Raw genomic sequence first — 288,358 nt, forward strand, 5'->3', positions numbered from 1 at the left:
TATTTTATTGATTTTTTACAGAGAGGAAGAGAGAGGGATAGAGAGTTAAAAAAATCGATGAGGGAGAATCATCAATCAGCTGCCTCTTGCACACCCCCTACTGGGGATGTGCCCGCAACCAAGGTACATGCCCTTGACCGGAATTGAACCCAGGACCTTTCAGTCCACAAGCCGATGCTCTATCCACTGAGCCAAACCGTTTTCTGCTTTAGAGATCTTTAGAGACGTTTAGGGAGGATTCTTTAGGATGGGTTCCCAGGTCCATCCTGGTTATCGCCACAGTTCTGGGGTTCATCATTGGCAATAAACATACTCAGCAACTGACAGTCCCCAGCATAAGGCCACCCACTTACTGTAAACAGAAGATAATCTAAAGAGCTATGGTTCTTTTGAAAATGTCAAGAGCCCAGAGACATTTCACTTGTGGCTGTTTTACTTGTGGCTGATAGTTAGGTTCTGAGCATTTGTCCTGGTGTTGGTCCTGCCTCATCATGTCTAATCTTGGGGTCGGTGCTCAGAGAGGCCACGTGCAATGGGAGCAGCTACCAGCGTCTTGTGGCCCCGGTCCCGGGTGAGGCAAACTTTCTTTTCCTAAGCTGCAGTTGCTGCAGCTGCTGTCCGTACTCCCACGCCTTTGGCTCCGGAAGCTCTCATTCATGTTTTGGGATTCTTCACCAAGTCTCCAAAACACCCCTAGTTAGATGAGGTCATCTTAGAACAATTAGTGCTCTTTCTCAACTATTTGCTGAGAAAAGATCCCGAGGATGTGACTTCACTTGGAATTGCATTTCCCTACCTCCCGGCTCCCTCTGTCTTTTTAGGATGTCACTCTGTATTTTTAGGATGTCATCTGCATGACAATGACTCATCCCATGTTGATCTCTTCTTGCGATGCAGGGCTAGATGGAGCTCACTTATCTCGTTCCATCCTATTGCCTTGCAAAAGGTAAATAAGAAATTTTAAACTGAAGGATGGCAAGTTTAACAGTTTATTTAATATTGCTTGTTCCATAAAAAGGAAACCATCACATTGAATCTCTCCACATAGCATAGACATACTTTTCCAATCATTAATAAATAAATATACAAGTTAATATAAAACTAAGGCTTAGGGGGAAAATATCTCCAAGATGCTCTCAACTCTGCAGTCAAAATCAGAGAGCATGTGGCCAACTTTTTCATTATGATAAGTTGAAAATCAGAGTAGTCGTTTGTCCACGATTACCTAGAATATGATAAAATATCATAAATCCTAAAGCACTCAGTTTACATAGAGAATGACAAAAGGCGAATAAGCCCTGAAAAGGGGAAGCATGAAATAGGATGTGAGTAAAATGTGAGCTCTGCGAGGGCACAGATTACATCTGTCTCCTTGATCATTATGTTCCCAGCTCTGGGCATGGTGCCTGACAAATAGTAGGTGCACAAGAAAGACTCATTTAACTGCTAATAATAGACAAGAGAAATAGCTCAGTCACCACCTCAGCTGCTTTTGCTCATATAAATGTTAAGTCTATCGGACAAAAAAATCACATCTGTCATCCATGAGAAAATGCCAATTCATTGTTATAACTCGGTTATATAAAATTGAATTATGAGGTAAGAAAATGCAAAGTATGGCAAGAAAACCTGAAACTCTTTATATATATATTCTTCTCTACTTTGCTATTTGAAATACGTTTCTAAAAAGCAGTTAGCTTTATCTGCTGGAAATGGAATTTAAACCTCAAAATACATACAAGACAGGGGAAGCAACTCTCTATACCAGTCTAATAGGTTAAAAGCTCACTTTACTCTGGTGTGACCTCATCTTACCCTATTTCATCTGCAAAGACCCTCTCAGCAAATAAGGTCACATTCACAGGTATTGGGGGTTAGAATGTGAACTATCCTTTTGGGGGACACAATGAAGCCCATAACATATACCAAAGGAGGCTCCTTATCCCTCCCTTGAATATGGACCCTGCAGATTCACAGTATATGGAGACCCAGACTCCACCAGCCTCTGGCTCTCTGCCCTCAGACTGGTCGCATTGTGGCCCAGCCCTGTCACCTGGCATAGCCCCCTGTGCCCATGGGTGCTGACCTCACCAGCAGAGGCCTCCCCTCAGTGCAGTGCCCATCTTCCCTCAGGACCAAGTGGGTCTCTGGCTCCTCTCAGTACCTAGTCGCCACCCGCCCACCCTCTGGGAGCTTTCTCTCTCTCACTTGGCCAAGTGTTGACCCAGGGTCCTTTCCTCCTTCCCAGTCCCCAAAGGGCCCCTGAAACCTAGTCACATTTGCCTCGCCTACTTCGAAAATAAAATATGTACTAGTAGTGGCCTTGGTGAGCCTTTTTCATTTTCTGCCAGGCAGCTCAACTTGCATCCCTTCTCTGTCAAAACATGAGAGATGACTGCCCCCTTGGGGTAAGAGAAGCATTCTGAGTGATTCAGGTGAGCAGCTGAGTGAAAGCATAGATAGATATTGCTCACCATAACACCCTACCTCGCCCATCCTCCACAAGTCACTCTGATAAACATTCATTCTTTAGTTTCCTTTCAGCTGTGTTATGGAAAACAGGGGAATAAAGAGGAACCAACAGGAAAGGAAGAATAAAATGCATCAAAAGCAAGAGGTAGGAAGAAATAGTAGAAAAAAGGAATTAAACAGAGAGGAAGAGAAAACATATCACAAAGAGAATAAAAGAAGTTTATGAAACAAGTCATATAGAAATAGCTAGAGCTTATTAAAAATTCTACCAAGTCTCTCATGTTTAAAATAAGTGTATAATAATAATAAGCCAGGCAAAAAAAAAAAAAAAAAGACAAACCTGCATGACTCCACTTATAGGAGGTCTTAGAATGGTCAGATTTAGAACCAGAAAGTAATCACAATGATCTCCTCTCAAAAGTGGGTATAGAGGTGAAGGGGGCTGGAAGAGGGGAGTGGAAAGTTGTTTAATGGAACAGAGTCTCAGTTTTGCAAGATGAAAAAGTTCTGTTGAGCCAAAACTGGTTTGGCTCAATGGATAGAGCGTCGCCTGTGGACTGAAAGGTCCCAGGTTCGATTCTGGTCAAGAGCATGTACCGTGGTTGCGGGCACATCCCCAGTAAGGGGTGTGCAAGAGGCAGCTGGTCGATGATTCTCTCTCATCGATGTTTCTAACTCTCTATCCCTCTTCCTTCCTCTCTGTAAAAAATCAATAAAATATATTAAAAAAAAAGTTCTGTTGGTTTCACGATGTGACTATATTTAACACTATAAAACTGTACATTTAAAATGGTCAAGGTAGTCAATATAATCCTGTATAATAAAGAATATGAAAATTGACCCTCAGGCCCTCACACAAGATGGCCACCCCATGTGGTCAAAAATGGCCACCACAAGATGGCTGGCAGATGAGGGTAGTTGTGGATGATCAGGTCAGCAGGGGAAGGCAGTTAGGGGCGACCAGGTCAGCTGGGGAGGGCAGTTGAGGGCAACTGGGCTGGTAGGAGAGGGAAGTTGGGAGTGACTGGGCCTTCAGGGGAGGGCAGTTTGGGGCAACCAGGCTGGCAGGGGAGGGAGTTGAAGGGGACCAGGCCTACAGGGGAGGGCAGTTGGGGGCAATCGGGCCAGCAGGGGAGCAGTTAGGTGTTGATCAGGCTGGCAGGGGAGTGGTCAGGGGGAGATCAGGCTGGCAGGCAGGTTGGCAGTTGGGCCAGCAGTCCTGGATTGTGAGAGGGATGTCTGACTCCCGGTTTAGGACCGATCCCTAAACCAGCAGTCGGACATTTCCCGAGGGGTCCCAGATTGGAGAGGGGGCAGGCTGGGCTGAGGGACATGCCCCCCAGGGAACAAATTTTGTGCACTGATCCTCTAATATTATTTATATTTTACAATAATTGTAAAAATTAAAAAATAAATGTGTAGTATGTTCTTTGGCTTAACATTTGCCTTTCATCTCTCTGTTTATCTTCTTAGTATAATTTCTTAAAAAATTTTTTTATTGATTTCAGAGATGAAGGGAGAGGGAGAGATAGATAGAAACATCAATGATGAGAGAGAATCACTGATTGGCTGCCTCCTGCATGCACCCCACTGAGGATTGAGACCACAAACTAGCATGTGCCCTGACGGAGAATCGAACTATGACCACCTGGTTCATACGTCGATATTCAACCACTGAGCCATGCCGGCTGGGCTCTAATATTTATTCTTATTCAATGTTTTATTTTCTGTGCTATGTATTAGAAATTATCCTAGGGGGTGAGAGGAGAATAGCAACTCCAATCTTTTTTCCACATCAAGAAAAGATTTCAAAAGCACTGGTGACAAATGTTGAAGGAATCCAAAGGCCAGTCTTGACAAAAAGCATTTGGCAGCCAACTAGGAAGAGAGGGACCAGGCTAGGTTCAGAATGCACACATGACAGGCAGATTCCTCTAGACCTCCAGGAAAAGGTCCTGGGATGGCACCTTCGCACTCTTTCAAGGGGCATCAGGGGATGAGTGCCACAGAGAAAAACAGCAAATAGCCGTGTTAAGCCAGGGTGCCAACTCGTTGAGATGAAGGAATCAATCATTTCATCCAGTGAAAGCTGTCACTATTATCAAGCCCTTATGTGGAATTGTGAGTTAAAGATCTATACACTGTCCCCATGGTTCAGAGGTGTTGGAGGTAATTAGCCACCCTCAGAGCTACCTTACCAAGGAAAGAATCCAGATGTTGGAAAAACAACGTCAAGCCTGAATCTGGGCCTTTTAACAAGATGTGATGTGTTGCCAGTTGGACTCCAGTTCAGGGCACATGCCTGGGGTGGGGGCTCAATGTTTCTCTCTCTAAAAAAAATAGATAAAAAAGTCAATAAAAAATAGTTGTGATGTGGGAGAACCCATATTTGTTCTAGAGATGTCCTTAATTCCCTCAGACAGCTCATTGCAGTCAGATGGCTGTACTTACATTGATTTGCATTGAAGGTTGCATTGCATTGAGCACTAAGGTGGATGCTGATTGCAGAATACGTGGAGCGCAGCCATGGGCCCTTGTTCACGCTGCTTCCCTCTCAGATGACTCTGCGTTGTGTCCAGCATGGGGGGCAGAAGGGTTTGGTCCTGTGAGCTCCCAGATGGTTAAATGACTAATGGAGTACATAGGTTTTCTGAAATAAAGCTGCAGTGGTTACAGCTCTGTCCAGTTACCAGATATAATTATTATAAGCCCAACTTCTTTTTCACATTTTCTACTAAACTTTAATGCTGGTTTGTAACTCCTCTGAGCAAAGGTGGGTGTTAGAGCTAGCAATTATTGTTCTCATTTCCTTTACTGATTCTACCTTGCACTTACTGTGATGGCCAATAGGGGGTGTTGATCAACAGTTTTATTACTATTCTCATATATTAAAATGTTAAGAGCAAATTCTGATTCATTTATTAAAAATAAATATTTATTTAACTCCTTGTATCTTATAGGATTTTTATCACTCACTAATTTCACTTATGTATTCTTTAGTCTCAAGACTAATGTTCCCAAATGTCTACAAATAAACTTTAAAGGATATAGATATATCTTAAAGTTTATATTTATTTATTTATTTTTTTTTTTTTTTTTTGATCTTCATTTTTATTTTATTTTTTTTTTTTTAATCAATCTTTATTGTTCATATTATTACACAGGTTCCTCGTTTCTTCCCCCCTCCACCAGGTTCCCACCCCACCCTCTGCCCCCTCATCCTCATCCATTGGTGCACAGTTTATGTTCAGTCTCTTCCTCCCTCCCTTTCCCCGATAGTAAATCTCTTTTCAGATAGCAAATCTGTTACTTAGCATTTTCTCATATCAATAATACCTCCACATGCCCAATGATACACTTCACACAAAAGACATTTCCTAATAGGACAACCAGCCTCATCCAGGCCCCACCCAAGGCACTCACAGATCAACACCCCAGCCCTATACTAACTCAACACATCCAGATCTAAGCCTTCATCACTTGATTCAGCAGACCCTCAAGTTCCCGCAAAAGTTTCCAGCCATGTCTGAGAGGCAGCCGTGGGGCAGGGGCAGGTGAGGAGCGAGCTGTTTTGGGCCAGGCTGCTCCGGGCCTGGCCTCTGTTGCTCTGGTTTGTTCCACAACCAGCTGCTCCGTGTCTGGTCACTGCCGCTCCTGACCCAGTTGCTCTGGACTTGGCTGTTGCTGCTACAGGCCTGGCCACACCTGACTCGGCTGCTCTGGGCCCAATTGCTCCGGGCCCGGCCGCTCCGGGCCTGGCTGCTCCCAGCCTGACAGCCGCTTCTCCGGGCCTGGCCGCATCGGACCCGGCTGCTCCGGGCCTGGCCGCTCCCAGTCTGGCAGCCGCTGCTCCAAGCCTGGCCGCTCCCAGCCTGGCAGCCACTGCTCTGGGCCTGGCCACACCAGACCCGGCTGTTCCAGGCCTGGCCGCTCCCAGCCTGGCTGTTGCTGCTCTGGGTCTGGTCACTGCCACTCCCCACCTAGTTGCTCTGGACTTGGCTGTTGCTGCTACAGACCTGGCCACACCCGACCCAGCTGCTCTGGGCCCGGTTGCTCCGGGCCCGGCCACTCCGGGCCTGGCTGCTCCCAGCCTGTCAGCTGCTGCTCCTGGCCTGGCCGCACCAGACCCGGCTGCTCCGGGCCTGGCCGCTCCCAGCCTGGCAGCCTCTGCTCCGGGCCTGGCCACACCAGACCCGGCTGTTCCGGGCCTGGCCGCTCCCAGCATGGCAGTCGCTGCTCCGGGTCTGTTCACTGCCGCTCCTGACCTAGTTGCTCTGGACCTGACTGTTGTTGCTACAGGCCTGGCCACACCTGACCCAGCTGCTCTGGGCCCGGTTGCTCCGGGCCCGGCCACTCCGGGCCTGGCTGCTCCCAGCCTGTCAGCCGCTGCTCCTGGCCTGGCCGCACCAGACCCGGCTGCTCCGGGCCTGGCCGCTCCCAGCCTGGCAGCCGCTGCTCTGGGCCTGGCCGCACCAGACCCGGCTGCTCCGGGCCTGGCCACTCCCAGCCTGGCAGTTGCTGCTCCGGGTCTGGTCACTGCCACTCCCGACCTAGTTGCTCTGGACTTGGCTGTTGCTGCTACAGACCTGGCCACACCCGACCCGGCTGCTCTGGGCCCGGTTGCTTCGGGCCCGGCCACTCCGGGCCTGGCTGCTCCCAGCCTGTCAGCCGCTGCTCCTGGCCTGGCTGCACCAGACCCGGCTGCTCCGGGCCTGGCCGCTCCCAGCCTGGCAGCCGCTGCTCCGAGCCTGGCCACTCCCAGCCTGGCAGACACTGCTCCGGGCCTGGCCGCACCAAACCCGGCTGCTCCGGGCCTGGCCGCTCCCAGCCTGGCAGTCGCTGCTCCGGGTCTGGTCACTGCCACTCCCCACCTAGTTGCTCTGGACTTGGCTGTTACTGCTACAGGCCTGGCCACACCCGACCCGGCTGCTCTGGGCCCGGTTGCTCCGGGCCCGGCCGTTCCGGGCCTGGCTGCTCCCAGCCTGGCAGCCGCTGCTCCGAGCCTGGCCACTCCCAGCCTGGCAGCCACTGCTCCGGGCCTGGCCGCACCAGACCCGGCTGCTCCGGGCCTGGCCGCTCCCAGCCTGGCAGTTGCTGCTCCGGGTCTGGTCACTGCCACTCCCGACCTAGTTGCTCTGGACTTGGCTGTTGCTGCTACAGACCTGGCCACACCCGACCCGGCTGCTCTGGGCCCGGTTGCTTCGGGCCCGGCCACTCCGGGCCTGGCTGCTCCCAGCCTGTCAGCCGCTGCTCCTGGCCTGGCCGCACCAGACCCGGCTGCTCCGGGCCTGGCCGCTCCCAGCCTGTCAGCCGCTGCTCCGAGCCTGGCCACTCCCAGCCTGGCAGCCACTGCTCCGGGCCTGGCCGCACCAGACCCGGCTGCTCCGGGCCTGGCCGCTCCCAGCCTGGCAGTTGCTGCTCCGGGTCTGGTCACTGCCACTCCCGACCTAGTTGCTCTGGACTTGGCTGTTGCTGCTACAGACCTGGCCACACCCGACCCGGCTGCTCTGGGCCCGGTTGCTTCGGGCCCGGCCACTCCGGGCCTGGCTGCTCCCAGCCTGTCAGCCGCTGCTCCTGGCCTGGCCGCACCAGACCCGGCTGCTCCGGGCCTGGCCGCTCCCAGCCTGGCAGCCGCTGCTCCGAGCCTGGCCACTCCCAGCCTGGCAGCCACTGCTCCGGGCCTGGCCGCACCAGACCCGGCTGCTCCGGGCCTGGCCGCTCCCAGCCTGGCAGTCGCTGCTCCGGGTCTGGTCACTGCCACTCCCCACCTAGTTGCTCTGGACTTGGCTGTTACTGCTACAGGCCTGGCCACACCCGACCCGGCTGCTCTGGGCCCGGTTGCTCCGGGCCCGGCCACTCTGGGCCTGGCTGCTCCCAGCCTGTCAGCCGCTGCTCCGGGCCTGGCCGCACCAGGCCCGGTTGCTCCGGGCCTGGCCGCTCCCAGCCTGGCAGCCACTGCTCCGGGCCTGGCCGCACCAGACCCGGCTGCTCTGGACCCAGTTGCCCCAGGCCCGGCTGCTCCGAGCCTGGCCGCACCTGGGCTGGATGCTTTGGGCTTGGCTTCTGCTGTTCTGGGCCTGGCTGCTCCCAACCCGGCTGCTCTGGGCCCGGCTTCTTCGGGCCCGGGTGTTCCTGGACTGGCCACCCTGGGCTTGGCCGCCTCTGCCTCAAGCCTGGCTGCCCCTGCCCCAGGTCTGGCTGCTCCAGTGCTGGCCATTGATGCTCTGGTTCTGGCCGCTGCTGCTCTGGGGCCTGGCCGCTGCTGCTCCGGGTCCGGCTGCCACTGCCTTGTGCCTGGCCACTCTAGGTCTGGTCGCCGCTGTTCCAACATTCTGTCCCTTTTTCTTTCTTTCTTTCTTACTTTCTTTTTTTTTTAAAACGCATTTATGTTGCAATGTTGGCTGGTGAGTTGAGTTCTGACTTAGTCTTTGATTTTTCAAGATATACTTTGCATTCTTTCTTAAGTAATTTTACTATCATTTGCTCTCACTTGATTTCTTCACATTGAGAACTTCTATTGTTTCTTCCTTCCTGTCCTGGAATCTCAGCAGGTTGGCCTGTGGCACCCCTTTGTTCTCCGCGGGCTCCTGCGTTGCTTCAGCCTGTCGCTGGGGTTGGCGCCGCCCAGGAAGCATCCCCGGTCCTTGGCTCTGTTGCCTGCGCTCAGCGGTCGACGGCTCAGGGGCACCCCCCCCCCCCTGGGGGCCCCGTCGCCCGGCTCCTTGCTGGCGCCCGGCTGGCCGGTGTCCAGCGGGGGCTCCTGCTCCTCGTCACGATCCTCCAGTCTGGAGCTTTCTTTCTCTCTCCCGCTAGGGGAGTCCAGGATCAGAGTCAACAGACTGTCCTCTGCGCGCAGTGTGCGCGACTCCGGGGGCTTGGCCTTTCGCCGCGCTCCCAGGACTCCACCACACAGCCCCGTCTCCCCCTGCCCAGCCTGGGTCCCCAGGGACTGGCCCAGACTGGGAGTTCGGGGCGGTCTGGTCTGAGGCTCAGCGCCGCCGGAGGCTTTGTTTCTTCTGGCTAGGGTAATCCAGCATCAGAGTCAACATTCAGTCCTCTGCGCACAAAGCGCGCGACTCCGGGGGACCCCGCCTTTCGCGCTGTCCCCGGGATTTTGCCTCACAGCCCCGTCTCCCCGTGCCCGGGCCTGGGTCCCCAGGGACTGGCCCAGACCGGGAGTTCGGGGCGCTCCGTTCTGAGGCTCAGCGCCGCCGGAGGCTTTGTTCCTTCTGGCTAGGGTAATCCAGCATCAGAGTCTACATTCAGTCCTCTGCGCACAAAGCGCGCTACTCCGGGGGCCCCCGCCTTTCGTTTTTCCCCTGGGATTCAGCCTCCCAGCCCCGTCTCCCCCTGCCGGAGCCTGGGTCCCCAGAATCTGGCCCATAATGGGGCTCAGCGCTGCCAGTTCGGGAGTTCAGCCCAGGCTGGGGGTTTCATTTCCTTCCTGCTAGGGAACGCCAGGCAGCACCCAGCCCTCTCCTCCTCTCCGGCTGCGACCTCTCGGTGCGCGCGAACGTGCGAGCGCGCAGCATGTCTCCGTACCTTAGGCTTTTTTTTCAGCTCCTCTGACTTTCCCTCTGGCTTTCTCCCACCTTCCTATTGTAGAGTTTTCAGTCAGTCGACCACCTGTAGGTCTGGGCAATGTCCACTCTACATTTTAGTTGTATTCCATTGAAATTGTTGTGAGCTGCTGCGGTTAGGTGTCTACCCGAGCAGCCATCTTGGATCCTCAAGTCTTAAAGTTTATATTTAAATTGAAACACAGCTCAGAAAAGTTTACAAATCATAAATATGCAGCTGGAAAATTTTTTTTTTTACAAAGATAGCACACCTGTGGGATTAACCTAAGTCAAGATATAGAATATTACCAGATTTAACCCAAAGTCAAATTTCCATAGCAAAGGAGAAATCTTTAACACAAATGCCAAACTTTGTCTAAGGCTAGCAGTAAAAAAGATTTATCCACAGACATATGAACTAATTGAAAAGTAAAATAGCCCCATCTACCTCATTAAAAGTCATTTACAGAATTATTTTTTATATTTAACTAATGGCCTGGTACACAAAATTTGTGCATTGGGGGTGTCCCTCAGTCCTGCCTGCTCCCTCTCCAATCTGGGACCCCTCAAGGGATGTCCAACTGCTGGTTTAGGCCCAATCTTTTGCAATCCGGGACAGCTGGCTCCTAACAGCTCACCTGCCTGTCTGCCTGCCTGATCGCCCCTAACCACTTTGCCTGCCTGCATGCTCGCCCCAACTGCCCCTCCTCCCCCTCCCGCTGGCCTATTTATCCTCAACTTCCCTCCCTGCTGGCCTGATCACCCTAAATGTCCCCCCCACACCCCGCCAGCCTGCTCATCCCCCCTACTCCCTCTGTCACAAGCCTGATCACCTGCAACTGCCCTCCCCTCTTGGCCTGATTTCTCCTAACCGCCTCTGCCTTGGCCCTGCCACCATGGCTTTGTCCAGAAGGACATCCGGAAGGTCTCCTAGAGGGTTTCCCAGCCTAATTGGCATATTACTTTAGTCACATGGCCCATTGTATGTATATAAGTGTTCCATTATATTCTCAAATAGCTGTCCTGGGTGGCTCTGCCTCAGGAGGGCTGTAAATGCACCTGCATTGAATGCTGCTGCTGTTTTGTAATAGTAAATGTAAACTGGAGGAGAGACCATTAAAAATAATAAGATATAAGGTATTCAGGCACATGGAGAATAACGTTCATGTACCAATAAAAATGAAAAGTCTCACTCTGTAAGTCTGGGTTTTGGACACTTGGGTTACTAATACATTCCTTATGTAAAAATGGGTCTATACATCTTAACTTCGCTATATGCTTGTCATGAAAATTGTCCATATAGCTTGAGTGTTTTTGTACATAAAGGAAAGATCATTGAGCTGACAAGTAGGTCAATCCAATACTTTTATCCACCCTATTAGCTTATTCAGAAGCTGTGGTGATTGTGACATATGGAAAAGATGTGACTGAAAATAAGTTCTCTTGCTCCTGGGCTTGTACTGAAACCTCAAGAGGTTGCCCTTCAGAGTTGATGGCGACAGATTGTGTGGTGCAGCCTCAGGTTAGCTGGCAAACAGCCACAAGAGGCCAGCGCAGACAGGAAAGGGCCCGGGCTCTTTACTACTACCCTAGCCACGAGCATCGATTTGCCTTATGGGTGACCCACAAGCACACATCAATGTTGAACTGGGTCAGAGGGGAAACAGAGAAGATGGGACAGCCCCGGGCAGTTTGGCTCAATGGAGAGAGTATTGACCTGTGGATTGAAGGGCCCCAGGTTCGATTCCGGTCATGGGCATGTACCTTGGTTGCAAGCTCGATCCCCTGCCCTGATAAGGGTGTGTGCAGGAGACAACCAATCCATGTGTCTCTCTCAATTGATGCTTCTCTCTGTCTCTTCCCCTTCCCTTCCGTTCTCTGAAAATCAATAGAAAAAAAATCTTCTTGGGTGCGGATTAACAGAGAAGTGGGAGATTCTCAGACCAAGGTTTGGCAGGGTCTTGCCAGAAGGTGATAACTTATCTGTAGAAACATTGAAGTCTGATCCCAAATTTTGCAGGACTGGAAACTAGAATTTAGCCATGTGTAGGATTGGGTGGGTCCCACTGAACCACGCACGCCTGAGGTAGGGCTAGACCAGTGGTTGGCACATGTCTGTCACAAGTGGCTTGATAGCCTCGGTTTGCCGCTCTGTTGACTAACAAGTTTGCCGACCACTGGGCTAGACTAAATGTTACCATGTAGTTGGAAGCTGTGAGGATTAGGCAATTGTGGCATATTGTGTGCGAAGAGGTAAAGGGTAGTATATGACAGTGGTCGGCAAACTCCTTAGTCAACAGAGCTGCTCTCGGGCCGCATGTGACAGTCACAGGAGCTAGCCATTTAAATCTTGCCTGCTCAAATGGCCCCCACTCAGGAGGTCTTTGAAAGAAGCCAGACAGCATGGCCTCTGCTCGGGCAGCGTTTAGTGGATAAACCCTCACGGCCAGTGCCCACAAGCTCCCGGGCCCAGTGCTCATGGCTGGCCCATGTGCTGCCAAGAAGGCTGGGGTCTGTTTGCCTGGCCACGTTCTCCCCTGTCAATCCCGAAGCTTCTTGCTCCTTGGGCTCCAAGGTCTAGCGGGGTCATGCTGACTTCCCCGTGTTGTCAAAATGTTCTCTTTTTACAGGAAACTGCCTCTGGTTTATTCATAAGCTGGCCTCAATAGGATGAAAACAGAAATTGCCTTTATTCCTTTGTTCCACTGCCCCTTCCAACAGCTCTGTACCCCCTTCCTTTGTAGGCATCCCAGAAGCACACGAGAGGAGATCTGAAGTCTGAACCCAAACTTTTCAGGACAGCTTTTCTGGGGATGACAGTTATTAAGAATCACATCTTTACAGTATAAAAAAAAATGCAGTCTATTCTAATTTGAAGCCTTCCATTTCTCATTTAATTTTAACCTTCTCTCCTACCCTAGCCCAAGCCCAACCTTGACCCAGGAATGGGGATGTGGGGCTCTTTGGCTTCTTGCTATTTCCCACCTGGATCATCTTCTCCTTGCCCCAAGCACCACACTACCCCTGGATGGTAAGGGAGAGGATGGGAGAGCCGTGAAGACAGGAAGGTTCCTATTTGTAGGTAGAATTGGTGTCTTCTGACATGTGGACTTGCTTGTATGTGGGTCCTTACAAGACATGATGGCCCTGCAGGGGACACCTCTCCACCCCTGGACCTCCAGTTCCCTGGGGTTCAGGGTGGCTCCAGCAACTGGGCTCTGAGCATCAGGGGTTCCTTCCCCACACACAGATCCTGCTTTTGGGGTTGCCTGTAGAGGCCCCCTGGGAATGCACATAGATATTCTTTAAATTGATGTCAGCTGAATCTGAGGTGACTGGCGTGGCCGTTCCCCGGAAAAGGTCTCCTCCCAAATGGCAGGAGACTTATCAGTACTGACTTCTTATCTTTATCCATGTGCTGGGAATGAAGGATTGAATAGGACCTTGGCCCACCCAGGCCTTGATATGTTAAATCCAGTCCTAATACCGGGAATGAGGGAATGAATAGGACCTGGGCACACTCAAAACTCCTTTAATCCTAAGCTTTTCAGGGAAACCCCCCTTTTTTTCTTTTGGAAATAAATAATGTGCTGTGTGGCTCAGGTCGTCATCTGTCTCTCCAGCAAAAAAGGCAGCTATCCACCCAGGACCCAGCTTTGAATCTATTTCTGTGCCGGCTCTCTTCATTTCATATATTTCTCAATCCCTGGCCGCCTCTTCCAAGAACTTGCTTCATCTCTCTTCTGGAGCTGGGTGCGGAGAAGGGAGATTCCCACCAACTCAGGCCTCGCAATTGCCTCTTCTTTCCAGAGGCCTGCTATAGGGGCACCCACGTCTGAATCCAACGTCCTCCCAGCTCCAGGGAAACGTGACCTCTCCCTGACCCACCACACTCAGGACACCAGCTGCTCCCATGGCAGCCACACGCTGCTTGGGAACCTGTCACGACAAGCCACCAACCCAGGGAGCGAGTGACCCTGAGTGGGTCCCTCGCTCTGCTCTCTTGAGCACATGCCTTCCTCTGTAGGGTCGGGAGAGAGAGCCTCAGCACCCCTTCCCAATGAAGCCCCACTCTGCTGTCCAGCCCTTAAATTCTCAGCCTTCTCTTGTTTGCCTGGAGGTGAGTGATGAGGGGGGACTAGCAGAACCCTCACTTCAGTGTGCCCCTAGGATGCCCCTAGGTTGCCCTTATTCTAGAATGTGGGGTCCCCAAGCATTTCTCTTTACCAATTCAGCTGCTCTCTTGTGTTTCTCCTTTTGCTTAATGGTTTTTCCAATGGGCTGATTATCCCATCCCGCATATTCTCGACTCTAAATGTTACTTAAAAATTTTCCTGAGCTTTCTGCATCTCAACCATCTTGCCCCTGGCTCTGATCGCATGTTCCGCTCTTCCGGTTCCTATGTCAGCAAAGGTCCTGCCAGGAGAACAGACGCCACACTGGTCATTTGAATGGGTAGAATTTAGGCTGAGGAACTGTTGTTGACTATGGGGTATCGAAGGCTGGTCAAAGGGCACTGAGGCTGCACAGGGTGATCAAGCTGGAGGCAACTGCCAACCAGGGCTGGGAGAAACAAAGGGGGAGGTTGGGCCACCAGGATTGCAAGCTGAGGACAGGCCTGGCAGAACTGGCAGACCTCTGTGGGGAGGGGACACCAGGCTGCTGGTAGCTCAGAGGACACTGCCAAGAGGCTGGGGCCCAGCCCCCTGGAGAGGGGTCTGTGCTCTCCTGTTGGAGCCTCCAGACAGTTGCAGAGGGCTTGCTTCTAGGAGGGTGGGGATAGACTGGAGACCACCAAAGCAGCTTGTGTCCGGTGGAGGGGTGGCAGAGCAGCAAGCACACAGGAAGGCATCTCAGCTTCCTGCCTGCTGTGTTCTAGGCCCTCTGTGCGTGTCCACCTCTGGGAGATTACCCAGGAGCAACTGATGGAGGAGACCAGAGGTACAAAGTAGGATTTAGAGGATGGGTAGAATTCCTTTTTAGGGAATGATGTAACTCAATTTTGCACGTGTTCTAGAATCTAGACTAGGGGTGTCGAACTCAATCAGAGAAGGGGCCAAAATGTAAAATCCAGCCTAAATCGCGGGCCGAATGGTTTACTGAACAGTCATAAACTGTCATTGTGATGGAAACGCAGCGGAGTGCAGTGATGACAGCGCGGTGCGGGCCACATTGCAAGGCCTGGCGGGACGGATTTGGCCCGCGGGCCTTGTGTTTGACACATGTGATCTAGACTATCACCTTTACACTGCTGGAAACACTGTGTCTTCCAGTTTTGGAAATAATTAAGCACAGAGTTCAGAATCAAAGTTCCTCATTATTCTCAGCACCTTAGTCAAGGTCCCCTCTGCCCTTTTGCTAGTGTTCAGTGATAGTCATCACATAAATATAATTCTGGCTATTTTTTCTATATAGTTATTTCACACATCATATTTACCATCTCACTGATTTTAAGATGAGCTACAAAGTTACAACGCTAATTTACCAAGCTTTTTCCAACGCTACACATATTTTTCAGTTTTTCACATTAATAGGTAATGGTGAGATGAAACCACGTGTGCATATTATTTTTTTTTCTTCAGTGGACGTATTTCTGTATCCTCACACTTTCCCTCTGTGTTATTTTACCTCATGTTGAAATTACTTGCTATTCTACATCCAAATCTCATTAGAACCATCTCTGCTCAGCCTAATGTCTCCATCTTTCCACATTCTTTCCCAATCCCTTTGCTTAATTACCTTTCTACTGGATTTGTCATTACAGCCCTTATTAAGTTTTAAAAAATCGTGTTTCACTTGGTTACCTTCATCTCTACTCAGTTTTCTTAAGCTAAGAGGACCACCTCCATCAGGAATTGTTCTGTGGTGAGTGAAGCTTCTTCACCCCAGGCAAACTTGCTCACTGTACAGGCTGAATCTTAATGAAATTTGGTACTTGGACAAGCACAGAAGGCCCTGTTCCCTATGGGACATCTCTATTTTCAATAACTAGTGGCTTCTAAAAATTGGGTTTCAATTAATCGAAGCCATAATTTCTTGGATGTGTCTTTTCTGGAATAAGCCAAAAGAACAGAATATGGGGCAATTAAAAATGTTTCCCTTTGGAAAGCAACATTACATTCAAATGGATGAAGCCATTTATAAAGAAAAAAAAATTCATGTAGGATTGATTTTGCTGTCCCAGTATAAAATATATCACTATTTATGTGTGGTATTTGCTTCTTTTTCATAAAGTATTTCTCCAACAGAATTTTTAAAAAATGTTTTGCATGGAATATAGATAAAAAAATCAATGGGCATTTTATATTTTATATTTTTATTTCAGAGAGGAAAGGAGGAGGAGAGATAGAAATGTTAATGATGAGAGAGAACCATCGATTGGCTGCCCCCTGGATGCCCCACAACCTGGGCATGTGCCCTGACTGGGAATCGAACTGTGAACTCCTGATTCATAGGTCAAGGCTCAACCAGTAAGCCATGCTGGCAGGCTCAATTGTTATTTTAAAAGAAAAAACAAAGCACCACTCAATTTTAAGGCCAATGTTTATTTCAGACTTTACAAGAGATCGATAGAGTCCTCTTGCCCAGTTGTCTATTCCTGTCTCCACTATGTTATACTAGAAGCATGGTGTACAAAATTTGTGCATGGGTAGGATCCTAGGCCTGGCTGGCAATCCAGGGGCCTTCTGGCTACTGTCCAGAGCCTTTCTTCATTCCATGCTGACCCCTGCTGGTCAATGCATGCCATAGTGAATGATCAAATTCTCAGTCTCCAGAGTTTGAACTCCCAAGGGGACACTTTGAATATTAGCCTTTTATATATATAGAAGATAGTATCCAATCAAGGGCACTGAGAACAACACTCACTGGTATCCCCAAGGTAAATTCACATGATGAAGAAAACAGACTTGTAAGACATTTGTTTTCCAACAAGCCTTATCTGTTATATTATAGCATCAGTAGAGGCCCGTCGCACAATATTCATGCAAGAATAGGCCTTCCTTTCCTGGCTTCACTCCCAGCCACCTAGGAGCCGGCACAACCCCACTCCTTGGCCGCCTGGGATCTGGCAAGTCCTCATTTCTGGCCGCAGCACTGCTCCTGTAGCTCCTTCCACTGCCCCTCTCCCTCTCATAGCAGGCATCATACCCCTCCTAGCCACTCTGTGTGCCAGCATATGCAAATTAACCTCCATCTTCGTTGGGTTAATTTGCATACTCACTCTGATTGGCTGTGCGCATAGCGAAGTGATCGTTAATTTGCATGTTTCTCTTTTACTAGGTAAGATTAGGATTTATGCACCCCCCAAAGTTATTGGAATAGTTTAATGTTCAAATGCCTGCTGCTTTTTTAAAAAATATATATTTTATTGATTTTTTACAGAGAGGAAGAGAGAGGGATAGAGTCAGAAACATCGATGAGAGAGAATCATTGATCAGCTGCCTCCAGCACACCCCCTACTGGGGATGTGCCTGCAACCAAGGTACATGCCCTTGACCAGAATCGAACCTGGGACCTTTCAGTCCACAGTCCAACGCTCTATCCATTGAGCCAAACCGATTTCGGCTGCCTGTTGCTTTTTTAAAAGTAGATTTACAACAATGAACAATAAATAATGTATTTAAAATAATAGGAAAAAATTAAGTGTATCAGGTAATACACTAAATCTAAATGGACCTTTCTCTTATTTTTAAAAAAAGTTACTGTCTAATAGGCATAAAAATAAACCACAGCTCATGCTCTTTACACATCTAACTCACGACGAAGTGGTGAAGAAAAGTTGAGAGTCAGTGGCCAGGGAAAAGCACAGACAACAGGCACAGCAGTCATCCATTCTGTCGGGGACCGTGTACAGTTGGGATTGGGCATGGGCATGTTCTGAGGGCACAGTAAGCTATTGACACAAATGACCCAGACCTGTCTCCATGGGTTGGACTCCCAATACTCCTCAACTCTCAGGAATTGGATGGAGGAAATGGACATACATGAACACCTCCACACCCAGCTGCTTTTAGGAAGAGGCTCGCGTCCTCGGTTAGCATATGCACATGTTAGTGTCCTTGGTGGTTTGAAGTAGCTTGTTCATTGTGCCTCATTTGAGTTCTTTAGGTCTAGCCCGCACAGGTTCACAGCATCTCGTCCAAGAGCGTGGCCAAGTGCCCTGTTTGGACTGAGCTGTTGGCACAGTCCTTCCTTCCAGATTATCTGCACAGACAGTTCAGGCTCTGCTGTCTTCTTGACCTTCCTCCCACAGTGTTTGAAACGTTGCCATCAATTTAAAGTGGAATAGCTCCAAGATTTCTTCCTGGTCCTGGAGAGTGAGGTCACAAGAGAGCAGACATGTGGTCTCCCAGCAGGGGGCACACGTGAAACCGGCTCCGCAGCTCTGTATGTGAGTGTGTGTGTGTGTGTGTGTGTGGGTGTGTGTGTGTGTGTGTATGTGTGTAGGAGGGTGGTGGTTGTTGGGGGGGGGGGGTGGGGGAGAGGGTGTCCACACCTCTCTTCCCCAAGGATCGCAGCAGCGTCCTGAAAAATCAATTCCTCCCCAAATCAGACCCATCTGGTTTAAGATTCAATGATCATTTGTGTTCGGCAATTATTGGTTTGCAAGGGAGCGGGGAGAAGCAAATGTCTCGTTTTCAGCACCCCACCTCCAACCTCTTCTTGAAATAAAACTGGCAGAAATAAAAAGAGCATTCTGGGAGGCATTTAATAATTTAAACATTCATACATTTAAAAAAATACAAATAAAGCCGAAACCGGTTTGGCTCAGTGGATAGAGCCTCCGTCTGCAGACTGAAGGGTCCCAGGTTCCATTCAGGTCAAGGGCATGTACCTGGGTTTCAGGCACATCTTCAGTAGGGGTTGTGCTGGAGGCAGCTGATCGATGATTCTCATCGACGTTTCTAGCTCTCTATCCCTCTCCCTTCCTCTCTGTGGAAAAATCAATAAAGTATATATATTTTTAAAAAAATACAAATAAAAGGGACTCCCAGTCCTTCAAGAAGGGGAGAGGGCGGCGCAAGAGATGGTAGTGAGCCGAGTTCGGAGGGGGATACGCTGGGGCCCGGCGGGGCGCCAACGGTTAAAGGCGCGCGCCGCCCGTCCGCCCGCCCGCCCGCGGGTTGGGAGTCCCGACGAGCTGTCCTGACCACGGGCGGTGGCTCCTGGAGGTCACCGGGCCCTTGGGGCTGGGAGGTCACCGGGCCCTTGGGGCCCGCCGCCCGCCCGGCGCGCAGGTGCGGACGCGCCCACTGCCCGGCCCGCGGGCGGAGGGAGCGCGGGGCCCGGGCGCGGAGAGCGTGTGCGGCCGGGGGGCCGGGCGCGGGGCCGCTCGGCGCGGCGTCTTTTCTTCTCCTCCTCGCGGTGATGTCATCCCCAGCAGCGGCGGGGAGCCGGGCGGCGGCGGCGGCGGCGGGGGCGGCGCCGGGCGGCCGCCGCAGGTTCATGTGCCGGTGGTAATGAAAAGGCACTTGACAGCCGGCCAGGACGCACGCGAGGGAGCGCGAGCCGGCCGGACCGCGGCGCCGCCCGAGCCAATCGCCGTCGCCGGCGGCGGCCTCTCCATGGGCTGCGAGCGGGAGGAGGGGGCGGCGGCGAGCGCTACCCGCCGGGCCGCGGCCGCTCCGAGGTGAACGGCGGCGGCGCGGAGGGAGGAGAGCGGCTCGCGAGCGGCGCGGGGAGGCCGGGCGCGCCGCCGCCGCCGCCGCGATGAATTCCGCCGAGCAGACCGTTACGTGGCTCATCACCTTGGGGGTGCTCGAGTCGCCCAAGAAAACCATCTCGGACCCGGAGGGCTTCCTGCAGGCGTCCCTGAAGGATGGCGTGGTCCTCTGCAGGCTGCTGGAGCGCCTGCTGCCCGGGACCATCGAGAAAGTGAGTGTCCCCGCCCGGGCCCACTCCCCCCACGGCGGACAGGCCCCGGCCGGTGGGAGCCCGAGGCGCTGGGGAGGCCCCGCGCCCCGCTTCGCCTCGCCTCGCCCGGGATGCGCAGGGGCGCGCGGGGGCCGGGGCGCTCGCGGTGGCACCTGGTGGCCGCGCGGGGCCGGGGGGGCGCGGGGCGCGGCGGAACCCACGCGTCTCCTTTGTGCGCGGACCCGGGGACGCGGCCCGCGCGCGGGGGGCGCGCTGGCGGCGCGAGGACCCGGTGGCGGGAGTTCGGGGCGCCATTGTGTGCGGTGTGGGCTGGGAAGGGGTTCCATCCAGGCCGCGTACCAGGGGGATGACCCCAGGGGAGGCCCGGAGGGAAGGGGAGCGCTGTGCACCGCCCGAAGGGAGAGTCGCCCCTCTCCGTGGCCTGACCCGAAAACCGTGCTCCAGCGACGCGCACCGCTTCCTCCGAGGCTTTGTTTGAACCGCTTTTGTTGGTGGTATTGTAGGAGAGTTCCGTCGCCCCCCATTTAATTGACCAATTGCTATGCTTTTTTTTAAAAAAAAGATGCATTCATCAATAGCTGAGGCTGCGTTGTGAAATGATTTATTGCTCTCCCCCCCACGGAAGAATGCCTCCTGCCTCCAAGCCCAGAGGGTGGCAAACGCGCGGTTGGGAAAAAAAAAAAAAAAAAAAAAAAAAAAGCCTTGGCATTCTTCAAGGCTGGCTTAAAACTCGAGATATCATTTCCAGGTTCCTACCTGATTTTGAACAGAATCCCCAGCCCTGCAGACCCTGCTTTTCCCTTCTTCGTGACGGGTGGTTTCTTTCCCCTGGGCTGGAGGGTGAACCTTGACCTGCATCTCTGCGAGTGATTAAAGTTTGCTTTCCTCTCCCACAGCTGACAAAGCAGGGGTGAGGGGAGAGAAGCGCTTTTAAAACCAACGCGTTCCCTGTGTTTCAAAAAAGCACTACAACCTCAAGACCCAATTTTTTTTGGATCCAACACATGATCTTAAGATCCACAATTACTTAAAAGGTGTTAAAATGTAAAAATTGAAGTGCACCATGACTAGGGAAAACTGTTTAATTTTAAAAATGGGTTTATTGGTCCCAAATGCACAATAACAATTTGCTAATAAGAATATTAGGCGACTTTATAAAGTAAAATGTTTAATCTTATAAGCGTGTGCATGTCTTGGTGCTACATTTTAAAGGTCAGAAAATATTTTATTTCATTTGAATTTCACGTGCATACTAGTTTTAGGTATTTTTTCGTCCCTTGCTTGAAATGTATTTATGAAAACAGAATCTGCATTTTAGAATGAATACTTGCCAGCCTGTCCAGGGAAGAAAAAAATGTTGCTTGTAAATGAACCTGATGTAACAATAAAATTGTGATTTAAGACAGGAATAAGGAGCAAGATTTAACTTTCAAGGCACTCATCTGGATATCACAACCTCTGGTAATAAAAGACAGATGTTGAAAAGAATGGGAAATGCATGAATGCTGTTTCCCAAAATAGGCTTATATGAAATATTGTTCATTTCTAAGAGTGAAGCTTTAAGAAACTTCATGTGCTGTCTAGAAAAAAAAATCTCACTATCAATGTATGTTATTTGGCATATTAACTACATTATTATTGATTGACAGACTTCAATAACATTTTTCTTTTAAATTCTACAAAGGTTTTCTTAGAACACTGTCGTGTGCCTTTCATCTCTAACACAACAAAGACAGGAGTGAATAAAATGCTTAGCTTGCCAAAGCCAAATTGAAACAATCCAACATATTCTAAAACTAGGGTCATTTGGAAATTTCTTGTATCGAAGCGATCCCTTTATTCCCCTAGGCCCCAATTGGTTTGTTTTAGGACTGACACCATCAGTGAAAGTTGAACATGAAAGTAGCCAATTATAGACAGAGCTTCTGATTTTCTGTGGTTCAAAGGTAGGTTTTTGGAGTAAAATATTAGCTATTCTCTGCCTCTGACAAGCTTGGGGTTCAGAAGTCCCATAGCCTTTTGCACTTTCTGGGAAGAGTTATTTATTTGAGCTTTGGGATGTTTGCCTGCACACCAAATCATATAGGCCACAAAGCACACATGCTGAACAGCTTTCCCTGAATGTGGGAATGTTAGTTTTTTGTTTTGTTTTTTCTCTCTCTCTCTCCTTAAAGAGAAACATTTGGAAACTGAACTGAATATTCACATGGAATTGAAAGTATTTTAACTTTACTCCTGTTTGCCACGAGAACACACTGACAACTGGCCAGTGGGGTGTCAGCAGCCTGCAACTTAACATTTGCAAATTCATCATTTAAAACTTGGAATCATTTGAGTGGGGATACTGCATAATTAAAAGTTTTTGTGATGGCTCGGATTTCCCTTGTGCCTTTTATTAAGAAATACGCCCTAATGTGTTTCTTACATTAAGCTGATGTTCCATTTTCCAACCAGTAAAAGGCTGGAGAACCGAGAGTACGTTCATTTGGTGCAGATTGTTCTCACTTTTAGAAAGTTTTTTTTTTGTTGTTTTTTTTGTTTGTTTTGTTCAGGTTCTCCTTTTTGCAGTTCTTATATTGAAGGTGAAAGGTTGGATAGGAAAAGAGGGAATTATAGACGCAGGGAAAGGAGTTCAGAAAAGATACATTTCATGATGGCAGAGGAGTGAAAAGTGGGAGGTACAGTCCCAAATCTTCGTGGATGAGGATCCCACACTTTGATTTTTCTCAGTAACGGCCAGGATGCTTTGCTGACCCACCACACTGTTGGCTTCCCTCACTCTTCCTGTGATGAGAAATACACAAAGGCCACGGAAGGCAGTGAGCCCTGGGAGCATTGAGCTCATGGAGTTAACACTTTAAATATCCCTAGACTATGAAGTCGCAGGGGATGCAAGATACAGAAGTTTTAGAAGGTGGAACATTAATGTAAGATCAATAAAACACCTGAAAATAGCGAAATGCTGCTTGAATTCTACCTGTAGATGAAGTTGCTTGATTTACCATGAAAAACTCAAAGAACCCAGTTCTTTCTCTCCATACTCAGAGCTCATAGCAATCCATAAAGTGCTGCACAGGAGACACTCCATCAGCCTGATACTTGTGGGATACACTTGAAGGCCAGATGCTACCTTTCTGGTCTCGCTGGTTGTTTTGGGTGTGCAGGTGTGTATGCATTTAAACTGTTTTAAACTGTTGGGCTGAGTATTAGTGTCCTGGGCTGCTGGGACAAAGTTACCACAGACCAGGCAGCTTAGCCAACCGACTTATTCTCTCACGGCCCTGGAGGCAAATGCCCCAGATCCGTGGTCTGCAAACTTCGGTTCTCGAGCCACATGTGGCTCTTTGGCCCCTTGAGTGAGGCTCTTCCACCAAATACCATGGCCTGGGCCAGTCTATTTTGAAGAAGTGGCATTAGAAGAAGTTTAAGTTTAAAAAATTTGGCTCTCAAAAGAAATTTCAGTGGTTGTACTGTTGATATTTGGCTCAGTTGACTAATGAGTTTGCCGACCACTGTCCCAGACTAAGGTGTGGAAAGGGCGGGCTCCCTCTGCAGGGGCTAGTGTCCCCCTGTGGTCGCTTCTCTGCACTCACACTTCCCCTTTTCATAAGGACACCAGTCCTTAGAATAGGACCACCCTTCCTCGTATGACCTCATCTACAATGACCTTGTTTCCAAATAAGATCACATTCTGAAATATCGGCTGGTTAGGACTCCAATCTTTTTGGGGGACACGATTCATTCTCTAACAGGTTGCAGAATACGTTTGAACCAAATCCATTTATGAAGTGCTTGTCTACCTGCAAGTGCCAGGTGCTACGGGAGCTAAGAGACTAAACAACAGGCTCTTAGGGGTTTTGTTGAAGGAGAAAATATAAATATAAGAATATGAACCATATGAGTCGGAAGGAAATCAAAAGTCATAAAGTCCCGTGTAGATGAAAAGAACAGAAGGATTAAATCCAAGGAGACTGCATTTGAGCTGTCCAACCTCCGATGATTTTTTTTTTTTTTTTTACACACGGGTTAGATAGCAGTCGCCAACCGGTGGTCCGTGGACCACTGGTGGTCCGTGGGGTCCGGAAGGTTGGTGACCACTGGATTAAAATATTGTTCATATTTTCCTAAACTAATCTGGAAGTCCTAGGGATCAGTGAATTCTGATACAGCATAGGAAAAAAGACACTGCGGTTTCTTAATTGATCCACAACTCGCTTTCTGGTCAGTCCTAGGATTCTGGGGTTGGTTGTGGATGGGGGTGGGAAGGGAAATGAAGTCTCAGTAGGTGCTGGACAGCAGTTCTAAGTGCCCACTGTGAGGAATTTTCCTTTTCCTAGGCCCTTTGCCTAATGATGGTCAGCGATGGCAGTATGGAGTGGCGGTGAGAGTCCCTCTTAGCTTTAGAAGGCCTGTGCCTGAGTGGTTCATAAATACTTCTTGATTGGCTGGTAAAGCACTCGAAGAGAAGGTTCTAGTTATTATATAACACATGCTATCTCCTACTGCATTTGTATAGAGACTTCTTTAAACCTTGCAAACGGAATTATTGGTCATAGCAAGGCGCTTCTAAGGAGAGACTACCTAATGTTAATAACTTTGCAGTAATTAACGTCTGCTTTCAAAGCACGTGACTTGAAAGAAGTGGCATTTCAGTCCTGCACTGGGCTGATTCTGGGTGTGGGTTTTGGGCCCAGAGAAAGGGGGCAGTTGTAACTGCATTTGCTGGCTCACTCCACATGAAGCAAACAAACCTGAATTCCGTTTAATTGGGAAAGCCTAACAGGGTTTCTGAGAGCCACACTACACATGCTGTAGTGTTTCTGTTGGCATCACACATGTGCACACACTCGCACAAATGTTTGCACACTCACACCCGCATGCACATCTGACTGGGTTTGCAGGACAGCCGGGGGAAGGATCACGAGCTGGCCTTCGCCAGGGGCAGCTGCCGCCATGACCTCTGGAGGAATTCCACTTTTGTGCTATCCCGTGGCCTCGTTCTATGAATAGAAATAACACCTGTAGCCGCCTTGTGTTTTCATTTCTTTAAGCACTGCCTGCCTTGTCTTTGTATAGATTTTTTAAAAATAAAAAAAAATATGCCCTGCAGGCACTTTGCTTAAGGGATGGTCCACTGTCATCTCATGTCACATCCATTTCACAGATGAGAACACTGAGGCCCAGCGGTTTGCTGTGCCCGGGTCACCCAGCTGGCACATGGACGCAGAATATTTCAACCCGGGCCAGCCTGCTGCCAGAGCCCCATAGCGATGACAGTCTGCCGCCAGTTGAATGCTGGCTGCCCAACCTGCGCTAAATCGGGAGGATAGGTGGTCATGCCTTCAGGAATTACAAGGCATATCTGAAAGACAGACAGACAACGTGAGGGACCACAGCGGATAGAGCAGAGTCCAGGGCTGGATCGTGTGGCATGGATTGCCAGTCAGCAGGGCTCCCAAGAGGGAAGGGGCACAGTGGGGACTCTGACGACGTTCAGGGAGGCAGCCCGCAGTAAGAGCAGTGCTCCTCTCTGGCCGGCAGGAATTCAGAGACAACTGGAAGGAGGACATGCAGCTCAGGGAGCACTGCCTTCAGGGTATGGCCTTGGGAAAGTTCACCTTGAGGCTCCTCATTCACTCCACGTGAGGACATCCCAGGACTTCAGTTAAGCTCTAACGCTGGTACCTGATAACCTTCCCTGTGGCCCCTGGGCCACCTGACTCGGAGTGTATCGGGTGTCCATCTACACCAAAATTTAAAGCAATATACTATAAATTCACACACATATAATAGACTTTACAAATGGAAGTACTGTATATGTATATATTTAATGGACTTCTTTTCCCTTCAGAGGAAACTGCTCACTGTAAAAAGTAATAATTGGAGGGGCCTTGGTGGGGGGTGGGGGGCACAGGAGAGCTGTTAGTTCTTGTTTGGTGGGGGCGTCTCTAACTTTTTGGACTGGAGTCACGTGGGAGCTGGAGTTGCCCTTGCCTCTCACTGTCAGCCAAAGGCACAGCATCCCTCTAGGATTCCACTCTGCCATGGGCAGCGTCAGGGGCTGGGAGGTTCAGTGGTCCCCAAGACTTCCTGGTCCCTCTTGGAACCACTGTAAGATGGGGTGATCCCAATATGTGCTATGGAGTCACCCATTTGCTGTGTGACTTTGGGCAACCTGCCTAACTTCTCTGAGTAACGATTTCTTCCTCCTGAAAATGAGATTAATGATCTATGCCAGGAGGAGTGGTAAATGAGTAGATAGATGCAAGGGGTTTTGTGCAGTGCTGGGTGCAGGAGGGCCTCAGAACATGGTAGTTATTATTATTTTAATATAATAATGTTATATTAAATTAATAAGTTTAATGAAACATTTTCCTGCCATCTTCCAGGAAAACTCTGGACCTCAAGGCCACCAAAGCCCAAGAATACCTCTTCATTCTAACAGCAGGGAGGATTCTCGCGACTTTAGGGGGCTGGTGACCCTCCCTTCCCACTCTGATCGACCCCCATTGTCCGGGGTGGTGGGAGCTCTGGATTTGGTTTTCAGGGCCTCTGGGTAGCACAGGCCCCTGTGCAGCTGCTGGGTGTGCACAGCTGCTGGCTCAGAGGGGCCAAAGGGCCAGGCTGGGAGGCTCAGGTTTCCCGTATATAGAGTTTCATGCTTGAGAAGGGCCAGGAATCACAGATGGGCAGTGAGGGCCGGGACAGCCCGTCCCGTGTCTGCAGAGGGAGGGTAGGGTGTTGGGGCGGCTGTCCCTGGGCCCCGTGTACACCTCCCGACTTTTCCCTCCATCATTTCTACCAAGTTAGGTCGGGAGAAGTTATTTCCTGGTGTTTTTGTATTTCTAACTTCAGCTCTGAATTTTCAGTTTTATGAACCACACTGGCAGTTCTCAGCCCTATTTTTGTAGACTAGTGCTGTGTCTACTATAGCCTAAAGGCCAGGGAGAAAGGGTAAGGATGTTTACATGGGATGTGTAAAGATGCATTTCCAACACATTTGTTTAAATTATTTAAATTTAATTAACGGATTTATTGGATTCCTACTCTGTGCACGCTAGTGTATACATCATATGCACAAAAACACACACTTATTTATTGGGTTCATGTTATGTGCTTGCTGCTAGTGTGTTATGTAATACACACAGAAGCACATGCACACACGCATGCATGTTTTCTGTACCACTTTTGCAGGCAGGTCATAAGGGAAACGATAAGGCCTTAAGTGCAAAGCGTTTGTGAATTCTCAGTGTGAAGGAACTCACAGGAGGTCATCTAGCCCCAACTTGCCATCTTGGCGATGGGTTAACGGAGGGCAGTTGCATATGACTGTGTAGTTTATGCACAGTCTAGGGAGAGTCATTCATACTTCAGTCTAAATGAATGGTGTTTGCAGGATTGTGCTGGGCGAGGGCTCTGTGGCAGTGATGCAGAAAGGTCAGCCTCCCTAGAGGTCCGCCTCCTAGGGCGCAAGCAAACGAGAGGAGGAGCTTGGTAGGTTACAGAACGGGCCTGAATTGACCACCGCTCCCTGCAGCCAAGACCCTCGGAGAGGGACACTGCAGCTCCTTCCATCCAGAGGTGGAGCCGCATTCTCACTTCTTCAATCTGAGTCGGCTAGTGAAACGTGGCAGAAGTGACGTGTGCTTGTTCCTAGAACTCTGGAGGCTTTGCATCTCTCCAGCTCTCTCAGACCCCGCCTCCACCCTGAGGACCAGCCCAGGGACTAGATATGCAAGGGTTTGAGACCCCATGGTAGAAAGCTCAGTTGTCCCTGCTGAGGCCTCTTGTACCCACCTACAGCCCTCCAGCCCTCAACACTGGACAGAGCCCAGCCAAGAGCAGCGAGCTGCCACCTGAACCAGAGCTGACCAGTGCGGCATGAGCGAGCCCCCGGAGACCAGGACTGCCCAGGTGACCCAGGGCCTCACAGACAAGAACAGATGCTCATTTCAGCCTGCCACTGAGCTTCTGTGGCTGCTTGTCCCTCCGCCTTACGGTGGCAATAGATAATTGGCACCAAGATGGAGAGTGGAAGTGGAGTTTTGTACATAACTTTGTTAGTAACACTTGGGACAGCTTTTTTTTTTTAAAGGGGGCTCAGAATAGTCCTATTGTTTCTCCAAAGAAGCTGTAATTCAGAACCCCAAAAAGGGTATGTGAAAGTAATTTAAGCCTCTTCCTGTTTATATAAATTACTCTAGTGTAGAACGGGAATCCAGAGTTTCAGGCTTGCTCCGAGTTTGCAGTTTCCTGCAGCAGCACCTTGTTCTGGAAGTATGATGTTTGTTAGTAAACGCCTTCTTTAAAATGGTCAAGTTTGGTATTATTTATAAATACCCTGACCCAGGATGGCCTTTCCTCCTCATTTCTGAGTGCTTCAATGCTAAGATCCTATGCCAAGAAGACGCTTTCCCACCTATTTCCTGTCCTTAAAATAGTTCGAGTGCATAGGAGACTTGTAAGTATCCAGCTGCAGTTAGCCAGTTTACTCAGAAATCTTTTGTCAAGAATGCAGATTTTCTGAAAAAGCCCATCGCTTTCTGAACACGTGCCAAAAGATTATGACTTTGTCATTCGCTTTAAGGAAGAATATTACAGTGCTTTTGTTGGAAAACTAGGAGCTTCAGAGGAATCATCTCGCTGCTGTTCACCTCTGTGGTTGGCTCTCCAGGAGGCGGAAGAGACCATCAGGACATCTGGAATGTTATTCTAGGTCTCTATTTCTTTCTTTTCTTTTCTTTTTTAAAATATATTTTATTGATTTTTTTACAGAGAGGAAGAGAGAGGGACAGAGAGTCAAAAACATCGATGAGAGAGAGTCATCGATCAGCTGCCTCTTGCACACCTCCTGCCGGGGATGTGCCTGCAACCAACGTACATGCCCTTGACCGGAATCGAACCTGGGACCTTTCAGTCCACAGGCCGAGGCTCTATCCACTGAGCCAAACCGGTTTCGACTAGGTCTCTCTTTCTTGAGTAACATCACTGTGATCTTTCTATGGTGCTGAAGAAATTGCCATGTTCAAGACCTGTGTTTGTACAATGATTCTCATAAAACCTTGCTGCTGGTAACAGATCTTTTCTCATGGAAACATGACATTTTCTGGTCATAGTTCTATTTGTTAGTTCTATTTGAAAACAAGCTCTCTAAATAGGATGTGGTCAAATTCTTGACAGACTTGTGGCAAAGGTTAAACTTCTAGAAAGGACCACAGAAGCCGTACTTTTAAGTGACAAGAGACTGGAGTTGAGTATCTTGCAGACTTGATCAACTAATGACAAATGGAGAAGAATAAGAGTTCACTTATTGTCCCTCCAACAAAGCACATTTACTTAGCTTGAATCTGAGGAACTGCCATGTCAGCGATCCAAGGCTGGCTCTTCAAATAAATAACAGTAATCATGTTTTCTTTTGGTGTGAGTCTTAAGCATATGAATTGTTGGTGAATTGTTCAAACAATATTCTGAGAGTGAGAGAGTACTCACCCTGCACATAATCAAGCCTTTTGTTGTCTGTAATGGAGCTCCCAACTTAAGAAGCTAGAAAAATAAAGGCAAGTTAAACCCAAAGTAAATAATAGAGAAAAGAGAATAGTCAATAACAGAATAGGAATCAGTGAAATAGACAGAAAAGAAAATCAACAAAGCCGGTTCTTTGAGAAAAGTCAATAAAATTGACAAACCACTTAGATCAGGAAAAAAAGGAAAGAAGACACAATACACGTTTCTTTTTTAATATAAAAGGATAATAATTGGATATTATAAATATTTTTATGCCAATGAATTCTACAATTTAGACAAAATGTACTATTTTCATGGAAGTCACAGACTATCAAAGCTCATTGGATAACCTTATTAGCTCTATATTTATTAGAGAATTTAAACTTGTAGTTAAAAAGCTTCTGATAAAGAAAATTCCAGATCAGATGGCTTCATTGGTGAATTCTATCAAACAATTAAGAATAAAGTATAAGGAACTCTTAAGACTCAGTGGTAAGGAAACAAACAACCCAATTTAAAAAATGGACAAGTAGTCTCAGTAGACACTTTACCGAAGAAGATATACACTCACATGAAAGGATGTTCAACATTATTGATCATTAGGGAAATATGAGGGGATCAGTGGGGAAGGAGAAGGGAACACTTATAAAACTTTCAACAATAAAGATTTAAAAAAATGAAACCACAGGAAGATATCAGTCTACACCTATTAAAATGGCTAAATATAAAAGATCGATTATACCAAGTGTTGGTGAGGATGTGAAGGAACTGCTCATCTATACCAATAAAAGAGTAATATGCTAATTAGACTGGGAGACCTTCCAGAGACCTTCCGGACAAAGCCTGCAAACCACCCCCAAAAGGCCCTCAGCCACTTGCCCAGGCTGGCCACGCCCCCTAGCAGGGACTCTCACCCTTGGGGGGATAGGGCACAGCCATCAACGCCTGCCCAGGCTGGCCCTGTCCCCCCAAGGGAACCCCCACCCTGGTCCGGGACTCCCTTCAGGAGAGACCTCCCATGCTATACTAATGAAACGATAATATGCTAATTAGACCTGGAGACCTTCCTGACAAAGCCATGGTGGCAGGGCCAAGGCAGCGCGGTTAGAGGTGATCAGGCCGGCAGGCAGAGTAGTTAGGGGCAATCAGGCAGGCAGGCAGGCGAGCGGTTAGGAGCCAGTGGTCCCGGATTGTGAGAGGGCTGCCTGGCAGTCAGACATCCCCAAGGGGCCCCAGATTGGAGAGGGTGCAGGCGGAGCTGAGGAAACCCTCCCCCCTCACTGTGCACAAATTTTATGCAACAGGCCATTAGTGGGAATATAACATCATACAACTGCTTTAGAAACCAGTTTTTCAGTTTCTTAAATATTAAACATACATTTGCTAAATGATTTAGCCATTCTACAATATTTCTCTGTATTTACCCAAGAAAATGGAAATGACATGCCCATACCAAGTCATGTACACAAATGTTCATAGCAACTCTGTCTTAATAGTTACAAACTGGACACAGCCCAGATGTTTTTCAACCGGTAAAAGGGCAAAGAAAGTATGATATATCCATGGAGTACTACCCAGCAATAAAAGGGAATGGAGGAAAATTATGTAGAGTAAAAGAAGATAGACAAAAAAGTACATACTATGTGACTTATTTGTATAAAATCCCAGAAAATGCAGTGTAATCAATATAGTTCAGTGTTTGCTTAGGGACACTTCAGGGGCACAAGGAGACCTTTGGGGGCAGTCGATATGTTCACAGGCAGTCCTCGAGTTACGTCCGACTCGGTGTAGGTTGTTCCGTGGTTACATCGCCATCTTCCATGTATTAAAAAAAAAAGTTCCATCATCTCGATGTATGTACATATGTGCTTTATGTTTTTTATTATTCATTGTACTTACCACAAGTAAAGGTCAGGAATTGTTACCTTTCTTTACTTTTTTTCTTTTTTTTTTCTTTTACTGTTTTACTTCATTACTGCTGTGTATGTGTGAGTAACATAGGTGCTTAAGTAGGTGTGTTCCAACTTATGGTGAAAATCGTGTTATGTCGCACTGTAGGAACGGATCTCTGACGTAACCCGAGGACCTACTGTATTATGATTCTGGTGATAGTTTCAAAAGTGTACATGTGTCAAAACTTTATTATTTATTTATTTATTTAAATGGGAGAACTGGACTTAGTTGATGCCATATATATATATATATATATATATATTTAAATATATTTTATTGATTTTTTTACAGAGAGGAAGGGAGAAAGATAGCTAGAAACGTCGATGAGAGAGAAACATCGACCAGCTGCCTCTTGCACACCCCCTACTGGGGATGTGCCCACAACCAATGTACATGCCCCTGACCGGAATCGAACCCAGGATCTTTCAGTCCGCAGACGGACGCTCTACCACTGAGCCAAACCGGTTTTGGCACGTGTCAAAACTTTAAATACGAGCACTCCATTATATGTCCAGTTATATCTCAATATGTGTTATATGACAGTATTCACACTGGGTACAATTAAGTTTTTGCTGTGTGTAATGGAGCTTTAATTCATTTTACTGCCAGTAACCTACTTTTGAACCTGATTGTGAATCCAGAAGACATGTATGGAATTTTAGTGCACAAAGGTAAACAGTATGCTTAGATTCATTGCAAGAGAGCTCATTTCTTTATTTTCTCATCACATTTTTATTGACTATCTACTACGTTTTAAGAATTGTGCTAGACACTGGAGGTGTAATGATTACCAAAAAATAAACTTGAACACGCTCAGGTGGGGGCGGGGAATAGCTTTAAAGTAATTATATGAACTTATTGTTTTACAAATTGAGAAATGTGCTCTGAAGGCCAGGAACAGATTTCTGAAAGTGTGTATGCAGCAGAGGAACCTGGCTTACCCTTGGCAGATGGGGACGGGGATGTTTTAGGGAAGGCCCTCATCTAGCAGTGGTGTGTGAGCCGAGCTCTGATGTGAGTAGGCGGTAATTAAGCTGCAAGGGCTCCTGTAGAGACAGATAAGGGCCAGGCAGGGTGGGGCCTAGGTTTGGTGCCAGAAGATCCTGAGTGGATTTAGTGGATTCAGAGTACATTGGATTGGAGCTCAGAGAGGACACCTACCCGGAATATGAATTTGGGAGTCACACTGCAGAGATGTGAACTGAACTGTAGGAGTGGTGAGATTTCTTATGGGGAAATTATGGAGTGAGAACATGAGAAGGCTTTAAGGAACTCGGAAATTGATGGCCAGGAGAGGGTGCAAGCTGGGCTGAGGGACACCCCCCCACACACTGTGATGAGCCGAAGAGGCTGATGAACCTGAAGAGGCTAAGGATGGTGGTCGAAGGGTGGTTAAGTCAGAAGAGAGGATAGGATGGTGACCAGTGGAAGAGGATGGCCAAGACAGTATGCTTCAAAAAACTAAAAAAACCCCAGAAAACTTTGGCAGTGTGCTCGGAGAGGAAAAGGCCACTGTCATTAATTGTTCTGGGACAACAGGAATGCACTGACTGTCCTAGGAAAGCCTGGCTGAGTGGTCTCCCCAGTCACTGGTGACGTTAGCAAAGGTGCCTGTGTGTAGTAATGGGGTGAGCACCCAGTTAGGGTGAATATAGGTTCATGGAGAGAGGGGACTCGGAAGGAGGTTTGATAAAACTGGGGGAGCTTCGAGCACAGGTTTGAGGGGAGTAGAAAATGTTGGAAATAGAGTATGGAGCGTGAGTGGTTTGATTCAGTGAGAATGGTTGGACGGCTGGGAGCCCATTGAGAGCCCATTGGATAGGAAGGTGTGAATTTATAGTGATTTTGCAGAGGACTGAGAAGGATATTATGATGCTTATCAACTCTCAAAAATTTTGTTAAGAGGAAGTTGATTTTTAACTGTTTTTTCCTTGGATAAAGGGAGACTCTAGAACTCAATTATATTCCTTTAATAGTGTCAGGGAAATATATCTATGGCGTTTTTTTCTTTCACTTCCTATATGTTTTATCATGTTCATCTAAATTCAATGACTGCTGTGTTGAGGCTAAACAGTTGTCACTCTGAGCGTTTCTGAGATTTCCATCTTGTCTCTAATGTATTAACTTCAGGTGTTTAATCTTCCTTCTTTGATTTATTTTACAATAAACAGCTTTTGAGGTAAAGTTGGTGAGACTGCTGAAAACTAACTGCTCTTTGCTATATCTCTATTTTGCACTTGATGTTTGAAAGTCTAGATCTGATGAAGGATAGATAAGGCATTATCCTCCTATATAAAAAGAGGTAATATGCAAATTGACCATCACTCCAACATACAAGATGCCTTCCCCCATGTGGTCAAAGATGGCCACCCCATATGGACACAAGATGGCCAGCAGGGGAGGACAGTTGTGGGTGATCAGGCCAGGAGGGGAGAGAAGTTGGAAGGGACCAGACCTGCAGGGGAGGGAAGTTGGGACAACCAGGCCAGCAGGTAGAGCAGTTAGGGGTGACCAGGCTGGCAAGGGAGGGCATTTAGGGGTGACTGAGCCAGCAGGGAAGAGCAATTGGGGGCATCCAGGCCTGCAGGGGAGGGCAGTTGGGGGTGACTGGGCCAGCAAGAGAGGGCAGTTAAGGGCAACCAGGCCAGCAGGGAGGACAGTTAGGGGCAACCAGGCTGGCAGAGGAGGGAAGTTAGAGGTGATCAGGTCAGCAAGGAAGGGCAGTTAGGGGCTATTGAGCAGTTAAGTGTCTATTAGACTGGCAGGGGAATGATTAGTGGGTGATCAGGCTGGAGGCAGAAGTGGTTAGGGGACAATCAGGCAGGCAGGCAGGTGAGTGGTTGGGAGCCAGCAGTCCCAGATTGTGAGAGGGATGTCCAACTGCCCTTGAATGGTCCCAGATTGGAGAGGTGCAGAGTGGGGTGAGGGGTAACCCCCCCACACACATGAATTTCATGCACTGGGCCTCTAGTCAGGATATAAATGTATCTTTTCCAGAAAGTTCATGTTCACTTCAAGGACTGTTAGTTTTATAATTTTATGAATATACATGTGCTTCTCCTGGGATTTGCTTTCTCACTTTTTCATTTAGAAAATGTTAACGATTTGTTACATGTCATAATAAATTAAGGGAAGTAAAAACAAATCAAGAGGTGTTTATTAGAAATATTGTTTCTAAATAACCACAACAAATGTAAGGAGTGTTTAGCATTGGGTATTGTTTTTCCAATGCAAAGCAACAAAATGCACTATTCAGTTCTGTCTCCATGTGTAGGAGAAATAAACCCACTAGCTGTTTCCCCCCATGCTCCCCTCAGTACTTTTTCTTTGAGAGGATAGTGGAGGTAGTATTATTGGGAGCAGGGGTAGGGTTGTTGAGGGAAGGAAGTATGAGACACAGTCATTGAGACTGAAAGTTTCTGGGTTTGATTTTCCTTCTCTTATAGCTGGATGTGGAATAGCTGCCCAACATCAATTTTTGTCCGTGATATATAAAAATGTTAGTCCTATTACTGACATCAGAATTAGTAGAATATGCATTTCATATTGTTTTCAAGTAATGATGGGCTTTCCCTCATGTTATACCTTTGGTTTTAGGTGACTGAGTGGGTCTTATGTGTGTGTCAAAGTCACCTGGTGGCTTGTGAAAATACGGAACTGCTGGGCCACACCCCTGAGTTCCCAATTCAGTAGGTCTGGGTGTGGGTTGAGAATTTGCATTTCTAACAAGTTCTCGGGTTATGCTGATGCTGCTGCTTCAGGGGACCACATCCGAGAACCATGGGTAGCCCCTTGAATACATCAGCCCAGCAGTACCATAAGCTGCACCAGGCAGACTGCATGCATGGCCCTTTAAGAAGCCAGGAGGCTGAGGCGTGATCAGCTGGGGGCTTTCCCACAGGTGAGCCCTGGCTGCTTGCCTACCTGGGTTATCCCTTCAAGCTTGAGAAGTTTCCCAACTAGTGCCTTTTAGTTTAAGACAGAGCAGACCCCATGCTGCCGCCCTGTGGACTTTTGGAGCATTACATGTGGAGGTAGAGAGTTTGGAAAGAAATCCTGCCTTTGGTTAGAAGGGGCATTCAGATATACCTGGGGGTGGAGGGGGCAATTTCTCACCTGTTTCAGTGCATCTAGAAAATTTTTATATAGAACATAGGAGAAACACAATCTCCATTAAGAGGTCAATTCAGGAGTTTGTGTGAGATTTGATGGATGTATTACATAAATAAGGCACTTAACAGCAGATCTTTGAAATATTGAAATTAGGGTTGAGAGACCTGTGGCTAACTAAGTCAGTAAGTCACTAAAAACTACCCAGAGATATGGAGAAACTTCTAGGTAAGGGTTTTTTCCACAAGAGTACGTTTAAGGGGAGAGTAAGTCACACATGTTGGGTTGTGGGGCTAGGGAGTTGCCTTGGGGACGAGTCTGGAATGCCATATCAAAACATAACTGGGCAGCCGCTGCTCTTTAAAGATGGAGTGTAGCTGAGCTGTAGAATGCATTCTAATACGGCTTCTAAGGGGCGGTGGGTCTGTGGCCCTTACGCTGGGGACTCCTTGTTCTCTGAAAGTCTGGAGGAGTGTGTGTGGCTCACACCGGCCTTCCACCAACACTGAGGATAAGCGCCTTGACTTCTTTCCAATTCATGCTTTTCAACCTAGTAACCAATTAAGAATTCATTTTGTTACCGACTATACAGGAAACAATGACAATTTTTGACAACCTCTTCCACCCCAAGCCTCGTCCCAGGAAGCTCCTTTTCTGGAGGATGGCTTTTCTAGATGTCATGGCTGAGGTGATCTTTGGTGACCATTTCTCCTTCCAATGAATGATTGGAATGACCTGACAAGAGTTTTTAAGGAAGCTTCAAAAAGCAATTACAAATTCTCTCGAAACCAATGGAAAAAGTGGGACATCTCAGCAAACAAATAGGACTTCTACAGAAAGAAACAATTATAGAAATTATAGAACTGAAAAATAGGATGATTGGAATAAAACTCAGTGTATGAGCCCTGGCCGGGTGGCTCCGTTGGTTGGAGCATCATCCCAGACACCAAAAGGTTGCAATTTTTATTCCGGGCCAGGCATGTACGGGAGGCAACTGATAGATGTTTCTCTTTCACATTGATGTTTCTGTCTTTCCCTTCCTCTTTCTCTAAAATCAATAAAAACATATCCTCTGGTAAGGGTAAAAAACAAACAAACAAACAAACAAAAACTCTGTGGATAGGCTCAAAAGTAGAGTGGAGATGACAGAAGATAGAACCAGTGAACTTGAGGACACATTGTTAGAATTTGCTCAATCTGAACAGAGAAAAAACAGCCTGAAGGAAAGTAAGGAAGTTGCTTAAGGGCTGTATACTCTCCCTGAGTCTATCATGGGGCAAAATAGATGACAATGTGCAATCTTATCTAATAAAGAGGGAATGTGGTAATTGACCATCACTCCTTCACAAAGATGGCTGCACCCACAGCTGAGGCCAAGTTCCCATAAGGAGCCTTAACGAGCAATCAGCAAGGACCTGAGGCTACACCCTCCCCTGCCCCTGTGGGGCTTGACAGGGGACTTGAGGCCACATCCTTCCACCCTGCGGGGCTTGACAGGGCACCTCACGGTGCACTTCCTGTCCTGGTTCTGGGCTAGGGGACCTTAGGTTGCTTCCCCCACCCCAGCACCAGGCAGGGGGACCTCAGGCCGTGCCCCCCAACAAGTGGGACTTGATGGGATGTTAGGCCACGCCCCCCATCCTGGCCCCGGGCCAGGGGACAAGGGTGGGACTGGCCGGGTCTGGATCTAGCCCAGTGGGGAGGGGGCAGCTGGGTCTGGGTCTCACACAATTTTGAGGTGAATGTGCGTAGGCGTGGACTTGACTCTGAGTCCCATGGTGCCCCCCAGACTCTGACAGGAGGAAGGTTTTCATATACATTTTACTAATTACTTTAATCTTTGACACTTCTTTTTTTTTAAAGTATATATTTTATTGTTTTTTTACAGAGAGGAAGGGAGAGAGATAGTTAGAAACATCGATGAGAGAGAGAGTCATCAACCAGCTGCCTCCTGCACGCCCCCTACTGGGGACGTGCCCGCAACCAAGGTACATGCCCTTGATGGGAATCGAACCCAGGAACTTTCAGTCCACAGGCTGACGCTCTATCCACTGAGCCAAACCAGTTTTGGCAAATCTCTGACACTTCTATTACAGAGAAAGGGCAAATAGAGATATTAAATTATTTCCTCTAATTAATCCCCTTTTAATGTGCACGAATTTCATGCACCGGGCCACTAGTAATAAAGATAATAACATTACTGCAGTTTTGGCAGTTGCTCTTATTCATTTCCTTCCTTCTCCTCATTCTCTCTCTCTCTCTTTCTCTCTCTCTCCCTCTCCGTCTCCCTCTCCCCTTCCCTTTCTTTCTCCCTCCTTCCCTCCCCCCTCCCTCTCTCCTCCTTGTTTTTTTATTTTATTTTTTTATATTTCTTCTTTTCTTTTTTTGTTTCTGTTTTCTCCTCCTCGTTCTGTGTCTCTGCCTGACTCTCATCTCTGAAAGGTCAGCATCACATGAGGCCTCATCAGCGTGTTCCAGCCCCTTTGTGAAGCGTAGGAAAACCAATATAAGGAAACCTTATTAAACATGCAGGCCTGTGGACGGCTGCATAAAGTGTCGCCCGGCCGGCAGGAGCCTGAGGAGGCCGGAGAGAGCAGAGCAGCTGGTTAGGGGGAACCCATCTTAGAGCCAGCGATTTTCCTTAGCGATAGGGAGATGAGAGCTGAAACCAGAGTGCTGGCTCTCGGCAGCGCCGGCTAACCGATGCCCTGATACACACACATAGAAAACGGAGCCCTGGACACTGAACGGGGGCAGTCCGGGGAGAGCTGGACAGCAGCTGGACGGCCGGCCTCGGGCAGAGCCTGCGGTAACAAGATGCATCTGTCAGTCACCACAGAAAGGGATTGAGGGGTTATGGTAAAACCCAAGAGCATATTTTCTCTGTATCATTTTGCCCGTGGTGATTACATTTCCAAGTTTTTTTTTGCAGGTTATAGTCCCTGTCTCAAGTATTCAATTCTCATAAGAAACCAATTATATACCTTTTGGTTCTAGGTGCTATGTCAGTATCAATCAACTTCACTTTCACCAACTGTGATCAAGTAATTTATGGTTATTAATTAGTGTCATGGGTGTAGGTCCTTAATTCATTAATTTGCTGAACAAATAATAAGTGCTGGTTTATGCCAGCTGTGAGATATAGCACTCCTCCAAATAGCCCGAATACTATGCATATGGAGCACATATTTCATAGCTCAGGGAGATGCTCTGTATACATACATAGTACACAAGTAGATTACATAGTATGGGTGTTAGGTGTTATGGAGAGAAACAAGAGAGTGAGGAGGATGGGGAGGGCCAGCAATCAGGGCAATGTTGCAGTTTCACAACAGAAGTGACATTTGAACAAAGACTTGCTGAATATGAGGGAAGGTGTGGCGTGACTGGGAGAGGAGGATTTCAGGCAGAGGAAGTGCCTGTGCAGAGGTCCTGAGGTAGGAGGTAGCCTGGCAAGTCGGGGACAGCAGAGGCCAGTGTGAGTTGGGGGACAGGTAGTAGTTGGCCCATGAGGTCTCAGAGGGAACAAGGGAGCAGCTTATGCAGGGCCTGCTCTGCCATCATAAGGACTTGGACTTAAAAAAAAATTAATAGACTTTATTGTTTAGAGCAGTTTTAGGTTTCCGGAAAAATTGAGCAGGACAGAGAAATTCCATATATCCCTTCCCCATCTCCCAAGTTTACCCTGTTCTCAGTATCTTGACCTGTGGTACACTTGTTACAACTGATGAGCCAACATTGACGTATTATGAACTAAAGACCATAGTGTACATTGTGTTATACATTCTGAGCATTTGGACAAATCCGTATTGTCACTGCCCCCCAAATCCTCTGTGCTCTGCTTGTTCATCCCACACTCCCCCAAGCTCCTGGAAGCCCCCGATCGTTTTTACTGACTCTGTAGTTTTGTCTTTTCCAGGATGTCATTTAATTGGAATCATATAGCATTTTCAGATTGGCCTTTTCATTTAGTAATATGCATTTAAATTTCCTCAATGTCTTTTTTGTGGCTTAATAGCTCATTTCTTCTTAGTGCTGAATGGTCTTCTATTGTCTGGATGTACCACAGTTTGTTTATCCGTTAGCCTGCAGAGGACATCTTGATTACTTCCAGGTTTTTGGCAGTTTTGAATAAAGCTGCTATAAACATTTGTGTGCAGGCTTTTGCATGGACATACATTTTCAACTCATTTGGGTAAAGCAAATTTATTCAAGGAATGTGATTGCTGGGTCATATGATGAGAGGATGTTTAATTTTGTAAGAAACGGCTACACTGTCTCCCAAAGTGGCTGTACCATTCTGCATTCCTATTGGTCCACATCCTCACTAGCATTTGGTATTGTCAGTGTCGGACTGGTGCCTGATGGTGCATAGGGTAACCCCTTGTTTTAATTGCATTTCCCTAACCTTCTATGATTATAAAAGTGTAATATGCTAATTAGACTGGACATCCTTCTGGACTTCTGGATGATCTTCTGGATGAAGCAGGGGCTGCAAGAGAAGCTTGGGTCCTGGGTGCCAGAGGAAGCGGGTGCCGGCAGCGGGGGTGGGGCTGGAGGGGAAGGAAGGCCTCCTCTTGCACGAATTTTGTGCATCGGGCCTCTAATAACATATACTGTGGAGCACCTTTTCATATGCTTAGTTCCCATCTGTATATCTTCTTTGGTGTGGTGTCTGTTCAGGTGTTTTGCCCATTTTTGAGTTGGGTTGTCTTTGTTGTTGTTGTTGTTGTTATTTTTTTTATTGTTGACTTTTTTGTATGTTATGGGTACAGGTCCTTGATTGGATGTGTGTTTTGCAGATACCTCCTCCCAGTCTGTGGCTTGTCTTTTCATTCTCTTAAAGGACTTTGGCTTTTGCTGAGTGAAATGGGGCGCTTTTGAGGATTTTTGAGCACAGGAGAGATGTGACAGGTAAATTTTAAACGTGAAGTGAGACATTACAGTTATAGTAACATGGGAGAAATGTAATTCCTAAGTATACACTGGCAGCTTATTTTAACTGATGAATGTCAGTTCTTCGAAGTCAGTGGTCGGCAAACTGCGGCTCTCGAGCCACATGCGGCTCTTGGGCCCCTTGAGTGTGGCTCTTCCACAAAATACCACGTGCGTGCGCACATACAGTACAGTTGAAACTTCGTGGCCCGTGTGCAGAAGTTGGTTTTTGGCTCTCAAAAGAAATTTCAATCGTTGTACTGTTGATATTTGGCTCTGTTGACTAATGAGTTTGCTGACCACTGTTCTAAGTGATTTTTTTAAAAAACTTATTTCCCAAATATGGACAGCTACACATCTTCACAGCCACAGCCCTATCTTTTTCAGCCCACTCTCTGCTGACACTTAGGAGTGTTGAGAGAACGGTCTTTAGCCTTTTTATTAGAGTTACAATGAAAGTCTCAACTGGCTGCCGAGTTCGTGCAAGTGGCTTTTACAGAGCGAGTATTCCAAGCTGTGAGCATTCGCCTCGCCTTTCCCTCTAGGGAGGGTCTCAGCTGCTATTTATAGAGGCATGCTTCCCAGCAAATGCCCTCAGCTGTTTCCTACCCCCTTCCTTATTCAGGTTCTTTTTTAAGTGAAGGCTCCCTTTTGCTTCCCAGTTTCTCCCTAAAGTCAGCCAGCCCTCTTTCACAGGCTGCCATGTGGGTTAAAATAGAACTTTTTTCCTAGGTGGTCAGTGTTCCATCTTCCGGCTCCGAGGCTTTAACTTGCCTTCAATGCAGCTTCTCAGGCAGTTTAAACACAACAGCTCCTTTAGGCAGGAGGGACATACACAAGGCAGTGGGCTGCTCTCTAGCTCCCACTCTGGCCCCCCAGTTTCATTGTGTGTGGAGAGGCCATGGGAAAGGGGTTCAGAAGCAAGCATGAATAGCTAGGGTGGGACAAACGGGGACAGGCAGGCCTAAAACCCTCTGAGACACTGGAGAACATAGATGTAAACAGTGGGACATCCTCTGTGGCTGTAGGACAGCAGCTGGCATTTTAACCTGAGATGCCTTGGTCACAGGTAGGCCTGTTAGGTGGTGACACCCAACCACTACCGGCGTCCCATTCAGAGAGCTGACTGCAGGTGTTCCTCCCTCCTAGAAGGTTCTCGGTCCTGTTGCCACACTGACACTATAAGAACACACAGCAGCTGAAACCGGTTTGGCTCAGTGGATCGAGCATCGGCCTGGGAACTGAAAGGTCCCGGGTTCAATTCCGGTCAAGGGCATGTACCTTGGTTGTGGGCACATCTCCAGTAGGGGGTGTGCAAGAGGCAGCTGATCGATGATTCTCTCTCATCGATGTTTCTAACTCTCTATCCCTCTCTCTTCCTCTCTGTAAAAAATCAATAAAATATATATTAAAAAAAAAAAAAGAACACACAGCAATTCCTGCTCTAGATATTTTTTAGCACCTTCCCCCAGCCCACTAGCCTTTTCCATAGGCTTTCCCACGGATGGACAGCAGGAAGATACCACCCACCATTCTGACATGTGTTCAGCAGGAGGGGAAATGTGGGGCAGAGGATCAGAAACAACATAGACACTGGGCTGAAGGAGAAAATAAAAGCGGCTCAGATTTACAAAATGCTATGCCATCATATATGGGCTGTTTTCATTAGGTCACCAGCATGAGAATGGGAGAGGAAAAAAAAGATGGTTATTCATTTTTGAACAGGTGACAACTTCAGGTAAGGAAGTTCTCTGACCATGAGGCCCAATTTAAGTTGTCCCATGAATTCGTACTCTTCTGGTTTCTTGTATCAAGATCCTTCAAAGCATAGGAAATGGCTCTGATTAAGGAATGTTCTGAGACATTGACTGTGGCCCATCCCCTGAGCTTCTGCTTCCCTTGTGTACTGATCACAGCCAGAGAGCTCTCACTCGATTAATACACATCCGCCTGTGTTGACCTAACATTATTGGGGGAACAACATGTAACCTCAGTGGAGAAGTTTATTCTAGGTTGTCTGAGACAATGTTTTATGCTTACATTTAAAGAAAAATCCATTTTTGGCGATGGTATGAATTTGGATGGTTACACTACCATTTCTGAAGGACTTAAAATGTGGGAACCAAACCTCAGGGGACACATGAGTTAATTTAAGCTGGGCCTCTCCTTGACGTTTCACCATGTCTTGGATATCTGAATTTAGTTTGGGAACTGGGGATTTTGTACATTCGTGTTTCTTATTGCCCTTTATAACTTGGCTAGTTCCATACTGACATTTTATTTTTCCCCAGATGATTGCAGCATCCATGCAAGATTTGGGCTTTTGGATAGGTTGAAGAAAGAAAGCAAAAGAAAGATATATTCTGTTAAAGTCTTAAGTTTCTTTTAATAAACTACTTTTGATCCTAGGCTATGCATTTTAGGGAGATACGTAGCAACTAAATCCTTGCAATTTCTGCTGGGTGCTTCATTTGTTTCCCATTAGATTTAGAGGAAGGGCTGCACAGTAGGCTGCCGAGGGAGCACTATTGACCTACATTTCCACTCCGTTGAACATTACTAACTGTGAATGAGCAGAGCGCTATGGAAGTGCTCAATCCCTGACCAGCAGAGAGCAGCAATCTAATTAAAATAAAGCGGTGGCTGCCAGGTAATTAAAAATTAGATGAATCAATAAGTGCTAATTAGACTTTTAGAAGATGAGCTCCGGATTTTAAACAGAGCATTGCGTCTTGGCCTGGAGTGGTGGAGATTGGCCCTGCAGAGACCCCAACACACTGATGGCCCAGCTTGCTAATGACTGGGAAGGCACCGTGGGCTGAGCAGGACATTTGATTGGAGTTCTTCTTTTTTGTGTTAATCCTCACCCAAGGATATCTTTTCCACTGATTTTTAGACAGTGGAAGGGAAGGAATGAAGGGGAGAGAAGGAGAGAGAGAGAGAGGGGGGGGGAGAGAGAGAGAGAGAGAGAGAGAGAGAGAGAGAGAGAGAGAGAGAGAGAGAGAAACATTGATGTGAGAAAGACACATCAATTGGTTGCCTCCTGCAGCCCCTGGGGCCAGGATCCAACCCGCAACCCAGGTATGTGCCCTTGACTGGGAATTGAACCCAAGATACTTCAGTGCTAAGGCTGATGCTCTAACCATTGAGTAACACTAGTGAGGGATGCTGCTCCTTTAAAAAAAATATATTGGGTCGGCAACTAAGTAATTGCGGATTTTTAAAAGAAAATCAAAGAATTTTTTTATGGAACTAAATAACTTTATTCTGTAATGTATTGCCCATTTTGATCAATGACCTTTTGCCATCTTTCAGGCAGCATCATAATCCCACGTTCAAAAAACTTCTGGTTTTTATTAGCAAAAAACTGAATCAGGTACGATTTGACATCATCATCATTATTGAAATTTTTACCATTCAAGGAGTTTTGTAAAGATCGAAACAAAAAGTAATCAGATGGTGCAAGGTCAGGACTATATGGTGGATGTGGCAAAACATCCCAACCAAGCTCCATTAATTTTTGCCGAGTGACCAAAGATGTGTGTGGCCTTGCATTGTCATGATGGAATACAACACCTTTTCGATTTGTCAATTCGGGCCACTTTTCTTTAACTGCATTGTTTAATTTCGTTAGTTGTTCAATGTAGACATCAGAATTGATCATTTGGTTGGGTGGTAAGAGTTCAAAGTAGACAATTCCTTTGTAATCCCACCAAACTGATAACAAAACCTTCTTTTGATGAATATCAGCTTTTGATGTTGTTTGAGTTGGTTCACCTGGCCTGCTCCACGATCTTTTCCGCTTGATATTGTTGTAAACAACCCATTTTTCATCGCCAGTTATCAGTCGTTTTAAAAATGGATCATTTTCATTATGTTTCTTTGGCAAATCGCAGCTGCTAATGCGTTGCGTTAACTGTGATTCTTTCAGTTCGTGAGGAACCCATGTATCGAGTTTTTGAACATAGCCAAGTTGTTTTAAGTGATTTTCAATGCATGTATGTGATACATGAAGCTTCTCTGCAATCTCACGTGTTGTACTGTGACAGTCCTGAATTGATTATTGCTTTGATTAGGGCGTCATCAACTTCAACTGGACGACCAGAGCGTTTTTCATCTTTGAGTGAAAAATCACCAGAACGAAATTTGGCAAACCAATTTTGACACTGCCGTTCTTTTAAGGCTTCGTCACCATAAACAGCACATAACTTTTTATGAGCTTGGGATACGTTTTTCCCTTTGTGGAAATAAAAAAGCAAAATATGACAAAAATGTTCCTTTTGATTTTCCATTTTTCAACGAACGCCAAACAAAAACTACAAAACAGATCAAAAAACTTTTTTTACTGATTAACAGCTGAATAGCCAACTATCAAATAACAAAATGTGTTTTACACTTGTACTACGTCTGCAAACCTAAAAATTCAACTGAAGCCATATATATGTGAAACCCGCAATTACTTAGCTGCCGACCCAATATTTACTTAATCATACTTGCATGTGGTACAAAATTGAAAGAGTAAAAAAAAATTAAAGAGCAAATTTCCTTCTTTCCCTGTCTCTGCGCCCCATTTCCTTTCCCTGGAGGCAAGCAACCTCTGTTCAAAGTATCTAACATGTGCTTCCCTACATGCATTTTCTTCTTGCCTTTTCTTTCTTTCTTTCTTTCTTCCTTTCTTCCTTCCTTCCTTTCTTCCTTCCTTCCTTCCTTCCTTCCTTCCTTCCTTCCTTTCTTCCTTCCTTTCTTCCTTCCTTCCTTCCTTCCTTCCTTCCCTTCCTTCCTTCCTTCCTTCCTTCCTTCCTTCCTTCCTTCCTTCCTTTTTTTACACAAAAGGTAGCATGTAATAGGTACTATTCCCTATGTTCCTTTACCCTACTTCCTATAACACATGTGTCAAACACAAGGCCCGCGGGCCAAATCCGTCCTGCCAGGCCTTGCAATGTGGCCCGCACCGCGCTGTCATCACTGCACTCCGCTGCGTTTCCATCACAATGACAGTTTATGACTGTTCAGTAAACCATTCGGCCCGCGATTTAGGCTGGATTTTAGATTTTGGCCCCTTCTCTGATTGAGTTCGACATCCCTATCCTATAACATCTATAGTAATAAAAGGGTAATATGCAAATTGACTGAATGACCAAACAGCAGAATGACTGCCCAGACAACCTTCTAGATGACCAGACTATGACACCCACTGGTGCCAGGCCAGCCAAGGTGGGTGCAATGCAATTGGTCGGGGGGCCCGGCCATCACCCCATGATTGCCCTGCCCAGGCCACTGACCAGCGGGTGGTGGTGAGTGACCGGGACCACCCTCTGTGAGGGCAATCAATGGCAGAGCCCTGGCCAGGTGGGCGGGGCTTACCTCTTTGGGGTGACCGATAGTGAGGTTCCTGGACTGTGAGAGGGCACAGGTCAGGCTGAGAGACCCCACCCACCAAGTGCATAAATTTTGTGCAATGGGCCTCTAGTATCTATTATATAAAAAGCTTGTGGTCATCACGCCATCACACCGTAACAATCAATCAGCAGGAGGCTGCATGTGTGGCAGGCGTGCGTGGCTGGGTGGGGACTTGACTCTGGAGGACTTGACCAGAGGCTCGGGTGGGTTTCTGGGTCCCGCCTCCTACAGCGGCAGCAGAGGTGGGCCTCTTTCTGGGTCCCACTTCCCATAGGACTCTGGGTCCTGGGTCTTGTGTGATTTTGTGCGCTGGGCCCCTAGTCAGTGTACAAAACTGCCTCTTCTTAAAAGACTGTGTGATGGGAGGTGTTGTTTTGTGGAGGTCCTATAATTGATTTAATCCTTTTTCTAAATTATATCCCATCTTCTGCTGGGACACTGGCTTTTGTTTTTAACTATACCTACCACCAGGAAACTAAATAGGTTTGGGTCACAGCAGAAAACAGCTTGCTAAACAGAGGTGGTTGGAAGAGTTTAATAAAGAGGCTATTTACAAAGTGTGGGCAGGGATAAGGACAGCCTTCTAAGATGTGGAAGTATCCTGGGAAGCCACTGCCTCCCTAGGGCCTGAAGGGAAAAATGGGGGAAGCAGGTTCCTGGAGCCAGTGAGAGCTTTAGCCATAGAAGGCTCCTGACAGGGGCTGTGGTCTTCAGTCAGGGAACACAGCCAGTGGTGTGATGGTAAAGGCTTACCAATGGGCTCTGTGGTGAGGATCCCTGGTTTGTAGTGTTTGTTGGTTCCTGTGGTGTAAACACTTCCATCATATCTGATTCCAAGTCCCCAAGGTGATGGTACTGAATGCAGAGTTGGGGTGGGAAGCGCATAGTCAGAGCTTGTGAGAAGCTCTAGCACATCCCTGCAGCTCAGGGTGGCTGCCGGCCTGGTTCCTGTGAGGACCACCAGTTGGCTGAATTCCACCAGAAACCAATGCACTGGGGGAGGGAGCCAGTTGCTGCAGTCCTCACAGGTCAGCATCCTGGAGCACAGAGCAGGTTGGTGATAGGTCAAGCTGAATAATTTTGGGCAGGTCATCTATAAAAAAAAAAAGATCTGCCTTGAATGTAGAATCTTTTTACACTAAGGTTCTCTCACTTCCCCTTGATTAGTGAATTCATTGGCCTAAGTGGGTAGATCATTTAGTCATGTTTGCTGACTATTTCATGGGACATGCTGTGAGCCCCTGCACTCAAGAAGTTTATGTCCAACAGGATAAGATAAGACACTCATCAGTAGGTCCAGCTGCATGGTGGGGGCTGCAGACAGAACCACAGGTATTCAGAAGAGGTGATTCTTTGTAGTTGGAGCGATGAGGCTGTTGTTGGTGGCAGAGACCTGGGGAGACCTTTGTTCTGTAGTTGGGAATTGTTTTGCCAATGGGGGAAAAACAGAATATTTCTTCTTATTATTATTATTTTAAATTAATTGATTTATTTTATTGATTATGGTCTCACATAATTGTCCTTATCCCCCCCATTCCCATTCCCAATCCTCTCCCTACATATGCCCCCAACCCCCTGTTGTCCATGGCCCATATGCATGCACAGAAGTCCTTTGGTTGATCTCTTTCCCTTACCCCCACACTTCCCTACTTTCCCTCTGAGGTTTGAAAGTCTGATCGCTGCTTCTCTTTCTCTGGGTCTTTTTTGTTCATCAGTTTATGTTGTTCATTATTTCCTCTAGATGTGTGAGATCATGTGATCCAAGAAATACCCTTGTAATAACTTAAACTGAGACAAACCATAATGGTTATGCTGAGAGGCAAATGAATCAGTCTGTACAGAAGATTTCTTGAATAGCTGCCTACTTATACCACTACTTCCCTAAATATGGTCCTGGTACCATCAGCATCTTTGGGACCTTGTCAGAAATCCAAATTCTTGGGTTCCACCCCAAACTTAAACTCTGTGAGAGGTCCTAGTAGTCTGTTACTCCAGGTGATTCTGATGCATGTGTCCATTTGAGAAATAACTGTTATAATGCATCAGTGGTTCCAAATCAGCTGCAAATCAGTCAGATGGAGAATTTCAAACACACAAACACACACACACACACACACACACACACACACACGACTTATGGGCTATATTTTATTTATTTATTTATTTATTTATTTATTTATTTAAAATATATTTTATTGATTTTTTACAGAGAAGAAGAGAGAGGGATAGAGAGTTAGAAACATCAATAAGAGAGAATCATTGATCAGCTGCCTTTTGCACACCCCCGACTGGGGATGTGCCCACATGCCCTTGATGGGAATCAAACCTGGGACCTTTCAATCTGCAGGCCAACGCTCTATCCACTGAGCAAAACCAGTTTTGGCTGGGATGTATTTTAGACCTATTCAATCAGAATCTGTGAGAACTAGGGTCCTGGGAGTTAAGTGTTTCCCAGATAGTATAAACTGTCTAGGTTTTCTATACTCTCGATCTGAGTTGTGGTAACACTGAACTTGTTACCACAGAGAACTGCCTATTCTCTTTTCTCATGCACTTTTTCTCTCTACACTTAAGACTCTCTGAACACTTTCAGAGTCAGAGAGAATGCAGCTGCCTTAGTTGGCGCTTTGTGTGGACTGAGGGTGGAGCTGGTTCTCAGTGTGGTGTGGGTATTAGAGAGGAGAGGAAATTGAACAGCTGTGGTGGTCGCTGAAGTCTGACCTTAATATCGCTTCAGGACTTAGTTTTGTAGCAAATTCTGAACATCAGACACACCCTTTATAAAATATTTAATACAAAAGCTGTATTTGAAAGGAAAATTACAATAATTTTCGGACTGTCTCTGATTAGAGTTCTTGATGGAAAAGCCTAGTTCAGTGGCCGGCAAACCTCGGCTCGCGAACCACCTGTGGTTTGTGAGCCACAGTTTGCCGCTCTGTTGACTAATGAGTTTGCTGACCACTGGACTAGACTAAATGTTACCGTGTAGTTGGAAGCTATGAGGATTAGGCAACCGTGGCATGTTGTGTGCAAAGACAGTGGCCACTGGCCTAGTTTATTAGAATTGAATAACTAATGCTTGGAATTGCAGCTCAGGGATTTCTATTTCTACTCAGGGATTTCTACTACTAATCAAACTGTTAACTGATGGCTTTAAAATGTATTTATGATAGATTATATGTGGACTTTGGCTGTGCAACTCTGAAGGCTTCAAAGAATCAAGTTACATCATAAAACTCCTTTCATTTCAACATACAGGTTTCCTCTGCTATCGGAGTGTAGAGCATTCCTCTGAAACCTTTCGTCAGCTGTAGTGCATCAAGTGAAAAAGCCACAACCTTAGCACACATCTTGCTAATGGATGCATTAAATCAGAATAAAGCACAAACGCGCACACAGTTCATAGGTACGGCAGCATGTTGCTGAGATGTTGAGTGTAGTTCCCTGGGAAGAAGCTTGGGGTTCCTACTCTTGCTTCTCTGGGTGTGAGCTGCATCTATAATTCCTTGCTATAAAACAAATGCTGAATGCTATTTTTTGTGCTGAGAGGTTGGATGAGAAATGCAGTATTTAGGGGGACATGAAGAGAACTTCTGTGTCAGGGTGGGCATTTTTGAGTTTTTAAGTGACAATGGAATGGAACATTATCCAAAATGAACAAAACCCTGAAGGCAAGGTTTTTGCCATGGAGATAGCATTCAGCTTGAGATGAAGCAGTTGTGGAACCAATTCCAGAAAATTCCGGTCTCTACCCATGCTTTTTTGTTCCACCTCCAATGGGGACTGGCATAAGGTTCAGGTTTTTCTCCTCTAAGTGCTATTGGGTTTTGTGCTCTGTGTACCATTATTTGTTTGCACTTGAAGTCACCTTGACATTGGCACACAATAGCAAGGTTGCACGGGTCTTTGCATGATTTAAAGCCAGAGGGTTTGGAAGCCATTTGCATTGCATAGGTCCATTTGCCAACATTCTTGTAGAACAAGTCTGTATCCTCAGCATTGAAAACCTGCTCTTCCATATAGCCCTTTTCATGTATAATGCTTAGCAGATATTTTTAAAAATTCTTCTGCAGCATCCAGATCTGTAGGATCTGCTTTGCCTGCAAATTTAACATTTTTCCATGTGGTACCTATCACCTTTTGAAACCTGCAAGCCAGCCTGCACTAGCTGAAAAAGGTTTGATATTTCTTCACCCGGGGTAACATGACTGTAATTTTCTTTGGCCTGTAGCCTCATAACAAAGCTGTCTACTACACTCTTTTTATTGGTTGTCATCTCAGAAATCCACAAATTTAGTTGCTTTTCCATTGCTGTATCACACACTTGTTACTTTAGCACTTTCTGGAACAGCCGCATGCATAGATTTGCAAATCTTTTTTTTTTTTTAATGGATATATTGTTTTGTTGATTTCTTAACATTGAATTCATGGCCAACAGTATTATAATTCAGGTCTGAATGAAGCTTATCTAACACATATTTTCTCTGTAAGATACATTACAGATTCTTGTGCTTAGGAACCCTAGGCAGTGCTTTAATACTGCTACTCTTGGGGGCCATTTAAAATGATGAAGTCAACAAAAATGTAACACTAGTGAAAGGACATTTTCTTATATTCTGAGCTAAAGCAAGATGGTGCAGTGCATGGCCTTGGTACATGTTTATCTGGAGATGTGTGCATAAAGCAATTCAAAGTTTCCACTTCTATGTACATGTTCATAATGACTGAGAAAGTGTGGCAAATACTGATTTTGGGGTTACACATGCATTTTATCTAGTAGACAAATTTGAAAATAGAATCAGTGAATGAGGACCAACTGTATTTATATGGGTCTCTTGCAAAAAGTGTTATCAGTAACATTTTCAAGCACAAATATATATAATTTTAGAATACAATTTTGTGGATCAAGTGGGAAGGCAATAAATTAAAGGAGAAATAAATTAAGGTGAAATTTCTGACTTTTAAAGAAGAGCATGTTCATAATTTTTTTCTAGATGGAAGATGGGTATTATATCTTGTATTGAGAGTCATCCTTTTCCCATATAATAAAAGCCTAATATGCAAATTGACTATACAGCAGAATTGGTCATTATGACAGGCACTGACCACCAGGGGGCAGACGCTCAATGCAGGTCAGTGTGCCTCCACAGGGGGAGCGCTGCTCAGCCAGAAGCCAGGCTCAGGGCTGCTAAGTGCAGTGAGTGGTAGTGATGGGAGCCTCTCCTGCCTCCGCTGCAGGCAGGTGGTAAGGAGCCGGGGTCTGGAGGGATGTCTGACATCACCAGAGGGATCCTGGACTGTGAGAGGGTGCAGGCTGGGCCGAGGGACCCCCGCCCCATGCATAGGATGTCATAACCTAATACTTTGCAACTATTTAACATGAATACTTTATATGTTAACTACACACTTGGAACATAGATTTTCAAATTTTTTTTTTTTTTAGGGAGAGGAGCAAAATGAACTAGGAGGAAGCTTTGGTTTTTATGTTCTACTCTACTGTCGACAAAAAAAAACCCAACCCAAATCTGTTAAAATTTGGAGGGAAATATGTTGGCACTTTCTTTAAATTTTTAAATTATAGGGGAAGAAAAGTTACATTTCCTCCCTCTTCACACCTCTCAACATGCTGATTTTGTTTTGATTTGTAATTCTAAAAGACCTGAGCACTTTGAAATGAAACCACAGTATTCGAGAGACCTGATGGAATGTCCTAATTTCTCCCTAGAGAACAGTACAAAAAAGCCTGAATGTCCTAAAAATGCTAGAAATCTGGATGATGATTTGGTGTAACTGCCAAAACAGTCTTCATATACAGCAAAAAGCTCTTCTGATGTCTCTGGCTTTTCCCTCGATTTTCCTTGTAACTGGTACTGTTCCTGGTTTCCTTCATGTTTCTGACCTTGGGAGGCTGTCCATAATTATTTACTTGTGTGACCAGTGGCCCCCACACTTCTACCTAGGACCAAGCACCAGGCAGTCTGCGGAGCCGCCCTCCTGCTCTTCACCTGTGGTGGAGGCCACATGGGCCACTATTTCCCTCCAGCTGACTTACTCGCTGACTGTGTAATCGGCTATTTTCGTTAATCATTCATGAAGCACAGGCTCTGTATTTGGGAAAAGAAACGTTGCACTGTAATCCCAATATGCATAATTTATGTTGCTAATTATTTTAAACCATCGTATTAAAATGCTAACTCCACCCTCCCCTGAGCTCACGGTGGGGAAGAACTGAAGAAACACTGGGTTCTTTACAGCCCCTTCGGGGTTGCTCAAGCCACCGAGGCCGGGTTCCCCCGCGTTCCCCTGGACCGGGCAGTCCGTGCCCAAGGGGGCCGTGTCTGAAGTGGAGCACCAGGTGCCGGGAGGAGGAGGAGGGCGCTCGTGGGCCGGGCCAGGTGGGCCGGTCTGAGGATGAGGACCAGGTGCCGGGAGGAGGAGGAGGGCGCTCGTGGGCCGGGCCAGGTGGGCCGGGTCCGAGGATGAGGACCCGACAGCGAGAAGAGGCGGTCTCGCGTGGGGCCAGGTGGGCGGCCAGACTGAGGACCGGAAGCGGGCGCGCGGGGGGCCGTGCGGGGCGCGGCCTGAATACGTCACTTCCGGCGCTCGCTCCAGTTCCTGGTGAGGGAAGGGGCCCGAGATTGGTGCATCCCGGAGGAAGGAAAGAGGGTGCGGAGAGGCGGCGGCTGGCCGGGCGAGCGAGCGAGCGAGCGTGCGGTGGGGGCGGCCGGGGGCGCTCTGGGCCGCCGGGTTCTCCCGCCTCGGGGGAACCTCCCTGCCTCCGGGGCCGCGGCGGGGTGACCTGGGGGCGCGGTGCGGCCCCCCGCGGTGCTCGGCGTCCGTGCTCAGCGGCTGTGCTCTGTGTTGCAGGTCTACCCGGATCCGCGCAGCGAGAGCGAGTGTCTGAGCAACATCCGCGAGTTTCTGCGAGGCTGCGGGGCCTCCCTGCGCCTGGAGGTGAGCTGCGGGGCGCGGGCGGCGGCGGGGCTCGGGAGCCCGGGGGGCCAGCGAGCGGCGCCCCGGGGTGTGAGCTCGGCCCCCGGGCGGGGAGGAGCCGCTGGACCGACTCTAAAGTTGGCCCTCTTTGCGGTGAGGAAAAAATGGGTCCAGTAGCTTGGGGTGCAGGTGACACATTTTCGACAGCTGCTTGTTACGGGCGCGACCTGATTCCTTGGCACTTGCCTCGGCTGTACCTGCTGCTAGGGTTCCGCCGGCGACCCGCAGCCGGGCCTGGGTCAGCGCTGCAGAGTGCCTGGAAGGGGGCGAGGCACCGCCGGGCAGCAGTAACACGGGTCCCAGCCCTCTTCCAGCCTCACTCCTCCGTGTGTTTCTTTTCTTCCACGAATTAGGTGTTTTTCCCTCTAACAGTTGATGGTTAGATCAGAGACACGCCAACCTGTGTCTTGGGGAGGACGCTGGGCGGTGTGTGTCTTTTCCGTGTCGCTGAAGGTTTTGTCACTGCATTATCTACGGCCTTTCAGGGGATGCTCTCTGGAAACTTCTCCTTTTCATCTTATTTTAACATGTGATTTGCCTTCATCTTGGGGTAGTGCTTTAGGTCCAGAAATCCAGCTGGGCACTTATTTCAAAATTACAGACTGATGTGGCTCTAGTTAGTCCTGTGCTTAACTGTTAACCGGAGAATTCCCTTTTTAATTTCGCAACGTACAACGGGCGCTTACTCTTTCACTAGGATGTGTCAGTACGTCACACCCAGCGGACGTAATTTTATATTATTATTTTTTAAATTTATACTTAATTAAAATAAATGAAATATATATATTTTCGTTTATTTATATTTAAAGCACAAAGTAAAATACAAAATTACAAATAAATAGAAAAGAATACCAACAAAAAAATGGAAACATCGAATTAAAAAATTATAAATTTTACAAACAATTATAAAGATTACAGCCGAAGCCGGTTTGGCTCAGCGGTAGAGCGTCGGTCTGCGGACTGAAAGGTCCCAGGTTTGATTCCGGCCAAGGGCATGTACATTGGTTGAGGGCACATCCCTGGTGGGGGATGTGCAGGAGGCAGCTGGTTGATGTTTCTCTCTCATCGATGTTTGTAGCTCTCTCTCCCCCTTCCTCTCTGTAAGAAAATCAATAAAATATATTTTAAAAAAAAGATTACAAAAAATATATACCGTCCCTCTCAGGGCGCAACATATATTTCAAGGACGTATTCATATGTCCTACTTGTTCCCGACAGTGTTTATGTTTGACGTATTTATAGGTCCCACTCGGTTAACAGGTTAAATCTTGTGCTCCTCTGGCTTCTCTGCGCTACCACACTCTTGGCCTTTGTTTCCTTATCTGAGAACTGAGTGAAATATTGAGCTCCCAGCTAACAGTGTGTGAAAGCATCTCTGACGGAACCTGTTATGTAAGATGGATCCATAGTGGTTTTCTGTCCAGTCTTTTATTGTAGGTTTCTTAGGGGAAAAGCTAGAAGTCATTCCCTCTATGAGGGAAGGCTGTAAGGGAAGCTTATCTGTTGTTTGAAATCAGATACGTAGACATTCATAGAGATGGAAATATTGTTTTTATGAATGATTGTAAACTGAGACATTTTATTGTTGGGAGTATTTGATGTCTGCGAGGAAACCTTGCACAGATGTGGGAGAAGGTTTAGAATGGAGATTCCAAAGACCATGTCATTTTATCATTGCATTTCCCTGTTGGGCTGTGATGATATGCTTTGCTGGTAGCAATTTTTGCTTTTTCTTTACTTTTCTTGTGGAATTTTATTTTCCTCTTCAAACTAATGAGTTTTGTTTATATAGTACATTTGAAACCCGGTTTGCACATTAAGATTATAATCAGATAACTTCAGTGTAAGTCTTGTAAAGCATTGCCTTAAAAAAAAAAAGTTGTGTTAAAAAAAAATCCTCATCCTTACTTTTCTATAATTGAGAGTGTTTTTATAGATGTATTAGAAAAGTTTGTTCACTGACATATCCCAAGTATCTACAACAGTGCTGGGCACATAGTAGACCTTCAGTAAACATTTGTAATTGATTGATGAGCTTGAAGTTTAGTTGATAGCATTATTTTTTTAAGGTAAAGGGAAATTATGTTTTATTTTGTGCTGTTTTTAAAGAGTAAATATCTCTTTCATTAAATTTAAAATACAGGCAGATTTTGTTAGCATTCTATCAAGGGTCAGTTGTAAGACACACTTAAAACTCCTAATTACATTACAGATAATAAAAATAAAACAGCACGTCAGAAACCTCATAAATGGTTTGTCACTCTGATTTTTATGAAGTTACCCTGAAAAAGGAGTTTGTATGGACCCAACTTGGGCTTCCAGCTTGTTCTCACCTGTGGTGTGAAGGAACAGGACTGTTTCCTAGAAGATGGCGTTGCTCTTAGATAAAGTGCAGCAGTTTCCCAATGATTTCATTTTATTTCCCTTCACATCTTATTTATTTAATTTCCCCCATTGGCCATTTATACCCCATTCCCTCTTCTACCCGCACCCTCCTTCAACATCTGATCTCTTGAATTGTAGATTAGTTTTTGTATAGTTAAAAGTTTCAAGGTACTTTGTTCCAGGGGTTTGTTTAGACTTATTTGTAACAGACTGTCTGATTTTGGTAGATGTATTTGCTTGTTTGCCATCATTTTAAACTATCCCAAGATTTTTTAAAGAAAAAGAGGTACTGAATATCGTGGTTACTTTATCAGTTATTTCAGTTGCATATACATCATAATTAGCTATAGAAAATCCCCCAAGAAGTTGTTCTTATTATCAAAGGAGTTTTAATTTTAAAGGAATATTGTACAGTTTGTGTTTGTTGCATGAATAGAGCAGAAAATAGAGAATTGTAAGAAAAAATAAAAATTGTGTACTGCCACATCTAAAGATAACCAGTGTTAAAATTACTGTATATATTTGCATTCCTCCCCTCTTTACACAAATATAAAAATACTTAAAAAGTATTCATGACATCATTGTATACATAATGTTTTATAACATGCTTAACATAATGGGACTGTTTTCTCATGTTAAATATTTGTCTGCTTATTTTTAAAAGGTGCTCATAATTCCTAGTGACGAGTCTCAATTTTGGACATAGAGGTTATTTCTAAGTTTTCATTATTGTAAACATTGAACTGTGCAGTGGACATTTCTTTATAAAATCCTTCATCATTATCTTTTTTTTTTTCCATTTCAATGAATCTTTATTCAGATTATTACAATTGTTCCTCTTTTTTACCCCCCATAGCTCCCCTCAACCCGGTTCCCACCCCACTCTCTGCCCTTAACCCCCCTCTCACTGTCTTCATCCATAGGTGTACAATTTTTGCCCAGTCTGTTCCCACACCCTCCATACCCCTTTCCTCCCGAGAATTGTTAGTCCACTCCCTTCCTATGCCCCTGATTCTAATATATTCACCAGTTTATTCTGTTCATCAGCTTTTTTATTTACTTGATTTTTAGATTCACTTGTTGATAGATATGTATTTGTTCATAATTTTTATCTTTATCTTTTACTTCTTCTTACCTCTTCTTATAATACTGGTTTGGTGGTGATGAACTCCTTTAGCTTTTTCTTATCTGTGAAGCTCTTTATCTGATCTCCATTTCTGAATGATAGCTTTGCTGGATAGCGTAATCTTGGTTGTAGGATCTTGCTGTTCATCACTTTGAATATTTCTTGCCACTCTCGTCTGGCCTGTATAGTTTCTGTTGAGAAATCAGTTGACAATCGTATGGGTGCTCCCTTGTAGGTAACTAACTGCTTTTCTCTTGCTGCTTCTAATATTTTCTCTTTGTCTTTTGCTTTTGGCATTTCAATTATGATTTGTCTTGATGTGGTCCTCTTTGGATTCCTTTTGTTTGGGGTTCTGTGGGCTTCCTGGACTTGTAAGTCTGTTTCTTTCACCAGGTGGGGACGTTTTCTGTCATTATTTCTTCAAATAGGTTTTCAATATTTTGTTCTCTTTCTTCTTCTGGAACCCCAAAAATTTGGATATTGGTATGCTTGAAGTTGTCCCAGAGGCTCCTTACACTATCTTTATATTTTTGGATTCTTTTTTTCTTTATGCTTTTCCTGTTGGGTGCTTTTTGCTTCTTTGTATTTCAAATCTTTGACTTGATTCTTGTGATCCTCTAGTCTGCTGTTGGATCTTTGTACATTGTTTTTTACTTCAGTCAGTGTATGCTTAATTTCTAGTTGGTCCTTTTCCTTATCCTCGAGGGTCTTACTAAATTTATCGGCCTTTTCTAGAAAATTCTTGAAAAACCTTATAACCATGGTTTTGAACTCTATATCCAGTTGTTTGTTCTCCTCCATTGCTTTCATTTGTGTCCTCATTCTTTGTCTTTGCATTTTGGCTGCTTCCCTGAGTTGATAGAGTGGCTTTGTGTGCTAGGTGTCCTATAGGGCCCAGTGGCTCAGCTTCCCCAGTTACCTGAAGTGGACACTTTTGGAGCACCCCTTTGTGGACTGTGTGCACAGTCTTGTAGTTAAGTCTTTGATTGTTGTTAATATCACTGGGAGGAATTGACCTTCAGGCCAACTGTGTCTACCATGGGAGAACTCCTGTGCTAGAGACACACTTATGGGGAAAGACTTGCTTCAGTGGAGGTTTAGTGCTCACTGAGTCTGCCCCCTGAGTGTGTCCCTTGTGAGGAGATGTAATCTGGATGGTCTACTCTGACCACTGGGTACACTGGCTCTTGGATCTCCAAGGAGGTGCTAATTTAGCCTCTGCCTGAGACCGCCCAGCAGGAGCTACGGAGAGATGTGCAGATTTCTTTGTTTGGGTTTTGGAGGTGCCCAGATGAGGCCCAGCTGTGAAGCAATGCAAGCTGCCGAGGGGCCTTGGGCCTTCTTTTGGATGTTCTGGGTCTCACTGACTCAGTTGCAGTTTGTTAGATAAGTTTAGTTTTCAAAGTACCAGGCCATTCTTATGCAAAAGCTGTGGTGGGGCAGGATCTCAGGGAGGAGCAAACAGCAATGGCTTCCGGTCAGCCCTGCCCTAAGAGGTGCCTGGGTCTCAGTGTCCGTGGTAATCGCTGCAAGCACCTCTGAGAGATAGCTGCCCTATAGTCCCGCCCGTTGCCAGATGGTCCAATTTTTCCCCATATGAGTCTGGGTCCCTAGAGTCTTGCCCGGAACTGGAGTTCAGAGCAGTCAGGAGCTTGTGTCTTCTTTCTGCTGGACAAGGACAGCCGCATATCAGTTGCCAGCCCTCTTCGCGTGTTTGGGCCTCTGTACCTCTGCCTTCTGCAGCTCCTGTGATTTCAGTGTGCTTTTCTCTTTTCTTCTAGTTGTAGAATTTCCACTCAGCCAGCCTTTCTATGGTTCTTGGTGATGTTCATTTTGTCTTGTAGTTGTAGTTTTAAAGTTGTGCGAGGCAGCAGTTCAGGTGTTTACCTATGCTGCCATCTTTGTTTCTCCCTCCATCATTATCTTTTAAGGAGCCATTCCCTGATAGGGCACTGCTAGGCCAAAGGTAGGAGCTTTTAAAAGATTTTGAACACTTCACTGCCAAATGTCCAGATATTTTTATTCCTTTGCCCAGTTAGGATATGAGAGCTCTACTCCTTTCCAGGCCTGTGACTGCCTGTATTTATTGTGTTTTCTCTTCACACAGGAAGATGGAAAACACCTTTTCATCCTTGTATTGTTGTCTGTGCCTGTATACTTATGTGCATGGTAAACTAAGGCAAATGTAAGGCACTCATAATTTCTTGCATTGGATGTTTCAAAGAGGATGTAAAAGAAAAGCTGCTAGAATAGAAAACAAAAGTTGAAAACCTCAGACATTTGCAGTTACTTTTCAGCTTTCTCACGAGTAACAGCTTTGTGCTGGCCAGTGGCATTCTGTGGCTGCTCTGTGTAAGTGGGAACTCTGGCTGGAAGCGCACCTGGGGACTGCAAAGGTGCTGATTTCCCTTTGTGTGTGAATGATGTCATTTTCACTTTCTCTCTTCAAGGTGAGTGTACAAAAAGATGTTCTGGCGGGCTCTGCAGTATTGTAATCAGCTGAACTGATTTAGTGAGTTAGGGTGAGGTTTTGGGAAAGAAATTGCCTTACACATTCTTAAACACTTACCTTTCCTGTGTGCTTCTGAAGGACAAACTCTCAATTCTCTTCTAGATTTTTAGCCAACGTTATGATTGAGATTTCATCCAAAGGAATGTTTTAAAATACTATTAAAATAACATAATCTGGCCAGTGTTGCCCAGTGGTTAGAGTCAGCCCGCACACCAAGGGTCTGTCTCAGTTTTGATTCCCAGTCAAGGGCATGTATTACAGGCTCAATCCCCTGTCCTGGTTGGGATATGTGGGAGGTATGATGTGTTTCTTTCACATCGATGTTTTTCTCCCTCTTTCTCTCCCAACTCCTCTCTATTCCCTGTCTCCCCTCCCTCTGTCCTTTCCACTCTTTCTAAAACTCAATGGAAAAAAATATCCTCGGGTGAGGTTTAAGAAAAAAAAAAAAAATTGAAATAATTAACACATGCTTATTTGGAAAATTAAAACTTATTTATGTAGGCTTACTTAAAATTATTTTTTATTGATTTTAGAAAGAGGAAGGAAGGGGGAGAGAGAGAAACATCAATGAGAAATAAACCTCTTTTGGCTGGCTCTTGCACATACCCTACTGGGGATGGAGCCTGCAGCCTGGGGATGTGCTCTGATCTGGAATTGAACCCTCGACCTCTCAATGCTTGGGAAGACAATCAACTGAGCCACACTGGCCAGGGCAAAGAATTTGAATAGACAAAAGTATATCTATAGTCTTTTCCTTAGGGATGGCATGCGTCACCCAAGTGTTACCTTCGTTTTAGATTTAGACAGATAGTTAAACTGTATACGATAGCTTTGCATTGAAGGTGTTTTAGGCCACAGAGCAGTCGTCTTAGCTAGTCATCTTCTGTATCATTGACTCGGTGGTAAGCTGAAAATGGTAGGTAATGACATAGTATTTATTGATGGACCTACTGTATAAATTTTGAAGTCAGTTTATTTATGCCTTTACCAGAAATTGCCTTTCAAAAAAATTGAAATGTTTTGTCATTAAAAAAGGGTCATTTGAGAGGTGAAAAGGGTATTCTCTGAACATTTTGTAGGTACTTAAAAGCAAAGAAAGCCAAATTCTACTCAGGTACTATAATTTTATTTTAATTTTTCCTGGCAAAAATTGTCAAAGTTGACTGTCTTATATTTTATTTAGTTCCTATCAAACTGTCTTGAATGGTGAGCAGTTAGTCATTTCTGTGTCTAGGCTGCTTTTCCAGTGTGGAAAACTAGACCTTTCCCTCTATTTCAGATGTTTGGGTGCCTCATTGTCTAGATCATATAATGCAAACTACATCTGTAACTTAAAGATTTCCATTGACATTTAAAAAGTAAAAAGAAACATGAAGTTAATTTTAATAATGCATTCTTATTAATCCACCATATCCATAATGATGTTCTTTCAATGAATAGTTAATCTAAGACTATTAATGAGCTTGTTAAGTCTTTAAAATCTTGTGTATATTTGTCACACAGCATATCTCAGCTGTGGATTAGCAACATTTCAAGTGCTCAACAGCTCACGTGGCAAGTGGCCTCACACTGGACAGTGCAAGTGCAAATCTAGATCATTGAACAGGCTGGAGAAATACAGTCCTCTTTAAAATTAAATGACAGTAACATTTGTTGAGTACAAATTATGTGCTAGACATTTTATATATACTATTTTGCTTAAACCCCCCAAATACCCTGCAAAGAAGATGTTGCTTTCCCCATTTTGCAGTTGAGATTGACACATCAGATGGTTAAGAGGTCACAGGTCATCGGTCAGCAAGTGAGAGAGTCAGGATTTGAACTTGGATCCAGTGGTTCTTCCAAGTATGTTGACACCTGGACTGAAGGTAGTTGAACTATTTAATGATTATAAGGCAGTACTGTTAGCCTGACTCCGAGCAAGGAACATAGGCAAGTTGTCAGGAAAATTCAGCTGATGGCAGGACAGGCCTTGTGGATGTGTGACCTTTGTAGGCAGTCAGGGCCCTGCACTTGGTTTAATGCTCTGCTGTCCCTCTCTGAAATTCTTAAGATTTATTCAACAAAAGCTCTGCATTTTCTGTTTGTGCTGGAACATGCAAATTGTATAGTTGGATCAGCCTAGTGGCATTAATCTTAGAGGTGTATAGTGGATAACAAGAATAAGTAACATTTTCTGAGTGTTTATGTCCTGGACCCTGTTCTAAATGTGTATTAAACTCAATTTTTAAGCAGCTCTATGAGGTTGTGTCATTATTATCCCCAAATTATAATTAGAAAACTAAGGCATTGGGATGTAGGGCATCTACCCAAGGTCCAGAACATCCCACTGTTCCACCTCAACCAGAGGACTCCTGAACAGTGAAGACCCCGAGGAATTCCTGAAGGGACCCAGGAATTAGAATAAGTTGGAAGTAAGTGTAAAAAAGGACAATGTGAAGGCAGCTCACATATTTTAAGTTCCTGTTATCTGTTGTAATAAGGCTAAAGTCCAGGCAGGCCTGGTAAGCCTAATAAATTGTGTTCCTCATCCCAGGCAAGAGGAGGAGGAGGAACAAGAATAAGACACGGTAAATTATCATCTCAGTTCACATCCATGCTTGCTGTGAGAGTGCTTCCACTGCTAGGAAGTCAAGATAGTATCTTTTGTGCAGCTTCCCAGGCAGTCACAATTCCACCTGCCTGTCAGTAATAATGACAGGAGGTAATTAATATAGACTCAAGAGTTTTGTCTTTATAAGCTAGGGGTGGGGAACTTCTGGCCCTGCCAAGGCAACTGCAGGTGGGACTTGAAATTCAAGAAATCTAGGAGCTTTTTTTTCATAGCAACATAATTTTTAAATCGACAATTTTGTACGTACTGTGAATGATATTATAAATACCCAAATATCCCTCGGCAGAAAAAAGGTTCCCCTCCTGGGTAAAAAGGATCCTTTTGAGAAAGTCATCCTCTGGTGTTGGGATGATAAGAAGGTGGAAAGTGGGGCTAGTGTGCATTTCCCAGTGGGAGAACCTCAGGGTGAAAGGGAAGAGAGAAACTCTGGTGTCTAACTTTTCCAGTGCCTTCATAAAGGGGACTTAGCTAGAGCTGAGCATCAGGCCAGATAGCTAACGTTTCTGCAAAGCCAGGATTGTAGTATTCAGTGAAACTTCTACCTCTTTCACTAGCTACCGGTTTAATAACAGGGCCTCACCCATGATTCTAATCTTCCTGTGAAAAGCCCTTGAGGAGGGACTCAGATACTTCAGGTCTGCCTGCTGGGCCTCCTTGGGTAACTATGCAGATCTTTTCAACGCAGCTGGTCAGGCTCACTTAAGAGTTGTATAACTCAAGTCTTAACTAGTTATTCAGCAAGTACTGGTGTTACTTAATACGTGCAATAAAATAGGCTGTTTTGCCACCATGAGAATACGACCTCGGCTAGAGGCATAGGTCTTAGAGGACACCAAGGGCATATCATCAGGTTGCATTTAAAAACTTCCTTTTATTCAAGTAAGAGGTGTACATAGCATATTCCAAGCCTTAGAAGCACACAGTTCCTACCTCTCCTATCCCGGAAGTAAAATTTAACACGTGGCTCTTTCTCTTGGTCTTTACTTTGGTATTTATTCCACTAATTGAGCCTGCTGTGTGTCTTCTCATGTAGTGTTGCCACCTGTGGGATAGCCCCTGTGGCTTCCAGCCCAGGGTCCTGCCAGCCTGTCTGTTCCTGATCTCCATCATTCAGAGGGTCCGGCTCAGGAGCCTGGCCATAGTAGTGGGTGGTTCTCATGACTTGAACCCTTTCCACTTCTTCTGGCCCTCCTACGTGCTCTTGGACTTAGTATTTCCAGGAATGTCAGACTATTTGAGATGTCCGAATGGTACTTGTTAATGGTTTCATTTTTCAAATAGTGGCATGGGTCCTGTGCCAGGTGCTGTTCTGGTGGCTTCCCCTGTATTATCTTGTAGTGACTTTCACATTAGAAAAGAAACTGAGCTAGAGATGTTTAGGAACAGAGCCATGCTTCCTCAGCTACTGGGCGGTGTGGCCAGGTTCAAACAGGGAGCCCGGCTGTGCCTGCATCTCCCGCGGAGGCTGTTGCTGATGCCCGTCTGTCTCTGTGCCAGGAGCCCCTTGAGGTGGCCATCTGCACGGTTTTCTGCTTTGAAGCTGGCCATCCTCAACTCTGCTGTCACTTGCAAGGTCTTTCAGACTGTTTCTGCTGTTTGCCTCTGCCTGTGACACCTTTATCACAGCCATTACTTGTACTTGTGTCTCCCTGGTTTGCAGATTGTACATCTTTGTTTAATATTTGAGTTTTAATGTCTGTCAATTAACAGACACTAAATAGATATTTGTTGAATTGGTAAAAACCCTATGGGGTGCCCCATCTAGGCCATTGGTAAAGGGGCTCAGCATGTCTGTAGAGTCCCATCTGTTCTCTCACAAGTTAGCCTTTTCTCTCCACCTCCCACCTCATGCACATTTTTTACTCTTCTTCTCAACGCTCAAATTTTTATTTTATTCTTTCACGGCATGGTTTTATGAACTACATCTAGCTAAAATATAACTGAGAAAGTCACCATTTTTTCTCAATTTATGAAGTAGGTGTCTGCTGATCTAATAAACAAAGGGAGACTAGCTGTGCTGGCAGCCTGACTGTAGCTGAGGAGTTGTTATGGGCCTGGCCTTCTTGGCGATGGCTTACCTTTGGCAGAGCACAGCGGGAGGTAGCGTGGGGACCTGGTAGTTCTTAGCATCCTAGAGTTTCAGAATCAGGAGAGACCTTGAGCCTGGTTAGAAAACTGGTACAAGAGAAATTGAGGGTGTCCCATAGAGAGCACAGAAGAGTAGAAGCTCTCTGTGCAGACTCTTTCCCTCAGGCCTCCGCTGGGGGTGATATGCCACAAAATGTCAGAGCTCCCTGAGACTCCTTACACAGGGACAGGAAATCTCTGTAGTCCCCACTGTGGGAGACTTAGGGTAGTCTGAGGAAGGGGTATTGTGTATATTGAAGAAATCCATGTTTGACTATTATCAATCTTTTGTCTCTACAATGGAAAGGGCCCAGAATCTTTCTGTTAGAAACTGGTCCTAGCTCAGATAGAGGCATCTGATCTAGATGAAATATGTCTGGTAGTGGATAGGATGCATTCTGCATACGTGCGGAGTTAAGGAGGGCCATGCTCACTGAGGAAGTGGGAGGGCCTGCCCTCTGCCAGACTACAGCTAGTGGTGTGCTTGCAGCTGTCACTTGGGACGTGCTGCTGCTCTGTGCTGGCTTGTCTGGGCTGGCTCAGCTGACCGTGCAGGGGAGTCTGGGCGTTGATGGGAAAGTTTCTCACTAGCCTTAGAGTGGGGGAAATAATTGTTGTTTGACAAACTCACGCATTATTTTGAATATTACTAGATCACACGTGCATTTTTCATTTTGCAATTGGACAAGGATGTGGGGGACAATTCTTTATCAAGGGTCCATGCTCTTTTTTTCCAATAAGGCCTTGTGAAAAGTGAAATAATGTCAGTCATGACTGATGAGTGAGAACAGTATGAATTTGGAACTCATGCACATGTGTGATCATGACTGCCTATTTCTCTGTCTATAGAAAATTCTAGTTACTTGGTGTTTTGCCTTTTGACCTCATTCCTTCTTTCTTACTTCTCACTTAAAACACACAAAAAACAGGCTTTTTTGAATATCTTTCATCACTTTTTTATTTTCACTTAAAAACAAATCAAGAAAATCCCAATTGGTCTTGTAGGAAGGAGAAATTCTCATCCCTCTTTTTCCTGACCGGTATTTGTCCTGAAGCAGTTTGTATCCCTGAAGAATTCCTTTAAGTCCTAGGAACCAGTAAGGACAGGTTCCCTGAATAACTACAAAACACAATCCAAGGCCTTTCAGATCATATTTAGATGTGAGGTCTGCTTTTAGAATGTTTAAAAAAAATAAAACTGCAACCACTTGGGTTGCAGTGTGGAGATTCTAATATACTGATTCCACAGTCCCTTTGGAGAGTTTGTGATTTAATTATTTTGGTGTTTAAGCTGACCCAGCTGGGTCTTTAAAATTAGGGTGTGGTGAGGTAACCAGAAATCTGGCTGGGAGAGGGAACCACATGATTTTCCCATGTTTGAAGAGCCAAAAATCCAGCATAGCAAGGCAGAGAGGAAAGTATATTTTTCTCCAGCCTTCTCATTGCAAAACTAGGCCAGCCATCTGTGGTGGGAATTTGAGGGAAATCTGGGTATCAACAATTGAGATCTTGAAGTGATGTTGGGCCTATCAGAATTATTCATTTAAATCTTTGTTTCAGGAAAGGCCTAAGGATGATGAGTGAAATGCTTTTATTTTCTACTTAAAAGGAGGGGCAAAGGGTGGTGAGGGGCTGCTAGAGAGAACCTCATAATATGCCCCCTTTTCTTATTTTGAAAAATTTATAATTAACATTGGAATACTAATGTAAATACTCTGTGCCTTCACTTAGATTGACGTTGTAGACACTTTTGCCCTTTTGTTTTCTGACATACAGTATTTGCATTTTGTTAATCATTTAAACCACATGGTAGACCTGATGCTTGCCTTTGAATACTCAGCATGTATGTTTTTAAAATGAGAGCATTCTCTTCCATAACCAAGGTATGTTGATACATCCAAGACTGTTTCCATTGTTTTAGTAATATACGTACAGTCCATATTCACACTTGCCCAGTGGTCTCCAAGTGACTGTTGTTTGTTTTTATTAAAATGTAGGCTTCAAACAAGGACTCATGCATTGCATCTGGTTTGTCATATCTTGTTAGTTTCTTTCATTTCCAGAAGAGTTCCTCCACCTTTATCATGTATGACTGATGGGTTTGAAGAATACAGAGTTGTTATGTAGAGTGTCCCACAGTCTGTTCAGGATCTGATTTAGGTTATACATTTTATTTTTTTATATTTTATTGTACATATGTATGTATTTATGTATATGTTTTTATTGATTTCAGAGAGAGAGAGAGAGGGAGAAACATTGACGAGAGAGAAACATTGGTTGACTGATTCCTGCACACCTCCTGCTACTAATTGAGCCTGCAACCCAGGCATGTGCCTTGACTGGGAATTGAACCAGTGCTCTAGTGCATGGGGTGATGCTCAACCAACTGAGCCACACTGGCCAGGCTAGGTTAAACATTTTAGGCAAGAATTCTACACAAGTGATGTGCTGTATACCCATGGATCATATCAGAATGAACTTAATGTCAATGTACTCCATACTGCCAATACTAAGTTCTATCACTTATCTAAGGTGACATTCACCAGATCTCTCAGTTGTAAAGATGCCCTTTCTCCCTTGTACTTAGTATGTAATCTGTGGGTAGTCCCTCCCAAAAAGCTTTTTACTTGATGCTCCTAGCATCCCTTGGTCATCCTTCCTGAATTTAGTTACTCATGGTGTTAGCTACACGGTATGAGGCTGCCTTTGGGACCTCAGGCTTTGTTCAGGAAAAGACATTTGAAGGTGGTGTTGGGCATCAGAGCTAGAAAGTTGTGTGCATTTTGGCGTGTTGAAGAGAATATGTTACTTTCTGCTTTCAAGAATCTGAAGATTACATTTTGTAAATTTAGTCATCTACTTTTTGAGCTCTGTATGTATTGCCTTTGTATAAGCTTTCCATTATCAAGCAATCAGTCAGTCTCTAACTCATACTGAAGACATGAGCTCATTTTATCCAGGTGGACTTGAGATGTGAATAGTAAAAAAATTAATTGGAGAGGAAGGAACCAACAGAACATTTCCATTGCACTAATGAGAAGACTGATAAAAATGCAATAACTTTAAACACTATATTAGCAGCTGGATAGTAATAGTGACTGCTCAGTGGCTCCTAAGTACTAGAGCAGCCACAGGGCAAGGCTGTAAAGTAGCTTCAGTTAGCCTTGGAACACTGAGGAGAAACAGATCTAGAGAGGTAAATATGCCTGATACATGATATTCACTAAGTGGCAGAGTTGGTATTTGAGTCAAGTTTATGGAGATTTCAGAACTTCCAAATTTAGAATTGAAGGCCAGCTGAAACGAGATGGTGGCATTTCAGTTGGTGAAAGCTCTGTAAAAGGGAGAGGACTGAGGGAAGATTATGGACCCTTGGACATTGATCTTTTCAGGAAACTAGGCAAGTATAGTGCCCATAAGTTCATGATTTTGAATTCTTAATGTGTTAATTAATCTGCACCATGCAACTGAGATGGTCTTTACTTAAGATTTAGGATGATTAATTGTAAACTGTTAGTTTTCTACACATCCTCTATCATTTTGGGTGTGATGTATAGTAACCCGGAGAATAAAGAAATCAGAGATAATGGATCATTAACTTTATTAAAAGCGTGACTAACTTCTATGCTTGTGGCATTTGCTAATTGTTTATTTCTTAGCACTGAATGTATTAAAAATTCAGATTGCACAACGACTTTGGATTTTATGTGCGTGTACTGATTATAATGTAAAAGGCATTTTTTATTTGGATCATGGTCAGGAGTTTGAAGAACATCAGTCAAATGGAGATGCTTGAAGAATCAAGACAAGGCAGTTTAGGGGATTGGAAGTTTGTATATTAAATTTCATGTCTCAACTTCAATTTTGAGATCTCTTTGCCAAGACAAACCCTAGAAACTTACCTTCTTTCTGGTTTTCAAAAACTGTTGGAATCTTCATTTAGAACTGGCCCATGGAAGAGGAGAAGGTAATTTCATATGAGGCTGTTGAGTGTTCTTAGGAAGATTGTTTCATTGTTCACATAGGATGAGAACATGGGATTTTTTTTTGACCAGAGCATTTATTGGATAGAATGTGTTTTGAAAAATGTGATAATGAAGATCAAGCTTATATTTCACTTAGAGGCTTGATGTATGAAGATTTGTGCAAGAATAGGCCTTCCATTCCCTGGCTGCTGGCATCGGCTTCCCTCCTGCACCCGGGACGGGCCTTTGCTCTGGCCGGCACCTTCCACCTTCGCTCTGGCTTGAGCTGCCTTCCGCCTCTCACCTTGTCATGTCAGTTTGTATATTCCTTTCTTATTGGCTGTAGGTGCCACCATACGGACAATTTGCATATCCCATCTTTATTAGGATTGCTAGTGGAGAACAGGGAAGTGTTTCTTCTGGTGGTGCTAGTCTGCATACAATTTATGAGACCAGTTCTTGCACCTATGTCTTGCCTTAAGGGAACACACAGAGGAACAAGATGTCTTTGCTGGAAGCATCAGTAAGTCTACATGGCAAAAAAATGAATATATGTAAATGGGAAACAGGCAGCTCCTATAAGGCCTATAAGAGGGACAGTGAGTGACATGGGGTTGCGATTTAGAAAGAAAGAGACCTTTCAGATGGCAGCTTGTAATAATGGGTAGTCAGAATATCTGGGTGGGGGATAAAACCTGCTACTGCTTTCTGGTTGGCCTTCAAACTTACCAAGTTGATTTGTTGAGTTGAACCAACAAAATGTCCTGAATTTGATGAACTGCCCTAAATTGGAATTACTGGTAAAGGGAAATTTGAATTATGGCATTCTGGGACCTAACTGCTTGAGATATGTGATAACTTCATACTTTGGGGGGAAATTTTAGTGTCCTGGAGATTATAATAGGCATGGAAGGGGAATGCTCAGCCTAGACAGGTGTCATACATTTTAGAAAGCATTTTTTTTTTTAAAGTTAATAAAGATTGGGCCCAGCACAAGGGACTCAACTATAGCCCTTCAAGGTATAACTAAGACCAACAAATGGTAAAGAGGTCTGGGGATGCCAGCAGTCTCATTGTGTCATTGTGCTCATGCTCGTAAGCTTTATTAAGTGGTATTTATTTTGAAATAAGTACACATTTTATATATATATATATATATATATATATATATATACATATATATACATATATATACATATATACACACATATATATGTATATATACATATACACACATATACACATATATATATGTGTATATATATGGAACTAAAAATTACAGAGAGACTTGCAGGCAAAGAGATAGCATTTTATGGTATTTAGAAGTATTGGGTCTTAATTTTTTAAAAAATGAAAATGTTCTGAACGAATGAAAATATTTGGTCTTAAGCTTATGTTTTTCTGTCTCTGAAAGTGAGCATTTGGATGTTTTAATGGCAATTACACTTAAGTCTTAATGTCAAGCACCATCTACTTATTGTTCAGTTTTTCTGATCACTCAAACTTCCTTTGAACTTTTCATGTCTCATGATGAAAGTTATATTTACATAGCGTTGAATAGTTTGTAAAGTACTTGTACTTTCTCATGTTATCATTGTAATAGCTAATCATTACAAAGCCCTTTAGATTTTCACCTGTAAAATCCCATTCTAATCCACTTCCTCTGTGGCCACTGTGACTTCCTTCATTTAGATCCCCGTGAAAGGGAGGATTTAGTATACCTGCCCTGCCTCCCACCTTCCTCATAAACCCCTGTATAGCCCAATTTTTCAATTGCACTGTTTGGTGATTCTTAATTTTTCAGTAATTACTTTGATAAATTTAAATACTATACCAGAAAACTGTCTTTCTTAATTTATCACCTTCAAGTTTACTCCGTAATGAAAGATGTGGAACTCCATAGGGCATGGTGAGCAGCATGAGGGGAGGGGCGTGTTTCCCCTGGTGTTACTTGTCTAGCAGCTTCTCATCTGTTGGGCTGTCTTTTTCTGATGCTCTGGCCAGAGAGGGCAGGCTTTTCTCCAGGCTGTTTTTGTCTGCACTCTTATGTCTTGACTGCAGTTTTCTCTAGCCCTTAGTCTGGGGCATTTGAAATAAAAAGAAAATTCCGAGAAGTCCTGCCATGCTGTTTCTCAGGCCCCAAAGCCAGTCTGCCTCTTCTCTTCACATCTGTTTGTAAAATAAGCTTGACATGAAGTCTCCAGCACAGCACCCAGGGGCCTTGTTCTCCTCGGCTGCTGCACCCGTCCTCTTTTCTGCTGCCTATGCTTCAGCTCCGTGGTGATTTCTGTTGGTGACTAAGACTTTTCAATCCTTTCATTGCTTAGCTGCCGTGCCTCTCTTAGGACTTTGTCCTTCCCCTTCCCCAGGCCTTCTTGACCAATGTACCTAAAATAACTTGGTTGGTGTTTCCGTCCCTGTCCTCCTGGTTTGGGTTATTGATACAGTAGACTCCACAAAACAATATGATTTAGTTCTCATTTTAAACTGAAAAATTGTTTGGGGATATGTTGGGCGCAAGTAGAATTCATCATCCAACTTTAATTTTATCCCTGAGTGTGGGAGTAGGTGGAACTAAGTACAAAACCTAAAGAAGCCACGAAAGCAAAAATTCACCCTGGCTCTGTTTTTCACATTTTCCAACAGTAGGGACCATTTGCATTAAACTTAAATAGCACAACTTATTTAAGATTCGTTTTTACTCATCATGTTCTAAATTCACAAATTCCATTTGACAATGTGATAGGGCAAAATTATATTTTTATACTTCAGGAACCACACTCTAGAGCTGTGCCAAAAGTAGCAATTTCTTATGTCAAAAATAGCTTCCTCATAAACTCACTGGAAGAGTTGACCTGACTTGTTGCATTTGGAACATTCAAGCTGCATGATTGAGAAATGCTGACTTAGCCTTACGAGGTAGGGGTCTTTCTATTAGTACAGAGATGTTGGAAAGAAGATTTTTTCTCCCCACGTTCCTTGGTATTTTCTTTTTTGGTATATGTATGGTTGTTATCAGCCAGTGACATCATTTAGGTGGGAGTCATCTATTTTTGCTTTGATATCAGTATGGCTAGGGTCAGAGTCTGTTTTGGTTGGTGATGTCTGTGTTTCTGTGAACAGGAACTCTCTGCACTGTACGTCACACGTGTGCAGATTTGCCAGGGGGCTGTGCACATTATTGACTTGCACAGTCTCCTTGATGCTCTGCCACAGCGGCTGTGCAGTTGGAGTGGGCAGGTACAGCCAGGCACTGCTGAGGTGGTGCACTTGTTGGCTGTCTGGGGCTGCTGGCAGTGGTGGTACCTTAAAAGGAAGAACATTCCTAAAGCTGCAGCCCACACAGGAAAGCAGAGGAAAGAGAGGGCCTTAAGCTTTCGGTGTTTCATGACTGTTGGCCATTCTTATTAGTTATGTGAACTGATAAATTTTGTTTGTTTAAGCCATTTGAGTTGCGTTTCACTTGCTGCTTGCAGTTGAAAGATTCCTGGCTAACAGTGTCTTCATTATTTGATGCATAACACAATCTATTTACTGATGTAAAGTTTGCTTTTCTATTTTAATATGTGGAAGATACTCCTGAGATCTAATACCCGTGGTGAATTTGGAAGCCAAGGTGAGGTAAACTTTTAGGTCTTATTTAGATTCAGGCATCTTCTGGTTATCTTGGAAAACCCCGTTCCACTTCTTTGTTGGGTGTGTCAGCACTTGGCAGAATGAATTTGATATCTGATCTATCCAATTAGAAGGTGTGGGAACTCAATTTAAAGAGGAAAGCGTGGCACATGAATGTAGTTCTCCCATAGTGGGTGGGTACGCTGGTGATTTTCAAGCACAGTCCTCACATTTTTTTGAATCTTTTCCCTCCTAAAGGCAGGACTGTGGCCCGCTTCCCTGGACCACACAGGTGACTCCTTTTTTTTTTTTTTTTTTTTTTTTTTTAAACAATATTCTGTGCTGGTCATTTAAAAGAAAAGAACAGAGAGGCTGGCAGAAAACTCAAAGGCTTCTAGAACTTTTGCATGGGGTTACATGGTTACATGCATCATCTTGCTCAGGACTGGTGCATGTCACGTTATGGGAAGGCATGGCTATTGGTGGGGATGCACACACTTCCAGGGAGGTGTGTGAATGGAAGAAAACAGTGACAGTGAGCTGCAGTGCCTTGAGTTAGAGACAGAGGAAGCTGAAAATAGAGTGATGAATATAAAACTTCTAGATGGGATCGGCATCGGCTCTTAATACCTGTGCCTTTCAAACCTCTATTTTTTCCACAATATTCTGTTGGTTACAAGGCTTTCCTGAAAACCATGGTATCGCTTTCTGCTAAATCTTCTACTTAGCTAGAGGTTTATGCATGTGGGAGTTCTCACAAGTGCACATAGGAGGTCACCCCGTTGGTTGATGTGTGTGTGACACAGCCCCATCTTATGTATAGGTGAGCTCTCCTTATTTCAGGTGTTACTTTAGGAACCAAACAATACTAGTTGTGACTATATAAATAAAGGATATGTCAAAATATTTCTAGAGGACTAGCAAAAGTTAAGGCTGGACCAGATTCCTAAGTTTTTGATGGTCAGTTTTAGCTCTTTCAGTGGTGTGTCACTGACAGTGTTTTATGGGTGATGAGTGGTCAGGGTGGTGGGTGCTCTCGGGAGCTGGTTGCTCTGGGCCTCTGCTGGACAGATTGGGGAGGAGCACTGGGCAGGGTTGAGGGCCTCTCAGGCCAGATGGTGTCCTTCTGATGCAGATGGTGCAACTTCTCTCTCTCTCTCTGCCTTTTGTCTATAGCTGAGTGTCTGCGCATCTGCTAAGACCAGACACGGTTGTCAACTTCTTTTGGAAGCCCTTTCTGAAGCTTGATGGCAGGTGTTTTCTTTCCTCCTCGAGGCCAGGGCCGAACCTTCTTATAGTAGCGCCCAGCACAGTGCAGTAAGCTGGGCCCTTCAGCATCCCCCAATCTCTGCTGAGGCAGGTGTCAGCTTGGGTGAGCACGTGTCCTGCCTGCTAGGTGTGAAGGGAGTCCTTCCAGGCCGTCAGAAGTGTCATGTCTGGGAGAGTGCTGACTAACGTGCCGGTGGCTTAATCGTCTCGCCAGGCCTACCAGTAGTTTCTGTTGTCCTTCCCAGTCATCTGGAGCCTGGAGCCTCTTGTCTGGAACCTAGTAATAATAGGGAATGCACCTCGAGGACAGAGGAATGAATGCCTTACCTATTGTGGAGTTGTGACTAATTTTCCCTATTATTATTATTATTATTATTATTGTTATTATTATTTTTCCTGCTTCAGCTTTTACAAAAGCAGAAGGCCAGCTCCTGAATTTCCCACCCTTACATTTTCCCTTCTGCCAGGTTTCTTGAGCCTGGTTCTCTCTTGCTTGAAGTTGGTGATCATTCTTTAAAAAGGACACTGTGTCAGAGGTGTCTTAGAAAGGTCAGCCAGTTGAGTGTCTCTCCCTTCCCAGGTAAGGAAACTGGTGCCTAGGAAGTTCACTGACCTGTCCACAGGGATAGTGCTCAGAGGTGGGTTGGCCTTTGGAAGGCCTGTTCTTACTTGACATCCCTCCTGCCCTTCTGGGTTTGGATTGGGAAATCATGGTCTTCTGGAGGCCACAGAGTCTGGTTTGTCTGCTGTGGCCCTTTTTGTGCTTGTTATCTTGGACTATTTTCTGATAGCGCTCTCATTCTCTCCAAGTGATGCATTGTGGCTGGTGAGTCCAGTGTGCCCTGCAGCGACTACCATGTCCAGTGGCTTATTTTCCTTCTAGTCTCAGCTTGTCTTCTGTGTACTGCTCCTGTGATCAGAGCCCTCTTGCATCACTTGGTCCTTTAAATTTTCTTTTTTTTTTTTTTAAATATATTTTATTGATTTTTGTACAGAGAGGAAGGGAGAGAGAAAGAGAGAGTTAGAAACATCGATGAGAGAGAGTCATCGATCAGTTGCCTCTTGCACACCCCCTACTGGGGCTATGCCCGCAACCAAGGCACATGCCCTTGACCAGAATCGAACCCGGGACCCTTCAGTCCCCAAGCCGACGCTCTATCCATTGAGCCAAACTGATCTTGGCAGGTCCTTTAAATTTTCTTACGAGTTTGTCTTCAATTGTACCTTGTGCAGGATGATAGCCAGGACTAGCCTGTGTTGGAAAAGCCAGCCTTATTAGGCTTGGTATCAGGGTTAGTGGTGTGCTCTTTTTTTAAAATTTATGTAGATAATCATAACCCTCTATCTGGGTTATAAGATTCTGAGTTTTCCTCCAGTAGAGGAATAGGATGTATGTGCTTGTGAGAGAAACTGGATGAAAAAGAGGTGTTTTTTTTCTTCTTTTTTTTTTCTATTTGTATTTTCCTGTCCTGAAGACATTTTTTGGCCATTAAATGAATTTTGTAGGCAGGGACTGTTAGTGACTCCCTGTCTGAACTAGGAATTGAGACAAGCCTCTGAAGAAAAAGAATAGCATTTATTCTGATACTTTAAGGAAGGGTATAGCAATGCCCTGCTTTAATTGACACAAGGAGAATAAGTTTTTGGCTTATTTATTATATAGAAACTTTTTGGTATTTGGTTCTTTTCCCTGATAAAGGAAGTTGTTAATTTTGGGGTGATTCTGCTATGTCTATACTTGCATGTTTCTTTTAAAATACCTGCCTATAATTGTTCTTGTAGATTACACTTTCATCAACTTGGATTTTAGAACTTTTCCCTTTAAAATAGTTGATTTCCTGCTTTTTTTTTTTTTTTTTTTTTTTTTTTTGGTAGAAAAAGGTACAACCTTTCCTTTGCACCCCCACTGATAGTGCTGCTTGGATTTTGTGATCGTATTTTAAAATGGGCTCTTATAAAAATGGGCTCTGGTGAGGTCGGCCATGATTCCTACTCTGAGAGTTAATAGTGGGAGAAGGCTTTGGATAATTCAGTGTCCAGCAGACAGTAAGGGGAGTGATAGTTCTACAGAAGCATTCTCAAATGGGGGCAGTTGCTTTGGTGACGGGCAGCAGGCATCATCACATCCACAGTGTTGAGCAGACCTGGAGTACGTGCTGGTAGGGGTGTCCTTCCTCTTTCATGTTGGTGTTTGTATTTCCCCTCATGAGCCTTGAGGCTGAAAGGTGAGTGTGGGGGTGGGGAGGATGTGTCAGAAGCAGCAGCTTGGGTAGGAATTCTGGATGGGAACCATAACAGGTTGATAGGGAGTAAGGCAATCTGTTGGGAGTATGAGCTGGACTCTTGCTGATATTGATGTGCATTAGTGGAAGTTGGTACCAATGATTGCGTGTGCTGTGCTATATGGTATAGTATATGTGTCGTAGAAGCAATGTGTGCAGTGTTTGGTGTGTGCATGTTTTGCCTGTGCAGTGTGTAGGGTGTGCTTCAGAAGCAATGTCTGCTTGTGTATAGTGTGTGCAGCATGTGCTATGGTGTATACTGCAGAAGCAGTGTGCATGTGTATAGTGTGCAGCACATGCTGTGGTGTGTGCTGCAGAAGCAGTGTGCACTTGCAGTGTGTACATTTTGTGGTGTGTGTGTGTATGTGCTACAAAAGCTGTGTTCATGTTTGGTGTGTGCAGTGTGATTTGTATGCTGCAGCGTGTGTGTGTGTGTGTGTGTGTGTGTGTGGCATGTGCAGCATGTGGTGTGGAGACTTGTGGTCCTTTTTCTGGATGGTCTTTAAGATGTTTATGAACACCTACAGCAATCAAGGAAGCTTTTTTTTCTTGTAGTTGTTTGTATTTTAGAAAATAAGAGTTTTCCTTGGTAGGATGTAATTTTTGATAGGTTTTTACAAGAGACCTTGAGGCTTGGTGTGCAAGATTCACACTATTTAAAAAAAATAATTATCCTTTTTGAACACGCGAAGCGTTTGCACATTGCTGCTACCTGCCGTCATTATTGTGATCTTAGTATCTTCTTTGTTCCTCCTTCCCATTTTAAGGATGAGCAATCTGAGGCCCAGAGGGCTTCAGTAAGTTGTGTAAGGCAGTAACCAGCAGGGGGCAGCCTTCAAGTTCAGAAAGGTTATCTGTCCTCACAGAACAGTATTGCCTCCTTCTCACTACATGCCTTGTCATGTTCAGCCCTGTCTCTCTTTCCCCATGAGAGAATTCTTAAAACATATTTTTATCCTTAAAAGTATTTTAATATCTGGGCCTCTTCTATCCTGATTTCTATATGGTTTGTATTTGTTGTATTTCATTATGTAGTATTGTCTCTAGGCCACTCAGATTGAAGGAATTTCAGATTAGACAGCTCTGGTCGGGCCTCAGCCCTCTCCTGGAGGGTTAAGGACTCCCTTGCCCCTGTACCTGTTCTCATTCTGGAATCTGCATCTATTAAAAGTAAAATATTAAAAATAAACTAACGTATTTAATAGTTTGAGTTTTTTGGTTGGAATATTGATTGGATTATTTTTGTTGTTGAGAATATTGGATCATTCTACTGCACACTTACCAGAAATTCACTTAAATGTGAAAAGGAGAGTGAGTTAGTTAATATACTTTTTAGTTAATATACTTTTTCAACTGGGTAGATTCTAAGATTTGTGGGCTATTGTTTGTTCCCTTCTTACTGTGCTTAATAAGGGACAGGGGTGAGGCGTGGGCCTGCCTAGAGAGAGGATTCAGGACACTTTCCTCATCTCTCCAGGGAGGTGCTTCTCACCCTTGGTTGCTCAAAACCACCAGGAGAGCATTAACCTGGGTCTCTTCCCTGAAGACTCTAATTAAATTGGTCTGAGATGTGGCTTGATTTTGTAAAGTAGTCTTGGTTTAGAAAAGTTCCAAGGGAGCCCCTCCTGATAATCACTCCCAATACCACCTGAAGAAAATGAACCACTGTGTTTGTTTCTTTCCTTCAAGCTTGCTCCATATTCCAGCCAGAGGTCAGAGTGTGCTGCGCTTAGAGCATCAGTGGTTAGGACATGAGGTGGGCCAGCCTCCCAGGGTTTTTATCTCTTTAAGCACCAAGTGACCCAGGAAATAACTTAGTGTGCTAAATGTTCTGGTCATTCTCAGATATAGGCTGATCTATTTTTGCAGAGATATTTCTATAAAAGTTCTAATGAGAATTTCCTCTTGTTCTCATAGTACACTTTCTCAGTGCCCTAAGATTTTTCTGGTTTTGCTTTTTGTACAATAGATTAGTATTTCAGGAAATAGTCTGTTATCTTTGTGTGGAGAAGCACTTTTTAGTCAAAACATTTTGTTGACTCAGAATATGCATTATTTTCCTCTTAGTGGTAAGCATTTGTCTCATTTCATTGTGTAGTTTCCTGTTAAGAAATGTGAATATATGTGAATTCACTTAATTTCTGACGTCACATTGTACCCCATTGGTGGGCAGTTTTAGCCAACCAGACGCTTCCTGGTATCCAAATAAGAAAGATATATAGTTCTGGAATAACAGGAAACTTCAGTATTCAACATCCTGTTTTTCTGGGTTTTATGACTTGCTGCTTCACCACAATGAAGGTTAGTAGACAATTTATGTAGATTTCTTTTTGTAAAATACCATAGTTTTAATTTCCGAGGCTAAAGAATTATAACTTTAGAGCTGAAAGACTGGTACAGATCACCTACTCCAGCATTTTACAAGTAACATGTTCTATGTGTACAGAAATTGAGGCCTACTGAGATTAATACTTTTAATTCTTTAAAAAATATATATTAGCCCATTTAAAAAGAATGACGGTGATATGTCAGCCTAGATAATGCTCTGATTTGACTTGGAATTCCTTTAAAAATAAGTATCAGAATAAATGAATTAAATTGTATATTATAAGATAGTTCTTAAGACTAAGGGCTTCCTCTTTTTATAGGAAGGATCTGGCTTCATGAAATTAGCTTTATTTTGTATTTCAACTATGTGAGATACATCAGTCCTTGTATACAGAATGCTTAGATGTATTCATATCTTTTAAGTCCTGTGGTTCCATTTAGTTTCCTCTTTCAGCTTTTAGAAAAAGTGAGCTGCGTTTTCAGCTCCTCTCTTGACTCAGTGATTTGATGTCTTCCTTTCTTGAAGTTTTTCCAACTTCTGAATTTTTTATTTTGTTGTTTGTTTATGTTCAACAAATTAAAGGCAGAAGATCATTAACTGAAGATGATTTTTGAGAAAGAGCAATAATTACTCAGATTTGGAATGGCTCTTCTTAGTTGTTCATTATGTGAATGGCACTCATTGTGACATTTAGTGCAGCTAAATAAATGGTGGATGGATGGGTGCATTTATTCATTCAGCAAATAACTTGAAGTTTTCCTGTGTGCTGGCCATTTTGCTAGATCTTGGGTGTTGTAAAATCTGCTTTTGTAGACTTTACAGTAAAGGGGGCCTATACACATTAAATGTGATGATGTCTTTGTGATGAATGTGCTGGTGGGGCCTGGTTAGGGGACCTAACTGAGACTGGTGAAGGAAGTGAGGCTGGGGAAGTCCGATGAGTAAGAGTTAGCCAGGAAAGAGGTTGGGGCTGGGCGGCAGGAAAGGGGGGTGGTCCTGCCAGGACCCATGAGGCAGAGGAACTGACCAAATGAGGAGAGAGGAAGTCTGGGTCCTCCTGTGCTGATACTCATTCTTGGATATCTAGTCATGTTTGTTTTTGTCCCACTGAGAGAGTCTTGGAAATATGTTAAGACAATTTACATTTTGGTGGAACTAAATACCACATCTTTTTGTTATTTGCATCTTTGAAATATTTTCATAATTTTTCTGGCAGAGTTGTGGATTATTTGATTATTGAAAATTATTTTTGTGTGGTGTAACTTTCAGATAGTGTATGGGAATGAGCTCTGTTTATTTTAATGTGTCCCAATAAAACCTAATTTTTCCCATTGTCTCTAGGCTGCTCAGATTGAAGGAATTTCAGATTAGACAGCTCTGGTGGGGCCTCAGTCCTCGTTCCTGAGGGTCAAGGACTCCCTTGCTCTCATATCTGTTCTCATTCTGGAATCTGCATCTTTTTATCTCCCCTTCCTTTTCCTCTCATCCATTCTGATGCCTGTGTTTCTCTTTTGCTGCTGTTAGCTTTGGAATTGACTGTGACTAGGAGAGGAAATTGGTAGTATGCCTGCCATGTGGCCTCTGCCTTAATTTAAAAAGAGAAGGATTGGAGTGCTGGCAGAAAAGAGAAGGATTGGAGTGCTTCCCAGGTTAGGTTGGCTCCCTAACCTGGGAAGGGCTTTCACTCAGGGTTATGAAGGAGTCTGGGGAGTTGGTCTCTGGCCCAGGTTTTAGGTATCTGTAAGGGAATTCTGTTGGACCTACCACCCCCAGACTGGAAGCTGAGCTCACTGGTCCTGATTTTTCAAGTTGTGTGTGCTGCATTTTTATGATTTCACCTGGAAATCCTACATGTGGTTCTCTCATTTTGCAAAAACTTGGTTTATCCTGCACTCAATACAAGACTCTATTAATTTTGTTTAATTTTTCCTTTCAGACGTTTGATGCAAATGATTTGTACCAGGGGCAGAATTTTAACAAGGTCCTCAGTTCCTTAGTGACTTTAAATAAAGTAACAGCAGGTAAGATCTTTTTTTTTTTTAATTGAACTTGATGGGGTGTGAAGACAAAAGGGCAAAAGCCCTTTCTTTTTTTTTTAGCAAGACAAATAAGCATTAATAAAATAAAATTAAAAAAACTTCTATTGCATTACATTTTTGGTTGTCATTTTTGCTGGGATTTTTTTTTTTCTTTCTTATTAGAACAGAATCTTCCGTTTTAGGACCTCAGATGGATATCAGGTGTTTTCCTTTCTGTGGGCAGAGTAGTTACTACCTGAAAATAGAGCAGAGGAGAAATGTCTCATTCGTTTGGCGACACTCACAAGCTGTCTTGGAGTTAGAAGCACTTCCTCTGGATTTTTATTAGGCTGATTAAAACTCGTATTTATTAACAGATCTAATGACTGTTTTTGAGGTGTAATCATGACAATTGAGTAGTCAGTGAATTGGCCTCTAAAGTAAATACCTACCTGGTAAGGTTTCCAGAGGGAACTAGGTTCACAGTGTTTGAACCCCAGTCATATCTCATGGAGAGGGTGAGTGGAGGTGGGGACACAGTATACTCCTCTGGCTCTCAGACCAAGTGAAGACTAGGAGAGATTCTGTGCAAATTCCTCATGGCTATATCTGTCCCACGAACTCCGAGAAGTTCTATCTTGTGGATCTAAAAGAAGGATTTAGTGGCTCTTTTGTTTTAAGGTCATTTTTATTTTTTCTTCTTTCAGATTTTAGGTACAGATTTCTGGGAGAAAGTTAGACTTTGATATGTCTCTTTTGATCAGAGACTTCTTAAGTTTATTTTGTCATGGTTTCTTCCCATTTTTGTCCTTGCCCTTCAGATGGAGTATACTCACTTCATTGTGTCCGGGAGGAACTGAGTCAGAACACTTTGGGCTGCCATCCTGGGTTGGAGACCCTCTGCACTCAGGAACTGTCCCTGGCTCCCCTCACAGCACTTGTTTGCTGGGATGGCTGTTTAGGGGCTGCCTGAGCCACAAGAATAACTGAAAGTTTGGGTTTTTCTCTGACATCTTCAGACTTTTCGTTGTTGACAACTAACTCAAATTTTATAAGACACTATGTAAGCCAAGCATGCAAACTTAAAGGATAACACAGGCCAAATAAACAAGGTTTAAATTTATGTGGGCTGCAAAAAAACAAAAGCTTCAATTTTCTTGTGAACTTAGGTTTATTTCAATAGAGACATGATAAATACAAAGGGCTGAAATAAATGAGTAATAGTTAACATAAAATAATAGGATATTTTAATAAAAATTAATATTTTTTCTTGAACATTAACTTGACTTAATAACTGCACAAATTAAGCATAATGCAAATAAACTTATTTTTCTTATTCTCTGAAAGCGAAATATTTTCTGCTGCATACACCAAACAAGTCAGTCCAAGAACAATGACATAGCAATCGCCTGCTAAAATATTTGCCACTAGTGTTAGTGTGCCTGCATGTAAGGCGCCTAAGGGAAATGAATGAATATGATTATAGTAATCAGTTATTAATGAATGTAGAGCTCGTTATTAATAATTATGTATTACAGGATATTGTAAAAGTTAAGAAATTTTTATTAGAACGTTTCTTATATACTGTTATATTGACTGGGCCGCAAAAATACTTGTTGTGGGCCACGAGTTTGACATCTTTGATGTAAGCCAATCCAAACATCTGCCAGAAAAATAGACCTGGAGATCATGTTTAAGGACATTTTTACAGAAGGTTCCCATGTAGCTTTAAGAAATTGCTAGGCATGTGCTTCTCAAAACAGTGATTTCTTAGAAAACTATTCATGGCTTCCTTTTTAAAAAATCAGATTCAAAGAAGTTGTTTGCTAACATTTACTTATTGGTTGGCCTGTGTGGAGTGTCTAATCATGAAGAGAGAGAACTAAGTACTTTACTAGTAATAGCTGTTTACTTTTATTACTGTTAATCCTCGCCCGAGGATATTTTGCATGAATTTTTAGGGAGAGTGAAGAGAGATGGAAAGACAGAGAAATATCTATGTGAGAGAAGCATATCAATTGGTTGCCTCCTTCATGAGCCTTGACCAGTTAGGGCTTGGGCCAGGGAGGAGCCTGCAACCCAGGTATGTGCCCTTGATTGGAATTGAATCTGGGACACTTTGGTCCACAGGCCGAAGCTCTGTCAACGAGCCAAACCGGCTAGGGCCACAGCTGTTTCCTTTGATCCTTTCACCAACTTGGTCAGGTGAATAAAGCTTGGGCTGCCTTCATTTTGAGGAAATAATCTCAGAAGGTTCTCTAGCTGGAAATTAGTAGTGGATTTTCTGTTGGTTTTAAGTAAATCTTTTCCTTTTGTTTTTCAATAATTCCTGCTGCTTCTGTGGATGGTGATCCTGGAGAAGTGGGCATGTGGTACAACGTATTGGGAATGAGTATGGAGTGGTGCTCTGCAAAATAGTTGAATTTGTAAGGGTATTTTTTCCCCTCCAGATGAAGTGAAAGTATTATAAATAGGTTACAGAACATTTCACAAGTCTGAAAATTATGCTAGCGAAGAGCTAATAAATAGTTATCTCCAATTAATTTCTGGAAAGGTGATTTGGCAATGAGGGCAAGTCTGTGGCAGACAGAAGCTGTGCTTTGTGTACTGCATAAATGGCCTGCTTTGTTGTGGTCTGCGGAGTGTCCCTCAGGGGCTGCCCCAGTTTAGAGTCTGGTGTGCACTGAGGGTGCATGGCGTCAGGCATCTCAGCTCACTCTTTTCTCCGTTCACGACCTTTTCAGACATTGGACTGGGAAGTGACTCTGTGTGTGCCCGGCCCTCATCTCATCGGATAAAGTCTTTTGACTCCCTGGGATCCCAGCCTTCCCACAGTCGGACTTCAAAATTATTCCAGGGCCAGTATCGAAGCTTGGTAAGTTTGAGGGAGGTGGTTATTGAATTGGAATTTGTGGGGAAGTGAGTATGTCCGTAGGTGTATCTGGAGCAATGCACGTGCCTTCATTGACAAGAGTTGCAGAGTGAGGGGTGGTTTGACACCCCCCCCCCATTGTTATTTTACTTGGGTTTGGCATTTGCTCATCACCAAATTATCCAGATATAATGCTTAATGACTGCTTTTGAGAAACTTTAGTTATTTTCAGTGTTACATCTTAAGATGCATAATCAGTTTATCTAGAGAGATGTGTGCTTTAAAATACTTCTCTGGTCACTTGCATAGTATTTTCTCATCTGCTATGCACAATGTACAGAACTGTAGGAATAATATATATTTGTAAAATACTTAGTTTCATGAAAAACCAATGGCTGCAAGCTAAAAAGACCTGAGAGTGGTTTTTCTCTTAATAAATGCATGAATTAGAGTGCTTTAATTGAGTCAGGATGCAGTATATGAAGGAGGAACTCCTTTGTTTTCTAAAAATAAATTTTTATTGATTTCAGAGAGGAAGGGAGAGGGAGAGAAAGATAGGAACATCAGTGATGAGAGAGCATCATCGATAGGCTGCCTCCTGCAAGCCCCCCACTGGGGATCAAGCCCACAACCTGGGCATGTGCCCTGAACGGGAATTCAACCCCCGACCTCCTGGTTCATAGGCTGATGCTCAGCCACTGAACCGTGTGGGCCAGGTGGAGGACTCCTTTGTAATGAGAGGTACTGAGATGGGGGGAAAACTTAGACTAACAGTCATCTTGGAAAGTGAAAAAAAATCCATTTATAAATTGTCAGGGTACAGGCTCTTAGCAAAGAATACAGGATTAACGGTGAAATTGTTATTGAGAAACGGGAAAAATTAAATGTAATACTGAATAGAGAAAATGTGTAAAGAGGCCATCACATCAGCTGAGCAAAATGAGGCTGCTCCCTGTTGTCATTGTGAAAAAATGCTGAGCCCTCTTTTGAGCTAATGGATGATTGGCGTTTAGTTTGATTAGTGACCTTGCTTTCATACAACATTTTAGTAAATTTTTTTATGTTAGAAACATAAATGGTCTTGAAACCAGAGTCTGAAGAGAGGCCAATTCTTGTAGAGTTTTTAGGGGACCGTATCTTTCTATTTACTTCAACAGAGAAAGAAATATTGTTGAACTGTTGATAAAAGAAAAAAAAAAAATAGAGCTGTAGTTTATAGAGGGAAAGAAATCTGAGTTTAGTACACGAGGCCATGTTAGAAACTGAAAGCCAAAGAAGGAACATAGTTTTTACATGTTCCTGCACTTCTGAACTCAAGCTAACTCTGATTGCTATTTATCTTTGTTTTTCTTCTTAGAGAAGTCCTGTCATCCTGTTTCTGATTTTGTGTCCAATGCAACATGCTTTTAGTTATTTTTCTGTGCCAGACATTGTTCTAGGTGCTTTACTTGGACTCAAATAACCCTTACAGTGACCCCATGAAGTTAAGAGTGTAATGGTAATCAAAACCAATTTGGCACAGTGGATAGAGCGTTGGTCTGCGGACTGAAATGTCCCTCGCAGGTTCGATTCCGGTCAAGGACATGTATATTGGTTGCGGGCACATCCCTGATGGGGGTGTGTGCAAGAGGCAGCAGGTCGATGTTTCTCTCATCGATGTTTCTAGCTCTCTATCCCTCTCCCTTCCTCTCTGTAAAAAAATCAATAAAATATATTTTTTTAAAAAGAGTTTAATGGTAGAGGAATTTTGTAGTGTTGGAAGCACTATAATGTCAAATTAAGAAAAAAACCCCACACAAACCACTTGAAAAATATTTTAAATTAGCTTTGCTTAAATACATGAACAAAAGGTAAGAGAGATCAGCAAACTCTAGGTGAAGAAATATTTACTGTCTCACACATTTAACCTTGGCAATTTTCATATTTTTTTGTTTTTGAGTAAATAAAAAATAGATTGCAAATTTATAATTTGAAGTAAAATAAAGTTAAATGTAGAGTTGGTAGTGAATGTTACTGAGATCACAGTAAGTATAGGATTAATTTTTCATTAGCTAAAGAAATTTTTTTAAGTTACTGCAGAAGTAAAAGACCTCAGTCATCTCACCTGCTTTTGTGTCTATGACTGGTAGATGCAATTATTTGCTAGTGAAATGAACATGGGGAGATTTCTCTTACCATGCTGGGTCAAAATAATTATTTGTCCTTAGATTTTTTGTGTGTGTTATTAATAGTAATTTTCTTACATAAAAATAATTTCTAATGAAACAAGATTGGTAAAATTTTTATTTAAAGCTGGGTGATGGTAACCTGGAAGTATATCTATAATTTTCTACATTTGTGTTAGAAATTTCCCATAATAAAAAAGTTAAGCTAACAAAAGCAACTTGTAGTTTCTTGAACATTATGTGACCTCATTAAAATAAAGCTTAGCTTTGAAATTGTGTAAGGCACTACCATCCCAAAAGCAAGGATCAGTATCTTCAAGGTGCTGCAGTAATTGCTTACATCTCTATTTAAGAATGTCTCGCCTAATTACCACCTCAGTGCTAGTTGTCTGCATAATGTTGCTTCAGTGTCTATGAACTCATCATCTATTTGTTCTAGAACAGATTTCCTGCCTTGTGATGAAGGCAGATTTGAAAAGTTCTAGTGTTTTGTTATTGAGTTCACAAAATGTTTTTCCAGGGCATGCAAGACAGTAAAATCTATTACACAGGTACTTAAAAAAATATTTTTAGTTCCTCTCTACCATAAACTTAGAAAATATGCTTCTCTAACGTGCCATATTTAATCAATTCTATGACCTTTTTATTAAAAAAAATTTAACGTGTCTGAAAGTAGCATGTGTCTTACAGTTGTTGTCATAATTGATAGTATTTGGTGGAATATAAAAACCACAGAATATTGTCTAATTTCTGGTATTTTATATTTGACTAGGGGCCCAGTGCACGAATTTGTGCACCTTGAAAGGAACTGTGGGCTGCAAGGCTGTAGTAGGCACAGGGCCGCGTCTTGGTCCATCCTCTGTGCCCCTGCCCAGCCCCTCCCACTGTGTCCCCTGTCCCCCTGTCTGCTGGCAGCCCCCCTCCTGCTGGCCCCGCTTGCATCCGCTGATTGCATTGCACGGAGCGATTGGGGCCGATACCAGCAGCAGGTGCAAGCAGTGGCTGCTGCTCTGATTGTCCCTCAGGATCAGGGTGAGATAGAGAAGCCCTTGGGGACGATCAGGACCAGTAGCTGCGCTTGCACCTACTGATGGCGCAGAGTGATTGAGACCGGCACCAGGCACCAGGCACCGGCAGTGGGTGCAAACCAGCAGTGGGTGCAAACCAGCAGTGGGTGTGAGTGGGGCTGGCGCTGGCAGGAGCAAAGAATTTTCAGTAACCAACAGAAGTCCACCCTGATGATAGCAACCGGCGCTCTGCCTTAATCTGGTGCCCCTGCTCACCTCTACCATCCCGCTGCGGCCAATGCCTGCCATATTCCACACATACCCCCTGGTAGTCAGCGCATGTCATAGCGACTGGTTGTTCAATTTTGTTTGGTTGTTCAGGTTGTTCCTCCGTTAGGTCTATTTGCATATTAGCCTTTTATTGTATAGGATGAAATACTATATGAGAAAACTGAAGCTTAGAGAAATTAAGATAAGTATTTACCAAGATCACAGGACTGGTAGATAGTTACAATTGGAGTAGAAATTGGGTCTTTTACTCCTCAACAACCTTTTCTTCTATAAATGAGATTATAGGTACTTTCAGGGAGTGGAGAAGAGGGAGGAGTTTGTGTGAAGGCAGCACACCAGGATATCCTGGTTCTGGATTATTAGGATAAATTACAAAACATTGGATAAAACGAAGTATTTAAGTTCAGATGTGAGATACTGATGGTGGTGCTTTGAATATAGGAATCAGAAATAGGCCATTAAGAATGTATGTGGTGGGTATAGATTACTGTTTCCAGAGGAGGGAGGTACCTTAGGGTGTGCCCTACCTGGTGGTGAAGATCACCTTTTCCCTTTTCATTTTCCTTCCATCATTAACTTATATTGACATGTAAAATACATATACATATACATATACATATACATATACATATACACATATAGATATACATACGTACCTATATATATAAAACTGTGCTTATCCTAAGCAAACTGCTGTATAAATTTGTACAAGTTGAACATTTCCAGTGTGTAAGCACCCAGATCAAGAGACAAATTGGCCTGCCTTTGTTGTGTCTGCTTTTCCTAAGGGCATCTGCTGTTCTGATTTAAAAAAAAATATATTTTAATAACACAAGGTAAATACTCCTAGTGAATTTTAATATATATTAAAGCCTCCTCTCTCTTTTCACTAGGAAGAAAGGGAGTTGACATTTTTTTTGTGTTGACTTTTTTTTCTTTTCTGATTTCTAATAGTAAAGATGAGTTTAACTTGTTTTGTGTTTTACATAAATGGAATTCCACAGCATATACTTATTTTATAACTGGCCTCTTCTGCTCAGCTTGCTATGTTTTAGACTGTTGTGGATGTCATGTTGAGCTCAGATAGATGACAAGGATAGTTTCAGGAGAACTTTTTAAAAAAGGGAAGGAAAAAATTCCAAAGTAATAGGTAGTGATTAAATACATTCTTTCCAGATTTTTGTGACACTAGTGACAGTGACTAGAGCACTCTTGACTCAGCTGTTGTGATGTTAGGCTGAAATTGGTATGTAGAGAGTCCTTGGAGTACAGCTCTTTGTAGTGCACCCTCCTTTCAGCCTATCTTCGGCATCTTCCCCTCTAATCCTCACTCTTTAGAGCAACATTGTAAAAATCTGGATATACTTCTCTGTAGTACCTAGGTGCTGGTTGGATTTATGGAGTCTGAAATTTTAAATGGATTGTACTGCTTGCACTCTGTGCCTTTAAAATATTTTATTGATTTTTTAACAGAGAGGAAGGGAGAGAGATAGAGTTAGAAACATCGATGAGAGAGAGTCATCGATTAGCTGCCTCTTGCACACCCCTACTGGGGATATGCCCGCAACCAAGGTACGTGTCCTTGACTGGAATCAAACCCAGGACCCTTCAGTCCCCAAGCCGATGCTCTATCCATTGAGCCAAACCGGTTTCAGCAATTCTGTGCCTTTTCATCTCCTCTCTCAGACATCTGTGTTTTCTATAATGGAGTGTGTTTCTGAAGCAGAGAAGGTATCAGTGGTGCTTGCTTAACTTGTCCCTTGAGTGTAGAGAATTCATAAGTGTTGGGAGAATGTAATTTATCTCATTTATAAGGTCCTGACAAGATGTCACCACTCCTCAATTTGGGTCAGGCCAAACTTGTGTGCAGAGTGGGCCTCCGTACTGGTTTCTGAGCTGAGGTGGATGGGATGAGTAGTGGGGTTACCCAGGGGCAGTTTGACCTCCTTAGGGGCCTGCTCTGCAGGTTTGTTTGTTGTGTTGTATTCTGTTGTGGGACTTGATCACCAGGATCGGCTGCTGTGCTTTTACCAAAAGCCAGGTTAAGTCACAAATAGGAGAATAATGAAGATTATTAGACAACAACTGATGAGTGAGGACAATAGTTTGCAGAAAGAGAGAATCTGATACAGCATCATAAGCCCGATAATGTTTCACTGATTCAGAACAAGGAAAATTGAACCAAGAAAATGTGCCATTTTTTTAAAAAGAGAGCTTCACATGGACAAGCGAGCTTTATCCCACTTCTCACATTCAAGTGTGCCAGCAAACATTATGCTTGTGTTGACAGTGTTGGCCAGAGCTTTTGTTGCCAAATGTCAAAGGCATATTTGTTCATTAAATATTCTAAGTATTAAATATTAAGTATGCATTAAATGTTCAAATAATATTTAATGTATTATTTGAATTATTAAATATTTTTACATATTTATGTGTAATAGTTAATATGTAATATAACATATACATATTTATAATATAGTATTTATAGTATACTAGAGGCCTGGTGCACAAATTCGTGCATGGGTGGGGTCAGGCTTGCCTGCCCAGGATTGATCAGGAGTGGCCTTGGCTGGGGAGAGGGGCCACGAGTGGTTTCCTGGCCGGCCCCTGCCCGTGGTCAAATTCCCAGTGGAACTCTTGGTCCAGGGGACAATTTGCATATTAACCTTTAATTATATAGGACTAGAGGCCAAGTGCATGAAAATTCGTGCACTTGGCGGGTGGGGGAGTCCCCTCAGCCTGGCCTGTATCCTCTCGCAGTCTGGGAGCCCTCAGGGGATGTCCAACTGATGACTTAGGCCCGCTCCCTCTGTGGGAGGCGACAGGTGGGCCAATCAGAGGAGGCGCCCCCTGATTACCACCCCCTCCCTCTGCCTGCTGGCTTGTGTCTTGGCTGCCTGGTGCTGCCTGCTCGCTGTTCTCGACCCCCACTGACCTGTTGTTCTGCCATTCTGTGATTTGCATATTATGCTTTTATTATAAGGATACTAGTTAAAATTTAAATAAATAAATAATAAATAAATATTTTAGGAATTCTTTCAGCTCCTCTTCTTGAAGATTTGCCTTAACACTGTGTTTATGCTGTATCTTTTGTATCTTTTTGTTTAGTGATACATGTACCTAAACAGGCAATTAATTCTCCAAGATTTGGTATTAGGAAAAAAATCAGTAGAGCCAACAACTTTCCATTTTTCCCCTTGATTCTTTATATATTTGCCTATGTGTCTCTAAATAAAATATCTATATTAAGCTTACTTTTTTTTTTTTAATTGGAAGAGTTATCAATGTGTATTTCCCACAGTGTAAGAGGGGATTGGGGCTCTTCTGTTGCCTCTGAGCTCCTTTCCTGCATAAATTCTTCCCAGTTCTTCTTCCTCATGAGTTGGCGTCTGTTAGGTCAGTGTTTAGTATAACATTGTTAGACTCAGACTCATAATGGAGCCATGATCTGTGCTATGACTGTTCTTCCTTGTATGACAACACTTTCTTTTTTGGACTGAATAATTATTGCCTGTTTGTTCAGTTCTCTGTACCTTTTGCAGGTTGCAATCCTAGTCTTTTGCCTTTTTCTAATAATCTCTTCTTGTAAATTCAGACATGTTAGGATTTTCACCTTCCTCTTCCTAAGGAACTTGAAATCTTCAGGTTCACCGAGTTTCTTGGTTACCAGCCAGGCTGTTTCCAGCTGCCCTGTCTGAGGTTTTTTACATCATCATCCTGCGGACTCCTTGTGACCTGAGTCCTCTCTACTGCTTTCTCCCAGCCATCATTTTTCTCTTGGATAATTCCCCTGTTTTGAAGGAGCACATCTTTCACTCCCTCCTTGAGAAAGGGTGCATGGGAAATAAAGGTTTTGAGATCTCGCATATCCACAGATGTCTTTTTTATCCTGTACTAATATTTTTTTTGTGTGTCTTTAGTTTTCTGAAAGTTTAATTGTGATGTGGTCTATATTTCTTTAGGCTAATCCTATTTGTGGTTCACTCAGCTTCTTGAAACTATATGTGTGATTCTTCTGTCAAATTGGGGACACTTTCAACTGTATTTCTTATACCACTTTTCAGCGCTGTTCTCTTTCCCCTCTAAGACTCTGATGGTACCAGCCTCAGATCTTTGTTATTTCCCACAAGTTCCTGAAGCTCTCCTCTTTTTTCTTTTTTCACTGTCAGTTTGAGTAAATTTTATAAGCTCTGTTTCTTTTCTGTTTTATTCTGTATTGAGAGAATTTGTCATTGTTTTTTGAGGCCTTTTGATGCTGAAAACTTTTTCTGATGATCCCAGCATCTGCTTCATCTTGCTATTGGTATCAGTGTCTTTTCTCATTTAAGCTGTGATTTTCCATGTTCTTGGAATGAGCTGTTTTTTTTTTTTTTTTTTTTTTTTTTTTTTTTTTTTTTTTTTTTTTTAATATTGTTTCCTGGAGACTTTGGAGAGTGTATTAGGTAGGAGATGCTGGATCCTACCTCAATCTTATATCTTAGCAACCTTCGGCCCTGATTGGTTTAGTGAGTGGTTCTGGCCTAGGTTGATAGACTATAGGTTCCAGTGACAGCTTAGTTTGCCTTAGTCCTCTCCTGAGGTTGGATGGAATGTGAGGAGATTCTGGGTCGGGGTGGTCTCCTGGGACTGGGTGGAGTGCAGGGGAGCAGGGGAGGATGCCTTGTTATATATTTATAATGCACAATAGTTAATATGTAATATAATATATAAGTACTTATATTTATATATGTAATAGTTAAAATTTAAATAGATAAATAAGAATTAAATATTATAGGATATTTAATGATGTGGTAGCCTGCTACCACTTGGTTTGGGTGGAGGCTGGGAGTCCCTATCTAATTTTTGCTAATATCACCTACGAAGGTGGAGTGCTGGTGCTCTCTGTGGGGTGTGGGGTGTCCTGTGCAGTCTCTGTGGATTCCCAGGTGCAGGCTGAGTGCCTATACCCACTGTCAGTGCCTGCTGCTCCTTTGCTGCTCCTTGGGCCAGGAGGGCACGATTTTTGTTTTTCTCGTTTGCTCTTATGGTGTGTCTGGATTGCAAGTCCCTCCACTACCCATTCTAGGATATAGATGGAGATAAAAAGAAACTCTAGTCAAGTCTGCCTTTGTCTTCCACACTTGAGAGATTTGTAAAAATGCTTAATCTCTGAGAAAAATGCAAACTAAAGTGAGGTGCCATTTCTTCCCACCAGTTGGCAAGAATAAAAATACTTGATAATCAGTATTGGTTAGATACTGTTGGTTGGAATGTAGCTTGGTATAAATTTGTAAAATGTTTTTGGATGACAGTTTATAAATAGGTACTAAAATTGAGAATGTCATACATGCTCTGTGACCTGAGTTTAACAATATATTTATTTACTGATATGTTCAAAGATAGAAGCGCATATAGTTTTAATGCAGCCTTGTTTTGCAATAAAAAAAATACTCAAAATAACCTTAAATCCAGTAATATAGAATTGATTAACTAAATTATGGCAAGCCATAAAGTTAGTTAAGATTAAAGTAACTATAAGTACTCCTGAAAAAATGACTACAGTGTATTAACTTTTTATAAATTATAAAGAAGTATGCATAATGTAAGTCCATGAAAATGTGTATATGTAGACATAACAGTGACAGGAATAAGACCTTTCAGGCCATTAAGAGTTTCCTCCTGGACTGGAAATGGGGTGGTGGATGGTCAAGGTGCACTGTGGGAGATAGGAAACTTAAATTTCTCAAAGTTAAACCTTCCTATGCTGTTTAGGGGCAATCATACTATATTTACAATAGTAAAATATATAATTATTCCATAATGACTTAGTACTTCATGAAATTTTTCTTCTTTTCTCTCTTTTTTAGGACATGACCGATAATAGCAACAATCAACTGATAGTAAGAGCAAAGTTTAACTTCCAACAGACAAATGAAGATGAGCTTTCCTTTACGAAAGGAGATGTCATCCATGTCACTCGAGTGGAGGAAGGGGGCTGGTGGGAGGGCACACACAACGGTAGGACTGGCTGGTTCCCCAGCAACTACGTCCGAGAGATCAAGCCCAGTGGTAAGTGGAGTGTTGGCAAAATGAACCAGTGCTTTTCCTTAGGTGAGAAGGAACAGAAAGAAATGAATGTGCTCACACATATATACACACACACACATATATACATACATATACACATACACATACACATACACATACATATACATATACATATACTATGTGTTTTTATTCAGTTGAATTTATATAAATTACCTTGGGCTGAGTATTGTAATTCCCTATTTTTGTTCAATGGGAAGTAGTTTTTTACTGTAATCCCACATTGGGGTTATATGACTTCTGACCAACTGGCAATAAATCAGGGTTCCCATGACCCCTCCTTGGGTTTGAAATTTTGTTAGAATGACTTATAGAACTCAGGGAAATGCTAGCTAGTTACGTTTCCTGATCCACTGTATAAAATGGATACAGATGCACAGCCAAATGAAGTGGCACATAGGGTGAGGTCCTGAAGGTTCCTGCACCCAGAACCTTCTGTCCTTGTGGAGTTAAGGAGTGCCACCCTCCAGGCATGTAGATGCATTTACTAACGTGCAAGCTTTCTGAACCTCATACTGTTGGGCTTTTTATGGAGGCTTCATCACACAGGCATCATTGAGCATTAACTCAAACCTCCCGTCCCTGTCCCCTTCCTGGGAATAGAGGTAGGGCAGAAAATTCCAAGCTTCTAATCATGGCTGGATCTTTTTGGTGACCAGCCCCGTCTGGGAACTGACCCAGAGATTCACCTCAGTATAACATAAGATGCTCCTAGTGCTCTTATCACTTAAGGGAATTACATGGGTTTTAGCTTTGTGCCACGAACTTCATTTTGTTTTCTGTTTCACAACTATGTTTTGTTTATCCATTCATCTATTGCCGGACATGTGGGTTTTCACCTATTGGCTATTATGAATAATGTTGCTATGAACACGGGTATCTTTTTGAGTCCTTGCTTTCAGTTCTCTTGGGTATATACTTAGGGGTTGAGTTATGGCTTTTACGGTAATTCTGTGTTAAATTTTGAAGAGCAGCCATGCTATTTCCACAGAAGCTGTCTCATTTTATAGTCCCACCAGCAATATGAAAGGGTTCTAATTTCTCACACTTTCTAGCACTTGTGTGTGGTGGTGGTGGTGGTTTTTTTTTTTTTTTTTTATAATAGCCATCCTAATGGGTGTGAAATAGTATCTCATTCCTGCTTTTTTTTCTATGTTTGTTGATGATGAGTATTTTTTCATCATTATTATAATAAAATTAACAATAGTTAAGATTTTATGGTTGCTTATTATGTTATTATATAAAATGCTAGTTATTATATAAAGTGCTTTTTATTTATGACCTCATTCAATCCTCACCACAACCCCAGAAGACAAGTGTTGCTGGGCTATCCAGGGCATATGGCATAAATAAATAATATTCTTTTAATCTATTCAAGTGTAGAACCAGCTTAGAGTGCAGTAATGGTATCAGGTTGATCGGGATAAAATGTCATTTTGACCTTATAGGCACAGCTGTTGGGAATTGTGACTTAGTCTGTACTTGGTTGGACCTGGTCAGTCCATGGGACAGCTGCAGCACTGGTCCTTGAGCTTGAGGGCTGTGGGGCAGGCTGAGTCTCAGATCTGAAAGCAGCTCCTTGGCTAGTTTCACATTCTGGTGAGTCATGTTTCTCCTGGGGACAAGAGAACAACACTTGGGCCTTTTCCAGGAGGATGCTGGAGTCAAGGAGTGAGAGGGATGATGGTCTTTCCCTTTATAGTGAGGATGAGGTGGTCATAGAGCTGATAATGGGCACCATTTAGGGGTCACAGAGCTGGTAATGGGCACCATCAGGAGGGCACAGAGCTGGTAATGGGCACACCATCAGGAGGGCACAGAGCTGGAAATGGGACACTGCATCAGGAGGCACAGAGCTGGAAATGGGGCACTGCATCAGGAGGAACAAAGCTGGTAAAGGGCATACCCAGGAGGTCACAGAGCTGGTTGGTTATGCTGTTAGGAGGTCACAGATCTGGTAATGGGTACATCATCAGGAGCCGAACCTACTGATTGGGTAGTGTCTGCTAAATCGGCTTTCTTGAATTCTGCTATGAATAACTCTTTTTAATGGGAATTCTGATATGATAGTAAAAAATACAAAGGAATGAACTTTTCAGATATTTCTCCTCATGGAGTTTTCAAAGTTAACCTTAGCAAATTAGGAAAGATAGAGTTTGAGTGGGTCTCAAAGTTCTCTTCAGGTGACTTCTGGAAGTTGTTTTCAAATTTATTTGAATATCATTAATATCTCTTGGTAATACAATTCACCCTTGAGCAGAATAGGGATTAGGGGTGCCAACTTCTGCTCTCAGCTGAAAATCCAAGTGAGGAAGCCTTACTGATAACCTAAGCAGTTGACTGACACAGATTTTATATGTATAAAGTAAGGTAGAGGAAAGAAAATGTTATTAAGAAAATATATATTTACAGTATTTATTGAAGAAAAAAAAACCCACACAAAAGTGGATCCTTGCAGTTCAAACTCCTGTTATTTAAGGGTTAACTGTAGTTGGTTTCACAGATGCAGCCCTAAGAAGAACCAGCCATTACATATTTATAATGTTTATTTATGTCGGGAGTGACTGCAGCACTTTGTTCTGCCTGAAATTCTCATCTTATTTTAACCCTGGGTTTCTGTGTGTGTGTGTGTGTGTGTGTGTGTGTGTGTGTGTGTGTGTAGGGGGCTGTGTGAGGAGGAGGAGGAGGAGGAGGAGGAGGAGGAGGAGGAGGAGAGAGAGAGAGAGAGAGAGAGAGAGAGAGAGACCCTCTTAAACAAGTGTAGGTAACTGCATTTGTTGTTCAAGAGCTCTTGGTGGCTGTCACCTGGACTCCCTAGTTTGCAATATGCAAGTAACTTTGGAAACATTTTCTGTTTATTTTTAAGGTAAAAATAAAGTAATATTGACGACCTATTATGCTAATTATTCTTTATGTCAGAGGTTGCCATTGTGGTCTGTGAGGTCCAAAAGGTTGGCGACCACAGCTTTATGTCACAGTTGAACCAAAGGAATAATTTCTTTTGGGAATAACTTCTTATCCCTAGTGTTTTCAAATTACCTGAGTAAATTCAAAATAAAGTTATCCCCATCTCATTTTAAATGTTGGCATCTGAGAGAGAAATAAGCAAAAGCAAATCACTTTACCATATCACTTTATAACAGTTAAGAATAAAATGGTAGGATCACTTAACATTTCCGTATTGCATCGTTTCAGTAATTTACGTGACTTTTTGATTTTGGAATGGGATTTTTTTAAAGTGTGTATTATGTAAGCATTATAACTTACAGTATATTTAATGCTTCATTTTCTGTAATCAAAGTGTGCCAGGTCTTAACCATACAGATTCCTCTAACTGGTGATGTGGTTATGATCATTTTCTTATGAAACAAAAGCACTGACTTCCTTTAAGTTGTGAGTTTTTGTTTTGATTTAGTTTACAAATATTTTATTGAATAAACAAAACAGAGGCCTACCTTTAAGCGATACTTTTTGGGCTGTGTATGTCCAGGTAAGTTCACAAGCATGTCCCATTTCTCTCTTCCACCTCGGGAAAGTATAAAGAGCGAGCCATGATTGTTTGCCCTCTTGTGGTGAGAGATAGCAGTGTTCTGGTCAAGTTTCATGTATTTGTACCTTTGACCTATTTGTGGTTTCTTTTTGAAATTGTTCCTCTTTTAAATTAAGACAGATATCTCAAAGAGTCTGCATAAAGATGTTTCTAATGCTTGCTGCAAATGCATTGTGTATTCTTCCTGAATCTGTACTTAGCATTTATTTTCTGTACACATTTTTTTATATGTAAAATCCATGGATATCTACTGAATTTTATACACACAAACAGTACAGAATCTTTAAATTCAAAGGAGATGGAAGGAAAGAGAAGCAACAGGGCTGGTTTGACCATTGCTTGTTGCTGTTATTAAGTAAACATGGAGGCTCTCGGTCATTAGTGGGCAGTGTGATGAGGTGTGTGCAGTTGGAAAAAGAATTCCACTGAGGGCTAAAATGGTGGGGAGAACAAATCATGTTCTATACTCTCACAAGTACAGTTTCATGTGTGCATAAACATTACCAGGTTTTTTCCCCCCAATTTTTTCTGATGCATTAATTTCTCCCATTTCTAGGTAGCTCATTATCTGTACAGTAAAGGCTGTCTTTAAAAGAAACAACAACTTACCTTAGGTGCTGGTTAGCTTGAGATGATGAGTAATAACCTATGTTTGGCAGTGATGTGAGAACTTAATTAAATGTGTGACTGTCATTTGCTGATCCACAGATCTTTAATAAGCAGTCACACTGCCACTTCCAAAGTTTGTCATTCTTAATATTTTCTGTTTATTTTTGACATAAAAAAGTGACATAAAGTGCAAGCTGTTGGACACAATTATTAATTTAACTGAAAGAACAGTGTTTGATATAAATATTTTCTGTGCAGGGAAAAAAACAAAGGTAACACAGAACCGTGTGTGTGTGTGTGTGTGTGTGTGTGTGTGTTTGCATTGCTGGAAATAAGTGTTTTCTCTAGCCCTCACCCTTTTTTGGTGTGGGATGGGTGATGGTTGGGTGGGATATCTTTATACTATGGGTTGCAGAAGTATTCCTGCAGAAAGGAGTAACATTTGCTTCCTCAGAGGCACCCAGAGGTTTTCTTGCACCAGGCAAATCCTGGTGGTCCTCACGAGTATGGTGTAGATTTGAGATACACTTTGGCAGGGTCAGGTTCTAAATGATTGTATATCCAATCCCTGAATAGCCAGCACATTTCCTTGCTGTTCTTCTGGACCTGCAGAGAAGAGGCTTGAATAGAAGCTTCTAGTCTTCTTTTCATCAGTCATGCAGGTCACCAAGAGATCCACCCCATTCTACGCTGCTCAGATTGCACCAGGGCTGTCTTATTCCTGCATTGGTTGCACCCTAGCCCCTGGATCCACCTTTCCTCACCCTCCACAGGCCCCTTCCTAACAGTGCCAGTGCTTTTCATTCCCTAGGGCAGTGGTCAGCAAACCGCGGTTCGCTAGCCACATACGACTCTTTGGCCCCTTGAATGTGGCTCTTCCACAAAATACCATGGCCCGGGCGAGTCTATTTTGAAGAAGTGGCATTAGAAGAAGTTTAAATTTAAAAAAAATTTGGCTCTCAAAAGAAATTTCAATTATACTGTTGATATTTGGCTCTGTTGACTAATGAGTTTGCCGACCACTGCCCTAGGGAGTCCCCACTCTCTTTTTCTTTTATCATATCTGTGTTCTGTTGTTTTCAGCATTCTTACAGTTTATTATAAGAAAAGGAAAGCCTGTTTCTTTAGTTGGCCACTGGAAAGGTAGTACTAAATTATGTTCTCACCATTTCCTCACCTCTCAGTAATAGTGGATAGTATCAATTTTTTGCTATCAGACACACCTACCCCATAGAACCAGAGATAGATAAACCTACACATAGAACTAATGTTAGACACACTTCTCCCCATAGAACCAGTGATATGCACGCATGCACGCACATATTCTGAGAGCTACGTTATCAGAAAGCACTTCTTTAGTACCAATTGTGCTTAATTTCTCTTGAATAGATGATGAATAAAAGCCATGCAATTTAAAAATATTTGAATCCTTACAGTATTATGGTAGCTTTCATTATTGTCACTTATGTGGAAGTTCTTAACTCAGTGTGTTTTTTTCTGTCTCTCCTCCCCCCTCCCCCCCCAATTTGGGTGGCCTTTTTTCTTCTTTATCACCTTGAGGCAGACCATATTGTTTAGAGAGTCTTTTGCATTCTGAGTGGTCAGAATCTCTGAAATATAATCTAGAATGTGGGTTTTGATGCTTTAATTTTGTGAAATATCTGCCAACTTAAAGCATCAAAAGCCACATTCTAGATTATATTTCAGAGATTCTGATCACTCAGAATGCAAAAGTCTCTCTAAACAAAATTAGAGAAAATTTTTGTGAAAATTTTCTCTAATTCTGCATGGGTAATATTTTCTCTAATTCTGCATGGGTAATATTTTACCTTTACTCAGCTCTCTGAGGCCAGGTTATTTAGCATGAGGAGATGTAAGCACTGTGGTGCCCCCCGGAGGTGTGCAGGCCTTCTGTTCAGCTTCCCCTTTTCGGTTTATTTCAATTGAGGTTGCTGGACCAGTCATGTTGGACTATGTGGGGGCTGGTGCATTTGGTTGTCTCTAGTTTTGATCAGTAAAACTACATTACATTTTTGTTTCAGAAAAGCCTGTGTCTCCCAAATCTGGAACATTGAAGAGTCCTCCAAAAGGATTTGATACTACTGCCATTAACAAAAGCTATTATAATGTGGTAAGTAATTGCAAAACAGTTTTTAATAATACTTTGTTTTTTTAATGTCTCTAAAACTCAGTATTATAGAATATAGGTGAACTACTGAGAATATGATAAGGATATAAAAATAAAAGTCACTATCCCACACATATAACTATAATTAATGTTTTGGCATATTTCCTTCTAATCCTCTATGCCAGTTTTCGGCAAACTTATTAGTCAACAGAGCCAAATATCAATAGTACAATGATTGAAATTTCTTTTGAGAGCCAAAATTTTAAAATTTAAACTTCTTCTAACACCACTTCTTCAAAATAGACTTGCTCAGGCCGTGGTATTTTGTGGAAGAGCCACATTCAAGGGGCCAAAGAGCCGCATGTGGTTTGCGAGCCATGGTTTGCCGACCACTGCTCTATGCAATTGTACTTTATTCTTGTCACATAACTTGGTATTGTAATTATATCCCCATACCATTACAAGTCTTCAAAAATGAGAATTTAAAAAGACATATAATTACTTAAAATTTTTATGTGTATTGAATGCCATTATATTTATATTTGGAGTAGGCTGTATTTTAGATCAATATAGTTTCTTTATATCTTAACATAATAGTAAAGACAAGTGTTTTAGAATCCTAAAACTATTGCATTTTAAAACTTGTTATGAACACTTAGTAAGCTTAAAGATATCTGTGGTATTAAATCTATCTAATCCAAACCTTCTTTGGCCCTATACAATTGCATATGGTACAGAAAATAGGAAATGATAATCTTTATTTGGATAAAATTTTACATTGCTATTATATAACTACTTGGTATGATAAACCAGTAAAGTAAACTTTTAAATTGTGGTTATGTTTTGAATTCTGTGGGAAGTATGCACTTATTTAGTTGTTTTTTCCCCCCTACTTCCAATCTTGTTTTTTTCTTGACTAGGGGGGATACATAAATTGGAGGCCATGAGACCTTTGAATTTTTGAAGTGAAATAAATAACTGATTAGTCTTTCTTTGCAGCAGCCCATTTACAATGAGTGTATCATTGTTTGTACTGTTATTAAGAAACTAGAGGCCCAGTATATGAAATGTGTGTGGGGGTGGGGTAGCCTAGTCCTCAGCCTGGCCTATGCTCTCTTACAGTCCTGGGCCCCTTGGGGGATAGCTGGCAGTTGGACAACCCTTTCGCAGTCCAGGACCCCTCGGTCCTTACCACCTGCCTGCTCTCTGCTCCTTACCCCTTGGCTCAATGTTCCTTAGCCACTGCTGTTACGCTCGCCAACTGTGAGCCCGGCTTCTGACTGAGTTGAGCTCCCTCTGTGGGAGTGTTCTGACTATCAGGGAGCAGCTCCTGCATTGAGCATTGCCCCCTGGTGGTCAGTGCGCATCATAGGTACTAGTTGTTCTGGTTTTTCTGCTGTAACAATCACTTAGGCTTTTATTATATAGACTAGGGGTCAAGTGCACAAATTTGTGCACCTTGAAAGAAACTGAGGGCCTTGAGGCTGCAGTGGGCACAGGTGTGGGTCTCGGCACATCCTCCATACCTCTACCCGGCCCGTCCCGCTGCAGCCCTGGTCTCCTGTCTGCCGGCAGCCCTGCTTCCTCCAACGCTGTTCCCATGCATTGAGGGAGCTGGCCCCACTTGCATCCACTGATGGCGCGGAGTGATTAGGGCTGGTGCCAGCAGCGGGTGCGAGTGGGGCTGGTGTTGTCAGTGGATGTGAGTGGCAGCTGTATCCCCCATTGCACCTCAGGAGGAGGGAGAGATAAAGAAGCCCCCAGCAGTGATTAGGGCTGGCAGCTGCTGCTCGCATCCACTGAGGGCGCTGAGTGATTGAGACCTACATTGGGCACCAGGAGCAGGTGTGAGCAGTGGCTCTGGCACTGGCTGCAGGTGCAAGTGGGGCCAGTGCTGGCAATAGGTGCGAGTGGTTGCTCTGGTGCCGGCAGCAGTGTGAGCAGTGGTTACTGGCCCTGATCACCCTTCAGGAGCATGGGGAGGTAGAGAAGCCCTGAGGGCCAATCGGTGCCAGCAGCTGCCACTTGCACCTGCTGATGGCACTGAGTGATCAGTGCCGGGCACTGGCAGCAGGTGTGAGTGGTGCCTCCAGTGCTGGCAGCTGGTGTGAGCACTGGGCAGGATTGTGGCACGTGGGAGCAAAGAATTTTTAGTAACCAGCAGAGGCTCGCCTTGATGACAGCAACTGGCGCCTGCCTTAGTCTGGCGCCCCAGCTCACCTGCTTCACCATCCTGCTGCGGCCAATGCCCGCCATGTTCTGTGCTCTGCCACCTGTTGCCATTGCTTGCATTAAATGTTCCTGCAAGTTGATTTTGAGTTTGACATGCATCTTCATCCAATACTTGTAATTATTTGTCTTCAAACTTTTTCGGTTGACCTAGACGTTCTTTGTCTTTCACATCGAAATAATCACTTTTAAAGTGTTTAAACCAGTGTTTACAAGTATCTTGAGATGGTGCATGTTCACCACAAGCTTCCCAAAGTATTTAACAGCACTTCTCTTCAAAATAATGAATTAAAACTTCTCACAAATGCTCTTTTTTTTGGCATGAAATTCGACATTTTTAAATGTAAAAATATCTATGATGTAACATCTTCAGTAAATTTGACATAAGAAGTTTTGAAGCTTGTTGTCAATACAACAAAATAGTATACATATCAAATCGCATATATCCTCCTATCTAATAAAAGGGTAATATGCAAATTAACCATCATTCTTTCACAAATATGGCTGTGCTCATAGCCACAAGATGGCAACGCTCAGTCCTCTCAGCCTTGCCGGCGTCCCCTAATCCTGGGGGGCTGCCACTGAGAGCGGGCAGCATGAGCAGCCTGGCGGAGTGCTTGCTTCGTTGCCACAGCGATGAGGCAAGTGTTCAGTATCTGGCCACAGATAGGCCTCTGGTTACTGGGTGCAGAGCGCTCAGGCCCCGCAGAGAGCTACACGAATTTGTGCACAGGGCTACTAGTATCAACATGTGTAACTCTATTTATTGAAAAAAATCCGCATTATTAACTGGTACGCCTAGTATTGGGTAGACTATTAAGGACCATTTGGAATTTTAGGCATCATTGAGGTCACCATATCATTCTGTTTGCTAACAGGCATTCCATTCACTTGTAAGGATTGCCTTGGAGACCTGTAGTCAAGGACAACAGAATCATATATAATTAAAGAAAATGTTTGTGACATGCCTGAGACTGATGGATTTAAAAAATAATACCCTCATACCAGGGTATTTTTTAAATGTTATTTTTATTTTTTAGAGAGGAAGAAAGCAGGGGGAAGAGAGAGAAACATTAATTGGCTGTCTCCTGACCAGGGATCTAACCTGTAACCTGAGCACGTGCTCTAACTTAGGATCAAACCAGTGACCATTTAGTACAGGGGACAATGCTCAACCAACTGAGCCACATCACACCTGCCAACTGAAATTGATGGATTTTGACAATAAAAGAACATAAGCTGCACCTGCAGGATGGTAAGATACTTTTCCTGATAGAGATGTGAGAGCACTACTGTTGTACAAGCTGATGCCCACCTCTTGAGAGGGAGAGGTTTTGAGTCACCTCTTGTAAGGAATCAGGAGTTTCTTCATTCATTAGAGAACAAGGTCCCTTAAATATGTCGATCTGGGAAGTTACAGGTTCTTATGACCTTACATGTTCAGTAATACATTATGGTTTTATTTTCTAGGCTTTATTGAATGAACACTGTGACCTAAAACTGTTATGACAGTATTCTTTTTGTATGGGAAGAGCAAATAATTTTCTTTACATTCATGCCAAATATCATAAAAAGTCAGGGCAGCTTTTGCATTTGTAAATATTGTATAACAGGTAGCAATCACTAATTTTAATAAATGTACAAAATAGACATGCATTTTTCATAAAATGCTGTGGCAAATTTCCAGGACCTTTTCTGTGCTCCAGAGAAATAGTATCTTTATCTTTTACCCTTTGCTCCTTTAGTTGCCTGAAACCTCTGCATACTGGGCCTGGGAGAACACCAAGCCTCTGACCTAACATCGTTTGTGTACACTGATCAGTCTAACCTCAGCCTTAATTTGCTGCTATTATCTTTTACTTGACCCTTGGCTTCTCTCCATCTTTATCAAAATTGCTTTCAATTCTTTGACATCTGATGTCTTTGCCCTGACTTGTGTATGATAAAGTCTGTTATCTCATGTGCACTGGGTATTATAGAAGGGTACGCAGCTTTGTTTCCTGTGGCTTTCCTAGAGAGCTGTTGCCCTCCTTTCTTATATCCCACCCACATTTCATATCGACAGTGAGAAGCCTGCTGATGTCTTTGACAAAGTTTGCTCCCATTATTTTTATATACTTGCCTTGTTTTATGTACATCAGGATCTACATGAAAGTTTTCAGTTGGTAGCAGTAGTCTGGCACAGAGTAGGAGCTAAGCATTTGCTCAATGAATGAAGAAAAAAACTGAGTTATCCATGGAAAAGGCTGTCATATAAAATAATGACCTCTTGACTAAGAGTTATGTAAGAAGTAACTCCAAATAGGATTCCAGGTTTGGGTTGGAAGGCTGTACTAGTAGTTTATAAGATTCTTTTCTCCCCCAAGTCAAGGAGCGGACACTCTTGTAAAAGATATCCCGTTTTGTAAAAAAAAAGCTGATAGACCCATAGACAAGTACAGTACCAGGTAGGAAGTAGCAGAGCCAGGATTTGTGCCCAGGTTTGCCAGGCTCCCAAGGCCAGCTGTTCACACATGAGAGTGCGGTCATGCACATCAGCTTGCTTGCTAAGGCCAGCTTTCTATGGTGACAGTATGTCATTGTGAACCTGCACTTTTGCTGCAGCTGTTATATGAGTAAACCTTTAGGGTTTGGAAGAAAAACATCCCAAGACCTTGTGAATCCCCAAATTTAGGAATATAACCTAATATAATAATAACCTAACTTCTTTCAGTAGGTACAGTAACAAAACATTTTATGGGCACCTCCAAACTCTTTGAGAGTAAATGTTACTAAGTATTAAGAACACACAGAGATCAAGAAACTGCATTAAATCAGTAATTGCCAGTGGATGTAGGAGTGGGATGCTCCTCTGTGTTCCTCTGGCCTCTGGATTTGTGGCGCCAGGAGGAGCTGTAGGAATTGCTTCTTCTAGCAGAGTCGTCTGCAAACTGCGGCTCGTAAGCCACATACGGCTCTTTGGCCCCTTGAGTTTTTAGCAAAGGCCAACTTAGGAGTACCCTAATTAAGTTAATAACAATGTACCTATCTATATAGTTTAAGTTTAAAAAATTTGGCTCTCAAAAGAAATTTAAATCATTGTACTGTTGATATTTGGCTCTGTTGACTAGTGAGTTTGCCGACCACTGCTCTAGCAACACTGCCCTTCCCCTCCTTCCTCTCCTTTCCTTAGAGGCTGATAGTTTATTTGCTGTTCAGATCCTGTCTTATAAATTTACTGTTTGAATATTTAAGTACCAAATACAGTTTAAATAGACTGGGTTGAAAGAGAACATGCGGTGATTATGTTTCCTTGTGTGGAGAGGGAGTAACTAAGTGGGTAAGAGAGGGGTTAGAACAGTTGTGCCATTCTTTAGTTTTTCCCATTGTGCTTATGAAACAGGTTTATGTTTTTGAAATTCGGCTTTAGTTTATGTTGATAATTAAAAAAAAAAATCAGGATCACATCTTAAAAAATTACCTAATGTTATTTCTCTTTTCTTACATGTAGATCATTCACTCATTTCTAAAGGACTCAATGTCATATAAAATAAAACATCTGATATCTAAAGATTTGCAATGAAAGTTGTAACTCGTTTGTAAATTCAGCGCTCCATTAATGGTGGTAATAATGGGTTTCTGTGTGTCTGCAAGTTACTGAAATCAGGCGTCCTTTGTTTTGCTTTGCTGTAATGGCTGATAGTTCAGGGATTGTCTGTGTGGCGTGCCTGATGTCCTCCTTCTGTGTGGCGCCATTGTTTGGCTGGACGTGGTTCTCCACGCCTTATGCCTCAGGGAGAGCTCATGCTGGCTGAGCTCAGGCTGGGCTGTTCTTCACGGCTGTGGAGGAAAGACTGCTCTTTCTGTGAAACCTGCACGCGTCCGCTGGTATCCTGCCTTCGTGTGGTGGCGCTTTGGCATCCTGTCTGCTAGGTCTCATGGGGTCTTGCAGCAGCCAGAGTGTGCAGAAGTCACGAAAGGGAAGAAAGGTGATGGCTGGAGTATATAGATGTGCTGATGAGCTTAGGGAGGAGGGGCACGTGGCCGCCTGGCAGAGTGGGCAGTCAGCGTCAACATGACGCAGTCAGCTAAGTCTTGGTCCTGCGTTGGTGGAAAAGCTAAGTGTAACTTGGATTGTTTGGATGGCAGTATTGTAGAACTTGTCTTTAGCACTTATTTGAAGATAATGTTTATGACGAGTAACAGAAATGAACCAACTGAACTGTCTTAATAGGTGTAGTTTTTTGGCAGAGGATTGCTTTTGGTACTAAATACTTTTGGAAGTTTTTACAGCTGTCTGCTCTGCTTAATACTACCATTGAGGAAATGCTATTTTATTCTTCTGCTCTTGTTTTCTTCCACAGTTTTCCTTGTATGCCACCTAGGAACTGTTCTGTTTTATAAAATAGAATTTTAGTTTTTTAATATTCAACCCAGTGTTGCTAATAATTCCTGATATTTGTATTTAACCTTTGTTTTAACATTGAAAAAGAACTTTTTGTTGTACATAACTGTGACATTTTTATTTTTAGTTTAGTGACCCATTATATTTGGCTTATTACTTCACATTAACTTTGAAGGATAAGTTCAGGTTTAAGTATAACTCACTGATGATGCAGTGGCTGGTGTCACACTGTGTTCTCAGTCCACTAGTGCCTTGACATTTGTGTCTAATGAGTATTTCTTCGAAGAAAGACATTATAATCATAGGATCAGCACCCAGATTCCCCCACAGAGGAATGAACTCTGGAGTGGCTCCTCCTCCCTCTGGCTCACTCCACCAGTCTTCCATGAATAGACCCATTCAGGGGCGAAACTAGTGTTCAGTGTCACAGTGAAAGAGCCTCTGATTCTCTTCAAATTAAATAGTGTAGTATGTAAGTTATTTAATCAGGTTTGCATTTACTCATGAGTGACTGTAGTCTCTCCTCAGAGTACACAAGGAAACAGTAGTGAACCGAATAATAATCCATTTATTAATTGACTTATTAATGCTGTAATCTTAAGTTTTTAGCATAAAGATTGCTTTTTTTCTTAAATGTTTAAACATATATTTTTATTATAAAAAACCAAGGGGAGAAAACTGAGTGTGTTTCAAAGCTTCATATTTTGTAAATTTTTTTGTGTGTGCTATGATTAATTTAGGATCATTTGTTAGTTTTAGAAAACATAACACATGTTAGTGTATATAATAGATCCTCAGAAAATACATGTAATATGATTTCCTGGTTAAAGAAGATGCTGGAATAAAAAGATAGTTGAGGAAGGGATTTCACTTTCTTTACTCATGTCAGGGCCCATAGGAGCCCTGACTCCTGCCCTTAGTCTGATAGCTGGAGAAGGCAGTGTCCTGTCAAAGAGATCTAGGTTCACATTCTAGCTCTGCTCTTCACTAGCTGTTTGATTTTGGATAAGTTGCTTAATCTCTCTCTACTTTGATTTTTTTCCTCTGTAAAAGGAAAAGGTTTTGTGATATTCTAAACAACTTCAGACTGTAGAGCACCCTGCTTAGTGCTGAGAATATAGATAGTAAGCCTTGGTAATTAGTCTCAGGCCAGCCTGCACATCCCTGCTCCACTTGTAGACCTCGGCGTCTTCTCTTGTCCAAAGAGGAGCCTTTGCTTTTGGTGATTACTATTGAAGAGAGCCTCATGCTTCAGTTAAACTGTTTTGCACTTTATATCTCAGTTTTGGGGAGTTACTAGTAAGTGATTTTTTGCTAAATTTGCTTCACTAATATAGGGTACCAGGAAACATTTTAACTTAAGAATTTGATTTATAATTAATCTGCTATCTTTAAAGTACAGACATACCTCATAGATTATTGTGAGTTCAGTTCCAGACCATCATAATAAAGCAAGTATTACAATAGTAAGTCCTAATGTTTTTACTGGCGGAGGAGGGTCTTGCCTTCAGTTTGTTAGATAAACACACCTGTGACTTGCAATAAAGATATACCTGTGTATAAATAAAGACATACCTGTGTCAAGTGTGCATGGCAGTAAGATAAAGTCAGTGGTATAGCTATGGTAATAGTAATTACGTGGATTTAGTTGTTAATCATAGGGATCTATGATATTAAACACATTAGTATTATATAGAAACAACAGTGTGAATTAAACAATGGTGATGAACTTTCAGAAACTTAGAAATTTTAATGTCAAGTAATATTTATTCATCATTTATTATAGGTGCTACAGAACATTTTGGAAACAGAAAATGAATACTCTAAAGAACTTCAGACTGTGCTTTCAACCTATCTACGGCCGTTGCAGACCAGTGAGAAGTAAGTTAGATGATCAATAGTGTTAATTGTAGAATAGTCATCACCTAAGGCTGTTTCCTTGTATTTTTAGAAAAGAGACGGTGAAGTCCTGGCACAGAATTTAGTGTACAGTTTGCCTTAGACATAGGCAATTTGTTTATTAGGTTAAGACTTTATTAGGACATCAGGATGGGAAAGGAGAGGACTATAAGTAAAACTGTTTATGTATTTTTACTGTTATTTTTCTTGGCTCTAGGTTAAGTTCAGCAAACACTTCATATTTAATGGGAAATTTAGAAGAAATATGTTCTTTCCAGCAAATGCTTGTACAGTCTTTAGAAGAATGCACCAAGTAAGTAAGATGCTAAAATTTACAAAATTCGGATTGGTATAAATGGTATTTAAAGGAACAAGTTTATCATAATTTGAGAATTTGCATTTTCAAAGACAGAAAATAGATTATTTGGAATATTTTAGGTATATTACCTTTTATACTTAAAGCTGCATTTTATCTAAATTTTATAGTAATGATTTCTGAAGGAGGGAATACACTGACTAGTCAGAGAAAGGAGAAGGATTTCGTGTGAGTGATATTTTTTAAGGTGGTAGGGAAAAGTGGGGGATGAATAACCTCTGAAGAGAGGAGGATGGCTTGTGAAAGAGTGTGGAAGGCACCAATGGCTTAGTTCCTTACATCCCGCCATGTGCTGCCTGGGGAGGCATGTGTGCACACACCCTTTGAAGGCCAAGTCTTCCCAGTGTCTTCTTTCAGCATGTGTTGTTCCTGGCCATCAGGAAGCTAAGAAATTGTAAAGTGTACATACATAATGTGAAGTTTGGAGGTATTAAAGGCTTGGTTTTGTCACTTTTCCAAGATTTTATGTTTTCGGGGGTAGGGGACAGGTGTGTCCGGATGATCAGACAGATTTTTTCTGACTATTTTATGTTCTTTGTTAACATGAGGCATTACAGGATATTAATGCTTGCTGGGTGTTGGATGACTTAAAGTCATAATGCACATGAAAAGTTTTGAGATTTTAATCCACAGGTGATATTTATGCTTATTTGTGGGCTGAGAAAGGAAAGTAACACATTTTATTTTTGCATCATCTTTATTTTTGTAGCCACTGGAAGAACCAGAAAACTTTTTCTCTTGGTTGGTATCTGCTTTTCCTTCCAGCTTTTTGTATGTGTCTTTCTCATTCTTGGAAGTGACCTGCCCTGGGTGCCAGGAGCTCTTTAAATGGGTAACAGTTTGTCATGCAGAAAGTAGGTTTGCTCTCTCAACTTTGGCTTCAAGGTTTCATAGAGGAACTTCATATTGGAAGGTGTGGTGAGGAAAGCTGAATGTCAGTGTAACCAGATCCTGGCTCTCAAACAGAAATTGACATTTTTTTCTTGTAATTGTTTGCAGCATTTTTGGTTTACATAAAATTACATTACTTACATGATCATAACTAGGGTAATGTTCCTTTTGGTAAATGAAGGTCATTTGGCAGCAGTGTGGGTTTTTTGTAAGAGGTCAGCCCTATTGTGTACAAAATGGAAGTAAGTGTTTGCTTCTCCTCCCACTGGCATGGGTAAAGTAGACTAAATTAATATTTATGCAGTACATTGGCAATACCTCTTGCAAGCCTCATGTAAACCTTGTGAAATAGAACAGATATACTGTCCTCACAGTATAGATTTAAAAACAGAAGTTCACCGTGGCAAAGGAAGGTTAATGGTGAATAGCACCAGATGTTAGATCGTGGTCCTTGAGTTTTGACTAAGAAAGAATTTGACTGAGCAAGAACTCAAATGGGTTATATAGAAAGTCACAGAGGAGGAAGAAGTGAGCCACTGGGCTGCATGGACTCATGGAACAAGATACAGAGGCAAAAAAATAAAATAAATAAAAATGGAGCTTAAGAGAAAGAAAGCAAAGGCTGTGCTTTGAGGGAACAAACGGGAGTGGGGAAGGATGAGCCTGCTCAGAGAGGGACAGCTTGTACTGGGTCCTTTGTCTTAAGGGGCGTTAGCGGTTTTCCAAAGACAGGAATTTAAAAGGGGAGGTCTTGAGAGGATCTCAGAATATTCATCAGCTTTCCAGGAATGTTCTTCCAGGGTCATGAGCTCTACTGATGGGTTGGCCCTAGGGATCATTAGTTCTTGCAGCTGGTCCTGATGTCAGCCATGGTGTTTGTTGCTTCCTCTGATTTTGCTGCTTTCCTGAGCCTGAAGCTGAAACAGCCGAGGCCTAGATGTTATCTTTAGTTGGACGAAAACTGCCTCTGTGGTCAGCAGACCGGAGACTTTGTTCCTAAGATTATTTGATGCAGTCAGAACCTCATCCTGGGGCTTAATGCTTAAGGGAGTGGTCATGCAAGGGCTTATATGGGAGTCGAATGAGGCTGTTCTCTGGCCCTCTTGTTCCTCTTCCAAGGGGGTCTACCACATTGATAGCAGCATGCTAGTGGAGAAAGGGTGGTGGCGAGTATAGTGAATTCTTGTGAAATTAAGTTGAATGAAGTCATAAAACTCTAGGGCCAGGCTCAGTGGGGCCAAAGAAAGAAAACCTTGTATAATGAAGTAATTGTTCATGTGTAAGCCATACTAACTTAATTTTAGTTGATGAAATATAAGAAATGAAAATCCATTGGCCTAGATTTTAGGTACGTTCTCCTTTGAATGTATCAACGGCTGTGTTGTTGCATCAGGTTGAAAGTGAAATCATAACAATATATGGCACAGCACTGAGCATTATTATGCAGTCTTAACAATTTAATCATTTTCATGTGCACATCTCCAACAATGTTCTTCCCTTGTTCATAAAACGTTGTCATTCGTTCATTGCAGTTACCTTTAACCCCCTCAGCTCAGCAGTTGGGGTTCCCTGCCAGAGCTCTCCACTCTGGAAGCCAGACTTTACTATTTCACTTTGCTCCTGAGTATGAACAGCACCTGCTCAAAAGCCAGTGTGTAGTAGTTTGAAAATAGGTGTGTCTTCAGTGTCTGGATCCTGGTAGAAAGCAGATGGTCCGATGTATCTTCTGGTGCAGCATCCTTGCTGTGTGTGTGACTGGTCTTTGGGTGATTTGGAAAGGATGCTTGCTGGCCTTGGCGCCTCCTCCTGGAGGGTGTGTGCTTTCTTCCTCTGTGGGCTGGCAGCAGTTGGTGAGGCATCATCTGCTGTCTTATATTTCTTTTATTTTTGTATTTGTTTATTTTACCCAAAAAAGTTGCAGTCACTTTTAAGGTAGAGAAGATTTCTTATTCTTTTTAACTGTCCCCAGTGTTTGAATTAATAATCGAAGTTTATTTGTTAGGTCAGTGATTATATTTTATAGATAGAACTGTGGCTAATTCCTTTAGGCCACAGTGTTTCCCAAACTTCTCTCATGATGAGAATCACCTGGTGGAGTTGTTAAAATATAGATTCCTGAATCCCAACTAAGAAGTGCTAAACTAGAATTTTTGGGAACATATAGGTAAAATTGTATACTTAAGCACTAGTTAAGTATATAATTTTACCTATATGTTTCTGCAGGCTGAAACTCTCTCTACTGAGCCAAACCGGCTAGGGCTTTAAACACACACACACACACACACACACACACACACACACACAAAACAAAAACAAAAAAAACCACAAAAAACAAAAACAAAAAACTACAAAGGCATAAGAAGTAATACAATCATCACCTCCCAGTTTAAGAACTAAAACATTACAAAAATAGTTCCCAGTGAAACCCTAACCCTAACATCCCTCTTTCTTTGAGAAGCCATTCCTATCTGGAATTGTGTCCTCATTTCCATAGACTTCTTTTACTAACTGTGTGTATATTTTGAAACACTATTTAGGTTTTGTTTTCTACATTTCGAAGTTTTATATGAATGTTGTTAGAAAACAAAATTCAACTGAGAACATTTAAAGATCTCATCAGCTTTATTAAGAGGCTCATAGAAAGGGCTACAACGTACTCAGCAACTAGAAGGGCTTTCCTACACTAGGTACTTACTAGTGGAGCCTCTAGCCATGCTGCCTGGTCTCAGGGTCTTCCTTGATTATCATCCTGCTGCCTTTCACCTCCTCTGTGTTGGACGCTGGTGTCTTCCTCTCTTGTTGCTGCAGTCTCTCATTTGCTAGGACTGTCCCAAGGAAAGAGTGCAGAGAGACAATTAGTCCATGCTCATACTAATTACGATACATGGAGGTAGAATTGTTGAAAGTTATTTCCATCCACTGTTTAAGGTTCAGTGTTATTGAGAAGTCCTGGGCCATTCTAATTCCTGATTCTTTTGTTTGAAACTTATGTTTCTCCCTCAAAGCCTTTAGTGTCTTTGTTTCTAGAATCCTGAACTTTGATGCTGATGCATATATTGGGTTTGGGTCCTGTTGGCAAACCCTGTTTGGGTTCTTTCATCGGCGGAATTTTATAATTCTCCTGTTTCATGCAAAATGTGAGGCTTCTTGAGATCTACTAGTATTTTCCTCACTGCCCAAAGAAGCCTGGACCTGGGGGTTTGTAGCTCTGCTGTGCACAGGTCCTGATATCTTGATGCTGGAGGAAAGGTTGGGTTTAGTTCACTGTTTTGTAGCAGAGCAGCTTTCAAGGTAGGTATTCTCCCTACTATATGCCTGCTTTGAACAGAAATGTTCTTGGATTTGGATAGTTTGCTTCCATGGAGGTGATTCACAAGGAGGTCTTCCTTGCTCAAAATAATCTGTTTGTTACTTAGCAATTTTCCTTCTGTCTGTAAAATTTAGGATTATTTCCTTTGTGTTGCATGTCTCCAGGTTGCCTGAAGCTCAGCAGAGAGTTGGAGGCTGCTTTTTAAATCTGATGCCACAAATGAAAACCTTGTACCTTTCATATTGTGCCAATCACCCATCTGCAGTGAATGTTCTCACGGAGCACAGGTGTGTTCACTTAGACTTCTTACATGAAGGGAAAAGTTTTCTTGGGGTACCCTTTAAAACAATATTAATATTCACTTGATTATTCAACAATAAAAATGTTAATTACCCCTTGAAATTTGTGTCTGAAAAGTACTGGTAAGAAATACTTTATTAGAATTTTTATAATGGGAAGGTTATTTTTAAAAGTTTCCTCTTCAGTCTAGAGCCCTTTGGACAATGATTTGAAGTTGCTGGTAAGTATTCTGGAATGTAGCTGCAAGCTAGATCAGGGTACCATATCAGTTTTCTCTAAGGCCATAAAACTGAAAGTGCATAAGACAATTAGATTTTCTGGTTGTTTTTTTTTTTTAAAAAAAAGTATCTTATTTAAAATCAGGGCTGGGTTTTATAGGTATATTGAACCTTAAATTGGAGACAACCAGCAACCTGAAACAAAATTAAACATGTGAAACAGAATGTACAGATTTTCTGCTAGATTGTTAAGACAAGGCCAGTCTATTTCCTGAGAATTGTAAGAAGACTGAGGAATGTTGCAGTCGTTAACAGATGTTAGCACAAGAGGCATAGATTTTTATTAAGCGTTTTAGAAAAATATTTATGGTGTCCGTTTTAAACCCTTCTAAGCTGGTGGTCCCAGGTCACCTCACATCTGTAAAAATGTCTATTTCATGGTGCTATTATAAGCATTAAGCAAAAAACATGTATAAACTGATCAGAAGTGAGTGAACATGATAAATGCCTGAAATGAAGCAGCAGTCTTTGACATGTTGATGAAGAGAGACTAGGATATATAGTGTCCAACAGAAACAACCCAAAGGAACCCAACCCCTACCCAATCAACACCTCACCCTCCCTCACCTTTCCAGGAGCGTGGGCTATGTTAGCACACACCTTTCTGAGACCATGAAACACGCATTCAGTTATGCTCTTGCTGTCTACTCCTGGGAATTAAAAATTAAATGAAATTTCTACAGAAATGAAATGCAAGGATTAAATTTGTGTTTCTGAAAAAAAAATTTTAATTTATATATTTTATTGACTTTTTACAGAGAGGAAAGGAGAGAGAGAGAGCTAGAAACGTCGATGAGAAACATCGACCAGCTGCCTCTTGCACACCCCCAACCGGGGATGTGCCTGCAACCAATGTACATACCCTTGACCGGAATCGAGCCTGGGACCCTTCAGTCTGCAGACCGACGCTCTACCACTGAGCCAAACCGGTTTCGGCTGTTTCTGAAAAATTTTAAAGGAATTATTGATGCAGTGATGGGGGAGTTAAATAGAAAGCAAATAGAATGTTAGGGCAAAATTATGATCTTTTATATCTTTGCTCTCCAAACTCTTTTTGTGGGGGAGTGCTCTAAGATTGGGTCAGAAGTTTGGTGGGAGTGAATAATTATAGGGAAAAAGTCTCACTAAATATTTTCCCGTTAAAGTGAAGATTTGCCCTAAGGAAGACATGTAAAGCAAATTTCAGACTGTTAAAGTTTCCTAAAATAACACTTTCAAGGAAATGCTTGCTGTTTATCCACTCTTCTGTACTATTACTTTAATGACCGTGTCATAGCTGAAATGTAAGTGTAGCACTTCCCCAAAATAACAGGGAAAGAATAGATACGTTTCTGAGTGGGGAAACTGTGCCTCCTCCATGCGGCTTGTCCCAGAGTTGGGAGGTGGGTGGAGTCGTGCTCTGTAGTGAGCCTCCGGAGAGGATGCAGCAGGATGCACTGCCTGTGTGCCCTCCTGAGGTCCCTGAGCAGCCAGAGTCCCCACTCTGTTCACAGGTCAGACTGCACTTCTGAAGCGTAAGTCCATGAATGGAGATGACGATCGCAGTTTGCTAATAGCTTCTGTTAGCGTTCACCACTTTTCATTCTGGAATCTTAACTTGTAACCTCTTTCCTATGTTTATGCCTGAGTATGTTTTTAAGGATTGATTTTAAGTGTAGTGTTTTGAGATTTTCAAGTCTTATTGGGTTAGTTTAAATTATGAGTGTGAATTTGTGAATACATTTACAGAACCACCAATTCTAGAATTATAGCTGATATATACCTTTTGCATTATCATACGATAGTAGACATCATGTATTCATGGTTGCCTATTTTGAATGAATTATGGGTTTCATAATTGAGTCTATAAAATGAGTTTTATTTTCCCCCAGCATTTTAATTGTTACTTTTTGCTTGACTACATGATAGCTCTCCTTATTTGTGTTCCTTTTGTTGCCTTCTTGCAGCCTACAGTGTCATTTCAGTAAATATAGAGGAGATTCACTGTATAAGGATTGCCCACATCAGTAGAAAGAGCCATTGTTTTGTTAAAATAGCTGTAATCAACTTTTATTTTATTACCGTATTTTTCGGACCATAAGACGCACTTTTTCCCCCCCAGAAGTGGGGGGAAAAAGTCTCTGCGTCTTATGGTCCAAATATAGCCTACACATATACTTACTTTAAAAAAAAAAGTTTTTTTACTTGCCCGGCTCTGTGTGGTCTCTGTGTGCTTGTCCGGCTCTAAAATGGTTCTAAATGCTGCTGTTTACTTTACAGGGTTGATTACATGTGTTTATGACTGTGATGTTGGGTTTTAATGCACATAAAATATTTTAGGACATTATTTGTTTCAGAATCTTTTTTTCTTCATTTCCCTTCTCTAAAAACTGGTGCGTCTTATGGTCCGGAGCGTCTTATGGTCCGAAAAATACGGTATACTAAATTAAAAAAAAATGTACCAGTGATTTATCAAGTTCTGTTTCTTAACTGCACATGTTCTGGCATTACAAAAAATGTATATTAAAAGATGTTACTTTTGCTTGCAAAAGTTCACTTACATTTTAAGTTGTAGGGTTGTTTTTTTGTTTTTGTGGGGGTGTGGGGTGATAAGGATAACATGCTTAATTTTATTCATATTTCTCTGCTATAACTAGTTATAAAATAAAAAATATAATTCTAAAATATCAAAAGTGACAGACTTTTCTGTGATTTTCCTCTAGTAGAAAGGCCATGCATGGACTGTATTTAAAGAAGGGGAAATATACTTCTAGTATCATAAAGTTTTAGTTTTATGCTTGGTCAATTGTTCAATTCTTAGAGAAATGGGTATAAAATATAAATTGCTCTTTCTAAACTCCATCATTTTACTCTACTCATGCTGTAGGGGTTGACAGAGTGAGTGATTTGAAGAGGAGCATTTCTGAGTAAGGATTTATGAGGAATGTGGGGAGGGCACATGAGTGTGGTGTGGTTAGAGGGGCCAGACCAGACACAGTGTGAAGCTCTTGGGTTCAGCAGTCCTGCTGGCAGTGAGGACAGGCAGTATTCTTCACTGGGAGTCCTCATCTGTAAACATGCATAATAATACTTGTGGCACAGGCCCAGAGATGCTTACGGGAATCATGCACAGAAGCATTTGCTCTGATGCCCAGCACAGAGTGCTAGTCCCATAGTGTCACTCCCTTCTGTCTGTCCTTTTTCCTCACTGTTCTGTCTGCAGCTCTCACTTCTGCCTGAGCTCAGCAGAGGGCTGGGGGAAGTGGGAGGAAGGCAGCAGGTTGAAGTCAGTCTTGGGGCACTCTTCACTTACCCACCTATCTGTTGTGGGAAAAGGCAAAATGATAAAACTGTGCAAACAAGTACTTCAGGATATTGCTCATAGCTTTTAAATCACTATGATCTTTGGGATGAACACTAGACTAATCACAACAAGGTTCTGAAATATCACTATTCCTGGATTCAGTAATCCTAGCTCTGTGGTTTTCCTGAGGAAAATCGTTCTTAGAAAGCACAGTTGTATGCACAGAGATACGGAATTGTGTGTTGGTTATAAAAGCTGGCACACACACAACCCTAGAAGTAGTTTGACAGCTCCTATGGTAACATTTTAAGTTGCATCAACATGATGTCTGTCATAATGGAAGAAAATTATCATGAAACCTTATTTCTTACAGAAATGAAAAATGTTTATTATATGTGTTAAGTTTTTATAGCTAGGATTATATTTTCACTTTTTTATAGAGTGCTTTGGTTTAATATATCCTAAATGTGTATATTTATTTAAATGTGTATAATTATTTTAAAAGTTCATATTAAAAACATGTATGTATAGATCAGATCGGTAGGTAGATAGCTGGCACTATTAACATTATTACTGTATTTTTTATGCAATCCAGGAATACACTCTTGATTTTATTGATTTACTAAACACTAGAGGCCCGGTGCATGAAATTTGTGTACCAGTGCGTGTCCCTCAGCTGAGCCTGCACCCTCTTTAATCTGGGATTCCTCGAGGGATGTCCAACTGCCTGTTTAGGTCCGATCCTTCTGGGATCAGGCCTAAATGAGCAGTTGGACATCCCTCTCACAATCCAGGACTGCTGGCTCCCAACTGCTTGCCTGCCTTCCTTCCTGATTGCCCCTGACTGCTTCTGCCTGTCAGCCTGATCACCCTCTAACCCAGTGGTCGTCAAGTCACGGCTCGTGAGCCACATGCAACTGTTTGGTCCCTTGAGTGTTCTAATGCTACTTCTTCAAAATAGACTTGCCCAGGCCAAAAACCAACTTCTGCACATGGGCCACGAAGTTTCAGTTCGCTCTACGTGTGCTCCTGCACGTGTTAATTTGTGGAAGAGCCACACTCAAGGGGCCAAAGAGCCACGTGTGGCTCACGAGCCATGATTTGCCAACCACTGCCCTAACCACTGATGGATGCCTAACTGCTCCACTGCAGGCTTGGTCACCCCTAATTGCCCTACCTTGCTGGCCTGGTCCCTCCCAACTGTCCTCCCCTGTTGGCCTGATCATCCCTAACAGCCCTTCCCTACAGGCCTGGTCCCCCCCTCCCCCCAACTACTCTCCCCTGCAGGCCTGTGTGTCCCCCCACCTCCAGCTGCCCTCCCTTGCAGGCCTGGTCTCTCCCAACTGTCCTCCCCTGCTGGCCTGATCACCCACAACTGCCCTCCCTTGCAGACCTGGTCCCTCCCAACTCTCCTCCCCTGCTGGCCTGATCGCCCATAACTGCCCTCCTTTGCAGGCCTGGTCCTTTCCAACTGCACTCCCCTGCTGGCCATCTTGTGTCCACATGAGGGCAGCCATCTTGTGTGTTGGAGTGATGGTCAATTTGCATATTATTAGGTAGGATTTTTATTGATTTTAGGGAGGAAGGGAGAGGGAGAGGGAAGTAGAAACATCAATGATGAGGGAGAATCATTGATTGTCTGCCTCCTTCACACCCCACACTGGGGATTGAGCCTGCAACCCCAGGATGTGTCCTGACTGGGAATGGAACCATAACCTCCTGGTTCATAGGTCAATGCTCAACCACTGAGCCACACCGACCGGGCTGCACTTTGATTTTAAATGCAATGTACCTTGCTTGCTTAACTGGGTCTTCCGAGTTTTCACAAACCTGAATTTAGATAGAAGTAGTCTTGTAAAGAGGTCTTACGTGCTTAAGCAAAGTAAGGCTAATTTCCTAGTGATTAATTAATTTGTCTTCAAGTTGATATTTGAAACCTTATATTTCTAAATTGGTTTAGTTGAGTAAGATGATTTCTCCTGTAGGTGCATCACTGCGGTCAGTTGAGGATGGGATAAGAGGTGGGGAGTACCAACTCTTGCTCTCACACCTCCTCACAATGAAGTCCTTTTAGGTTGAACCATAGGAAAGTATTATATTCACCACTTTTGAGCTGGCATTTTCAAATGACTTATCCTAAATTTTGTAAGGAGCCTTTGGAGTGGATACTGGTCCTAAGAAGTTTAGGCAGAGGACCAATTATACCTGGGTAGGGAGGGATGGAGGAAATGAGGCAGCAGCTGGGTCCCTGTGGTCAGATTCAGGTAACCTACATTGAGGACAAATGTGTTCAGTTATTCTTTTTTTAAAAAAATATATTTTATTGATTTTTTTACAGAGAGGAATAGAGAGTTAGAAACATCGATGAGAGAGAAGAGAGAGAGTCATTGATCAGCTGCCTCTTGCACACCCCCTACTGGGGATGTGCCCGCAACCAAGGTACATGCCTTTGACCAGTATCCAACCCGGGACCTTTCAGTCCGCAGGCTGACACTCTATCCACTGAGCCAAACCAGTTTCGACTGGTCAGTTATTCTTCAGCATTTTTATTTTATGGCTTCATTTATAATGCTCTTCCTAATAGGTGACATGGAAACTCAGAGTTCGTTCGCTCCCTTCTCTTCCCAGTGGGTGACCTGATCTGGTGCCTTCTTTTCTCCCAGCCTGTCTATCTCTCAGTTTCCCATGTCTGGAATGACATGTGCAGTAACGGTGAGGAACACAGATCCGGGTCCTCACATGGATCCTACACATCATTTGTCCTGCATTGGAGAGACAGAAATGCAGAGTTTCTGCCACTGATACGAGTCATAAATGTGTGAGTGACAGAGGTTGACTCCCTCTGCATTCCTCGCCATTCTGGGTCTCTAAACCCAGGGCTGCTGAGTTGGATGTCTGATTCAGTGTGTGTATGATTCTACAGGGCTCGGGGGCATTGTTGGTTGAAAAAGATACACGAATAATAAATAGTGAAGTTAATGGTGAAAGAGTACCGTAGTAAAATATTACAAACTTCTTTTTAAGCTTTTTAGATTCCTGAAGATATAGTCGTTTCCTTAACACTAAATGGGGACAACTTTCTTTGCATAATGTACAGATTAGATGAAATATTATGTGGAAATACTTTGAAAATTTAAAAACTTAAATAAATATTAATTATCTTATTGTGCATTCTGAAGGAAACACTTGTTGCTCTCACAAATGCTTTAAGTTGCAGTCGATGTTCAGGTCATGTTTGGCGGATTGATAAGCAACTGGAGTGTTAACATTCTGATTCAGGTTATTATAGTTTTAAAGCATTTTTCCCCTCTTACACTTTTTACCATCTTGAAGTTCCCATATAATTGGAATCTATTTTAGCTCGAAGACTGCACGCTTACATTTGACCCTTCTGTATGAAATTGGCTTGCTGAAATGACCTTTCTTGAGTAGAATTGCATAGATGACTACATGTATTCTATATTATGCACAATTGTTTTGATTCATAATGAGAGATGTAACATGAACCTTTTGAGGTTTCCTTTGGTGTTTTGAAATAACCAGCACATGTTTGGTTACAAAAGCTATAGTTTTAACAATATTAATGGTATACTGTTATATTTTTGCTAGAGGGTATAAGGGAGTGTCACCACAGTTAATTCTTAACAGCAGTGTCTTATTCTTTCATTGCTGGCGGCGTGTTGGCTAGTGAGGAGTTGGGAGAGTTCATGGAGATGAAAGGTGCCAACAGTCCGGGGATTCTCGTGTTGACCACTGGCCTCAGCAAACCATTCATGCGCCTGGATAAGTACCCCACTCTGCTCAAGGAGCTCGAGAGACACATGGAGGTACTGCTTATCACATGTTTGTCACTGGAATCCATTAGCCACTGTAAAAGAAATTATTAATGATTTATTTTGGAATCAACGAAGAGTTTACCAAATTTTTTTCAATTCAGTGTAATTTCCAAATTATTTTGTTAAGTATTAAATTTTTTCTCCTTTCCCCAGCTCCTTTATCTCCTTTTTCACCCACTGCTGCTGACAGAAAAAGTTTCGAAAGGTAGAAAATGCTAATAGCATTGAAGAGCCCTAGCAGGAACATAAACTACAATCATTAAATTATAAGTTGAGTAATATAATGTAAAAGCATCATTTAATTAAAGATACTATTTATCTTATTTCTGAAAAACAGGCTGTGAGCCTTGCAGAAGTTTGGGTTTGGTGAACTATTGGCTAGGGTTTGGTGTCAAGGGCAGGCCATCGGTCTTCTCCACAACTGCTTGCTGCTGCCAAAGCAGCAGATTCCAAGTGTTAGGAGTAGGTGTGGCTTGTGCTGTCTGCATTGACCGCAGCAGATGTTGCTCTCCTGACTCCAGCTCCAGCTCTTGGCTTCTCTCTTCCAAATGATTGTTTCCCTTAAGGCCACTGGCTCCATGATTCCCTTAAAGCACATGTGTCAAACACAAGGCCCGTGGGCCAAATCCGTCCCACCAGGCCTTGCAATGTGGCCCGCACCGCGCTGTCATCACTGCACTCCGCTGCATTTCGATCACAATGACAGTTTATGACTGTTCAGTAAACCATTTGGCCCGTGATTTAGGCTGGATTTTAGATTTTGGCCCCTTCTCTGATTGAGTTCGACACCCCTACCTTAAAGAATAAGAGGTGGCACTTTAATGCTGGGAAAAATAGGACATATTACAGGTTGAGAAGTATTGGAAGATTCAGTAGAGTCTATAGAGAATGTCTTTTTAAGAAAAAGCTTTTCATTATGAAAGCTAATGGTGTGTTTCTTTTACTCACAGGATTATCATCCGGATAGACAAGATATTCAAAAATCTATGACTGCCTTCAAAAACCTTTCAGTAAGTGATTAAGCATATTATGGAGTGTTTTTTCTTACATAGCATTATGGCAAATGAATGTAGAAAAATGTTTATCAGCTAAAAAAATTAGATGATAAAAAAAATTATCTGGAGAGAATCCAAGATGGCTGCTCGGGTAGGCACCTGGTCGCTGCCGCACGCAACAATTTCAATAAAATACAACTAAAATATAAAATGGACATTGCCCAGAACTACAGGAAAGTCGACTGACTGGAAATTCTACAACGAGAAGCAAGGAGAAAACCAGAAGGAAGCGCAGAGGAGCTGTAAAAGCCCAAGGTACGGAAACACGCAGTGCGCATGGAGAGGACGGAGCCGAAGAGGAGGGAGGCCGAGTGCCTGGCTGGCGGTCCCAAGCGGAAAGGAGATAAACACTCCGACTGTGCTGGGCCCCCAACTGCTCTGAACCCCCGTTCTAGGCCAGACCCCGGGGACCCAGACTCATCCAGAGAGAACTGGGCTGTGGGGCGGAACCTGGGGAAGCAGCGAAAGAAGGTCCAGGAGGCGCGCACACTGCGCGCAGAGAAGGGACGGTCGGCTGTGCCGTAGGACTGCCCTGGCGGGAAGGAGACAGGGGCTCCAGACTGCTCTGAACGCCATCTCCAACTCCACTTCCAACTGAACTGAACCCCAGTTTCGGGCCCATTGCGGGAGAGCCTACACTGTTTGGTAGCAGGCGAAAATCGAGGGCACCTTTCTCTCAGAGGCGCTTGCAACAAGTACTGAAGGACCCTGAGTCTCAGGAGTCGCATAGGGCGGGGCTGACAGAAGCCAAGGCTGTAGGCTCCACCCTGAAACTCAGCCCCATCAGAAAAGCTGCCTGCGAAAATGCCTAAACCAAATAGATCACAAACGAAAGAAATGGAAGACAAAAAGCGACTGGATATAGAGTTCAAAACCACACTTATAAGGTTTTTCAAGAGTTTCCTAGAAAAGGCCGATAAAATAAATGAGACCTATGAGGATATGAAAAGGGATCAACAAGAAATAAAGAATACATTGTCTGAAATAAAAAATATTATACAAAGTCCTAAAAACAATAGAAAATCGCAAGAATCAAGTCAAAGATTTGGAACATAAAGAGCCAGAAGACACTCCTCTGCAGAAGCTAGAAGGCAAGAGAATCCAGAAAATTGAAGATAATGTATGAAACCTCTGGGACAACTTCAAACGATCCAACATCAGAATCATGGGGGTCCCAGAAGATGAGAGAGAGCAAGATATCGAAAACATACTGAAAGAAATAGTGACAGAAAACTTCACCCACCTGGGGAAAGAATTGGACTTACAAGTCCAAGAAGCACACAGAACTCCAAATAAGAGGAATCCAAAGAGGACCACACCAAGACAAATCATAATTAAGATTCCAAGAGCAAAGGACAAAGAATATTAAAAGCAGCAAGAGCTAAGCAGGAGGTTATCTATAAAGGAGCACCTATACGATTGTCAGCTGATTTCTCAACAGAAACCATGCAGGCCAGATAGGAATGGCAAGAAATATTCAAGGTGATGAATAGCAAGAACCTACAGCCAAAAATACTCTATCCAGCAAAGCTATCACTCAGAATCGAAGGTCAGATAAAGAGCTTCACTAATAAAAAAAAGCTAAAGGAGTTCATCACCACCAAACCAGAATTATATGAATTGCTGAAGGGGGTTCTTTCAGAAGAGAAAGTAAATAAAGATAAAAATTATGAACAACAAATATGTAACTATCAAGTGAATCTAAAAACCATGGAAATTAAAAAAAAATCTGATGAACTATATTAACTGTTGAACATAATAGAATCAGAGGTATGGAAGGGGAGTGAACTGACGATTCTTGGGGAAAAGGGGAGAGGGGAATGTGGGAAGAGACTGAACATAAACTGCACCTATGGATGAGGACAATGGCGGGTAGGGAAAGGGCAGATGGTGGGGTGGGAAGGGGGGGAAAGGAACACTTGTAATAATATGAACAATCAAAATTTATTTAAAAAAAAATGTACTAAGCACTGTGCTAGGAGCTGGGAGGGGAGTCAGCATAAAGAAGGCAATGAAATAAACTATGTAATAGTGGTAAAAAAAAAAAAAAAAAAAAATTATCTGTGTTGCCAAAACCGGTTTGGCTCAGTGGAGAGAGCGCCAGCCTGAGGACTGAAGGGTCCCAGGTTCAATGCCAGTCAAGGGCATGTATAATACTTTGGTTGCAGGCACATCCCCAGTAGGGGGTATGCAAGAGGTAGCTCATCGATGATTCTCTCTCCTCGATGTTTCTAACTCTCTATCCCTCTCTCTTCTCTCTGTAAAAAAATCAATAAAATGTATTTTAAAAAAGTTACATGTGAAGTATAATTAAGGTTTACTCTGGTAAAATAAAAATGAACACACATAGTAGTTATTCCATGGCTGATAAATTGGAGACTAGAACAATGAAATAATTGTTTAAACGTTTTAAAGGCTCCACATAATTGATGCATTAGCTACCTGAAATTGACTTACACGTTTTAGCCTCCATCCAGTCATTGTCTTTAGTGATAGAGTAGGAAATGAAATACTGGTTGTTCTATTTTGTTTTTTGTCTACTGTCTTACTGACTGTGTTTCTGAGATACACACCTTTTTTATAGCATAAATGATACTTATTTTTCCCCCTCTTAGTCTTCTATGTTGGCAAATATTAATAAAATCAGAAAATGTTTTTCTTGTCCAGTCTTCATTTTTGCTTCTATAAGTGCCAAAACATGCTATATTTTTCTAAAACAGTGTTTCTTATTTCAAAGGTTTGCCTTTCTGGACTTGATTCCATGCTTGTGAATTAAACACATTGTTCAGTAGATTACCTGTCTTAAGAAGAAGTAAGATACAAAGCAGTATGGCCAAAACTTACAATTCTGGAAGTTTGTGTCTTTTAATAGTGTTTTACTGTGTCTTCTAGGCCCAGTGTCAAGATGTACGGAAAAGGAAAGAGCTGGAGTTGCAGATCCTGAACGAAGCCATCCGGAGCTGGGAGGGAGATGACATTAAGACCCTGGGCAATGTCATTTACATGTCCCAGGTCATGATTCAGTGTGCCGGAAGTGAGGTACTGTCATGCAAGTGTGCAGAGAGTGGATGGGAACAGGTGGAAGAAACACATGCCACGGAAGGGACACACCAGCCCTGTGCTGTTGGACTTGGTTCTTATTCTAGTTTCTTGGTTGTTTTCCCTGAAATCATTAAAATGCCTCAGATAAAAATTAAGAGTTGAACATAATTTGCATTAAAAGCTATTTATGTTTTATAAATGCTTTTTAAGTTTTCTTGGTGACAGTCAAGATTATACTTTAGAATGTTATGTTTTGATGATTGTGTAATACAGTATTTTAAACGACTACCAAATGATGACAACATTTTAATAGGACTCCTAGCTTGTAAAAATAAAAAGTCTGTCTACTTTTTGTCTTTGCCAAATATAAAATTGGTTTCCAGTATGTTAGCAGGGCTTAGCTGGCTATGGACTACTTGACCAGTTAAGATGCAGCCAAGAGCAGTTATGATCAAAGTCTGTATCAATGTCAACTAAGACATGGTGTCCAGAGAGGATTTTCGATGCCTCGTTAGTAGTCCAGTTTGGCAAATGTCTGCCATAGAGAAATATGTGCTTTTGGCCATGGACTTCTTACCAACACTGCCATTCCAGGAAATGTACTGCTTTCTATGGTTAGATCATTATACTTTTCTGTTATCTAATACTACCGTATTTTTCGGACCATAAGACGAACTTTTTCCCCCCCAGAAGTGGGGGGAAAAAGTCCCTGCGTCTTATGGTCCAAATATAGCCTACAAATATACTTTAAAAAAAAAAGTTTTTTTACTTGCCCAGCTCTGTGTGGTCTCTGTGTGCTTGCCCGGCTCTAAAATGGTTCTAAATGCTGCTGTTTACTTTACAGGGTTGATTACTTGTGTTTATGACTGTGATGTTGGGTTTTAATGCACATAAAATATTTTAGGACACTATTTGTTTCAGAATCTTTTTTTCTTCATTTCCCTTCTCTAAAAACTGGTGCGTCTTATGGTCCGAAAAATACGGTAAATTGGCATTTGCTTATGGGAATCACAGTTATCTTACAGGTTTGGTTTAAGTGAGAGATGATACCAGATCCTTGTGCTATCCCCACACAGTGAAAATGGAGCAGTTTGTGTTTCAGTATTCACAAGTTACATGTTCATTGGATCACCAAGCTAGTATCTCTTTATGAATTCTATTCTACCTTTGTAAAAAATTACCCTCATGATCAAAATATGCTAACTACCCGTTTCTAACGTGGAATTCTTAGGACAGTAAGAAAAGTGGAACTTGTACTCACAAGGCACATTCCTTCCTGCCTATGAAATTCGAAAATGATATCAGCTCACTAGGTGTTAATTTGGGTATCATAAGAAATCATGACTTTATAATAGACTACAATGATTAAAAAACAAACAAAAAAAACCCCTCAATTCTTAATTCTTGTTTTTTAGTTACGCACTTTTAAATTTTACTTTAAAAATCTATAGAAACATTTCTCAGTGTTTTCTTTATAATATTAGAACTAGAAAACATTCACTCAAAAAAAAAAAAGATTTAAAGTTATATTGATGACTGAAAAGATAATAATATCCCTCTTTCCCTCCTTTTATTCCACTTTCTGTAAAAACCAATGGAAAAAAAATCCTCCCGTGAGGATTAACAAAAAAAGGAAATAGAAAAAGGAGGGGAATATAATTAAGTACTTTTCAAAAACTTTTTTAGAATATAGAATGTCTTTTTCAAGGCACTTTACATGTGGCTGGTGTTCTGAAGTCTACTTGGTGACACTGCTTCCTCCTAGCTTTTCGCTTTTGTGGGCAGTGGTTAGAAGGCAACTTGTGACAAAGGCTGTCTGCACATTTCTTGTGTGTCTCCTTTTAGGTCCTGGGAATTTTGGTCCTTTAGTTGTGGTCTCTGGGGCTTTTACTTACCTTATGGAAGTGAATGATTTTTAACACATAAATAATGCTTTTAAGCCTTTCATGTACACTAGAATAAGTTTATGTGATGAATGCAAACAACATTAAATTGATATATCAGGAGTTCTAGGCAAGTGCCAGCAATTATTAATAGATGAAAATTGATTTTAACGTTTTATTTTACCCACTTTTTAGTATGAGGGATCCACCTATTTCCCCCCCCCCCCCCCAACTAAAGTTTTACAAGTTCTTTTGTTGGTTTTTTCCTCAATCACAAAAATAAAACTTTAGACTAATTAAAAAGAGTTAATGGCAGAGCTAGATCCCTTAATCAAATTTTAAAAAAAGATGTTACATGGGCTTCTTGTGAGTCTAATAATGATTCTAATTTTGTTTCCATTTAATTTACCTAATTTGGTAGAAATATCTAAATGGAAAATACAATATAATGTTTCAGAAGATTTAATTTAAATATTTGTTCTCACTTCTGTAAATATATTTTTGAATTTGTTTATTCTTTTATATTAGGAAAAGAATGAAAGATATCTTCTACTCTTCCCAAATATTTTGCTAATGTTGTCTGCCAGTCCCAGGATGAGTGGTTTTATCTATCAGGTAAAACACTTTTTAAATTTATTTTTTTACTGTGTATCTGAGAATCATTTTCAGGCATATTTTGAATATTTTCCTTAAATTTTTCCTTAAATAGTAGCTGTTCCTATTTATGTGTTGTGTGTAGTGTTATGTGTATAGTGTTACACATTCAAATATCTGCATACATCTCCTGTCTGTGTAAAACATCCTGGTATTAATCCTAAGCAAAAAAAAAAAAAAGGAAACAAATGAAACCTACAGAACTATCTCTAAGGACACAGATCCTGAGGTACAAGATAAGTTGATAAAGCAAATCTATATGGACAAACCCAGAAAAACAATACCTCTTGATTTGTAAGTCTGTTTCTGAGCAGATGTTGAGATATAGCAGCTACTTGGGTTCCCTCAAACTGGCAGCTCCTGCTTTGTTAGGCAAACCTGATAAACATAAAGCAGAGTCCTTTCTTGTCAGCTCTCTCTGGCTTCATGTTTCATACATGAGACTGAGGTGGGGCCCTCCTCTGACCTGAGGAAGCAGAAGTTTCCCTTTGGGTCAGGCCAGGCCCCTATGGATGACCAGGCTGGTGAGTTGGCTCTGGATGTTGGCATTGATGTGTCACGGAGACCTCACGCCACATGTAGTACCTGTTTTCCCACTCTGCACAGTTTCCTGGGAGGTGTCCCTCTCTGAGAGCTGTGACCTATGTATTGTGAATATTTATTTCTGGCTTTGAGAGTCATTAAAAAGCATTAAATCTAGCAGTAACTGGAACATTCTGTTTCTTGCTGTTGATTTACTAGGTTAAAAGCAGTCTCACAGCTTTATTTCTGTAGGATTTCTCAAAGCTACTAATACACTTATGTGCATTATGAATCTTGGAAAGGAGTATGCAGTATGCAGCATTTTTCAAATTCATCTGACCCTAGGAGGACCAAGTGCTGGTTAATGTCACCTACCAAACGTCAGGACAGGCTTTCTCCGTGGACTGGATCGTTCTAGTTGTATGAGCTGTAGGAGGATGTTTGGCAGCACTTCTGCCTGCTTCCCTATAGGTATCAGGAGCACCCACATCTCTGTGACTTCGCGGGTGTCCTCTGCAGGACAGCCCTTCCTTCCCCCAAACCTTGCTGAATACTACTTTCGGAGGTGCTGAGAGAGTCCTTCACAGGACTTGACCCCAGACACTGGTAGATTTTTTCTAAAAACTTGGTTGATCACCAGGTACCATAGTATATCCATGGAGACGATTGGTCTACACCAGCCCATGTACTTAACTCCATGTGCTATGACCAGTTAGGCTACCCAGGCAAGAAAGGTGGTCATTGACCATACAGCCACAACACAGTCATTGGATCAATAAAACATGGTAACTTTTTGTGTATTAATCCTGTAAACCAAAAGTGAAAATAAGTGGTGTGGGCTGTTTGAACCCATGATGTCTTAAGGATGGACCGTTTTTTTGTTTTTGTATTTGTTTTTTTGTCAGGACCAAGTTTCAAGCACCTTTTGGTTGAACCAGATGTCTCGGTGACGTTTTGGATGGGACCAAATGTCCTGCCTGGCTATTTGCAGTCCTTTTCTGGTGTCTCTCCAGTAGCATTTTCTGTTCCCAAGTCCTCCTTTTTCTTTTTCTTTCTTTTTTTTAAACATATTTTATTGATTTTTTACAAAGAGGAAGAGATAGGGATAGAGAGTTAGAAACATCGATGGGAGAGAAACATCGATCAGCTGCCTCTTGCACACCCCCTTCTGGGGATGTGCCCACAACCAAGGTACATACATGCCCTTGACCGGAATCGAACCTGGGACCTTTCAGTCTACAGGCTGATGCTCTGTCCACTGAGCCAAACTGGTTTTGGCTCCAAGTCCTTCATTTTCAAAATGGTCAGGTTGGCTGCTGTTTTCTGCATTTTGTGCAGTGCTCCGTACAGCTGTTTGCTTCCTGTCTGGTGGACAATCAAGTTTAACTTGTACAATTCCTCCCCAATTTCCCCCTATTTTGCCTTCAAACATGAAATTTTCTCTACATTTCTTTATGAGGCAAATCTGTGCTTCCTTTCCATAAACATGTCATTTAACATAGTTACCATAGACTCTAATGTGTTTTTTTAATCATAATATGTAGTGTTTTTGTGTCCTCATATTTATGTTTAGAGTAACTCATCAGTTGGAATTTATTTGTGTTCTATTTTGCTCGTCTGTACCTTTATGTTGGGGCTCAGTTTGTTGATTATAGTATTATGATTACTTATTTGAGATAGAGTTAGAGTCTTTTTTATGTTATACATATGCTTCTGGTACAAACAAAGACAGCTTTTGTGGTTTACAAATGCAGTTACTCTGCCATTTCTAAAATTATTTAGTATTTAATAACGGTACCTTCTTTACTAGAAAAGCACTAATTGTGTCTTTTTTTGTCGGGGGGGCTCTTTTTTAGGGAAAGCTACCAACGACAGGAATGACAATCACAAAGATTGAGGACAGTGAAAATCATAGAAATGCATTTGAAATATCAGGTGATAGGCAAAAACTTTGTGGATGCTATTTGTCATGGTGATGAGAGGCAGCTTACCATCTGTGTGCAGATTCTTGCTTGATTATTTCAGAGGGCTGTGTTTAACGCTGTTGAATTAAACTCTGGGTGTGTGTATGTGTATGTGTGTGCTTTCTACCAATTTTGCAATTTCAGCCCGTTTTTCTCATTTCTTCTAGGGAGCATGATTGAGCGGATATTAGTGTCATGCAACAACCAGCAGGATCTCCATGAATGGGTGGACCATCTACAGAAGCAAACGAAAGTCACATCTGTCAGCAATCCCCCCATTAAGCCTCATTCTGTGCCGTCTCATACTGTAAGGACCCCATACTTCTGCCTCCAAACTCAAAGGGTCAGCTTTTAGTTGAGTTGTTAGCAAGTGGTCAAGTAATTTAAAGCATTATCAATATCTGGATCAAGAATGCATAGTACTTGCCTTCTACTTCTCTGCAAACATTTGCTTATTTCCACTGAGTAGTGAATGGCTTCACAGTGATCACACTTGTGAAACAGCCCTAGGTTGTGCTTTGTCACATACAGTCAGTGGCACGGGCAGGAGTCTGCTGCCGTGCTCAGAGGAGCCTCAGAGAGTAAGGTACTGGGGTTTTCAACTGAAACTTGAAGACTGTGATTTTTCTGAGAACTTTAACTGTATTTATTTTATTTCATCAAAAAATAAATATTTATGATGATGAAAAGGACCAGATTCATGTTGAAGGCATTAAAATGTAATTTTTGACTCATTATTTTGATTTTAAGAAATCCTCTTCTACTTAGAAAAGCTCAACAGCTCAGCTTGTTGGTTTTTTAGATATGTGTAAACCTTTCAAAATAGATCAGTACCGAAGTGTCATTTATTTATTTATCTATTTATTTATCTATTTTTTAAAATATATTTTATTGATTTTTTTTTTTTTTTTTTTTACAAACAGGAAGGGAGAGAGGGAGAGAGAGTTAGAAACATCTATCAGCTGCCCCCTGCACACCCCCCACTGGGGATGTGCCCACAACCAAGGTACATGCCGTTGACTGTAATCAAACCTGGGACCCTTGAGTCTTCAGGCCGACACTCTATCCATTGAGCCAAAGTGTCACTTTTAAAAACTTTATTGCTGTGTTTTTCCCCCCCACTTAAGATATTGCATCATTTGTCATCACACCTTTTTACAAATGACTTATGATTACATAACATTTCCAGTTGTAGGTTTCTCTCATATCCTTAGATTGTTATGATCTTTGTCAGGACGTTTCCTCCCATGTTGTTCACTTCTGCATTCATTAACCTTGGCATTAAAGGTTTAGCTCAGGAAGGGTGGCTGTAACATAGCATTCTGGTCATGGTATTAACATCTTACTCGAAATCTCTCAACAGTTTGGAGGCTAAAACTGCTCATTTGCTTTAGCTGATATGTCATTTTGAATGACTCTGCCATTTATAACTTCTCCAAACTTTAAAAAATACTAAAATGCTTAGGTTTCATGGTACTAAATTTATTCCAAAGGCATGTATGTATGTGTGTGTTTAAGTCCCCACTCTATGCATGGTGCTGTTCCTCACATACAGGCTTTTGAAATTTGTCTTCTTAGGGAGCTTATTTTTGGGGAATTGTGTGTTCTCCCTGTGTTCTGTCCATATCTAGCTTGAATAATATTCTAATTTTAACACAAAGCATGCCTCTTGACTTTTTGAGGAAGGAGAAGCACCACCAAATATTACTTACTACATTATTTCTAGAAGGGATGTTTTTTGCATAATTTTATTATTTAGTGAATTATTGTTTGAAGAAAATGTATAGTAGTTGTGTAACAAATGACAAGCACTGATGCACACACCAGGACAGGCCTGTGGTTTCTGCAGAAAGTTTGTTTTTCTGTTCTTAAATATGGTGACATCAGCTAGAGCCAGGGTTTTCTTATTTTAAACATGTATTTCAAATATTGTTCAGCTTTTTTTTTTTTTTTTTTTTTTTTAAAGAAATTTAAAAAAATATATATTTTCTAGCCAAAACTGGTTTGGCTCAGTGGATAGAGCATTGTCCTGCAGACTGTAGGTCCCGGGTTTGATTCAGGTCAAGGGCATGTACCTTGGTTGTGGGCATATCTCCAGTGAGGGGTGTGCAGGAGACAGCTGATCCGATGTTTCTCTCTCACCTGTGTTTCTAACTCTATCCCTCTCTCTTCCTGTCTGTAAAAAATCAATAAAATATATTTTTTAAAAATATATATTTTTTCTATTGATTTTGGAGAGGAAGGGAGAGAGGGAGAACAACATCAGTGATGAGAGAGAATCATTGATCAGCTGCCTCTTATATGCCCCCCCACTGGAGATCGAGCCCTCAATGCAGGCATGTGCCCTTGGCCAGAATCGAACCTGAGATTCTTTAGTCCGCTGGCCTTTGCTGTATCCACTGAGCCAAACCAGCTAGGGCTAAAAAAAATATTTTTATTGATTTCAGAGAGGAAGGGAGCAGAGGATGTGGGGGGAGGGTGGAGAGAAAAAAAAACATCAGTGATGAGAAAGCATCATTGATTGGCTGTCTCCTGTATACACCTATTGGGGATCAAGCCTGTAACGGGGCATGTGCCCTGATCTGGAATCCAACTGTGACCTCTTGCTTGGTTCCTGGGTCGATGCTAACCACTGACTCACACAGGCTAGGCTTGTTGAACTTTCTAATAATGGCTTCACTCAGGTTTCCAGATCACAGAACCACTCAGCTCTTGCTCCTGTTAAGCATATCTATTGCTTTGGGTTAATTTGAGGTCATGGGCTAATTTTGAATTAATTTATTTAACATTTTCTCATTTAATTGTCCTGTGATGGGTGTTCCAGTAATATAAACCCCAGTGATCATGTCTTCTGAGAAATTGATTAAAGTTAATAAAATAATTTGTTTTACTCCAATGAGTGTCAACTTTTCCCTATAAAAAAACCAGGAAGTAAATATTTTTAGCATTACAGGCAATATGATCTCTGTAACACAATAACAGCTATCAACAGAGGTGGGCCTGGCTGTGCCACTCTTGCGTTAAACAAAACCTGGGGTCAGGTCCTAGTTTCGCCCACTCCTAAATCACAGGCACTGAATAACAGCTGACTGGGGAGGATTACCCTCTCCATAATCTTGCTCCTAGTGAGGTACACCCTGTTCTTTTATAAAATTCTGATATATATAGCCTTAACCAGTTTGGCTCAGTGGATTGAGCGTTGGCCTGCAGACTCAAGGATCCCGGCCAACTCAAGGTTCGAACTCAAGGTTCGATTCCGGTCAAGGGCATGTACCTTGGTTGCGGGCACATCCCCAGTAGGGGATGTGCAGGAAGCAGTTGATCGATGTTTCTCTCTCATCGATGTTTCTAGCTCTCTCTCCCTCTCCCTTCCTCTCTGTGTAAAAAAAAAAAAAAAAAAAAATCAAAATATTAATAATAATAAAAATAAAAAAAATAATAAAATTTTGATATATATATATATATATATTAAATGAAATACTTTTTTGCAAATGTTAATCCATGGCAAATAAAGGTGGTGATGGAGTGTTGTCTGGGTCTTAGGTCCCCAACATCCTGCTGCCTCCTAACCCAGGTTTGGCCACAGCCTGAAGCAGAATCTTTGGGGCATCGCAGAGTCTAACTGCTTGGAGAAATGATAATCAGGGTGGGGGAGGAGGTTATTTCATTGGGTGCATTTTTAAAAATTAGCGGAACTAAGTGTATTTAATTGAGGTTTCTTTGATGGTGAATGTTCTTTTTTTGCTTTTTCTTGTTCTTTTTTCCTTGGGTAGCTCCCCACCCATTCAATCACCCCATCCAGCAAGCATGCAGACAGCAAGTCGGTGCCACTGACGCCTGCCTACCATACACTGCCCCACCCCTCCCACCATGGCACCCCACACACGACCATCAACTGGGGGCCCCTGGAGCCTCCGAAGACCTCGAAGCCATGGAGTCTGAGCTGTCTGCGACCTGCACCTCCCCTCCGGCCCTCAGCTGCTCTCTGCTACAAGGAGGTGAGGTCTGAGTGAAAATGAGCATGACCTGACATTTGGACGTGTCAGGTTGGTTGTGCTGTGCTTCATTCCAGTAAATTCAGAAATAATGGAAAATCACGAATTTCTGCCTCTGAAGGGTCTGCCTTTCCTTTTTTTGTCATTTCCTTCTGTTTAGTGGCCGGGGAGGCTGTGGAGACCCCAATGGGGGTGGGTGGGTTAGTGCAACATTGGCCCTCTCTGTGCCCTGCATTGCCTTTTCTGTGCTCACCATGGTCCTACCTTGAGGAATCAGAAGCTTCCATGGGCTTCCTCTGGGCCTCTAGCTGAGTCTGAAATGACTTTCGTGATGGGGCTCAATGTTTCTGCGTGCTCTTCTGTTGTGCCTTTCTCAGGATCCTTTTCCAAGTTTGAGATCTTGCCCAGGAACCCTACATTTACAAATAAAAAATGAAAGTTAAGACAGCTTTTCTCTTTGTGTAAGAGGTCATCATGCACGTTGCTTTTTTCCTTTTTAATCCAGTATTTTGTACAGTTAAAATATGATTCCCAGCCATAAATGTTAACAGTTTCCTGCACTTTCATGTTAGGTTTTTATTCAATAAACCTGCTTTGATGAGGAAAAGAAAGGTCTTGAGAATTGCATTCCAAGAAGGGTTAGCACTCGAGGAAGCTAGATAATTGAAATGATGAGAGTTGGTTATCATGAGTGTGAGCAGCGTGAATGAGTATGGTTATCATGAGCATGAGCTTGGGTGTGAGTTGGCAGTATGGTCATCGTGAATGTGGATATGGTTACTGTGAGTGTGAGTGTCGTTACTCTGAGGGAGAGTATGTGATTATGAGTGTCCGTGTGGTTGTAACGAGCATGAGTGTAGGTGAGGATGGTGAGTAGGGGCGTGAGTGTGGTTATTGTATTAGCCTGAGTATGAGTACGGATAGAGTGTGAGGATGCGTGTATTATGTGAGCATGTGACTATGGTTATTCTGAGTGAGTGTGTTATCACTGTTGTGATTATCATTAGTGTGAGTGTGAATGTGAGTGTGAGCGTGGTGAAACACTATTGCCTTATATGAGTCTCCACATCCAATCAGAGATCGAATTTGCCAAAGATCTGGAGCAGACCCTCCCTAATCCTCTCTAGAAGTTCTAAAAATTTTAAGACACCTAGAAAAGTGCTACATAAATTATTACAATTTCTTTACATTTTTTGTTCTTAATGAAATCTGAATTTTTTGATAAATGTCTTGTTGATGGGGGTTATATGCCCAAGTCATAAATGTCTTCATCATGGGCAGTTCCTTAAAGAATGTTGATGATCTTTATTTATTACCTAGTTTAGTGATTACAGGTAGTGCAGGTAAGCACTGGTGGAGATTTCATTATTGAGGAGGAAAATTGGGATAAAAGTGTTAAGCAAAGGAACAGAAAGGCAAGGGGAGAGGTGTGGCAGTGAACCTGAGCAGCTGGTATGGGTAAGTCTGGCAACAGTTGCTTTGCTGGACCCTATGTTGTAAGAGAGGTTTCACACCCTTAGGTATTGTACAGTATTACTGAGCACTTCACACACTCAGTGAAAAGAAATCTTACTCAGTATGGCAAAAAGTGGAGCAGCCAGCCTCGCCTGCGTTGAGTTGGGTGCACGATGTGTGTGGATTTGTGCCCTCTGCACATGTGGTGGGTGCCTTGTCTGGTGCGCTGCCAGGAGTCTCATGTCTGCTTTGAGTATGGAAGCCACCGAACACATGCCATGTTTATTTCTCTGTGAGCTCATTTCTGCTGTGTTTTTAAGAGTTTTTAAATGTATATTTTTACGGAAAATATTTTGAAGAAATACCTTTAAACATCAAGCTTTGTTCCCTCTGTGCTTTTATCTGACTCATCCCATAGCACATGTCACCTTCAGAGTCTTGGTTTCTCATTGTAAGATTCACAAATGGTTTATATAACTTAAATGATACTGATAATTTAATACATACTTGACAATTAAGCCCACTCCATTGGACTTCTTCCTGCTCTCAGTTTTTCACCTTCATCTTCTGCACAGTTTGTGAAGTTGTGCTGTAGAGGTAAGAGGTGGACCATTACATTATGAACATAGCTCTGAACTAGTGTTAGCATGCCCTAGAGGGCCATGTCTCATCTCTTTCCACCTGTGCTCAAGGCTGATAGGATGATCTGTCTTAATCCATTTTCTTCTCCCTAAGGCTTCAAATATTTTCCTAAGGGACTCATTTTTTTACTTAGCCTTTCTTTAAATATAGCCCTGGGGCCCTAGTCAGTTTGGCTCAGAGGATTGAGCTTTGGCCCAGGGACTGAAGGGTCCCAGTTTGATTCCAATCAAGGGAACGTACCATGATTGCAGACTCGATCCCTGGCTCTGGTTAGGGTGCATGCTGGAGGCAACCAATCAACGTGTCTCTCTCACATTGATGTTTTTCTCTCTATCCCTCAAAAAAAAAACAAAAAAAACCAAAAAAAACAAAAAACAAAAAAAAACAATGGAAAAATATATTCAGGTGAGGATTAATGACAATAGTAAAAGTAGCCCTGGGCCTTGGCCATGTAGCTCAATTGATGAGAGCCTTTTCCCAATAAGCCAAGGTTAATGGGTTCTATCTCCTGTCAAGGCATATACGAGAATCAGCCAGTGAGTGCATAAATAGGTGGAACAACAGGTTGATGTTTCTCTTTCTCTGCCTCTCAAATTAAAAATTTAAAAAACAGCCTTAGTTTTCTCATCTCTTTCTAGTTAGCAGAGCAGATGGGTCTGTGCCAGAATTAGTAGCGTGCATGGATCTCTGTGCGCACGCCAGCCAGCTGTCCTTTCCTCTCCAGGGGCTGCCTGCCTCCCCTCTGCTGTGTGTGACAGTGCGCACGGACCCAAGTAACATGAGGGTTTTTATCAGCTATTGTCCTAGTATTGATTTTAAAGTAATGCTCCGCTGCTGGCAAAAAAATCAAAATATGAGAAAAGTAGGAAACTTTTAACAGTGATTGGCTATGGTGATTTAATATTTTACACCTTTACAGTGACCCTTACTGATATGTCAGTAAAAATTACTGCCGTTGGAAATTGTCAGCATTTTTTCCTCTCTTTTTCCCCCCTTAGGATCTTAGTAAGAGTCCTAAGACCATGAAAAAGTTGCTACCTAAGCGTAAACCAGAGCGGAAGCCTTCGGACGAAGAGTTTGCGCTGAGGAAAAGTGAGTCTTTGTGCACAGAGGCACGGGTCTGCTTCACACCCCACAGCACAGCATGTCTGGGAGCGGGAGATGGCTTCTCAAAGACTGCAAACACAAGTCGGGGTATTTCCAAAGGAAATGGTTGGAGCAGCAAGAGTGACAAACCTCTGCAAGAAAGACTCACTGGTGATGTGCTGTGGGATTGGACGCGGGGCTTGTGGGAGGGAGTGAGGCTTCAGCTTGTAGGGACTGTGATGGGACAGGACTCTGAGGCCAGGGGAAAGTTTGAACTAGTGGTGAGAATTTCAGAGTTGTTCTCTGTGCTTAGGTGGTTTCTCAAGCTGTGAGACTGAATAGACAGAGAAGAAGAAAAAGGGTCGAGTCTTAGCTGATGAGGTAGGAAAGGAACTAGCAGAAGGACCAGGAGGTAGTAAGAAAACCAAGGGTTTTTCTATGGCTAAAGGAGAAACTTTATCTGTGTCGACCACTGGGTAACTAGTGCCTGTGCACAGCAAGTACTAAGTAAACCTGACTCCTTTAAAGTCACATCATAATTCTGTAAGTTACTTTGACCTTTGTTACATTCAGAATCAGAGGAGATTTTCTAGTTATTAGTCTGTGCCACATAGAAAATGTTTACCTTCTTCAGCCTTCTCAGGGAAGCCAGGCCCTTTCTGGCTTCATGATGCTTTCGTGGCACTGAGGATGAAACCACTGTACTTGCCCATGTCTGAAAATAATCCAGTTACATTAGCTGCACGGAGGGAATGGCCTGTCCCTGGAAGTTACCTTGCAACACCTCCTGAAATTAAACAGTTAAATGTTATCTTTCTTACTCCTAAGAGAGAAGCTTGTTATGGATCTTATTATGAGAAATCTGTTAGTTGATTGGTCCCAATTAGTGAAACTTAAGTCAGCTTGTCAGTTGTTCTTAAACTCTTCATATGGATTTTATTTTTCAGTAAGGGACTATTTGGCTTGTTTTGTGTGTGTGTGTATATATATATATCTGTATTATTATCATAAAATGATATTGAAGGTTTATTGTGCAACTTATTTCATTTCCATTCTTCTTACATTTTTAATATAGTAGGTGAGCTTTTTAAAAAATTTATCCAGCCTGGCCAGCATGGCTCAATGGTAGAGCATCAACCTATGGACCAGAAGGTCACGGTTCAATTGCAGTCAGGCTTTGATATACCCAGGTTGCAGGCTTTTGATCCCTAATGTGGGACGTGCAGGAGGCAACAGGTCAATGTTTCTCTTTCATTATTGATGTTTCTATCTCTCCCTCTACCTTTCTCTCTGAAATCAATAAAAATATGTATATTTTAAAATACCCAAATATTATGTTAGAAAATCTAGGAAAACAAACCAGAGAAACAATTTAATCCTAGGTTCATATGAAGTGTGAGGTGAGGCTGGATGGGAGGCTCTGTGCTGGGACTAGTACCATTAGGTGCTGTTAGTCTGGAAGATTCTGTTCTCTGAGAGTGAAGCCAGTGTCTGGAATAATCCATAGCTTAAGGAAGAGCTCTGGAATGATACCTTCAAGCTTTAGATTGTGCCTTATAAATTTCTTAGATGAAATCTCTAGTGGGAATTTGTGGATCATTGGAAATGTTCTTTGTAAAGCCTCTGATAAATGTGGTCATATCGCCTGTCTTCATTCCTACCAGTTGTGGATGGAGGGAAGATTTTTCTCTCCGCTATCCATATCAACATTGAGAACTGTCAGCTTTTTCACTTGTTATCAGTTTGGTATGTGAAAAACCTGATTCTTTGTTTTAATTCTCACTTCTTAGTGAGATTGACTATTTTTTTGTTACTCACCATATTTTTTGTGTGTGAAATGCTTGTTTCTAGTTCTTGCCTTTTTTTCAATTTCAGGATATGGAATATTTCTTCTGGATTAGTAAGATAACATGTAAGGAGGATATATTAATCTTTTGTCAGTATGCTGCAGACAAGAAATACTTTTAAATAATTAAAAATTCTATTCAATGTAATTTTGTAAATATTGGAAAACAGTTATCTGACAAGAAAATAAAAGGAGAGGCCGGGACCGGTTTAGCTCAATGGATAGAGCGTCGGCTTGGGGACTGAAGGGACCCGGGTTCGATTCCAGTCAAGGACATGTACCTTGGTTGCGGGCATATCCCCAGTAGGGGGTGTGCAAGAGGCAACTGATCGATGACTCTCCCTCATCGATGTTTCTAACTCTCTATCTCTATCCCTTCCTCTCTGTACAAAATCAATAAAATATATAAAAAAAAAAAAAAAAAAAAAAAAAAAAAAAAAAAAAAAAAGAAAAGAAAAGGAGAGGTTATCTTGATTGTCATCATTTTGGTTGAGTTGATGAGTTCACATTTCTCTACTTCATTCTAGTAGTTATTTTTAGATGTGACCTGTTGTACTTGTCATTTTTAGTTCGATTGTGCCATGTTGTTATGTCTTAACAGGCACAGCTGCTTTGGAAGAAGACGCACAGATTCTGAAAGTCATTGAAGCTTACTGCACAAGCGCCAAAACACGGCAAACACTTAACTCAAGTAAGTTTTACAGTAATGTACTGGAAATTGTGGTGGTTCGGGTTTTTTGTAAATCACAGTGGGAAGGAAACCGGGCTGTGGGGTCCTGTGCACAGCTCCTTCGTGTGCTGCGTGAAGGGTCCTTAGTGAGTGCTGCTTCTGTGGTCTAGTCAGGAATAGAATAGCTTGATCCTGACATCCCTCCATCATTGAAAGGGTCTGAGCTGTCAGTAAATAACTGATTTCTAGAGAAAGTTCTACTGGAAAGCCTTTAAGTATAAGATGCTGCCAGAATTTATGAAGCTTAGAGAAGATGTATTTATATATCAGCAGAAGATTTATTCAGTTCAGTTATTTAACCTATTTAAACTATTGGTGTGGTATTGGGATTTTATTATTAGCTTTTTACAATTGTTAAAAATATAAATCTAGAACAAGGCTTCCTTTAGTCCACTTCCTTTTTCTAAAATGATTGTATTTAAAAAGTTTTGAAAGTAGACACCAATCAATTCATTAGATTTCAGTGCCACTGAATTTGCCTGCATCTTATGCATAGTGTCTTAAATGAAAATCTTAATCTATTGTGAGAACAATAAAAGGGGGCCTTTTTTTTTTTTAACTTCCCCAGCATTTGAGGGTGAAGTGCAATACAATGAAGGGTGGGGTAGGTGGAGTAAAGTTTCTGATTTGTTCAGAAGAAAAGGGACAAGTTTATCCTCTTTTGGTGCTAGGGCCACAAGCATCACAGGGTATCCTGTACTGTTGTTTCTTAGGGCTTTTATTTTTTAAGAACTCGATGGTTTATATATTATTTTTGGCATAAAAACTATTTTCTATTCAATTTTCTATTTTTGGTTCTCTTTTCAAATCACTTATCTCTCCTTCATTTTCACTACCTCTAGTATGATGATTAGAATCAGTGTCCTGTCCTATTTTTAAACTAAACATGGGGGGACAGTGGGAAAGAGAATTTCAACTGCCTTAGCTTTTGTTAAAGATGAAGATAGGGCTAATAGGGTTAAACCCCACGTGGCATCTGCAGATCATCTAGAAACTTCCTTGTGGTCAGTACATTACATATCCCACCTGTGACATTAAGACTTCTTTTGTAGTGACTAGCCAGTAGAGAAGGAATAGAAGTGGAAAAGTCTGAATGTTGAGTGCATATGCATAAAATCAGGCAATCATTTGTAAATCCAGATTATTGTCATTTAAGATATTACATAAGTTTCATATATTTGATGAGATTGTGTTATAAGTAATAGGATATAAAATGTGGTCATAATTTTTTGGTTTTGAATTTGAGTTGTTAAAGAATTACTCATCTCAACTTCAGTTATTTAAAATAAAATTTTAACCTGATAGCCTCAGGTGACTAGACTAGGTAAGAGGAGCTTTATGTGTTTTTTGTGGGCGCTGCATTTCTTCATCCAAGAGACAGTGAGTGCCTGTGATGTGCCTGAGGCCTTGCTGCTTCTGGCTGCCTCAAAGGCATGGCTCATTGTTTGTGCAGATCATTCTTTATCTCGTTGCTTTTATTATGTGTTTCCTTTTCTCCTGCGAAAGAAAAGCATTGGAGAATATATTGATTTTTATATTTAATGGATATTGTGAGCCAGCTCATATACACAGTCACGTATGGCCTTACCCAAACATTCTTAAGAACAGGTTAGATAGGAGAAATTGACCCTGCTTTGCACTAGAAAGGTGATATCCTTAACACATTTGGAAATGGGATCAGAGTTGAAAACAGCCCTTTTCGTATTGAATGTTTAGTGAAGACAAGATAATATATCTTATCTAAAATTCAGCTCAGTTTGGTATACATTTAGATAGATGCCATTTATAAACCAAACATCTTTGGTATTGATTTCTATCTCAAAGAGATAATGACCTTCATAGACTATAGGTATTTAGTTGAAGAAAGCCAAACTAGAATATTGCTGGATGCTATGGATTTGGAATAGAATTATTTTGGTCAGAAGCAGGAACAGGATGGGACCAGTGATTGCTGTCTGTGCCATTCCCCATTACAGAGGGGCACGCTGGTTCCCACTGAGTGTTTCCTTCCAGCACCTTTTGTCCCTGATCCATTCCAGCCTGCTTGTCTCATGCAAAGCTGCCTGCCCAGTGTCGTTGCTCACAGGTGCCAACCACTCATGGGCTTATTTCTGTTCTCCCCTTTTGCTCCCACTTCCTTCTGTTTGTCCTTTTAACATAGTGGCACTACCAGTTCATATCACTCTTCCTGCCAGTAAAAGGGTCTGCATCAAGGTAGATAACATTTGAACCTACATGGCTTCCCACTTCATCCATATCCACTGGCTGAGCGCTCTAAGGAGAGGAGATGCAGGGTGATGGGGAAGGGGCAATGAGTGGGAAGTGGACTCTATTTAATTCCTTTCTCCATTCTCAAATTTTTACAGTGGTTATAGTTCATAAGGTAAGTTTTAGACCTCCATCATTAAGATGACTTCTGATGATTTATAGTCTGACAAAGAGATAGCTGAAGAAGTAAGTCAAAAATCCTTCGAAACTATTTTGCATTCAATATCCACTTAATGGATAGGAAACAATTTTTAATTAACCACACAAATGGTTCCTTTTACAAATAATGTACTAAATGAGGTTATTTGTCAATAGAACGTGGAGTAGCATTGGTTACTTATAAAATGTCTATGGATTCATTTGTTACTGGGCTTAATTTGAAAAAGATTTAACTGAGGACTTAATAGCAATATTTTTAGAAAGGAACAATTTGGAAATGATACTGTGCTTTAGGTTTATTTAAATAATAATTGTTCTGGTTTTATTCTAAGGGTTGTGCTAACTTTGTTATTAAAACCCAGCCATAAATAAGGAGAAGTGAACATTGTTGCCATTTTTTAACAGTATTTTCTCTTTTCCTTCTTTTCCCATCACCTTTTGCTTTTATTTTCATGTTTTTGGTTGTGGCTCTTCCTGTCCGTTCTCCTTTTCATCTCACCTTTGCCTGTCACACCTGTCACTCCATCCCACTCCCGTCTTAGCATGGCAAGGCACTGACCTGATGCATAATCACGTCTTGGCTGATGATGACCAATCAAGTCTAGACTCCTTGGGTCGTCGCAGTAGCCTTTCTCGTTTGGAGCCTTCAGACCTCTCGGAAGACTCTGACTATGACAGTATATGGACAGCCCATAGTTACAGAATGGGTTCTACATCTCGTAAGAGCTGTTGCTCATATATCTCTCACCAGAACTAATGCACTTCTGAGCTTTCTTAACAAATGCTTGTTGTATCGCAGCCTGCTTTTCTTAGATGTTTTCTTGCTGTTCCTTGTCTCTTTTATGTGATATTTTAACAACTTTTGAGAGCGTTTCTGATATTCCCATTGTATTTTGTGGAGGCGTAATTGCCAATTCGAGAATCCATTTGAAGTTATTTACTTACTGTTGAAGGAGATGGTGAATTCACACAGCCTATACCTAAGGGTTCTTTTCTTAGTGGGTAGTAGTGGTTTTATAGCCCAAAATGGTTTGGTTTTTTTATTCTCAGTAAAGCAATTGTCTCATTTCTTTTTGGATACAGCTATATGAACACTTTTATATTTTATACTGAAACCATACAGGTTTGTGATCCAAGTGCCAGTAACACGGAGGAGACTCTGGCCTTATATACAGGATTCTAAATTTTTTATGTATAATGGACACCCTGATCAAGTAGTTGTGGAGAGAGAAGAAAAAAGCATGCACAAAAGTACTGAGAGTTCGTTCAGACTGTGTGTTCTGAGGACTCCTGGGGGCACTTGGCGACCATGAAGAACCACGTGTTGGTGTGGGCTTGGGGCCTTGGCAGCACAGAAAAGCTTGTCTGCACCCTATAGTTCTGTGCTTGTCCGTGTGCCACGTGTGCTCTTCTCTGTGCCCCCATTTGCCCATGGTATGAGAGTTTCCCTCTGCAAAGTCCAAATTATTGTCAGAATTCAGACACTGTCATGACACCAAACTTTCCTTAATTGGAATAATTTCTCTTAAATGGCACTTAGCAAGCCTGTGCCACTCTACCGAAGGTTTAAAGTCCAAACTCGGAAGCAGTGAGCCTCTGAAAGTATAGATTAGATTGCTTTCAGAGAGAGGCATTTGGTGTACTTAAAAAGGCGAGTGCTTTGGCTTCAGTCACAGCCTGGCTTCACCCTGACATTCATACTTATACTGCCTGTGATGGACACATTGCTTGTTTTCAGCAACTGGCTGCAGTGAAACTCCATTTACAGCAACCCTATCCTATGTAACCCTCATTCTTGATTGTAATGGGGTATCTGAGTCTATTGAAGACTTACTGAGTTGCCATGTAACTCACTTATTAGGAAAGCTCAGATTGGGGTGCACTCCCCCACTTTCCTGGGGTTTGTTGTAAGGAGATTTCATTGGCATCACTCAAGACTAATTTCTGCTTCAAAAAGAACTGAATGTGACATGTTACATTCAGTTGTAGCATCCAAATCCACCTCCGGTCATTGCTAGAGGGAAGGAACTGTGTTTTCTCCCATGCATGCTATATCTGGTGTTAAAATGGAACCTTAAGGTTGTGTTTTAAGTATTCATTGAAACCAGCTTCAGAAAACAAGATGCCATAATAAATGGGGAATAACATTTTTTCCTTTCTTCAGGGTGGCTGTAATTCCAGGTGGCTGTGAATTCTCTCTTCCCTCACCATACTTCCTTCGCCAAACCCATGTTATTCAGTGTTCTGATCTCGTTTGCACAGAGACAACTCTGATACACTATATCATTGTTTCCTGGGAGCTGGGTCCTGTTGCTCACAAGCCCAGAGGTGCTAGTGAACTCCCGGCAGTAGCTTATTGCTTAGAAAACCAGACAGCTTCAGCACTGCATGCAATGGGGTCATTGGGAAAACCAATAATTCTAAGCATCTGTCTGTTTTCAAGCTTATGACATCTGGAGATTTCATATTTTTATATCAACTAATATAAATAAAGTTGAGGAGCAATAGTTTAAAAAATTAGAGCTCAATATTAACCCATAGTAGAGATGGAGTTTAATATTTAGTCAGCCAAATAGCAAATGGAATTTTTGGAAAGCTATAACTTACACAGTTCATATGCTTACTCAGTATCATGCAAGAAATTTAGAAGCAATTTTGTTTTATATTACGTAGAGTACTCACCTTTTCTGATACGAATAGAACATCTTTTTGTTTGCTTTGAGACTAATTGGTGCATTGGCCTCGATGCCTTTGCCATGCCTTAGTAAACTTGGGTTGCCTGGGTCATATGCTGTATATACCACAACAATTGAAGTACAGTTGCTGCACTTAGATTTTTCTGTAACACCAAGTATCGTTTGGGTTGTCTAAATGAGTTTCATTTTCTTTACACCAAAGTTTTGACATGTTCCCATTCTTGTTTGTACCAGGTAAAACCATTTTGACGACGATTTTTTGTTGATGCTAAGATCACTGCACGATAACAACTTGGCTTTTTGTTTGTTTGGATTTGTTTTGAATGTCTGGCACCATTAGCTCTTGTGACCCGTTTGGAAGTAGTAGTGCCACAGGCCTGAACACAGTTCTTGTGTGGCAGTGGTGAGAGGCGTCCAAAGGGCCACATTTCTACTTCAGTGGACCTTCAGTCATGCTGAAACAGTATTATATGCTTACACAGTTCTGTGATATCTATGTGTACAGTTAGTGTTATAATGGAAGAGTGAAGAATCTGGACCAGAAAGTAGGGTTAAGCCATTACCAGGCCCTTTTGCAAATGGCCTAAATGGTGTTCCCATTGAATTAACACTTGCCACAAGTACATAACTTATATTAATTGTGTTTTGCATAAAATTGCCAAACACAGTAATGTGTATATAGTGGTATAAGACCTGGAAAAAATTTATATATTGTGCTTTTTATCTGTGAATGGGAAAGCCATTTTTAGTGGGTGACTGCCCTTTAAAGACTCAGTTGGATGTATACCTGAATGTTGCATTGTATTGTACAGTATCATGTTATTGTTTGTGGTTGCATATGGCAATGAAGTGTTTGTTTTATAAAAAAAAAAAAAAGACATCTGTTATGTACAGTTGAAATAAATTTTGCATTTGCTAGCCTGTGGCTTTTAATATTTGTTACATGGGGGAGGGGGTGTAGCATAGTTTTCAGTCTAATATGATTTGGCTGTCCTCATGAACGTTGTCTTCTAAAGAAAGGCTAGGCAATAGAACACTTTCTTTCTGCCTTAATGGAGATGCTTTCTTAGGTTAAATATGTTCTAAACAATACAGGAGTACCCTTGTACATTTTTATTTCATCTATTTTTCTTTAATTTTTAAATCTCAGAGGTTTGTCTTCAGAACTGAGCATCTCATTTTTGTGTTTTTTTTTGGGGGGGGGAGGGATAAGGGTGTGTGTGTGTGTGTGTGTGTACATAAATAGAAAAAAAAAGCGCAACTGTAATGCTTTTTTATTTACACTAAAGTCAGTTTTTATTTTTTAAAGTACATGCCCAGTTTACTAGGAAAAGCAAAATGAAAGGAAAACTAGTCCCTATGCCAGTGTGGGGCTAAGCCAAGGGGCAAACAATGAATAAATGCAAATAATTCTTTAAAGAGAACCCTTACATTTCTTTTCCTAAGAAAAATAAATTAAGAGTCTTATAGCCATAAATAACAAAGTGGCATTGGGAGAAATTTTATTAAGTAGATTTTTTTAAATGTAATTTTTAAAAATATCGTTTTATTGATTTTAGAGAGGAAGGGGGAGAGGTAGAAACATAAATGATGAGAATTATTGATTGGTGCCTCCTGAACACCCCCTACTCGGGATGGAACTCACGGCCCAGGTATATGCCCCGACCTGGAATCAAAGGTGACCTGGTTCATAGGTTGATGCTCAACCACTGTGCCGAACTTCCCGGGCTAAAGTGTAATATTTGCTTCATTCTGGAAATTATTTCACTTTTGATTATAAGTAAATGCAGATATTAGAAATAAGAATTTAAGAAGTGAGTTTTGCTACAAACATACTAAGACCGCTAGCTAGCTAGGCAGATTTTTTTTTTTTAATTGTTTCTTGGCTTTTGTTGGAAGCCGACTCCCTTATGTGTACACACACACATACCATGCTCATGCCCTAGATTTGTGTTGTCAGATGAGGCACTGAAATGGTGTACTAACAAGTCAGATCAGGCACCAAAATAGTGGTCTAACAACCAAGATGATTCCGCCCTGGGGCTTGAGTCTTAATCTTGCTGCCTGGGCAAATCATCTGTTTATAAAATGGAATTGTTCGCTCAATCGGTGTTTCTCAAATGAAGGCCCATTTGGGGTTCTCTGAATGTTTTTGGAAGCAGTGTTCTAAGTGTGTCTTCAGCTTCTGGATCACACCTCTGAGTTGCCCCCAGGGGCTCCAGTGTCTGCTGTCTCTCCAGCTTTGGTGGTGCAGAGTGACCCCTGCTGGTGGCTGTGTGGAACTGTCATTGCCTGTTTGCCGCCATTGGCGGCTGGATCCCAAGCATGTGCAGAACTGTTTGGAGTCCTCAAATTTGGTAAATGCTGATTGGTGCTAAGTATACATTATTGTTTCTTTATGTTCACCCCCATATTGAACAACTACAAAACCAACCAGCATTTGTGTATATGTATCTATAGACAGGATTTTAGGCTAGTCGAACATTCTTCAGATGGTTACCCGGAAAGATTGACGCTGAAGAAAATGTGTTCAGCACGCAGACGAATTTAGGAAATGCTGAATTAAACTTCAACAGGTATTTTTACTGCAAACCTTCTGAAAACTGTAAAAATGCTATGTGTGCCCTGTGAATCTCTAAGAAGTGGCTGTAGCATTCAACATTTCCCAAGATGATGTGTTGTATAATAGAAACCCCTGTTATCACCTGTAAAACACAGGTTTTGGGAAACACAGATCTTGAGTATGATGGAACCATCATGAACCTGTTCATCTGTGTCTCAGACCTTGTCGAGAATTTTAAATAAAGCAATAGTACATTTTTGGTGGTTCTGCTATTAAATTGTTTTTCCAACCTAAGTAGTTCAGGCAAAGCATGCTGCAGTACCTCTGAAAATATCTCAGCCATCTTTGAGGTAACTTGTTAAATCTGTTTACTTTCTAAATCTTTGTTCTTAAAGAAATAGTCAACTTACTTATAAACCTTGCTGGAGAATATCCCTTTATTGTTTTGTTGAAATACTAACATTTTTTCAATTATTTTAGCAAAATATGTTATATTGAAACTATGGAAAATATTAACCTCCCATGGATTTCTATTCAGGAAACAAGTAATCTTTATTAACAAACCTCCTGGCTCACCATCAGATCTATAAATGACATTTTTTTTTTTTTTTACATTGGCATGTTTCATTCTCAAACTTAACATTTTTTTTTTCTTAGATATTTTTAGAGGGAGGAAGAGAGAGAGAAAGAGAGAGAGAGACATTAATGTGAGAGTAGAACATAATAGTTTGGCTGCCCCCAACCATGGATCAGGCCCACAAACTGGGCATGCACCCTGACTGGGGTTTGAACTGGCAACCTTTTGGTGCACAGGAGGACACCCAACCAATTGAACCACACTGATCAGGGTTCAAACTTAACATTTTTATAATATATAGTTGCATTCTTGTGTGCTTTAAGTGTATTTGAAAATCAGAACCATGTCATGCATGTACAACTGTTGTACAAAAAAAAATCTTACAGGTGTTAATTTCTCTGATTTAGTTATGTGTTGGAATTTAAAGTTTTTGTCTTTATGGTTTCATCTGGTAAGAGATATTTATAAAATGTAAATTTTAAATTAATCCTCAGGACAACTCTGCAGAAGTGATCAATTTTGTTCTGTTTTACCAATAATGGGTTCCGTGGTTAAGTGAGCAGCCTGAGTTTACTGAGGACTAACACCGACGGGGTGTGAGTGCAAGAGCAGATGGTCCCAGCCGCTCTGCAGGACAGCGACTGCTGTCTGACCCCTTTACAAAATGGATATCCCTTGTGATTCGATGTTATTTGAACATTTTAATGCTGGAAAAAGTGTAAATAGGTTGCCTAGGAAGCTAGAAGATGTAAAAGTAATTATGTGCAGAACTTAATATTCCTTCAAGTGCTGTTGTGTAAAAACATTTTTAACCTCTTGTCTCAAATCCATTTGAAGGACTGTTTGTATTACCAAACTGAATGTGACAGATAAACAACCAATAACTTTTTTGATTTGACTGACACAGTCAACAACTGTCTGGACTCAAAGCAGATACCCATTGGAAAATTTATGAGCCTTCTAAATTGTCCTATGTCATCAGTTTGCTTCTCTTCACAGCGCAAATTAAATTTGTTTTCTACATATCTGAATCTTTCTGAATCTTTTTCTCTTTTTCTAGGAAAATAGCACACGAATTAACTTCGATATAAAAACATGGGTAACATTTACATTTGTATTAGAAGCACAGGATTTTCCTCAGCCTTAAGAATTTTTGAGCTGGCTTATATCCCTGCAATTTCTCAGTACTTTGTTTCACATACCAGTTTCCTTCTTAAGCAGTATTTCCCCAAGTAGCCTTCCCTATTAACCCAGAAAGGCCTAGAAGACATGCCACTTGCATGGCAAGTCATCCTGCAAATGTGCAGCTCACTGAAAGGGTAGTGTGTGGCCTAAGGAGGGGTATGAGCAAAGCCACGCCTCCCTCTGCCTGACAAGTGACAAGGCCTGCTGGATTTGCAGCATGGTGGGAACACAAAAACACTGGCAGAAGGGCCTCTTTGAAATGGGATTTGGTGAACCTGTGTACAAACATACTTCTATATACCAGCTTATTAAGTAAGGCTTGTGACAAAATTCTAAGTACTGCATTTGATTATAGCATTGAAGTTATTCTCAGGCCTTTCCCTTTATTGGTGTAAAAAAAGATATGTATAGAAGCTTATGCTGTGTAACATAAGATAGAGCGTGATTTTCTTACCCCTGAGATAACAAAGGAGGAGGTGAGCACCTCAGTCTTCTGTTCTGGGCGTTATGGTTTCCTAGCGGGCTTGTGGTTGATACCTTTCCTAGTCTGTGAGACAGGCTGGAAGGCTTTACAGACTGCAGCCAGGAGGCTTGGCCAAGGCCCCGAGTTCCCTCCCCAGTGGCATGCTGCCGTGGCAATGACAGAGGTACTCTCTCAGCATGAATCATGTTTTATGAGCCCTCCTATTGAGCTTTGACAGTAATTGTTAATCTTGTTCCATTCATAGCAGTAAAAGCTTACCATACTGGTGGAAATTGTTCTTTAAAACCAAACTGTGAAAACACTGGTGTTGGGCTGAATGTTCCCATGATACAGAGATGTACAATAAGTGCCCTCTTATAAATCAGTGCACTTTTAGGAAGGCAAGTTAAAGACAAACCAGGAAAAACAAGATCAAGCAAGTTACACCACCCGCTGTGTAATTAGCACCTGTCAACATCAAGGGTATTTTTTAATGGAGAAATATTTGTCATTACCACTTGCAGGTGTTTGTTTCTCTGGTAGACTATATCCTTCCGCAAATTACATCTGATATAAATTTTCAAAAATATAAATGATGTATGTTATAGTGTTATGTAACCTTTGATACTATTTTAAGAAAATATTGTTTTCTTCCTGTATCCTTAAATAAGATTTGATTCTCTTCCCCCCCCCCCCCTCACATTTTAAAGTAAATATTTCAGTTTCTCAGTTATTTTCTAAAGTACCTATTTTGTGGCAAACACACTGGAGACACACTGTCCTGAGCAAGCAGTTGTGCCGGGAGCTCGTTAAGTGCCATAAACTTCTCTCTGACATTGTGAACCCTTTACTTCTAGGGAACGAAGACTAGTTTTCATAAAAGAAACAAGTAATAAATTTCACTTCTCCTAAACCATATGCTGTAATATCTTTTAACTGTCACTGTAGAGTTAAATGTTTTAATTGCCAGTTTTTTTGTGTTGTTGGTTTTTTTTTTTTTTTTTAATTTCAAACACTCAAGGTATATGTACTATATAGTCTGACATGTCTTCCTAAGATTCCTGGGATAATATAGCTAAAGGTTTTGTTGACTTGGATATTTATTCCCAAATACCCAGAGTACTGTGGGCAGAATCTTTAACGCACTACCTGCGGGAAAATTCTGGATTTAGTAGATCTATAATCCAGATTTAGAAACAGAAGCTTAACAAATTAGAAAAAGGCTGTTTTGTTTTTTTTTTCTATAATGCTTTAGGCATGAAAAAAAAAATTAGGTTTAGTAGAAAGAGATGGAAAAAATTGCTAAAGTTGCCCTTCGCTGTTTTACTTACAAAGTAATTCATATTGCAATATAATGCCCAGTCCCTGGAATTTAATCTTAATATGTAGATAGTGTTAATATAGTGAAGTTGTTCTTAGCTTTGCTGTGGTATTCACCTTGGGTATTTTTTTTAATGATAGGTTCACGTAAAGAATCTGCTCCACAAGTTTTGCTTCCAGAAGAAGAAAAAATTATAGTTGAAGAAACTAAAAGCAATGGTCAGACAGTGATAGAAGAAAAGTAAGATGTATTCTAGTATTAAAATGCAGTCATGTGGGTGTGTGTGGAAGGGGTGGTTTGTGGAGTGTGTGTGTGTGTGTGTGTGTGTGTGTGTGTGTGTAGGGGTGAGGGCATGGGAAGGTGTGTGTTTGGAGTGGGGACTTGTGTGTGTGTGGAGGGGTGGGGGCATGGTGTGTGTATGGAGGGATGGGGCATGAGAGGGTGTGTGTGTGGAGGAGTGGGAACATGGGTTGTGTGTATACAGGGGTGGGGGCATGGGTTGTGTGTGTGTGGAGGAGTGGGGCATGAGAGGGGGTGGGTTATGGGGTGTGGGGTGGGGAAGGGCGGCACATTGGAGTCAGAAAAATTCCAGGAGGGTTGTGGTATGGCTTCGGAAACTACTCCTTTATGTCCTCGTAGGTGGGAGTTCACGTTGACTACGCTCTGACTGCCCGTGGAAAGCAGTGTATGAATTTAGGTGTTTAGAGAGGCGGGTAGAGCAGCCGTTTATTTCGTCTGGCATGTCCTGAACTGCTTCTCTCCGTCCTCTTCATCCCGTGTCCTTGTTCAGGTGTTCATTCTGTTTTCTGTTCTAGGAGTCTTGTTGATACCGTCTATGCATTGAAGGATGAAGTCCAAGAATTAAGACAGGTAAGTTATAACCAATTTTTAATCTTTCTTTTTTTTTTTAAATGGAGGAAAAGAGGAAAACACTATATTGAGAATGAAGCCGGATATCCTTAAGCAAAATAATGCAGAAAGGAGCCCGCTGGAGTGGCTCAGTTGGTTGAGTGTCCCATGCACCAAAAGGTTGTGGGTTCGATCCCCAGCCAGGGTACTGATCAATGTTTCTCTCTCATGTCAGTGTCTGTCTCTCCATTCTTCTAAGCATGTCCTCATCATTTAGAATATCTAAAATTCAGTCTAGTTAAAAATTAACTACCTACTGTGGCTATTCTCTGCCATGTTTTAACAGCCAGTTGCTCAATTTATATTTCTTTTCAGCCAGCCAGACTAAGCTTTGAACAAAGAAAATTCGTTCTAAAATGCTACCGGAAGTTTGAAAACGCAGTTGAAATACAAATACTGCCTTTATAATTATTCAAAGTATGTATACAGTTTTGGGGGACACAGGGTACTCCCAAAAATGTATATAAACTTTAATAGCTGATAACTTAATTTTCACTCTTTTTCAAGTTTAACTAATTTGAAATAATAGGTGAAGCCAGACTAACCTTTTTTTTTTTTTTTTTTTTTTTTTAGATTTATTTTATTGATTTTGTACAGAGAGGAAGGGAGATAGAGAGTTAGAAACATCGATGGGAGAGAGTCATTGATCAGCTGCCTCTTGCACACCCCCTACTGTGGATATGCCCCCAACCAAGGTACATGCCCTTGACCGAAATCGAACCCAGGACCCTTCAGTCCCCAAACTGACGTTCTATCCATTGAGCCAAACCAGTTTCGGCCAGACTAAACTTTGAACAAAGAAAATTTATCTACTTAATTTTTTTATAGGGATACATAAAAGTTAAAATTTACAAATCTAGCAGCAGTTGACGAATTGAGGGTGCACAAATACTGAACGAAATAATTCTTGATGTTTTGCAATTGCATTGCTTCAAGTTATCAGCAGTGCCTGGATCAGAACGGCATTGACAACAAATATTTATTCATTTCTGTAGCTTTTTTAAAATATTGAAAATGAACTCTCTTAATGAACACCGATTTTGTAATCATTCAAAGTGTATACTTTTTTGGGTCACCCTACGTATTATTTGTACAAATGGTTTTGGTCTCAGGAGGGAGCAATTAAGTGCTGCTTCACAGGCCGGAGATGAGAGGGAGGCTGAGGAGAAGCAGAGCACAGCATGGTCTGGGGCAGGACACTGCCCTGAGCTGCCTCAGCCATCCCTGCAGCTTCCAAATGCTTGTCTTCCTCAGAGGGGCTTCCGGGTTTGTGCTGCCTCCTTGGCCAGGGATGCATCTTTGTGTGTGCACCTTCTCCATGCGGAGGAGTGATTAGGTGCAAACTGTACGGAAGTAGGCGCCTATTCACACACTGTATTCATTCAGTTCCATCCCCGCATAACTCTCTAAGATCTTCACAGGTGGGAAAGGAGGAGGTGAGGGGGGCAAGTTGATCCTTTTGCTATTTCCAGCCATTTTCTTTTTTGAAATTTTTTCTTTATTGATTAAGGTACTGTTTATGTGTTCAGCCATTTTCTTAAGGTATGTGTACAGAGATTCTCTCATTCAGTAATCGGAACTTAAATTGTCAGTGGCGTTAGGACTATTTTTCCATCTGTGATTTGTCTTGGCTCCCAGGAGCAACTGCGGTAAGGAGCCCCGAGGGTCTATGGAGGTGTTGGGGCAGTCATGTCGAATGTACCCATGACCACAGCACAGGGCATATCCCAGCCTCCCCGGGGAAAGTAAGTCCTCTCCAGGGCCAAACACACCGAATATCCTATCTGCTTCGTTGGCAGGATAACAAGAAGATGAAGAAATCTCTGGAGGAAGAACAGCGAGCCCGCAAAGACTTGGAGAAGCTGGTGAGGAAAGTTCTAAAGAACATGAATGACCCTTCCTGGGACGAGACCAACCTCTAAGGAATGTCCACGGTTTTTTCTCGAAGATCAGTTAGGAGACTCAGCTGGGACCCTGGGGCAGGGCTGTGCGTACAAAAGCTGGAGTTCAGGCGAATAGAAACACATTGTTCCTGAAGAGTCCAGACATGAGGTATCGACACCGAGGGCAACTGCATTAATCTTACTCTGCTAACATCTCAATTACCTCATTTTGCAATAAGTGCAGTGACTGACTACAAATCCTGGTCTTTCAGCCTTTTATTGAATCTATATAAATATTATACATACATGTTCCTTGTAAATACCCCATTTTGAATGCATATCCCTGATTGCTATATCTGATACCCCTGCTAGAACTTCCTTCCCACTAACCTTTCTGGTCCCCTGACCTAGAAGTTCTAGTGTTCACGCACACACGCATGGAAAGCAGAGGTGCGTGGCTTGTGGTAGATGCCTGACTTCTCCTCTTCTGTGGTTCCTACAGTGCCCTGAAAACACTTGCCCCTTTGGTTGCCTAACTAATTTAACCTTATTTATAGCTGCAAAGACACTTGAATGCCATTTGAAAGTCTTCTGTTAAAGCAGTATTGCAGTCACCGACGTGGGTGTCTCTGCGTGCCGTGCTCTGGCTGATGGAGGGTCTGGGCCTCAGCCACGAATCCCAGGAAGTCCCACTCACATCACCGCATCTAGCTGCAGGTGCACCCTCGCGTCTGCTTTATGTGGATCCTGTGGTCACCAGAGTATTCACTGCACTTGGAGAGATCATACATACTTGTATATGTAGGTTCGTTTAATAACGTGACCAAGTGCACTGTTTTGTCCTCAAAAGAGAGCACTTCACTAAAACCTGTAAATAAAAGGTGTTGCACATCCCTGCGGCGAAGACAAAGCGAGGAGGTGCTATGGGTAGGACTCCCGTGTCAGCCAGCGTCAACCCTGAGCTCTGCCGTACCGTCAGGGCAGCAAGCACTGCTGCAGAGCTCACTGGGAAAGAGAAGAATAAGCAATATCCACCTTAAACCCCACCTAAATAACGAAAGTGTAAATGTGGGTCCGTTCCCTCCTTGTATCCAAACTGCAGAGCAGACGGAGGAGGAAGCCGGCCCCAACCTGGCTCCGCAGCCCCTGGTCCTCGGAGCAGCCTCGGCCCAGCTTGTCCTGGCGCCATCACAGGGACTGTGCTTTCCGTTTCCGCTTCTAAAGAGGTGGTTCTAGTGAGATGACTTCTTGGCAGGTCAAGAGTTACATCGTTAGAAAGCAGCACTGCATTACAGACCTCTCACAACTACGATTTGACATCAGATGTGACCTATGATTTGCATCCTATTTATTGATCTAGTGACCCTTGAATCTTTGATGCCTGTGGACCGGGCATCGTTGGAACGAGTTGGTTTTCTGGTTGTCCATGGCCCTACTTCCATGCCCTTGCTGATCGGTCCCTGTGCCCGCCCATCTCCCTGCAGGGTGGTCGGGAGCCGGACCTCCCACGGCAAGCTCCGCAGGTGTGTCTGGGGCCCACATTGACCTGTCCACACTTGACTTTTCAACTAGAATTGCCAACTCTCTCTACTTAGCATTCATTAGTGCTAGGAATAGAAAACTGTCGTTTTTTGTTAAGCCCTGTTTATACAGTAGTATTTTTTGGTGATGCATAAGACGTTGCAGTGAAAAACAATTACTAAATTTGAGTGTACTGAAGTTTGCTGTCTTTAAGCAAATTTTAACTCAGGAACAACATTCAGCACCTGATCTCTCCACCACTTAGTGACAAGCGATGTTGCAGCCAGCATCCCAGACGGGTCTCTTGCAGCAGCTGCCTTAACTAAAGCGACAAGTGGGAACTTGTGTTTTCCCTGTCCCTCCCCTTCCCCCGGCGGGGTGATGGTTGAGGTGCCTGTGTAATGCATTACCTTTCTTCCCCAGGATCCAATATTTTACTAAACTTTTTAGGGAGCAGAGAAAATGCATCTGAGAGCAATTCTTCTACAAACCTGCCCTCGTTATAAACAGACTGTCTCTCCTGGTGACAACCTTCTGAGGGTGTGGGGGTTGAAGACAGTAGAAAGGGGCACTGTTGACCCTAAGGGTTACTTCTCTGCTCTCACCTTTCCTGGATGAGGAGACGAAGCCATTCCTATCCTGAGATGTGAAGCACTTTTGTTCCCACACGGCACCGACGTGTGGCCCCGGAAGCTCTGCCCCCCGTGCTCGGCAGAGCGTGCCTGTCCACGTGTGCCGGGGCCCGGGCCTCGGAGCGCGCCGGCTCCGGTGGACTCCCTGCCGTCCTTCACGTCTCCCTCCGGGACGCAGAGGCCCCGTTTACAGCCCCGGGGACACCACGCAAACGCCGCCTGCTGTCCTGGCGCTGACGACTCCTACTCTGTTGTAATTATTAAACTGATTATTTTTTTTTCTTACGTTACAAACATGTCACTTCATTTCCCATAATGTGTTTGTGTGCGTCAAGTTACCTTTGCACTTTATTTTGACTGTTTTATATTGTTTAATTCTGGGGTGAGTTTTGGACACTGGAAAATAACAGTTTGCTTTTAAAATCTAGGGTTTGGGAGGATTTGAATATACAGGAGTAGGCGATGGAACTGACACTGTTAGGTACAGCCTCCACTTCGTCACATTTATAATGACTCATCCTGGGAGGTGCTGTAAACCAGATTGGGGGATTGAACAAGTGACGGCATTTTTCAAGATTCCTGGGAGGCGCTTGCAGGACGGGCACGCCAGCAGAAAGTTGTCCGTTACAGCCTTGCCCTTTCCCGACACTCCCTCCATGCAGGGCCTCCCTGGCCAGCTAAGAGGGCTGGAAACAGCACGATGTGCACTGCCAGCCTGGGAGTATGGAGTATGTAGGAAGGTCTTCCCTCATCCTGACCTGACTGTCTGCAAAGACCCTATTTCCACATAAGGTCATAAGCTCAGGTAACTGGGGATAAGGACTTGAACAGATCTTTTTTTGTGGGGGAGACACAATTTAGCTTGTAACAGTAGGGAAGGTGGACTCACCGATTCAAGAGGGCCCGATTCCAACTTAACCCGCCCTTCCACAAGCGAGGCCGACCGTGGCTCCAGGTCGTCATTTAAACCTCATATGTGTAACTCAAAGATTGTAAAGCATCCCAAGGGGACTTTTCCTATTTCAGAAAACCCACAACAACGTCTGCATTTTCCCATGGGATGACAGTGCAGCCCACAACAGCAAATGTCCTGCTTTTAGCTGAAATGAAGTGGGTAAATGCAGTCGCTACCTTGTTTCCCCTAAATAAGACATCCTCCGAAAATAAGACCTAGCTCAATTTTGGGAGAAAAAATTATAAGACACTGTCTTATTTTCAGGGAAACGGGGTAGTTACGGGAACAGGACTCCAGGCGAATACAGGGAGAGATGAGGCCCCACCACACAGCTCCCCCTCCTGTGGACTGTAAGCCCTGTTTGTCCTCGGGCCTGGCCGTGGTCTGAGTGGACAGCGGCTTCAGGCAGTCCTGGCCGTCACCCTGGCAGGCCTGGGGCGGCGTGTCTCCCAAACGGCGGCGCTCTGCAGGTTTCAGCCTCCCAGGTGGGAGTGCAGTGGCGCCCCTTGTCCTGTGGCCCCTGTGGGTCCTGATGGCGGAGGGGGAGGCACCCTTTCCTTTTCTCTCAGGCCCCTGCAGCGGCTTCTCCCCCGGGAGGCTGCCTGCCCTCTTGCCCTGGGCAGCCCCCCACACTGCTCCCTAGCTGCCATGTCTGTCTGCACTTGGATAAATCCTTTGGGATCGCAGGACCACTTTCTGGAAGCCTCTTGTGAGCATCAGCCTCCCACCCGAGGGCTGTCCCAGCTCCCGTGCGAAGCCCAGCCTTAAATGACCACGCTTGATTCACTGTCTCCGTGAACTCCCGGAAGTTTGCCGAGACATTAACCTGAACGTGAGCCGCGGTTTGTGTTGGCTGGCGGTTGAATTCCCAGGAGGGGGAAACCCCACTGCTTCCATTTGGGAACCTGAGAGGGTGCAACCACTGCGATGGTTGATAGTAAGAGAGGCTGGGTAATTTCTCTTCCCTCTGCAACCGCTCTCATGAGTCCTTCCTCATCTGTTCTCACATCTCCATCCCGCTTAAGTCCTGCCAGTACAACCGCCCCGGCCTGCAGAACCTCGAATTGGCCAAGTGCAGCGTCCCTGCTCCTTGCCCCAGCAGCATGACCAATGCAACACATCAACCAGCAGCCAGGTGCTCCCAGAGCTGCCCCTCCCAAGAGCCCCTCCTGATGACACTCCCTGCCTCGCTGCCTCACCCGCCTCTGGTGCAGGACACGTGTACTCTCCTCTTCCCTAAGATGCACGCTGTTTACTCTCATCTCAACACCACGCCACGCTGTGCCTCCCACCACCTGGACTCCCAGCCGCTTCTTCCAGTTTTCAGGCTCCGCCCTCACCAGCCCAGGTGCCCCTCCCGCGCAGGCACCCCTGGGTGCTCTCCCGCATGCTGATGGCACTCTGACTCAGCTGCCCACAGTGCATGCCCCACCTGGACACAGACACAGCATCTGCTCGGCCGCTCCACCTGGGTTCTCACACCCATCTTCCCTGCGGTGGGCCACCTTCTAGCCTCTCGGGAGAATCCTTAGGCTCATCCCTGACCTGTTCCCACTCACAGATCTGTCAGCCAATCTCATGGACTCTAAAACGACACACAACATTCAACGTGACTGCCCCAGTCCCACCCTTACTTTTCTCCCAGAGGATTACACCATTCCTCACGTTTACTCTTGCCTAAGGTGACCAGACGTCCCGCTTTTGGGGGGACAGTCCCAATTTTTTAACAATTTTTTAAAACGCCGCGGGACAAATGGTTAAAAATTGGGACATCTGGTCACCTTACTCTTGCCTCCTCGTCTATTTTCCACACAGCCAGAGGGATGCTAACATGTAATCCAGTTTCCCACCTGCACAGAATCCAGTCCTAGCGCCCTACGTAGTTCCCTCAGTGAAGGCAGAAGTTCGACTAGTATCCTACACCCTTGCTTATGATTCAGTCTCTGAGCCGTCTCTCTCTTCATCCAAGCCACCCTGGCCTCCCGAGTTCTCAGATTCACCAGGCCTGCCCCAGGGCCTCTACACTGGCTCCTCTCAGGCTGGTACATGCTTCCTGGGTGCCCACATAGTGCCTTCCCTTACTTCTAAACCTGCTCGGCTGCCGTCTAGTTCTGAGGCCACCTGCTCACCCCCCATTCCAGGCATGGCCTGGAGGTGTGCTCTGCTTTCCTGTTCTCACAGCGCGTGTCTGACCTGCATGTGTGTGCTGTCTCCTTCCATGGAATACACATCCCCGAGGGTGGGCACTTTTGTCTGTTTCGCTCACGTTGCGTGCCAGCAGAAGTGTGCTCTCTAAGAAGGAGACTGTGGAGTGAGGACCTCAGGACCCAAACACTGGTTCCAAAGCCAGGCCTGGTGTCCCATAGGAATGGGGTGGGTGTAATGTCTGGAGGAGGGCCAGGTGTTTATTTTTTGCTTATTTTATATTTTCATTGATTTCAAAGGGGAAGGGAGAGAGATAGAAGCATCAATGATGAGAATCATTGATTAGCTGTTTCCTGCACATCCCCCACTGGGGATCGAGCCCACAATCCGGGCAGGTGTCCTGACTGGAAATCAAACTGTGATCTCCTGGTTCATAGGTTGACGCTCAACCACTGAGCCACATCGTCCAGGCAGAAGGCAGGGTTTTTGATGCCTTGCCTGCCCATAAGGCTCTCCCACCCTCCTCGGCCCTGTACACATCCTGCCTGCCCTATAGTGGCCAGCGTCACAGTCCTGCCTCTGTGTGATGTCCGGGGGCTCTGTGACGTCACAGCAGGTGGGGTGGCCCAGCCACTCACTCCGCACTCTGCTCATCAGTGGCCGCAGGAGGGAGGAGGTGGCCAGTCTCTCCTGTCTGATCCTGAAGTCTGCTTGGAGTGTAGCTGGGAAACCTGTGGCTGGGGCTCAGCTGGGCCCATGACGGACAGGTGAGACTGGACCGGACGCAGCCCGGCTGCCTCAAGGTCTGGCCTAATTTCTCTCTCTCCCAGGTTCCCTTGATCCCTCACCTGTCCTTCAGCTGCTGCGATGAGATATATGCCAGAATTCAAAAAGTCCCAGTCGCACTTCCTGAGGAATTTTGCAGGTAAGGAGAAGAGAACATTAAAGGGGCCTGTTTCAACCCAAGGTGTGGGTGATTAGCACCAGGCTGAGAAAGGAAGGCAAAGAAACCTGGGTTTTAAAATAATGTAGGAAAATACTGTGAAGTCCTCATTATTTTAAAGTTTCATTGCAAAACCCCCTGAACCTGAGGTTTTCAGCATAAGAAATATATTTAGCTATTTCACAAGGGGTTAGAGGATTCAAGATGTTTTCCTAGAACATGCCAACCATATATGATACTTTAGCTACTTCGTAACTTTTATGGCAAGAGTGAGTGTTTTTTTAAAAGAAGAAAAATATTTTTTAACAGTGAAGCTCACCTTTCCCCATGCCCATCCGGGGCGGCCAGGGTGCGAAGTTGGACACTGTGCCTGGGTGTTGAAGGAAACTGTGTGTAACCGTGACTTTCTCCAGAGCTCGTGGCCAGTGTGTGCACATAGGGTGGTTGCAGCGGCTTAAAGCCACGCGAAGGAAGTTTTTAGAAGTGAGACCACTGGGACGTGGGGGAGAAAAGGGAAGGGTCACTTCCACCGTGCATGTGTGTGTGTCTTGAATATTTTTCTCAGCAGTTTTTTCTTCATGCACGACTATAGTAATGCCCCAAAAATTGGAAAATAGAAGGAAAGGGAATTCGGTTTTCCTTTTTTGTTTTTGTCTGTTGGCTTGGCAAAGGGACTGACAAGGGAGGTTCCCCGAGTGGCCAGGGATGGAGACGGGAGACTCTTCTACGTGGGGACGGTGAAGAAATACCCTGAGGCATCCCGGGAGGTCCCAACAAGCCAAACAGTGCTGGGGAGGGTAGGGGAGAGGAAGGAAGGCCCACGGGGGTCCCAGACACAATGGGGAGACAGCCTCCACAAAGCAGGGGGTAGGGGACTCCAGGCTGTTTCAAAATAGCCCATTAACACAGCCAAATGGGAAATCTGTGCCAAGAAGGTCTCCCCTGTATGGTGGTGGTATTAAAGAACAGTCAGCTCTGGCTGCTGAGGCTCAGTTGGCTGAGCGACGACCCAGGCGAGGGGACAATGAATATTTTCCCGCCTGTGTGTTTGCTGCAGTCAACAGCCACTGCCACCTGGAGCAAGTCTGGGAACGCTTGTCCCCTTGGCCATGGAGCGAGGTGGGAATAGAGGCATGACAGAGATGGGTCCCAGCTCTGCCCGCCAGCTCTGTGGTCATGAGTCTCTGGGATCTTTCTGGATGCGGTTGAGGACTGGCATCAGCAGGGGCCACAGGCCGGCATGGTGACACTTGCTTTGCTGTGTCCCTGAAACAGTCATCGGTGGGGCTCCCTGCAGCCCGGATCACACTGGAAGCAAAACCCAGCACAGCTCCCCGTCCATTACACTGACAGCCACTTTGCAGAGCGACCAAGAGCCAGTGACCACAGGGCCTCAAGGGAGGCCAGCATGCCATGGCCTCCTGGACCAGCCTGGGAGCCACTCTGGTCCAGCTGTGCCAAGGACAGGCCCCTCTGCCCCTCCCGGTCAGGGGCGACCAGGACCCAGCTTCAGGAGAGAGCTGTGGTGCAGGAGGTCAGCGGCTGGATGTCTCACATCCTCCAGCTCTGCCGGAGTCCAGCTGTGGGCTCCAAGGGCTGCAGTGGCATTCAGAGGCCATCACTGTTCCATCACATCCCTGTCAGGCGTGGGCTGTGTGGGCGGCCGTGGCGACAGTATTTGTCACACCCGGAGTGGGGGGTGTCTTGGGAAAGGGAGGGAAAGGCAAGGGGGACAGCGGTTTCTCTGGAACTCTTTGAAAGTCAAAATGAACCCTAGAAAAATGCACTGGAGAGTCAGGAAAAGGTGGGCACTCCCCCGCCCTCCCCCCCCACACACACACCTTCTCTCCCCCTAGTAACAGACACCCCCAGGGGCCAGCAGAGGCTGCTGCTGCTGCAGTCAGGGAACCACAGGTCCTCAAAGCTGAAGGTGCATCGGGTTGGGCAGCTGAGCTCTGCTGAAGCGGCCACTTACCCTCTGCAGTGTATTGCACACTCATTATCCTTTTTCTCTTTTTATGTCAGATCTGGCATGAAACGTTCTTTCCTTTTGACTCAACTTTTAAATTCTGAACTAACGCTCAACCCACAGTGATCATTGTAATTCACCGTCTGCTTACAAGGGAATTAATTACATATTATAACCCCGACTCCCAGATATCCACTGTGTGAGGTCTTTGTTCCCGCCTTCTCTGTAGAGCTAAGCGCCCCGCTCCTCGGAGGTGTATTATCTCCATCATCAGAGGACCCTGCACTGTTCTGTGTCACTAGCGTGGCATTATTTTGTCCAGCAATCCAATATATTCCAGATCTTAGTTTCAAAGTGAGATTTGTATGACACACGATTAAAGACGTCACAAAACCCACCACATGCACGCCCGAGTTCCCCCTCCAAGCCCGGTGATGTGAGAATGATGGAGGTGGCTGTGTTGGGGGCCATAGCAGGTCTGTGTGTCTGCTCTGCAGTGTGCGACATGCCTCTGGACCACATATGCAGCCACAACAGCAGAGATCAGTGCAAGGGACTCGGGTGCTGCTTTCACGAAGGCGTCTGCAAAGAAAAGTCAGTTTCCAGTAAGTATCTGGGGCCGGACCCACCCCAGGGGGACAGAGCCATGGAGGCCTGGAGGGGCCTGCCTTCCCTCCCCGGTCTCCGTCCCTGGACAGGCCTCTCACATCGTCCTGGCCACATCTCTGCTTAGAGAGAACAGAGGGCGTTGAGGGTCTGGGACTGGGACTGAGGCCCCAGGAAAGCCCCCTCCCAGATGGCAGACTTGCTGTGGAAGAAGACTGACTGAGAGCCTCCTTTCTGGAAGACCTGGGTCATTGTGGGGGTATAGCCGCTGGCGCTGGGGACTCAGCATTACAAAAGCTCCTGGTTGGGGATGGGGCTGGCTGCTGGCTGTGCAAAAGGCCAGACCTGACCAGGCGGGGGCTGGAGAGTGTAGCTGGGACCCTGAGGATGACGGGGACCCCTGTGCTGGGGAGAGTGGGAGGACTGGGGAGGTCTCTGTGGTCTCATCCTAATCAGAATAATTCCACAGCCCTGACACTAAGATCACTGCAGGCTGGGCTGTGCCTGTGGAGGTAGGGCCCGCAGGGACGCCTGGGTGGAAGCTGTGGGATCTGGGGAGAGCGTCAGCCTCAGAACAGGGCTGCTTCCGGCCAGCCCTCCAGGAGAGGCTCTGGGTGAGCCCATGCTTACGAGGGCAGGGGTGGGTGGTGGGGGTGAGGGGTGGGGGAAGCAAGCTCAGAGGAGGATATAAACTAGATGCCTGGCCCAGAAGGGATGCTGCTTTAAATATACTTTCTGGATATTTCTCACACGTTAGAGCAGTGGTTCTCAACGTTTCTAATGCTGCGACCCTTTAATACAGTTCCTCATGTTGTGGTGACCCCCGGCCATAAAATTATTTTCGTCGCAACCCACAGGTTGAGAATCACTAGCAGAGTCGCCTAAGACCATCGGAAAACACAGATATTTACATTACTATTCATAACAGTAGCAAAATTACAGTTATGAAGTAGCAACAAAAATAATTTTATGGTTGGGGGTCACCACAACATGAGGAACTGTATTAAAGGGTCGTGGCATTAGAAACGTTGAGAACCACTGCTTTAGAGAAATTCCAGAGGTCTTTGTGCCTCTGGAATTTTCTAGGCTCAAAACATTCCACTTGCGGGTTAATGGGTTTTCTTGCTGTTTGTGGCCCTTTCAGAAATGAATGGGCTCCAGGACTGTTTGAGGGGAGATTAAAAAAGCCTGTGGGCCCGGGCAGCCTACACAAGACCTCACCACGGAGGCGGAAAGTGCCCACAGATATGAAAAGCTGGCCACTGACCGGGCCACTCAACAGCTCTGATGCCCCTCCCTGTCCTAGGCTGCTCTCCTGTCCTCACCCCCCAAAGGGGACTCAGGTGCCCTGTGCTCTGTGGCTTGGGAGGATCTCTTCTTTTCTTGTCTTTCTCCTCGGAGTCCCGGTTCCACTGAGCCCCTCAGAGGCAAGACAACGCATCTGCCTTCTCATCCCTGGACACAGTCAGACTAGGAAGCCAGAAACATTGGTGACCCATGAGTGTCACCAACTATTGGCCCCTGGGGCTGCCTGATCCCACCACCCACAGGTCTAAGCCAGCTCTTTGAAGAAGTGAGTGATAGTCTGGATAAAATGATTCAAGAAGCTAATGTATTGGCAGGATCTTGGCTCACCCAAAGGGAGAGCATCTGTCCAGTTTTATGGTGAAGATTTGGTACTTAAGCCAAAAAAAAGGAAGTTTGGCTTCTCAAAAAGTGGCAGATAAGAAGTCACAATGAATGCCATTTGTAGCGGGGCTGGTTTTCTGATGACAATTTTTCCTTTAGATCTTGAATTAGATGACTTGGGACCACATCTCCTTATTAATCCCGCCCTCCACCTTCGGGAGACTCCAGGATCCCTAATGTTATTGTAAATGAAATTGTCTTCTTAAGTTTACTTCCAAATTGTACCCGAGAGAACTGAATGCTAGTCTATAGAACTAAAGTTCTGTGTATTGGTCTTGTATCCTGTAACCTTCTTCAACTCATTTATTAATGGCTTACTTAGGATTTTCTACCTACAAAATCATACCATCTGCCTATGAGATAGTTTTACTTCTATTTTTCTAATAGAGACAGTTTTATTTCATTTTCTTGCCTAGTTACCCTGGCTAGAACTTCCAGTACAATGGTGAAAGAGGCAGTGAGAATGGACATCTTCAACTTATTTCTGATTTTAGGGGCAAATTTCCAGTGTTTCACCTTTAAGTGTGTTGGTAGCTATGAGTTGAGGAAGTTCCTTTCTGTTCCTAGTTTCTTAAGTGTTTTTTTTTAATCAAAGAATATTGGATTTTATCAAATTATTCCTCATGTGGATTTGTTATTGTCTGGTATTTTTCCCTTTTTTCCTGCAGGACTCCCTTTCTTGTAAGGCGTTTATGCTGATGACACCCTGAAAGTTACTCTGAGCTGTAATGCATCTCTAGTTGTACATAATCAGGCAGAGAATTTGCAACAAGACATAGAGCTTTTCCTTAAAGGAGTTCATTATTCTCCATCTATCTCATTCTAAAACCCACAACCTTAGCCAGAATCTTATTTGAGAAATCTTTTTGAGTCCTGGGTCTTCCAATGTTGAACAGCCTATTATATTATACTAGATGCCTCTTGCAGGAAGATTCCTGCAATAGGGCTTCCTGCTGCAGTCGCTGCCCTGCCTGCTTCTTTTCCTTCTCCCCTGCCCTGCTTGCTTGCTTCTCCGCAGTGCTTGGCTTCTTTCTACACATCTTCAGTCTTCAGTCTGGCCTGGATATGTAAATTAATTACCATCTTGGTTGGGTTAATTTGCATGCTCACCCTGATTGGCTGGTGACAGGGGCTTGTGTGCGTAGTGAAGGTGTGGTCAATTTGCATGTTTCTCTTTTATTAGGTAGGATTCCAACAGCTCACTCCCTGGAGTATGTCACTCCCTGAGCTGAGTTCATGGCACTGGCTGGTGATTTGGCCAAAATTTGCTGGTTTGGGCACTTACCATCTTTTTATTTCTGTTTTGTGTATTGGTGGTTTTCACACACACACACACACACACACACACACACACACACACACACACACCGCTATTTGGAGAGCAGTGGATGATTACATTCAGCTCACTTCATTTCCATCACAGGGTTTTCCTTCTTAGAAGACTCCAGTAACCTAGGCATTGATGCAACTTAGTTTTTCTGGGTCTTTTACCATTTGGGGGTCCTCAAAGCAGGAAACATTCACATCCAAAGGGCATTTGGGTTGTTCTTTCAATCTTCTATATATGAAGATGTAGAAGACATTCAATTCCCAGGTCAGTCACAGGATTGGACACCGTCTTCGGCCATTAACGATGCAAATTTTCTCATATCTCAGTGAAAAGGAGACAACCAGGGGAGATTGCAACCAGCAAGAGGGAGCCATCCAAGCTGCTGCTGCTTTCCCCACCTGTCCCTCCCCAAGCATCTTCTCATCAGGATTTTCCCTGTGAGTTGGCCATTTTGTAAATGTACCACAAACATTGTTAAAACCAGTGTGATCACCTTATTTATGCCTGTTATTCATTTGAAAAATGAGTAACACCTTACAGCACCTTAATTATTAGTGTCTTAATTTTTGGCTCTCCCTTCAACCCCCATGAGCTCTCAAGAATGTTTTCTCCTCGAAGAGAGCCCCCTGCTCTGCAAGTGGATTTGTCATTTTTGCACAGAGGCGAGCGCTAATCCTCTTTTCATCCTTTCAACCTTCATGAGCTGTGTGGGCCGGGCTCTTTCTCGCCTCTGACTTCTTTCACGTTGGTGCGGGCGGGCCATCTGTGGGAAGGGTCTGGGCAGTGAGCCCTGCGTTTGGGTTCTCACTGAGCCCTCAAATTGCTTTTCATTTCTTTGACGTCTTACTCACCGAAGACGGCGACTGAACCTTTGTGCTGGGTAAGTTGTAGTATTCGGTGACAGGGTATTATGAGTTCTTTGTGCGCATAATTCCATGTTATGAAAACCTTTCACCAACTTCTTAAATTGGCTGGTTTGAAGTGCACATTGTGCTGCGACATAATCTGTATGATTAAAAATGTGAACTCTGGGAATTAGCATTAGGTCTTTGAGAAACAATCAGAGAGAGTGTCTTGCCTTCGCCCTTCAGCCTTGACTTAGGCACATTATGGAACATGTCATGTCTCCCCAGTGTACGGCTTCTGTTTCTCCATGAGACGTGCTGAGCTGATTTACAAAATGTCTGTTTCTTTATATTTGGGAGAGAATTTCTCCAGATACTTCTTGAAGAAAATAATGCTGTCTTTCAGTTGCTGCTGTTTCTGAAGGATCATTATATACGGTTTATTAAAAACCATACATATTGTTTATAACAAGTACTGTGCTGGCCAGACTCTGCACACAGGCTCAGTCTCTGCCTCCAGGAGCTTGACCTCAAGGACCAGAAATACCTGCACGTATGAAGATATAGACCAGTGGTTCTCAAGCTTTCTAATGCCACAACCCTTTAATACAGTTCCTCATGTTGTGGTGACCCCCCCCCCCAACCATAAAATTATTTTCGTGGCTACTTCATAACTGTAATTTTGCTACTGTTAATGAATCATAATGAAAATATCTGTGTTTTCAGATGGTCTTAGACTCTACAGTAGTGGTTCTCAATCTGTGGGTCGAGAACTGCTAGCAGGGTTGCCTAAGATCATCTGAAAACACAGATATTTATATTATGATTCATTAACAGTAGCAAAATTACAGTTATGAAGTAGCAACGAAAATAATTTTATGGTTGGGGGTCACCACAACTTGAGGAACTGTATTAAAGGGTTGTGGCATTAGAAAGCTTGAGAACCATTGGTATAGAAGGTACGCTGATGGTCAAATCCTGACACATTGTCTAAATCTGTGTCTCTCTCTAACTGGACTTCACTATTATTAATTCTGAATTTATTTCATGAACCAAGACACAAGATCCCACTCAGGGATACACATTCTCTGGAATTCAAAATTTTGAGGTTTACCCTCTTGTCCCTTAAAATCTTCTCATTTCACTCTTTCAAATATAGTGAACTTTATTTGTTCATTTCAATTCATTTCGTTAAACATCGTTTAAAGTGTGCCTTCTCTGTGCCTTTGGCTACACCCCTAGGAGAAAGCTCCGTGGCATGGAGAGGGGCAGAGAATTTAAACCAACTAATGCTTCTAGGCAGGGGAAAATGGGACAGAGGCCACCTCCTAAGAGTCATTTTGAAGGCCCTGATTCTTCCATTGGGGGTGGGTTATGAGAAGATAGAAGCAATGGAGTCCAGGGAAAACCCTTGGTAATACAGAAAAACTCAGTCAATGTAAGCTGAAATTAGACCAATGGAATTGAACACCAAAAAGCATTTTCAGATTCACTTTCAGGGAGTTGGGGGGAGGGTGAGGTGCCAGATGGCAGTAGGCCCAATGCCACTGTTTCCTGGGGGACAGACAAGGGACCCCCTCTGCAGGCTCCCCTCAGCGGGCAGTCCTCTGTCATCCGGGAGCCACAACCACCACCCTGAGTCCCTTTCATGTGGAGCCTTGGTCTGTGTGTGGGTGACCGTGGTCCCAGGGCGGTGTTTCGGGAGGGGAGTGGCAGTGTTAGTGGAGTGGCCAGTGCTCAGGGGTGAGCTGGGCGGAGAAGGGCTGCAGGGTGGAGGGCCCAGGTCCACCTCAAGGAGGAGGACTGCCTTGTTGTAATTAACCCAAATGATGGTAAATGGACATTGTTTTTCAGCTTATGTGCACGTGTTTTGTGCCTTCATCCTGATCGTTGCCGGGGTCTTTATTTTCACTACTGTTTACAGGTCAGTCATTCTGTTCTACGTAGAACTTTGGTGGGAGAGGAGCAGGGAGAGGACTCCCTTCCTTGGCTCAGTGCTATTGGGGCCACGTGGACTGCCTGTGAGGCCTGAGGGGCCAGCTTCCCCCCCCCCCCCCCGCCAGAGCTTAACAATAATACCAGCCAGCCTTTCATAAGCACGGATCATTTCACTCCACAGCCCTCCTACAAGGAGCAGGTGGGGGCTGTCTGCAGAGCTCAGACTCCAGGCCGACCACGCCCCTTCCTCCTGTGATAAAGCCCTGTCTTCTCCATGCTCTCAGACACAATCCCCTTCCCCCCCTAGTTTCCATGGTGATGACATGCACACCCAGCAAGGCTACCTAGGCTGCTCGTTGCCCCCTGGCCGGACTGGAATTCAGCTTTCCCCCTGGGGTGCGGGGGGTGCGGTGGGCCAGCATAAAAGCCCCTGCGATTAGTTGAGGCATTTTGTCCAGCAACAAGGACAACTGTCTTCCTCTCTGAGTGGTGCTGGGCGGCGTCTTGAGTGACCAACCCGGTGGTCACCCGCCCACAGTGCACACCTTCCCACTCCTGCTGCTGTCCTGGGGAGTCTGGCTGCCACACGCAGACGTCTGCTCAGGGCGGGTAGAAGGAACTAACCTGCAAGCTCCCAAGGCCTAAAGCATTTACCCTGACAGATTTTCTACATGCATGATCATGAGCCCTACCTACCCTTTTAGGGGGGAGCCCTGGCGCTCCGTCATTTTCCATCTTTAATTTCTCTGGTTCTGACAAGAACTCTCTTCCCTTCAGGGTTGTTCAGGAAAGGAAAGAGAAGAAAACCGCTATGGAATTGCCTTTGTCATTCAAGTCCGGAGAGAACGTCGTGGCGGCCCCCATTGCCCGCAGGCTGGCAGTGTGGAAGGCTCGGACTGGCAGAGCACTGCCGTGTGCCGGATGTGGCGGGCACACCCTTAAGAGTAAGAGTCAGGATTGCCCAGCCTCAGGGTTCAGGGCTCAGCTTTCTTCCCTCAACACATCTTACAGGTGAAAGATACCCAGTCAGCAGCTACATTAGCCTTTTAGCAGATGTTGCACTTTTTTCTTTCAGTTTGGACTAACTCTATTTTTTCCAACTAGGAGGGTCTAGCATGTTCCTGCTCTAAAGGCACATTTCCCTCCATAACTATCGTCTTCTATCTTTCTCCTCCTCTCTTTGCTTCTCTGCCATCCCTCCCTCCCTAGCTAATCCAGCTGCGTGGTGGGCAGTGGAGAAGGGGTGGCGGTGATGTTGGAGTATATCTGCAGCCTTGACAAATGTGATCCAGTGGCTTCCTGGCAGTGGTGCCTGACAACATTCCTGTTGTGGCTCCCTGACTGCTCGGTGGCCCTGGCTGAAGAGGTGTAAACATAACAGCTAAACTTCCAACACCTCCGGCTTTCAGGAAGCAAAGTCACTTGTATGTGATTAACTCTGAGGGGGACTTGGCAGTTGCTTGGTGCTTTTCACAGTCAGCAACTTGCTAGGTAGAGAAAGAAACATCTCAGTGGTCAGCTCAGTCTTAGGTGATATTGTTTGGAAACATGGTCTAGGTCTCTTATCCACTAGAGCACATGTGTCAAACACAAGGCCCGTGGGCCAAATCCGTCCCGCCAGGCCTTGCAATGTGGCCCGCACCGCGCTGTCATCACTGCACTCCGCTGCGTTTCCATCACAATGACAGTTTATGACTGTTCAGTAAACCATTCGGCCCGCGATTTAGGCTGGATTTTAGATTTTGGCCCCTTCTCTGATTGAGTTCGACACCCCTACACTAGAGGCTCAGTGTATTAAATTCATGAAGGTTGGGGCGGGGGGGGCGGGGGAGCGGTCCCTCAGCCTGGCCTGCACCCTCTCACAGTCCGGGATCCCTCAGGGGATGTCCGACTGACAGCTTAGGCCCACTCCCCATGGGACATCCTAGTGCTGCCATGGAGGTGGGAAAGGCTCCACCACCTTCGCTGCTCTTGTCAGCTGTGAGCCTGGCTTCTGGCTGAGCAGTGCTCCCCCTGTGGGAGTGCATTGACCACCAAGGGGCAGCTCCTGTGTTGAGCAGAATCAGGCCAAAACTGGCTCTCTGACATCACCAAGGGGTCCCAGATTGCGAGAGGGTGCAGGCCAGGCTGAGGGACCCCACCAGTGCATTATTGGGGCCAGGGAGGAATGGAGGAGGTTGGCCAGCTGGGGAGGGACCATGGGAGGGCTCTAGGGCATGTCTGGCCAGTCTCCCTCAGTCCTGATCAGCCAGATCCCAGAAGCAAGCTAACCTACCAGTCAGAGCATCTGCCCCCTGGTGGTCAGTGCATGTCATAGCAAGTGGTTGAATGGCCTTAGCATATCATTAGCATATTATACTTTTTATTTAAAATATATTTTATTGATTTTTTTACAGAGAGGAAGAGAGAGGGATAGAGAGTTAGAAACATCGATGAGAGAGAATCATCAATCAGATGCCTCTTGCACACCCCCTGCTGGGGATGTGCCCATAACCAAGGTACATGCCCTTGACTGGAATCGAACCAGGGACCTTTCAGTCTGCAGGTCGATGCTCTATCCACTGAGCCAAACTGGTTTCGGCGCATATTATACTTTTATTGGTTGAACAGACAACCGGACAACTGGACACTTAACATATTAGGCTTTTATTTTATAGGATGAGTCACAAAGACTGGGTTTTATTGTCTTTTATTTTATAGGATGACTGGGTTTTATTGTGGCAAATAGGAAAAGGGAGAGGCTGGGAGAGGCGGCCTGCCCAAAGGTCTCTGAGGATCTCAGTGCTCGCCCCTAACGGAGGCTATGTCTGTGCACAGAGTGCGATGGCGCCTCCTCGGGGTGCTTTCTGCACAGTGAGGCCATGGAAGGTGGACACTGCTCTCCCCCAGGAAGCTCTTTCTCTCCCAGGAGTGAGTGGAGAGATAGGGCAGCATAAACCCACCTACCAAACATAACTGAGTAAATCATGGCCCATTGTCTGCTATAGATACGTTCACAGACTTTGATGAAATTTCCTTGGCATTGCTGACTATTCCATTAAAAGAAAAGCACCACTTAACCTTGCCCAATGGGTTGAACATAGTCCCATGTACCAAGAGGTTGCAGGTTTGAGTCCCAGGCAGGGCACATACCCAGGTTGCTGCCTCAGTCCCTAGTAGGGGGATGTGCAGGAGGTAGCTGATAAATATTTCTCTCTCTCTCTTCTTAAATCTGTTAAAAATATATCATTCTTAAAAAACACAAACACTTATTGTTGTTTTAAATTCAGCAACAGTGACGATAAAGAATACTGAAGAAACTAAGGGTTGAAATGCATGATGAAGAAAACATGAAGATTGGCAGAAATATCCAAACAAAATGGTACCATTATGAACCACTCTTAAACAATAAAGGTATTTTAAATGCTTCGGTTCTGTGTTGTCTTAGTCAATGCTGTATTTTTGTCTCAGGGGAGAGAAAGCCAATTGGAGGGTGAGAACATTACCAGAAACTATGATTTAAAACACACACACACACACACACACACACACACACACACACACATTTCAGAGAGGAAGGGAGAGGGACAGAGATAGAAACATTAATGATGAGAGAGAATTGTTGATTGGCTGCTTATTGCATGCCCCCTATTGGGGATTGAGCCCACAACTCAGGCATGTGCTCTGACTAGGAATCAAACTCTGACTTCCTGGTTCATAGGTTCACTTTCAACAACTGAACCTTGCTGGTTGGGCAGGCTTTGATTTTTTTTGATGACACTGTTTGCTAGTGATACCAAAAATCAAGGCACTTATAGCATTGACACAAGATGATGTCACTGAAGCCCCCTTGTCAAAAGACAGGCTACACTTTCACAGGGTAGAATTGTCACTGAGACTTGCAGGAAATTCTGGACTTGCCCAGCAGTAAGCTGTGCTAATGAGAGGAGCAGCATCATGTTCTGAGAGGCCCAGAACCATCCAATGCAACTTCCTCAAAGTCTGTTGTCCAGGTAAGGATGCACATATGTTCCAGAATGCTTGACAATGCTGACTATGACTGATGCAAGCCAGCCCAGTTGAGTCTGGTTTTCACTTAAAAAAAAAAAAAATTTATTGATTTTGTACAGAGAGGAAGGGAGAGAGATAGAGAGTTAGAAACATCGATGAGAGAAAGTCATCAATCAGCTGCCTCTTGCACACCCCCTACTGGGGATGTGCCCGCAACCAAGGTACATGCCCTTGACCAGAATCAAACCCAGGACCTTTCAGTCTCCAAGCCGACTCTCTATCCATTGAGCCAAACCGGTTTTGGCTGGTTTTCACTTTGGAAACTTGAATATCTATATACTAGTGACCTGATGCACAAAATTTGTGCATAAGGTAGGGCGGGGGTGGGGGTTGTCCCTCAGCTTGGCCTGCACACACTCCAATCTGGGACCCCTCGAAGGATGTACTACTGCTGGTTTACAGGAATCAGGCCTAAACCAGCAGTCAGATATACCTGTCGCAATCTGGGACTGCTGGCTCCTAACTACTCACCTGCCTGCCTGCCTGATTGCCCCTAACTGCTTTCCCTGCCAGCTTGCTCACACCCAACTGCTCCCATGCCAGTGTGCTTGCCCTCAACTGCCCCCCTGCTGGCCTGCTCACTCCAAACTCCCCCCCTTCCCCACTGTCCTGATTACTCCCAACGGACCCCCACTGATGGCCTGCTTGCCCCCAACTGGGCCCCCTGCTGGTCTGTTCACCCCAAACTTCCCCCCATCTCACCAGCCTGATAATCCCAATGGTTCCCCCCGCCCTTACCAGCCTGATCACATACAACTGCCATCCCATCCTCCATCACCCATAACTTCCCTCCCATCTTGGCCTCTAACCACCTCTACCTTGGCCCTGCCACCATGGTTTTGTCTAGAAGAATGTCTGGAAGATCTCCTGGAAGGTCTCCCAGTCTTATTAGCATATTACCCTTTTATTAGTATAGATAGAGGCTTGGTGCATGGGTGGGGACTGGCTGGTTTGCCCTGAAGGGTGTCCCGGATCAGGGTGGGGGTTCCCTTGGGGTGTGGGGTGACCTGGACCTAGGGTCCTGTGGTGATTTGCAGGCTGGCCATGCCCCCATGGGGTGAGGATACCCACTGGGGTGGTGTGGCCAGCCTGGGTGAGGGGCTGATAGCTGATTACAGGCTGGCCACACCCCCCAGCGGGGATGCTTATTCCATGGGGATGTGGACAGCCTGGATAAGGAGCTGAGGGCTGTTTTGAGGCTGAACACGCTACCTGACAACCCAGGCTTCCAGCTCCTTTTTTCCCCCCCAACCACTCCTTCAGCGGCAGCCAGGACGAGCAGGAAGCTTGGCCTCCTCCATCACAGGGGGCAACCCAAGTCTCTTACTTACTCCAGCTCCATGGCCACTGCCATATTTGTTTGGTTAATTTGCATACTCACTCCTGATTGGCTGTTGGATGTAGCAGAGGGATAGTCAATTTGCATGTTTCTTTTATTAGTGTAGATATAAAAGCCTAAGTGGCCCTTCAACCAGTAGTTATGATGTGCCCTGACCACCAGGGGGCAGACGCTCAATGCAAAGACATGGAAACATAGAACAGACTGATGAAACTCAGAGGGAAAGGAGGCGGGGAAGGGCAGGAAAAGATTAACCAAAGATCTTTTTTTTTTTTTTTTTTTTTTAATATATTTTATTGATTTTGTACAGAGAGGAAGGGAGAGAGATACAGAGTTAGAAACATCAATGAGAGAGAGTTATCAATCAGCTGCCTCTTGCACATCCCCTATTGGGGATATGCCTGCAACCAAGGTACATGCCCTTGACTGGAATTGAACCCAGGACCCATCAGTCTTCACGCTGACGCTCTATCCATTGAGCCAAACTGGTTTTGGCTAACCAAAGATCTTATATGCATACTAGAGTCCCTTGGTCTGCCTGTCCCGTACCCTGTCACAATTTGGGACCCTTTGGGGAATGTTGTACTGCTGGTTTCAGCCCAATCCCCACAGGCCAGGTTGAGGGACCCCACTGGACCCAGTATGTATGTATGTATATATATTGGGTCGGCAAATAAGTAATTGCGGATTTTTTAAAGAAAATCAAAGACAATTTTTTCATGGAACTAAATAACTTTATTCTGTAATGTATTGCCCATTTTGATCAATGACCTTTTGCCATCTTTCAGGCAGCATCATAATCCCAAGTTCAAAAAATTTCTGGTTTTTATTAGCAAAAAACTGAATCAGGTACGATTTGACATCATCATCATTATTGAAATTTTTACCATTCACGGAGTTTTGTAAAGATCGAAACAAAAAGTAATCAGATGGTGCAAGGTCAGGACTATATGGTGGATGTGGCAAAACATCCCAGCCAAGCTCCATTAATTTTTGCCGAGTGACCAAAGATGTGTGTGGCCTTGCATTGTCATGATGGAATACAACACCTTTTCGATTTGTCAATTCGGACCGCTTTTCTTCAACTGCATTGTTTAATTTCGTTAGTTGTTCAATGTAGACATCAGAATTGATCGTTCGGTTGGGTGGTAAGAGTTCAAAGTAGACAATTTCTTTGTAATCCCACCAAACTGATAACAAAACTTTCTTTTGATGAATATCAGCTTTTGATGTTGTTTGAGTTGGTTCACCTGGCCTGCTCCACAATCTTTTTCGCTTGATATTGTTGTAAACAACCCATTTTTCATCACCAGTTATCAGTCGTTTTAAAAATGGATCATTTTCATTACGTTTCTTTAGCAAATCGCAGCTGCTAATGCGTTGCGTTAACTGTGATTCTTTCAGTTCGTGAGGAACCCATGTATCGAGTTTTTGAACATAGCCAAGTTGTTTTAAGTGATTTTCAATGCATGTATGTGATACATGAAGCTTCTCTGCAATCTCACGTGTTGTACTGTGACAGTCCGAATTGATTATTGCTTTGATTAGGGCGTCATCAACTTCAACTGGACGACCAGAGCGTTTTTCATCTTTGAGTGAAAAATCACCAGAACGAAATTTGGCAAACCAATTTTGACACTGCCGTTCTTTTAAGGCTTCGTCACCATAAACAGCACATAACTTTTTAGGAGCTTGCGATGCGTTTTTCCCTTAGCGGAAATAAAAAAGCAAAATATGACGAAAATGTTCCTTTTGATTTTCCATTTTTCAACGAACACCAAACGAAAACTACAAAACAGATCAAAAAACTTTTTTTACTGATTAACAGCTGAATAGCCAACTATCAAATAACAAAATGTGTTTTACATTTGTACTACGTCTGCCAACCTAAAAATTCAACTGAAGCCATATATGTGTGAAACCAGCAATTACTTAGTTGCCGACCCAATATATTTGAGGGCCTCTAGTATATCTATATCACATATGTAGGAGCCCCTAGACATCCTCATTTATTTTTTAGCTGCTAAATTCTATGCATGTGGGCAATGCAGTTTTGGTCAAGATCTTATTGCCCAGGCTTCTTGGAGAAGGAAGTGTGAGGGAGGGTGAGGGATAGAGGCTGGTCCTTTCCTTCTCACACAAGTCCTCCTGACCTTAGTCATTGGCCCTTATGTTGGTTTAGGTCAGATGTCAGCACACTTTTTATAACGGACCAGGCAACAATTATTTAATGCGTTGTGGGCCAGAGTTCTGACAGCTCTTCAACTCTGCTGGTGTAGTATTAAGGTGGCCACAGACAATGGAAATGCATGAATGTGGCCAGGTTTCAATAAAACTTTATATAAAATCAGGTGATGGGTTGGAATTGGCCTGCAAGCTGTGGTTTGTCAACTGCTATTTTTTTTTTTTTTTTTTGCTTATCTTTTTCTAGAAGTTTCATAGTCAAAAGCCTCTGATGGTCAATTTATTCCTATAGCTTATTAAAATTGTGCACACTTGACTTTGTAAACAGCCAATGCCTGGATTTCCCATGCTGGGATCCCATTCCCAGGAGTTATTAATTCATCTGTGTCTTGCAAAGGACAGCCCTCAGAGAGCTTTTCAAGGATGCATTTTTCATGCCAACGTGAATGGGATGTGCTGTTGGCTCTCTTGCAGAGGTGTGGTTGCATGGAGGGCTTATCAGAGATCCATCAGCATCCTCTACACCAGTGGTTCTCAGCCCCAAAGAACATTTGGCAATGTTTGGAGACATTGTGGGCTGTCAAAATGGGGGAAGGCACTGCTGGTGTCTAGTAGGTGGTAAACGCCCTGTAGTGCACAGGACAGCCCACAGCAGAGAATCATCCAGATGATTGTACTGCTGTATAGTCGTCTGACAGTGTTCATGTAACAAATGCAATATTTTTATAAAGAGTTGTTATATCGTACTTTTAAAAAGTCAAAATATGTAAACATGTTATATTCATATGTGAATCAGTTATAATTTCTAGCCAGGCACTGACCTGGGGTACATACAGAGAGAAGAGGAGAGAGAAAAAGAAAAGAAATCCTGGACCACCCATCGTTGAGAAAGGGATAGGAGTAGAACTTAGGGTTGCATATGCCTTGGGTGACTGGTAAGCTCGAGCATCATTTCTAAAACCATTTCTGGCCGGGCCGGTGGTGCCAGCACTCCCCTTCAGCAGAGGAACTGTACACAAAATGTGCTGAGTGAGCTCATGTTTCACCAGAGAGGAGTGGAGCTGATTCCTGGTCTGGGACTTGTCTCAGAGGTTGGTTAGTAAGGAGCCTGGTTGTTTGACCATCAGGGAAAAAGAGAATGTTGATGCTTCCAATTCCCAGGCACACGGCTTGGCTTGGCTTGGCTCAGGACAAGCCACTGCTGTATTGTCCAAGCCTTTTACTTTCTTCACTTAATTTTCCTATTTTCAACCAAATATTTGACCCTTCCATCATATTTCATGTTATCCTGAGCTGAGTAGAAGCAATAATGCTGAGAGAATGATTTAAGATTTTTGAGGGAAAACTATCAGAATCCAGAAGTAGCACTTTAAATATTATCAGTTTTATCATACAGGTTCAAAAAATTCTCCTATAATTAATACGACATATTATTATTTTGCCATGGTAACATAGGCTGGATATAGCTCTTATCTGTATTTCTATGATAGTTGGGGAATATACCAAATTCCCCACAGGGTATATAGAAAATCATTTCCCAACTCTCACTCCTTCTGAAAACCATTAGTATATATAATTAATACTCTCAGAGATTTCCCCAAAGCATTTTAGCCTTTTATTTCGACTACTGTTCTATGCAATATTTCACCATGAACAATAATGATGAGCAAAGTTGACTATTATACCACCAGGCTATAACAAGGTGCCCCTGCTGCTGGGGAGTAGGGAGGTGGGGTTTGAGGGGGTGAGTGGGAGGTTAGAGAAGGCCAAGTGAGGCATCAGGACTTTCATACCTTGTGAGGTTATGAGCCCTTCTCTTACCCCTGTGGTATCAGTGAAGAACACATGGAAAGCCCAATTTCTACCCTATTTGATTATTCTTTCACTACTACCCAGTGCTTCCCCCCTGACATAAACACACACACACACACACACACACACAGTCAGTAGAGGCCATATGAGGAAGAGTGACAAAGCATCCCTATTCCTCCCAGTTGGAGTGGTATCAAAGGGAATTAAGAGGGGAAGCTGAATTTCTGTTCTAGGCCAGCAGCAACAAGCCCCCAAGATCTCCCATTTCATGGTGTCACGGAAGTTGAGAAAGGAAGCTGGATTTATAACCCCATCTGGAAATGACAAGGTGATGCCTCCCAACTCTCACCAGCACAGTGTCAGAGGAAGGTGCTGAAACACAAGACTTAAATAAGATCCAGAGTCTAATGACATAATAGCCAAGTGATCCAAGATTCAATTGAAAGTCCTCATTGTGCCAAGAACCAGGAAAATCTCCCCTTGAATGAGACAGGATGCTGGCCTGATCACCCCCAGCTGCCCTCCCCTGCTGGCCTGGTTGCACCCAACTGCCCTCCTCTGCTGGCATCTTGTGGCGGCCATCTTGTGGAGGCCATCTTATAATGACATCGTGCGTGATCCCACACAAATAAATAAGTCTCCTGCCGAAACCAGTTTGGCTCAGTGGTAGAGCGTCGGTCTGCGGACTGAAAGGTCCCAGGTTCGATTCCGGTCAAGGGATTGTACATTGGTTGCGGGCACGTCCCCGATAGGGAGTGTGCAAGAGGTAGCTGGTCGATGTTTCTCTCTCATCGACATTTCTAGCTCTCTATCCCTCTCTCCTCCTCTCTGTAAAAAATCAATAAAATATATTTAAAAAAAAAAAAGTCTCCTGTTGGTTCTCTTTATTTGGAGAACCCTGACCAATATACCCATACATAATAAAGAGTTGGTCTCAGCCCAAAGAAAGGTTTGGCCTTTATCCCCATTCTGGGAGGTAACCTCTGAATTTGGGAGGTAACCTTGGAATTTCCCACATAACAGGAGTGTCTTTGTGACTCATAGTGAGTCCCTAGATAGTTTATGCTAATGAGAGGAGTCACAATGGGAATGGGTCATACCAGAAAGGACAACCAGCTGATATCAGCCCCATCTCTGGGAGGGAAGAGGCCTGATGATTGAATTCAACCACATGGTCATCAATTCATTCAATCATGGCTATAGAAAGAAGCCCCAATAACCAGTCTGGACACTGAGGCTGGGCTGAGCATCCCTGGTTGTTGACCTACTTTGTGCTTGAGTCCTGAACAGGGAAGCCTTAGCTGAGGGACCCTCCCATTTCACCCTTCCTTTTGCTCGTTCTGATTTGCATTCTTTTGTTACGATAAAACTGAAAATAATAATTATAGTACTTCCCTGACTTCTGTGGGTTGTTCTAGTAAATTATGGAACAAGAATGTGATGGTGAGGACCCTGAATGTGCAACCAGCTGGTCTGAGGTGTGTGGCTGATCTGGGGACCTCCTGTCTTTGACTGGTACCTGATGTGAGAGCAGTCTTGTGGAAATTGGTCCCTCAGATTGTGCAGTTTGGCTGAAGTCCCTTGTGCCCCCTGACACTGCAGCAATTTTACTGACTGGCCCCACCCCCTGGCTAGGCTGAGAGGTAGATTTATACATGTAGGCGAAGATCTTCTCTGGTGCTTAGGTTAGGGGACAATAGACCCACCTCCTTCCTTCCTCACATCATACTACAAAGGGACAGGCCCGCATGGTCATCTCAATGTACACAGAAAGGGAGAGTGAGCCAAGATCATGCAAAAAGAAAGACTCTGGCCCTCGCTGGTTTGGCCTTCAGACTGAAGGGTCCCAGGTTCGATTCTGGTCAAGGGCACATGCCCGGGTTGCGGGCTCCAACCCTAGTAAGGGACGTGCAGGAGGCAGCCGATCAATGATTCTCTGTCATCATTGATGTTTCTTTCTCTCTTTTCCTCTCCCTTCCCCTCTGAAATCAATAAAAATATATTTATAAAATAAAGACTCTGGAAATAATCATGGGAAGGGAGGGACCCAAGTCTGACCTTGGTGCCAGGGCTGACTGTGCCTGAAGGAAACCTGAATCCTGGCTGAAAGCATCCCATCTGGATTGCTTGCAATGGGAGGTTTCTGCTTTCCATGCCGAATTTTGGAGTTATTTTTGTTCTTCACTGTTGAAGCCTGTTGTACTTTTACAATGGGAGAAACCAGCAGATAACCCTCATCTCGAAGGAACAATACCCTTTCACAATCGGCCTATACAGTACCTGACAGATTATGTAATAATTTTCATTGTCCTAACTTGTCTCAGAATAAAAAACATGTTATTCTGAAAGTGAGGCTGCATACACTATAATCTGATCCTTTGATTAAGCAAAGAAAAGCTGATTTATTTTTAGATAATGATCTTGCTGATAAGTCTTAATTTGGACCCAATGCATTTAACTGCCTGAGGCAGTTCAGCAAGTTCCCCCTTCTCTGTGTATACATGTGTATTGACATGTCACCCCATGGGGACACGGCACTATCTGGGTCTAATCCACACAGAGGCTGCTGTTGATTCTTCACAAAGAAGAAAAATAAAGTCAGAGCACTTCCTTTTGCTCCAAACCTTCCCTCCCTTCCCATGACAATTTCCAGAATATTTTAGTTTTTAAATATATTTTTTGTTGATTTCAGAGGGGAAGGGAGAGGGAGAGAGAGAAACATCAATGATGACAGAGAATCATTGATCGGCTGTCTCCTGCATGCCCCATTCTGGAGATCGAACCCACAACCCGGGCATATACCCTTGACCGGAATCGAACCTGGGACCCTTCAGTCTGAAGACTGAAGCTCTATCCACCGAGCCAAACCAGCAAGGGCCAGAGTCTTTCTTTGTGCTTGAGTTTAGCTTGCAGGCAAATAGATAGAAACATATGAATCTCAATCTCTTGCCTTCATAGAGAGATTTTCTAAATTAAATGTGGGTGCTTGGGGTAAAGGTCCCCAGGAGTCCCTCAGCTGGGAAGGATCTGTCCTTCCTCCACCGGAGGCTTTTTTCTTTCAGGAGAGGGCCCGGAATGTGGAATGAGAACATTTTGTATCTTCATGTCTGTGGACACATCTTTAAATAGAAACAAGAGACCCCAGTAAATGGTGGAGGCCTAGGACGAGGCTGGGCTGTGGGAGTGGACCCTCCTGGTCTGGGACGTTGCTTGTGGCATCGTGGGAGGGAGTGAACAAGGCCATGAGAGCGTGAGGCTGAGGTGGAGTGGAGCCTTTGCTCTGGCCCAGTCGCCATTAATACTAGAGGGTTTCATCCTGACCGAGAGCTTCAGGCAATCAACTCTTTCGAATGAATGAAGGAGCCAGCTTCGATGACCTGTCTGCACGAGCCAGGCTCTCAGCGAGATCCATGGAAAACACAGGGCATGCCCAGGTATGTAGGTGTAAGAGTGAGACATCTTGAGGATAAAGCTCTGTCCTCCGCTGGGAGAGAGGACAGGAAAGATGCAGAATATCTGCCCCCCACCCCCCAGATGTCTGCTTCCTAATCTCTGTACCTGGTGAATATGTGAGTCACTGCACAGATAGGTTGGTGGTTAGTGATCTTGAGGTGGGGAGATAATCGGGGATCATGGGGGCAGAACCTAACTAAGGACAAGGATCCTGCAAAGTGGAGGGCTCTCCCGGCAGGATCCGGGGGAGAAGTGACCGTGGAAGGAAGGCAGAGGGATGCCTCTCTGCAGGCTTTGAGAATGGAGGAAGAGCCAGGAGCCAAGGAATGCAGGCACCTCTGGAAGGAGGAGAAAGGCAAGAGACATGCTCCCCAGAGTCTCGGGAAGGAACACAGCCATGCCAACACCTTGACTTTGGCTTGGCGAGACTGCGTTGGACGTCTGACCTGCAGAACTGTAAGATAACACATGAATGTCATATTGTTCCACTAAATCTGTAGTAATTGGTTATGGCAGTGGTCGGCAAGTTCATGAGTCAACAGAGCCAAATATCAACAATACGACTGAAATTTCTTTTGAGAGCCAAATTTCTAAAACTTGAACTTCTAATGCCACTTCTTCAAAATAGACTCACCCAGGCTGAAAACCGACTTCTGCCCATGGGCCACGAAGTTTCAATCGCACTGTATGTGCGTGCCCACACTTGGTATTTTTAAGGTGACCAGACGTCCTGCTTTTGGCGGGACAGTTCTGCTTTTTAACAATTTGTCCCGCGTCCGGCGGTGTTTTAAAAAAGTCCAAAAGATTTTATTTATTTATTTATTTATTTATTTATTAAATATATTTTATTGATTTTTTACAGAGAGGAAGGGAGAGAGATAGAGAGCTAGAAACATCAATGAGTGAGAGACATCGACCAGCTGCCTCTTGCACACCCCCTACCGGGGATGTGCCTGCAACCAATGTACATGCCCTTGACCAGAATCGAACCTGGGACCTTTCAGTCCACAGACCGACGCTCTACCACTGAGCCAAACCGGTTTCGGCAAAAAAAGTCCAAAAAATTTAAAAGATTCCAAAAAATCGGGACTTTTTTAAAACGCAGTGGGACGCGGGGCAAATTGTTAAAAATCGGGACTGTCCCACCAAAAGCGGGACATCTGGTCATTTTATTGTGGAAGAGCCACACTCAGGGGCCAAAGAGTCGCATGTGGCTCGAGAGCCACAGTTTGCTGACAACGGGGCTATGGCAACAATAAAAACTAACACGGTGGTGTTGGGGGTTGGAGGACAGAGGGACTGGTATAAATTTCCACCTGGGACCTTGGGTACCAAGTGTGCTACTGGGCCCAGCTGCATCGGCGACATCTGGGCACTTGTTAGACAGATGAGGTCAGAATGTGCGCTTAAAAGTGTTGCCAGCCGAAACTGGCTTGGCTCAGTGGATAGAGCACATGTGTCAAACACAAGGCCCGCGGGCCAAATCCGTCCCGCCAGGCCTTGCAATGTGGCCCGCACCGCGCTGTCATCCCTGCACTCCGCTGCGTTTCCATCACAATGACAGTTTATGACTGTTCAGTAAACCATTCGGCCCGCGATTTAGGCTGGATTTTAGATTTTGGCCCCTTCTCTGATTGAGTTCGACACCCCTAGGATAGAGCATCGGCCTGCCAACTGAAAGGTTCTGGGTTCGATTCAGGTCAAGGGCATGTACCTTGGTTGCAGGTACATCCCCAGTGAAGGGTGTGCAGGAGGCAGCTGATCAATGATTCACTTTCATCGATGTTTCTAACTCTCTATCCCTCTCTCTTCCTCGCTATAAAGAAATCAATAAAATATATTTTTTAAAAAGAAGTGTTGCCAGCAGCTGCCTGCTTGGGCCAGGGAGTAGGGCCTGGCAGACAGAGACAGGTAGGCCCCTTTCCGGCCCTGGATAGCCAGTTGCCTTTTCTTCCTGAGCAGAGTCCCTGCCCGTTCCCACAGCCCAGCTTGTGCAGCAGTAGAGGCCTTTGGTTTTTTGGTGCTTTTTTTGACTTTTTAAAAACCTGCTTATTTATTCTGCTTCAAATTAATCCCCAAATGCTGCTTTATCAAACCATTTGTTATTTCCACGGCTGTTGATTACAGATGTACGTCATTTCTCTCCCAGCCTTTTGAAAGGGCCAATCGCTATAGCAACCACATTACGAAAAATTGCTTTGTTTCCTTAAAACGCCCTTCAGAAAAAGGTCATCCGGCATTAACATTTCCCAGCTGAAGCCGGCCGGGTGAGGAGTGTTAAGAACATTGTCACCACACACTGTTCTTCTGAGGGACTGTGTTTTGAGTCATGTAATTTTAGGAAACTCTCAAAACAAGACTAAATATTGAGAGTGGAAAGGGCTCTCACGCTTCAACACGTGTGCATGCGCTTCTATATTTGAAAGACTAGACTTGCTTTGGTTCTTATAGTGATGGGGAAGCTTTATTGGGTCTTGGTAATGACATTTGCCCACATGATCCCAGGTGGGTTGAAAGTGGGAGAGGCGCCTGGAGCCAGTTAATGGGAGAGATGACCCTGCGGGCAGGGAGGCTTCCAGAGGCTCCGGCTTCCCCGGAGCTGCCCCCACAAGCGAGGCCGGGCAGACCAGCTAACGTTGGGCATGAAAATAGAGCCCGCAGCAGGTCAGACATTAGAATATATTTTTGTTGTTTTCCATTGAACCTCAAGATTGTATGTAACAGTCCATTGGCCGTGGGGTTTTATTCCTCAGGATGAAAACCATTCAGGCCGTGTTCTGGGTGCTCTGATCTGTCACCTCTTTGTTTTCCAGGGGAGGAAATGGAAGCAGAGGTGCCTCAGTCTCAGACCTGGTTTCCATCCAGGTGGCATTGAAAGCTGCACTTTACTGTGATGCTGCTTCTTTCTTAGGGATTGCCCTCCATTAGATCTATACACAGGCTAAGAGTCCTTTGTGGTTCACAATGAGGAGGGCAGACCCCGCCTCTTTCCTTCGCACCCCCAGTCCTGTTCCTCCGAGGCAGCCATTGCTCAGTGCTTCCTTAGCATCTCCGTTATTTGTCTCCATATTTCTAAACAATCTCCTTGAATAACTGCTTAGATCTACTTCAGTAGCTGTTTCACCGGTGCTTACTTTGTACTAGGCATTCTCCGAAGTGCTTTACATGCTCTAACTTAATTCATTAATTAATATTAATTCCCTCAACAACTCCATTAGGTAGGTACTATCATTGGCCTCATGAGATAATTGAGGCCCAGAGAGGTTAAGCAGGTGGCCCAAACACACAGCAAGAGGTAAAGATGGGAATTTGAAGCCTGACATTCTTCCCCCAGTGTTTTTGATGTATCAGTATTGTGTATCACGTTATTGACTTACGATCATAGGAGGTTAAGATTACTCTCATATCTTCCATTCTCATACTTTTCCCTCACTCCATTTTCCCTATCTAGAAAACCAACTGGTGCCTTTCCGTGCACTCTCTCGCTATCTCTCTGTCTCTGTCTGTCACACTTGTGCACGGATGTATCGATACACACAACTCTTGTGTGTTTTTTTAAAAATATATATATATATATATTTTATTGATTTTTACAGAGAGGAGGAGAGAGGGATAGAGCTAGAAACTCAATGAGAAAGAAACATTGTCCAGCTACCTCTTGCACACCCCCTACCAGAGATGTGCCCGCAACCAATGTACATGCCCTTGACGGGAATCGAATCTGGGACGTTTCAGTCCGCAGACTGACGCTCTACCACTGAGCCAAACCAAACCGGTTTTGGCAACAACTCTTAAATCATTTGAAAGTACTTTGACGTGTGTGTCCTAGGACCAATGGTAGTGCTATTCTCACCCTCCACAAATCAGACAGTGCATATTCCCATTTACCCACTTGGCCCCAAAATGTCTTTTACGCATTTTATCAATCTGGGCATCATGAAAGATCACAAATAACAGCTGTTTAAAATGAATGTCTATAATTTCCTTTAACCTATTCAATAGAATAGTACCCATGCCTCCTTTCCCTCCCCTTTCAAGCCATCAAGGCCATGGAGTCCAGGTGAGTTGTCCACAGTATGGATTATTTGGTTGTGCCCTCATAATTTGATTCAAGTCAGATATTGTGGCAAGACAGCTACATGGGTGATATTGAGTACCTCCTGTTTCACTGCATGAGTAGAAGACTGTTACATTTAATCATTTGTTTAAGATGACTACCAGATTGCTCTAGTGCAAAAACCTTTTCCTTTTTGTAATTGGTAAGAAATCTGTGGGATGATAAATTGAAGCTGAATGAATATTCTGTTCCCCTAGTAACCTTTTACTCAATAATTTTTTTTTTTTGCTTATATCAATTATGGTTGCAGAATGGTGATATTCTAATTCTATCATACCTCCCACATTTATTAACTGGCTTTCTTCTGTGAAGAATAACTTTATCTCTTTAGCCTTTTAAAAAATAATTTGCTGTAGACTCAATTATTCTTTTTTTAATTCAGTGTATTATAATATATTATAGTCATTATTCTCTTTTCATCAAATTGTTCCAAGTTTGGCCAGTAGTAGCCTCTTCAATCAGGTCCTTATATCTTTTTGACATGCCCCATTCATCTTTAAATGCTTCTTTGCTTTCTGACATAAATGATGATTCACACTCACTTTGCTCTTTCTCTGCATAAGACCTGGAATGAGCTAATTTTCTAAGGACCCTTGATAATTTTGTGCGGGGAGTGGTTTTACAAATAAAGATCTGGGCCCAGACCATGTGGCTCAGTGGTTGAACTTCAACCTATGAACCAGGAGGTCACGGTTCCATTCCTGGTCAGGGCACATGCCTGGGTTTCACACTTGATCCTCAGTAGAGGTCATGCAGGAGGCAGCTGATCAATGATTCTCTCTCATCACTGCTGTTCCTATCTCCCTTTCTCTTCTTCTCTGAAGTCAATATAAATATTTTAAAAATAATAAGAATAAAAATCTGCAACTGGAATGTTATTGCTTCTGGCCCTTTAGATGGATAGAACTTTAAGTTCCACACCGATGCTCCAATTCAAGTCCAGTACCAGAGGCTGTCTCTTGTTTTCTATTTGTTATTTTCCTTCTTTTAAGACTCAGGGTTTCTGAAAGCTTAATATATTTCATGTGTTTGCTCTCGCATGCACAAACTCACTTCAGAATTACTACACCAACACTATAGTAACAACAAACTTAAAAGAAGAATTCAAGATTTCTTTGTAATAATTTTTGTCCTTAGAATATATAACACAAAGTGTGAATATAGAATTGGATTAAAAATTTACTTGCATTAACTCTTATTTCAGTGTGGTTGTGTTATCAATTTCATATGCCATTAAGTTCATTTGTTTCTGTGGGCTTACAGTTCTAGAGAATGCCATTTATCATTATATTTAATGTACTTTTTGAACATGTCAAGCTTTTATATGCTCAAGACAAAGCTACGTGAAAAGTGTAGTCAGAGAATTTTAATTCCAGCTCACATCCCTTTCATTTAGTTCCTATCCACCAGCCTCTAGGGTGATAGTTTTTATTAGTTCCTGATTAATCCTTCTGTGTAAATATCTGTGTATACGTAAGTATATATGTGTATATTATACATGTATTATATATATATATATACATGTGTGTGTATGTGTGTGTTTTTCTTATTTAACCTTCTTTTATATGCAAAAGGTAGCATACTATATACACTATTTTATATTTTATTTTAAAAAATACCTTAAACTTAAAATATATCCTGGAAATCACTCTGTATTAGTTATATTTTACAGTTTAGAGCTGCATAATACATTATGTAGCTTTTCTATAGTTTATGTAATTCATTGCCTATAGATAGGACAGGTTGTTATATATTATAATGACAAATAATGCAGCAAAAACCTTGGGCATGTATTTGTGAAGATGTATTTTTCAGGGCTGTTTAAATTTGGGAGGTCATCATTTGTTGTTACCAAAATGTGATCTGCCTAGAAAATTTGGATCTTTATCAATGAAAGCAAAAATGAGGTAATAGAATTATTTTTCAAGGTGCGTGTATGGGTGTGTGTGTGTGTGTGTGTGTGTGTGTGTGTGTGTGTGGTGTGTGTGAGAGAGGGAGGAGGAGGGTGCTCATGAATGGAAGAAGTGGGAGACAGAATGATAGGAGCGGGGTCTAAGTCAAGAAGACCTAGGGAGAAAATTTACAAAATGCCAAGCAAGGCTATGGCTGGGATGCTAATTTGCTCCGAAGCATGCATGTCACTGATAGCAAGTTGTGCCAGTGACATTCTGACGCGGTCTCTTAGGAAAGGGAAGGACTTCGAGGAAGCCCGTGTGATTGGAAAGCCAGCTGAGATCTGAGGCAGCTGAGGACGAGGTGCACCCTTCTCTGCACAATGGCATTGGCTGAAGGTTGTATATAAGGTGGCCTTCTTAAAGTGACAAGGCAATTTAATTCCTTTGTGCACAATGATTCTACTTCATTGATTTACAATGGGAAGGATATAATTTTGCTAGTGTTGGCAAAAAGCTCAAATGTCAGCCTTTTCAAATTGCCATACTTGCCTTGTTCAGAATGAATAATGAATAAGTCACCTTTTGTCTACAGTTAAATATTCTTGAATAAATACAAAGAACATAAAAGACATAAATGATTGCCTGATTTATATTTAAAGTAAAGATCAACATTGTGATAAATGGTTGAAAATGCTGTGTGCACAGCCATAGGACTCTCCTGATAATTACATTATCAATGAGGCTGCAGCCTAGGTGTAGACTGTCATTGGGTGCACACCACTTACCTGGGAAGATCTGTCAAGCAGCAGGTCCAAGGTGCTTCATGAGGGGGAGCTTGGGTCCCAATGGAAGGGACTGATCTCCTCAGACCCCTCTTTGTCCGTATCCCCAAAGCCAACGAAGGACCGGAGAGCCACACATTCTGAGACCCCTTCACATTAGGCAACAAAGAGCCTTGGTGAAGGCTGATTCTCATTGGCCCTGGATGGCTTTCCCTTTGCCACCATTGAAAGGGAGAGTGTAAGAAACATTGGATAAAAGTAGGAAAGCAGAGTCATCTGTAAAATCAGTAAGCCCTTGGTTAAGTAACTCTGGCATATCTGTGCTATTGCATTCTATGCAACTATTGGAAATGACTGAGGTGGAGAGAGCCTTTCATGATGAACAAATATATTGACATTATTCTCAAATGAATAAAGCAAGTTTTACTTCAATAAGAACAATAAGACTCTATTTTTATTAAAAATGTGTGTGTGTATATGTATATATCTATTAGGAGACTAATTTCTCTAGGTTTTGGAGAAACATAACCAATAGAATATGTGTGTATATTTACAGTTCAATAGACAAATAAATATTATACTAATATATATTATATAAACTAGAGAGGGAGAAGGAGAGAGAGAGATTTTAAGGAATTGGTTCACATGGTTGTGGGGCTGGCAAGTTTAAAATCTGCATGGTGGGCTGGCAGACTGGAGGCAGAATTCCCTTCTTGCAAATGCAAACCTCAGTCTTTTTCTCCGAAGACCTTCAGCTGATTGTATGAGGGCCGTTAACATTATGGAAGGTGATTTGCTTTACCCAAAGTCTACTCATTTAAATCTTAATCACAGCTAACAAAATATCTTCTTAGAAATGTCCAGACTGACTGAGTTAAAAAATATATTGTGTATATATATATATATATATATATATATATATATGTATTTCTTTATTGATTTCAGAGAGGAAGGGAGGAGAGATAGAAACATTAATAATGAGAGAGGATCATTGATCAGCTACCTCCTGTATGCCCCCTACTGGGAATTGAGCCCACATCCTGGGCATGTGCCCTTGGCTGGAATCAAACCTGGAACCCTTCATTCCGCAGGATGATACTCTATCCCCTGAGCTAAACTGGCTAGGGCCTGGCTGACTTTTATTTAATGCCTGGTCAGCATGGCCTAGCTCCGTGGTTGGCAAACTGGCTTGTGAGCCACATGCGGCTCTTTGGCCCCTTGAGTGTGGCTCAGCGTTAGAACCACTTCTTCAAAAGACTCTCCCAGGCTGAAAACCGACTTCTGCACATGGGCCATGAAGTTTCAGTCGCACTGTACGTGCGTGCCCATGTGTGGTATTTTGTGGAAGAGCCACATTCAAGGGGCCAGAGAGCCGCATGTGGCTCATGAGCCGCGGTTTGCCGACCACTGCCCTAGCTGAATTGACATATAAGTTAACCATCACAACCATACTAGTATTTATATGAAACTACATCAAACTGCTTACCTTTGTGATTTTTCCCTGTACATTTACATTTTCTGATTGTTTTTGCAAAGAACATATTTTATTTTGCAATGAGAAATAATACAACAAAACACACATTTTGAAAAATCTTGTGCCCCAAGTCTACTGTATAAAATCCACTTGACTCCTGGTATTTCTAGGATCATGTTCAACAGTGATTCATTGGAGTGCTTGACATTTTCCTTTTCCCCATCAGGAAGCTCCCCCTCTTCCAGATGTGAGATGTCAGCAGGAGGAAGCAAAGGTTCATGCAGGTGCTGGGAGGGGAGGCAGATCTGTGTTCCGGTCCCAGCACCGCCACTGAGCAGCTGCCTGTCCCTGGACAAATCACTCAGACTCTGGGAATTCATGTCCTCACATCAACAACAAGTTGGCACTGCACCAGTAGTTCTTTCTGGAGGGGGCACTTTTGGGGCCCTAATGATGTGGGGTGAGCTGACATGGCATAGTGGGTTGAGTTTATGATGCCAGACCTCAGATAACTTGTGAAGCAGTGTTGAAAAACATTTGTTCTGCGTTCCCTGCAACTTTTGACTACCCTCCCTGACATTCATGTAGGTGAGAAATGGTTGTTAGCTGGACTTACACCTTAATTCCATCTTATCTACACACACGACATTTTTGCAAACTTTTAACCTACACTATTTTTCCCCCCTAAGAATGAAGCTACAAAGCTACTCTGTTTAGGATTGAGCCACTTCTACACATGTTAGTGCATGTGCAGTGGTTCCACACACAGGCTCCATGCAGCCACTTCTTTATGTCTGGCACACCTGAGTCTGGGTGTATGTGTTATCTCACTGTGAATTACTGTTATCGTAGAAATTGGGGTGTCCTCTTTTCCACTGGGTGCTGGGGATGGGGTCTTTACGATATCTCAGGGAAAAGCATTTTCTGAGACTTCCATAGGAGAATAAATACATTTTATTTGTATGGCACTACATCTTGCATTTGCAAAGTCCCATTCCCTTTGTCCAGTCACAGAGGAAGTGTAGCTGGGATTCAGTAGAGCTATAAGCAAAACCAGTGTCCAGAGTTTCCTTTCCATGTTGAGTCATGTCCAGTTTAGCATCAGGATGGTTGCATTCCTGTAGTCCATTGTGTGTGGGTCCATGTGGCCGGGGGCCATATGGGTGAATGCAGGGGAGCCAAGAAAGCACACCCTAAGAGTCCCAAGAGAGTAAACTTCTTTGTTCAGGCGATTGGTTTCCAAACCAAGATTTTCCTAGTGAAAGAACTGGACTCATGTCCAGAAAGCTAAACAAGCTGGACCAGGCCTGCTGGCTGCTGCTGCTGCTGCTGGGGTCGCTGAGCCTGGTCCCAGACCCTCAGTGGAGTCCTGGCCCAGGCCATGGGCAGCCTCACTGAACCAGATTTGGAACCAGGAGGAGAACCAAGGAAGTGTCTGTGGTGAAGATGGTGCTTAGTCCTCATTTCCAAAGGAGGTTTGGGGAGAGTGATGAGAGAAAAAAACAGGAAACCCAGTGTTCAAGGTGCCATTTATGCAGCATTTTCATAGCTGTGCAACACACTGTGGCCCACGTGGCATGGTCTCCCTTCTTCCTGGTCAGTCAGGGGGTGGATGTCTGGAGGGGAGCAAAGATATTTTCTGCGCATGTTCCTTAAAGAGCTGAGGTGTGTGGGCTTGTGGGTTGAGACTCACAGGCTGTCATGGGAGCCAGTGTGGCTGGGCCTTGGGGCCCAGTGTGTTCTCTGTTGGAGTAGTTCTAGACATGACGGGGTCTTAGCATCTAGGTAAAGGATGGATGGCCACTTCAGAATTCTGGGGGGTGCTCCAGGACCCCCAACTTCTTAGAGATGATGAGAAAGAGGATGTGACCTAGGGCCACTGCTCAATGGCCACCACCTGCTAAGGGCCCGATTCTAGTACAGAAAGGGGGTGGCACTTCAGCCTCGTGGTGATGAACAGGGGTAATAGCTATGGAAACACTTATCACAACCCCCCCTGCAGTGCGCTCCCTGTGATGGCCACATCATGGGGTCAGACTGAAGCCTCACGGAGCAGAGAGGGCCCCTCACCTTGAGGGATGGTGACTGCCAGGCAGAGGTGCTCAGTGGTGTTGTTGGGCCCAGGTAGCTCTCTGGGGACAGGGCAGCTGCTTTGCAGTGAGGTGGGAACATGTCAATCCCCAGTTCAAGAACCTCCGCCTCAGGACAGGGAGAAGCCTTTCCCAGTCTGCTCCCTCCCTTGTCATATCATTATGTTCAGGATGAGGGTGTCCATGGAGAAGGCAAAACCAGGGATGCAGTTTAATATCCCCTACAGGAACACAGCTGGCTGGTTCCTTGCTGGCAGACAGCATTGTTGCACAAGCTGACGAAGGACAAGCTTCCTAGCAAACTTCTGGCCCCATGCTTCTGCTGGGGCACCACCAGCCAGGGCTGCTGCTGCGGATCCAGAAACCAAGGTATGCCCATCTCAGCTCTGTGACTATCCTTGGGAGGGTTTCTGGAACGCATTTTCATCTTGTATTTATAAAATAACGCCGACCCAGCTTCTAGGGAAGCTTAAAACATTGACAGATAGGGTTTCATTCAAGTCTGATTGTGTTGCTGTTGCAAAGCCTGGTACTATGGAGATGAATGCTTTATAAATGTAAATGAGCAGCTTACACTTTCCTTGGATACCAGGCCCTGCACAGGGTGGTCTATGCAAAGAATCCTGGCTTTTGGGGCCTGGTGACAACAGCTGCCTTCTGTGGTTTCTGCAGGAAGATGGAGAAAAAAATGACAGGTCCAAAGACAAGCAGAGCAGGCGTCCATAGAAAGACATTCTCCGGCTTCTAAAATGTGTATGATTTATAAGAGGGTGCTTGGGTTAGGAAAGAGGCTCTCAAACTTGAGATAGCTTTGGCCTGGTTAAAAACTGATGGCTGGGTCCCATCCACTCAGCAGATCTGGGGAGGGTGCTCACATTCTGCATGCCTGGCAGGATCCCCGGTGGTCCTGATGTTGCTGGTCCAGGTACCCTCTGGATTAGGGGAATGTGTTGGGCTGGCTGAGATCCACCGTAGAGGTAGATTTTGGAACAGCTGATATTTTCTTGGAAGTAGACGGAAAGGGCTCCATTATCCCATGTACCGTCAAGTATTGAGTGTGATGTGTCCTACATACTACACACAATCTTTCGCATCCTCAGCACAACCGTCTAAGAAAGACTTCACGACTCATATTTGCACAGGTTTGAACTCGTGAGGAGACGGCACGTTGGCAGGAGGGTGTTTTTGCCACTCAAGTCTGACCTCCCTTGCTCTGTGTCCCTGATGCTGGAGCAGGGTCTGACCTCATGGGTGGGAGAACATGGCCGAGCTGTGTGCAGCCAGAGTGAGGCTTTTCCTTCAGTCCGGCACTGCTTGGCACTTGACTTGTCTGTGTAAGAACTGCCTGGACACAACTCTGCTCACCCCAGAAGGCCTCTGGGCCCCTGCCTTGGAGGGTTAATGTGGAGATTGGGGCCAAGAGAAGCTGAGACCCAGAGTGGTGAGTGAGGGGCACTTGGTATAAGTGTGGGGGTACAGGGGCCTCTGGTGGTCAGAAAGCCCCCACAGTTGTAATTCCTGTTTGGTAAGACAAGCTTTCTAGAGCATTCTGAGATGATCCAAGGAGAAGACACTTTGCATGTGAGGATTCTCTTCTGGAATATTCTATCTATACTGTGCCTCCTGTGCAAAGTCAGAAGAAATTGCTGTCACCCTGGGAGTTTGTGAAGCAGGGTTGTTCTGTTGGAAAATGTTCAAATTCGGTATTAACAGAATTAATAGCTAATGCTATTAACTGCATGTCATTTAAGAATATGTATATACATTTACACATATACAAACATGTATAGATATAAGCAAATATTAATTTAATAAAGTCATAATGTGTTTGTTAATTGTCTTTTTTTTAGATACAAGAATCAGTAAGTCTTACTTGCTTTTTATTTGTTTGTTTTACTTTGCTTGGAAATATTTGAGGAGTTTTAGTCACTTGCAAGTGAAAGATATAGGATCTTGGAGCTTGCTTAATCCATTGATATTCTACACACGAGGGCAGGGAGGACAAAAAGTATTGCTGATGGCATGTGCCTGGTGAGGGCAGGGCTGAGATTCCTAAGGAAGCACTGTTGTGAGCTGACTGGTGGTTTGCAAATTGTGCTCCTAGGAACCCTAAGGGTCCTTAGATCCCTGAGAGGGAGAGATGAGAGGAACCCCCCCTGCCTGAGTGGGAGATCTAGAGACCCCCTGCTTTAGCAAAGCAGCCCCACTCCCATGTGCTTGCTTATTTATCTATATTCCCAGGCAATATCTTGCATGAAAAATATGCCCTGGACATAAACTTTCAAATGTCTAATCTCCAAGCTGGTAGTGATTAGGAACTGTGCTTTGTTCTCTCCCCACCCCCAACCCACCTCCCCTGCCTCCAGCTCCTAGCTCAGCGGAGAATGCTGTTAAGTAAAATAAATAAATAAATAAATAAATAAATAAATCGCTAATTTCAGATAAAAGAATCCAGCTGAGGGCATGTAAAACACAGGACTTCTGAGCCTCCCAAAAAAGGAAAAAGAAAAGACAAGAAAACGGCTGCTCTTAATACACCATGAATTACATTAATAAATATCGCTGTATTTTCTGTACTGTTTTTTTGAGGGTTGGAACAACATACAAGCTCAGTTCTTAATCCATTAACAGATTCAATTCCCACAGTTACTCAACTGCCTGGTTTTGTGACTAAGAGGCATAAATAATAAGGGGTGACAGAAAACTAGAAGGGTAAGCACGAAAGTCCTGGGGGACCAGGAACCCGAGCTGCTTCTGGGAGAGCTGCTGTCTGCTGCGAGCACAGAGCCAGCGGCCCTTCTGAAACTTCACCATGGGCCCCAGATTTAAGTTCATAGAAGGAATTAATTTCATAGGCTAAAGCAAAAGGAGCACACATGTCTCATTTCGTCCATTTCCTACTCTTCATCCACTTGATCACTCCTTTCCTCCCCCTTCCTTTGTTCATCATTTCATTTATCTGTTTTCTCTGGTTCCTGAAGCCCAGGTGTATGGTCATCCGTGCGCACTCATTAGTTGTGTAAATTCCAGGGAAACCCCGGAGTGTGTACCTCAAAGATGCCTGCTCACCATGAAGGGTATGGCTGGGGCTAACCCTTCTGCTCCTTCCACATGTGCTGTTTTATCTCCCTTTTAAGTGGTTTCTAGAACAATCGCCAACCACAACCTCCCGCTCACTCTGCTCCTGAAGTTAGCAGAACCTCACCTCTCAGCAACAGAAGTGCATGTAGCCCAGACACCCATTGAGTGACTGTAGCAGGCTCTGCTTTTTACTGTGTTACATGAACTCCTGGCTGGCAACCATCATTTACTCAGTGGTCTCACAGACGTCCAAAATACTTCCCTTAACAGAAGTTGGCGTTGTTTACAAGGACTGGATCTGTCCCTCCAAGAATTAAACATATGTCTATGAAAAAGAAAGACTTTGGGGTCTGTTTCTTTCTTTTTAAAAAATATATTTTATTGATTTTTTAGAGAGGAAGCAAGAGGGATAGAGAGCTAGAAACATCAATGAGAGAGAAACATCCATCAGCTTCCTCTTGCACACACCCTACTGGGGATGTGCCCACAACCAAGGTATATGCCCTTGACCGGAATCAAACCCTGGACCTTTAGTCCACAGCGATGCTCTATCCACTGAGGCAAACTGGTTTTGGTGGGGCCCTGTTTCTTTTGATTTAATAACCATATGAAGTTACAAGAAGAAGTGTGGGTATGTGAGAGGGTTTCAGGGGAGAGGTCAGAGCAACAGCCAGTTTGGTCAATTTAGAAAAAAAAAAAAGGTATATTTTTTTGTTTTATTTTAATTTGATTTTAAATACTTTTATTGATTTCAGAGAGGAAGGGAAAAGGAGAGAGAGAGAGAGATAGAAACATTAATGGTAATGTTTCTGTGCCCTGACTGGGAATTGAACCTTGACCTCCTGGTTTATAGGTTGATGCTCAACCACTGACTCAGACGTGCCTGGTAAAAACAGGTAGGTTTTGAGTGCTTTTTCATTGACCTCGGGATAATCAGATGCGAGATTGGCACTACATTTTAAACTCTAGACCAGTGGTTCTCAACCTTCCTAATGCTGTGATTCTTTAATACAGTTCCTCATATTATGGTGACTCCCAACCATAAAATTATTTTCGTTGCTATTTCATAACTGTAATTTTGCTACTATTAATGAATCATGATGTAAATATCTGTGTTTTCCAATGGTTTTAGGCTCTATAGCAGCGGTTCTCAACCTGTGGGTTGAGAACAGATATTGACATTACAATTCATTAACAGTAGCAAAATTACAGTTATGAAGTAGCCATGAAAATAATTTTATGGTTGGGGTTACCACAGCATGAGGAACTATATCAAAGGATCATAGCATTAGGAAGGTTGAGAACCACTGCTATAGAGAATGTAATCCAGGGCTTTGTGAGATCAAGCTTCATCTCTAGAGAACCACGGTTATTCACCCTGAATTTTTCTACCTTGGGAATAGAAATATGCAATATGCTTAGCACTGAATTTATAACAGAAAAGATCAAAGGTTTTTGAATTTCAGGATGTGCAGGCAAAACCCAGGCTGTGTGAGATGTCTCGATGTAAGGTGTTGAAATATTGCCATCCTGTAGGAGTATCTGTGAAGGTGACACCAAGGATGGCAGGCAGTAGGACAGGCACTTTCAACCACATTCTCAATATCACCTGTATCGTCTCAGGACCAGGACGGATGAGAGTAGCTGGCCGGGGTCTGGGACCAGCGTCCAGTCTGTGGGACAGAGGCCTTCTCAGCCTAACTCACGGAGGGTTCCTGAGGAGGGAGGCTAGGATTGGACCAGGGCTCTCCCTGGGGATGAGATGGAAGTGAAAAGACTGCCATTCTCATTGTCTCTGCAGGGTACATCCATCCTGTTACAGACAAAAAGCCCAAATCCATCGCACATGCAAACAATGCTTCCTGCTTCTGTGGCTCCTTTCGTTCGCAAATGTCAAGCTGTTGAGCAGACACGCTTCATTCTGGCCCCATCTCTGGGAGGACAGGTATTTGGCAGGAATGCTGTTTCTTTCACAGATGGAAACTCTGGGACATAAAGAAGTGAGGATGAATTCTGCTCGTCCCTATGGCAGAATCGAAATTGGGAACGGGGCGTTCTGTCAACCGCAGTCCCCTGGGTGCAGCGGAAACTGAATAGGGTGGGATGCTTCCTGAAGAATGCAATGATGAGACCATGGCACTTCTGAATCCGACTAATCAGAAAGGTGCCTCTAGGTGTGCGAGCAAGCGGAGGGTCCAGGCTCTAACCTCAGCGGGGGTTCTGGGTGGAGTGGCTCATCTCAGGGGAACTGGACTCAGTGTCTACTGGGGAAGGTGTGTTTGAGAAACCCAGAGAAGGTCCGAGCAGAGGCCACCAGGGAGGCTGGGCAGAGGGGCTGGGTCCTCAGTAGCCTGCCAGCTGAGGGAGAGGGCGGTGGTGGTGGTGAGGTCGGGGGCTGGGGCTAGCCTTAGAAGCCTCCCAAAACTCTGGGATCAGGCATGCTTCTGGGCCATGCTGTGGGTTCAGACAAATTGGTTAAGCCTTAAGGTACCAAGGCTGAGGTGGAAGGTCAGGGCTGTCTGTCAGGGTGAGTGGTGCTGGACAACCAGGCCAAGGAGGGGGGTGGGTATGGGGGCAGTTGTATTCCTCCCTCTTCAGTCTCCAGGAAATACTGTCTCTTCCTCCCTCCTCCTCTCCCCTCCTCCCTCTTCCTCTTCCTTTGCTCGTTTTCTTTTGTTTTTACTCTGAGAGGGTGGGCTAAGGCTGAAATGAACATCTGGCATCATTGGGGAGGGCAAGGAAGCCCCTCTTGGCTTTGGCAGTAGGTGTTGTGGGGTTGTCAGCACCTTCAGCAAAGACTTCGGGCTGGTCAGGGATCCTAAGCCGGAGGTCATGCTAGGGAAGCAGGCAGAGCAGTGACGGGAAGGACAGCACACACACCACACACGTCACGTCTGCACCCAACTCCAGCAGGTGCATCGGGTGGGACTTGGGGACAGCTCTGGAGGGCCAAATCCATCTTCGGCATTTTGCTCTGCAATCTGGAGGTGCCATGGTTTTTAACTGGAGGCGGTATGAGTGTGTGTCATTAAAACACTAATACAAACTGCTCAACTGGATCCAAGCTGCTTGCAACTGTTTTCTACATGAAAAGGTGAATCTTTCGTTATACTATGTAGAGGGCCAAATGGGAAGACACCTGGACATTCTGTAGATTGTTGCTGACTGGGCCTGGGATATTGGCAGAATCATGTCAGTTGCACTCCCGCCCTGGGAGTGCAGAGATGTTCTTAGTTCCTGGTTTGTGTTAGTCCAGGAGGAAGGAGTGGGTGGGACCCGGGCCCTCCCAGGCTCCTTGTTTTCCTGTGAAACCCCTTGTTGGATTGGAGGATAAATAGATGTGCTGCGTGGCTCAGGAGGTCGTCAGTCTGTCTCTCCAGCAGAGGAGGTCAGCGGCCCTCCCAGCTCCCAGCTTAAAATCTATCTCTGTGTCTTTTCTCTTTACTTCTAATATTTCTCAATCCCTGGCCACCTCCATTTAGAACTGGTTCATTCATCTCTCTTTCTGTGCGGGATGCGGAAAAGGGAGATCCCCTCCATCAGGCCCCCGCAATACTACATGCATTTTAAAAGTTCTGATTTATTCAGATTAAGTGCAAAATAGGTCAATAAAGAATTTTATTTTATCTAATATATATATATATATATATATATATATATATATATATATATATATATATATATATATTTCCACCGTTGAGAGTTTCTGGTTTCATTAGGCTGGACAGAGAGCAATAAAACTGACTTTTGGCATAATGGGATTCATACACTTGAAGAGCAAGCATGGATTCCCTGGCCCCTTTGTGCCCCTTTGCTGTGCGTGTCCTTTCTGCTCTTTTGTATACCCAGTCTTATTTTCCTATTTAAAACCCCCTCACCCAAATACCCATTTAATGTGACTGCATTAAATATAAATACATCCTCCCTCAATTGTCTACAAAGCTGTGTTCAGCTGCACTGCCAAGGAAATGCAAAGCTCAGGGCACGATCTTTTAAAGCTTTATTTGAAAACACTGAGGAAAATTACGCCTAGACTCGGTTGATTTCATAAGTAAAAGCAAAAATAAATAATTTAAATGCATTAAATAAAAAATTGATTTCACTGGTCTAAGGTTTTATTCTTAGTCTCCAGGCAAAAATAGCCAGAACCACCTCTTCCCAGCTCCTCCTAATGTTTTAAATTGAACATTGAATAGCTCTCCAGGTCAGACCCGGCCTGCCACCCTCCCTATGGCCCTGTACGTCTAAGGGACATCATTTGTTTCTAGAACCTTGTGATAGATTGAAAGGATGGCCCCGTCCTTCCTCTCAATGCTCCTCCCACACAAGCTGGGCCTGTTTCTTCATCCTGGGCATCTGGCCTGACCCTGTGGTTCACTGTGGGTAACAGAACATGGTAGGATTGGCCTTTTCCCCGTCCTGAGCCCACTCCTTCCAGCATTTTTCGTCCTCCTCCCCGTCCTGGAAGCTAACTGACACCCTGTGAACACCCCCAGGCTCAGCCATCTCCCACCCAGCCCTGAGCTGGCCAACCCGCAGAAAAAGTGGCTAATGACCACTGACCACAGATGTGTGACAGAGCCCAGATTGCTGATTGCTTGGACCATAATCTAATTTAAATCAATAGCTGTTGTGTAAGCCCCTAAGTTTGGGGTGGTTTCTTATGGAGCAAAAACTGACTCTTATAGGTTGCCCTCTATGTTTTCCTGGTTTATCTCAGTGGGATGACTGAGGTACGGCTGTACTGGTTGTGAGAATTTGAAACACTCCTGCAATGGTGGTAACTCCCTCAGGCCTCCTGAGTCCTCTCCCCCTCCCCATTCCTCTGCCACCACACCACCTGGCAGCTGGAAAAGTGATCACTAGCAAATCAGGGCTCTCAGGCCCCTATCTTTGTACAACATCTCCTTTATTTGACTGGTCAGTGTCCATTTCAATGCTTGTTAAGTATTTTGGTTGTCACCCCTGCCCTTAGCAGCTATTGGGCTGGGATGGCATCTGCATGGTGGCTGGCTGTGTTCTTGTTTGTGCTGGCCCTCCTCTCTGCTCTCTCCCAAGCCTCTATCTCTTCCTTTTCTCAGGTCACTCTGACCCACAAGAAAAATGGAACATGTGTTGAAAACGTGCAGAGGCCAGTGAGGAAAATGCCTATTTCTGTTTGGGCTGAAGCAGGTGGGCGTGGATGGGGTCATCACACCCCCTGCGACCCAAGCCAGTCCCGGCTCTAGCCTACCGCCTGGTGTGATCATTAGTATCCCCCCATATTCTCTAAAGTGTCCCACTTGGGAGACAAAGGACGTGATCCCCATAGCTCTAGAGAAAGCCCCTCAGATCCAGTGAGGCCAGAAGAGGGTGGAGGCAGGGCTCCTTTGGGAGGGCTCTGGAATTTGGAGACCCAGGTTGGAATCATACTGTTTGATTGTGGCAGGAGCCCTTGGATTCCTCACCTGTAAAATGGGGATGATGCTTCTTCAGTGCCTTGTAGATTGGATGTTGGTCTCACCTAATATCTATTCTATTGCTGCTGACGGAACAAATGGTACAGAGGGGAGCCTGACCTTGAACCTGGGGTCAGCTTCAATGTCCAGTCGATGGGTAGGCAATGAGGCAAGGTGGCTGGCTAATTTGGTGATGAATTATCAGCTGACATTTGTTTAAGTTGCTTGATAGTTCTTATATTCAGCTTTCGCTGGGTTCCCAGTCTCTATGACACCAATTTTGCCCAAACTATTTTGGAAGAGCCCTGCAACAGGGCTTAGCTATGCGTCTCTCAGGTCTTTGTAGAAACCAGATCTTTTCTGTTATTCTTGAAGACACTTTCCACAATGCACATCTGTTTCAGGCCATCACTTACCATAGCCCTCTTTTGAACCAACCTTTCCTTCTCCTCCCTCCCCCTTTCCCCTCTAGAATATTCCTCCCATTGACAGCTACTCTTTCTCTACATTGTGAAGAGGCTTTGTGCTTCTGCCATTTAATTCTCACTAACAGCTTTGCCTCCCCCATTTAAGAACCTTCAGCAATATTTATTTCCTTTCTTTGATTCGGATACACAGGAGCAATTCCAGTATATTCTTTCTAAGCCGTGTGTGTGTGTGTGTGTGTGTGTGTGAGAGAGAGAGAGAGAGAGAGAGAGAGAGAGAGAGAGAGAGAGAGAGAGATGCACTTGGCATCAACACATTATTCAATTATTTCTATACTAGTGAACTACTAAGTCATAGTTTTTTCTATTGCAAGCCTGGCTTACAAGGGTGATTTTGACTTCCACAGTAATATTTTGATTTCTCAAAGAGAAAAGATGTTTTTATGTTGGAGTGCTGCCTTCTCCTATGCTTAATGGGATATACACTGAGTGGCCAGATTATTATGATCTCTGAGCGCATAATAATCTGGCCACTCATTGTGTGTGTGTGTGTGTGTGTGTGTGTGTGTGTGTGTGTGTATTAGAGGCCCCATGCATGAATTTGTGCATGGGTGGGGTCCAGTCAGTCTGGCCAGGGGGAGGAGACAAAGGCAGTTGGCCAGCCTGCCTGCTGGTAGAACTCCTGGTTGAGGGGACAATTTGCATATTAGCCTTTTATTATATAGGATATAGACTGAGTGGTCAGATTATTATGCGTTCAGAGATCATAATAATCTGGCCATTTGGTATACATACACTATGCCCATTAAGGGATGACCATACTGCATTTTCTTCTGTCTTCTGTCTGACTCTCTCCTTGGCCTCAGTCTTCATGAGCTCCCTAATCTTTCTCTGGTCCTTCACCCCTCACATATTTCCCCTGTGCTCTTGTCCAACACTGATGTTTTCTTATATCTACCTTTTGTCTCTTATTTCCAAACTCTTATTCTTGTTTCCCTGGTTTTTAGACCTTCTTTAGCCTTTTTGGATCTTTATTTATCTATTTTTCTTTGTAAAAGAAAATGCCTATAGCTGTTCTTGATGTCCTGGTTGATAATTCTCAGATTGAAACTTGTGTTCAGATATAAGGAAATTCTGAACACAGATGTGACCCTCATGGCCAGGTGTATCCAAGATGAGGTCACATTTGCACACCTGTCACACTCCACATTTCTGGAGGACAGGGTATTCCACTGATAATATGGACCACACACTGCTTCTTCCATGTGGAAAGCTTGAGGGTATAGATTCTGCACTCAAATTGCTCTCTTGAAGTAGGTGAGAAAAACAGGCAACATGCTGAGTAACATTCATGGGACTCTATCCTGGGACAGGGAAACCTGGTGAGCCATGAGCGGACCACAGCAGACCAAAATATTCTTGTCAAAATTCAGAAGGACCTTATGCCGAAACCGGTTTGGCTCAGTGGATAGAGCGTCGGCCTGCGGACTGAAGGGTCCCGGGTTCAATTCTGGTCAAGGGCATGTACATTGGTTGTGGGCACATCTCCAGTAGCGGGTGTGCAAGAGGCAGCTGGTTGATGTTTCTTTCTCATTGATGTTTCTAACTCTCTGTCCCTCTCTCTTCCTCTCTGTAAAAAAAAATCAATAAAAAAAAATTCAGAAGGACTTTAAATTGAAAATCTCTAAATTTATACTCTGGTTTGAGTCTGGCTCATTTTCTTACTGTTCTGTATATGTAAATAGAGGCTGAAGTGGCCTTTATCCATCTGAATTCTAATTTGAAGATGTGCATTTATTGTATGAGTTTGTGAGCCAACTACATGAGGCCAGGCTCTCTTTTGATAATTGGAGGAGGGAGAAAAAGAAGAGAATAGAGAAGGTAAGTACACAGTGAAATCACAGACTTTAAACATCTAGATCATATTTTGGGCACACAACGTGTAAAATAAGATAAAAGCTGGATAACCAGTGAAAGAATTGAAAGTGATTTTTGAATAACAAGTTTTACAACAGCTTCACCTGCTTCTTAAATGTCTAGTGACTATTGAATGTCTCCTATGATGTCATCAAACTAAGAAAATACCTTCCCAAGGAAGCTTGGAGACTTGGAGGAAGCAGTGAGATTTGTCATGTTATGTTGTTATAATGGCATTAATGCATGTCACTGTCAGCTAGAATGAATGGAGCCACTCAGGGGATGAGGTCATGGGACTTTATTGCTTCTAATAATATAGTTACTCCATTTCCTTAGATTCCTTACTTATCTATTGCAGAGGGTGGCTTATCAGGGGAGTCAACTTTGCTTGACGGGATGAAATGTTAGGCTAGAGAGTAGCAGGACATTCTGAACCTCTCAAAGATCAATTTGACTTTCCTATCGGCTCAACCAGTAGTAGCCTTTTTCTAACTTAAGGAGGAGCATGGGGTCACCTGGATGTGAGTTAGAAGATCAGATTTCCAGGACCCTACAACAAGGGAGACCCAGAAACTTCTCTTTCTCTTAAGCTCCCAGGTGATTGTGATGTCAGGAGTCCAAGGCCCATATTTGGAGAAATTGCCCTTCCATTGGGTGGGTACCCAGACCCCACTGGCTGGCTCCCTGCTCTAGGCAGACCTACCTCCTCCCCAACCTGAGGAACTGCTGCTCTTCCTTTTCTCAGAGCAGTTGCTCCTTCCTACAGCCTCAAGGGCCGCCTTTCCTCCACACAGGCCTGGTGTTCAGCTCTCTATAACGTTCCAGTCCGCCAGCTTCTGTCCTGCTCATTGTGGACAATAGTTCAACTAATGATTATTGGTTGATTGAATATCACATCTCTGTTCCAGTTTTTGTTTTTGTCAGCTAGGGCTGCCATAAAATACTGTATAGCCTGGGAGGCTTAAACAACAGACATTTATTTCTCATAATTCTGGAGGCTAGTCATCCAAGAGCAAAGTGCTGGTAGGGTTGGTGTCTAGTGAGGGTTTTCCCATTGCTCAGAGATGGCTGTCTTCTTTCTATGTCCTCACATGGCTTTTTTCTCAGTACATTCTCACAGAATGAGAGCTTTCTCTTCCTCTTCTTATAGAACCACCAGCTGTATCCAATCAGGGCCCTACCCTTATGACCTCATATAACCTTAAATAGGTCCTAAAGGACCCGCCTTCCAGTGCAGTCACATTGGGGGTTAGGGCTTTAACAGTTTAGTCCACAGCAGCTTTCTGGACACAATAGCAAATGGCCTCAAGTAAAAAAAAAAAAAAAAGAATAAAGTTGATCCCCATTATTCGTGGGCTCTATATCTGCAAATTCAGCTGCTGGCTAACACTGGTTTGTAATCCCACGTCAAAGGTTGCAGGTCAGTTGTGGACATGTGCGGAGTGTGCGGTGAAACACCTGAGTCAACCATCTTGAAAGTTCCCGGCTGGGATGGAATGAGACGATACCCTCCCTTCTTGTTTCAGTTCTAGTACTATAAACACGTGCTCTTTTCACAGTCTTAGTGCCACATTTTTCAAATTTCTGTGCTTAAGTGCTGTCCGGTGTTCCTAAGGCAAGAAGCTGTGATGTGCCTCATGGAGAAAATGTGTGTGAGATGAGCTCCCTTCAGGCCTAAGTTCTGTTGCTATTGGCTGTGAGTTAGTGTTACTGAATCAACACTGTATATTAAAATGTCTTTACACAGAAACATGTAAAATAAGGCTATGGAGTGATTGGTTGATGAACATGTTGGGACCAGAGACTTACAGGAACCTAACCCTCTATTTCCCCAGGGGCCATGGTCAGTATTTGCAAATTCAGTAAACTTTTAGAACGTAACTACCGTGAACATTCGACTGCAGAATAAATTGTATATTATTAATTGGACATGCTATGTATGCAGAATGCCAAGAAACCAAAAGAAAGGTGCAACATGCATTAGTTATTTTGCTTTTTGTTATTATTCCAATGCTGAACATTTATGAATGCTTGATAGAAGTTTGGCTTTTTAAATATCAGTTTTGACATTGTCAACATACAATACTAGTGGTTACAACATATTGGCCATTCTGGAGCAATGAAGGGGGTGGGGTGGAGAGAGTCATTGAAAATGACTTAGAACAACTGGAAATCTTCCGTTTCCTACTACACAGCGAGGCTCAAAGAAAGGCAAAACACCAGCATTTCACTTTTGAATTAAATTTACTTTAGAAAAATGTGATGGCCAATTGGGGTAGTTTGCCTTTCATTGTTTTTGTTTGTTTGTTTGTTAATTCTCACCTGAAAGTATTTTTTTCTTGCTTTCAGAGAGAGTAGAAAGGAAGGAGGGAAGGAGAGGGAGAGAGAGAAACTATTATGTGAGAGAGACACATTGACTGGTTGCCTCCTGCACATGGCTGGTGCGAACCCACAACCTAGGTACATGCCCTTGATCTGGGATCCAACCATGACCCTTCGGTGTGCTGGCCCATGCTCTAACGACTGCATTTGTTTTTAAATGTTGCTTTGCCAAGACAACATCGAATCGCACATACTTCACCTATAAATCCCAGTTGTGCCATATATATAAACAAGCAGAGGAACTAACTTTTTATAGGCTAATAGGCTTTCAGAACATCCTTTCAGTTTTGGTTCAGTCTCCCCTGAGGCACCTACGGGACCAGGCCATTGGCTGTGTCACCTAGAACACCTAGCTATTAGACTGTCGGCTCTACTTGCATAATATCAAGTGCAGGCTTCTTTGGCAACCCCACTAGCTTAGCCATTGTTGTTCAAATTTTAATGCAAAGACAAGTGCCCTGCATGTGGAGAAAGCCATTTTAGGGACAACAACCTGTATCATTGACATATTTACCCCCCAAACTGTTCTTATGGGCAACTGAGTCCTTGCAAACTTACAGCTTCCTTGGGGAATGAAAAACAAGCGGGCAGGCAGACACACACCCTCCAGGGCAGCCCCAGCACAGTCCGGGTGTGAAGCAAGCAGGTCTGGCCTCTGGGACATGAGGCTATTTATTTGCAGCTGCAGATTTCCCCCTTTTAAATGGTGAAGATGGAAACATATCCCAGTGTGCGTGCGTGCGTGCGTGTGTGTGTGTGTGTGTGTGTGTGTGTGAGTGCGTGGAGGGGAGGGGCGGGGGGGTATTCTCCATGGAGCCCAAGTCAAGCCTGGCCCACCATGTCAACAGGGAGTTAAGCCGCCATCAGCGACACCCTGACAGGCTCAGCTTTGGCTGCGAGACCGTGCATGCGATAATGCCTGCGTGAACTTTGTCCCAGGGTGTGTGTTTTTGGAGTGTGCCAGGGTGACATTCAGCCTCACCATTTATTTTTATGATAATTCCGAGTAAATTGTGGTGCAATAAACTCTTCAAGCCTGTCTTTCTTGTGAAAGCCACGAATCAATCAGCTGTGGGCTTTTTTTGGGGGGCTTTTCAGTGTACAGTGATCATTTAGATTTGACGTGCATTGTGAGACCTGAGCTTGCCTCCTCTCTCTGGTCTGTCATTAATTCTAGCCTTTGCTATTCTGAAGTACAGTGAAGGATGGCTGAGAAATCATTGCCCTCTTCAGCTCTGTTATTGCACAAAATAGCGGCGCAATAATTTTTTGTCAATGTTTTACTCTAAAAGCTTTCTACGTCAGTTTTGAAAAGGAAGCAATAAAGCCCATTCAATGGTATGAATAAAAATCCTTTGAGGGTTAGGAGCAGAGCTTCTTTTCTTCAGCTGGTAATCAAATTGGAGCTAAAATGAAATTGAGTTTTCTTATGAAAATAGCCTTTGTTGCTGGGAAGGCTGGTAATTCATAAACAATAACCTGACTCTTTTGTGTGGATAATAATATATTCATGTTCTTTCAATAGGGTAAAAGCCAGACCTAGTGCATTATGGTACAGTAAAAATAGCAGAAGGAGCTGGCTGGAATGATCTTGAAGAAGAAATGGAGCATTGGGGTGGCTTCAGCGTTCAGCGTCCCTCGGAAACGGCACTTTGCTTGATTTGTGCACAGGTTTTCCTTGTTGATTTGTTGCTGCTGTATAAGGTTTGGCTAATTGGTCTCCAGCTGTGCTCATCTCGGCTGCTGGAGACCCAGCCTGCTGCCACAGGACGTTCGCAATTCGCAGGAGCTGGCTCTCAGCACCAGGAGGACGGGAGTCCCAGAGCCCTGGACCAGGCAGGCATCCGGACGTGGCACAGGAGGTAGGCTGCTGGAGGAGGGGGGCATCCTTAGGCTTCATGGGAAGAGGGAAGAGGGGGATAGTTTGCTGTGTGTTTTCCCTGAGTGTCCGGAGGTGTGCAGGGAGAGTGTCTGGTTGTCTGAACTGTGGTGACTTCCGACGGGGTCACACACAGGTGGAGCCAGGGTGGCTCTGCTGCTGAGATGGTGCGGGACCTTGGGAGGGACCTGGGCATGTCTGCTGGCCACGGGGGCTGTGTTGGGAGCCCCTGGGGAGCCTGGGTGCAGGGCACTGGGTGACCGGGGACAGAAGGACTGTTTCTTCTGGTGAGCGCTGTGCTGGCTGACCTCAGCTCGGAAGCCCCTGTGCGGGAGCATCCTGCTGCCGGGATTTAGGTGAGACTGGAGTCGCCACGTATGGATTCATCACTGACTGTTGCTGCCTGGGCAGCAGCGACTTTTGTTCTCTCTCACAAGTTGGTGAAAAAGTTAGGTGCTGGGGATAGTGCCATCTTTACGTTGGATTATGAAAACAGAGCTAGTGTTCCTGGACCCCCATGTAGGGGATTGGGCCAGTCAGATAAAGGGGATCTTCCTAGGAGGTCATGGTCTGTTACCATTTAATACAGAGCTATAAGAATAATGAAGTGTTAACTGGACCACTGAGGTTCCTTCTGATAGACTGCCTTAGCCGTTCTTTGGGATTCATTTTTGGTTGCCTTTGAAGTTCCAATTGCTTGGATCCGAAAATAGTTGAATGGGCTAATAGAAAGGAAAGAGAGGAAAAGACCTTTTGAATGCTGGGAATTGTACCGGTTGGCGCGGGCAGGTTAACACTGGTCAGAACAATGCTATTCTCCCTGCATTTTGATTGTTTGGCAGACACTGGTGCTTGTATGTCCACGGATAGTTTCACTCCGAGTTACCTTTTTTTTTTTTTTTTTTTTTGAGGGTCCAAAGAAACAATGGGTATTTTTCTGACTTAGCCTCAGGGTTCTGCAAACTCCATTCTTGGTTCGGAGCTGAGGAATGGAGAAACTGAAATGAATACCAGAGTGCGCAGTTTTAAACCGCTTAAACTTTGACAGTTTTAGAGAGGATGAATCAATACACGGCGAGCCTGCCCCAAGGAAACAATCAGAAAACAGAAAATGAGGGAATAGCAGAGTGTTTGTTGGCACTCAGATGTGCTAGGGATGTGTGTTGGGTTTAATGCTGCCTAACAGGTATTTTTTTTTTTTTTGTATTTTAACAATGAAATTGTGTGCTTAACAAAAGGAACTTTTAAAGGCACAGTGGCAGCTGACAGTTGTGGCAATATATGCCATTATCCAATTAGTTTACACGAGTGTATGTTTTCATGCTTTACTTAACATACCTCAGAGTGTTTTCAACTCTAACAAATATGACTTTCATTGAAGCCTTTCAAAATGTGGATTCTAATTGTGTATATTATACTCAGCTGCAGTTAGTCTCCTGTGCTTTTCAGTATCTCGAGCACCTTAATAAATTTTGATTTTTAAATTGATTTCTCATTCACTTTTTTTGCGGGGGGGAAAAAGCTAAGATTCTTTTCGCTTTCATTATATACTTTGTCAGAAAACCCCTTGACAAGTTCCTTCTTACTTTCTCCCACTGGCAGAGTTGCATTGCATGGTAGCTTTATTCTTATGCTAAAGTTGAAATGATGTCAAAGAAAAGATTGCTAATTGTCAAAGAATAAGCTTTCAACTTCTTGTAAAGGGAATGACAAAGAAAAGTTTACGGATAATTTTTACGGTGAAAGAAATGAGAAAGAAGTAGAGTTTATTCATTATGGAAACGATGGATCAAGAATCACAGCTTGTTTTCAACTGGAAAATTATAATTTTCTTCATTCTAACTATGTGGTGCTCTGAATGGAACCTTTTCCTTTTAACAATTAGTTCCTGTTTGAACGTGCAGTGGCTTTGCTTTTTCTCACATGTGTGGTAAAGAGAGAGGGAGGGTAAAGGGTTTTTGTTGGGTGGTTATGGGGATTTAGCAATCCCAGGAGGGCAGCCCAGTCATTGGCAGGTGTTTGGAAAGGGAAACTTGGTGTTTGCAATGCTAGTCTTCTGCCTGACTTTCCTCTCCAGTTATTGAGAAAAGTGGGTTCTCCTTATTGTCCCTACTTTGGATGGCCAAGTGCATTTTTCCTGCATTCCACTCTCAGCAGCGAATTATGTCATGACATAAGCTGTTACAGGCGACAGTGTCCACATGCACTACTGGTCCCCACACTGCCCTTAATCTGCCCCAGGCGTGTGGTGACCATTCCACCCGCCATCATGGTGGCCATTCCACCCACGCAGCCTTCAGCCTGGAATCGAAGACTGGGTGTCACCATGGAGGGTGAGTCTTCTACCAGACGAGCTGGATTGGTAGTGTGCGTGATATTTGTAACAGCAGAGGGCAGACTGGAAGAGTGTTCTCAACCCCTCTCCGCTGACCACTGTCAGTTCTTTCACTCCCCAGCTGCGTGCTGCATCCACACTCCTATCCATGCTCTGGCTTCAACCTCGGTCTGATGACAAGGAGCCTCTTGTCCTCCCTATCTAGGCCCCCATGGCAGTCTCATACCCAAGAGATGAGTGTCCATGTCTGCTGGAAGAGGAGGTATTCTTTTCTCCCCTGAGATTTGGGTCTCCCAGCACAGATGGGGTGAGGGAAATGAGTGATTCAAGGACTTAGGAGGGCAGACACACCAATAAGGCAGGGTTCTAATCTAGAGCTTTCTTAGGCGAGACACAGAAACCTGTCATGATAAACCATCCAACTGCTGGATGGGGGTCCCTGCTTTAGATTCTTCCAGCTTCTCGAGGATCACCCCAGCTCATGCATCACAGCATGTATGGTGATCAGCCTTGCCTGTTTGTTCCTCTTGTCTTGTCTGATGACACCAAATCTTTGGTCTCCAATCTGGAGGCCCATCAGGGCTGAGGAGTGTCCACCACTATCTCAAGGCTCCTGTCTCAGGAGCAGTCGAGACCAGTATGGGTGGCATCAGCTTCCCTGGTTTCTATGAAGAGTGAGAGGCTGACCCCCGACCCCTCTCCACTGCAGCTAGCTTACTCTACGGAACGCAGGCAGTCACTCGCCTCTCACACTGCACAGGTGACCTAGATCAGCAATCAGAGGTTGCAGTAAGTGCTTCTCCTGGCACGTGAAACCATGCTTAGTGGATCAGATCATGGCAGTTTCTGACAGATGTGAGATTGACTGACTTAGTTCTCTCTAATGATCTTTATTTTAAATGTAGAATTAATGATTAAAATGGAGGAGGGAGGAATAAAGAAAAAGGGATAAAAATCCACGAAGGAAAACATTGAAATGCCCCATTGAGACTTTTCTCATCTCAGTAATGTCTAACACAAGGTGGCCTGATCCCATAAATGTGAAGGCAAATAATGTGAATTTGCAATAAGATGAGTGTCAATGAAGTCTAAAGGCATTTCATTATTTATTTTTATGGGCCTCTATTCTCCCATTAACATCATTTAAACTTTTTAATCCTTGATTATCACTGAATTTGGTTATCTTGGCTAGACTAGCTTTTCTACAGTTCAAGGAAGTGTATTGAGAATGTAATGGAAATGTTTGAATGCATGTTTTTATTTTTTAAGGAATCAAATGTAGATAAAATTAATGGTGACTTTTGATCATTAGAAAAAGGTTAGATATAAAAAATGGGTATAAAATAGGCTGTTTTTAAATGCTGACAGCCAATGTCAATAATTTCAGAGGACATTATGCAGATAATTATCTGTAAAAAATTGCATTACTGTGTTTCTATTTTTTCTGTTTTCATCTGTACTATTTGACCTTCTTTCTGAAACTTTAGGGGCTTAGGTTAATGCTTTTCTACTGTTCTATGTAAATCACATCTCCAAAGGTCAAAGATCTGGTACAAAGCCTGTCAAGACTTGGAAGATTTCCTTGTGCTATTGAAAATTAAGAGCTTACTTACAGATGATTGCTTCTTGTACAGTGCCAACACATCAGATATACAAATCTCACTTTAGGTTATGTTCTCACCCCAAGCACAGATTTCATACACATAATAGCTGAGTCTTTCTCCAGCTATTTCTGAAAAAATTGCAGGTTACTGAAAACCAAATCTGAAAAGATGCAATCATCTACTTTACCTCAGGTTTAGTTTTGCTTCAGTGTACAATACTAAGAATAGCATCCATCAGATATCTGGGATGTTTCATATCAAAAGTAAAAAAAAAAAAAAAAAAGACTGACATTCTTTGGTAGGTATTGGATGCATTCTTCAAATCTTCCTTTCTTTTTAAAAAGGCAAAATAATGTTTTAGGATATAATTGTTCTATCAAAATTTCTGGCACTGGGTGTGAAGCATTTAGTTAGAGGATTAAAAAATGTTTTATATTGATTTCAGAGAAAGGAAGGGAGAGGTAGAGGGAGAGAGAAATAGAAACATCAATGATGAGAGAGAATCAGCTATCAGCTGCCTCCTGCACTCCCCCTACTGGGGATCGAGTCCACAATCTAACCAGGACTTGAACTGTGACCTCCTGGTTCAGAGGTTGATGCTTAACCACTGAGCCACTAAGAAAATCATTCTTGAAATATCTAGTGTGCATTTGCAACATGAAGAATATTTATTTCCTACATCATGGTTTTGGTGTCCTTTACAATTGATGTTTAAGAACTTACAAGGATGCTTATTTCTGGAGAGAATGTTTGCTATTATTATTATTAATCATTATTACTTTCTCAGTATTATATTGCAGGTATTTTTAATTTTAAAGGCTGTGTATAAAAGTACACTTTATAACAGGCATCATCTATACAATTGGAGTTATTATTGGTTTTATTTAAATAATTATAGTTGAGTGCTGCTAAACATTTTTACTGTTGACCTAGATTTCAAGTAAAGATTGAAAACATAAATTTAAAGGAAAAATCATTAAGGAAAACCTAACAGTGCCCTCAGTGAACAACGCCAAGCGTTAAGTATGCAATCTGGCAATACGAACGTCCCTTCAGCCTGGGTCATTTTAATTCTTTAAAAATAGTTTATCACCTTTGTATATAAATATGTAATTGTCCTTCTTTTGGATTTGTTTAGTATTTGAAACCATCTATCTCTTGGTTCCTGACATTAGCCACTTTCCTGGCTCTAAGTCCTTGCAGGCCTACAGACTTTGCACAGGGAATTCTGAGGTCCTGGCAGTCCTACGTGTGTGAGGGTCCAATCTGTGTGAGCATGTTCCCGTGGTTGCTCACTGTCCAGTGGGGGTGGGGCTGACTGGGGATGGCTAGGGTAGGAGCTGCTTTCTGTTCTTGGTCTAAGGATAGAGTGATCAGTGACCTCTCTGGCTGTACAATTCTGTAAAAAAATGGGTCGGATTACAGAACTATGGACTGCATCTCTCTTGGTCTCTGAAGTCTTAATATTATGGTTATTTATGCAACTCTTGGTAAGTACTGCTCTCATTAAAGGCATTCATCTTTATAATAATACTGTCTCACTTAGCAAGCAGTTGGACTTTGCTGACCTTAACTAGGTGCTGGAATTTAAGCATAACACTGCCCACAGAGAGTGGACATCTCTTTGGTTGGTACCAGGAATAACTGACAGGGGACGATGGGCTTGAGACCCTGGAACCCAACTGTCTGGGTATATCCTGGCTCTGCCACCCTCCCTCTCTGAGCCTGGTTTTACACATCTATGCAATTGGGAAGGTAATAATATCTACTTATGGGCTTGTGCTGCAGTTTTAAATGAGCTAATACTTAGAATTAGCCATAGTTCTTAGAATTACAGTTAGTACATGATAAACAATATTTATTTTTTGAGAATTTATCATGTTGGCTATTTTTACTGCTGTACTCATTCTGTCTAACATGAACTTTTCAATATTTAAATATTTTTTTAAAATCAAGATGTCTCTATTGTAATAGCTTGGATTTGCTGAAATATGGTAATCAATCTGATTGACTCTTCAATAATGAATGCATTCCTTAACCTGAGAATTTGTTGGGTTTCTGAAAAGGGAAAGATATCTGAATTGATTATTGTTGAAAATCTGCCTTCCAAAATCCATTTCCCTGTAATGCTCAGGGGAAGAGAATTCATGGAGCAAGTATTTAGCTTTCCTCCAGTGAAATCATTAAAACTGAGATGAGAACAAACAGCATCTTGAAGCAATAAACGGTACAATCACGACCAGAACATTTCATATCCAAGAAGACACAATTTACTCTATTTTGAGAGGGACAAAACATTTTGTTTCTTATCCTGGGCACAAACAGACTTTATAAACAGAAGGTAATTGCCTTGAAATCTTTCACCCTTCCCTTGGAGATGAACGATTTTCAGGATGTAGCATTACATACTAAGCAAAAGTTCCTTCTGCGCCATCACCTTTCCCATCCCTTTTTTAAAGGGCCTGTGTCCTAACTCACTTCCAAACCTACAGACAGCCCCAGCCAGACCTCCAGGGCCCAGTGCTCGGGAGTGTTACTGACATCACCCGTGTGCTAAACTCCTTCAAAGCAGCCCCCAGGCCTTGCATGCTGTTCCCCTCTGTCCACACTTTATTTTAAAAATATATATATTTTATTGATTTTTTACAGAGAGGAAGGGAGAGAGTTAGTTAGAAACATCGATCAGCTGCCTCCTGCATACCCCATACTGGGGATGTGCTGGCAACCAAGGTACATGCCCTTGACTGGAATTGAACCTGGGACCTTTTAGTCCTCAGGCCAACGTTCTATCCACTGAGCCAATCTGGTTCCTGCTCCTACTGCCCTGGCACCATCAGAGAACCCGATTCTGCCTCTGCAAACAACCAGGTCTGTTACTGAGGAGGCTGCTTTCTGCAGAACTGGAGAAACAGGTGCTCTGTGACCAGTATCTGAGAAGAGAGAATGGCACCACCTTATTAATTCTGAGCAAGACTCTGCCTGGCCTGCGATGCTGGACAGACTGCAGGGTCTGTCCTCAGTAGGGTCGTACTGGGCGTGGAGGTTGAAGAGACCCAGATCTCCCAGCTGTGCCGGCCCTCTCCTGTGCACCAGATTCTCCATCCGCGCCCCTTCCTAAACTCCCAACCTGCAGATATTTAGAAATGTTCGTGGCCACCTGGATAGGAAAGGAACTCTTAGAGGGACGCTTGCATGAATACTGATTGAGAAGGGGGACCTCGAGCTGTGTTCTCTGCCTGCAGAAGGATTTGCATACTCTCCCAATTTATGTCTACTTACTCTTTTTTTCTATTTTGATTTCTTTATTGATTAAGGTATCACATATTTGTCCTCATCCCCCCATTTCCATCCCAATCCCCTCCCCACGCATGCCTCCACCACCCTGTTGTTCGTGACCACTGGTTTATGTCTACTTATTCTTATGAAGAGCTTCGGGAGTGCTGGTCTAACAGATGGTGCACATTCACAGGACAGCGTCCGGCAGGAGATAGGTGGCACCTTCCAAAGGGGTAAATGAGAGAGATTTGAGAAGTAATTCTCTGTAAAGAAGTTGGAGAAATGAGGGGCCAGGGAGTATGGGGAAGCTTCACCTCTCTCTGCCCCCCTCCCCTATCTTTCCCCCGCAGCTGTGGGCTGCCTGCCTGAAGCTGTGATTTCAGATGCAGGAGGGTGGCCACTGCTAAGCCACGGCCCGGCTTGACAAACACAGCACAGACTCTTTTCTGGAATACAAGTGTCCCCCACTGGCAAGAATCATTCAGAAGCAAAAGCAATGGGTGATGGCTTCCCAGGCCCAGACAGAATGGGAGGGGACAGAGTGCAGAGGGAGGGACAGGCAGAAAATACCCAGCACGGGACTCATTAAACAACAAACAAATGCTTTCAAAACAGAGAGTTAAAAATGGATGAAGTGAAATGAGCTCAAATAGAGTAAGTTCAGGGCTTTCTAAACCACATGTTTGATGTCAGCCTAGGAAGCAGAGAAAGGGCCAGACCCCTGACTCTCTCTCTGAACCTCCAGGCACTCTGGGGATATGGGGAGAGGATGGAGGAGAAATGTGGGAAGGGGGGTTCCGGGAAGGTTCTGAGACCCCCCTCTCCCCCAAGCCTGGTGACTCTACCAAGATCAAAGTAGAAATAGGCTGTCACCGGCAGCTGATGGCATTTTGAAAAGTCCCTGTCAGATCTTCTCAAATACATAAATAATTTATTTCTACAGCATAGGGCATTTGTTTATTTGGTCCAACTTATTCAAATAGGATTAGCAATATGGCCCAAGAAACAATGTAGGCTGGAACACCAGTGACAAAAATAAAATTAGCGAACTTTCATTGTCTATTTTTTTTATAGTCAGTTATTATCTTATGCTTTCTATTGATATATGCTTTGAAATTGCCATTACAATTTTTTTTGTTGCCCATATAAAATCCACCCTGTAATTATTAAATTTCAAAAGGTTTTTCTTTTTAAAAGTAATATAAGCTCATTATAGAAAAATAAAAATAATAAAAATTACCTGAAGGCAACTGTTCTTTTTTTTCGGTGTGATTTTTCTAGTCTTTTTTTTTCTTTCTCCCCCTCCCCACCCTATATGTAGTCTATATCTAGAAAAAAAGTTTGAATTGAAATTTTTTTGCTTTCACATGAGAAGAATAGGAAAAATCCCCAAATTCATCAGAACATCAGTAAGCAGGTCCTGGATCCCCTTTGGCCATGATTTTTGAGCTGCTGCTGTGAGTTCAAAGAGCTGTCCTATGCCTGCTGGCTGTCCCTCACGTGTCCCATTGAGTCTGATATTGCTCCCCTGTGTGGCCAGGTTCAAGAGGGGAGAGCCCCCCTCATGCAGCCAGAAGGCAAGCAGCCCTCTCACCCTTTGGTGAGAACTGAAATCCCACACTTAGAGCTCTCCTGCTTTGGCACACACTGCCACTTGGCATCAGCCTTACCAGCCGCTTATACATTTGTGGGATGAGCATGCCATACCTTTGCAAGAAGAGCTCTTTTTAAAAAATATATATTTTATTGACTTTTTACAGAGAGGAAGAGAGAGGGACCGAGAGCTAGAATCATCGATGAGAGAGAAACACTGATCAGCCGCCTCCTGCACACCCCCTACTGGGGATGTGCCTGCAACCAAGGTACATGCCCTTGATGGGAATCAAACCTGGGACCCTCAAGTCTGCAGGCCAACGCTCTATCCACTGAGCCAAACCAGTTTCGGCAAGAAGAGCTGCTTTTGCATAAGGGGAGAGTGAAGTCACAGTGAAAGAATGAAGAAGGTAAAAGAGGTTGCAACTCACTTCTGGAAGTCATTGAGGACACCACCATGCGGTGAGCTGGACCTGGGCAATGGGAGTCTCCTCACTCGCTTCCCTGCCCTGGGCATGTGCATTCCGCCCACCACGCCTGCAGGGGGAGCTGTTTCAAGGATTCAGCCTTGAGAGAGGAATGTGTTGCTAAGACCATCAGGGATGGAACCATGACCGGACCCAGTTAGGTCTCTCTATCAACTTGTAAGATTCTGGGAGGTAGGCGTGGAGGTCTTGTTTTGTGGCTGCCCTTGATACACAAACAATTGAAGTGTTCCTGGGAAGGAGGGATGGCAACTCCACCCCTGGGGTTCTGTGTCCTGCATCTGAGTGGTGCCAGGGGATGGCCAGACCCTGGGTGAGTGTGGTCACTCTCCTCGAGTGCCTTGTACACTGAAGGGATCAGGACACAGTGGTTACCACCAGCTCTGGCCCCAGTATCTTCACGAGCTCCTCTTGGCAAAAGCTCACTGTGAGATTCACTTAAGGAACAAACAATGTACACTTTGTGTTAATGGCTCACCTTTCATAGTGGGAACTGCAGTTGCTAGTGGAGTAGAGAATTCCTACCTCTTACTCATGTGACCCAGCCGTACTGGGAGAAATCCAGTCTGCGGGTAAGGCCTGGGGCCAGGGTTGGCAGCGGCAGCTGGAAGGGAGGGGCTCTAAAACTTCGGAAGTTCTGGCCATTTTTCCTTTCACTCTGGGGCTCTGAACTGGGCCTTAGATGCAGGGATGGATTATGGGGTGGGAGATGCCTGGGAAAGGACTCTGAAAACCGAGGGCAACGAACAAGGACAAGAGGAAAGATGCCAGGGAAAGGGGCACTGTGGTCCTTGTGCCCACGTGTGGCTGCTTGGGCAGGAAGGGGACTGAAGCAGAGCTGGGGCCCACTGGCAGCATTTGAGGATGCCTGGAAGTTCAGGAGGCTGGACATGCTGAGGTGATGGGTACCCAGGCAGAGGGGAAAAAAGCCCAGGACGTGGAGGGGAGCAGTTCTGGACTGCCTGAGACAGCGCTGCCTCTCAGGACGTGTGTGACTCCTCCACTGTTGGGTCCATGGGCCAAAGGCCCTTTTGAGAACCTATTAAACTCTGTCACATATCCTTTAGGCAAAGGTGCTCTCCCAGTATCTCATTTACCTGCAGCCTGAATAGGACTGGGGGCACAGGCCTGGAGATGGGGACTGAACTACTTGGTGAGGGAACTCGTTGGATGGGGATCAGCACAGAGCCCGGATTGTGGTGGCACATGTGTAGCTGAAGGCAGGGAGGATCCCCTAAGATTGTCTTGCTTTGCTCAAGTCAATCCAAATAAAGCAGGTTGCCTACTTAATGTGTTCTAGAAACCCTGCTGAGCACTCAGAGGTCAGCATGGCCTCTGCCCCTTCAGAACCGCAAGGTTATCCCACACCCACTTCCAGTGTCCCCTGTGGGTTCCTGGCCCCGCGGAGGTCTGTCTAGGTACTCTTGGGCCTCTCATGCATTGTCCCAGATCCAGTGCTCAGGGGTTCAGCCGGAGAACCAGCTCACTTCCCTAAAGGCTGTGAAATGAAGTGCTCACAATGCACTCAGGCAGGGGACCCTGTGCTGAAGTTTTAACAAGAGTGAGGGCTTCACGCTGCACAGTACAAACACCTGGGCACCCAGGTTAGGGCCAGGAACCCTCCAGCCCTTGTGCCATCTCCCTCCCAGGCTGAGTCAGCCAGCGCATGGTCAGAGTCTTCCCTTGCTCAGCCTCTGTGTTGCCCTGCTTGTTGCACATCCTCCTCCAAAGCTTCTCTCACTAGTTCTCTCCTGGGCCCAATCTCAAGTCAGCAGACACCCCTCAATGCTCTGCAGACCCTAAGAGCTTCCATTCAGCGGGCGGGCTCCTCCTGCCTTAGGGAGCAGCGGGGTGCCTCTGTCACAGATGGGTTACTTATGGAATGCCTTCCCGAATGCCTTAGAAGCAGGCTTTGATTTCCTTGTTACACAAAGAAACAGAGGCTGGGAGGGGCTCACTGACTCACCCAGAGGGACCCCTTTACAGAATGGTAGCACCGATGTGGTCCACATGGGTCCTCCAAGTCCAAGCCATTCATCTCACAGAGCCTTCTAAGTGAGCCAGTTTGCAGCAATGGCTTTTGTTGAACAAAAATCATCAGCGACATTACTGATAACACGTTCTGAAAATGCCACAATAAGCGCCAGGCTTGAGCCAATGTTTGGAAATCCCCTTCAGATGCAGAAATTAGCAGTTAGACAAATGCCAGGCATTTGGAATAGATTGCAATCTGCCGCTGTGTTGAACACAATGCTCGAACTCACAGTAGGTGTTTGATCAATATTTATTAGTTTGCATACGTGCTTATTGCTTTTCGAGGACACAAGGTAAACAAACAGAACACACAAGCCTAGCAATTTCAAATAGATGAGGTGAATGAAGAGAAATGTACTGTAGAAACAGCGAACTTACGCAAGTGGTGAGTGACTAGAATTTTGAGGAGAACATTATCTATCAAAGACTCAGTGTAGTTAAAATTTTCAAGAGTGTTCCTATACTCTTTCCGTCTGTACTGTATACCTTTTGTTCTTGTTAGCAAGAGAATATACAATTCAGGCTCTGAGGAAAGTTCTAGATTTTCTGTGTACAGATTAACCATGATCTCTCTCGAGCTTGCCCGGGTCCCACTGTCAGTAAGTGCTGAAGTCAGGAATAACCCCAGGTCTTAGGGTCCCACAGAGGTTTCTGATTGAAGTGAAACCTCTGGTGGGTCCCAGCTCATGGTTCCCTTTGGGTGTGCTAAAAAGCACACATTTATAAAACTTGCATTTCCCATCCCATTATAAGAAAGAAGCATTTTTTGGGAAGAAGGTTTTTCAAACTCAATTTTTCTCTTCCATTTTCAATCTAGCAAACTGAAGAAAAGTGTAGGTGAGGGGAAACACTCACTCTGTGGTATGTAGCCTGTGGTGGTTCTAAAAAATGAGGCTTAAATAACCAGTTGGAATATGCCTTTAAATTGTTGAAGGGCAGAGTTGTCCTGATGGAGAAGGCCAACTCCACTAAGTTGTTGGAACCCTCACACATGTCTCCTGGGAAGTCAGGTGACCCTACAAGATCACCATTTGAATATTGGGGCCCAGGCTTGCAGCCGTGGGTTCTCTCCAACAGCCTTTAAGTCCACCCAATTATTAACATCAAATTTTTTTAAAAAATTATTTTTTACAGAGAGTAATGGAGAGGGATAGAGAGCTAGAAACATTGATGAGAGGGAAACATTGATAAGCTGCCTCCTGCACACCTCCCACTGGGGATGTGCCCGCAACCAAGGCACATGCCCTTGACCAGAATAAAACCCGGGACCTTTCAGTACGTAGGCCGACACTCTATCCACTGAGCCAAACCGGTTTTGGCTTAACATCGAATTTTGAGTAAGCCACTGTTTAATAATAAAAAAAAAGCATCTCAACTGACTCAGTGCCTCTGTAATAGCAGTAGCAGAGAGAAAGTGGTGGAATTTACCCCACCACAGGGAATGGGGACCAGGTAGTTTGTTCATATGAAAATAGCAGGATTTCTGTCATTTATTGCCAGTAAAATAAAAGGGTGGGTAATTAATGGTGTTACATAATTATTTAGCAGGGGGGAGGGTAGAAGGGGGGAGGGTAAATTGACTGTAGACTAAGAAGTTGTACTCCAAGGGTCCACTCCAATTGTTTTAAAACTGCCGGGCTCTCAAGGCACAACGTGGCCCCTCATGATGGAGACGGAGCTCCTCCGAGCTGCTCTGCCTGCCTGGTGCCGCAGGGACCACAGGAATGGCTGCTGTTGTGGGGTGTAGTGCTTTATTAAATGGCCATAGAAATGCTTTGTGTTTTGTGAGCGCCTCTGTAATGTTCTGCACTGGGGCTGTGCAAGGAGTTACTGAAAAAATGGAATCTTTTAGGCAGTCGAATTTCCTTTCTTTCTCAAGTCATTTCCAGAGCAGTCTGGTCTGTGCACCCACCTAAAGATACATGAATGCAGAGGCATTAGTGACAGGTTTATCCTTCCCGTCCCTTTTAAGGAATGACCGAGACAACTGCAGAGGACTTTGACAAACATCATGGCGTTCCGATCCTGTGAGCTGTCTGACTGCACTGGGGGCCGCAGACTCACCCTGTCTTGTGCACTTGCCATTCACTAAACCTATGCTTAAGGATTAGGACTTTTCTGTACGGAAAAGAAGTCCTTTGTTTTTTTCCTTGGATTGCACAGTTGGCACCCTACATGTTATGGTGATAGTCTAATATTTAGCAACCAATAGGGCCTGGGCACCCACTAGCCAGAGGGATGACAGCAGTGCATACCGGTGCAGTGGCTTTGGAAATGCTGAAAAAAGTCTTTTTTCCCCCCCACTCTCCCCTCTCCACAGGTGCATCTTCAGGGCCTTGCATCCTGATCAGGGAAGCTTCCAAGGCAGGACAAAAGACTAGTAAAAAAATGCTTACTAAGCTTCTTCATTGCAGTGTGGAATTGTTCCACCATCATAGGTTTTAACACCAAAATTGCACTGTGGAAAGTTTTCATATAACATTTACGCTAACACACCTCATTATTAGAAAAAAGTTTAGATGTATGAAATTCCATACATAAGGTTTTGGTAGTTCATTTAAAAGAGGCCAACTTTCTTAGTTTAAACATTCAAGGGCATGCTTCATTTGACCGTAAGATTTTCTTTTTTCTCCTCCCAACCCCTCTGCTCTTTTTATAGCTACGAATAAGGGCATGGTGGTGGTCAAGATTGTACCTTATAACAGGTTGTGCTGAGAACTGGATGGAAGTGAGAGACTCAGAGGGTAACCTGCTTGGGAATGAGATAAACTCCTTGTGTGGAGCTTGGAAAACAAAAATGGAAGGATTACAAGAGATGTAAGGTCAGGACAGTAACCAGGGATGAACCCTAAATAACATTGTCTATCACTTTGAGAACTTTATATTCTATCTAAGTGTAGTGAAGAGTCATTGTAGGGAAAGATGCAAGCTATCTCTCTAAGTGGAAACACACTAACTGTCACATGACCACCAGATGGATGGATGAGTGGGTGGATAATGGATGAGTGGATAGATGATGGATGAGTGGATGAAAGGTGGGTGTGTGGATGGATGGGTGTGTGGATGGATGTATAGACGGGTAAATGTATTTATGTATAATGGATGTGAATAAATAGGGGAGTCGATGAAGGAATTGGTGAATGTGGATGGGTGGGAGGGTGGATAGATGATGAGTAGGTGTATGGTGAATAAATGGGTATATGGATGAATGAGGGGATAGGTGGGTGGATGGGTGGGTGAGTGGGTGAACTGACAAAAGGATAGATGGATAGATAGATGCATAGATGCATAGATGAATGGATGGAAAGAAAGCTATGAAATAGAGCTGCCGGCTGGAGACAATGATGAGTGGGAAAACTGTCCCAAAAATAGACAATGTTGGTGATCCGATATAGGGCAACAGCTGTGATGGCAAGAAGTGATCAGATGTGAGGAATGTTTAGGAACTATAATTGACAGATTGATTGAGTATAAGGAGAGATTGAGTGACTGAGGGAGAATTAATAGCGACTTCCTCAGCCAGGGAGAGAGTGAAGTGTGAAAATAAAAGCAGACCTGAGACAGAGGACACCGACATGAAGGATACCAACATGAAGGCAGTGGGTGGAAGGAAGAAACTAACAAAAGCCATGAAGGAGGGATATCCAGAGAGCAAAAGGGACTGGATGGAGAAGACAAGAGACTAATGGTGATCTATCCACGACTTTATGAAATGTCTAATGTGTGTGGCATGGGAATTAACAGGCTAAAGCTCTTCCCCCACCTTTTTTTTTTTTTTTTTTTTTTTAATTCTGAGGAGCTGTTACTTCATTTTTCAAACTCAGACTGTTTCCCTAACTCAGCACACGTTAACCACTGATTACTAGGTGGACACAGCGTGTGGGCTGGTGTCAATTCTGCTCCAGTGCCTTCTCTCTGTTTGCTTGAAAGTATTTATTTTATCTTTTCTAAGGATTTGAGAGGGAATAGTATAATCATTACATACCATTGTCTTTTTACTAACGCAATCCCAGATTTTGAAAGTTCTCATTTTAAAGATGACAATTTTCCTTGTTCCTGTGAATATTCTTTTCAAAATCTGGGATTTGAGTAGGAAAAAGATCACTTAATGTATTACTGTAAATGTAAATATCTATGGTAATAATGAAGAGCAAAGGCCAAGGTTAGGTTATTTAGGGGCGAGTAGGCTTGCAAGGCTGGTTTTTGGCAAACATTTGAATGTCTTCTTCCACCGGTTCCATCTTTGCCCTTCTTCATTTCCTGCTTTACATTCCCATGCCTTCAACTGCAACTTGCACCTAAGTTCACCTTGAATCTCTAGTACTAGACTCACCTCTTCTCTAAGCTCCTGCTCTCCATTTCTACTGTCCAGCTGAATGTTCTGAAATTAAGCATATCTAAACCGGCCGCCTTTGCTTTGATGCCCCAGTTCCTCCCAAGCTGTTCTCAGAGCATGAACAGAAGGTGCTGGGGTGCACCCGCCTCAGTCCCACTCAGCCTTCTCACTCCTCCCAGTATCTCCTGTCGTCAAGCCTGTGCACTCCTGTTTCCCACGAAAAGAAACCTGTTATCATTGCTGTAGCCTTCCAGTCTCTGTGAATAGGATGGTTCTGGGGCACAGCTGGAGCCTCACTCCATGCCCCCAGTTCCCTGATTTAGGGGGCAAATCAGGGTCAGGCAGAAAGTGCCTGGGTCAACAGGACAGAAGACACGGGGGCAGGAACACCTGGCCTCTGCGGGCTCAGGAGTAAGATGGCCTCTCTCTAGGCCGGGGGAGGCTTCGTGGCCAAGGGAGCAGGGCATCCTGGCTCAGGCACTGACCGGCTCTGAGACTTTGGCAGGACCTCAAATTTCTCATCTTTAAAATAGTAATTGGCGTATGGTTGTTGTAGGGAAGGTAAAGTGGGCTTGTGAGGTGGTAGCAGAGCCGTTGGCCCAGAATCTGCGGTCAGCAAAGCTCCATGTGGTTGATATTCCGTGTGGATGGGCCTGTGTAGATACCAGTAAGATGGCATGTTTGGGAGGCATGCAAGTTTTAGTTAATCGAAACAATGATTTTAATAAACCTGTAAAAGGCAGTTTCCAGAGAATGATGTTCACATGCAGATGCAAGTGCCTTTTGCTTAATAACCTGGCACGGGAAAGCCTGGGCGGGGTCTTATGTGTACAGATACCTCGATTCCCTGCCCTCAGGCAGTGTCATCATTCGGAGTCGGAGGGGCCGTTGCTATTAGCAGAGTCATGGACCCCTCTGCCCTGGGCTGAGCATGGACTTTGGAGGGCCTGGGGTACTGGCTGAAGTCACAGGGACAGTGCTTTCCCCTCCTCCTCCTCCACCCTTCTGTCCTTAAGATGGAGGCCTCCCTACCCCAAAGGGATTTGGGCACCGTAAGCCCTCAACTGCAGTCCCGCTCTGTGGGAAATGAGCTAGCACCCTCAAATTAAACCCAATTAAAAGCCATTAAAGGCAATCCTGTATTAGCATAATGAGCCTATATTAATTGCCAATTATAAATAAACTCTGCGTTCATATTTCTCTAAATTGCACTTCCCCTGTCCATCACAGGTTGTTCTCAGGAAGTATGTCCTCTTGAAACAGACATTCTGTTTTCCTCTTTCTTCCAATAGTCAACCTCATTCCCTCCCTGGGGGAGGGCGCTTTACTGGATTCTGATTCTTGTTCCCCTGAGCTTAGAGATTGTGCAAGTCTGTGTTTCTGAAGACTTGGCATTTCCTGAGAAGTCGCTGGGAGAGATGCATGACTTAGCTCAGACTTACGTTATGAAAAAGGCATTTTCTGGGGCCCACTGTGCGTGGTGCTGGATTTGTGAGGAATGAGTTTTCTGAGGCCCTGTGCCTCTCCTATCTTCTGCCTGGGTGTGGGAGGCCTGGCTGCATTTTGACGTGGCTTATGAGCCCAGTACAGTGAGCGTGTTGGGAGAGAGTACACAGGAACATAGTCAATCTACTGGCAACCTCCTAGCTTCCCCTTTTTCTCCCTCTTCTGTAGGAGGGGCCAGTCAGGTACACAGATCTCAAAGACATAGACAGGCACCTTTTGTTGGGGAGGAGTCAGAGGGGATGGCTGGCTGCTTCCTCCCTCCTCTTTTCCTTCAGAACCCTGCAGCAGGCAATAAGTAGCACACATTTCAGGCTGGTGGGATCCCTCTGAGAGGTGTCTGTGGCTCTCTTGAGGAGGGGGAAGGAAGTGAATGGCATTAATGAGAATATTGCTGGCCATGTAGATATATTAGGATGTGCATGTGTGTGCATAAGTGTGTATGCATGAGTGTGTGTGTGTGTGTGTGTGTGTATGTGTGTATGTATGAACGTGTATATGTGTGTATGCTTGTCTTTCCCTCCCAACTCCTCACTGAAATATGATGGTTACACAAAGTCCAAGAGGTTAATGATATGGGGGGAATGCAGGGATAGGACTGGAACACTCAGTGGTTTGCTTCTCATTCATTGCTTTGTGTATCTGTCTTTGTGCCTTTTGCCTTTGATGCCTTTTCTCCTCGTCCCCCTTGCCTTCTCGCTGTGGCTGACCTCACTAGGACCTATTCAGTGTAAATCTCCCTTTGCCAGTCTCTTGACTTGCTTCCCACCACTCTGAACCCTAGTAACTCTGTCTGCATTGAATTTGTGTGTGGAGGCCACCAGGATAAGTTGACAAGCCCTTTAAAATTTTAATTTTAGTGGTAGTAAAATTAACGTGTAAAATTTGCCATCTTAACCATTGTTAAGTGTGCAGGTCAGTCACATTAAGCACATTCACATTGTGCAGCCATCACCACCAACCATCACCAGAACATTTTTTATCTTCCCAGACTGAAACTCTGACCCCGGTCTCCTTTCCCCAACCCCTGGCACCCACAATTCTACTTTTTGACTCGATGAATTTGACCACTCTAGGGAACTCCTATGAGTTTAACTATGTTGTTAAATGTTACTATTCCTATTGTGACGGGCTTATTTCACTTAGCACCATGTCCTCAAGGTTCATTCATATTAAGGCATGTGTCAGATTGTTTTTTCTTTTTAGGGCTGGATAACATCCAGTTGTATGAATGTGCCACATGTTGTTCATAACTTGGGTTATTTCCACCTTTAGACCAATGTGCACAAGCTGTTTATGAATACAGGTGTGCAGATACCTATTTGGGGTCCTTGCTCCCCATTGTTTTGTACATATACTCGGAATTGGCATTTTTTGATCCTGTGGGCAGACTGTGTTTACATTTTCCAAAAACCATCCCGTTTTTCACAATGGCTGCACCTGCAATGTGTGTTCATATTTTTTCACATCATCACCCATACTTGTCATTTCCTGTGGATTTTTTTGATATGGCCACCCGAATGAGTGTGAAATAGCTTTAATTTGCATTTCCCTAATGATTAGTGAGACTGAGATATTTTTATGCGCACACCCCATTTTTAAAGTATATGAATTTACCTTTTATCAATAGGATGAATGGGGGTATATAGAGCTTTCTAGGTATACACATCACTATTTTAAAAGTAACTATAAAAATGGGCAACTGTCTATGAAGGTGAACTGCTGGAGGAAACTTAGAGATGTTTTTCTTTAATTTCTCCCCTAGTTATCTATTATCTTTTTTTAAATTTAGAGAAAATGAAGGCCCTCGTCTCCAAGCACTGCTTACTGGACTTCCCACCCCACATCTTCTCCTGTGCCTGTGAGCACTGCCCTCTACATGAGCTTATCCCTTGAACCCATGAGGGAGTCAGGCCTGGAAACTGACAGCCCTCTGCCAACATTCCCACAGTCAATAGTGATGGTAGATATTAAACACAATCTTAAACCAAAGTCCATGGGGATAGGAAGCTGAGCCTAGAAAGAGAAAAAAAAAAAAAAGAGTAAAAATAAGAACTCAAAGGAGAACAATACAAAATGTGAAAGAAGCTAAATGAAACAAGTGAAAAATAGAATGTCAGCTGGGTGAGGACGAAAATAAAAGGCCTAGAGAAAAGATTCTGCTGCTCCTCGTCAGCAAGACACTGAGTGAGAGAGCACTGGAGCGGCAGCGTGCATTTTCATCTTCTGACAGTGGCGACCAGGTGCGGGGAGAGTTTATTCTGGGAGAGGAAGACATCATCACCACTTGCTGCCGAATGTCATGCATCTGCCGCCCCAGATTCCCAGGGTCCTGGGTAGGTGACCAGTGTTGAATCTTTTGTGTAGGTCGCATACTTTTTGAAAGGTGCCCTTCCCACAATCATTTCTTCTACTGAAAATGACTGATATAAGGTGAGAGGCCCAAGCTCATCATCAGTGCTGACATTTACATGGAGTGGTATTCATCCCTAGGAGAGGTATATGTAGTAAAGGAAACAGACTTTGTATCCAGAGAAATGTGGGCTGAAAACCCAGGCTTTCCATTCACTATAAGTGCAATTGCGTGGGAAGCAGCCTTGCTAAACATTAGTATTCTAACCCAGACATTAAAGATAATGCCTTATTCGAAGTTACTAACGTTATATGTGATGAATAAGTTATGTACACAGAACATAGTAAGCACCTATAATGAGAGTTATTTTTGTTATTTATCATAATCATTTTACCATACAGCTGACTAGGAAATTCAGAAGAGGTAACAAGAGGGCACAGAACAATTAAAAATATGAGGCGAAGTGGCCTTGGGATGATGATAGTTGTGGTAGGCTTATTTTGAGTCTGAGTACTTTACTAATTATTCATTAGTTCAGGTGGCTTTATTGTGGTGGTTGCTGTTAGTGTTGATTTTCTTGATTTTTTTAAGCATCTATAATAATAAAAGCATAATATGGAAATTAGATCGGACATCCTTCCAGACGAAGCCAGGGGTTTGAAGGAAGCCTGAATCCCAGGTGCCAGAGGGAAGCCAGTGCCCACAGCCAGGGGCTGGGGAGGGGAAGGAAGGCCTGCTCTTGCACAAATTTCGTGCACTGGGCCTCTAGTATAATTATAGTAGAGACCCTATGCACGAAATTGTGCAAGAGTAGGCCTTTGCAGCCCTGGCTTCGTCTGGAAGGATGTCAGGATGGTCATTCCACTGTTCAGCTGTTCTTTCAATTTGTATATTGTGCTTTATTATTATAGATTAATATCTGAAAATCATAGTATAATTTTCACTTTTTAATATGGATAATTCATATTTCTATTTCAAGTATCATTGCATTGGATAGAAGAGTAGATTTCCAGGGCAAGAATCAGCTGGGAGTTTGCTGAGGAGATGTCCTATTTTAAGGAACATTCAGTTGTGATGTTCTGTTAACTATTGCAGAGCGTAGAACAAGATGGAAAGCTTTCTGAGTCCTGTTTTGTTGTACAAGTTCTTTTCTTTTATGCTTTCTTACTATTGTTTATAAACAATCTTTTTATTTTGTCTTCTGATTTTATTTAGCATGTTTATATCTGCAGTTAATTTTATCTTTCAGTTTTTCTTGATCAAAGAATAAGTGTTATATCTTGATTCCAGCTAAATCAGGTGCCTCTCTTCCCTGACTTATCTCTTCATAGTTCCTTTGATTATATAATCTATGGTTTGAGACTGAGATTATTGTTGTCAATTGATAACCCTATAAGCACATCACTCAAGTGGTCCAGCCTCATAGAAGCTTTGGAAGACCTACGGCCAGTGAAAAATTTATTTTAAAGTAACCCAAATTTCTACTTACACTTGACTTCTCAAACACCATATTGGGGCTATATAGGCAACAATAATTATTCTTTAAAATTCTCTTCTCCCACCTGCTTTCTTCTTTCCATCAGTGTCTCAGAAAATTATTTTAAATTCTTTAAAAATCTAATTTTCTACTCCTAATCTTCATATCTTTTGTCTTTCTATTTCTCTTCTTGATTTGTTGTTACAAATACTGCCCATCCAAAAAGAAAAGAAAAGAAAGAAGAAAACAAAACCAGCCTAACAATGGAAGACCATTTTGGGGAGGGAGAAGGAGGAAAATAAAAGTTAATGAGCATAACCAGCACTTTCATTTTGTTTTACCCCTTTAAAAAATGTACACCCGAGGTTAAGTACTTACATGTTTGAAAATGTATCTTTAAGTCTTCACATTTGATTATAGTTTAGCTAGATATACAAATCTAGTTTGAAAAACACACACATTCTAGCCGAAACTGGTTTGGCTCAGTGGATAGAGCATCGGTCTGTGAACTAAATGGTCCCAGGTTTGATTCTGGTCCAGGGCATGTACATTGGTTGCAGGACATCCCCGGTAGGGAGTGTGCAGGAGGCAGCTGGTATTTCTCTCTCATTGATGTTTCTAGCTCTCTGTCCCTCTCCCTTCCTCTCTGTAGAAAATCAATAAAATATATTAAAAAACAAACAAACAAACAAAAAACATTCTATGGTTGAAGATTTTAGCTCCTTCGCTTCTAGTATCTTATGATGGTGTTAAGAAGACTGGCACCAGAAAGACATTCAGACATCTTTGTGGGTCTTTTTCTCTTTAAGTTTTTAGGATCTTGTCTGTATCTTTGATATTCTAAAATTTCTCTCTCATTCTTCTGGCAAGGAATATTTTTTGTTTATGAGAAATTATCTTGTTTTATTTCTTGGATGATTTTCTCTAGTTTTTTTTTTTTTTAATATTTGTTTAACGTGGGTTAATCCTCATTTTTTTCATAGCTTCCCACTCTTTGTTATTTTCTTCTATCCCATTCTATTATCTAGAAGAATTGCAAAACATATATCTTCTTAACTTTTTATATTTTTAAAATTTTGCTATTTGTTTTTACTTTTCAGTGCTTTTTCCTAGTACTTCCTTCATAACATGCAATTCTTTTGGTCATTAGTGTAGTGTTCCATTGAATATCTCTGAAAACAGAAAAAAATTAAAATTCTGTTAACTTTCTTGAATTACCTGTATCCTCACAGGCGTCTTCAAACTACGGCCCGCGGGCCACATGCAGCCCGCAGAGGAGCCTGATCTGGCCCGCCAGGTGTTTTGGGCAGTGAGCGCAGCCAAGGTGTTACAGTAGGAATTATTAGGTCTAGTAATAATTAATGTCGTTTTCTAATACTTTTTAAAATCGAATTTATTTAAACAATACAACAAAATTTAATCAACAATATAGTTGCCATTGTTTTCTACTACTTGTGCCCAACGCTTAGGAAGCATTTTAATCCCTCTGTTGTAAAATTCTTGTGATTTTGATGCAAAAAATTCGGTCAATGCATTTTTGAGGCATTCTTCATTATTAAATTTTTTTCCAAGAAGAAAGTTTTGCAAAGAACGAAACAAATGGTAATCGGAAGGGGCAATATCAGGAGAATATGCAGGTTGAGGGAGAACTTCCCATTCCAACTGGCGCAGCTTTTCAGCAGTGATTCTTGCAGTATGCGGTCGTGCGTTATCGTGGTGAAGAATTACGCCCTTCCGATTAATCAGCGCGGGTTCTTTTTCTCTTAAATCTTGGGCTAACCTTTCCAATTGGGCACTATACACTGCACTTGTAATGGTTTGGTTAGATGGTAAAAGTTCATAATGAAGAATTCCTTTAAAATTCCACCAAACACACAACATCACTTTTTTTGCATGCAAGTCAGGTTTTGGCGTGGGCTGCGGAGCCTCATTTTTGTCCAACCATTGAGGCCGCCTTTTCAAATTAACATACACACCCATTTTTCATCTCCGGTAACAATTTGCTCTAAAAACGGCAAACGGTTTTGATGAGAGAGGAGCGAACTGCAAATTGTGACTCTTTGATTACGGTTGTTGTCGGTCAACTCATGAGGAACCCATTTTCCAAACTTTTGGACTTTGCCAAGTGCACGCAATTGATTGGAAATTGTTTTTTGTGAACAATTTAAAGTTGTCGCAAGCTCTTGTTGGGTAATTTGAGGATTTTGCACCAAAAGAGCTTGAAGAGCTTCTTGATCAAAATTGGACACACGGCCTCGACCACTCTTGTCATCTAACGAAAAATTTCCCTCGCGAAATTTCTCAAACCAACGCTGGCATTTTCTGGCGCTAACTGCTTCTTGACCAAGAGCACTACAGATGTTTTTTGCAGCCTCACTTGCTTTTCTTCCTAATTGGAACTCGTAAAGCATGCAGTGCCGAATATGCTCTTCATCCGCCATCTTCTTAGCCCTAGTTTTGCAACAAAAACCAGACCAAACATAAACTTTTTCAAGCAAAACTTGTTAATTGCACTTCACACGTTCTGTAGATACCACGTGTTTGAAGGTTATGTCAATACAAGTCAACGCCAAGCAAGATTTTAAACGAATGTTTAAAAACGACATTAATTATTATTAGACCCGATAGTAGTTCATATAGTCCGGCCCTCCAGCTCTCTGAGGGACCGTGATCTGGCCCCCACTTTAAAAAGTTTGAGGACCCCTGCATCTTGTTTTCATTCATGTTTGTCTAATACTTTATCTTTCATTTGGCAGAATTTCCTCGAATATCTGGTGATCTGTGGGTGTCCATATATGTTAAGAATGAAACATAAGCCCTGGCTAGTGTGGCTCAGTTGGTTGGGTGTCATTCTAGTGCACCAAAAGGTTGCAGGTTTGATTCCTAGTCAGAGCAGGCTCAATACCCTGGTTGCAGGCTCGATCCTTGATAGAGGACATGTTTCTCTCTCTCTCTCCCTTTCTCTTTCTTTAAAAATCAGGAAAAAAAAAAAAAAGCCTCAGAAGTTATCCTCTTTGCCCCCTCCTGTAAATGCCTCATTCTCTGATCCCCTTTATATATAAAAAAGAACGAAACTTAAAATGTTCCATGGGAATTCTGAGTAGATGGTTGGGTTTTCCAGCTGATGGTGAGGAAGCCAAGAGACGGTATTAAGCTGGGGAACCGTTAAAGAGGCAGAATGTGGAGATGTTCATTCTGTGGTCCATATGGTCCATATTCACTGCCCTTGTCTCTGCCTCAGTTCACTTGTCTTAAAGGAAAGCCTAGTGGGCACATGCCTCACAGTGGTGTGTGCTCTACGTGGAGTCAGGTGGTCTGTGTGTGGCCAGGTCCTTCACAAATTCTCTATTGATCCTGGCACGTCTGATCCCACTTCCAGGCCAGGTGCAGGGAGGAGGCCATCGGCAGGCATGCCAATCCTTCCATCTCACCTGCCTCTTGCTGCTGGGCTTGACAGAAGAGCCATTTGATGAGTTTCATGTCTAACTGCATTCCCGTTTCTATCTCAGAAACCAAAGCTCACATTGACTCAGGAAAAATTCTGAACTGTGAGAGACTTGCTACCAGACTTGGGATTCCTTATGGGATAGGACCAGCACAGCGCTTGTCCAGTGGGGTGTGCCGTGGCTGAGGCCTGGAGGTACCCGAGGTGTCTTGTGCTCTAGGTGGCACTTGTTCAGTGAGTGCCCGGTGCCCTGACCCACTGCTCAGAAGGCTGTAGGACCATTCTTTCCTCCCCTCCCTCTCCTTTTCTCCCTCCCTTCCTCCCTCTCTCCCTCTCTCCTTCCTTCCCATTTGCTCATTGAACATCAGCTTGTAGCACACCTGTGGGCTGACCGCTCTCAGCAGCAGCCTAGGTGTGTGAGCTCTGTGTGGTGCCACAAAGTGCTTGCTTATACTCTCCCCAAATTGAATGATAAATTCTTTGGGGACTTGGGGGTGTCCTTTATACATTCTTTGGTAGTCCTTTAATACTTGGTATGGTACTTTGAGTTTAATCGACACCTAATCTGAGGCACTGTGATCCCTGGGCCTGTGGGTGTAAGGGCCTAGATGTCTTGTGGTCTGCCCCAGGGAGTTACTCTTCCATGGTTGCAGGCCTGAATTGTGTGTGATCTGTGACCCTGTGCCCACAACAGGCTCCCTGTGCCAGTATGTGGTCATCATTCTCCTCATCCTGACCTCCTCTTTCTCTCTGGTCAGGGTTCCTGGTCTTCTGGTCTGAACCCCACATGTATTTGACTCCCCCAGTCCACTGCTAGAAACCCCTGACCCCATCTTCTATGGCAACTTTGAACTATCTTACTCCCTTACCAACAAACATGTGCAGTCACATGATGCATTATAGTTATCTCTTGAAATGATCATGTTTTTCTTCTCCCAACTAATTTCATGAGCTCATGTCTTGTCTTTTTTTTTTTTTAATACATTTTATTGATTTTTTTTACAGAGGGAGGGAGAGGGATAGAGAGTTAGAAACATCAATGAGAGAGAAACATTGATGAACTGCCTCCTGCACACCCTCTATTGGGGATGGAGCCTGCAACTCACATGCTCTCAACTGGAAACTCAATTGGGACCTTTCAGTCTGCAGGCTGACACTCTATCCACTGAGCCACACCTGTCAGGGCCCATGAGCTCATGTCTTATTGGTTTTATCTCTACATGTTCCTGCACACAGTAGATGCTCTGGGACGCTTTGGCTGTGGTGGATCTTTTTGAGAGTAGAATAGGCTTCTCAGGACTCCAGATGGGCTGTAGCTACTGTAAATCCTGAGCTTGTCACACTCAAATGACACAGGAAGGCATTCTTGCTCAGGCTTGGTTCAAGGCATGCATTTGGTGTCTGGCTTTTTAAGATAGGGGATGTTTTTGGATAGCTAAATATTTGGGAATATTTGAGGGATCCTGGCCTGGCAAAGCCTGGATACTTACGAAGTATATGCATTATTCTGGACCATGTATTGTAGACATGTACCTGTTATATAACATTAGTAGCCCTTTGCACAAATCTGTGCACCAGTAGCTGGCCAGTAGCTCGCTGCCGCCCTCCAGTAGCTCTGTGCCTGCTGACCCGCCCTCCTGTAGCTCTGCCTGCCCCAACCCTCTCATAGCTTGCTCCCTGCCCCGTCCTGTAGCTCTCTGCCAGCCGCTTTTAGCTTGCTGCCCCACCCTCCTGCTGATTTGTGATCCCATCGTTAAGTGGTCGGTTGTTCCATAATGACCATTTGCATATTACATCTTAATTATATAGGATGTTACCTGGGAAATGATGTTTCGAGTGAGATATTGAGGGAGAGATGTAATTAGCAGCAAGTGGACTCAACCAAGTAGAGCATCTGAGCTCAAAGTTTCCCACATGGAAAATTTGGCTTTGTGTTTCAAGCCTTCACTTTCTATACAGCATATCTCCTTCTTGGATGTCTTTATTTTATTTTTTAAAAATCCTCACCCAGACTTAACCAGTTTGGCTCAATGGATAGAGTGTCAGCCCATGGACTCAAGGGTTCCAGATTTGATTCCGGTCAAGGGCATCTACAATACTTTGGTTGCTGGCACATACTCAGTAGGGAGTGTGCAGGAGGCAGCTGATCGATGTTTCTAACCCTCGATTCCTTTCCCTTCCTCTCTGTGGAAAATCAATAAGATATATTTTAAAAATTCTCACCCAAGAATATTTTCCCATTGATTTTTTTAAAAATTTCTTTATTGATTAAGTTATTACATACATATCCTCATCCCCTCATTAGCCCACTCATGCCCTTACCCTGCCCTGTTGTCTGTATCCATTGGTTAGGCCAATATGCATGCAAACAAGTCCTTTGGTTGATATCTCCCCCTTACCTCCACCATTGCTTTTTAGAGAGAGTGGAAGAGAGAGGGAAAGACAGAGAGAAACATTGATGTGAGAGAAACAGATCGATTGGTTGTCTTCTGAATGTGCCCTGACCAGGGTCCAGGCCAGGGAGGAGCCTGCAGCTGAGGTATGTACTCTTGACTAAAACCAAACCTGGGGCCCTTCGGTCTGCAGGCCAATGCTCTATCCACTGAGCCAAACCAGCTAAGGCATCGGATGTCTTTATCCCTCAAGTCAGTTCCTTTTCTCCAACTAAAAATTGCTCTTCATAATCTCCAAATGTTTACACACACACACACACACACACACACACACACAGAGTAAATATAACTATACATGTAAACATACACACATGCAAATACATGCAAATATACACACATACATAGACAAAGAGACACACACATATATACAGAAACACACATCCACACATGAATACACACCATGTATAGTGCCTGATAGGAAGTACTCAAAAAAAAAAAAAATGGCTTCTCTGTTATTTTTATTATTCTTTCAATTTAGTTAGAACCAGCATTCAGGTAAAGGGAGGAGTGGGATTCAGAGTGATGGATAGACTGGGCTGGTTGTTTGGCTGGCCTGAAAGCAGGATCAGCATTTGTTCAGAGTTGGCGGGAGGTGGACCCAGGTGCTGGCACCCTTAACAATTTTGAGCAGGAGCCTCTGTGTTAGCGAAGGTGTGAGTGTATTCACAGACTTCCGCTCAGCCCTTTTATTCTGTGTTAATCTGGGAGTTGGATCTGAAAGAGTTGGATGGCTCTCTATGGCCCAGCAGAACTAATTTGATTTCTCTGTGTGTCTAATATGCAGGCACGGGTAATATCTGACTCATTTGTCTAGAAATGATAGAAGACTTCTTTTGTGCATTCTGCCTCCATCCCAGACACGAACTCAGCCGTGTGCAAACAGAAAGGACTCTTCCTATTGTTGTTTCAGAAACAAAAAGGTTTCTGCCAGCAGACACCCCGCAATAGATCCAGAAGTCGCGTGGAGCCTGTATTTTCTGGCATAAAAACCAACATTACAACACTCAGGCTTTGTTCCCTCTGGGCTTCGTTTCCAGAGTGTTTTATGTCTCAGCAATAATTGTGCCTTCAATAGCCAAGGAGCCATTTTGCCCATCCGTTACTCCCTCTTTGATCTTTAAAATGTGCAGCAGTTTCTCTAAAGGCCAATACTGACATCAGTTATATCAGTTGCCTCGTGCAGTGGCCGAGAACTGTTGGATTCTGACCTTGAGGACTCGGGACTGGATTTTCCCAGGAAAATGTTCCGGGATGGAATTTGCAAAAAAGCAATGTCTCATCTTCAGCCCTGGGTCCTTCCCCAGACAGCACTGCCTGGGTTTCACTGAGCAGATCTTTTTGGAACATCTCTGAGCTAGACTTGGTGCGGATTTGGGAGCAAAGAGCCTGTAGAAGAACACTGTGAGGCCTGTGGCTAAAGCATGTGTGTCGGACTCACAGCTGCTCTCCCTTCCCCTCTTATTTCAGGCCACTGCTCTTGCAGGAGATCGTAGCACCTTTCTTGGCATGAAGACTGTGTTCAGATATCTACCACTGGTCCATTGTTGAGTCCTGGGGATGTGTTTAGCAGAGGCTGGACAACTGGTTGCTGGGTGTTTTAGAAAGAGGGCAGCCTTCCTTTGATGGGAGGTTGGACAAGCTGGCCTGTAGGTCTAACACTGACACTATGTGGTTATTTTATCAAGTCAGTCAGGAGAGAGAAGTACAGCAATGTATGCAGAATGCTTTGTGCCAGGACCATAGTGATGCTCAGTATGGTAGTATTGCTATAACGAGTCACAAAAACTATTTCAGAGATTTCTTATGAAGCCCTCCAGCCTTCTGTTGTCATAGAGGCCTTTCTGTTGGCTCTGATTTTCAACCTCCTAATTATAAATTTCAAGAGGAAAAGGTTTTTATCTTGTGTTCCCCATAGTACATTGGATAATATTAGTATTTAATAGTGTGATGAACAAACACCTCTCGCACACATAACTAACAAAGGATTGCTGGGGAACTGTTTGTGCCACATCCTGTATGGGGCCCTGGGAATCTATAGCTGAGATGGACATTTCTACCCCTGGGACAACATAGGCAAACTTGCCTTCTTTTTCCCAATGTGCCATGCTGGCCTCTTATAAAACCTTACCAAAGGCTTCCTGTATGCCTGGGGCAAACAGGTACAGGGACAAAGCCCTGGCGATGGTTTCAGGTGTGGATTTGAATCTGAGCACTGCTGCCCAATCGCTGTGTGAGCCCTCGTGGTTTGCCTGATGGACAGCTGTTTGCTCAGGAAGCAGATGGGGTGAAGCTGACTCCCACGTTCTGCCCATGTGAGTGGCATTCAGTGCATGTAGGGTCCGCCTCTATTCTTGGTCCCCTGAGATCTCATTCTTCCTGCATCCACTCTCAGCCTACTATCCCTTTAGAACCCTTCAAAAAGGAAGACAATTTCATGGGTGCATATTTATACCTCAAAACTGATCAAATTCTCAATTTAAATATGTGCAGTTCGTTGTATATCAATTACACTCAGTAAAAAAACAAACAAACATTATCCACTCCCAAACAAAATAGAACAAAAAGCATTATATAGAGAAATGCATTTAGGCAGAACCCAAGTATGGCTATGTACAATATTTCATGCATCTAGCACAGTGCCTGACATAACGTGCGCTTAATAAATGTTTGTTAATTTCCTTTCACTTTCCTTCCGTACCCCATCATAGCAGGTCAAAGTAGCATCCACCTAGCGACATAATCTGCCTGAGTTCCTCCTGTGAAATTATGGGAGGACAGATATCTGTAGAAAGACACTAACATTTTGATCTGTAAAGCTCATGTCATACTAAAACTTTCAAATGCTTTCACATGACTTGTAACAAAGCACAGTAATCAGATAGGCACGTAGTTAAGTATTGAAATCCTGTCTTTTTGAAATGTTCTCAGGCTTGTAAAGGTATAATTATTTGTGTGGGACTCCAACAGCGAGGTGATCTCAGTCTACGAGTCTGTTCTTTGTCTCTGCCTTCCTGGCGGCCCTGAACTCACCTGCGTAGAGTATGTACTCTCTTATGCCTGGCTTCTTCACTCCCATCATGGTTACGTTGGGAACCAGGGGTTTGGCTGAAGCCCATGCTCCACCCTCATCACTGTCACCTTGCCAGGTAAGTATTTTTATTTTGTGAATGTAGGAACTTCCAGTGACATTAGGCTATACAATCAAGGCCTTACTGCTGGAGAGTTAGTGGAGACCAATCTAAAGTACAGTCCTATGCTCTTTCCTTTTCACTGTACAGCATGTTTCCCTAATTGCATATGCTCGGCACTTGAGTCCACTTAGAATACTGTGTGTGCGGGGCCAACCACATATCCCTGCATGTGTTATTCATGTAGGTGTGGCATTTCACTGTCCTTTTAGGGTCAGCCTTCACACCCCAAATGGTAGAAGGGGCCACACCCTTGTCTTTCTCCCATCTATAAGCATTTATGGGTTCCCACTGAACAAAGTGTTCTGCCAGAAACTCAAAGACGAAAGGTTGAGGCCTGCTCTGAAAATGCAGATGCAAAGCAGGGGAAGGAGGACCCATGCAGGAGGAGGCCATCTCTGAGGAGGTGATGTTGGACAGGAGCCAGGGCGCCACTATGCCCTCTTGGGTAGGTCTCAGCTAGCTGGCACCTACTGGATTGAGGGTTTCCCTTGGGTATCTCTCATAAAGCAGCTGGGTAAGCATTCTCCAGGGGTGGTTGGCCGGGAGTATATGATCTAGACCAGGCAGAAGAGTCACGTAGGGAACATGTTAGCATGCGGAATTCCAGGCCCTGTCTTCAGCACTTGGTTCAGTGATTGGCGCATTTTAGGCGATTCAGGTGCAGGTAAGCAGCTGAGACGCTCCAATCATGTTGAGAGAGACCCTAAAGAGAGTTCCCATTCATTCAGGTATTCTGTTGAAATAATCTGTTTAGATGTGTAAGTGATCACTAATGGGAACACCTGAGTGATTTGTACAAATGTATTTTTGGAAAACTAAAAGAGCAGGTTTAAAAATATGTAACTACTTCGGTACAAATTGAGGGCCACATTGGCTCAAACCTTCATTTTGCTAACTCCTGCCTACTCGCACCCCGGCTTTGTGCCATTTGGGTATTCCAGTTTCATGTAGGGCTGAGTATTTGTACGAATCACAGGTCTTGGGAATATTCTGGTTCCCATATTTGATTCTGGCACCAGGGATCCAGCAATCTTATGCGGCTTTTTTTTTTGGCAAACAGGTACTTGTCTTCTTGGTACTCTTGACATTGAGTATCCGTGTGATCACAGAATCTCAGGGTTTGGGGTGCAAGAAGGTGTCCTTATCTTCCCTCCACCTAGATCTGCTTCACCACTGACATAGCACTGGCAGACCTATCTCCAGGTCCCAGCTTGGGGCGGGTGGACTCCCTGGAGGAGTTTTACCTGGGAAGGTCCCAGGTGCAAAGAGTGAGGCAGGATGAAGGAAAGCTCTTTGCCTCCAGGGGGGTGTAGACCTGCAGGGCCTAAGATTCTGACACTCAGTGTTTGGGTCCCCGGGGGAATGTATGAAGGAAGGTCCATGTGGAACTTACGTGGGGGAGGGTCAAACATCTATCAACACCCTGAGTTCACTCGGTTGGCTTGCTAGCAGTTGTCTTAGTGAATAAAGCAGAAGTGAAAGGACCCTTTCTCCCCAATAAAGACCCTGAGCAGTCAGTAGATTGCATGAGGATCTGAAGGGGAAAAGAGTGCTGATGGGACAAAGAGGACATGCTGACCACCCTCACGTCTGTAAAGCCACCCCATATTGTCCACCGCCCAGACACGGTGGACTCATTGAAGATTTTAAAAGAGGTGACATACGGGTTATTTTCTAGGATTAATATTATGTACAAAATATTCTTTACCAGCTATAAAAATTGTTTACATTTTATAGTCCAAATTTACTTATCTTGACAACAGACACTTCCTGAACAACTAAGGATTTCAAATTTTGTAAATCTATTGAATAAAGAAAAAGCTTAAGTTCACATAACAAGCAATTGACAAACAGTTATAGGGGACAATAAAAAGAAAAATATCCTATTTTTCTGTTTGCTCCTTGTGCTCCTTGTGAAATAACTCATGAATGCTTTAGAGGAAAAGGAGGAGCTGGTGGTGTGCGTGTGTGTGTGTGTGTGTGTGTGTGTGTGTGTGTATGAGAGAAAGGGAGAGGGAGAGTGAGAAGGAAAGGGGGAGAGAAAGGGAGAGGGAGAGGGAGAAGGGGAGAGAGAGAAGAGAAGAGAAGAGAAGAGAAGAGAAGAGAAGAGAAGAGAAGAGAAGAGAAGAGAGGAGAAATACTAATGATTGAAGGTGGGTTAACTTATGAAATTAAGTTCTGTATTATAGGTGAATAGCAGTTGTCTGCCACACTGGCCACATATATTGCAAAATTAGCCTGGGATTCTCCTGGCTCCCAGGGCTTAGTACCTCTCTGCAAGTGAGGCTGGTGAGAGGGAGGGAGGGATGGGCTTCTGCAGGGGTAGGTTGGCTTTCTTTACCGGGTTTAGCTGGACAGCGGTTCGAAATGGTAAGATTTCTTTTGTTAGGCAGACAGATGGCGATCTCTACCACAACGCAAAGGAAGACTCGGACATCCAGTTCTCTGCGTGTTCTCAGAATCCAGGGACTTAGACTCAGTGTCTTCGTGAATGTGGTGCTTGAGCGGCCAGGAAAAAATGAACCACTAGGGGTTGCTTATTTCTGTAAGGAAAACTGCGGGAAGGACGGAAGGCTGGTTTGGATGCTGCTTCGTTGATTAGGAATTTGTGAGGGTCACTGCCACCTAGTGATGAGATGCTGGAAGGCAGCGCTGAGGCTGGTGCGGAAATACGCTGAGTTTTTCTTTATTCTCAGACTTTGGCCTCACATTGGACAGGAAAAGAGTTGGAATACTTCTATTCTCACCAGTTAAGAATATGCATTTCTGAGGTACAAAAGGACCTCTAAATGTATATATTTTTCTTGCCCTTTCAAAGAGGACTACGCAAACACCTTGAACACTAATAAGACTAGGTTGAGACTACACCTGCAAATTAACGAACATGTGGTTGTCAGAGTCGTTGTAAAGGATGCCACAGACACCAGGGAGAGGCTGGTGTCACCTGAGCCCAGGTGCTGGTGGCACAGAGGCGGGGGGTGGGGGGAAGGAGGCGCAGGCGCATCTCACATCTTCCTTAGAGGACTTAGGATGTCGGGAGGAAGAAAGTCAGGGAGTGTAGCTGAAAGAAAGCCGCATGAAGCTTCCTCTGGGAACCACAGGGCAGAGGTGCCCACACTCACCTCCAGGGGGCCCCGGGGATGCAGTGAGTCAGGGCACAGATCTGTGGGCAGCAGGTGGCATAGGCCACTGGGCTGGGCTCTCTCTTGCACCTGCCATCTGTCTGGGCCCAACAGAGGCCAGACAGCAGTGGAGACTGAGGGGCAGAGGAGGGCAGGAGAGCAGCCAGGGCTTCTGCACCAGCTGGTCAGGCAGAGCATCTGAAGGTGGGGTAGATGTGACTCTTTGTGTGTGTGTGTGTGTGTGTGTGTGTGTGTGTGTGTGTGTGTATGCATGGTGCGCATGCTGTGCTTGGTTTCTCTCCTGGGCTGTTGTGTGGAACATAAAACAGTGAACACCTAAATGCCTGTCACCTAGATTCAGCAATAGCCTTTGCCACACTTGCTTTCTCTGTTCACTCTATGTATTTATCTTTCTATCTCCATATCTGGTCTCCCTATTATCTATCTATCTGTCTATCTATTTGTCTGTCTATTATCTATCTATCTATCTATCTATCTATCTATCTATCATCTATCTACCTACCTACCTATCTACTTACCTATCTAGTGATATCTCTCTATTTAGCTACCTGTCTATTGATATGTCTATAACTATTTACCTAGCTACCTACTTGCCTAGACTCTCTGAACCATTTGCTAGTGATATTCAGATACTCTGACCCCTCATTGCAGAGTGCTTTAGCATGCATCATCTAGTGAGGTCATTCTTCACATAACCACACTTACATGATCACACTTAAGAAAATGAATAATAATTTTCTCATATCTAAAAAAAACATGGGTTGCAGGTTTCAATACCTTAAATTGAGACTAGTTTTATATCTCCATATATCAAGAGCTACCTCCTCACACTCATTAGGAAGGCTGCTATAAAACCCCAGAGAATAACAGGCATTGGCAGTAATGAGAAGAAACTGGGACCCCTGTGCACTGCTTGTGGGAAGGTAAAATGCAGCTGCTATAGAAAAACAACATGTCCGAAACCGGTTTGGCTCAGTGGTAGAGCATCGGTCTGCGGACTGAAGTGTCCCAGGTTCGATTCCGGTCAGGGGCATGTACTTTGGTTGCTGGCACATCCCCAGTGGGGGGTGTGCAAGAGGCAGCTGGTCAATGTGTCTCTCTCATCGATGTTTTTAGCTCTCTATCTCTCTCCCTTCCTCTCTGTAAAAAACCCAATAAAATATATTAAAAAAGAGAAAAATTATTTAAATATGTTTCCTCAAATAATTAAAAATGGAATTAGCGTATGACCCAGGACTCCCACTTCTAGGTGTGTGTCCCAAAGCATTGAAATTGGGGTCTCCAAGAGATGCCAGCACCCTCATGTTCACTGCAGCGTTATTCACAATAGCCAAGACACGGGAATGCCCATTGCTGGATGAGTGGGTAAGTGAAATGTGGTACATATACGCAATGTATGCAATGCCTTAAGAAGGAAGAAAATTCTGGCATGCTACGACATGGATGAACCTGTGGACATTATGCTGAGTGAAGTAAGCTGCTCACAAAAACACAAATGCTGTTTGATTCTACTTATATGAGACCCCTTGGGTAGTCAGATTCAAAGAGACAAGAAAGTAGAATGGCGGGTGCCAGGAGCTGGGGGAGAGGGAAACAGGGACTTGCTATTTAATTGGGTGTAGAATTTCAGTTTTGCAAGATGAAATATAGGTCTAGGGATCTCTTGGACAACAATATGAATAGTTAACTCTACTGCACTATATACTTAGAAATGGCCACTGGGCTCAGGTTATTAGAAATTTTATTGTTATTATTTTAACTACTATTAAAAGAAAAGCTCACATTGGAATCTGGAAACCTACTTGCATTAGACAATGACACTGCCTATGATACCTATTGGAGTTCATACATCTGGTCTCAGTTTTCTCATCTATAAAATGGATATAAAAAAAAATCTCTTCCCCGTGTACCACAAAGCTAATTGTGTGGATGGAATAATAATGTGAAGCGTTCTCTGTTTGCAGCAGTACATAGATGTCGGGTGTGTAACGTTGTGGCTATGGACCGTTTCCGACTCTGCTGTCTGAAGAAGTATGTATACGTGGGGGTTGTTTTCACTTTTAGTACAATTGTCTTCTCTGTTAGGCGTATCAATTTAACGGAACAGGGCATCCTTTCAGACACTGGAGTTTAGAAAAATCTGATTTTAAAAATTCCAGCTGAGCTTATATGTGCATCAAACTCCAGATAAAGGGGATGTCAATGGAACTTCAAGAAAAAGCCTCAGTCCTGCGAAAACGAAGCAATAATTTGAATAAATGGTTTTGCCTGGAGCATCTTGATGAATCCTTCCCCAGGGGCAGGTGGTCCCTCGGGGCTGCTAACCATGTCAGAGAAGTGCTTTTGGCAGCTGTGTGTGGACCAGCTCCCCACAGTCCTTTGCAGATGGGAGAGCAAAGGCCACCCAGCCCCATGGTCCTGACTCGGGTGCAGTCTGCTTACTCACGGTAATGTTGAAGGAGGTAGATGAAAACGAATGCAGTTCAGCTTTTGTCTTCAGCTTTCAGGCTGTGCAAACTAAGCTAGCGTTCATGGAGTGCAGATTTATTTTCCTTTTTCACTGTTTCCTGGGATATCAGTGGGTAGGTACCCCTGACATCTGAGGCTTCCTGTCTTTTTATTCAGCAAAACTAAACTGAAGCTGATATATGTTTAAAGTCAGTGGGGCTAACTCTTAGGCATGGATGGATATAAGGCACATGGGTGGATACACACATGTATATTCTTCCATACAGGCTGCATTTAGCACACATCCCTCTAGGCTGGAGGGAAGTTTTTGCAAAGAGGCTGTCTTTTGAGGCCTGCTATTTATTCCCATTAGCAGGTCACCATCCCTTCTGGGTGTCATAATGCAGCGGTCTCTCTGCCTTGTAGCCCTCAAGACTTCTGGAATATTCCCTCCTGGAGTTTTATTTCTGTCCGCCTATCTTTGGATTTCTCCTTGTATTTCTATTCTGTGTGCCGATCTGCCCCACAAACATTTCTTTATCCATTTCCAAACTTAAAGTATTCTACTTTGAATTACTTATGATACATTTATTTATCTATATCTTCACAACTACACTTATTTAAGTTTATACATTATCTTACAAACGTTTCTATGGAGAGAGCAAGGCTGATCAGGTTCTCCACCTCAAACTGCCCATGTCCAAGGTCACAGATGGGCCTCCGGGACTGACCGCTGATGTGTTTGAGGAAGTAGTCATTTCTCCAGCCTGAGGCCTATGGATCCTCTTTAGGTACAAAGGTGGAGGCAGCGCCTACCAATAGCCCATGCTCAGCTGTTGAGTTTAACAAAAGCATCTTACTTGTATCAGATTTGAAATCACAGTCAGGGCATTTCAGGAGTTATAATTTCTAATTTTTATTTTCACAGTTTAAAAAAAATTTCTTTATTGATTAAGGTACTACATATGTGTCCTTATTCCTCCCCCCCCCCCCCGCCCCCAGTGCCCTCTTCCCTTATTTTCACAGTTTATAGCTCATTATAACGTAAACTTTTAGAGATTTTACCAGTGAAGGCATTGTGAGAGATTAAGTTTTAAATAAAACATTTTAGGGGAGATTAAACTAAAAAATAATTCTCACAGGGTTCTTGTCTGGAACGTTGCTGTGTCTCTGGGTGGCTGGAGCAGTGGGAGAATTGAGGTGGTGTGTGTGGGCAAAATGTGAATGACCCCCCCTTGACTTGAATAAAGGGTGATTTTAAGTATGTTTGGTTAGTTATCTCTGTACCTCCAGCCCTTTTCAATTAGTTAAGGCCCTGTAATGATCTATGTATATGAGTGTGTATTTTATGACTACACTACAGGCCCGGTGCATGAATTCATGCATGAGTGGGGTCCCTCAGTGTGGCCTGCAGGGATTGGGCCGAAACCGGCAGGCGGCGTTGGGCTGCGGCTCCTGCCATCTGGCCCTGTTGTACCTGCTGCAGGCTCAGGCCCAGTCAGTTCTTATTGGGAGAGGCTCTCACTGCTGAGGTGCTGGCCAGCCATGAGCCCTGCATCATGCACCCATCCCAAGGAGGGTAGGAGGGGGGCTGAGAAGTGATTGGCCCTCTGGGTGGGCATTGGGATGCCCTTGCTGACCTGAGATCTGATCTGGCCCACTGATGTTCGAGCCAGTTGTCAGGAGCCACCTGGTGGCTGCTTTTATATTGATTTTCCTTGTGAAACATCTAGAAAGGGGAAGCAGCCACACTGCCTAATTCCCGACAGTGACTGTCGGGATTGTGCTGGCGGCGCTGGTCTGTCAGTGCCTGGCTCATTCTCCGGAGATTGGACCTGCAGGACTGCTGAGGGAGGGAGTGGCTGCTGCTGGGCTGGTGGGCCTATGGGTCGGGTCCTTCAGCTGAGTGGCACTCCCATTGTAGGAGTGCGCTGACCACCAGAGGGCAGCTCCTGCATTGAGCCTCTGCTCCCTGGTGGTCAGTGCACATCATAGTGACCAGTCGTTGATGGTTTGGTCATTTGGTCACTTAGGCTTATATATATATATATATATATGTGTGTGTGTGTGTGTGTATTAGGTCTAGTAATAATTAATGTCGTTTTCTAATACTTTTTAAAATCGAATTTATTTAAACAATACAACAAAATTTAATCAACAATATAGTTGCCATTGTTTTCTACTACTTGTGCCCAACGCTTAGGAAGCATTTTAATCCCTCTGTTGTAAAATTCTTGTGATTTTGATGCAAAAAATTCGGTCAATGCATTTTTGAGGCATTCTTCATTATTAAATTTTTTTCCAAGAAGAAAGTTTTGCAAAGAACGAAACAAATGGTAATCGGAAGGGGCAATATCAGGAGAATATGCAGGTTGAGGGAGAACTTCCCATTCCAACTGGCGCAGTTTTTCAGCAGTGATTCTTGCAGTATGCGGTCGTGCGTTATCGTTATTGTGGTGAAGAATTATGCCCTTCCGATTAATCAGCACGGGTTCTTTTTCTCTTAAAGCTTGGGCTAACCTTTCCAATTGGGCACTATACACTGCACTTGTAATGGTTTGGTTAGATGGTAAAAGTTCATAATGAAGAATTCCTGTAAAATTCCACCAAACACACAACATCACTTTTTTTGCATGCAAGTCAGGTTTTGGCGTGGGCTGCGGAGCCTCATTTTTGTCCAACCATTGAGGCCGCCTTTTCAAATTAACATACAGCACCCATTCTTCATCTCCGGTAACAATTTGCTCTAAAAACGGCAAACGGTTTTGACGAGAGAGGAGCGAACTGCAAATTGTGACTCTTTGATTACGGTTGTTGTCGGTCAACTCATGAGGAACCCATTTTCCAAACTTTTGGACTTTGCCAAGTGCATGCAATTGATTGGAAATTGTTTTTTGTGAACAATTTAAAGTTGTCGCAAGCTCTTCTTGGGTAATTTGAGGATTTTGCACCAAAAGAGCTTGAAAAGCTTCTTGATCAAAATTGGACACACGGCCTCGACCACTCTTGTCATCTAACGAAAAATTTCCCTCGCGAAATTTCTCAAACCAACGCTGGCATTTTCTGGCGCTAACTGCATATTGACCAAGAGCACTACAGATGTTTTTTGCAGCCTCACTTGCTTTTCTTCCTAATTGGAACTCGTAAAGCATGCAGTGCCGAATATGCTCTTCATCCACCATCTTCTTAGCCCTAGTTTTGCAACAAAAACCAAACCAAACACAAACTTTTTCAAGCAAAACTTGTTAATTGCACTTCACACGTTCTGTAGATACCACGTGTTTGAAGGTTATGTCAATACAAGTCAACACCAAGCAAGATTTTAAACGAATGTTAAAAACGACATTAATTATTACTAGGCCCGATATATATATTCACACACACACACACACACACACAACACACACATATATATTCACACACACGCACACACGCGCACACACACACACACTAGAGGCCTTGTGCACAAAATTTGTACATGGGGTGGATGGCAGGGTTTCTCCTCAGCCCAGCCTGCACCTTCTCCAATTCAAGACCCTGCGGATGTACTCGGGATCAGGCCTAAATCAGCAGTTGGACATCCCTCTCACAATCCGGGACCGTGTTGGCTCCTAACTGCTCACCTGCCTGCCTGATTACCCCTAACTGCCCCTCCTCCCAACTGCCTCCTCCCCTCTTCCCCGCCAGCCTGGTTGCCCCTCACTGTCCCCCTCTGGTGGCCTGGTCACCCCTCACTTCCCCCCTCTGCTGGCCTGGTCACTTCTAACTGCCCCCCCCCCTCCAACTTGCTAACCTGGTTGCCTCCAACTGCCCCCCACACTGGCCTGGTCACCCCTAACTTCCCCCCTGCTAGCCTGGTTGCCCCTCACCATCCTCCCCCTCCCCTGCTGGCCTGGTTGATGCCAACTGTCCCCCCTGCCGGCCTGGTCGCCCCATGCAGCCTGCTGATCAGTCATTTGCTCATCCCTCACTAACCCCCTGCTGGCCTGGTTATCCCACACAGCCTGATGTTCAGTCATTTGGTTATTCCTCACTAACCCCTCTGCTGGCCTTGTCGCCCCATGCAGCCTGCTGTTCAGTTTACTGTGAGGGCGTCCTGACAATTTGAATATTATCCTTTTATTATTATAGTATAGATAACCCTTATAACAAATATATAGGCTTAAATGAGAGAATTTTTATCTAGTTTCTTTTGTTTAACAACATATTTTAATTTTTATAGTGTTCTTTCCTTTTTAAAATTTTTTATCTTTATTGTTGAAAGTATTACAGATGTTTCCCTCCGCCCCCTCTATTTACCCATGGCACCACCCCGCCCCCTCCACCCAGGCCTTCCCCACACTATTGTCTATGCTCATGGGATATTCATATATGCTTATAAGTTCTTTGGTTAATCTCTCCCTCCCCCCGCCCACCTCTGTCCCAATTTTCCCAACACCATCTATTGAAGAGAGTGTCTTTCCTCCATTGTATATTCTTGCCTCCTTTGTCTGAGATTCGCCATTCTGTTTCATGCTTCTATGTCTCTGGATCTATTTTGTTCATCAGTTAATTTTGTTCATTAGATTCCACATTTGAGTGAGATCATGTGATACTTATCTTTCTCTGACTGGCTTATTTCATTTAGCATAATACTCTCCAGGTCCCTCCATGCTGTCTCAAAGAATAAGAGATCCTTCATTTTTACAGCTGCATAATATTCCATGGTATAAATAAATGTACCACAGCTTTTTCATCAATCCATCTGCTGATGGGCAGTTGGGCTGTTTCCAGATCTTAGCTATTGTAAATAGCACTGCTATGAACATAGGGGTGCATACAGTCTTTCTGATTGGTGTTTCAGGATTCTTATGCTATAGTCATAGAAGTGGAATCACTGGACCAAATGGCAGTTCCATATTTAATTTTTTGAGGAAACGCCACACTGTTTTCCATAGTGGCTGCACCAGTTTGCATTTCCACCAGCAGTGTACTAGGGTTTCACATCCTTGCCTGCACTTGTTGTTTGTTGATTTATTGTTGGTATAACAGGTGTCAGGTGGTACTTTGTTGTCATTTTAATTTGCATCTCTCTGATGATCAGTGATGTTGAGCATTTTTTCATGTCTCTTGGCCATTTGTACGTCCTGTTTGGAGAAGTGTCTTTTTAGTCTCTCTGTCCATTTTTTAAATTGGATTATTTGCCTCCTTTGGTTGAGTTGTATGGGAGCTTTATATATTTTGGAAATTAACCCATTATCAGATATATCATTAGCAAATATGTTTTCTCATACAATGGGCTTCCTTTTCATTTTTTTGTTGGTTTATTTTGCTGAGAAGAAGCTTTTTATTTTGATGTAGTCCCATTTGATTATTTTCTCCTTTGTTTCCCTTGTCCTAAGAGATGTATCGTCAAATATATTGTTATGAGAGATGTCTGAAATTTTGCTGCCTATGGTTTCTTATAGAATTTTTATGGTTTCACAACTTTTGAGTTTATTCTTGTATATGGTGTAAGTTGGTGATGTAGTTTCAATTTTTTTACATGTACCTGTCCAATTTTCCCAACACCATTTATTGGTCTCTTCCTCCATTGTATATTCTTGTCTCCTTTGTCAAATATTAATTGAGCATAATGACTTGGGTTGGTTTCTGTGTTCTCTTGTTATGATCATGCAATTTTTGCCTTTCAATTTGTTTATGTGATGTATCACATGTATTGATTTGTGAATATTGTACCAGCCTCGTACCCCTGGAATAAATCCCACTTGGTCTTTGATTATAGTGTATGAACTTTTTAATATATTGCTGAATCCGATTTATTAATATTTTATTGAGGATTTTAATATCTATGTTCATCAGAGATATTGGCCTGTAATTCTTTTTCTTTGTAGTCTTCATCTGGTTTTAGAATTAGGATAATACTGGCCTCATAAAAAGAGCTTTGAAGTGTTCGTTCCTCTTGGATTTTTTAGAAGAGTGTGAGGAGGATAGGTATTAGTTCTTTGAATGTTTGATAAAATTCCCCTGTGAAACGGTCAGACCAGCGCTGTTGTTTGCTGGATTTTTTTGCTACTGCTTCAGTTTCATCAATTGCAATTGGCCTATTCAGGATATAGACAGTGATATCACCACAAAAACATGTGCATACCTTTCTTTTTCCCACAACTAGAGTCATAGTGAAGACTATATCTACCTCAGACTGACCCAAATACTAGTATGATCAAGACCAACCTAATCACCCTTTTTGTGCCAGAACAGGGTCTGTCTGCCTCCTGATCCTTCTTTAATGTTATAGACATGCATTGAATGCTCATATGTGCCATGCCTCCTGCCAGGCAGGCATGGCTCTGAGGGTAGGTAGTACACAGGGCCTTTATGGAGGAGACAGCTCTAAGAGGGAAACTCATGAGATGGCCCAACAAGGATTTCTGCTGGAGCCTGAGCAGCCAATATATGGGAGCCCAGCCTGCAGAGGGAGAGAACAGCATCTCAGGGGCATGAGGGTCCAGCAGAGGCCTGGAGCATGCTCAGGAGTATGTTAGGGGAAGGAGTGAGGGAGGTCAGGCTGGGTGTGAGCCTGAGGTGAATGTTCGGAGCAAAGACTGCAGCACATGCAATGGCTTTGGGGCAGGACAGAGATGTCATGGGAGGAACCCTAGGGTGGCTGTATGAAAGGGTGGAGGTCAGGCATGTTGGGAAGCTGGAATGACACCAAGACCCATGTCAGATGAACCATGTTAGGGGTCTGGCTTTGATACTAGGAGCAACTACTGAGTGGGGTGTGACTCTATATAGGTGGATGTGATGTGTGGTGTGCGCAAGTGTGGCAAGTGTGATTTTATGTCGGTGTACATGACTGTGTATGAGTGTGAGAGTGTGTGACGTGTTTGTGGTGTACATATGCATGTAGTATTTAGGTGCACATGTGGTATGTATAAGTGTGTGATATGTGCAAAAGTGTGTGAATGGTGTGTGATATATGTGAGTGTGTTGTGTGTGTATGTGAGGTATGTGTGTGTGAGTAGGTATAGCATGTGTGTGAATGTGGTGTGTGTGTGTGTTATGAGCATGTGTGTACATGTGAGTGTGTGTGTGATGTTTGACTCAGTTTCTAGGCTATGAGCATGGTTTTGACCACAGTGTGGATGATGGCTGCTGGTAGGCCCTAGAGGAGACTATGAAGGTGGGAAATTTCTCAAGAGTTAATGAGCGGCAGCTGGGATTAGCCATCTGGACAAAATGGAATGAGGCAAAGCAGGTGAGATGCTGGGAGCAAAGGTGACCGGGAGGGAGTCCAGGGTGACTTCTCTGAGCACTGGGCACTCAGTGCACTGGGTGGCACAGGCACTGAACTGGGGCAATCAGAGAGGGAGCTGCCTCGGGAGAGGATGGTCCAGCAGTGGGCATGTTGGGGCTGCGATGCTGGGATGCAGTCATGTCAGCAGTAATCAGATAAGAGTCCTGAGTTGGGGACAGGCACCTGCTCTGGAGATGGCCCCTGAAGAGTCATGGCATCCGGTGCATGTGCAGCCATGGGAGGAAAGGGGCATCAGCTGGAGAGAAACTGGGGGGGAGGGGGACTGGTGGACGCTGAGGAACAACTGGCATGGTCAATGAGCAGGCTGAGTGGGACCTCCTGGGAGCCAAGATGAGAAGGAGGGGCTGTTGGCTTCAGCTCAGGACCTAGCAACCCAGGGCATGAGTGAGGAGAGCCAGGTGAGAAAGGTTAGGAGTGAGGCACAGAGGAGGAACAGGGATGTACTGGAAACCAAGGGGAGGGTCTGCATTTGTTCTGCCTGAAGTCTGCTTGTGTGTGTGTGCATGTGGGTGTGGGTGTGTATGTGTGATAAGTATTTCATGTGTAGGGGTATGTTTGTGCATGTGTGTGTGTGTGTGTTCTTATGCGTGGTGTGCTTGCACAAGTGTGCAGGTGTGGTGTATGTGTGTCATATGTATATATACACATATATGCATATATACATATAATGTATGTGAATGTGTGATATGCATGTGTTATATAGGTGCCTGTGTATGGGTATCTGTACACACACACACACACACACACACACACTTGCATGCAGAGGTGAGGAATGGAGATGAGTCTGGGTGGCTGGGTTGGAGGAAGGTGAGTGAGAATGGCGGTGAATGTGGGTGATGTGTGATGGGCTTTGTGACACTCAGGTGTGTTGTCCCTCACCTGAGGGAGGCACAGTGGGATGAGTGGGAAGGAAAGCTCAGGTTCTGTGCCCTCTGGCTCTTTTCCACCACAGCTGGTCCATGGCAGAGAGGTTGGTCCTGGGACGCAAGAGCAGCCTCTGGTGCCACCTATTGGCAGGATGTGTCCAGACTCGAGAGCCCTGCAAGGCGGCAGGCCAGGCTGGTTCCCAGGACCCACACAGCCTGGCTGGGCCCAGGTTCTAAGAGGTGGGGCCCAGCCTATGACCATGCTGTATCACTTCCGGGCATTGCTGCTATGAACAAACTTTTGTATGGAAGTTCCATTTCAGATAAACCCAATTGTCCTCAATTACGCTGCCTGGGTCCTTTATCTTCTTCCACTTAATGTGTTCTCAGTGCAGGAAGATGGTGGTGTCGCTGATAGACGTATTCATGTGTGAAACGCTTAATCATTTAATTAAACAATATGCTGCCCTGTGCGGGCTGCGAGGTGCGAGGCTAAAGGCTGAGCAACCTCAATCATCCTAGAAATGCATTAACGCTCCCTAATGGGCCCGCTCGAGTGCCTCCCATTGTCCCATGTGTATGTATGGCTCTGTATTTTGCATTTAGAGAGGCTTTACATTTTTTTTTTTCTCTTCTGGAAATGAAACAGTGCTTTTGGGTGCTATCGCAGAGCGCATCTCTTGGGATGAGCTTCTGCGGAGGAAAGGAGAGAGGTGAAGGCCTCAATTCTCCCTCAATAATTTAGCCCATTATTCACCATCTTCCGCCTCTCCGAGACCCTGGGTAAAGGCAGCAAGCCTGCTGGTCATGTTCTGGTGGTTGGAAGGTGGAGATACCAGCTGAAGAAGACTTGGCGGTGGGGTAAACCAGGGCCCCCCAGCTTTTTAAGTTGACAGCATGTTGTTAGAAATCCTATTTTCTGTGAGGAACCCCCAGCCAGACTGCCCAGGTTCAAATCCCACCCTTTCCACTTTCTGCTGGTGTGACCCCTCCTGCTTCACAGTCTGAAGACTTATAGAATGCTATATAGTTTCTTCAGAGGTAGGAACATAGGACAGAATCCCAGTTTCGGTCTATAAAGGACCCTGATATCATCCAGTCCAATGCTGCTGTTTATAGATGAGAGAGCAAGCTCAGAGAGGTAAAGCAACTTGCCCAGAATCACACAGCTCATCAGAGGTGACACTAGGTTTTCGGCTCTCACTTCTTGAAGGGCCTTGGATCCTGGGCGCCTCCTTCCAGGCCTGTCCTGACTCCTGACCCGAACCTGGTCCTCACCCCTGTTTTGACACCTTCAGGAGGTCACTTAGCCTCGCTGAGCCTCAGTGTCCCTCTCTCTGTTCTGTAGGGGTGATAGTTGTACAGGCCTTGGAGAGGCTTTGTTTGGGTTAAAAGCAGGGAGTAGCAGCTGGGAAGGAAGCTGTGGTGACCACTGAGGTCTGAGAAAGACCACATTGTCTTTAATTGGCAAAGTAAAGTTTTCTGCTATAAGAGCAAATACGGGTCAGTCTGATATGTTATTTTTCAGTTGTGGAGAAATAGAATCATTTCCACACATCTCCAAGTGGCTGCGATATTTGTCCTACCTGCTATACTTTGCAAAGAGTTTGGGCAAGTAATTATTTCTCCATCTACCTGTACCTCACTTCCTATCAGAAAAGGAAGGGGTCATTTATAGGGCTGTTGGTGTGTGGATTCCTACTGTTCAGTGCATGTGGTCCCAGTGGACCTGAGATGCCGGCTGCTTGTCTGAAGATCACCAGGAGTCCCCTTGGCTATAGGGAACTTCAGAGAGAGAGAGGGAGGGAGGGAGGGAGGGAGAGAGAGAAAGAGAGAGAGAGAAAGTGAGTGAGTTCCTGAAAGGGGGGGCAAGGGTCTTCTAGTGGGGAAGACCAAGGAGCTTTTTTCTGGGGAGATAGAGGAGGCCCAGAGTGAGGAATGAGGTCTGATGGAGGCAGTGTCACCTTGCTGGCTGGGACCTGGAGGAGGGAAGGCTCTGTGAACAGGAAGGGTGGTGGCAGGTGGGGGACCGAGAGTGGGAGTAGGTCCATGCCAAGGGCCAAGCTGGCCTGGAAGCAACTTTCGCACATCTAAACCTCAAATGCCCATCTTTGGTCTGAAGCCTAATGTACTGTTTGCTACTCTATTTATACATTAAAAAGCACTAGCACAAACTGGATGGTGTTGCTCAATGGTTGAGTGTCAACTCATCAACCAAGAGGTCATGGTTATTTCCCAGTTAGATCAGGGCACATCCCCAGTAGGGAGCCTGCATGAGGCAGCCTATTGATGATTCACTCTCATCACTGATATATTTAAAAACATATATATTTTATTGATTTTTTACAGAGAGGAAAGGAGAGGGATAGAAAGCTAGAAACATCAATGAGAAACATAGACCAGCTGCCTTCTGCCTATCCCCTACTGGGGATGTGTCTGCAACAAATGTACATGCCCTTGACCTGAATCGAACCTGGGACCTTTCAGTCTGCAGACCGATGATGCTGTATCCACTGAGCCAAACTAGTTTCGGCTATTGCAATTTATTTCTAATATTATGCCATTGTGGTCTGAGAAGATGCTTGATATGATTTCAATCTTCTTGAATATGGAGAGACTTTGCCTATGACCTAATATGTATAACACTGTATTCTAACAATAATATTAATCTGCCTTTAGGTTGATTTTTTTCTTTATATTCATCTTTTTATCTTCCCAAATAAATAGTAGCTGCCTCAAATATATGGATTCTTTATGATAATTCCTCATATCTCTAGCCTTCAATGTATTATTTTGCATATAGAATGACTTTAAAATATTTAATAAAGAAAAATTAAGTAAGATAAAAAGAAAGATAATAGAGCTTATAAAACACTTTCAATGTGCTACCCAGTTTGATTCAGCCTAATAGGGTCTTATTGCTTTTTTTTTTTTATAAGTGAAAATATAAAAGATAAAAAAGACTGAGTTATTCTTTGGAATTCAAGTCTATATTTAATGGCTAATATTATTCATTTGGCCCTTGAATCTTTGATAATGGGGGGAGGGGCATGATATGGAAGATTCTAGGGCATTTCTACCAATCTCTGAGTATTATTATCACATGGTATAAGTGACTTTAAAATGAAGACTTTCTTTTTAATGAATTGGGAGAATGGTACCGTGTTTCCCTGAAAATAAGACATCCTCCAAAAATAAGACCTACTTACAGGTTTCCTTCTGAGTGAAATATAAGGCATCCCCCTGAAAATAAGGCCCCCCCCCTAGGCTAAACATGAGAGATTTGGTCCACTGATTCTGAAAGAAATGGAGTCACAAGAAATTCACCAGGAAATTCAGGAATTGGATTGTTATGATGATGTTCCAGAAGATGATGACATGATTGTCATTGAATAAATGAGTAAATTTTTGATACTGTAGGATTCACAGTTTGTCTGGTTTGTATTGACAACTACCATACTACCGTACCATATACAGGTAATAAATTTCCTTTATTTTCATTTAACAATAAATGGTGTACCTTATTCTTCTTCATGGAAAAATAAGATATCCCCAGAAAATAAGACCTAGCGCATCTTTGGGAGCAAAAATTAATATAAGACACTGTCTTATTTTTGGGGAAATAGGATAGTAAAATAAATTGAAGTATAATAAAGATATTTGGGTTTTAATCCTGGTTTTTCAAGTAAGTAGCCATTAGAAATTTGTCAAGTTATTTCATTTCTTTGGGCCTCAGTTTCCTTATTTTTTAAGTGTGATAACTTCTAATGACTCACTCATAATTCAAATATGTTTGCACCTTCATCAAATACATTTATTATTTCATCAAATACATTTTTTCCTTATTTGAACTTAATATAAACATCATTAAAGTTAATAAATGCATGTAGGCTGTGTTTCCTTGGGCCAATCACTTCTCTGAGCTTTAGTTTCCTTACTAGTAAAACAGAGGCACTGACACCATATCTACCAAATATTATTTCTGTACTTCCAACATTTCTCAGTGTTCTGCAAATACTTAGCATGTCTTCCTCATACAATCACCAGGCTGTTACTATTCTTCATGTCCTCACACACACATGAATGAGGATATTGACTATTTCTCCAAGATCCACAGCTCAGAAGTCCCAGCACCTGAACCCAAGCAGCAGCCCCAGCATTCATGCTGTCAAAAGGCACAAATCTATCCTGGTGATGTGGTAAAAGTTAAATTAGGTAATAAGTATTACCATGTAGAAGGTGCACAGGGTTTAGGGCTCATAGATGTTAGCTCTGGACGACCACACATAATTCCTCTCTCTGTTTTGAAAGAGCAAAGTGCCACTGTTATTAATTAAATCAGAATAACAGGTGGAACCTAGGACTCTTTCAGGCAAAATGGATTCCAGACTCTGAGCTGTAATTACTGTTCCAGATTGCAAATGCCCTGAAAAAAGAGCCTTCGTCTCTTCACACATTGTTTGCATAAAGGTGGATGATGGTGATTCCTTCTAGAAGGTGAATGTGAGGCATAAACAACTGAGAGGAGAATGATTGAAGCTTCTTTCCAGCCTCTTAACCTTCATCCAGGAGCCTGAGGCTGGAAAGGTGCTGGTGATACCCCAGACTCTAATAAGGTAACATTTTAAAACCCCCACAATAGTGAATCAAATAAAAGATAACTTGATTAGTTTTAATGTATTAACTTATCAGTGTGCTTTTCCCAAGGGTACTGGAGAAAGAATAATATTGAACATCATTAAATCTCTCATTTTATGAAATCCACACACAATTTAGATAATATTTGTGGTCAAAATAAAATTTAGATACAATAATTTTATGAGTACAATATGATGGAAGAAGCAGGTCTAAAAATTCCAGTTGTTCTAGAGGCTATTGATGTATCTAGAATCTTCTAGATGTTTCTGAGCAGGACATGTGCATGTAGAAATTGCCTCAGAGTCAGAGGACTCCAAAGTTCAAGTCAACGTTTTAACTCCTACCCACTAGGATAATCACTCTACATCCTTATTGTCCTTGGGTGAAAGTCAGGATACTACTTGCCTTATCTCACATAAAGTCATTCAAATACATTCTTTCAATGATTAAACATTTGTTATGTACTTATGATGTGCCACTGGGGATGCAAAGTGGTGGGGGAGAGAGAGACAAAGAAACCTATAATGGAATATGTTGAGAGTGATGATAGAAATATGCCGGAGGAACTGGTAGATTTTACAAATGGTCCATGGACCACTGGAGGTCCGAAAGGTTGGTGACCACTGAACTATGTGATAGTCTACCTTGAACTCTATGCAGGTGAACTTGACCCTTAGTTTAGCACCTCAGATGTCTTATTCACTTGTCTAAATTGAAAAAGTTGATTTAAAACATGGTTTCTTAGATAGAAAGCCTGGATCTTTGTTCAAAATATTAATGGCAAGAATTTATAGCAACTACGCTGGCAGGAGGGACCATTAGGGGTGACCAGGCCAGCAGGGTGGGATAGTTAGGGGCAATCAGGCAGGCAAGCAGGTGAACAGTTAGGAGCCAGTGGTCCCAGATTGTGAGAGGGATGTCTGAATGCCGGTTTAGGCCTGATCCTAGGGTCCCGGATTGGAGAGAGTGCAGGCTGGGGTGGGAGGACCCCCCCACACCCCCCATTTTAGCCCAGTGGTATTATATTATCTTCATATTTTCACAGTGAGAAATGCCCAGCTTGTAATATGGTGGCTGTTTGTCAAATACCAGCAAAGGAAAAGGGATACTAGCAAGATTCTCCAATGTTTGGATTTAGGAAAGTGTGTGGCCCTCACTGTTAATGAGAAAGCTTCCAGTTCCCACCAACAGAACCCAAAGTGTCATTTGAGGGAAAACAACCCTTTCTGCCCATCCCCTCAACATGCACAGCATCGGACACCAGCCCCAAGACTGGCAGTTAACCAGCGCTGGGGCCATTTCCATGTCTTTCCTAATGAAAGTTAATCAAACTGCAGAAATGAAAGTAAGATCACATGTAAGAAAAAAACAGAAATGCTTCAAGCTCAGGCAAGGCTCAGGGCGAGCTTGGAGAGGACTCTGCAATCCTTCCCCTTTGCCTGCGAGGGGCATGAATCTTGGCAAAATGCACATTATTGTTATATTTACTTTGTAAAATAAAGATTTATTTCCAATACATATCTTTTCAAATTTTGCAGGTAAGAGATTTTTACCTGGAGGGAAAATAATAGCTTTTTCAATCACTAATGTAATAATACCCAGAAATTCGGAGGAAACCCATCCCTGTGGCATACGAGCATGTATGGTTTTAATATACAGTGGTGAGCAAAAGTTTACAGTTGTTCATATGGGAAATAATACAATATATAGTAAATATTCATACAAGAATAAACTCTGTGTTTTGCATACTCAGAACTGTAAATTTTTGCACACCCTGTATTGTTATAACATGTTAAGAGAATGCTTTATTGTTACAAAAGGTTTTTTATGCTTTTCTTAAAATAAAACAGGCCACATTTTATAAAACAATAGATTTTATAAATAGTAAAATTCTTTATTTTTTTTTCTTTTTTCTTTTTTTCTTTTATTTTTTTGAAGATAACAGTGCGTTCATTTATGAGACACAACGCGCCCTCTGAAGCAGCCCTCCGTCCGTTCTGTAACAGTAGCTATGTACACGTGGGCACGGGGTGCCCGGGGCTCCTCCTTGCTAGTCGGTCAGGATATGGACGTGGGACACAGGAAAGACCCCTTTCCTTTCAGGCTCTCCCTCGATGTGGCCGATCCACCACTCCTGCTCCTGCTCCCCCGTGAGGAGGATCACCTCTCCCTCGAGGAAGGTCAGCTCGTCGTCGTTGTCTGCCTGGAGAGCTTGGATTAATCAACTTGATATCTCCCGTGCTGATTAAACAATGAGGTGTCCTGGGGTTCTGCTGTCTGTCCGGATGAGTGCTCATCAGCCTAATGTGCCAACCCGCACAGCTCCCGAGGGAGAAAACTACCTTTTAATTTCTCCCTTTAAAGATTAATTCCATTGTTTTGGAACCTGCGCTACAAGCACTGTAAACTAATCATTAGTCATTTTCAAGCAATCTGATCTTCCCTGCCACAAATCGTGGAGTGCTTTCCAAGAGGTCTCCTTTGGGGGTCTGGGGATTTGCATCCCTAGGGGTCGGAGAGAAGAGTGGAAAATAATAACATGTTTGCCTGGTAACTTCGGCAAAGAGGGACATTCACTGAAAGGGCTTCCTTCTCATGCGAGTGACCGTTTGTATTTCTTTTTGGACATTTTGTATTTTAGTAGCTGAGGGGGCAAAACTGAGAGCAATGCTTTTGTCCCAGGCCCACTACACCTGCCAAAGGACAGGAGAGGACAGCCAAGAATTGGCTGCCTGGGGGAGCCAGGACCTCACTCATGCATCGCCTACTCTAGTCAGTGTTCCCTAAACCTTCCCAGGTAAGTCTACTGATTAGTGTCCTAGGGTAAGGTGATCAGACGTCCTGCTTTTGGCGGGACAGTCCCGATTTTGAACAATTTGTCCTGCGTCCCGTGGCGTCTTAAAATTGGGACAAATTGTTCAAAATCGGGACTGTCCCGCCAAAAGCAGCACGTCTCATCACCTTATCCTAGGGCCGTCTAACAAAGTACCATAGAGCAGTCACTAACACAACAGAATTTATTCTCTCATGGCCTGGAGGCAGAAGGCCCAGACCAAGGTGTGGGCAGGGTGGGCTTCCTCTGCAGGCGCTAGGGGAGGATCTTCCAGGCCTCACCTGGGCTTCTAGTGGTTCCTTGGCTTGTGGCAGCACAACCCCAGTCTTCCCACGGTGTTCCCCTGTGGTCGCTTCTCTGTGTCCAAAGTTTCCCTTTAAAAGGACTCTAGTCCTTGGAAGGGGACCACTCTACCCCCAGCATGACCTCAACTTAACTAATTACATCTGCATCCACCCTATTTCCAAATAAGGTCATATTCTGAAGTTCTAGGGTTAAGGCTTCAACATATGAGTTTGGGTGGGACCGTTTGAAAGCATGCAGTATGATTAGAATGATGAGACAGGTGAGGTGATTCAAGTCCAGAGAGGCTGAATAACACACTCAGTATTCCAGAGCCTCTCGGGGCTAGCCTAGACTCTGAAACAGATTGGGCTTACGTGAAAGGTTAGAGCTTTCTGAAACCCTTTACTTTTCAAAACTCTAAACTTTGCCTCATAAGTCACAGGCAGGCATTGGGGCAGGATATGAGCTGAGTCTAATGCAGAAGAAACATCACACTCCAGGACTTCGTGTCCCCTGGAGTGGGACCTCTGATGACAAAGGTGAAAGAATTGTGGTGCTCCAGCATCAGCCTACCAACAGAAGGCTTTCTAGTCTTATCTGGTCCCCAATCAAATGTGTCTCCTCTTTTTGGGAACCATCCTGTCCTAGGGGACGTCATTAACTGGAATACTAAAATCACTGTGTGTGTCTGTGTTTTATTTGTTCCCCACTCTCTCCCTAGGAATTGGAATTATCTTAAGATGTTCCCACAGTCACAAGCATCATGAAATCTAGAAAGCTGCTGCTGACCAAATGATGCCTCAACCAACTGATTATTATTAATCAGAATTCTTTAATAATTCATGTTCCCACTACTGAGAGAAACAAGAAATATGGTATCTAATCTTATTGCCATTTCTGAAAATTTTACCCCAGAAAACTTTTCTACACCCATAGCTAAAAGAAGTTAAGATTATATTAAGAATAATAGTTTGTTGGCTTTCAGACAACTTTACACGCATGCACGCACACTTTTTAACTTTGCTCAGGAATATTTCAGAGTTTCTGATCAGAGTTCTGAGCCTGACCTCAGACCCTCTCTATCCACATTCATTCTGATTCTTTTGTACCTACTTCCAGTGCTTAGCTGAGCCTCACCACAGCATGATGTTTTTTCCTCAGCAAGCATCATCTCTTCCACCTCAGAATCACTGCTTCTCCCATTGATTTTGCTTAGAAAATTTTTCCCCTTTCTTCTTGCCAGTCCCAGGGACATCCAGTTACTAATACATTTTAACTGTTTAATACAAAGACTAATATTCTTAATAAATAAAGATATTTTGTAAACCAATAATAAAACACCAGGATAAATGAACTAAAAGTGTGAAAAGGCAATTCAGGTAAGAAGAAGATTCATGAGAAAGAGGTGGATGAGGATAAAGAGAAGGAAGAGAGAGAAGAGGGAAAAATAGCTAGGTAGCATGAAACAACACTCAACAATAATCAAATAAATACAAATGGGTGCTGAATTTTTATCTATCAAAATTATCTAAATCTTCTCAGTGAGTTTTCAGGACAATAGATGCCAGGCTATTCTACTGGTGACAGCATAAACCTGGGCATTGAAGAGGCCATTTAGTAAATACCCTGTTTCCCCAAAAATAAGACAGTGTCTTATATTAATTTTTGCTCCCAAAGATGCGCTAGGTCTTATTTTCAGGGGATATCTTATTTTTCCATGAAGAAGAATAAGGTACACCATTTATTGTTAAATGAAAATAAAGGAAATTTATTACCTGTATACGGTACGGTAGTATGGTAGTTGTCAACACAAACCAGACAAACTGTGAATCCTACAGTATCAAGAATTTACTCATTTATTCAATGACAATCATGTCATCATCTTCTGGAACATCATCATAACAATCCAATTCCTGAATTTCCTGGTGAATTTCTTATGAATCCATTTCTTTCAGAATCAGTGGACCAAATTTCTCATGTTTAGCCTAGGGGGGGCCTTATTTTCAGGGGGATGCCTTATATTTCACTCAGAAGGAAACCTGTAAATAGGTCTTATTTTCGGAAGATCTTCTTATTTTCGGGGAAACACGGTAGTATGCCAGAAAAAAACCTTTAACATGGGCGTGCCCACTGACACAATGACTGAGAATTGATCCAAAGGGAATAACTAAGAATGTGCAAAATGATTGGAACCAAGGTGTTCATTACTGTCTGGTTATTCTAGCAAAAATTGAAAAACTCAACATAAGGACACATGTAAGTAATTGTTTTATAGCTTCATAATAGAATAGTTTGCAGTCATTTAAAATGATGCTGTAGAAATAAATTTGTATATATGGGGTGAAATCAATATACTATTAGGAGAAAAAGGCAGATTATAAAACTATGAATTTTATGGATATATATAAATATTATATATATCTATATCTATAGATCTCTCTATCTATCTATCTATCTATCTATCTATCTATCTATCTATTTATCTATCTATCTTCTTAGCACAGTGCCTGATACATACTAAGTAGCTCACATATAGGAAATATACATTGATTAAAATAATGCATTGAGGGGCACAGCAGAGGGATGGGACTTCTGAAAAGATATAGACCTAAGTGTCAATAGCTTTGTCTCTTGTTTAGACATATATGATCATTTTTAGTCTGTTCTTTTCAGACTTGTTTATATTCTCTGTTTTGGGGTTAATAGCTATCCTAATCTTGTTATCTTATCTAATAAAAGAATATATGCAAATTGACCATACCTCCGCTACACCCACAAGCCATGCCCATCAGTCAATCAGTGATTATGCAAATTAACCCCAACCAAGATGGCTGTGGCCAAAGAGAGCGGGAGGAAGGCTTGGGTTTCCTAGGCAATGGAAGAAGCCAAGCTTTCCGCCTGTTCTAGCCGGCCTAGGCCTCCACTCAAGGCTACAAAGTTTCAATTGTAGAAGGTAAATAAATTCCAGATACCAGGGCCTTCTCTTGGGTCACCAGGGGGCGTGACTGGCCTGCAAACCACCACAGGCCCCTCACCCAAGCCACCCTACGTCCCAAGGGAACCCCCACCCTGATCTGGGACACCCTTCAGGGCAAACCAGCTGGCTCCCACCCACGTACCAGGCCTTCATCCTATCTAATAAAAGGGTAACATGCAGATTGACCATATTTCAACACACAAGATGGCTGCCCCCATGTGGTCAAAGATCCTGCCCTGCTGTGGACACAAGATGGCCAGCAGGGGAAGGCAGTTGGGAGGGGCCAGGCCTGAAAGGAAGGGCAGTTGTGGGTGATCAGGCAAGCAAGGGAGGACAGTGGGAGGCACCAGGCCTTCAAGAGAGGGCAGTTGGAGGTGATCAACCTTGCAGGGGAGGGAGTTAGGGGTGACCAGGCCAGCAGTGGAGGGAAGTTGGAGGCAAACAGGCTGGCAGAGGAGCAGTTAGACATCAATCAGGCTGGCATGGGAGTGATTAGGGGGTGATCAGGATGGTAGGCAGAAGCAGTCAGGGGCAATCACGAAGGCAGGCAGGCAAGCAGTTGGGAGCCAGCAGTCCTGGATTGTGAGAGGGATGTCCCAGATTGGAGAGGGTATAGGCTGGGCTGAGGGAAACCACCACCTCCCCACCCCCACCCTGTGCACAAATTTCGTGCACCGAGCCTCTAGTATAAAACAACAACAGGTATTAAATGAAAATATAACATAAATTCTACTCACCATCTAAAATTTTAGTCTCTCTCATGAAAACTTTATACTTCCTGCAGCCTGCTGTTCATTCTCTTTATATAAAAACACATGTATATCTCTTCTATCAATGAGTTTTATTAAGCTCCAGAATAAGAAGAGCATCTATGCAACTGTCTGAACATTTGCCACTTGGATCCAAGACCAGGGTCTCCTGTGAGCAAAGACTAGACCTGGTGTAGGGTTTGCACCAAGAAAGTATGCAGCCAGCCTTCTTGGAAATCAGTCTCTAACTCCCAACTGCATTCACCAGGGAGGCTGAGGTGAATGCAGGAATTACAAAGCATAATTTGTAAATCTCTATCTGCTAATGGAACAGGAAACAGGGGAAAAACTCATCTGTGTTTCCGTACTGTGCCTTCTAAGCATTTAAAATTTTCATTAAAATGAAATTCATATCATGTAATGTAAACCATTTAAAGTGAACAATTCAACAGCATTGTGCAAGCACCACTTTTATCTAATTTCAAGACCCCAAAAGCAAATCTTGTACCCATTCAATGGTTTCTCCTCATTCCCCTTACTCCCAGCCCCTAGCAAACACCAGTCTGCTGTCTCTGGGTTTGCTTGTCCTGGATGTACACATAAGTGGGATCATACAATGTGTAATCTTTTGTGCCAACCTTCTCTCATGGAGCATGTTTGCACGGTTCATCCATATTGTAGCATCTGCCAATACTCCATTCCTTTTTCTGGCTGAGTAAAACCCCATTGAAGGGATGACCATATGTTGTTTATCTGTCATCTGCTGATGAATATTCTAGCTGTTTCTACCGTTTGGCCATTGTGAACAATGCTGCGATGAACATGTGTCTGCATGTGTTCAGTACATGTACTTGAGCACTTAATTTCAGATATTTGGGGTATATGCCAAGGAGCAGAATTGCTGGGTCGTATGATCAATCTATGGTCAACTTTTTGAGGAACTTAAGCATATTTTATATGTCACAGAAACACTATCATTGTATTCCACAGATAACTATTAAGTGTAATTACTGGGCCATAACATGAAATGCCTTCTACTTGTTACCACAGTCCTTTTCGTCTTCAGGTTGCTTTGTTCATTTAAAAAGCAGGTTCTTTAGCTTTTTCTCTTTGCTTTCCATGAAGGTTTGGATAAAGCCATATCCAGTTGAAATTTTCTCTTAATTAATATTCCTGACCTTGAGAACACTGGTTATGTGTAAGTTGGTCAATCAACAGGCATTCTTTGGTACAATCACAACCTCCAGGTTTCATTCTTAAAAGGCCCCTTCAAGTCTCGAGTTATTTGGGAAGATGATATCGTGGCCAGCAGAGTCATGGACAGGGATAGGGTTGGGGTCAGGGTCAGGGGCTTTGACCCTGGAAAATCTGGGCTTGGCATCTACAACACCCAGACCTTCCATTTTGAGCATCATACCAGCATCACAATCAACCATGGTAGATTCTAGCCAAAGAGATGGCCTTAGCCTCTCCCCCTCCCTCTGTGTTTGGAGTCTCAGCCATGCAGCAGGTGAGCACCCTCATTCTGTGGGGCACTGTGTGACCAACTCTAGGCACAAAGACTTCGTGTTCAACCATTGATTACAATAAATTGGATTTGGAGGGAGTTAGCAAATCTCTCTCTGCATTTTTATTTATTTATTTATTTATTTATTTATTTATTTATTTATTTATATATTTTTATTGATTTCATAGAGGAAGGGAGAGGGAGAGAAAGAGATAGAAAGATTAACATTGAGAGAGAATCCTTGATCAGCTACCTCCTACACAGCCCCCTACTGGGGATCAAGCCTGAAACCTGGGCATGTGCCCTTGACCAGAATCAAACCTGGGACCCTTCAGTACATGGACCGATACTCTATCCACTGAGCCAAACCATCTAGGACATCTCTCTGCATTTAAAAGTGGCTTGTACCTTTGAGCCACCTCTAGGAATTCATCTCTACATATACATGGGCAAAGATGTTTTATTGCAGCATCTTATAGAGTCATAAAATTCAATAAACAAAGTTTTGTGTCAGATGTGCCCACAACCAACGTGCCCACAACCAATGTATTGATACATGCCCTTGACTGGAATCGAACCTGGGACTTTTCAGTCTGCAGACCGACTCTCTGTCCACTGAGCCAAACCGGTTTCGGCTCATCATTGATATTTCTATCTCTCTCTCTCCTTTCCTGTCTGAAATTAAGAAAAAGATATTAAAAAGTAACACAACACACACACACACTAGCACAGTACACTCTGGTGCCATGACTTTGGGGAGGGGGGATCTGACTTCTCTGAAGGAATGAGGCCCTGATGGCAGTCACTGTACGTGGACAGAAGCAGACATGGCACTGCCAGCCAGCCTGGGAGGTGCACCTAGTGTGCGGGACTGGAGGAGGGTCCTGGGCAGAGCTGAGGGGATGGGCGTGGCTGGGTGTAGCAGCAAGGGCTTTCAGGGCATTTTATAAGTTTGGGAAACCCAAGAAAAGCTCTCGGCGATGAACCTGCTGTACTGGGGCAGGGAAGGGATGTGATAAAGCATGTATTTCACTCTGCTTGTGGAAAGAGGAAGGGGACACTGGTTACAGGAGGGAGGCCAGTGAGTGCTGTCCCTGCAACATAGGAACATGTTTGAACCTGTTATCCATACAGGTTCTGCTCTGCTATCAATTACAGATCACCATAGCGGACAATTTGGGAAAAGAGATGGATGTAGAAAGATAAGCATGATTACCTATGATGACACTTGCCAAACGTGACTGGTAACACCTGGTGCATTTCCTTTGAGAGTCTGAGTCTGAATGTGTGAATGTCTGTGTGAATAGCTGTGTGGCTGCACCGCATACTGTTCCTATTGCTGCATTTGTCCATTAAAATGTGAATCTTCCACTTTGGACCGAAAATCTCACCTTTTATTCTTTTGTCCAACTCAAAACTAGCCTTAATTTGTTAAGGAAGATTCTTATTGGTGGGGGTAGTGTTACACCTGTTACTCTTATTTAAGAGCCTGACTGAGGAGTTTGGAAATTATGTGAGTATTTGCATCTTCACATCGCCACGGGAACACGGGCTGCTGCAGAGTAGTCAGGAGGCCTCCTTGGCTGAAAGAGGAGTAGAGAAAGCTGAGTGAGCGCAGGACTGTGGCTCTGGGTGCCTTTGAAAGCCCCAGGCATTGAAATCTTCCAAAGTCTTTGGTTGTTAATGATGGGATTGATCCATCTGAAGTATTGTTTATATGTAATGATTCCTGACTTCTAACTTATCCTCTCGATCCCAGGGACATGGTACCTGGACAGTAAGGCTAAGTTTTGGCTTCACTCCATGTCCTTAGCTTCCTTTAGGAACACAAAGCCTTGAAGCTCTGTTTTCAGTGCCCAGTTCAGAGCAATGCAATTGAGAGTGATGCATCTTTAAATTTTTTCCCCTTTTATTCTAGAGTCATAATCTCTAACTTAGGCACATTAAATCTCTGTACTCTGATTCTTCTAAAAAGTGAGTTTTCTCAGATTGCCACAAGATGTCAGTACAATCCCTCTTAAAATAAATGTGCAGTTGGGCAAGTTGATGCATGAGCAGGCAGTGTGCATGTCTAGAAGGTGATATTTGGATGGGATCTGGAGCGGCTGGGGTTCTGTGATTATATTTCAAAGCTGGCCCCCGGCCCCTGGGGTACCCCTGCAATTTCAAAAACTTCCCTAACTGGTGAATTGCAGCTCGTTGGCTGGCCCACTTGCTTGTGTAGGAAGCCACAGTGTGTGTATGTGTGTGTGTGTGTGTGTGTGTGGGGAGGCTTAAAGGGAAGGATTTGGTGAGGAACCGTGGTGATGGTTCTTCTACCAGCATTCAGATCCTTGGCTTCTGGGAAGCCTGGGACCCTGTAAGGGTGGGACTTGGTGCTGGCAATGGTTCTGCCTTGATGCTTGTTAATGCAACGATAGAAACCACATGGAGTCCTTACCAGGGACCCTGCCAGGATCACTCTGCATAAGGCGGAGAGACACTGGGAGGGAGGGGAAGGGTTTGATGCTGGAGGAGGAGGCAGATGGACTCACAGACAGCACTATGTTGTGTCTCTTTGACTGATAAATAGTGACTCTGTACTGTTCTTTATTGCTTACAAGGCCTAACAAGCCAAGGCTGCCACTTCCAGTTCCAGAAAGGGATACCCAAGTGCCAATATTCCAAGCTTTTTACAGAAAGGTTTATTTTAGATTCTGGTTAAACAAACAAACAAACAAACAAACCCAAACCCAAACCCTTCCTTGTCATATTTTGTAGAACTGTCTTCACCATTCTTAGTTAATTTACTTAATGACAAACATTATTTATTTTCATCATTGAAAATTTAGATTTCACATAGAAAAATCACAAAAATAAAAATTTCTCCTAGTGATAACCACTTTTGTGGGCCATCTTTTTTTTTTTATTATTATTTTTTATTTGTGGGCCATCTTTTAAGAGTTTTTTTTCTATGTGCATAATACTTTAAAAAAAGATAATAGTATATGTGGCTGTCTTTTAAAAAATGTAGCCCTAACCAGTTTGGCTCAGTGGATAGAGCATCAGCCTGTGGACTGAGGGGTCCCAGTTCAATTTTGGTCAAGGGCATATACTTTGGTTGCAGGCACATCTCCAGTAGGGGGTGTGCAAGAGGCAGCTGATTGATGTTTCCCTCTTATCAGTGTTTCTAACTCTCTATCCTTCTCCCTTCCTCTCTGTAAAAAATCAATAAAATATATTTAAAAATTCAGTGGTAATGATTTACAATGAGATAATTAAGCAAAATTCACAGATAATGTTTTGTTTTTCGTAAGAAGTAAACGGGAATAGATTAAAACCAAATAGAACCAAATAGTCTAGCAGCTCCTCAAATGACTAAACATAGAATTATCATATGACTCATCAATTCCACTCCTAGGTACCTACCCAAGGGAAAAGGAAATATACATCCACACAGGCACTTTTGTGGATGTTTACAAGCAGCATTATTCATAATTACCAAAAGATGAGAACAGCCAAAGTGTTCAACTGATGAATGAGTAAACAAATGTGGTCTGTTTGTTCAGTGGAATATTATTTGGCCAGGAAAAAAGAAGCACTAATAAATGCTACAATGTGGATAACTATAAAAAACATTCTGCTATGTGAAAGAAGCCAGCCATGGAAGACCCCATATATGATTGCTTAAGGCTTGGAAAGAAAGGGTTAACAGGAAGATAGAAAATGACAGATAAAGGATAAGGTGATGAAAATATTCTAAAATTGACTGTGGCAATGGCTGCACACTTCTGTGAATACAGGAGTGGGCAAAAGTACATTTACAGTTGTAACACAAGTAAATAATCCTATATAATAAAAGCCTAATATGCAAAGTGTCCGGTAATCCAGTCAGCTGTTCAACCAATCAAAGTGTAATATGATAATGATATGCTAAGGCCACTTAACAGCTGGCTATGACGTGCACTGACCACCAGGGGGCAGATGCTGCTGAGGTTCAGCCTATAGGAACTGAGTGAGACAGGCTGGACACCCCCTGGAGCCCTCCTGTGGTTCCTCCCCAACTGGCTAACCTCCTGCATCCCTCCCCAGCCACAATCATGCACTAGTGGGGTCCCTCGGCCTGGCCTGCACCCTCTTGCACTCTGGGACTCCTCAGGAGATGTCAGAGAGCTGGTTTCAGCCCAATCCCACAGGCTAGGCTGAGGGACTCCACTGGTGCATGAATTCGTGCATTGGGCCTCTAGTACAATAATAAATAAATAATAAATAATAGTACAAGAATAAGTTCTGTTTCATGTACTCACAACTGTAAACCTACTTTATATTAAAAACCATTGAGTTGCATGGTTTAATGGGTGAATTGTATAGCATGTGAATTATATCTTAATAAAACTGTTAAAAAGAAACACACAGAACTGTAGAGTTGGGAAGCTGAAAGGATCTTAGAGATCCTATAGTTAAGAACCTCTGCCTCTGACCATGGTTTGGATTAGACAGCCTGAAAACTATCCCCTTACAAAATATACAGAAAGGGTGCATAAACATAACAGATATATAAGTGCATAGTGAAATTTGAAAGAAAGGAAGAAAAATTCCCAAGGGCTCAGATACAAAGAAGAAACTGGAAATCAGAGTGGCCTGTGAATAAGAGGCCACATTGGCAGCCCTGGGAGGCAGTAGGAGACAGAGATCGCATTACTGGTCTCATGGGCCCAGCAATCCACAGAACTTACTTTAATTTCTCTAAACTAAACAGATGATTGACATATGTAAGATGGAATATTGAATGTGATATTATTCTTCCAGAACATCTATAATCAGGATTCTTGCCAATAGCTCCATTCTTGGTAAAAGGTTTTTCTAGAAATACACCCTCCATACCACCATTGGCACTAGACAGAAAGGAAACTGGTCCACTGGTGGAGAGAATGATATGAGTATTATACGCCTGGTTTGAATGCATACTGCCATCATAACTCAAGGATCATCAGATTGAGAAATCAAAGTCATCCTTGGGAGGGTGGCATCCATTGCTGAGGCTTTTTATTTTTTATTTTTAATCCTCACTTGAGGACATGCTTTCCATTGATTCTTAGAGTGGAAGGGAGAGGGAGAGAGAGAGAAACACTGAAATGAGACAAATCAATTTGTTGCCTCCAACATGGTCCCAATCAGGGCAGGGAGCCTGCAACCAAAGTATGTGCCCTTGATTGGAATTAAACTGGGACCCTTCACTCCTCAGGCCGATGCTCTATCCACTGAGCCAAACTGGTTAGGACCATTGTTGAGCTTTGTAAGTGCAAGCCCTGAACTGATTTGCATCATGGCTTTCCCACAGAGTCCTACTGAAGATGTGCTCACAATCCCAAATTACAAAACCTAAGAGGAAACATCTCACCCAGAATAGAAGGCGCAGGATCCTCGCAATAATAGAACTGACGGAGGGAGGGAGGGAGGGAAGGAGGGAGGGAGGGAGAGAGAGAGAGAATAAAATAAGACTAGGAAGCACTTAAGAACAAAATGAAGTGTAACTAAGTAATAAGACAGCATGAATTTATAACTGAACTTCTAGAAATGAAAAACATAGTCTTTAAAATTAAAAGATACATGAATGGCTAAAAGTTATTGAATCTAGCTGAAGAGAAGATTCACTAATGTTTGAAGAAAGTACCCAGGATGCAGTGGCGGGCAGAAACAAAGGCTGGGATGAGGTACTCTAGCCCAGTTTTTCTTACGTTCACAGAAGACAGTGAGACTCAGGGAGATCAGGAGATGTACCAAGGCTGCCCAAGGAACCTCACAACCCCTGTTTGGGTCCATGTTCCTGAGGTGTGAGTGGTGAATACTAGGGCACATCCCAGCCTAGGGGCCAAGTTCTGGAGAAGTGTGGTGAAGGCACTTTCATAGGCTCCTCTGAGTTAAGTGGTCAACATCGGGAACAGGCTTAGAAATCTCCAAAGTGCATTAGAAGGTTAATCCTTGTTACTGCCTCCTCCACCACCACCTCCACCCACACCTTCCAAAACTTAAAGGTGATGTGAGCAGAGCACCCAAATGCTCTCCCTGGAGAGACTTAATCAGTTTTGCTTACCGAAAAGTGAAGGGATTTACTTCTGTTTTGGAAGAGATAAACTTTTTTTGACTCATCATTTTTATGGAATTTGAATAAAACAATATAACAACTCAAATGAAGACAATACTTACTATCAAAAGTGAAGAGAATACTAGTGATACATTTAATGTCCTATTGTCTTTACCACCCATGTCCATCTACCATCTCCATTCTTGACCATCAGACCTTTTCTCTAATCCTGCAGGAGTGGTGTTTATACCCACTCACTCTCTCTCTTTTCTGACTCTTTGCTCCCTGCTTTGGTCTTTCATAGCGTTTTTTTTTTTTTTTTTTTTTTTTTTTTTTTTTTTGGGACTCAACTTTGAGGGAGAAGCCTTCTCTGAAAACCTTTGGTTCAAAATGGGATCTACTGGAAGATATATCAACTGATTCCACAGAATGGTGGTCACACCCGGATGGAATGTGGGAGCTTCACCTTGGGGAGAAGGGAGCCAGCTTACATACAGAGGTCACCACAGGTCACAGTGAGGAGCATAAATTGGCCTGGACGATGGGGTCTGTAAACACAGCCACCAGAGAAGAGGGCCAGGCCAAGCTCAGGATGCCCTTCGCAGCTGAGCAAACACCCACTGGGGACATTGCTGGCACGGAAAGGCCCAGGAGGGACAGGGTAAATACGATGGCCGGCTATTAAAACATGAAGTCACTCTAATCTAGGATTACTCTTCTGTATACCCGCATGGCATCTGGAAATGGAGAAGGTGATTGTTAGGAGCAATGCTCTCAGGTTGCTTGTAAGCCTTTGTTGGCATAGGGTTTCAGCCACAGGCCTGGAAATCAATTAGAATGGGTGGTGGTGGCAGTGAGAAGCAATGAATTCTATTTTATTAGCATTGTCCAGGGTGGCTGTATTATGCTAGACCAGCGTGATAAAGATTAAAGAGAGACTTTCCAAGGGACCTCACCCTGGGAGACCCGTTACTTGTGTCATAATTAAGACTCTTCGCATTTCAAACCTTGACTTTCCATGCTCACTTCAACACAACTTGATGCCTACGTGCAGACCTATTTTTTCCTTTTGTTTAGATGCATAGTCATTTAAGTACTACGAAATGTTTACCGTAAACCTAGACTTCTTTTCTGAAGACTTGAAATATCCTTTTAAAATCTCATGGCATATACTTTTATTATTTGTAGGGAGTTAATAAAATGTCATTGAAAAATTTAAAAATTTAAAAAAATATATATTTTATTGATTTTTGTACAGAGAGGAAGGGAGAGAGATAGAGAGTTAGAAACATTGATGAGAGAGAGTCATCGACCAGCTGCCTCTTGCACACCCCCTACTGGGGATATGCCCACAACCAAGGTACATGCCTTTGACCAGAATCGAACTCAGGACCTTTCAGTCCCCAAGCCAATGCTCTATCCATTGAGCCAAACCAATTTCGGCGAAAAATTTAAAATATTTTAAATAATCAGGAATCTTTAGGATCTTATGTTTACTTGTAACACTTGGCTTGGAGCATATTGACTTGAATCCTAATTCAGCTTGAAGGGCCCTAGCACTGGGTAATGTTGATGCTAAAAAAAAGGGAGAGGTTATCTACGGGGAGTCATAAGACCCAAGAGCCCTCCCACTACTCACTGAGAGACCTTGGGCAAATTTCATAACTTGTCACAGACTCATGGGTTTCCTCATTTGTGGAAAGGGGAATAATATCCGTCCCAGGGAGTTGTAGGAGAATTAAACAAGATACTGCAAGAAAATGTCCAGAGGTGCACCTTATAATTATGCAATAAAAGTTAGCAATTAATTAGTAATGGAAGAGTTTTTGGAAGTTGTAAGACTTAGGATCTGACTCTGATTCTTGAGTCCTCATGGCCCTAAATATACCAAGGAAGTAACAGCAGTCCCAGGAGTCAGAGGGTCTGAATCCTTTATTCTCTTTAAGGAAAAAAAAATAATGCCATTTGAAGCAGAATGAGGGATGGAAGTAGGGTATTACTGAGACCACATTATAGAAGTGCTATGTACCTCATAAATACATGCCGCCAAACCCAAATGAAGTGTGCCAACTCAACGGTCCTTTCATTGACTCTTGTCTCAGTCAGCCCGGACTGCCATGAAATACCTTAGACCAGGTGGCTTAAACAATGGAAATTTAATTTCTTGCCACTCTGGATTCTGAAAGTTCAAGGTCAGGTGCTGGCGTGGTAGAGTTCAGGGGAGGGCTCTCTTCCAGGCTCACAGAGGGTCATCTTCTCGCTGTGATTTCATGTCTTGAAGAGAGAGCAAGCTCTCTGGTGTCTCTTCTAAGGGCACAAACCCCATCATTGGGGACTCCACCCTCATATCCTCTGCTAAACCTTATCACTTCCTAAATTCCCCACCTTCAAATATTGGGGGATTCGAGCTTCACCATAAAACTTTTTGTGGAAGACATAGATTCTGCTAAAGCCTACGGCTGCTCTGATACCACACAGGAATGTTAGCCATAGGCGAGAAGGGGACTGGTTCGGCAGCTTTACTTTTTGTAATCTGAGAAATTCTTTCCCTCTTGAGGAAGATTTCTATGTCCAGATGCAGAGTGTCTAGCACACAATAGGAACTCAACTTGAAAAGTGCCAATGATTTGCCACAGAACTGGGCCATTTGAGGGCAACCTGTCACTGAGGAGAAAGTTACTAGAATTAATGACATTTTAAGTTCTTTTTTCCATACTAAGTCTTTGAAGCCCGGTGTGTTTTATGTGTACAGTGCATCTCATTTTGGACTGGCCACTGCATGTGCTCCACAGCCAGGGGGGGCTGGTGGTGATTGTATTGGGCAGAACAGCTCTAGAGTTCAAATCGTGACCTAACTCCTTGTAGCTCAAATGACTCCATAAAGGTTCTTAGATGATTAAATAACCATCCCCTCTCTTCTAAGTTATGTAAATAGACAGCTACATTCTCTATCCAACTCCAAGGTCAATAGATGTGACTCAGGTAGGGTCCGTGTGACATATATCTAGGGGATGTTTCCAAGGGAGGCACTATGATGACCACAAAGAAGCAATTAAACTAGTCCCTTCTCTAGGAGTTTAGGATTAAGGTAATGAAGCTAGAAGGGCTTAAAGAAGGAAGAGATTATTTCTGCCCAAAATCTGCAGGTGAGGAGTGGAAAAGACTCAGCAGGATGAAGAAGGGGGATACAGTGTCTTGCAGGGCCTATCTGAAGGAGCTGGCCAGCACCTTATGTAACTCGTCACCTGTTTCGCAGCTCTCCCGGCCAGCTCATGAGACCAGAGGCTTTGCTCAGTGCCACTGTACAGGTCCAAGTGAGCAGACTTGAGAAGCTACTCTATTCCATCCAGACCTGAGACCAGAAGGAGTGATTGTCAAAGATGGGCATGGAGCTGCCTCCCCTTTTCCATGCCCAGGGCCAGTGCCTGGACCTTGGCATTCAGCAAGCATTTGCCGAATGAGTACCCCCTTGTGGAAATGAATGTACAGGGTCCAACAATACTGTGATTGTTTTTTTCTTTTCTCCAGCAGCTCACAGAGAAGGCTCTGGCTCCTCCAGTTCAGGGCCAGTGTAGCTCGTGAACAAATCTGAGATCTTCTCACGTGGTTTCCAAAGGCATTGCATTTTTATTTTTTTTATTTTGTTACTGTTTTTGAGATATTTTTCTTTTTAAAATTCTTTATTGTTTAAAGTATTATATGTGAATCCCCTTTTCCCCATTGACCTCTCCTCACTTGTCCCCCTCCCATCCCACCGTACATACCCTCCTCTCCCCTACTGTGTTTTCTATTCTCCTCTTTCTCCCCAAATGCCAAGAATTGCAGCTCCCTTGTCCCCTTCCTCGAGGCCCCGGCTGAGCTGAAGATCTAGTCACAGCCCATAGAGTGAACGGGGCTGTTTGCCAAGATGAGTCCCACAGGGCTAATGGAATATATTTTCCAGAGCTATTATCCTATCAGATTACCTCCTGCCTTTTTATCATGCTGCAAGCTATTTACATGTCCAGCTGATAAATGGCAGGTAAGCTTATTAATTGTATTCTTAGGGACAAAGCCCCAACTTTTCAAGGATTCCAATTTTGAAGCAGCAGATCACATAAATTGCCTTCAGCATTTTTTTTTCTTTCTGTTTTGGAACCCAGTGGAGTCACAGATGGAGGAGGGTTGACTGGGCTCTGTCTCCAGAAAACAAGCCCGGCTAACCCAGCTGTTTGGGAGATTTTGTCAGTGTCTGTGACCTGTGGGGGTAATGTGGCCAGAATGACAAACAGGCCAACATGGAACGAACTGGGTACAGTCACTTTCCATCGTAGTGTTTCTGAATTCTCATGACATCTTTTGGAGGCCCTACTATGTGCTCACCTGCAATGTCGTTGTGTTAAAGTTTATTTCCTTTTATAAATTGAACTATAATTTAAATTAACTTTGAGAATGCATCAACAAGAACCAGTAGTCATTCTTTTTGTGTAATGAAAATTTATTTCCTAATAATCAGACTTCAAAGTTTACAGTTTTAACAGAATGGGTATTCATTTTGTTATCAACTCTTCCCCAAGCCTCCTGACCCTTAAACAAAAGGTGTTATTTTCAGAGTCTCAACATCAATACATAATAATGCCCTGCCTGGAAGCCTCGGGAACAGTGAGTTGGGGAGTGAAGCAGGCTTTCGTGAACTCACCTTCCCTGCTCATGGTATTATACTATTTAAAATGATGGTTTAATTGGTGCTACCTGAAATGTGGGAGAGATAATGAGAAGGAAATGCTTAACTTCTACATTTCCTGACTGCTTTGTGTTGAAATTAGTAAATGCCTTTTGAATTTAAATTTTCATTCTTCCTACCTTCTATGCTCAAGGGCAAGATAGGAAAGAGCTGCATTCTTAAGAGTCATGTTTTAAAGTGGCCTTCTCAGTGGGCTATCAAATGAATCTGTCCTGCTGCCTTGAGGAACTGAGTGGGCCAGAGAAAGTGAGCTAAGGATGACAGAGAGGTCAACCAAGCCCAGCAATGGAAGCTTAACCCCATCTGTTAACATGCCCCTCTGTGTGTGGGGGTGGGCGGAGGGGGGAGGGGACTATTGCATGATGTGGAGTAAGAGGTATTTACTCTTCCTCTAGAACAGTGGTTCTCAACCTGTGGGTTGTGACCCAGGATCGCCTAAGACCATCAGAAAACACAGATATTGTTATACCCAGATTTCTTGATCCCCAAAGACCACCAGGGAGCTGAGCTGATGCAAAAGCAAAGAGCCTTTATTTGAGCTAGCTCGAGCTCAGTCCCATACACACTCACCAGTGCAGTGGTGAGGTGGGGAGAGAGAGAGAGCGAGCTTCAACAGGACAAAGGTTTTATAGGGGTCTGGGGCAGGGGGAGGGTTGGACCCCTGAGTTGGCTAACCCTGATTGGTCAGTTCCAGGTCAGGGTTTTATTCCAGGTTTTTACAGCAGGGACTTACACCTGGGCTTTACAGCAGGTTCTTATGGCACAAAGGGCAGGAAATGACTAACACATTCCTAGGTCTGAGCTATACCCTGCTACCTTCTGATTGGTCAAGGGTGGCGCACAAGGCCAGCATCGAGATAACCACTAAGTGCACATAGGGCTGGCTCTTCAATAAAAAGGGAAGTTCTGCTTATAGCCTTGCTCTGCCCTTTCAATATTTACATTACAATTCATAACAGTAGCAAAATTACAGTTATGAAGTAGCAACAAAAATAATTTTATGGTCGGGGGTCACCACAACATGAGGAACTGTATTAAAGGGTCACGGAGTTAGAAAGGTTGAGAACCACTGCTCTAGAAGGTGGTCATCAGAGGAAGGAGGTCCAGGATAATTATGAGCATGTGGGTGGCCTGGGATCACTACAGAGAGAAGCAGAGAGGGCGGGAAGAGAGGTGCTGGCTCCCAGACTCTCCTCTGGGGTGGCCTTTCCAAGGTTGAGCCAGGCCACAGAGGACATTTGGGTTTATGTTAGGGCAGCTCCATTTTTTAAATCCTCACTGGAGGAGTGAGGCTATTTCTTCCATTGATTTTTAGAGAGAATGGAAGGGAAGGAGAAGGGAGAGAGAGAGAGAGAGAGAGAGAGAGAGAGAGAGAGAGAGAGAGAGAGAGAGAGAGAAAACATCAATGTGAGAGAGACACAATGATTGGCTGCCTCCCACTCGTGCTCTGACCGAGGCTGGGGCGTGGGGAGAGGGGATTGAACTGAGGTACCTATCCTTGATGGGAAATCGAACCGGTGACCCTTCTGTCTGAGGGGCAACACTCTATCCACTGAACCAAACCCACCCAGAGCAGGGAGACTGGATCTTTACAGGATAAGAAGTATAAGAAGGCATAGCTGCTAACTTGTAAACTGTCCATTGATTTTATTTGCTGTGCCAATAAATTTTCTCAATTAAAATAACTGTCCTGGGTTCAACCTGCTTCATCCAAGTTCTTAGTGCCTTTTTTTGGGGAAAGATTTGTCTTTCTGGGTCTGCCTGCTTCTGTGTGGTCCCTGGGAGCATGTTCCCCCCTGTGCCTCCTAACCTAGACACCTGCGGTGGCCCCCACTCAGAGGCCCTGGACCAGACCCCATGTGTAATGGCCTGTGGCCAGCAGCAGTTCCAGAAGCAGACTCTCCAACCCTCCTTGTCATGTGAGCACATAGCATGGTGGCCTGGCTTCCTCACTGGTCTCAGAATACAGTGCCCCAAGGGTCTTTCTTCCCCCTCCCACCCGTCTCCATCCTTCTGTCTCTGCACAAGGCCCAGCTCTGCTCAAAGCCCGACCAGCCATTTACACTGCTTTTGGGCTAGAGTTGTGTTTGAATCCTGTCTCTCTGGTTTCTTGTGGTGTGTCCTTGGACCCCCCCTCCCCTCCACACCCCTATCCCCACCCCTACCCTCACCTTCACCCCCAGTTCTGGCTTAAGTTCTGTAAGACTCAGTTTCTTCACCTGTGACTTAGGGCATAAATAACAACCTGGGGACTCTTGCAAGAATTTCATAAACAACACACTCAGTGGCTCAATCCAATGGAGCACTTACTACGTGCCATGGTGCACCAGTGAGATAGAATCATGAAATGGTAATGATGCTATCAAAGACCTCTCTGAGGACTTTTACTTCGGTTTTATTATAAGCTGCCTGGTTCCTTCCCCTACACCACACCTCCATCCGATCCCACTGGGCCTCACCGTGGGGACTAGGGCCCCAACCATGGCCTGGTTGGAAGGGTGACTGGACCAGTTGTTGAACACAGTGAGTGCCTAGTGTTTATGGGAGACATTTTACTAAGAGTGAAGGCAGCATCTCAAAGGACTAGTCCTGCTCTAGATAGCACTGATTTTTACTAGAGGCATGTAAGCCAGAGTTGGAGGGGGGCAGGGTTAGGAGGGCATGAGACTTGCTCAGTGACTCCATTACCCAGGCATCAGCTGGCTCAGTTTTGAACACAGTGTGCTCCTGAGCACAGCACTGTTGCTGTGTGTGGCAGAGCACCATTTGGGACCAGGGTTAGAGCTCTTATATATACAATATAAACATTTAAAAAGGTATTACATTAGGAAATTAGAGAAAACAAATTCTGAATGCATATGAACCTATTTAAATTCTGTAGTATAGCTTGTTTTGAAGCTTTTTGTATAATAAAACATATTAAAGAAATATATGTAATTCTTCACTTCCTTCCTTTCTCCTTTTCTTCCTTCCTTCCTTCCTTCCTTCCTTCCTTCCTTCCTTCCTTCCTTCCTTCCTTCTTCCTCTTCCCTCCTTCCTTCCTTCATTCCTGTGTTCTTATTATAGGAGGAATTAAAACTTTCTTGAACTTCTTGGATTCTATGTGCCTAACACTTCAAATTTTGCATTCATGTACATTTTTCTTTATATTTAATTTCTGTGACAGCCAAATTACATGCCCTTAATTGAATTAACACAAATTAGACCTGAAAGGAATTGAGGAATGAAAATTTGGGATGTTTCTTGAAAGCTTTCTTATTGCTGAGGCATTCTGAAAAAAAAAAAAAAATCTCTCTTCCTAAGGAACGACACCAATTAAACACATATTAGAGTTAATACCAGGAATGTCTTTCCAAAGTGGGGCTGATTCATAACTGCTTCTGATCCTATTATTGCAGAACTCAGGTGTCAAGTGTTTAAAAGCAGGACTGGTGGCTGGTTTCAGGGAGGAGCCTGGTCTAGAAAGACCATCAGTTTCTGTTTAGCCCCTTCCCACCCTGGTTGGGGCCTCAGGTGAGCTGGGAGTTGACCATCACTTGGGATTTGCCAAGGAGCTTTACCTGTCAGCATGCACCAGACAAGGGTGTGGGAATTGTGAATTCAGGGACTCACAGGGGTGGAAATATCTTCTAGGAGGTCTGCTCAAAACCCCCTCCCCCTAAGCTCTTTGCTTAAAGTCTCCATCCTGTTTGACTGGTTGACACCTCCAATGGGTACTCGCTTTACTTCCCAGGCCATCTATTGGCAGCTGAATCTATAAGTAAATAAATAATTCTTTAGATGAAGAAAGACTCCATCTTCTGTAGCCCCCACTGGTAGGTCTTGGCTCCACTTGAGAAACGTTTGATCCTGTTTCTACTTGCAGGTAGGTGTTCAAGTATTTGAAGGCAGCCTCCCTATCCATCTCTTTCAGCTGTTGTGCCTGGGTTAGGGATTCCTGCCCCTTTACCAGTCTGTGCCATCTAACTCTGAGCCAGGAATGACTTCCTAAAGGCGCTGGTCTCCAAGGGGATCCTCAGGCCAGCAGTGTCAGCAGCACCTGGGAACTTCTTAGACATGCAAATTGTTTAGCCCTAAGGCAGACCTCCTGAAACAGTAACTGGGAGGGAAGTGGGGTCAGCCTTCTGGGCTTTAATAAGCTTGCAGGTTGATTCCGATGCTTCCTGGAGCTTGAGAACTACTGGTCTAGGTTCCTAACTGGTCCGATGCAAATGCTTCACAGAGCCTGGAAACACTTTCCCCTCAGGATACAGCGAGGGGACAGGTCTGCCCTGTGGCAATGCCTTCCTATTCCGTGTGCAAGAGAGTTACCATTCCCTGTGCATGCCTCCATGTGGAAACACCCAGCATGCTGGGGTCTCCTTCAGGGTTGATTCGACAGGCCCAGCAGAACAGCCCACTGACAGCCCACTGCTGCCTGGGACGAGCCAGGAGTTCTTGGGTTTCTCTTCCTCTTATGCACAGAGGTGGCACCTGCCCTGCCCTCTACTGTCTCCATTCCTTCTGGTCCATGCAGGAGTACCTCACCCCATCCCACCCAGCACGGACCAGGTGGGGGTTCTGCCATGGATGAAGTGGCTTCAAGAACCAAGGAGGGCTTGGTGTGTTTCTCATGCCGTAGAGTCCATGTGAGGAGAGGAGAAGCACACATCTCCATCCACGCCCCAGGCATCTAGAAAAGGGGAATTGCAATCACCCATGGCTGTATCTGCCACACTTTCTGGCATGTCTCAATCCCCAGGGCTCCCATGGGAATGTGTGTGGCTAGTGTCAGCTGACAGTAGGGGATGGTTTTGTGGGACACCAAGTGGCAATGAAGCCCTCTGCTAGGTGAGGAGTGAGAGGAGCAGGGAGTTGGGGAGGGGTGGTGGTGGTGAGAGGAAAAGGAGGAGTGCTAAGGAGGTGCTTGTCTGGAGGCCGGGCCAGGTATGGCAGTTAGAGCTTGCACCAGGCTGTGGCGTCCCGGGTGTGAACAGAAGGAAAGGGAAACAGCAGCACTGCTCTCCTGGGGAGCTCTGTGTGTCCTCCAAGCAGGAGGACCATTTGTACTGTTTGTCTCAGAAATGGGCTCCACGAGGGAGCAAAGACGGAATGGAATTAGTCACTGTGGGGTCTAAGCCAGACCCCTGCATTGTGGGAGTCCAGGGAGGAAAGTTTGAAAGCCCAGGGGCTGGGATGAGAATGATGTTATCCAGAGATGAGTGGGCTAAATGCTGGGGTGGCCTGGGGTGCCATTAGTGAGCTGCTCTCGAGGCAGATCAGAGCTTTTGAAATCTTGTAAGTACGACAAGGGTATGTCCTGGAATCCCCCAAGCTGTACCTTCTACTCCTCAAGTATATCCCATAAAGTGATATAAATATGGGAATCCAAGTCTGTGACAAAGGAGGAAATGCAATGTCTCTTTTCTTGTTCTTAGAGGACCCACTAGGTCATTAGTTGGCAAACCAAGTGGCAATGAAGTTGAGAACCACTGGTCTAGGTTTCTAACTGACTCCTCACGAGCCACATGCGGCTCTCTGGTCCCTTGAGTGTGGCTCTTCCACAAAATACCACGGCCTGGGTGAGTCTATTTTGAAGAAGTGGCATTAGAAGAAGGTTAAGTTTAAAAAATTTGGCTCTCAAAAGAAATTTCAATCGTTGTACTATTGACATTTGGCTCTGTTGACTAATGAGTTTGCTAACCACTGCTCTAGGTAAATGGTCTCTTCTGATGCCTGAAAAGGTACCACAGATTTTCACTCTTACTTGATGTTGGGCACGCGGCCAGCCTGCTGAGTCACCTCATCCATGTGCCCAGTAGCAAACAGAATGGTGACCACTGTCTGTCCTGTTGGGGCGGCCGGTCCATAGAGCAAGAACTTGTGAATACACCCACCAGAGGATCCTCTGAAAGATGTTCACTGTCTTCTAATTCACAAAATATGTTGACTAAGATGTGACAGTGGCTCCACATGGAGCTGGTTTAGGTGGAACTGATTAGGATGTGGCCCCACAGGTCTGCGATCTGACCAGCCTGTCTTCTCCGCTGGCCTTTCTCTCACCTCTTCTCTGGGGACCCTGGCCACCTCTTCCAGTGTATCTCTGTCTTCTCTCTTCCTGCACTGCCAGGCAACATTCATTTCTCCCTTCTCATTGTCCCTTGGGAATTTGCTAGAATTCAGGTCATACTTGGCTCTGCTACCTGCCCCATCACCCAGGGCACCATGAATGCATAGAACGTCCATGGACAAGGGCTTTACACAGTGCCTGGCACATAGCCAGTGCCCACAGAGAGAATGAGAACAACGGCTGCATGTGCATCGTTTCGCTCCTGCTGGGAGAGCCAGGCCTGGGATGTCTGATTCAGCTCCTCTCTGCTCCCCTCTCACTTGGCAATGGAGGGAAGCCTTTTGCCAAAGTCTCTGCTGTATATCACACAGTGGGGGCGTGACCATGGCCACCTTCTGCTGTGCTTTTCCTGGTAGAGGGCTGCGATCGCTCTGGGCTGCACGAAAGTGAGCTGCCGGCATCTTGCTTGCAAGTGTGTGGCTCTGAGGGCTGGAGTGGGTATGCTGCAGAGTGAGCTGGAGCCTGTGCCGGGCAGCAGGACCTGGCCATTTTTCATTTGTCAGAAGGACTGTCAAAACTCACGGTCCTCGGAGAGTGTCTTTCTAACTGTCACAGGTGAGATAAACTCCCCCAAATGCTGCCACGGCCAAGCTGCCAGTCCTGCATTTGCATTTCGTAGTTGAGTTGCAAATGAAACACGTTGCCAGTGTGCTTTCTTTCGGCCTGGGAAGGTAAATTGTAGTAATTATATCGGGACTCAGAAATGCATACTTAAATTAGAAGAAAAACCCATTGCCAAGGCTGGAATCTGTCACTTAGGGATGATTTTGCCTGTGTGCGTTGTGCATGAAGGCGGTATGCTTGCACACGGGTCCTGGCTTTGTCAAGAGGAAGCTGCCGAAACGAACCAGCTTCACGTGGATGTGAAGTTTCTCCAGAGCCTCTGAAGGATCGTGGGGACATTTAACACCATAATTAAACGTGGGAAGTCATGGACGTGCCTCCAGGTCTTGCTATGGATGTTACTAGTTGTCGCCAAGAGTGCACCCCAGGAAACGCCGTCTGCGTGAGGGCTCCGCGGTCACCCCACAGTCGATACTGGGACAAAGAGACCCCAAGCCGGGCTTTGTCTAGTTCCTGTTCAATAAAAGTGCTTTGCTCGAAGAAGCGAGTGCAGCTCCCAGTTTTGAGGGCTTGATATATATAGATATTAAACTCCTCATCAGAACCCAGAGCACACTGTGTTGGTTTCTTTTAAGAGACGGCGAGGTAAATTGGAAAGCCTCAGCCAGGGTCCCTTGTGCTCTGGCCACATAAATCTCTAGGGGGGTGACGGGCGTACAATGGTGACACTCCTTCACTATCAGGGTGGCCCGTGTCTGAACTATTTATTAACTGAACGGTGAATGGGCAAATGAAGGGCCAATTTACATGTTACACAGGGAGATGTATCGCGACTGCCTTAAACATCGATTCCCATCTCTGGTTTATTCTTGGTTGGGATACTGATGCGAGGAACTGCAATAAGGTGGGGGTGTCCTTATCAGATCTCGGATATTTCCCCGGACTGTCCGCAACCATTAACCTTGCATATTATCTGACTTTAGTGATTAGTACAAGGCACATAAAACCGTATTGATGACCAGTCTTGGGTGAGAATGGTGAGCTGAGTTATTGGGCGCTTGATTTTGCTGACTTTGTGATACAAATGATAGCATTCTGCTGGTGCCACGAAATTGCTAATTTGTCATTTCTTTCATGGTGCCATCCGTGATGCAGTACTAATGAAGGGAGGCCGTGATTGCATGATGCAGCCTTCCCGGGCTGAGCTAAGAGGAGAAAGATGTCAGGATGAACTCTGTTACCATTTCACTACCTTTTCGGAGCTGTGCTGGGGTGGCCACAAATGCCATTTCTCATGAGTGCCAGCGCCACTGCGGTTTTAGTTTCTAATTCTGACTTCATCCATCCTGCTTTATTTGCTGTTTCCACCAGGCACACAGCAGGGTTATCTCTTGATCATGTACACGCCATTGCAAAGACTTCCACAGGCTGAGAGCTGCCTTCATGTGTAGATTTTCTTAGCCAGCAGCAACTCAGGTCTCCAGACCCCATTGGAAGTGGGGTCCTTAAGTTTGCTCATAAACGGGAGCCCCGAATAATGACATGTCCTTGTGGTAAAGACAAATGAGCCCTCCTTCCTCATAGTGTGAGATGGATGCTGAACATGCATCTTTATGACCAGGACCCAATTCCCACCTTGCACATGGCATCAGTGAAGCCTGGGGCACACAGAACTAGAGTGCTTTCAAGGTTAGAAAGGGCTGCAGTGACTGTCTCGCCCAGAAAATCCTGAAGTCAGCGGGTGCTTAGTAGTCCAACTAGAACTCAGACTTCTAGCCCAGAGCACTCTCCACCCCTGGATCGCTGCTAGAGGCAGCGAGCTGACTGTTACAGGCCTTGTTCAGAGATTGGATTTGCTCAGATGTTGCTGGAGTTGGCCCGCTCCTCCCTCCCTAGGAATGTAAGAGGGGCCAGCAGTGAATGGCAGTGCATGAAATTATAGCAGGTGGGTCAGCTCATCTCCACAGGTAGCAAAGGGAGAGAAAGCCTCCATATAAGGTAGAAATAAACTCTAAAGTATAAATGAGGAAAACATATAAATTAAATATAATTGTCTAGGCATGGTGTATTGCTTCAGAAGAAATAAAACTTAATAATAGTTTAACATTCAAATGTTTGGCTTTGAAACCTACATCGGGTATTTTCTTGAAGTCAGAAGGCTTCTGTGGATATACGTGATGCTTTTGGGCTCTCTCTATATTGTTTGTTTCACCTCTGGCCTCATGTGCATGGAACTCTTGAACATGGTTTCATTCATTCATTCATTCTGCAATGCTCACTGAGCACCTGCCCAGTGCCAACCCCCAGAGTTAAAGTGGTAAATGGGACCAATACAATTCCCAACTTCAGGGAGCTTCCCAGTCGTGTAGGGAAGAGAGAAGTTGAACAACAGCTGTGTCCTGAAGTAGGACAGAGTTGCAGGCACTCACTTGGAGGGCAAGCAGGTGTGGCCTGTGAGGAAGGAGTAAAGAACCCCTCAGAATGTCCTGCCTGAGTTGGACACAAAGGTTCTCAATGAGGAGTGCCACTGCTGTACCGGACATCTGGCAATATCTGAAGACATCTTTGGTTGTCACAACTGGGGAGAGGTGCTACTGGAATCTACGGGGTAGAAGCAAGCATGTGACTCAGCACCCTAAAATGCACAGGACTGCTTCTGTCACAGAGAATTAGGCACCCAAAATGTCAGTAGTACCAAGGCTGAGAAACCCTAGAAGCTTGATTAGAGTTAGGTTAAAACTTTAAAAAAATGTATTTTTATTGATTTTTTTTACAGAGAGGAAGGGAGAGGGATAGAGAGCTAGAAACATCGATGAGAGAGAAATATCAATCAGCCGCCTCCTGCACACTCCCAACCGGTGATGTGCCCGCAACCAAGGTACATGCCCTTGACTGGAATTGAACCCAGGACCCTTCAGTCTGCAGGCCAATGCTCTATCCACTGAGCCAAACCGGTTTCAGCAGGTTAAAACTTTTGGTAAGACTGGTTCCTAGATGGTGGTGATGCACTCTTCTGTCGGTGGGTGCATAACATCTGGCTTTATTTTATTTTATTTTTATTTTTTTGCTGTTGTGGTCATTCTTCCCAATGCTTAGATCCATTAGGGGTTACAGATGCTGATGTTCTGAACTTGTCAGCCAGTCTCATTTACCTGCTGGAATACTTCCATAAAGAAAACCCCCCCTAATCTTTTGAAATATTCTGTTAACTATATCACTTGCCATTTAAGTTTTATCTTCAAGGCTGGTGCTTGTCTGTTCCGGAAATGAGGTCTACTCAGTCAGTGGTGTAGCCATAAATATTTAACAACATAAGATAATAAAATAGACACCACTGACAGCACAGGTGAACCACAGCGTGGTTGCACAATCATGGACACAGGCGTTTAAAAGCAAGGCATCAGCCGAAACCGGTTTGGCTCAGTGGTAGAGCACTGGTCTGCGGACTGAAAGGTCCCAGGTTTGATTCCGGTCAAGGGCATGTACCTGGGTTGCAGGCACATCCCCAGTAAGGGGTGTGCAAGAGGCAGCTGGTCGATGTTTCTCTCTCGTTGACGTTTCTAGCTCTCTATCTCTCTCCCTTCCTCTCTGTAAAAAATCAATAAAATATATTTTTTTAAAAAAGCAAGGCATCATTTTGGGTTGGGAAGACAAAGCTAGTGAGGGGCAGGAAGTGATGGTGTCTGGAGACTTGGGTTCTAAACTACAGATTGTCTGGTGGGTGACAGGAAAAGAGCATAGATTCTGGAACAGAATCTTGGGGTTGGAATTCTGTGCCTTATTTCCTCATTGGTAAAATAGGGGTAATACTAATACTGATCTCCTAGGGATTCTGAGGGTCTCCCACGTTGTCTTCTGTAAAGCACTTTGCACGGTGTCTGCACATAGTAAAAAATGTCTGATCTTAAGATTTGTGAAATGGCAGAGGTGAATGGAATACCTTCTAATTTCCCTTCTCATTCTAGCATTTCGGGATTCTAACCAGAGAAAGCTCAATCAATGGGAGATATGGGATTGGAGCTGAGCTCTTATGGTGGGTGGGGTTTAGGGAGCTGGAAGGTGTGAGGAAGGCTACAGGTGGCAGAAAGGCCAGGCAACAAAGGGCTTCTCTAAGTGTCACCCAACACAGTGATCTTTAGGATAGTATGTGCCCAGGTATGGGTGGGAGGACACCTCAGAGTTTCTGCATAATGTAAAGGTCTGGAATGTTTTGTTTGGGTTCTGAGGAATGATTTTCTTCTTTTGCTCATTCCTGGTCTCTCTTTATAGCCCTGGAAACTTAGACTGTGACTTCTGATCACCAATGATAAGAGGGAATGTAAGTTGCTGACTTTCCCTAGACAATAGGCTTGTGCCCGAGACTTTGTCAGGGTGCAAGAGCTGGGCCTGCCAGCTTAGCATTTGCACAGGGGAGGCCTGGCTACCTGTTTTTCCACGTGTCACTTAGTGGCAAACAGATACTGAGATTCTGTTGAATTAGAAGGCTATTTGGGAAAATAACTTCCTGATTTTCCATGAACCTCATTTCCCTGGGGACACAACAGAGGCCCAAAAGCTCCCCAAACCTACCTAGCCTTTGTTGAATAGCTAGTGTCAGAGTCTTTGCTTTCACCTCCCAATTCTGAGATGGTTCTACCAGAGTCACTCCAGAAAATTCTATTTTGTCAACTTATTTCCTTTCAGGCTAATCTTCATTGCTAGCAAAGTATCTTTTGATCCTTTGCTTAAGAAAGCTCATTTTTTTTACAAACATGTGGTTTTCTATCTGCCTCTTTCTTGACTGCACCAGGGGGAGCACTTAGGAACACAGCACCTATTTCGGTCAGAGTAGGCACAGATGCAAATTAGTCATTTTTAAGCTCCCTTCTCTTACTCCATTAGTCATTTGTCTTCCTGCACCAGCTCAGCTCCACACTCCCACTTGCCTAAACTCATTTAGAGTAAGATGTACCTTTTTTTATTTTCAATTCAACTAATCCCCAAGAGTTCAAAATTTTTGGAAGTGCAGGAGGTGTATAGATTTTTTCTCTCCAGAAAATATTAAATTAAAAAAATTATTACCATTCATTAATTTGCTTTTTAATAGTATGTGTACTTGTGCCAAAATACTCAATGCAGTATAGAATGCAGGTAGAGCAAAATGGGCATATACGTTTCTACAGATTTCCTCATGGATGCTTGTTCCATGGCGATTCTTGAGCTGGAGTATAGCTTACTTCCTTTACTAAATTAGACACTTGCTGAAGACGTGGTTTGCCAAGTGAGCTTCACAACCAATAGGAGAGACATGCTTGAACATCATGCAGCCTTGTTTCATATCTCGATGAGGATTGTTTCTCTGTCAGGGGGCTGTGTACCGGTGCTGTTGCATTTTTTTGGAGTTTATCTTCTGGAACTGTATTCAATTCAGGTACATAAGCTCCAGAGAAGTTAATTTCTTTATTATGGGCAAGGTTTGGCTTTTTTACCTTTCTCATCCTATCTTGATTTTGAATGAAAATGCTTTAAGATGTTTATTTTACACTAGAGGTCTGGTGCACAGATTTGTGTACTGGTATGGTCCCTCAGCATGGCCTAAAGGGATCTGGTGAAACTGGCAGTCCAATGCTGCCTTCCACTCCTGCTTGCCACTTCCACTCACCCAAGCTCTGCTGTGCCTGCTGCTGCCCCCACTTGGTAGGGGTGTCATGGAGGTGGGAGAGGCTCCCACCACCCCAGCTGCGCTCACCAGCCATCAGCCCTGTGTCTGGAGCCCCTTGGTCAGCTTAGTGGCACTCCCACTTTGGGAGCACACCAGGGGGCAGCTCTTGCATTGAGTATCTGCTCCCTGGTGATCAGTGTGCATCACAGCACCAGTTGACCAGTCATTCAGTTGCCCGGTCGTCTGGTCACTTAGGCTATTATATCTATAGATTATAATTGAAGATGATAAAAACCTATTTGATGAGGAAGAACTAAATTTGAACCATAGGATTAATTAAACAATTCATTACTACATGCTAGGGGCAGGTATGAAATTGTGGCATTGACCATTACTGACCACTTTTGACCTACAGAATGATGACTGGATCAGATCAATATCTGTCAAATATGTAAACACTGTAGATTTTCTTTTTCTCTGGTTAGAGTGAAATTCTGTTTTCTATGATTGTGTTCTCCTAAGATATGAGAAAAGCCTGAGCCAGGACTAGTTGAGTAATGGCTGTTTTGAGCTCCTGTTTCTTTTGTTGGTTCTACCATCAGGTCCTGGTTCCTTCGCTAGTCCTTGTGTAAGGATACCCACCCTTGAGCTAGTCATGTGCTCATTTCAGGGCTGGCACACTAACTCCAAAGAGCCCCAGACTCCAGCTGTCCTGCCTTTTTAGGCAACCAAAGCCAGGCTCCACCTCCTAATGACCGAGGGACAGTGGACCAGTCCTTATAGCTCAAGACTATTTCTTCCCAGATAAAAGGGGGTTAATAGTGCCTCTCACTTCAGAGGACTGCTAGGAGCAGAAAATGAGCTTAAGACGTGAACACATTCTCTGTGACACCTGACACTTAGAATGGAGTCCTTATTGACTGCTGTTATTTCATTATGGGAGGTCAAAAGTAAAAATGATAACAGACAATTTTTATTACCTGCCCAGGGAAGGCTCCTGTCATAACTCTCTACTGTGTATCAGGCATTTTGTCAGTTTTTTTTTTTCCTTCAGACTTGTGACTTCATTCGGATGCTATGCTAAAAAAGTTGGGGCTTAGAGAGATTGATGATAAAAATCACCAATAACGATAATAGCAGCTATGCCATGTGTTGCTTACATGAGCCAGGCTCCATTTTAAACTTACTCCTTCAGCAATCCCATAAAACATCCACTGCAGTTTACCCTTATTTTTCAGACATAGAAGCCCAAACACGGAGAGCTTATAGGACATGTCCAAGAGCTGTCCAAGGTCATGCAGATGATAAATGGCAAAGTGAGGCTATGGACTCAAGAGTTATCTGACTGTAGAACCAGCGCTCTTATCTTGCTCATACCCACAATCCTCTTCTCTTAGCTACGTTGGTTTTGTTTGATGGCCCCCAAATCTGGGCCATGTCGGCAGTGGGGCTCCTTTATCTTTGGTAATGCACTGTACAAAATCCACATGGGAGTGTTTGAACACTTCTGTGATATGGGGCAACCATTGGGGAAGAGGCCATGTTTCTTCTATGCTTTTGCTGAGAAAAGGGTACTTGGAGACTGTGCCATCTCTGACAGCCGTGCCCTCTTCCTCTACCACTCAGAAAGCTTTTACTTAGAGCCTCTCCTTGTGTGTGTTCCCTCCCCCATATGCTGTCAGGATTGAAACATGGGGCATGACAGTTCCTCTCATAGGATCATGTGCCCAGGGAAGGTGCAGAGTGGGACCAAGGGAGCTCTTGGCCTCCGTGTCATATTTGTATTGGTACTGCCACTGACTTCCTCTGTTCTTGCCACCTCCTTGAGGACTCCACTGGTGTTGCTCAAATTCACCATCTTTGACAGCCCTGGCTGGCCCCCTCCATAGCTCCTCTGTCAGAAGTCAGAACCATTGTTTAAAAAATGCAAACTTGGCCACATCCTTGCTCCTAAACCTGCCTCCTGCAATTAAAAAAAAAAAAAATAATAATAATAAAAAGGTTCAATTCAAAAAAAATGAAAGAGCTCTTCAACTTTTCTCACCCAGCCTCCTGCCACCCCAGATTACCTGCCAGTTTTTTTTGGTTTGTTTTAATTGTGATAAAATACAGATAATATGCCTGCCTGGTGCACTGGTTGAGCGTTGACCCAGGAACCAAGAGATCATGGTTTGATTCCTGGTCAGGGCACATGCCCAGGTTGTGGGATTGATCCCCAGTAGGGGGTGTGCAGGAGGCAGCTGATGGATGATGTTTCTCTCTCATCGATGTTTCTATCTCTCCGTCCCTCTCCCTTCTTCTCTCTAAAAATAAATAAAAAAGTAAATAATACACATAATATAAATTCCATCACTGTAACCATTTTTAAGTTCACAGTTCAGGGACATTAAGCATGCTCACACTGTTGTGCAGCCATTACCACCAACCATCTCCAGATAGTTTTCATCTTCCCAAACTGAAACTCTGTCCCTATTCACTCCTTATTTTCCCGCCCCCTTCCCTTGGCACCCACTCTTCTACTTCCTGTCTCTATGAATATAATGACTCTATGTCCCTCCTATGAGTGAAACCATACAATAGTTGTCCTTTTGTGACTGGCTTATTTTACTCAACATAATGTCTTCAAGGTTCATCTATGATATATTGTAGCATGTGTCAGAATTTCCTTTCTTTTTAAGGTTGGATGATATTCCATTGTACGGCTAGACCACATTTTGCTGATTCATCATCTGTGGGTGGACACGGGTTGTCTCCGCTTTTGGCCATTGTGAACAACGCTGCCATGAACATCCTGCACAAGTTTGTGTTGGAGTCCTTGCCTGTGGGCTCTTGAAGGCAGCGCCTGCCTCTCCTCCATGCTTTCTCAGGTGCCACATCCCAAACAAGTGTCCAACACAAGTGTCTTCCTGTACAGAGGGCCCCTTGGCACTCCTAGGCCTTCTGCGAAGTTTCCATCACACCATATTCCTCTATCCCACCACCTCACACTCTCACTTGTTTAGCTTCACTGCTCAATTGCAAGTCACTGAAAGACAGGATTAGGTCTGAACCTTCTGTGACCCCAACAAATAAATGCATGTTGACTGAATTAATGAAGAGAGAATCAGACATTATAGGAAACTTAGTAATGACTAATCTTGAAATTCATTGTAACCTCTGGTTTCACCCTGTCCCTCCTACCTTCATATCCATCCCTCTTTTCTCTTCAGAGCCCCCACATCTATTACGCCTTTGTTCATGAAGAATTGTTTGGGGTCTTCGTCTCCTGACCAGAGCTCCTTTCTGCATCTGCTGAAACACTAACTGCCAGATTTGTGGTTGGGAGAGTGAGCCAGGGCACGGGGCTCCACAGAGCAGGTCACTTGCTTCGGAATGACGATGCTGCCTTTGTTTTAAGAAATCTCATGCTTTTATTTGATGCAACAAAAGTGAAACCATTCACAATGGGAGAAAATATGGCAAAATAAATAATGGAAACCACTTTTCATTGACTTCTCAGGTCATTCGACCTGACCCCAAGTCACAGTGGTCAGCCCTTTGGCTAACTACTGATGGCACAATGAGATTAGTTTCTCAGTGATATGCTGATTTCCTTATTAGCCAATTTCCTTGGTTTTATGTAGGTTTTATGGACCTACAACAAAAGCTTGGTTCATCAGGAGAACAGCACCTATTTGTCACTAGCCAAACAAAATACCCAGGAGAGAGGCAGGCAGGGGTCAGCATGTTTTGCAACAACAGCCTATCAACTCGGCCTAACAGAGATATTTATTTGACCAGCGCTCTCTCCAGTGCCCCCCATGCCTCTGCAAATCTTGCAGTCCCACGCAAAAACAGAATCTGCCTCACCTGAGCTAGAAGGACGTTGCTAAGGGTTATAAAGCATCCACTTCTAACGGTTCACAACTGTCACTCTGGTTACCACCTCCCACTTTCCACTAATCCTATTTTTAGACCAATGAAAGCAGATGGAGTGAACAAGACTTTTCAAACCTCAGTGCATCTCTGGGTGGTAGTTAAGGTCGAGTATTAAATGACCTCCCCAGGTGCCGGTTTTATAATAAATCATTTAGCAACTAGAAAGTCTCTATGTTTGTGCTG

At 43.8% G+C, this 288,358-nt stretch overlaps 2 protein-coding genes and 1 long non-coding RNA gene across 19 annotated transcripts; all 3 read left to right on the forward strand.

Moving 5' to 3' along the window:
* Positions 1–19,588: 19,588 nt before the first annotated feature.
* Positions 19,589–153,877, forward strand: ARHGEF7 (Rho guanine nucleotide exchange factor 7). Of its 17 annotated transcripts, none has more exons than XM_036459266.2 (22): positions 19,589–19,907; positions 52,677–52,763; positions 78,963–79,047; positions 81,789–81,919; positions 91,226–91,427; positions 97,665–97,753; positions 106,150–106,244; positions 106,480–106,575; positions 111,004–111,126; positions 118,389–118,527; positions 119,487–119,546; positions 122,484–122,630; positions 125,045–125,131; positions 127,549–127,627; positions 127,824–127,963; positions 131,430–131,654; positions 134,747–134,840; positions 137,282–137,371; positions 140,380–140,556; positions 148,783–148,882; positions 149,458–149,512; positions 151,351–153,877. In XM_036459266.2, the coding sequence occupies exons 1-22, from the start codon at positions 19,743–19,745 to the stop codon at positions 151,471–151,473; spliced, it is 2,589 nt and encodes an 862-aa protein (XP_036315159.1). In that variant the 5' UTR covers positions 19,589–19,742; the 3' UTR covers positions 151,474–153,877. The 17 variants fall into 17 exon arrangements, 15 of the variants coding, with proteins under 15 accessions (XP_036315159.1, XP_036315163.1, XP_036315162.1 ...); XM_036459283.2 differs by lacking the exon at positions 19,589–19,907 and adding an exon at positions 52,422–52,475; XR_006742981.1 differs by lacking the exons at positions 149,458–149,512; positions 151,351–153,877 and adding an exon at positions 142,002–144,890 and having other exon boundaries at positions 148,783–148,849.
* LOC123653272 lies at positions 31,842–32,818 on the forward strand. The gene is made up of 2 exons (XR_006742983.1): positions 31,842–32,661; positions 32,714–32,818. It is a non-coding gene; the product is annotated as an uncharacterized LOC123653272 (long non-coding RNA).
* Positions 153,878–157,355: 3,478 nt separating the features above from the next.
* TEX29 (testis expressed 29) lies at positions 157,356–169,370 on the forward strand. The gene is made up of 5 exons (XM_036457123.2): positions 157,356–157,612; positions 160,097–160,204; positions 165,924–165,993; positions 166,785–166,951; positions 169,277–169,370. Exons 1-5 carry the CDS (start codon positions 157,555–157,557, stop codon positions 169,315–169,317), a joined length of 444 nt encoding a protein of 147 aa, XP_036313016.1. The 5' UTR covers positions 157,356–157,554; the 3' UTR covers positions 169,318–169,370.
* The last annotated feature ends 118,988 nt before the right edge of the window (positions 169,371–288,358 follow it).

The sequence above is a fragment of the Pipistrellus kuhlii genome, unplaced genomic scaffold (genome assembly GCF_014108245.1).
Source record: "Pipistrellus kuhlii isolate mPipKuh1 unplaced genomic scaffold, mPipKuh1.p scaffold_m20_p_3, whole genome shotgun sequence".
Classification (NCBI taxonomy): Eukaryota; Metazoa; Chordata; class Mammalia; order Chiroptera; family Vespertilionidae; genus Pipistrellus; species Pipistrellus kuhlii.

What these genes read in the sequence shown, in the direction of transcription:
- ARHGEF7 (XM_036459266.2), top strand. Translation starts at nt 19,743, where the DNA reads ATGAATTCCGCCGAGCAGACCGTTACGTGGCTCATCACCTTGGGGGTG. An exon ending in CCGTTGCAGACCAGTGAGAA is followed by an intron (nt 106,245 to 106,479) that starts GTAAGTTAGATG and finishes TCTTGGCTCTAG; the next exon opens with GTTAAGTTCAGCAAACACTT. An exon ending in CAGAATGGGTTCTACATCTC is followed by an intron (nt 140,557 to 148,782) that starts GTAAGAGCTGTT and finishes TTTTAATGATAG; the next exon opens with GTTCACGTAAAGAATCTGCT.
- TEX29 (XM_036457123.2), top strand. Translation starts at nt 157,555, where the DNA reads ATGAGATATATGCCAGAATTCAAAAAGTCCCAGTCGCACTTCCTGAGG. An exon ending in CTTCCTGAGGAATTTTGCAG is followed by an intron (nt 157,613 to 160,096) that starts GTAAGGAGAAGA and finishes TCTGCTCTGCAG; the next exon opens with TGTGCGACATGCCTCTGGAC. An exon ending in TGGCGGGCACACCCTTAAGA is followed by an intron (nt 166,952 to 169,276) that starts GTAAGAGTCAGG and finishes TTTTAAATTCAG; the next exon opens with CAACAGTGACGATAAAGAAT.